Source organism: Alosa alosa, chromosome 21, assembly GCF_017589495.1.
Source record: "Alosa alosa isolate M-15738 ecotype Scorff River chromosome 21, AALO_Geno_1.1, whole genome shotgun sequence".
NCBI lineage: Eukaryota > Metazoa > Chordata > Actinopteri > Clupeiformes > Clupeidae > Alosa > Alosa alosa.
The window spans coordinates 27,265,439-27,508,910 of record NC_063209.1 but is presented as its reverse complement, the minus strand read 5'-3'; the positions used below and the strand labels follow the sequence as shown (position 1 = coordinate 27,508,910).

At 40.1% G+C, this 243,472-nt stretch overlaps 4 protein-coding genes across 23 annotated transcripts in view; 3 read left to right on the top strand and 1 right to left on the bottom strand.

The window, feature by feature from the left end:
* Positions 1 to 9,219: 9,219 nt before the first annotated feature.
* LOC125286794 lies at positions 9,220 to 150,044 on the bottom strand. Of its 9 annotated transcripts, none has more exons than XM_048232071.1 (50): positions 150,024 to 150,044; positions 115,290 to 115,430; positions 113,547 to 113,660; positions 111,837 to 111,950; positions 110,120 to 110,233; positions 108,412 to 108,525; positions 106,694 to 106,807; positions 104,979 to 105,092; positions 103,992 to 104,165; positions 103,471 to 103,653; positions 102,576 to 102,749; positions 97,257 to 97,430; positions 96,974 to 97,147; positions 96,592 to 96,765; positions 95,593 to 95,766; positions 93,730 to 93,903; positions 91,803 to 91,976; positions 86,257 to 86,430; positions 85,762 to 85,944; positions 85,117 to 85,281; positions 80,590 to 80,763; positions 77,994 to 78,167; positions 77,639 to 77,812; positions 72,414 to 72,596; positions 71,075 to 71,248; positions 69,034 to 69,207; positions 67,929 to 68,102; positions 67,473 to 67,646; positions 67,103 to 67,273; positions 66,644 to 66,817; positions 65,248 to 65,421; positions 64,980 to 65,153; positions 64,516 to 64,665; positions 53,015 to 53,111; positions 52,629 to 52,824; positions 47,990 to 49,784; positions 45,382 to 45,555; positions 44,322 to 44,495; positions 43,903 to 44,073; positions 42,897 to 43,130; positions 37,128 to 37,301; positions 36,522 to 36,695; positions 31,790 to 31,882; positions 31,030 to 31,203; positions 30,498 to 30,680; positions 29,170 to 29,340; positions 15,560 to 15,733; positions 15,109 to 15,282; positions 12,884 to 13,054; positions 9,220 to 10,102 (listed from the first exon to the last, which is right to left on the bottom strand). In XM_048232071.1, the coding sequence occupies exons 2-50, from the start codon at positions 115,358 to 115,360 to the stop codon at positions 10,063 to 10,065; spliced, it is 9,465 nt and encodes a 3,154-aa protein (XP_048088028.1). In that variant the 5' UTR covers positions 115,361 to 115,430; positions 150,024 to 150,044; the 3' UTR covers positions 9,220 to 10,062. The 9 variants fall into 9 exon arrangements, 8 of the variants coding, with proteins under 8 accessions (XP_048088028.1, XP_048088027.1, XP_048088029.1 ...); XM_048232070.1 differs by lacking the exon at positions 150,024 to 150,044 and adding an exon at positions 149,070 to 149,306; XM_048232072.1 differs by lacking the exons at positions 31,790 to 31,882; positions 150,024 to 150,044 and adding an exon at positions 149,070 to 149,305.
* A 48,114-nt stretch (positions 150,045 to 198,158) lies between these two features.
* LOC125286346 (lysozyme g-like) lies at positions 198,159 to 202,529 on the top strand. The gene is made up of 4 exons (XM_048231371.1): positions 198,159 to 198,341; positions 201,669 to 201,853; positions 201,939 to 202,071; positions 202,198 to 202,529. The coding sequence occupies exons 1-4, from the start codon at positions 198,332 to 198,334 to the stop codon at positions 202,326 to 202,328; spliced, it is 459 nt and encodes a 152-aa protein (XP_048087328.1). The 5' UTR covers positions 198,159 to 198,331; the 3' UTR covers positions 202,329 to 202,529.
* An 8,461-nt stretch (positions 202,530 to 210,990) lies between these two features.
* The window catches only part of mindy2 (MINDY lysine 48 deubiquitinase 2), a 38,168-nt gene continuing 5,686 nt past the window's right edge, over positions 210,991 to 243,472 (top strand). For all 3 annotated transcript variants that reach the window (XM_048231001.1, XM_048231000.1, XM_048230999.1), the window contains exons 1-7: positions 210,991 to 212,013; positions 213,611 to 213,668; positions 223,881 to 223,945; positions 228,074 to 228,232; positions 228,633 to 228,735; positions 240,047 to 240,189; positions 242,667 to 242,840. In XM_048231001.1, coding sequence (XP_048086958.1) covers positions 211,084 to 212,013; positions 213,611 to 213,668; positions 223,881 to 223,945; positions 228,074 to 228,232; positions 228,633 to 228,735; positions 240,047 to 240,189; positions 242,667 to 242,840 — 1,632 coding nt within the window. In that variant the 5' untranslated portion in view covers positions 210,991 to 211,083. The remainder of the gene's footprint in view (positions 212,014 to 213,610; positions 213,669 to 223,880; positions 223,946 to 228,073; positions 228,233 to 228,632; positions 228,736 to 240,046; positions 240,190 to 242,666; positions 242,841 to 243,472) is intronic.
* LOC125286194 lies at positions 230,073 to 238,716 on the top strand. 10 transcript variants are annotated; one of them, XM_048230990.1, is made up of 12 exons: positions 230,074 to 231,388; positions 232,010 to 232,040; positions 232,612 to 232,693; positions 233,218 to 233,268; positions 233,551 to 235,540; positions 235,628 to 235,726; positions 236,262 to 236,333; positions 236,417 to 236,488; positions 236,572 to 236,643; positions 236,727 to 236,798; positions 237,477 to 237,563; positions 237,855 to 238,716. In XM_048230990.1, the coding sequence occupies exons 2-12, from the start codon at positions 232,033 to 232,035 to the stop codon at positions 238,073 to 238,075; spliced, it is 2,826 nt and encodes a 941-aa protein (XP_048086947.1). In that variant the 5' UTR covers positions 230,074 to 231,388; positions 232,010 to 232,032; the 3' UTR covers positions 238,076 to 238,716. The 10 variants fall into 10 exon arrangements, with proteins under 10 accessions (XP_048086954.1, XP_048086947.1, XP_048086952.1 ...); XM_048230997.1 differs by lacking the exon at positions 233,218 to 233,268 and having other exon boundaries at positions 230,073 to 231,388; positions 235,463 to 235,540; XM_048230995.1 differs by lacking the exons at positions 230,074 to 231,388; positions 233,218 to 233,268 and adding an exon at positions 232,179 to 232,260 and having other exon boundaries at positions 231,410 to 232,040; positions 235,463 to 235,540.

Sequence of the window (243,472 nt, the reverse complement as noted above, 5' to 3'; positions counted from 1 at the left end):
CACACTAACAATATTAGGCTACAATGTTAATTTACACAGACAACAGCTGTTTTACAGATTAATGTAACATTACATCATGCACGTTAGCTAAATTATAAGTTGTGCAAGCCTACTCTGAATTCACACTATTGCCCATGCATAGGCTACTATTTCATGTTAAATCAACTTTTAAAATGTTTTTGCTCAATTGCTAGCAAAATGATCATGCTAGCGGCAGTAGCAAGGCTCACCTCATTTCCCATTTGGATTCTTCTTTTTTCTCAGTCCCTGCTCGGATCTTGTTTCTGGATTCTGGGGTTCAGCCTTCTAAAACTTCTTCTAACCCACAACTCAAAGCAGGCTTAAGAGTATGAAACTGCACGTCAAAAGCATCAAATAACATTCTAGCCATTTTGGGTGGGGCTTTTTGACAGATGGCGTGGTTCTGGCTGAAAGCGAAATACAACGTGATAGTAACACGATAATTTCGTCCTGCTCAACACGTTTTTTTTAACAAGGAAACGTGTTACACAACACGTCCCAATAGATTAATTAACGTGACAGTGACACGTTCAGAAGTGAGACTGGGTTGCACCACTAATACTCACTCCAACATGAACATTCCATTAATTCAAAATTAGAAAGCAGTGATTTTGTAGCATCATATGTGACAGTAATTGAGTAAGAAAACTGAGCAAATGCAGTACTTTGAATGTTCAGTTTAGCATGTGACAAGTAAGTACCGGTAGGCTATACAAATTATTGTGTGCATCAAAGAGCAAAACAGTTACTTTTCAAAGAATCAGCACTGGAGGGTTACAACATATTAAAGTTTATAATCACAATGTATACGTAACCTGGTGTTGTAAGTTCCTTAAAACCTCTTTCGTGCATGAATTATTAATTCACTGAGGTAGACCCCCATCCCTCTACTCTTGCATCTCATGCCATGTTTATGTGTGTGTGTGTGTTCATATATATATATATGTGACGGGTCCTCCATTCTACATCTCCAGTCTGGGTAAATACTATAGCCTACAAATACCTGAAGATATATTTGTGCTAGTTGCAAATGTAAATGATATATCTATGAAACAAGACTAAGAACATGTCCAAGTTGATTTTCTAGAAATATCTATTATTTTTGATGGAAATACATACAACATTTCAACATTACGGTAAAACTACTTGATCCATTTTACATTATATTGAAATAACAAAATAAGGAACATGTTTAAATTGCAATTCAATATGTAAATCTCCAAACTCTTTTTGCAATATAGCTAAGAACAGGTGCTTATCCATAAAAGGTTATATGAACAATGAGAATAACATGTATGAAACCATTTACACAACATAAGAATAGTTACCTGGAACAAATGACAGTTATTGTGGGTTCAGCAAATAGATTGAGACAACAATCTAAATAACATGTACTGCATAGCTAATTCACATGAAAATATGCTTTGTTGCAAGTCCTTAAACATGACTTTACAAGACACATCTCCATCTCTGAACTCAAAATAGTTCTGAAATCATTATGCATTCATGACAAAATACGAGACATATGTTTATTACAAGAAAACATTGTTTATCCCAGACCTCCCAAATTGTGTGACTTACCCAGTATCTATATATCCATCTATATATGCAACGTGAATCCCACTGTCACATAAATACCTGCCTCTAGATATATGCATCAATTTTAATATAATTTAACTATATATACATATATATATATATGTGTGTGTGTTTCTGTGCCAGTTTGTTTTTGTATGAATGGGAAAGGGGTAGTAGGTGTGTGAAGCTGTGTGGGAGGAAGTATGGGTGGTGTGTGTGGGAAGGGGGGTATTGTGTGTGTGTGTGGGCGTGGGGGTTGTTATGACCTAGGGGTAAGGCCACAACAAAAGAGGGAGTCGAGAGGTTGGACCTTTATCTAAAATATAGATTTATTAACCAAACTAACCAAATAACAAACAAAGTGTGAGGTGGGTCAAAGTCAGTCATCAGTAATGCATGGATGTTGTGTGTTTGCAATGTGTCTGAGTGCAGTGTTGCATGTCCAAAACCCAAAGTAAGAATGGCCCTGCTAAGGGGAGAGGAAGCAGTCCTCTTATCAGGACTCCAGTGTACAGGTGCAGCTCATCAGCTCGTTAAGTCCTAAGCACACCTGAAAACAAGTAGTCAATATGCAGAAGGCCTAACAGGCCGTCACACCCTCCCCCATAAAACAGAAACCATAGGTTTCTGAATTTCAAATCAATCAGGCCCAAAACATCCAATATGGACAAAACATTAAATTACAATATGCAATTGTTAAAACTGTACACAAATCTGCACCGCGCTTCCAGCTGAACTCACCACTCCAGGTACCCATCCTGAGAAACACAAAAACAAAAAAGGAGATGGCAAGAAACAGGCAGACGATCACTAAGGGAAATACTAACCCCAGCAAAATGAATTGTGCCCTTGCTCAACAAATTAAAACATGTGGATCAAAAAACAAATCAAATGGCCAGTATGAAAGTTCAAATGTAGAACAAATCTAAGAAAACCAACAAGTCATAAATCAAAATAACGCAGTGTTCACCACTTTAACTAGCATGGAGTTTTCCCCACTAACTATATAGCCCCAAAGCTAGCTAAACTTACCTATGGTCTTCATGAGGATTTGTGGCGGGTTGTTGTGCACCTTAAACCAGCGGGTTTGCAAAGCGACCTGCAATAGGCAACCCCACAAATTCCCACGGACGTGCTCCAGAGACAAATCATCCAAAGATGATTGACACGAACCGCATTGCCACAACACTACAACCCCCCTTGACGCAACCCAAAGGGGAAACGCCACTAAAGCCTAACAGGGAAAACTGAGAGCACTGGACATTAAAGTGGCAAACAATGTTTTTAAGCAATGGCACAAGACAAAACTACAAAGGCTAAGACCAACATAAGCAAAAAGGCCATTTACCTCCTACAAATTCAGCCAATAACTGAAGAAAACAGAATGATCTAAAGTAAACTATCCAACCAACCTCTCGTCCCCCTTCAAAGAAGTGCAACGCACTCACCAAACACAGGAGATGAATCCTATTTCAGAGACAAATGTCGGCAAAACTTGGTTAATACGGCTCCAATGACCATAGACCAGCCTGTGGCAAGTCACAGAAAAACATATGTCGCACATTCCCTAACACACACAAACATTAGCAAAGCCGACAAAATAAACATTCTAGCACAATGGCACTCAAGCCAATAATGCAAACCAAAGTACAAACCTCGCATTTCCAAAATGGTATTCAAACCTTACTATGCGAAAACCTAAGACCCAAAACTCGCACTAGACTACGGCACTACACCGAACGACTATGCGAGCAGCAGTTAAACCAAATCACACCTGCTGGCCTGCACCTAAGCAGACACCAATCAAGTGCTACGACTGCTAACCAAATTATTGCACCTACCGGCGCCAAAGGACAACCTGGGATTTCCGGCGCTAGCCTACTTGATGCTCTGCACCTGAGCAGACGCATCCAGGTGATCCCAACATACTATACTCCCACACAAAAAGGAACACATGCCAATTGTCCAACGAATGTGCTACATGCACCAAATGCCAGACTCTCTGGACTTCAAATTCACTCTACCCTCCTGCACCTGAGCAAGGCAAGGCAAGTGAGAACCAAAGACAATTGCACGTGAACCTAAAGGGAGCAAACACAGAACAATCAAATACAAAAAGGAATGTGCGACTTAAATGTAAACTAACAGAAAAAAGGTTTGTTTAGACGAGCCCCCATGTTATGACCTAGGGGTAAGGCCACAACAAGAGGGAGTCGAGAGGTTGGATCTTTAACTAAAATATAGATTTATTAACCAAATAACAAACAAACAGTGTGAGGTGGGTCAAAGTCAGTCATCAGTAATGCATGGATGTTGTGTGTTTGCAATGTGTCTGAGTGCAGTGTTGCATGTCCAAAACCCAAAGTAAGAATGGCCCTGCTAAGGGGAGAGGAAGCAGTCCTCTTATCAGGACTCCAGTGTACAGGTGCAGCTCATCAGCTCGTTAAGTCCTAAGCACACCTGAAAACAAGTAGTCAATATGCAGAAGGCCTAACAGGCCGTCACACCCTCCCCCATAAAACAGAAACCATAGGTTTCTGAATTTCAAATCAATCAGGCCCAAAACATCAATATGGACAAAACATTAAATTACAATATGCAATTGTTAAAACTGTACACAAATCTGCAACGCTTCCAGCTGAACTCACCACTCAGGTACCCATCCTGAGAAACACAAAAACAAAAAGGAGATGGCAAAGAAACAGGCAGGACGATCACTAAGGGAAATACTAACCCCAGCAAAATGAATTGTGCCCTTGCTCAACAAATTAAAACATGTGGATCAAAAAACAAATCAAATGGCCAGTATGAAAGTTCAAATGTAGAACTCCAGTGTACAGGTGCAGCTCATCAGCTCGTTAAGTCCTAAGCACACCTGAAAACAAGTAGTCAATATGCAGAAGGCCTAACAGGCCGTCACAGGGTGTAAAGGTGTTTGTATGTGTGGGGTAATGGTGTGTGATTGGGGGGGGGTGGTATGTGAGGTATAGTGAAATGGTGTGTGTGGGGAAGGGCAGGGGGGTGTATGTGTGTGTGTGGGGGGCTGTAATTGGTGTGCGTTTTGGGGGATGTACCTGTGTGCACGTGTGTGTGTTCATATGTGTGTTTGTGTGCCGGTTTATGAATGTGTATGTGTGAATGGGAGAGTGTGTGTGTAAGGGGGTGGTGTGTGTAGGTGTGTGTGTAAGGGCGGGGGGGGTGTAAAGGTGTGTGCATTTGTGTGTAGGGTAATGGTGTGTGTGATGTGTGTGGGTGGGGGTACCTGTGTGTGTATGTAGGTTGTGTGTGAGGGGTAGTGGTGTATGTTTGTGTGTGTGTGTGGGGGGGTCTAATGGAGTGTGTGTGGGTGGGATGTACCAGTGTGTGTGTGTGTGTGTGAGTGAGTGAGAGAGTGACAGTGTCTATTATCTCAGCAGAAAATACATTTCAACATCCCCTACCAGCACTCTTAACTCAACACCACCACAGTAGAGTGTGGATCGGGCCGCAAATTTACATTTGCAACCCGGCGACCTTATAGCCTACTGGTAGCTGTCTTTACCACAGGCCTATGCAACGCAAATAATCTTAAAATCTCCTGATAGGCTAACAACTTTTTTTTAATGTCACCCAAGACTGTGCTTATGAGCATATGTGTGAAATGTGCATAAACATTTGTTTATGTAGTCGTGACAAGTGTGCATTTCAGGCGGCATGCCTGAAATGTGTTGTCACGATAAACAAATCTTGCACACAGGAAGAAAGCTATTAGGTCTTTTTTACATTTTACTTTATTATCAAAAAACAAACGTTTGCATCATGTAAAGCAGACCTGTTGGTTACACAACATAATAAGGAATTTTAAATGTAAAGCTTTAAATGTAAATGCATATCACCCCTATGTGTCCGAAGCCGAACCCGACTATAATTTCTAAATATTTGTCCGAACCCGACCCGACCCATCGGGCTGAATTAATAGGTTTTCATGCAGGTGGCACCCCCGGCTGATTCCTCATTGGTTGAACAGGCAATTTGTTGCTGCAGTAGGCTATACAGAGCCCTGAAAGGGCCATGGTGGGAATTATTTGATTTATTGGTAACACTTTATAATAACTACACACAATTCATCATTTATTAAGCATTCGTTACTTATTAGTTAATGGTTTGATCATCATTAGTAATTTCTAATTCATCATCAGTAAAGCATTTGTTCACACAGTTATAAATAGTTTGTTCATAGTAAATAAGCCTAAATCTAAAATATGTTTCTACATTATTGTTAATACTTAATACATGATGCAATAATATGTTTTTGATTAAGTAATATTTTCATTATTTAACGGTTGTTACATACACATGCACTAATGATTAGTAAGGTTGAGGATACATATTTTATAAACCACTTCCTAATACTATAATTCATTATTAACTCAGAAGTTACAAGTGGTTAGTTAATGATATTTTGCGAGCTCATCTAAAGTGAGGACATTTTATGCCTTGCAACACATTTACAAATGAGTTATAAAGTTTACACTTGCATTTATTCATTTAGCCGACACTTTCACCCAAAGCGACTTACACGTCAATGAAATTAAAGGGCAAGGCCACATTGGTGGACGTCAGGGTTTGAACCCCCAACTTTATGGGTTACTGCATGTTAATCCAGCTCCATATCCACTACACTACCTCTGCCCGGTGGTATTATAACAGTAAATTCAAAAATATAATATAGATATGTGTGTTTACTATGAACAAACCATTTTTAACTGTGTGTAAACATGATTTACAGATGAGAATTAATGTAGGAATAATGCTTTAAAAACGAAGAATACAGCATTTAATAATAGTTTACAGATGTTTAATAACAGTGTGTAGTAGAAGAAACAGAAACTCTTGCATAATTGTGGGCATTTCTATCTGGGCCAAGGTAGTGTAGTGGATAAGGAGCTGGACCAGCATGCAGTAGCCTGAAAAGTTGGGGGTTTGATTCCCGGCTTTCACTGTTATGTCAATGTATACATCGCTTGTCTGCTAAATGAATGAATGTGAATGTAATCTTTACAACTCATTTGAAAATGTGTTGCAAGGCATAGAAAGTCCTCACTTTAGATAAGCTCACAAAATATCATTAACTAACCACTTGTAACCCCTGAGTTAATCATGAATTATAGTATTAGGAAGTGGTTTATAAAATATGTATCCTCACCCTAACTAATCATTAGTGCATGTGTATATTGCATAATTGATTAAGTATTAACAATAATTCATAAACATATTTTAGATATAGGCTTATTTACTATGAACAAACCATTTATAACTGTGTCTACAAATACTTTATTTATGAGAATTTACATAGGAACAATGCTTTACAAATGATGAACAAAGCATTTTGTAATAGTTTGCAACTGGTTTATAATAAGAAAATGCAAGTGGTTGTTTCATTACTTATTAAGTATAAATCATGTACTTACAAACATATTTTTTGGATAGGCTTATTTACTATGAACAAACCATGTATAATTGTGTGAACAAATGCTTTACTGATGATGAATTAAGTATGAACAAGAAATTACTAATGATGAACAAACCATCAACTAATAAGTAACAAAGGCTTAATAAATGATGAATTGTGTGTAGTTATTATAAAGTGTTACCGAGAAGTGAGTAAACTGCAAATGTTTATGCCAACTTTGCAAACTGACAATAAGCAGCATCAACAGTCAGGAAACAAGGTGGGTCTACCTTAGCTGTTTTCTGCATTTTTCCAACTGCATTCTTTGATGTTTGCAGGTGTTGCTACTACTGTTCATCTATCATAATAAGTTTTGGTTTCGTTTTCCCCTCTCGTCGCTGATTGGCCTGACATTTTTCTGTTATGAGCTATGGTGTTCCAGACTAGATCTCCCTGAAAGAAGATCTAGGTGGGCGGGGCCAGGCTACATGCCAGTGCCATCAGAATGAAAAGTTATTGTGCACCTATTATGAATAAGATGGTCAAATGCTTAGCCATGTCGTCAATATAACAGTTAACTACTGCTGAGTGCATTATGAGAGGTGCACAAGGCTGCCGTTTTTGACATATATCAATTTCAACAGTAAAAAGTTACACATTGCATGAGGGAGATTGTAGATCAGACAAAATTCCTACTTTCTGTAAACTTTTACAGTACTGTTTATGCTGCAGTCTGTTGCCAAACCATGTAATTCACGGTCATGTCCTGTCACTGTCAGGAGCTTAAATATATTTGGGAGAAGGCCTGTTCAAAAAAAGTGAAAAACAGACAATTGTACACAAGTAATTGCATGGATGTGCAGAGATTTGTATTTATGATGTGCACAAGTGACAAGATGATACGGAGGTTGAACTAGTTTTGATTTGAGAATTGTACCAAGCAACTGACTGTTAGTAACTATTTATTGTTTTTTAGTTATGACATGTAAATGGGTTAAACCAGACACTTTCTAATGAGGAGACACAGCACTCCAAAAATCCTCCATAGAATTGCATGGGGCTAGTTTGTAACTCCAATATGGCCGTTGTCTACACATATCACACCCCTTCATCGGCAAAACGTCGACATGTGAATACATTGAGCCAATCATGTGTTGTGAACTCGCCGCTGGAGCAAGATCGGTGTCATGAAGCCTTGCACACGCGCATTTTAGCCGAATAGGATGCCCGATAAGTGCCCAAAAGGCGTTGCAATATGGCCGCCGAGTGGAGGGACTTGCCTAAAAGGACTTAAAACTAGTTATTATGAGTCAATGTCTCACCAGTTTCAGTGTTACGTCTACGTGTTATTCAAGTCCTCATTGTTTACATGGTTGATAAATTACATTTCTGCCAAATGAATAAATGGAAATAGGAAAATGTCAAACATCATAGGCCACTAAAACATAGTTTGTCATATTTTCACCATTAGGATTATCAGATTCCTCACTTTCCTTAAATCTTCCACATGGATCTAATTTATGAGAGTTTAGAGGGGAAGGCCAAATTACATACTGTATGTGATTATTTGGGTCCATGTAAATCTTCTCCACAAAAACAGTTTTCGGGAATGTTGATTTCTGTTCTACCTATTTTACTTGCCACCTTGCCAAATGACCAAGTCTTTTAAGGCATCCTATGCACATTTTTATCTCAATATAACAGCTTCAAAGTCATTTTGATGGTGAGTTAATCCGTTCTTAGCCATGGAGGCCAATCGGGCCGGCGCTCAAGTCCGTTTTTTGTGATGCTTAGCGAACAAGAGCTGTAAACTCCCCCTGGAAGGGGCATCAGTCCATCGCAGGGAACCCCCAGCAGAAGCTGGTACTCATTGTGCAGCTGGGTGGACTGAGACAATGCAGATGGGACTCGAACATCGATCTTATGATTGCCAGAGGGGTATGTTTATATATCATTTATAGCCTGATTTATAGATAATTTTATCCCTAAAAATAAGGCACATTTTTGTTGTTCTGAATTAAAACATTTTCTGATTCATGGAACAATAATGGGGTATTCAAAATATAGTGATATAGCTAATTGTCTGTTGATCAGGATTAGTCTATGACAGCTACAGGTCTGAAGACCGAGGTACGGGTCAGCTGTCTGGCTGGACAGCTGTTAAGCAACAGATTGCAGCACTACAAATTACCAAAATAACATCAGTTTAATCACATTTCAGCACCAGAGACAGTGGTATTTACAGTCCACATATTTATAGTAAGTAATATTACAAATAAAATATCTCACCAGGAATGTTTACATTGTTATACACTCCTGAAAAACACATTGGAATCTCCCTAATTCTCTAAAGTTACACCTACACTCATACTAAACAACACAGAATAAAATGGACACAATTGTAGCACATCTTACCATAACATCATTTTCCCATAATTGATTACTCTATGGATGTTTGTCTGCTTCAGCTAAGCTATTTCATTATGGAAAGTGCACTTAAGAATATCTGTACAAAACAGTCAACATTTATGTCGACAAATAAAACAGAACTAACAGACATAGAAAAGACAAATAAATCAATTAAAAGAATGCAGATGATCACACACACACAAGAGTGAGTTCTTGTTCACAATGTGTATAAATCAAAATCTTTGTAATCTGTGTTGCTTGCTATGTCAACCTCATGTATGTGTGCATGCTTTTTTTGTTTTGTAAATATAAACTACTTCAAGCTTAGAGTAAAGTAGGGTCTACAACATCCTATGGTCCTTATTAACGACAAAACATAAACAAATACCAACGTTCAGACAAAAACAGTAGCAGATGATGAGCTCATACTACATGATACTTAATTTTCTCTTTCTGTGAGGCAGCATATAGCCTATTCTTCAAATTGTATTACATTGGCCGATCTTGAAAATATTATGTCTATACTGCACTGCCTTATCTCCTTATGGCCATCTCCTAGCTCTTCCTGCCGTGGATGGGCTCCCTCACTACCACTATCTGGCACACTCAGAGTTGAGGAAGCATCACCAACCAAGCCATTTCATCCAACCACCTTCGTCCAATCTGGAAGAGACCAAAACACACACAACATTTCCACATTTGTTGCTTTAAAGTGATCTGCACAGAATAACACCAAACACTGAACAGCATTTGAGGTTTGTGTGTGTGGTGTATGTGCATGATTTTAATTGATAAACAGCATGATTTGTTTTTCCACTGTCTCAATGGCTGCTTCCAGCGGTCATTATCTCTGTCAAAATACATCCCTTAATGTTAGTTATCTGTCCTTTAACCCTATTTTTTTTATTTCAATAGAGCTCGGGATTGCTGCTTGGGTTCTGCTTCACATCAAGCCTGATATACTTGAAATTACTGCATATCAATGTAAATATACAGGTCACACAAGCACAAGTTTAAACTTCATGTAACTGTTAAGACTATATAAATATACACAACTACCTCTATTTTTTTTTTTTTTATATATATGTCCTATATTTCTATTTTTGATACATACATGTTCTATATTTCAGTCTCGCACTTTAATTTAATGTTTATTGTCTATGGCTATGTCTATGTCTAAAGTATGTCTATGTCTGTATTTAAAGTATGAAAATCTATGTCTGCATGGGAAAGTAAGAAACGAAATTTCAATTCTTTGTATGACCAGTGCATGTAAAGAAATTGCCAATAAAAGCCGACTCGACTCGATTGTGTCGTAAAACCGCTAAAAATTGTGTGGGAATAGTGGTATCGGTGGCTACTGTACATATAGAAATCCAATGGATTTCAAATCTTTAAATCGACCTCTTTTTTCCGCTACTGACAGGTTCAACATGTAATCACAAATGCTGGCCAACATGGGAAGGATTTCTATGGATATATAACTATGTCTGTTTTACCCAGTGAATGTAAAACAACTTAACACTTTGAATGCCATGCAGTTTTTGGAAGCTTTGGCCCAGAGTGCCAGCAATCTAGATCATTGTTGAAGATTTTTGTAGAGCCACAACGTATTCTTTGTTATGGACACATACTATGGCTTGTTTCCCTCGAAAGGCAAGACTTTAAGCTCTCAGTGGGTACAAACCATTTATTTCTACATGCCTCTGTTCCTGAGAAATCCCAAGCTAAACAGTGGCTAGTTTTCATCAAAATCCCTGTTTTTTTTTCTAGAAATGGAGATTTAGCGTCTTTCATGAAATATGAAGTGTTGCCTGTAAGGTTTCCGGGAAGTGGCCTAGTGAGACCTGGAGAAACTGCCACCTAGTGATAAACTCACGAAAATGGCCTGGTTTTGACCTAACGTGCATGTATTCGACCCAAAGCGGCAACCATCAAAAGCCGAGTTATGATAAAATGTCCAGATCGTGCTTTTTCATGAGTTTTCGATCGTCATCTATTTTGATCGCACATAAGGTGTGTTAGAGTGTCTATTTTTGTAATAAAAAAAAGCTAAAAACGCAATATTGCGTTTTTGGCACTCAAAGTGTTAATAGGGGTGTTTGCACGGGCAGTAGTACTGTATGTTACAGCTTTGTAACATCAGTAGGCAAACTCATTTTAACTCAATGTTACACAGCCCACAGAACAGAAGCCAATCTACAGCATTTAATGGTCTTTATTTTATTTAAGTAACAGTCTGTTGTCTTCTTGTACATCTTGTCGTTGTGAAGAAGCTCACATTTGCTTATATCACAGTCCATTTCTTTTCTTATCTCCTCTTGTTGCTAACAACTTTCTCATTAGTAATGGCTGTATCTTCCTATAGCGTACCGCTAAAATGCCCGTTGCTACCCAAACGTGACGTAGTCGGCTCTATAGACAACCACACGAATATAAAATATAGGCTTACAGGGAGATGTCAGTGCACTTATAATGATGGTACGAATGCTTACAGTAAATATATTATGAAGTCTCTCATTCTCTTAAATATACTGAGCCATATTTATTCAAATGTGTGTCCGTGTTTACTACATTCTAGGTCCTGTATGGCTTGGCCTGTTTATCGTGGTTCTTAGTCCATCCATGCCCTCCTTTGTGTATTTTGGATAATGTTCCAGATTAAAATGCACATTCATCTAGCACCTCTTTGTATCTGAGACATTTGTCACTGAGCACTAAGTGGACTGTATGTCCACTTAGCCTAATGTCTATAAGTAAAGCTGTTGGTTAACTATATGCCAGAAGTCTCTAGAAAGCTGTCTCTAGTCACTAGACTGTATTTCTGCATCATAGCAATAGATTTTGGTAGTAAACATTCTGTTACCAGGGCTGGACTGGCCATCTTGCATACCGGGCATTTTCCCTGTGGGCTGGCGTGCCTTTTGGGCCGATCAAATTAAATTATTATTTGTTATCGTTATTTTATAACATGGGAAACAATCGGCCCAAAGCAAGGACAGTCAGCGACCCATTGGTTCATTTTCTATACTGACACTAGACTGGCCCAATAACAACTCGTATCATGCCCCACCCCTCCCACAGTGGTTCAGAGCCATTCTGAACCAGTGTCAGAATCATTGTGATTATAAACTTTAATATGCTGTAACCCTCCACTGCTCTGTTTCTTTGGCCAGACAATGGGTTAGTATGACTACAGATAAGTAATTGTTTTGCTCTTTAATGCACATATAGTTTCTACTTTTTAAGGCACATATAGTTTCTACCCTGTCAATGTGAGTCTGGGTTAATGGGTAGTACACTTGAAAGTAATGCAGAAAAAGTAAGTGTACTACCATCAATATTTCTGTTTCATTACTCAATATTTCATATTCCGTTATATCACTTGAATCAATATTTCTGCACATTATTCCACATTATATTATGTCAAATAGTTTTACTCACACCAGGGTCTGTAGTTTATAGTTAGGATCCCTCTGTAGACCAGCGATCTTCTTAATGGAGTCTCCAAGTTTATTCCCTTTCAGATGCAGCTCTCTTAGGCGTGAGATGTTTAATGTCAGAGCTGAAGCAAGAGCAGCACAGCCTTCTTCTGTTATGAGGTTGTGATCAAGCCTGTAGAGAGAACAGGAAAAAAAAGTCAGTAATGTTTTAAATATAAAATTCCTGCACGCATACACACACACACACACACACACACACACAGTCACAAATCGTCCAGGACCTTCCAGATCCTGAGCCAGGTTTTCCTGTATCTACCTGCCTGGCTGCACTTGTGCCATGTTTTGCTGCTGACCTACCGCATCTCCCGTCTACCTGCTCTGCTGGTCAGCACACCTGTGTCTGATTGCTTAATCAGGGACAGTATTTAGGCTGGGTTCTTAGACTCTTTCAGTGCGGAATTATTTTGCCACGTCTCTCGTTGCTACTGCTGCTCTGCTACTCTTTCCCTGTGGATTTACTTTTTGGACTGAACTTTGTTATGGAACTTTGGACTGCTTTCTGACCACGATTTTGTATTAGTGTTTTTGGATTGTTTGCCCTGGACCTTGAGTATTGTCTTCACTCATTATTGACTTTCATCTCTTGCTCTGCCATTCCCTGCTGCTTTGCCTGAAGGGGTTTTTGTTTCCTCTGAACATTAAACTACAGTTTAAACCCGTTAGCGTTTTTGCTTGTGTCCTACCCGAACCTCTAGCCTACTGGATGTAACACACACACACACACACACACACACACACACAGTGTTTATGTGTTTCTTCTGTTGTTTGTGTTTATGTTTATGGAATTTAGCAGACACTTTTTTTAAGCGACTTACAATATATAACAATACAATTGTTAAAATTAACAGTAAACAGTTTTAAAAAGTTGGTAAGTCTACATTATTAAGAAAAGTAGTAATAATAACAATAATGTCAATGCAATATCAATTGACCGATCCCAAGCCCCTCCTCCCATTGTCAGTCCCATAGTTACTGTTGCTAAGTCGGACAAGTTTGCAGGAAAGTGTGCGAGAACGCGTGTTCAACATGGGGATGCAGCACCCCCATTTAGCCGAGTGCAACAGTGTATGCTGGATAATTTCTGGGCGTCAAGTAATATTGATATATTCAAAAAACAGAGGTCAGAAAGGCCTTCAGTATGCAGATGGACACATTCACAATGTCCGCTGTTATCAAGGAGGTGGAACACCACAAATTGAGGACAAACCTATCCGGTGTCGTGGATCTTAATGGGATGCATGTTAACTGGGGATAAACAATTAGTACATTATCAAGGGATTTATCAGAAATCAAGTTTCAGTGTTCATGTCTGGTGATGTCTGTGTGATGCCACTGCCAGTCTAAAGGTAGACCATTACTATTCACAAACCATTTGCAAACTTTTACATCTTCATATGTCCTTGTTTGCTCATGTCATGTTTGCTTGTAGTTCCTGTAGTGCTTGCCAAAATCATAGAAATTTGAAAACCATCTTTTTGGTCTTTTCACTGGCTCTGCCATGATTAACATCTAAAAAATTAAACCATCTTATAGCTAGCGGCATGGCTAATCGGTGCTTGAGGGGGGCGTGTGTTTGTCCAGAGAATTTTAAGCATTTTGTGCTCGTTCTCGCTTCTCACAGGACATCCAGATTCAGACACTGCCGGGACACTAGTGCAGATCTTGCAAGGAGGTTCTGCTAGGAGACGGTAGAGGGAGCAGGGAAAGCCGCCATTCTCGCCATAACAGGTCATTTTAACCATCACAATGATTTCTAAACTTGTTTATAAAGTTGAAAATGTTGCATAGGGGGCCTTAAAAAGGCACTCTAAGCGATGCTGGGTAGCGTCACTTCTGTTGACGTTCAAACAAAACAGAGAGCTAGCTCGCTACTCCCTCCCCCTCCCTCCCGTGCAATTGAAACTCTCCTAAAGGTGCAAGTCGTCTGTGATTTGCTGGAACAATTTATGTTTTTATGGCCCAGGTTGTTTTTGTTGCCGTTTTTAGAGCCTGGGCTGTCCACAGAGACCACATTTTTTAGTGTATTCAGGGCACAGGCAGCTAGTGGATGGTGAGGTGATGTTTACTGTAAGTGACAAAAAATGTTTTAGCCTAAAAAACGTGTGACATTGCTTAGCCTTAGAGCACCTTTACGTTTCACTGCATCATACACGGCAGTTTACTTACTGCAGTTTCTCCAGTTTACAGCGTGAATCCTTTAGTAGAGCAGAGATGTGCTTTGCTGATGTGTCTCCTAGTTTATTCTCACTCAGACTCAGCTCTGTCAGGTGGGAGGGGTTTAATAAGAGAGCTTCCTTCAGAGCAGCACAGCCGTCTTTTGCTATACTGTTTTTATTAAGCCTGTAAATAAACAGATAGCAATAGCAGTATTACATATATGCTGCAGATTTGTCAGGTGATGCTAATGATCTGAATGCTATTTCACTCCACAACTCACTCCAGTCTCTCCAGTTTACAGAGTGAATGCTCTAGTAGATCAGATACTTACAAGAGTCTGAACTTTACAGTTATTCAATAGAGCAGAGATGCCCTTCATTCCAGCAGAAACTGCTTTATACAATATGTACCACTATACCTGAAATGGTGTATTTTACTACATCATTGTCAATTTACTCACTCCAGTTTCTGTAGTTTACATTCTGGATTCCCCAGCAGAGCAGAGATTTGCTTCACTCCAGAGTCTCCCAGTGAATTCCCACTCAGATTCAGCTCTATCAGGTGTGAGGGGTTTGATGTGAGAGCTGAAGTCAGATGAGCACAGCCCTCATTTGTCATGTTGGTGTCATTAAGGCTGTAGGGAGAGAGGGTGGGGTGGGGGAGGGTGAGTGGCCTCCATTACTGACTCCATAATGTAGAATTATGATGACAGAAAATATATTGCTTCAGAAAATTCTGACTGTTCAGCTCTCCATGATGAGGCAAACTTTCCTCTGATTAATATCATGGAAATTCATTATTGGTAAATATTGGCGATTGTGGAAAATATTCAATGTTTTATTATTTTTCATGTCATCCGTATTCATTATGTTATTGTTGTAATGTTTCAGAAATATACTCCCCATTAATGCATTAATACAATACTTTTTTTCTTTTTTCCTTTTCTGTGAATTCTAACATTTAAAAAAAAGTAAATGCGTAAATATCCACGCGCGCAGTATATGCTACCTAGTTCAGAGCATGGTCCTGTTAGTGATCCAGTTAGAGAGAGAAGGATGAAACAGGCCGGCAGAGACACAGAGGAGAGAGAGAAATGTTCTTTATGCACTAAACTCAGACCTAAAAAATGCAAATGCTATTAAAGGGTTCTGGAAGACACAGCTGATACTATCAATGTGTATATTCCTTAAAGTGGAGATAAAGCAATGAATAATGTCAGCATTTTTCGGATGCTTTTTATTGTGGATGAGATAGTATAGTATAAGTATATAAGTTTATATACTCTTTCGATCCTGTGAGGGAAATTTGGTCTTTGCATTTATCCCAATCCGTGAATTAGTGAAACACACTCAGCCAGGGTAGGAATTTCACGGCGGCCACGACGGCCATGGCCGTCGTAGCCCCTTGCGTTGGCCGTGAAGCCCCTTTGAAAATCATAGGTTTACAGGCCACGGTGGCCTTGGTGCCCCCTTCTTTCAATATTCTGCATTGTGTCCTACTAATAGCGATTTTTATTTAGCCTGTGGCCTGTCAAAATAATCTTAGCATTCACAGCATAAAATTAATTTAGTCTTTTATGCAGTAGAGAAAGTGACGAAGCAAAGAAAGTCGTCCAAATTCACCCATTCTTCTCAGTTGAACTACTGTGAACTAGCCTATTCATCACACAGACATCACAAGTATCACATGAAAGAGCTTTTTCTCAGCTTTTAAAGCGATGTTAGCCGATAATTGCTGTGTTGAGCGGTTGCGAGAAAAGTAAATAATATAATTTAATTTAATAATACTGATAATACTAATAATAATGATCTCCTACCCATTCATCTTGGTAGAATACTTCACGAACCCTTCTTTTAACACGACAAACCACATATCAGAATAAACAGCAGACCTTACGAACACAAAAAAGTGTAAAGCAGTCCCCTGTACAGTTAGGCGTTCCAGAGTAATCCAGTTTTGAATTTGCAGTAAATTTAGACATGCATGGATGTCTCCAAATTTGGGCTTTAAGTTTTACAATGTGTTTAAATTGTTCCACATGATTTCATAACGGGCCAAATACAAAATAAATGTTACAAATATAAGCCTAGATATTGGTAAATCAGAGGACAACTGACTAAGAGTTTGTGAAAGTAGCCTTAATGATCACAAAATGCTAAGCATGCATCTAGGCTATTTGAGTTTCTTAAAGCTGAGCTGTGCTTAAATTTAAATTGTTCAATACATGATTTCATAGCAGGCCAAATATAAAATAAATGTTATATATAGCCTAGATATCTGTTTTTATTAGATGATCAGATGATTTACAGCAGGGGTCTCAAACACCCGCCCATGTGGGCAAATCCGCCCAATCCTCCAAGCCATAGCACGTATGTCAAAATAATAATGTAATCCGGCCCTTGAGGCTATTTTTAATTGCGACAAACAACGATACTGATTAAAGTAGAAGATAGATCCAAGTATGGTGACATCTCAATTGTAGCCTACTCTGCTCCACTATGTGCTAGACATCCAGAGCTTGATTAAAACCCAAAATAAAGCTGCGCCAAAGTTTCCAGAAATACTTGTATTACACGCGAGAAACACAAAGACGTGCATTTGTAATGACGCGGAAGCGATGGAGGCCAGTTTTGCACAAATTGAAGCATAAATAGGCCTACACCTAATGTTGAAAAACGTTCACGTGTGATGAAGTCTTAGGTAGGCTATGTTATTCACCTATTCTGATTCTGAAGGAGAATATCCTTTTGTAGATTATGATCGATCGTCTATTGACAGTGATAGTCACAGTCGTCTGTGAATGGAGGTGCGCGTCTTTTGCGTGTATCTGACGGTGTCCACTAAGCATATCATGCTTATTTCAACCCTCTGCCCAACATAGCTTGGAGGTTGCAGTGGTAATCGTGTCCGTAATGGACGTGGTACAGACAGCAGGGCTAGTAAAAACAGGGCTCTAAAGAACTACAAAGTCACCCGCAATATGATGCGAACTTCTGCTCAGATTACCCGCGATAGGAACTGATTTGACCAGAATACTTTATTGTAGGCCTTGTGGTTTAGTAATACATCACTAAACCATATACATCTTAGGTGTTTTCCTGTTCATTTGTTATGTGGGTAATATGAAAAAAAGGAAAGTAAACCTGCTCAAATATGTTCATCCAGTATTTACTGAAAGGTGCATAATTTGAGGTGCTTGCCATCCAGTGATGGGTACATTTACCCCTTCATAAACTTTTGTTTATACTCAAAGATTTTTATATTTACAGTGGGACTTTATCTCTGACCACTTTCAAGCCATGGCCTTTTGAAATTTTGATATAAAAATCCAATGGTGTTGCTTTCTTAACCCTGACGCCTAGTTTGCCAGGTTTAAAAAAGTTATGAGAGGAAAATATTTTTATTTGGTGTGAAACACACATACCCGTTTTTATGCTTTTTGTTTGTTTTATAATTTGTATTAATATTTATTTTATCATTATTTTATTTATAAGCTAAGGTTGCTAGCACAGGTGTCTAAAACTAGATAAAAACACTTGCACTTTCTGTTTGCAGTTTTGTGTGGTATTTGAAAAAAAGAACATTGCATTTTCAGAAATAGCCGGCCCTCCAATCAGATGACGTTGGCAGAAGTGGCCCCCAGCTCATTTGAGTTTGAGACCCCTGATTTACAGTTATATGTAATATGTCATGTTTCATGTTTTTGTAATGTTTCATACAATGATGCAGGTCTACTGCAGTGAATAGGCTAAATAAAACTTTGATAATTTTTATAGCCTACTACTGTATAGTTAACTTTGGCCTTGGTGCCCTGACATGTGGCCTTTGTGCCCCCCACCAAATATGCCCAACTGAAGGCCAAGTGGCCTTGCCCCCAGAATGGTGAAATTCCAAGCCTGCACTCAGCACACAGTGAACACACAGTGAGGTGAAGCACACACTAATCCCGACGCAGTGAGCTGCCTGCTACAGCGGCGCTCGGGGAGCAGTGAGGGGTTAGGTGTCTTGCTCAAGGGCACTTCAGCCGTTCCTACAGGTCGGGGTTCCTCCGGTTACAAGTCTGAAGCGCTAACCAGTAGGCCACGGCTGCCCCCAAATGCTATGAGAAATGCTTTTAAAATCACATCGGAAATTCAAGTGGTTTTGCTGGAAAAAGAGGTACTATTTCAGATTTCTGCCACTAAAGCACAGCCATCTTTGATCTTGAGACATATGGTGATGTCACCATAATGGTTCAGCTTCTATGGAATTACCTACATGCCAGGCTCTACCGGGAAAGCCTCTGAGCCAGCAATATATTTCTGGTGGAACGTCAGGTGTGATATAGTGGCTATTATTTTAGTATACCTATTTGCACGGACCAGGTTAAGTGTACCTAGTGAATGACCACGTTAAGATGTTGAAGGTGTGTTAAAAATGTAATAAAGTTAAATAAAGAGGTGCCCTGTTGGGCATAACAAAGGCGAAGACAAAAGTATGTAGAGCAAAATGTCTACATTTCAGATTTTTTTGTCCCCACGAGAGTTTAACAGGTGTGATAATTCAAAATCCCCATGTTACATTCCCATAGGAAAAAAATGCAAGATACCGGAAATCCTCATCTGGGAAAAACCTTTTTGTAGGTGAAATTCAGAGGTCTATAGTGCATTACACAGTTAACACTGTTGCAAGTGTAAATATGATGCTAATATTGATGTGCATGCCATAAGTACATTTCAAACCAATGCAACTCATTAAGACCTTAAGGCGCGTATTACAAAAGGCTCTCTAAATCCTAAGCATTTTCTGAAAACAACCTCTTAAAACCTGAGGGTTTTCTGAAAAAAAAAAAAACACAAACCTTTATTTCTCAGCCTCTGAAGTAGATAGAAACATTAAATAAAAAAGCATGTGAGCCTATACCATTGGCTTTCATTTGAAATTATTGTTTTTGCTATTATCAATCATCATAGAATGTTATTATTATTATTATTATTATTATTATTATTATTAGTAGTAGTAGTAGTAGTAGTAGTAGTAGTAGTAGTAATCGTCTAGTAATAGTATCTATGATCAGCATCAAACATTAGTTATTAGTTAGTAGTTATTATCCCTTGACATGGCTTCGGGGAAATTACAGTGGGCAGTGCTTCGACTTGGCCAGCTTCACTCGCGGTCCGCGCGTGGGATCACGCGGTATCACGCGACTTTAATTTGTGTTTTTCCAGTGAGACGCTGCAACAACCCAAACAACCGGTAGATGGCTCAAGTGAGCAGGGTGTCTCGTAAAAAGAAATGGAGCCTGGAAAACCCTACACAGACTTCACTACAGACTTTAGCAGACTGGTTTAGAAATAATGTAATAGCCAGAAATATGCCTGCCCTGCCCTAATAAAGAAATATTTGGTTAACTGCGAAAGTGAATCCCGTTTGCAGCCGTAGAGAGGCATGGGACAAATTAAACATTCTGGTTTTCTCCAGTGCAGCGATGATAGACAGACATCATTTGGACAAAATATAGAGTATTAACCTCCGTTGCTCAGCCAAATGCCTTCCTGTTACGTCCTGTTATCACGGAGTTACAGGCGATAAGCGATTTTTGATGGTCACAAGTTTACTTCATTAGGGACTGTTCGTTATTTATTTAAGGGGCTACGGAGGAATTTTGGGAGCATTAGTCCAAAAAAAGGCGTGACCCTCCCTCGCCAGCAATACATTTTTCTATGACCCTCCAAAGTGATTATGAAAAAATCACTGTCAACTTTTTCGGGTTTATCGCCTACTGTATTTTAACGTTTTCACATATTTGGCCATAAGCCGTTTATCATAGGCTATCACGAAACCAAACTACAAAGGGCGAACACTTTAACAGGGGAATTAATTGGGCATGAATCATGCTGAACGCTATTTCGCTACCTTAGAATAATAAGGTTCTATCTGCGTTTTGAGTAGGTACAACCGGGACGATTGAAAGCGGGGGACAAATTCGGTTCTCCGAAAAGCAAACGATGATAGACAGTTATCATTTGGACAAAACATGGAGCATATTAACCTCCGTTGGTCAGCCAAATGCCTTCCTGTTACGTCCTGGTATCCACGAGAGTTCTGGCGATAAGCGATTTTTGATGGTCACAAGTTTACTTCATTAGCGGTTTATTTTTTGGATTATTAAAGAGTGTTTTTTCATTTAAAGGTTTGACCGTGCTTATTCAGTAGAGCATTTAGTGCTCTCCCCAATCCCAGGCGTTCACATTGCATGTTTGTTTGTAATGGATGCAACCCAGCGAGATAGGCTATCGTTTGACAATGAGTTGTTAACAGAACCAAGACATATAGCCCAGCAGCAATCTAGGGACTGATCGTTATTTATTGAAGGGGCCACCGGAGGAATTTTGAGTGCTTCGGTTGGAAGTTGCATGACCCTCTCTTGCCTGCTAGAAATTGTTCAATGACTCTCCGACAGAATTGTTAAAAAAAGACATGACCCTCCCCTGCCCATTGTCTTCCGCCCAGCGCCACAGCCACACACTTTGTGATAACGTTCTTAAATAAATCTTTCCCGTGAGCTTGCATGCTACCAGTCCTTCCTTTTCAAATGTGTTGCGCCTGTTTGCACAATTTCACAAATAATCATATGTAATATATCATATTAATAGTATGATAAATAATCCCTGTGCGGGGACGAAACAATGCATGCCAACTGTTTCCGTGTTTATCACATTATTTTAACTTTCCCAGCTGTCTTGCCGTTTTAATGTTTTCCGTAGAATATCCCATATTTTAATACTCTCATAACAGCCCTGCCATCGGGCCTGTCTCTGTGTTGCCCTGTTGCTACCCCTTGCCCTTCCTTCCGAAACAGATGTCTTCAAATCATCGTTTTCCTTGCTTGAAGGCGAACTTAGAGTGATGTTAACCTATTTAAGTTTAACGGGTGATTGATTGTCGTGAAACACGATTCATTGGCGCTTGCATGTTCGCCTTATGTCCACGATGCGCACCTGAGGCTACTCAGCTGCAAGATAAATAATTTCCCCTGTTTGTATGTTCACTGCAAGTTGGCCTACCATAACTTACCAACTCTGCACTGACTGGCTATTTATATTTTATATATTTTTTATATTTTTCTGCTTGTGTCCTACCCGAACCTCTAGCCTACTGGATGTAACACACACACACACACACACACACACACACACACACACACAGTGTTTATGTGTTTCTTCTGTTGTTTGTGTTTATGTTTATGGAATTTAGCAGACACTTTTTTTAAGCGACTTACAATATATAACAATACAATTGTTAAAATTAACAGTAAACAGTTTTAAAAAGTTGGTAAGTCTACATTATTAAGAAAAGTAGTAATAATAACAATAATGTCAATGCAATATCAATTGACCGATCCCAAGCCCCTCCTCCCATTGTCAGTCCCATAGTTACTGTTGCTAAGTCGGACAAGTTTGCAGGAAAGTGTGCGGCAGAACGCTGTGTTCAACATGGGGATGCAGCACCCCCATTTAGCCGAGTGCAACAGTGTATGCTGGATAATTTCTACGCTCAAGTAATATTGATATATTCAAAAACAGAGGTCAGAAAGGCCTTCAGTATGCAGATGGACACATTCACAATGTCCGCTGTTATCAAGGAGGTGGAACACCACAAATTGAGGACAAACCTATCCGTGTTTCTTTCCTCTGATTAATATCATGGAAATTCATTATTGGTAAATATTGGCATTGTGGAAAATATTCAATGTTTTATTATTTTTCATGTCATCCGTATTCATTATGTTATTGTTGTAATGTTTCAGAAATATACTCCCCATTAATGCATTAATACAATACTTTTTTTCTTTTTTCCTTTTCTGTGAATTCTAACATTTAAAAAAAAGTAAATGCGTAAATATCCACGCGCGCAGTATATGCTACCTAGTTCAGAGCATGGTCCTGTTAGTGATCCAGTTAGAGAGAGAAGGATGAAACAGGCCGGCAGAGACACAGAGGAGAGAGAGAAATGTTCTTTATGCACTAAACTCAGACCTAAAAAATGCAAATGCTATTAAAGGGTTCTGGAAGACACAGCTGATACTATCAATGTGTATATTCCTTAAAGTGGAGATAAAGCAATGAATAATGTCAGCATTTTTCGGATGCTTTTTATTGTGGATGAGATAGTATAGTATAAGTATATAAGTTTATATACTCTTTCGATCCTGTGAGGGAAATTTGGTCTTTGCATTTATCCCAATCCGCGGAATTAGTGAAACACACTCAGCCAGGGTAGGAATTTCCGCAGTGACCCACGACGGCCATGGTCAGTCGTAGCCCCTTTGCGCTGGTCGTGAAGCCCTTTGAAAATCATAGGTTTACAGGCCACGGTGGCCTTGGTGCCCCTTCTTTCAATATTCTGCATTGTGTCCTACTAATAGCGATTTTTATTTAGCCTGTGGCCTGTCAAAAATAATCTTAGCATTCACAGCAAATTAATTTAGTCTTTTATGCAGTAGAGAAAGTGACAAGAAGAAAAAGGTCCAAATTCACCCATTCTTCTCAGTTGAACTACTCAAGCTTGAACTAGCCTATTCATCACACAGACATCACAAGTATCACATGAAAGAGCTTTTTCTCAGCTTTTAAACGATGTTAGCCGATAATTGCTGTGTTGAACGGTTCGCGAGAAAAGTAAATAATATAATTTAATTTAATAATACTGATAATACTAATAATAATGATCTCCCTACCCATTCATCTTGGTAGAATACTTCACGAACCCTTCTTTTAACACGACAAACCACATATCAGAATAAACAGCAGACCTTACCGAACACAAAAGTGTAAAGCAGTCCCCTGTACAGTTAGACGTTCCAGAGTAATCCAGTTTTGAATTTGCAGTAAATTTCGACATGCATGGATGTCTCCAAATTTGGGCTTTAAGTTTTACAATGTGTTTAAATTGTTCCACATGATTTCATAACGGGCCAAATACAAAATAAATGTTACAAATATCGCCTAGATATTGGTAAATCAGAGGACAACTGACTAAGAGTTTGTGAAAGTAGCCTTAATGATCACAAAATGCTAAGCATGCATCTAGGCTATTTGAGTTTCTTAAAGCTGAGCTGTGCTTAAATTTAAATTGTTCAATACATGATTTCATAGTGTTATATATAGCCTAGATATCTGTTTTTATTAGATGATCAGATGATTTACAGCAGGGGTCTCAAACACCCGGCCCGCGGGCCAAATCCGGCCCGCGTCCTGCCCAATTCCGGCCCGCGACGTATGTCAAAATAATAATGTAATCCGGCCCTTGAGGCTATTTTTAATTGCGACAAACAACGATACTGATTAAAGTAGAAGATAGATCCAAGTATGGTGACATCTCAATTGTAGCCTACTCTGCTCCACTATGTGCTAGACATCCAGAGCTTGATTAAAACCCAAAATCGCCAAGGCGCTAAAGTTTCCAGAAATACTTGTATTACACGCTTGAGAAACACAAAGACGCAGCATTTGTAATGACGCTGAAGCTTATGGAGGCCAGTTTTGCAAAAATTGAAGCAGAAATAGGCCTACACCTAATGTTGAAAACGCTCACGGTGATGAAGTCTTAGGTAGGCTATGTTATTCACCTATTCTGATTCTGAAGGAGAATATCCTTTTGTAGATTATGATCGATCGCCTATTGACAGTGATAGTCACAGTGCGCCTGTGAATGGAGGTGCTGCCTTTGCGTGTATAATGACGGTGTCCACTAAGCATATCATGCTTATTTCAACCCTCTGCCCAACATAGCTTGGAGGTTGCAGTGGTAATCGTGGTCCGTAATGGACGGGTACAGACAGCAGGGCTAGTAAAAACAGGGCTCTAAAGAACTACAAAGTCACTTTGCGAATATGATGCGAACTTCTGCTCAGATTACCCTTTGATAGGAACTGATTTGACCAGAATACTTTATTGTAGGCCTTGTGGTTTAGTAATACATCACTAAACCATATACATCTTAGGTGTTTTCCTGTTCATTTGTTATGTGGGTAATATGAAAAAAAGGAAAGTAAACCTGCTCAAATATGTTCATCCAGTATTTACTGAAAGGTGCATAATTTGAGGTGCTTGCCATCCAGTGATGGGTACATTTACCCCCTTCATAAACTTTTGTTTATACTCAAAGATTTTTATATTTACAGTAGGACTTTATCTCTGACCACTTTCAAGCCATGGCCTTTTGAAATTTTGATATAAAAATCCAATGGTGTTGCTTTCTTAACCCTGACGCCTAGTTTGCCAGGTTTAAAAAAGTTATGAGAGGAAAATATTTTTATTTGGTGTGAAACACACATACCCGTTGTTATGCTTTTTGTTTGTTTTATAATTTGTATTAATATTTATTTTATCATTATTTTATTTATAAGCTAAGGTTGCTAGCACAGGTGTCTAAAACTAGATAAAAACACTTGCACTTTCTGTTTGCAGTTTTGTGTGGTATTTGAAAAAAAGAACATTGCATTTTCAGAAATAGCCGGCCCTCCAATCAGATGACGTTGGCAGAAGTGGCCCCCAGCTCATTTGAGTTTGAGACCCCTGATTTACAGTTATATGTAATATGTCATGTTTCATGAGTTTCAGAGAACTCAACAACATAATGCCTTGTTCATTATAATGCCAGCATATAAGTCAATCTGATTAAAGGCGCTTTAAGCATTGTTACGTGGTTTCTAAGATAAAATATTTTTTGTCACATACAGCAAAGATCACCTCATCATCTGCTAGCTGCCTGTGTACATTGTAAATAAAATGTGGCCTTTGTGGCAACAAAACGGCAACAAAAACAACCTGGTCCAGCCTGGACCATAAAAACATAACACCAGAGACGGTTGATAAAGCAAGACGATTCATAAAAGGGTAAATTCTGGCACGTTGTGACGTGGGGTTCGAAGCTGTCAGGCCCATTTAGGAGTCTAGCGGGAAGTCCAGTGTCTATGTATTCCTATGGGAGAAATGAACATTTTCACGGAATATGACCAATCCCTTAGCCCTACATTCAGCTATGTAAGTTTTGAACCCATTTTCTAGAAGCCACATGTCTCCCTATCATTCCGACATTGAAATTGTATTTTCCAACAAAACAAATAAAGACAAAAATAGCTTTGTTCGTGATCTGTCACTGTCTCCTCAAAGCTCTGGTGCACAGCCACCTGTTCTCAGAGGCTCTAGACTCAGAGATGTCTAACCTAACATATTTTTTGCTAGAACTAGTAGACTACCACAAAGTTGCTGAACATATGTTATTTTAAGTTTGTTTGCAACAATATATAAGTTTAACCAAAGTTCTTAGCTGCTAGCTAGCTAGCGAACATTCCCATTCACTTTCCGTTTACTGTGCTAACGTTAGCTAGCTAGCTAGCTAGCTGGGTTAACGGGGCAAAATTAAATTATTCATTCCGTGTCCGAAAGAGTGTTTCATTGGCATAACACACAAACAATGACTGTAAAATAGTATACAAAATTATATGTATGTTATTATTGCTTATTCAGAGAAAAGTTTATGTTTTGACACGCCTATTTAGGAGTCCGGAACTAGTGCCATTTCGTTCCATTGGTGAATCGTCTTATGATTCATCTTAGTTAACTATAGAATCTTTGATAACACACTGTTCCAGCCATTCACCAATGAGATGCACGAGGGAGGGGAGGAAGTAGCGAGCTAGCTCTCTGTTTTGTTTAAACAGAAGTGACGTAACCCAACATTGCTTAGAGCACCTTTAAGCAAGTCAAAGTTTGATTATTGCTCTTGTGTTTTTGACTCTTCCCTATTTTTTTACATGCCTTGTTTGACCCTGTGTTTGGATATCAGACCAGTTCCTGCTTGATTAAAGTGCACAAACATGAATCTGAACCTGAAACTGACCGGTCTGTTTCACCATACAGAGCCATAGTGAAGAGAGAGAGAGAGAAAGAAAGAGAGAGAGAGAGAGAGAGAGAGAGAGAGAGAGAGAGAGAGAGAGAGAGAGAGCAGTCACCCCACTCGGCCTCAAGCCCATGTCTGCTGGGTACTAAACCAGAACTTGACTACAACCATAGGCGTTATTAGTGGGTGGGACAGGTGAATATGCCTATATATCTAATCTTCACAACAGTGTGGTTTGTCCCACCTAGTATTTTCCAAGATATTGATTTTAAAATATGAATTTGATTCTCAACTACTCAAGGGAAAACTTTTAGCTGACAAATTCAGCTGCATAGCCTACACATGATTATTTCTGTTATTATTGAAACATTTAGCAATTTCCCATATCAAGCGTTGCTGAGAAGGATTGTAAGCATATAGCGTGCATTCTGAGCAAGCATAAGAGAGCGCACACACCTGTTTGTCATCTAACGGCAGAGTTATCTATGGATAAGGAAAAGTAATGTTATCTAACCAACCACTGCCTTTTCTACATCAGTTTAAGGTTGGTGAAGCATAGGGCTCTTTACACTTAGTGTGATATTACTTAGAGAAAATGGGCTAAGAAACATAATAAAGTGGGATGATCTTACTTTAGTTTCCAAGCCATTTATTTTTCCAGATGCAAATGAAGCATAGGCTATGATATACATCCCATTTGGTGATTGCCATGCATATTCCACTCAGAGTAGGGGTGGAACGGTACACAGAAGTCACAGTTTGGTTCATACCTCGGTTCAGACATCACGGTTCGGTACGAGTTCAGTACAATGGAGGGAAAAGCAAATCAAAAATGCAGAAGGCAATTTTTTTTATTGTGAATGTCTCAGGCTGTAGGGCCTACTACCTAGTGATAAAATCTCTCCCCTGAGCTAGCTGCAACAGCCTGAAGTTTGCAGATGTAAACAGTAAACAAGTACCCCACATCACCTACATACTAAATCTGTAACTTATAAACAAAATAAGACAATCAGCTATAAAACTTGAAAATAGGCCTACAGCATCTCTTATTTATGAAAGTGCAAATTACATAGAATAATGGTTTTAAAAAATCCAATGAGGCGAGACTTTCAACATCCGTGTTTGGTTGTATATGGAAGGGTCTACAGTTTGCCTCAATATTTTTCAGTGTGCATACAGTAATAATAATTTGCTCGCAAGTTTTATTTATTTTTACCGTGTATTCTCAGTGTAAATTCATGCACCAAACCGTGACGCCCGTACCGCTTCGGTTCAATACCAATACATGTACCGTTACACCCCTAACTCAGAGGGGTAGCTATGTGGCTACCAGGCTACAAAGTGTCAATCTAGGAACAGGTCATTCCATCACCAGCAGGAAGATAGACGGCTTACAATCACCAGTTTTTCCTCTAAAAATAGTAATTGGGGCAGGCCAATCCACAACCTCCAATCAATACAACAATATGTGGAGTGAAACTGGATGGGCCATAATAACCTCTGACTAGCTCTACTTATTGTCAAATTGCAATGTGAGCAGCAGTCAGGGGGCAGAGCATGTTCGCAGGATCATTTAAAAGGCAAGTGCTACTACATTGTGCGTCTGCCCTAATTCTGATACCATGGGGGCAATCATTTTACCGTGGGGGGCTGCCATGGCAAAATCAATGTAGAGGAAACACTGCATATCCTATTATTATAATTAAACACAACTGTGTCCACAACATCATTCATTAATATGTAAGATGTATAGATGCTCTAGTAAATGTGTAGGACACTTATAGTCTGACGTCATTCAAACTGGACAGTGTTTTGAACGATGGAACTTACTATTTTCGACCAAACAACAACACTTTCTAGACCCAAGGTTGTTTGAGCGAAAGATGCGTTGCACCACCATGGTTCAGCAAAGCCGAAGCTAACTTTTTTACAAATGCACCCCAGTTCTCCTCCTCCTAATCACTTTATTTAAATGAGATTTTTCTTGCAACTTTCAACTTGGACTTACTCTCTTGGGGCTTTGGCACGGCATTCTATAACATGGCACTGAGACTACTTTTAAATGTACTGCTAAAATTAAACTTTTTGGTTTTCTTTGAAAACTGCCACCCACATGAAAGCGTTGATTGATACTGAAAATGATCATTTTCCATGTAGACACATAGAAAACCTGGACACACTCACTTAAGTGACTTCAGTTTGCAGTGTAAATCCCCCAGTAGAGCACAGAACTGCTTCACTTCTGAGTCTCCTGGTTTCTTCTCACTCAAATCCAGCTCTGTCTGGAGTAAGGGGTTTGTACCTAGAATTTCAGTCAGATACTCAAAGGCTTCCCCTGCTGCATCACTCAACAACCTGCAGAGAAAGGGAACATGAGAATACAATGTATTATGCATTTTACCCTGCATAACTTCATACATTTATAAAAAAAACAAAGTCACAATATATATGTAATCTCAGCTATTTGTCATTATTACAGTAAAATAGAGGTGTATGTGTGTGTCATATCTCAACCCATTTGTCCAGCCAACTTCACACTTGGCAGGTGTCTTGCTAAGAGCACGATTGAGTGTAGTATCAAGTTTGATGTTGTTTGGATTAAAAATGCAAGAGATATCATTAAAAGAAACATCTGTCTCCTCCTGCTCTCCCTTTCCCCTACATAGTACAGCTCTCACTGAGCACCTACAGACAGTAGCCCATGACTGTACTGTCTTGAGTATGAAGTACAAAAGATAACATTAAAAGTTGGGTTATCTTTTAATAACCTTCATTCAAAAAAGACATGTCTGACCTCAACAATTTAGCGAACGCCTCTGGATGTGGTTAGTCAAGAGGCAGGAAAACATGCGGATCTTGACACAACATTCATCGACTGACCCCGGGAAATATGATTACAAACTGTGACTCAGTTCAAAATGCCTGGCCACACTGAGGAACTTTGAACAAATTAATGACAATTCCAACAGCACCCCAAATCTAACAATTGTTTCCATGTGTCCAATGACGGGAATGTTGGGTTTTCTACAGGAGCGGGCATGGTTAGTATGGGCACTGCACTAGAAATGTTTAAAGCAACACCAAAGAGTTTTTTGTACCTTAATATAATGTTTCCAAAATCATTTCAGTGGTTTATCAACTCGTAACAGGGTGAACGGCACTTCTGCATTCGCTTCGTGGCCCTCTATCGGCTATAACCGCACTATGTAAGTTTGCCAGATCGGGTAGCGGATCTGTAGTTCGATGGAATGAGACATAAGAAACTACAAATTTGACTTGCTTCTGATGTCGCAATACATCATACTTTCATTAAATCATGCAATGTACTCTAGCGTGTCTGTGGACATTGTTATTTGCAACGCCGGTGCTAGATAAACAAATAGTGTGCGTGCGATAGAGGAAAAGTTTTTTAGTGTTGCTTTAAACCTGTTGTTCAGGTTCTTTCACCATAATGTCACAAGCTGTAAATGTTTTAATTTTGTTTAGAAACTATATTAATCTTCTAATCTCACCTCAGCGTCTGAAGTTTAGATGTTTGATCATTAAGTAATTTGTAGAAGTCAGTGAGAAGTTCCACTCCAAAGACTCCAGAATCGTTTCCTCTCAGATCCAACTCTTCCAGTTGTGAGTGGTTTGATTTCAGAGCTGAGAGCAGATCAGCATATCCTTCTCCTGTTACATTACAATCTGAGAGTCTAGGGAAAGAAATTAATTATAGCATTACATGAAATATAACAACTGATCACTGTTATTAACAAAGCTTTTTGATAAAACATTTGTAAGGTTTTAAAGATTGTTGTTTCTCAGAAACAAAACCCTAGAGTTTTGAGCAATCCTTCATAAATATCGTTCATGTTGATGAATGTATTGCCAGACCACTGTTAATGTACAGCATTTCCAGACTACTGTGATGATTAAAAGTTATAATTATTAAAAGTAACTCACATCAACATCTATAATTCACAGTGTTTGGTATGTATGAGATTATAGACCTGCCTCCCCATCCATACACATCTTTTATTTGTTCAGCATCATATTACTTACAGCAGGTTCTTCAGTTTACAGTGTGAATTCTGTAATATAGCAGAGATATGCTTCACTCCAGAGTCTCCTAGCTTATTCCCACTCAGATTCAGCTCTATCAGGTGTGAGGGATTTGATGTCAGTGCTGAAGTGAGAGCAGCACAACCCTCATCTGTTATACTGCTGTCATTAAGCCTGTAAGGAGAGAGAGAGAGAGAGAAATGAGACAGAGAGAGAGAGAGTAACTTAGTAAATAAACATTTATTGTTAAAGCACATTTTCTAGCACAAAAAGCCTCTTAAAACCATGTAGAACCTGATAATGTAATAATTTCCTAATAATCTAATAACCTTCCATTAATGTAATTATTTTATACAATCAGTAATAATCAGGTTTTATTACATTTGCAGGGACTTCTTTCAGGTTTTTATTACATGTTCTTTGGAGTTATGAGGGTTTTTTATTACATTACTGGGCGTTATACAACAATTGGGTTCTACGGAACTATGTATTTGTTTGTTTGGGTATTATCAGGTTCGAAAAGCTACATTTTACAAAGTTGTAGACAAAGACAACAATCTAGTCAAGTTCATGGACGATGGTGACTCTCTTGGTGTTAGTAACACTGAGTTGCTAGACAAACATGGTGTTTTTGAACAGTCTAACAATAGGGCCATCTGTAGAGCTCTGGAAGCACAGATCTGAAGTTATGATAAGAGGCCTGCCTTTTTGTTAAGTTATGAGTGATCTCTCTAACCAGGCACTGGCAACTTTCACATACTGTAAGTAGTTCTTTGCTAACATTAGCGATGGATGTCCCAGATCTGTCAAAGATCTACTAAGACTCAGCCCAATGGATGTTGACTGGCAAAACCTTTAGGCCAACAAGTAAACAAGCACTGAAAATAACATTTGTATAAAGTAATAAAGTAATACAAATTGAAAAACAGGACAAAACATGACATTAAGTTATTCATTCAATCTTTGGTTACGCTTTACTTGACAGTATCGACATAAGAGTGACATGACACTGTCATGAACATGTCATAAACAAGTCATAGACGTCATTAAGTGTCATTCGGTTTTTGTCATAACAAATTAGGGTTAGGTAAAGGAAAGAATGAGGTTTAAAAGTGGTCTGATGTTCTTTCTGTGCACTGGCCTATTGGTACCATACCCTTTAGCTTCTCCTATATGTAAAAGCATGTTAAAATGTATTATAAAATTCCATGGTCTTAGCCTAAATGAACTATATTTAAGGAAATGATCTAAAATGGAAATGGAAATAAATAAATATGTCGATACTGTCAAGTAAACTGTTACCCAATCTTTATTTATTCTCGGAGGTTCATTGAGGGGTAGTCCACATTTTCAGTGAAGCCGAGATTACACAGTAACAATGGAATAACAAGAGATATAGTATAATAATAATTGTGGGAAATAAAACAAAATAAAACAAATAATAAGATAACCTACATACCATTATAAAGGAGGAAGGGAAATAAAAATACAGAAAATATGAATAATGAATAATAACAATAATAAAATAACATTTACATAAAACCGGTACAATTTGACATAGGAACATTTGTGATTACAGATCTGAATTGATTATAGGAAAGTAGAGTTCATTTTTATGTTACACTGGAGATTATTCCAGGAAGTAGGGGCACCATAACAAAAGGCCAACTTTCCCAACTCAGTGTGGATACGAGGAACCTTCAGCATCAAACAGTCATTTGATCTGGTCTGATAGGGACCAGAATTCCAAACAAGCATGTCAGAAATATAACCTGGTAATTTCCCAACAATACCTTTGTAAATAAAGAGATACCAATGATTATGTCTCCTTTCAGTCAAAGATGACCAACCCACTTTACCATAGAGGACACAATGATGAGTGCTATAGCCATCACCATTAATGAACCTCAGGGCAGAGTGGTAGACTGAGTCCAGGGCTTTGCAAGTGAGCAAGCAGTAGCATTTCTATAAATCACATCACCATAGTCTAAAACTGACATGAAAACTGCTTCAACAACTTGTTTCCTACTTTCCATAGGGAGGCTGGCTTTGTTTCTGTAGAAGAAACCTATTTTTTCTCAGTGTTTTTGCTAGGATGGCTATATGGTAGTTAAATGTGAGTTTTTCATCCAGCCAGATACCAAGATATTTGTATTCAGAGACTCTATCAATCCTTGAACCAGTTACAGTGGTTATTTGTATGCCATTAACCTCAGTGTTCCTTGCTCTACTAAATAACATACATTTAGTTTTCTTCTCATTTAGAACTAATTTAAGATTAATGAGAGCTTCTTGAAGAACATTAAATGAAAGCTGGAGATTATCAATTGCAAGTTGAACAAAGTCAGCGATGCAATACAAAATAGTGTCATCAGCATAAAGGTGGACTTGACAACCATTTAGAGAAGAGACAATGCCATTGATGTAGATGGTGAAGAGAACTGGGCCCAAAATAGACCCTTGTGGAACACCCTTTGTGATTGGCGAAAACTCTTGACTTAACATTTCCTGACTTAACACACTGAAACCTCTGGGACAAATAATTACAAAACCATTTTCATGCCTTATCATCCAAACCAATATCATGTAATCTTTGTAACAGTAAGGGATGATCAACTGTATCAAATGCTTTTGACAAATCAACAAAAAGGGCAGCACAATGCTTTTTAATGTCTAAAGCAGATATAATGTTATTAGTAACTAATGTGGTAGCTGTGATAGTGCTGTGGTTAGTTCTAAAACCAGATTGTTGTGGATTTAATATTTGATGACTTGAAAACAATTACTTGAGTTGGTTATTAACCAAAGATTCAAACATCTTTGACAAACAGGGTAATTTGGAGATTGGATGGAATTATTTAAATCATCTCTATCACCCCCTTTGTGCAAAGGTGTCACATGGGCTAGTTTCCATGCACTAGGAAATATGCCCATCACAATGGAAAGATTAAATACATGCACTACAGTATATGCTTTGTGATAATAGGAGCAGACAATTTAAGGAAAAAAGGATCTAAAGGATCTTCTCCAGTAGCACTCCTAGTGTCAATAGCTTGTAATGCCTCAAACACTTCATTTTGCAAGAAGCATGGTTTGTATAATGCACACAATTGTCAACTATCTGAGGAGTCCCTTTAAACTCTTTATCAAATAAATGCCCAGCTTCAACAAAATGTCTATTGAAAGCAATAAAGCAATTCTGTTCTGATATGAAACAGTCATCATATTTGACATGGGTGGGCAGATAATTTGTGGTGGTGTTTTTGTTTGAGTTTACTGCTTTCCAAAATTGTACAGGGTTTGAGCTGGAGTTTGCTATCAAGTCTAAATAATAATTAGATTTAGCTTTCCGCACAGTTGATGTGCATTTATTTCTAAATTGTTTAAAAGTTAACCAATGTGATGGGTGTCCAGTCTTTCTAGCTAGTGACCAAACTCTGTTTCTTTCTTTAAATAAAGCTGATAATTCAGGTGAAAACCAGGGAGTTACTCTATCTTTTACTCTAAATTGTTTGAAAGGTGCATGCTTATCAATGACTGAAAGGAAGGTTTTTGTAAATTTGTAACAAAAACATCTGTGATTTCAGAAGTATAATGTAAGTTGCTATGAAAGAGATCAGATAAAAAGTCTTGTTCACTAAAATGTTTTGGGTTTCTCTTTGTAACTGTGTGAGACTTGTTGTTGTTTATCTTTGTATTTCGTAGGCATGCAACAGGGCAATGGTCACTAATACCTAGCTCAAAGACACCACAGGCTGTAATTTTGTCAGACCTATTGGAAAAGATGAGATCAATTAGGGTAGACCGAGAATGATCTTTTAAATTTGGCCTTGTGGGTTCTGTTATTAGCCGAGATAGATTTAGACCTCTACTAACTTCCTTGAGATAATTGGATGAATTATTCAGCCAGTTTACATTCAAATCACCCAAAACAATCAACTCAGCATTGGAGTAATTAGAAAGTAATTCTGCTAGAGTGTCTATGGAACTTAAATCAGCAGAAGGGGGTCTATAGATCCCAACCACAACAACAGAGATAAGTCCCAAATAAATCTTAAGTGCAAAAGATTAAAAATTATTTTGGATGGTGAAGGCATTTAAAATCGTTACAGATAAATTAGACTTCACATAAATTACTACCCTTCCTCCTCTTCCAATTCTATCCACTCTATACAAGTTGCAAAGCTATATCATGGTCATTGACACTGCTTTTAAGCCAAGTTTCACTCAGAACAAGTATATCAGGAGCTGTCTGTAACACTAACGGCTCGTGTCCATTATTGCGGCGCGTAGACGCTTGCAGACGCCTAGCCCTCTCTCCCGTCGCCGCTTGAGGGCGTGTATAGGCTAAAGTGTATGGTGTAACGTTTTATTTTTTTTTGTAATTACACAATGCCAGCTAACGTAGACTACTAAAGTGGAGGTAGCCTCCTACTGTTTTAGTAGCCTACTACTGTTTTATTATTCAATAACATATTTTATTGAAACACTCACAAATATCACTGACATTTTCCTCCAAAACACATTATGTCTTGGTTCAAGTCGCCAACAAGGTCGCTGTAGATTCTCCACTGACACTGTAGGGAGCGGGTTGTTTGCAGGAGCGGACTGCTCTGGAAAACCGCGTTGATTTGGCAAGAGATCTCGTGGCGATGATGGAGGGATGCTTTCCTCTGTCGCACGGATGATAGAGTGACGTGTGCCTCTGTGCAAGTAGCGTTTCCGCCGGAGGATCCCCGCTGCCCAGCAAAGGTGGAGCAGCTCGATGTTGATGGTGTCGGTGGAGGCGAACTGTCGAAGTTCAAGGGGTGTGTACTGAAAGCCCACCATAGCCGAAACACAAACTCCAACACAGATTGATGCATCAGCCAGTCCAAAGTGTAGTTGAAATGTTATTGGTGCATTTAGTCACCTATAGCTAGCACGAAGCCTCAATCTCCGGCTGGTCAGTCAACCGACTAAACCCAGCAGCTGGACAGTCAACCGACTATATGAACCCAGCGTATACAGGATGCACAGCTTCCACCACACAAGCAGACAACAAGTCCAATAGCAGTGATGGCCTTGCTGATGGCAATCGGCAGAAAAAAACTGCTGATCACCAGGCGAAAAAACAGCGCAGGTAGAACGCGGACCAGAGGCAGACTTCATAAAACACAATAAAAGTGTGGAAAAACAAAATAAACAATTTAAATAAAAAAGGTTATCTATAACTGTACAGCTAAATTAACGAATGTACAAGAATTGAAGAAAAATAATCGGGAATTAAATAGTAAAATATAAAAAAATCTGAATAAAAACAGGTCAGACGGAGCGGCTTGCAGCCAGTGTCCCCGTTGCTAAGCAACAGATGGTTATGATTAAGATTATAAAAATAATAATAAAAATAGCCTACATTTAAAGTAGATAGAATAAAAGTAAATGAAGTCAAAAATAGTTCTATATAAAAACATATTTCATTTTGTTAAGTAAAGGATTGAAAATAAACATACTTAAGTACTGCCAGCGTGCACTGTGAATCCTCCAGTAGAGCAGAGAGCTGCTTCACTTCTGAGTCTCCTGGTGTATGCTTAGTCAGATCTAGCTCTTTCAGCAGTAAGGGGTTTGTACCTAGAACTGACCTCAGATACTCACAGGCTTCCTCTGCAGCATCACTTTTTAACAGTCTGAAGATAATATATAAAAAATAGTATTTGCATGTTAATCGACAATTGATAACTGCTTACATTTTCTTCCTGTTTGCTGTTCTCATTATAATACTGTAATTTCCCGCCTTTTACCAGAGGTTTATGCACTGATTTTGCAAAATGTCTTCAGCTATGAGGTTAGTACACAGAGGTGGGCTATACAAGGGAATGCATTTCTTTTTCATCCTTCTTTCTGTTTAAAGCATCATGTGGCTATTAAGCAGGAAGTTATTGTATCCTCAATTGTCCATGACAGTATAATGTACAGTTTAAAGTGTTCTTTCCCTTTACCTTTGTTAGTGCCTCATTGTAGAATGGTCATTTGTATTCTACGTATTGCATATGTATGAGGACTTATGTATGTGTATTGCACATTAAAAATGTCACAAATATGTTCTTCCTTGTTCTCACCTCAGTGTCACCAGTTTACAGGCAGGATCCTGCACTAAATCTGTGAGCAGTTTCACTCCTGAGTCTCCAGGGTTGTTCCCTCTCAGGTCAAGCTCTATCAGTTGGGAATGGTTTGATTTCAGAGCTGAGGCCAGAGCAGCATATCCTTCTCCTGTTATACTACAGTCTGACAGACTGGAAAAAGAAGAACACTTATTTTCCTGATTTGAAAATGGAATGGTATAAACACTGTGAATGCAGCATTAAAGACACCTGAGCAAGTAATAACTATACTAACAAAGTGTGAGATTATATCAGTTAAATTGTACAGTGTTCACTATGTATGCAATATGTAAGGGATAATGTATTGTCCGCCAGTAATTATCGGAAAATAAGTCCCAAATGGGAGAACAGAACCCTGACGCGCAATACATTATCCCACTTATTATACAGCTACATTACTTGCCAAAACGAGAAAAGAAACCTAACACAATGGGTCTTTAAAAATGAATTTGCTACCGTTTCGTGGCTTCCGCTGACAAAATAAATAGTTCACCACAGATAGAACTTGACAGTTTCAGGTGTTACGTGGCAACATCTTACTAGCTGACTTTCACTTTCAATGAAATTCCATTGCAATAAGCGAACGTACTTATTGCGGAATGATATGAAAGACTTTAATCAAAAGCACAAAATCCGTTGCCATTGACAGCGGTCATTATATACTTGCAGCGGTAATTGTATCAACTGCTTGGTTGAATTTTCCATTGTCCTGCGTTCTTTAGAACAGCGTTTCTTAAACTATGGGCTGCGGACCGGCACCGGTGGTCCGAGGAGCCGTGGAGTGAAATTAGGCCCGGTGCTTTGTTTGATAATTTGCTGCGCAATTGATCAAGGAACCGCGGACCGACAGAAAAAGAAAACAAACGTTTCTGCAATCAGGAGGAAATACTTGCTAATTCGAATGTCATTAAACATAGAGCCGTACAATTAAGTGGTGGTATGAGCATTCATGCAATGTATGCGTGTGCGCGACAAAAACTGAAACTACCCGATAATGTTGGTAGCAATCGCTCCGCGTCAATCTGTCAGATTTACAAGGATACAAGGATACAAGGATACAAGGAAGTTTATTGTCACATGCATATAGTTACTGGAAGTAAGAAATGCAGTGAAATTATGTCTGGTGTCAGCCTATTTGTGCATTAATGGGGGTAAAAAGTGCAGTAGAAGAGGGGTTTAGTAGATTAAGTGGCAAGGGCTGCATAAAAAGGTGGGGAGGATTTGGATTGGGTGGGGGGCACCAACAAGGAGCACCCAAGAGCAACAGGGGCAAGGAAAATCTCCCTTACCAAGGAAGAAACCTTGGGCAGATCCACGGCTCAAGGGGCTAACCCAACTGCCAGGGTCTTGGTGTGTGTGTTGGGGGATGACAGGGGAGATGGGATAGTGTGCTGTGTATGTGGGGAGAGGGCAGTGTGCAATATGTGTGTTGGAGAAGCTTCCCCATGAGACAATGTGCTGTGTATTGGGAAAGGCTAGGCAATCAAGGACATGGGTAGATGGAGGAGAAATCCAAAATAATAAATAAAAAGTGTGCAAAAGTTGGAGAAAGTCAGATATGTGTGTGTGTGTGTGTGTGTGTGTGTGTGTTTTGACGTGTGATGAAATAAGAAAATAAATAAAAGGTCTGTAGCATAGGGAGAGGGATGTAAAAGTGCTAAAAGTCTTGTAGGTGTGTGTGGGTGTGTGTGTGTGGGGTCATGAGTGCTGAGGAGTGAATGAGTGCAAAGTCAGTATAGTGTGAGTTCAAAGTTGGGAAATGTTTGAGAGTGCTGAGGAGTGAATGTGTGCAAAGTCAGTATAGTGTGAGTTCAGAGTTCGGATGGCCTGGGGATAAAAACTTCTCCTGAGTCTCTCAGTTCTGGCTTTGTGACTTAACGCCATTTAATAGAACTACGTGGATTCTTGCAACTTCCATAGAAACAGAGCAGAGACTGTATAATACACTGTCTAGCATTGAATAGCCTGAGTATAGTCAAAAGCCAAAAGCTATTGTAGTCTTATTAGTCTTCCTAATTAATCTCCAGATCAGAGATTTTCGCTTATCTGCTCCGCCGTTTACCATACACAAAAGCTGGTATTATCTTTCCTGAATCCTGTCATTCAGGCATTCAAATTAAATTTCTTTAAAAAGCATTTAAAAAGCAAAGCTACCAGTGTATGATGCTTACATGAGGGAAACATTCCAAAACAATAGCACCCATATAGTTGCTGTTGTTTTGAGAAGTATTTCTCATGCAAGCATTATGCAACCATGCAAAAGCAATTAACTATTGTAATTATTATATAATATTTAATAATAATGTTTTCATAAACTTTTTGTGAGCAATGTTAGCACTTTAAACATTGACTACTTTGAAGTGAAAGTGCATTGATAACAATATAGCATAATAATAATTGTGATAATGATAATAATCATGATAATTTGATGGGGGGGGTGGTAACGGTAGGTGACCCCAAAGTCTGCCATGACCGGGCCTCAGGTCAAAGAAGTTTGAGAAAGGCTGCTTTTGAACATGTATTAACCGTATGTTATTTGCATACCTATGAAGTAGATCCATTTTTTTGGCCGTATCACAATTGTATATTAAAGCACCACTTACTACTTACTATAAAGGTATAAATCATAAATATTAGGTACACTAATAATTTCTAATTGTGATTTTTAAGTATTGTCATTGTCAAAGACAATGTTTTTTGTAGTGTCGAGTTGAGTTTCAGTTGTCCTTCCCTTAAGCGTAGCCCTTGAGTTATCCTAACCATAGCCCTTAGCCCTAATAAGGTGAATAATAACCTTGGCACTTCCTGACAAATGACACACACAAACATGTGTGGTGAAAAATGATCAATCACTACTGACTAACCCTGAACTGATACTGAACATTGACTGTGGAATCAAGTAGGTTACAGAGTTTCTTCTCTTCCCCCCCCTAAAACCTCCTGTCACTAGCTAGATGCTTTCAAATTTAACTTGGTTTAAACTCATATGTTGCAGTATAAGTTTTCTGTCACTGCAATAAAACTAGCCTATTTGGAATATTTTGTAGGCCTGCTGTTCCATTTATGAGAACAATTTAACTGACTGATCAAGTTGTCATAGGCTATTGAATGCTTTAAATGTGAATGCTATAAACTTTGTTCACCATTAACTAGATTAGCGTGGTTCTTCACGCAGTTGTCATCTACATGCAGTGTTTTGTAGGCTAGATGTAGGTAGATTCTTTTTACTACCTTTTACTACCGTGCGGACACCGTGATTAATAGACCGCAACAGTCCCGCCCCCTGCTGATTCAGGAAGTAAGAATTCAATAACATTTCTCCATTGACAACTGGAGTATAAGCCATAAAATCGTAGCCGTCCATAGTAGACTTAAAACCAGCAATGACATGACTAAGCGATTGTACATGCTCATATTAAGGGCAAAAGTTAATGGGGCATCAACCTTGTTTTGAGAAAAAAAATATTTGTGATTTAACGAAAAAGTACTACGCTACCCTAGCCTAGAAATCTAGACGCACCCTAGCGGCGGCAAATTAATTTGCTCAGCCTGTACGTTTAGTATCGAACCATAGGGATTTCTATTGGCTTAGCACCGTGGATGTTCTCCAATCACAGCGCTCTATTTTGTTAGAGTCTTAAGGCGGGCTTAACAGGATAACGACAGTCCTGCGACTGTGAACAACAAGGAAGGTGGCTATGGCTTAACAAAGAGCCGTTGTTTGAATCGGCGTTGGCGCCAACTTTGGAGGAGTTGGACTTTGCTTTTCTTTGAAAGTTGAGCAACACAATGCATTTAAGTCATTACTTTCGAAGAAGGATGTTTTTGCCGCTTTTGCCGACCCGGATAATGGATATGGTCGTAAGCGCTGGCCTATTGCATGCCTAGGCAGTTTGAAAGACAATTCTCTGCCCGCCCCTTGGATTAAGCGAGGTGAATGGTTCGATGCCAGACTATACATCTCAATGATATAGGATGGCCCCGCCAGGCTAACACTACCCAACATCCTAACATCATAAAAAGCAGAGCCTTTGAATGGTAGAGATCGCCGTTGCCATGCAAATGTTTATGCCACTGTTCCTGCACCTGTCGCCTCATTGGAAACCAAGGTCTCATTTCATGCGAAATTTTGCATGCGAAAAAGAGCTGTTGACCAATCGAATAATGATTTTGCAGGGTTCCATTGATGTCACAATAGAACGACGAGCAGAAAAAAAGCTGATAGATTGGGTGATCCTACTGTTCACGATGACTAGTCTCCTTAATATGCCTATATGCCAAAGTTTCAAAGAGTTTACGTTACAGTAGACTCTCTCAGGTGTTCAAGAGTAGGCTACTCTGATCTAACTTCTTACGTTAGAGTGCTTTTAACTCCTTACAGACAGCTTTCCCCACTACTTACCACCGTCCCATTTCACACTCAACCAAAAAGAATGAAATCTCACTACAGCAGTGAAAGGAGGGCTTCTCACTGCACATATTTGCAATGAAAAAATACAACATGCATTCATGGAAATGGAAGTTTTAAGAATAGGTCATGATAGGCTATGCTGCTGACAACAGCATTATGTCCAGGGTTAGGCTACCACTACCGTAATTTTGCCTCACATTTCCTGGTGCGTTAACTTTGCTTTATGCTTCATAACTGAAGTAGCCCAATGTGGAACTCTGAAAAACTTTCTGTGGATCTTACAAAGGTAAGCTAATAACTGGTAGGCTATCATTATTAGCTTTTGCTGTGTGTTGGATCATCGTCATACAAGCTGATCAATTTTTACCACTTGTTGCGGCAGTGCGATTTTATCCCATGCTCATTTCTACAGGCTGTCTCTGTGCCTCCGCTCCTTAGCAGATACATTTTGACGTAGCCTGCGTGTGAAATGGTTTCGTGAGATGTACATGATATAGGCTATGGCCGTTTTATAGCGTGTTGGCGTATAGCATTTTGGCATGTAACATTTTAAATGAGGCCTTGCCTACCCTACAACTTGTTAGGCTACACCAGTCCGCCCAAATGGCATACCTCGAGTCCAATATGCGGGCACCCCTGGCTGCAGCTTGCAGATCGGGGCTGGGCTCAATGTGGGGCAGAGCGCAACGTTGAGCTCAGCCCAAAATCAGCTCGTCATTCCCTGCTGACCTCTCTGTGTCCGTCTATTTACCCAGACTCGGAGTTCAAATTTTAAGAGGAAGAATGCTTAACTCTATAAAAGCGTATCCTCCTTAAACTACTGCCAACGTTAATCATGTCCCTTCCCGCCTAGCGTTAGAATCTGGTTGCGTGTGTGTTGTATAGTGGGGTGGGTGTATGGGTGCACTAATGAGCCCAACCAACTTATGTGTTCCGTCAGTGGTTCGACTGCACATTTATCACAATAGTACAAGTAGAATAGACAAGGGATGGGAAGGATGGCCGTATAAGCTTTAATTTCCCCAGCACCTCTCAAGCCAATGCACGCTTCCATGAATGATCAAGGCTATAATCTGTTTCAAATCTTGATGATTTTATGAGTTCTCCCTGCTTACTGAAAGTCGCTGTGTGAACCTGCGTGACGTGAGTGCGAAATAGAATGCGAAATATTAAAATAATCGCATCGGACATGGTGTATACACTTTGAGTGCGAAAATTTCGCATTTTTGCACTGTTATTTCGCATCGTATCTGGTGTGTACGGGCCTTAAGGATGGTATTAATCTGATGATCTTATTGTCTTACACCACAACTTACTCTAGTCTCTGCAGTTTGCAGAGTGGAGTCTCCAGTAAAGCAGAAATGTGCTTCACTCCTGAGTCTCCTAGTTCATTCCCACTCAGGTTCAGTTCTATCAGACATGAGGGCTTTGATCTGGCAGTTAAAGTCAGAGCAGCAGAGCCTTCCTCTCGTGCACTCTTGCTATCAAGCCCGCAGAGAGCTGAGGTCAGAGCAGCACAGCCTTCTTCTGTTATTAGACTGTTATTAAGCCTGTAGTGATCAGAGCAGTGGGTAGGTTATAATTTACATGCACACAAAAATGGTGAATACATTGATGTCTGGGATCATTTAATGCAGTTATGCACATTAATGGCATGACATTTAATGAACATTAATAGCATACATTTAATTTATACTTTAACACACAATTGACATGCACCAGTGTTTCCCTAAGCCACCAGGATGATGGACCAATCAGTGACCAGATTTGTGATATTGAAAGTGACAGCTTGAAGAATGTCCAAATCAATACAGCAAAGTGAGATACATTGTTTCCTTACTGTCAATATGGTTTATTATCAGTTTGCAAAGGTTAGAGACGAAGTAGGGAGTTATGTTAGGAATCCCCGATCAATATGATTGGTTAGGCTGGAACAGTGATTCCAAAGTTCAAACATGCCCATTACAATGCTTATTTGGAAACATTTCCCAATTGTAAGTGCCAAGACAACCTATTTGCACAGTGAAATTAAGTGAATAGTCTGTTGATATCAGGTTGCACATGAATGACACAAATTGTATGCATTTTTATGTGTTTTTTGCCAGTTTATCTTCTAGTTTGCATGTCTGTTATCTTCTACAAGATATGGCAGGATATTCACACACATCTATATGCATGGGATTCATAACACCTGAGATAGTTTGTCTGGATAATTTTACAGAAGGTACCCACATCAAACTATTCCCATCTCATTTGGGATGAAAGCCAAAAATGACCCAGTTTTACTTAGGTACATAAAAATGATCTAATAGGAACACTAACTTAAGTTTCTGCAATTTGCAGTGTGAATCCTCCAGTAGAGCAGAGAATTCCTTCACTCCTGAGTCTCCTGGTATATTTCCACTCAGATCCAGCTCTGTCAGGAGTAAGGGGTTTTTATCTAGAACTTTAGTCAGATAATCACAGGCTTTCTTTGCATCATCATGTAAAAACCTGTAAAAGACGAACATTTTAGTAACCATTTGATCCAGACATTCAAATGAATACCACAGAAATAAATGTCTAAAAGCAAAGCATGTTAGCAAAGCATATTATGATTAACTATTGAAATCTAGATAAAATGAATAATAAAAAATCATTAACGTGTTGAGGGCAGTAATTACATAAACTTGACTAAATGTGTGAGAAGTTGTCTAATTTGCAACAATATCAAAGTTCAAGATAATCATTAGGTGTCTTACCTGAGTTTGACCAGTTTACAGGCTTGATCATTCAGTAAATCAGTGAGCAGTTTCACTCCTGAGTCTCCAGGGTCGTTTCCTGTCAGGTCCAGCTCTTTCAGGTGTGAAGGGTTTGATTTCAGAGCTACAGCCAAATCAATATATCCTTTACCAGTAATACCACAATCTGAGAGTCTATAGAAAGAAAACACAATTGTCAGTTTAGATTTGTAATTAATTGTATGAAATATGTTATTCAAACAAAAAATAAATAAATAAAATGATTGTATAACAAAAATGTAAAACACAAGTTGACTGTTATAATTGTGTGTGCAGTTCTCTGTGTTCTCTGTGTTGAGGCCTATGCAGACACATTTGACACATTGCGGTATCGTCACCGCCTGACAATCAGTTGGACCAGATTAAATTTCCAAATCAGCCATTGCGAGTCTATACTGCTTTGGATAAAGGCATTTACGGAATACCATTCACCTTTTACCTTTTGGAAATCATGGTTTGAATGGGCTCCAAAACAGAGGGTCAAACACAACAGAGGTGCTTTCAAATTCCTTGAACAAAGGCAAATGTTTGTGGCAAAAATGTTTCTATGAATAGATCAATTTGAACAATTTTGTGTAAACATTCCATCTCAATGGTAACTCTCCATCCAAGTCCCAACATGTTTGTGGAGAACTACCTCCTCAAGCCGTTGAGTGTTTGCGAAAATTTGCTGGAAAACTCAAGGCAAACAGAACATTGTTTACAAACCTTTGCGAACGCTCATCTATGTTTGCCAATTTGAACACACCTCTGGTCATGTCCCACTGTAAAAGTATGTGTACCCATATTTCCTCTCACTGACTAGTCAAAGTAAATGTTTTGTCATTGCTATCCTTATGTGACTCAACAAGTTATAGGGGGGACACCATACTGTCAGTTCACCACTTACAGAAATACATACTACAGAAATAAAGATTGCAAACTGGATTTGGATGACACTACACTACAAACAATACTGAATGTAGACCGAAATTACTTTGTGAATTGCCATGATTGTGTAAACAATAACTGATAGATTTACCTCAGGCTCTCCAATTTACATTGTGGATTTCCCAGTTTTTCAGCAAGCACCTGCACTCCAGAATCTTTTATTTCATTGTTGCTCAGGTTTAGCTCTTTCAGACTGGTGGAGCTTGAGCTGAGGACTGTGGCAAGAGCTGAACAGCTTTCCAGTGTTAGATTACAGTTGTCCAAACTGAAATTAGAAAAATGTTGACACAGTTATGATTATTTCACATACTGAACACAAAAAACAAATCTTTACTGTCATCACAGCATGGTCAGATATTTTATTAGACCTGTGCAAACAAATGGATGATTTTTTTCTATTGGTTATATGATTGCCTGAAATAAAAGTTTGACATCAAATCTGTATTCTACCATTTCACTGTGTGAAAAGGGGTGTATCCAGGAGCATCTAAAGAAAAGGAAACGACTGCGGTTTGGTGAAGGTACTGTATGCAAATGCCAGAAGAACTTTATGTGTGGACCTGCATACATTTGCATAATTATATTATATAGTACACATATTCTAAAAAGGAAATTTCATGGCTGACTGTCATTCGCTGTCATTAGCTGATGGTTAGGCTCTTTTGCATTTCTTCCCAAAACAACGTACATTATATTTTAACCAAGGACAAAGTTTAGTATACCCAAACTCGTTTTTGTTTGTTTGCTTCAAGTTTTTGGAGCCTAGGCTGCCTACAGAGACCGGGAGACCTGGGAATTCATACTAAAACAATTCTTACGTGCAAACCTGGAAAGTAGCGTACGCACAAAAACAATCTGATGTAGGTAACTGTGCGTATGCAGGATTCCACACAGCTTTTCTTTGTACATCCCAATTAATGTGAAATTAAGTGCATATAGCCAAGCACTACACTACACCCTCTCTCTTCCCCAAATCACACTTAGTTTAATATGCTAACTAGAAGGCCACTTGAGAGCGCAGACCTCCGCAAAGACAAAATGGCCTATCCCGCAATAATAGTAAGAACGAAAAATGATTTGATCCATCCATATTCGAACCATATTCGGCTAATAGGGTCAGAGATGGTGGCAGATTCAATGGTCAGTCTGCAAGTAGGTGACAGAGTTTGCATAACAGGGTTTGATGGGCATTTGGACCATCAAAAATAACTGCATTAATAAAAAAGCCATCAATTCAATTGTGTCCAAGTAAGAAACCATGCATCGGGCACCAGAAGTAGAACAAACAAAGTTGACCCAGGCCACCTTGCCACAACATTGCTTGATTTCTGGGAATTTCTGGATCATATAATTTGCACACAAAAGTGTGGCAACAATAATGCGATATGCAAGGAAAGGCAAAGCAGTCAATCGGGGGTATGAAATGAATTGATTTTGAATTTCAGTTCATACCACCTGATCCTATTCAATCAGATTCGATCCTATTCGTATAGACCTCTGAAGTTTGCCTACAAAAAAAGCTGTCATATTTGCTCATATAAAGAGATCCGGGTACTTCCGGGATTTTTCCTACAGCAAAATAACATGGAGATTTTGAATAATGGCATTTGTTAAACTCTTGTGGAGACAAGAAGTCTAAAATGCAGACATTTTGTCCTAAAAACTTTTGTCTGATTTCAAATGGGTTTTGTGATCTTTGGTATGTTAAGACTTGGAACTTTGATTTTTGCTACATGGTAGCTAACTTGCAATAATTGGTTAGCTTCGGCTAGCTCCAGGATTATAGGTGAAGATGGCAGCTTTGGGTCCTTTTTGTAGGCAAACTTCAAGGTAGAGTCTATTATCCAACTTAAAGCACAAAAAAATAACCTATGTTTTCACAAACTGTCAAGGGACTTTTATTTTGAAGAACCATCTCCGGCCGTCTCTGGCCTAGACACCAAAGTTTCCAGAAAGTTTTATTTTGATGCACCACCAAAACCGCAGTCCATACAAACATCAGGATGCAAAAGTGCCTGTTGTATTTCATTGACATGAATGTATTACACAACGCAAAAGAGAGAGTACACAACCGCTACACCTGGACCCTTAATAACCTCAATTATTGTATGTGTGTCCGTGTGTGTGCTTTAAACAGTTGAGTCAGAGCAGACAGTTCTTTCCATGAAGGCAAACTCATTTATCCTCTCTGTCATGAACAAAAACAGCACTGATTTTTTCCCCTTATGGGCAAGTTTTTATGAGCTGTAATGGTATGAGTAAGCTAGCTTGATGATGAGGTTAACAGTAACTAGAGGCAGAGATTTAAGTAAAAATCTGAAGATGACATGACAATGGCCCGTCTTGGGCCAAACTGTCCAATGACAATTGAGTTCTGGTGCCAACAGACTAATCTTGGTGTCACAATTTAGAAATTTAATTGCAGTCAAAAGGGTTTTATGTTGGGTTGATACAGTAGTGTAGTAGCCTTTTACTTTAGCCACTTATTTACTGGGATAAAAAAACTTGTCCAGGAGCCATATGCAAAGCCACCTCTTACTCGATCCCTGGATACAACCCTTTTCAGGCAGTGTATGTTGCTTTGCAATTGACTTTGTGTTTGACATTTTAAAAATGTTAACATATAAACCCCAATGTTAATTTTGAGTTAAGACAACACAATGAACTATTCAGAGTTGTGGACAACAGATTGTACTTACAATGCTTTGGTGGCTGTTTTGACCACTGGCAGGAGTCTCCTGAGACATTCATCTGACCTGATGTACTTTTGAAGGTCAAACTCTTCCATCTGCTCCTCTGATGTCATCAACACAAAGACCAGAGTGGACCACTGAGCAGGTGAAAGCTCGGCACTAGAGAGACTTCCAGACCTCAGGTGGTTCTGAATCTCCTCCACTAGAGATTTGTCATTCAGTTCATTGAGACAATAGAACAGATTGATGGACCTCTCTGGCGAAGGATTCTCTTTGAACTTCTCCTTGATGTATTTGACTATTTCCTCTTTTTCCTGGGAGCTGTTTCCTGCCTGTATCAGTAAACCTTCTAAGAGCTTTTGATTGGACTCCAGTGAGAGACCCAGAAGGAAGCGGAGAAAAAGGTCAAAGTGTCCACTGTCACTTTTCAAAGCTTTGTCCACTGCACTCTTGAGCAGTCCCGTCACTGTTCTACTTTCCTTCTCCTCTGATGTGTCCTGGTCAACAAAAACATTATTTCGGTGTTTGTTGAAAGACATGTGTGAATATAAAGCAGCGAAAAACTCTTGAATGCTCAGATGTACAAAGCAGAAGGCTGTGCCAATAAACACCCCTGAGTCCTGTTTAAAGATCTGTGTGCACACTCCTGAGTACACAGAAGCATCATCCACAGTAATGCCACACTGCATCAGGTCGTTTTCACAGAAGATCAGATTGTTTTTCAGCAAGTTCTGAAAAGCCAGCTGTCCCAGAGCCAGAATGCTCTTTTCATCCCACTCTGTGTCGTAAGCACACTTCTCTCCGTACTTCTCAGTCGATCGTCTGGTCTGAAAGATCAGGAAGTGAGAATACATTTGAGTCAGTGTCTTCAGGGTTTGCTCTTTGTCAGAACTCTCTGTTTCCTCTGAAGCTTCTATTTCTTCCAATATTCTTTCAAGAACAGTAGCTGAGATCCAACAGAAGACAGGGATGTGACACATGATATAGAGGCTTCTTGATTCTTTCATGTGTTGGATGACTTTGTCAGCCAGTATCCCATCAGTGATTCTCTTCCTGAAGTACTCTTCTTTCTGTTCCTCATTAAACCCACGTATCTCAGCCACCTGGTCAATATAGTCAGGAGGGATGCAACCGGCAGCAGCTGGTCTGGAAGTGATCCATATGAGAGCAGAAGGAAACAGATTTCCCTTGATGAGGTTTGTCAGAAGAACATCCACTGAGGTTGATGTGGTTAAGTCAGACCAGATCTCATTTTTCTTGAATGCAAGAGGATGCCGACATTCATCCAAGCCATCAAAGACAAACAGCACTTTGTACATATTATTTTTGGTAAACATCAATCCTTTTGTCTCTGGAAAAAATTGATGAAGAATGTCCATAAAACTGCACCTTTGGACCTTTAAGTTCAGCTCCCGGAAAGGAAGTGGAAAAATCAAATCGATGTCTTGATTTGCATTTCCTTTTAACCAGTCCAGAATGAACTTCTGCACAGAGATGGATTTTCCAATGCCAGCAACTCCCTTTGTAAGTACAGTTCTGATGGGTTTGTCTTCTCCAGGTAATGATTGAAAGATATTGTTGCACTCAATCAGTTTCTCTTCTGAACTCCCAGATGCTTTCTCAATATGTCTCACTTCATGTTCTTTGTTGACTGCACCACTTCCACCCTTTGTGATGAAGAGGTCTGTGTAGATCCTCTCTAGGAGTTCAGATTTTCCTTGCGTTGCTATTCCTTCAAATACACATTCATATTTCTTCTTCAGATTTGACTTAAGCTCACGCTGACACATCTCTATTGGACCTAATGAATATGTAAAAAAACAATATGTTAAGTGGAACATTACGGCAAAATCAGTCACTATGACAGAATCAATCAATTGTGAGTAGATACTCTATATCTGGCAGGCTACTGTGAGATAGAAATAAAGCATCATAGGTAGCCAATGTTTGATAGTGCAATCAATAAAACAGTCTAACAAACTGAACAATAGAATATGTTCTGTTATCAAATAATTAGAGTTAAATAATAATGATAATAGAGTACTAAAGTGTGACATCAAGTTTCTGTAGCAACCAATTTTCTGTTCTACACAAACCAAATTAACAATGTGAAATACTATGCCAGAGACTATGCCAAAGTTTTATAGAAAACTGAACTGTTCAGTTCGCTTGTCTCGGTTCGGAGCATGTGTGCATCGCACGGTTTTGATGGTTCATGGCATGCGTAATGTAGCCTCATGCCCATATGTGACCCCAGACAGTTTTTCCCCCTATTCGCGTGAAAGGTGTGGAGTGCTGCGCGTCACGTGCAGAAATGGCAAGTGGGAGAGATAACGTAGGCAGCCCGGAGTTGGAGGATACACCAGCATCGCATAACTGCGAACATTTTGGATTCAGAAAATGGTAGATAGAACTGTGACTGTGCAAACATTGTGCAACACGTAATTATGCTAGTACAGGCCCAGAGTGGCTAATAGGGAGCTTCGGGAGGATGGGCCGGTCTGAATATCGTGAGCTGAAATATATATTGTTTCTGAAGTTCATTTCCTGCGCACTCCCAGCACTTTAGCAGCTTAGGCTGTGCGGTCGCAGGCCCTTACTTGCAGCTTTCCAAATATTAGCAAAGTAGCCCTCACAAAAACCAAGTTTATATGTGCAATAATTAAGGGGAGTAGGAGACTATACTGTATGAGCGGCCCCTCCTCCAGTGGCACGGCTCTGATGAACTCATATGTGCAGGGGAGATGTGTAGTAGGCTAACAATAACTAATTTTACTGAAAGGTAATAACCCTAGATCTCAAAACCCTTCGAAAATAAAATATTACAATGTGTGTTGGGTCCTCCTCACGTGGAAGATCTAACGTTCAGCTTCAGTGAGCAAATAGCCCTGTTGAGACTGCTTTAGAATTAGGGGAGACACACAATATTGCCCGGACGCATAGTAGGCTAAATGCCCTCCGCTGGCTGCAGAAAATTGCAGTTTAACAATAAATGCATTAAACAGCCATGCTAATCTGAGGTACCAGTCTAGTTTTATTCCATAAATATATTGTTTCTATAGACATTAGCGGCAAGCACTATCAAGAGCTTCCATGTACTACGCATGTTTGTCGACATTGCAAAAACTACAATTTTCGCACAACTTGGTGGAAAGGTGTAGCACAGGCTAAGGAAAACCCATTAATTGCTGGAGCTGATCGTATTGAAAGTTTTTCCCATATCGTAGCCTATTAGCTCGCTCGCAACAACAGCAAAAATGAAACATGGAGAGTGGATGTCTCCGCAGAGACACCGCTGTTACATTAGATGCGCACTCAATCACGATTCAACACCGCTGTTACATTAGATGCGCACTCAATCACGATTCGACGCAGGAAAAAAACAACGACTGGTAGTAACAAAGGTGTATTGGATTATAGCAAAACTTGGCCAAAAAAAGGTGGCACCACATGTTAGCACAAAACTTAATTTCTGTCATATACAAAGTAAGCTAAGCTTTTTCTCCATTGTCAACATGAACTACAGGTATGTTCAAGCAGTGACATGTGGTTTTCATGCATAGGTTAACGTGACGTGAGTCAGACTTTCTTTTAGTCTGAATCCTGTCTCTCTCAAGTCACGTTAAATGGTGTGATTAGCAACTAGATTTAAAAAAAAAAATCCCGGGAGTGACCCGACCCCCAGTTTTTTCATACTGTAGCCTTGTAACCTTTTTTTTTTTTTTTCTTGAGGGGGGGGGGGGTGCCCTGCCGCCACTGTTAAAAAAAATCTAGAGGAAGCACTGATTTTAGTCAATCTTAGTATGCTACAAAGGCACAGAAGTTCCTGTAGATGGCAATAACACATTCTCGTTTGCCAAATAAATTTGAAATCAATGTCTTTACTCTTGCTGTATTAAAATCTAACCTTTCCTCAGAGATGGTGTTAATGATGTGCTTAAAGTCAAGTCAATTCTTTCAGTTTGTGCATAATTACATGATATAACTATACTAATACTTTAGCCTAAATGGTGGATAATTAAGCTATACATCATATGCTGAAGTATGGTATTTCTGAAGTGTTAAAGATTAAAAGGAAAAATAACAACAAGAATCGTACAGAACCCAAAACCGTGACCTTAAAACCCCTATTTTTTGCTAATTGATAATCAGTTTGCTTTTCCGCTGATTAAAGTATTATTCGGAATAGATAGTCTTTATTTTTTATTTAAAAAACTGAAACTAACGTTGTGTAAACCCCTGTCGACATGGTGCAGTGATTCCTGAATGCAATCATCAGTCAGGGTCTCATAGCCTACTTGACGATTTTTTTTCAGGTTTGTAAATAAATTCCAAAAAGAAATTAAAAAGTGTCAACCCGGTTGACAGTAGTAACATTATGTAATCAGAACAGATTAGGTCAATGCACCGTTATGTTATAAACTTTATCTTTCTTGCTAGCGCAAACTTTTCCTTTTAGTACCCCGGAGGAATCTATAAAAGCCTCAACATGTTTCGATCTAGTGATTTTCACCTCTTGAAATTGATTAATTCTCGTTTTCAAAGAAAGAACACAGAGAAGCAATAGAAAACGCCATTCTTTAGTACTCTATAATGATCACATTTAAAGTACCATTTCTCACTACATATTGGATACAATTCTTACAGTTTTCCAGAGTATCTGCGAGGTCGTTCCGGTTTATCTTCTTTAGGAAGTGCAATGTGATGTTGAGAGCCGCCTCTCTGGCGCTCTGGTTTTCATCAGCTCCCCTGTCATTGTATTTAATCTTTTCTTTTTTCAGAAGTCTCTTGAACCTCTCCCACTCGTCGTTCATAAATTTCATTACAATTCTCTTAAGATCCTTTGACAAAACACAGGGTGAATTAAAAGTTATATGTTTTGTTTGTTTTAATTTATATGGTTATGGATAATCAGTTTGGCCACCATATTGTAGTTGAAAGAGAGTAAACAGCTATTAGGGAATGTTTACATTCAGCCACAGCATATGTTCTAAAATGCATTATATTGATGTAAAACAGTTTTAGTCTTACAGTGAATGTGTCGAATACATCTTCATGAACCATCTTCTTGAGAGCCAGATTTTTCATTCCTTCAGACTTACACCCGCAGTGTTCCTTTGGAAGGTGTCTGTAAAGTGGAGAAAATTAAATTTTACTTTACATTGTGTGGTGTATTGCAAAAATATTGAGGGAACAAACCCACTAGAGTCAGGCACCATTATTCAACAAGTATTCTCATTATAGTGGATGGAATCCACTATCTTGAAATCTCCTGGCTTCTTCTTATTATATAACCTTTTGTTTTTACCTTTTCAAGAATGAATGCGACTCTAACCGCTTAACGTACAGACATGTTGAAATAACCGTTGTGTAGGTCTGGAATGGGGCAAGAGTGTTATTATTTCAGATTTTTTTAAAAAGTTTATACTTTTTGAGAAATAGGGGATTAAAAATGTTAAAAAGCTCATTTTCCCCCATAGACTTGAATGGCTGTGATGTCATAATGGCCTAAAGCCAGCTGCGCTCGTTAAGCTCCCAGAGTAGTTCCCGGGCTAATCAGAACACTGGCACAGGTGTCATCTGTGAATCCAACTGTCTCAGCTTCTAATGCATACAATCTGTGCTGCAAAAAAACAACACATCCCGTAATTAACTTGTGCGCATGCGCAGTAGCGTTCTCCTTGCAGGCCACTTCACGCCATCATCGACTTTCAACCACACTGCTTTCAAGCATCCTCTTGAAGAAAGTTTACATTCTTGTCGTCTGGTTCGTCCAACAAACAACGACGAAATGGACATTTTCCTACCACACCCAATGTAAATTACAATTCATTTGTGTTTTTTATTCAAATGGAGTGTGTGAAGTCTGTTTAAAATGACGTGGCTAATCAAGTAAGCAAGCAAGCTGGTGTTAGCTTCAAACTTGTAGCTTAGCAACATACTCGTAGATGCTAAGTCTAGAGAGGATGTTAAGTTTAACTCTAGCTAGTTTGATAATATTGGTATTACACCGAGTAAGTCCATAACTTGATTAAGCGATAACCGAGGATTCAGTGGGTAAGTTATATTATGTTAGCTAGACCTTGGGAATGTTTCTAGGTTCGCGGTTGTGTGCAGTGGAGGCGGTAGCTAAGCACTTCACACTCAAATTGCCAGCCAGCCGCCTTTCCTAGCGATAGCTGTCCTGACGTGGGAAATGGCCTTCTATGGCAAACAACCACTGGCTGAAACTTTGCCTTCGTTTTGAACTACGTTTGTATGAGTGGTAGGTTGTGGCGTAAAATGACTTGATTGTAGGCTTAGCTGTTTGTTGTTCAGTTGAACATATTTACAGTGGGCAGTGCTTCGACTTGGCTAGCTTCACTCGCGGTCCGCGCATGGGATCACGCGGTATCACGCGACTTTAATTTGTATTTTCCCAGTGTGACGCTTCCCAAACAACCGGTAGATGGCTCAAGTGAGCAGGGTGTCTCGTAAAAAGAAATGGAGCCTGGAAAACCCTACACAGACTTCACTACAAACTTTAGCAGACTGGTTTAGAAATAATTTAATAGCCAGAAATATGCCTGCCCTGCCCTAATAAAGAAATATTTGGTTAACTGCGAGTGAATCCCATTTGCAGCCGTAGAAGAAACGGAGGACAAATTAAACATTCTGGTTTTCTCCGAGTGCAACGATGATAGACAGACATCATTTGGACAAAATATAGAGCATATTAACCTCCGTTGCTCAGCCAAATGCCTTCCTGTTACGTCCTGTTATCACGGAGTTACAGGCGATAAACGCCTGTAGTTTACTTCATTAGCGGTTTATTTTTTTGATTATTAAAGAGTGTTTTTCATTTAAAGGTTTGACTTTGTGCTTATTCAGTAGAGCATTTAGTGCTCTTCCCAATCCCAGACGTTCACATTGCATGTTTGTTTGTAATGGATGCAACCCGCGAGATCGCTTTGTCATAGGCGCCCGATACCGTGGATGCTCCGTCTCGGGCACCCACTGAAAACATCGAGCACCCGTGTGACAGCTTACAGTCCGGCTAAATTTACATTAATTTAAAATCAAACATCGCAGTTTATGTTAAATTCAGCATCTCTCATAATGTGATTGGATATGTTGCTGTCAATTCCTACTTCATATACTAACCACCAATGAGGCGTCTCTCGTGATGAAAATTCCTGACACTTCCCACCTGAAGAATTGCATAAGGCTTTGTCGGTCTTCAGCCTCGAATGTTTAAAATGTATATAGCCCTGAATATCATTTTAAAAGTAGTCTGACAAAGCTTATCGAGGGGGGAGAGCCCGAGCCTTAGGCTTGTCTACTGTGCTTTATGATTGTTGCCTTCTGATGGTATCTTGCTAATTCACTGAACTGCATTAGGTGACACAAATGGTATTGCCTTTATCTTATAACTCCTTGTCTGAGCGACTACCAGGCCAATGGTTTTAAAAGTCAGATGTTCCCTGACAAAGACATTCGAAAATTAAGAATGTTTATTGACTTGAAAAATACACTAATTTTTGCAAACTCCTTCATTCAACCCTTGAAGACATGGCGGTCTGGTGCGCTATGTAGATCGTTTCTGCATTACCATTTAATTTCTCAGAATTTAGGTCTACTAGGCCTACAATAATGTCATCACCAAATACATCTTTTATTTTTAGTTGATCAACTACAAAGAGTAGCATTGGCCTACTGTGCACAGTGCACTGACGACTGTAGCAGCCCAACGTAACCAGTTGTTGTAGATGAGAGGCAACCCCTTGTTTCAGATAGCCTGGACAACATGTTACCTGGGTGTTGCCTACATTATTAATTAATGGTAGCCTACAATAGTTAATTGATTCGCGTAACATATTAGTTGGCTCAAAGAGTAGGGAATCAGGATGGAGAGAGTCACGCGTGTGTTGCTTTTGCGGGATAGAATCCAGTTTAATGCTAGTTTTCAAAACATATATTTTTAACATGTCTTTTGTCCGAGTGGCTGTAATGTAGCCGGCTCATGGCGTATGAAAAAAGCCTTCAAACCGCCTAAAAACAACTTGTTTGTGAATTTCTGACAACTGCTGCAGCACATGCACGCAAAGGAAACCAGTAGGTGGAGAAACCAGAAGGCACACAACACCGAACGATTTTAAGGCTATTTCGCATAGGCTACTCAATGGTGCTAATTCACACGCATTATAGCGACCCCCACTCACGGGGTTAGTGGAAGGTGTTAATAGGCGATTGGCGTAGCCTACAGTGGACTAGGGCTGTCAAAATTGCTCAAAAATTACGTTCGAATATCCCCTCTAAAATAAACACATGTATTCAAATATATTGGAATATCTAGGCTATATTATTTGCGCATTATGTCAGTGATGCGCATCATGTCATCTGTTTTTAACTTTTTGTATGGTTATTGCTTGACAGGGGGGATCCCAAGCAGCTTTCAGCCATAAGGCATTTCCTAATTCACCTGACACTGATATTCAAAATGTTGAAACTATTTCGGCATAGCCTATAAGCAGTTTAATTAAATGTAATGTTAGTTGTAAACAAACGGGCTACTTGGTGAGGCTTGGCCTCACGATAGGCCTATTAACTGACCGCCCGATTCACGTTGGCTGGGGGGCAGGGGGGGCCATCAGACATTTGTTCCCAAGGGTCTATGAATTGTTAACCTGGCCCTGCCCCCAACGAACGCAACTTTCCACCTCTGAGATAGCTGAAAAGAAGTCTAGAGGACTCCTAACTCACTAGACCTACTTACTGTAGGCTGCACAAACCACAAGCCTGCATTCGAGGCAGGCCTTCTGTTGAAGAATTTTATATAAATCCTGCGCTAACAGTAATCCTCCTACCCCCGCTACCACAGCTGTGGATAGTGTGGCATGCTCACGCTTTATGTCTCCTTCTTGCAAACTAGGCCTATAGCAAAAACCATTTACGTCTTCAAAAAATAACAACTTGCCAGATATGCCTTCATAAATTTGGGCTTCATTCAGCATTTTGTTCTTCCACTGGAAATGACTCTTCTACATTTGCTGCCTGCTGCATCCTTTCTGTTTGTATTGTTTAGAAAATGTTTGACGTCTTGAGTTAATGCATTAAACATTGTTTGCTGGTAACCAGCCACAAATAGCCTACAGATTCTTGCGTGCGTTCTCTCCAAAATGTGCCCGTTCTATAGGCTATCTAAGTGCATAATTCTGCGGCATAAAGCAGATGTATTTGTGTATTGTACAGAAAAATAAAAATAACCTGTCAAGCAGTCAACTGACTACATTGCAGTCAATAAGTAGTGCAAATTATGAAACCAAAACGTGGGTCATAGTTGTCTAAGCCTCTGCTGTGAGGCCAAACCCATGAACAAAGACGCATTGATATCTGCAATAGTTTTTTTGGCTAAAACAAGCTCACAGCCGAACAAGTCATACTGAAGGGAGAGGCAACTGGCATGTGATCTCCCCACGGGCCAATGGATGTACAAGTTTTCTCCTGTGCCTACGATATTTAATCCAGTGTTTTGTCAAGTTGCAAAATGCTATTCGTTTTAACAAATTTTTAGATAGTACTCTATACAAAAAGTACTTCATACTATCTTAATTGCTTTATACTCAATACTTGACCAATGGCTATTGCATCTGTCTATTGAAAGTGAGAATGTGGCATGTGATATACTGTGTAGGCTTCATAAAATAAAATAAACAGATTGCTAATGGCCTACAAGCTGATCTGGGGGCGTTTCCATAACCACGGAGGTTAGCTTTTTTTACTAACAGGATGCATCGTTCAACTAACCAACATGTAAGTTTCGACTGTTTCCCAAAACTGTCGTAACTTACATAGTACTGTAAGTTTGGACCATGATAGTTTCCAAACTTCAGTAGTCTGGACTAAGGTGGTTAATGACGTTTAGTAGCACGTGAACGGGCACCTGCACATACTTCTGTGGCACATTGCTTTAAGGCCGGCAGAAGACAGCCACCGTTGCACAGCAGTTACCAGTCCCCTGTCCAAGAGTTCGAATCTGGGTTAAGACGTTGACAACAATATTGACATCGTTGTTTACCTAAGTTTATCTTTTGTGCAGATCATATTATCAAAATCAGAATCAGCCTTCTTGGCTTGGTTTGCGTAAAGTAACAAGGACCCCCTCCATGAAAATCAAAGGCTACATATTCTCAGCTGACTCGTCAAAAAGTGCGCACCACCTTATTATTATCTGCAAGTGTGTGACTTTTACTTACGTGCACATGGCTGCAAATTGACTTTTAATTTATGTATTTTCTGCCTTGGGCATTTTAAAATATGGATGTATGGTGGTTAGAAGTGTAAATATCAATTAGAAACCTAAATATATTTATAATTATTAATTTGCAAACAAATAACTGGCGTCAGTGACGTCTTTGACATGAAGATCCCTGGAACTATGCTTCTAGCATTCTACCACAACTTTTCAATAGTGGTTGCGAACGTTCGTTGCTACTATGGTTTTGGGAAACACTAACGTAGTGGAACGATGCATTGGACTAAGTTCCAAATATGAATGTAATTCTGCGGCATAAAGCAGATGTATTTGTTTATTGTACAGAAAAATAAAAATGACATGTCAAGCAGTCAATTGACTACATTGCAGTCAAGAAGTAGGGCAAATTAATTTACGAAACCAAAACGTGGGTCATAGTTGTCTAAGCCTCTATTGCGTAGCCTGTTAAAAACGTCGCCAGATAGTATTAAATCGGCAACAACATTGTTTTCTGCAGAAGCCTACCCAAGGCTACAGATTAATTCTGAACAGTTATTTCTCTACTGGCTCAATTATCACACCACTGTTTTGATTTGCGTAGTTGCGTTAACCCCAACACTGACAATAATGTAGACAGCAAATTTCGATTTCGATTTTCGTTACCACCGTAGTCAAGCCTTAAGCCATACCCAAGTAGCCTAAATCGAGGTAATGTTTAATTATGCATGATTTATTTTGTTATTGAATTCGTAGGCTGGGATTACTCTCGGCAACAATTATATCCTGATCCTGCTTTTTCAGAAGGGACCGCAGGCAGAGCGATGTACAGTGGTAGAGCGACGCACAGTGGCTGAAAGTGGTACTAAAGCTTCACGCCGCGTAATGCGCGAATGAAGTGGTCATTTGAAAGCGATGCCCACTGTATCTAACAGCTGCCCCCTTCTATTTCTGTTAGGTGCTGCTTCACTCTGCTACTGGAGGATCAGGCTGACTACAACTGCTATGGATGGCAGGAAAACACAGTACACATGAATGAAGACTGGATAAATGCACTTGCTTAACTGATAACAAGTTGTCAATGGTTATTTATGTAAGCCTAAACAAGCCTAGGCCTAGCCAAATTTATCCTGGCTGTAGATAAAGCAGGATATGAATTTCTCAATATTTTGCCAGATTAGGCTAATAGTGGTTTACTGAGGTTTAATATCAATTGAAATACCATTGAAATCACGTTGATCTTTAGTTTGGTTGTAATTTCAACATTGTTTCAATATTCATTTTAGTGGAAACACCACAAGGGTTGGTACAAGGGTTTGTATGAACTCAAAGATTAAGTGATTTAATGTTTTTCAGGAATCTCCTCACCAACATTAACCCAGCAGCTTTCCATCCACTATTGTAATTCCTCCATAGTTAGCATTTTTAGCAAAACTGCTAGTAAACGTTAACTAAGTTAGCTAAGTAGTATGGTTTACTTGTTAGCATAGTTAAAATTTTTAGCAAAACTGCTAGAAAACATTAACTAAGTTAACTAAGTAGCATGGTTAACATTGTTAGCATAGTTAAAATTGTTAGCATAACTGCAAGCAAACATTAGAGCCATTCCAACTTTTAGTTATCGTCAAATATCTACCTATACACAGCCATTAAACTATTTGAATATCAACATTCATTAAACTTGTGACATCATAATACGGCCATTAAGCAATTAGAATCCTATGCCAGGTGTTCAGGCCACCTGCAGTCTCAGGCTTTAAGCATACAATCTGGGTCTCTTAAGACTACACATCTCTTCAACTGTTTCCTCTGCCCAAAACTGTTTCAAAATAAAAGTCCCCACTACAATAATTCACTGTTAAACAATTTAACCCTTTAAACTACTGAACTTTTTCCATTCAACTTTTAAACGGTCTACTTTTAAACAATCATTAAACTATCTATCTATTAAACTAGCTGTCTATCCACAACTTTTAACTTGTCATCAACTATGTCAACACTTGTCGCTAGTTAGCCTGTTAAGATAGTTAAGATTGCAAAGATGTTTAGCTTAAACTGCTGAAAACGTTAGCTGTTAGCTAAGTAAAGATGGTTAACATTGCTAAGATAGTTAGCATGTTTAAAAAACTGCTAGAAAACGTTAGCTAAGTTACCTATAAAGCATGGTTAGTAAGATGTTAACATTCTAAGCACTGCTATAAAACATTAGCTAAGTAACATGGTTAAGATAGTTAAAAATCTTAGCATAACTGCTAGCAAACATTAGAGCCATTCCAACTTTCAGTTATCGTCAAATATCTACCTATACACAGCCATTAAACTATTTGAATATCAACATTCATTAAACTGCTAGAAAACGTTAGCTAAGTAAGTATGGTTAGTAGGTTAGCATTGCTAGCACTGCTATAAAACATTAGCTAAGTAAAGATGGTTAAGATAGTTAAAAATCTTAGCATAACTGCTAGCAAAACATTAGAGCCATTCCAACTTTCAGATATCGTCAAATATCTACCTATAAACAGCCATTAAACTATTTGAATATCAACATTCATTTAACTTCCAGTCTGTCAACAACTTTTAAACTATTTACCTTCAACTTTTAAACGGGTCTACTTTTTAAACTATCATTAAACTATCTATTAAACTAGCTGTCTATCAACAACTTTTAAACTATCTACTGTCTATCAACAACTTTTAAACTATCTACATTCAGCTTTTAAACAGTCTACTTTTAAACTATCAACTTTTATTAAGCTATGTAACCACCATGTCTATCCTAGCATCACCGTAGTAACCATCTCTGTATTATCTGTTTTAACTATACATGATATTTTACATCACAACTTTAGCATTTCCATGCACTGGTAATTCCTTTGAATTGTATTTCTAGTTACAGTGCATGAAAATGCACTGTACTGTTCTTCCGATTGTGACATCATAATACGGCCATTGTACGACCGTCCACTGTTAAACAATGTAACCCATTAAACTACTGAACTTTTTACATTCAACTTTTAAACGGTCTACTTTTAAACTATCATTAAACTATCTATCTATTAAACTAGCTGTCTCAACAACTTTTAAACTATCTACATTCAACTTTTAAACTTTTTAAACTATATACATTCACTAGCTGTCTATCAACAACTTTTAACTTGTCATCAACTGTCAAGACTTTTCATCAACTATGACTCCTACCCACTGTAAGAAAAGTTAAGATGTTAAGATTGCTAACATTGTTAGCATTTTAAAAAACTGCTAAAAATTATTAGCTAGGTTAGCTAAGTAACATGGTTAAAATAGTTAACATGCTAGATGTCAAGATGCTAGTTAGCATAGTTAAGATAACTGCTAAAAATGATTAGCTAAGGCCCCAAGTAACATGGTTAAGATAGTTAGATTTTTAACAAAACTGCTAAAAATGATTAGCTAAGTAACATGGTTAGCATAGTTAGCATGTTAACATCTTAGTTAGCTTAGCATTTTTAGAAAAACTGTTAAAAAATGATTAGCTAGGGTTAGCTAAGTAACATGGTTAGAATAGTTATTAGCATAGTTAAGATAACTCTGGAAAAAATGATTAGCTAAGTTAGCTAAGTAACATGGTTAAGATAGTTAAGATTTAGTTAGGTTAAGATAATTACAAATCTTAGCATAAGTGCTAGCAAACATTAGAGCCATTCCAACTTTCAGTTATCGTCAAATATCTACCTATACACAGCCATTAAACTATTTGAATATCAACATTCATTCAACTTCCAGTCTGTCAACAACTTTTAAACTATTTACCTTCAACTTTTAAACGGTCTACTTTTAAACTATCATTAAACTATCTATTAAACTAGCTGTCTATCAACAACTTTTAAACTATCTACTGTCTATCAACAACTTTTAAACTATCTACATTCAGCTTTTAAACAGTCTACTTTTATTAAGCTATGCAACCACCATGTCTATCCTAGCATCACCGTAGTAACCATCTCTGTATTATCTGTTTTAACTATACGTGATATTTTACATCACAACTTTAGCATTTTCATGCACTGGTAATTCCTTGGAATTGCATTTCTAGTTATTATTATTATTCCGCTTACCACTTTTTCCGTACGCAATTTCTCTTGAACAGTTTAACTTAGAAACTTCATTCAAACTTTGTAACATAGGTCTTCAAACAGATCAGGTTGCTATGACTTTTCAACTTTGTAACTTTTATACTTTTTAAACTATTAATTAAAAACATTTTAAAAATCCCCATAGACTTAACATGGCGATTGTGACATCACAATAAGGCTATTAAGCAATTAGAATCCTATGCCAGGTGTTCAGGCCACCTGCAGTCTCAGGCTTTAAGCATACAATCTGGGTCTCTTAAGACTACACATCTCTTCAACTGTTTCCTCTGCCCAAAACTTTTTCAAAAAAAAAAGTCCTCACTACAATAATTCACTGTTAAACTATTTAACCCATTAAACTGCTGAACTTTTTACATTCAACTTTTAAACGGTCTATCTATTAAACTAGCTGTCTATCAACAACTTTTAAACTATCTACATTCAACTTTTAAACAGTCTACTTTTAAACTATCATTAAACTATCTATCTATTAAACTAGCTGTATATCAACAACTTTTAAACTATCTTCATTCAACTTTTAAACAGTCTACTTGTAAATTATCTATCTATTAAACTAGCTGTCTATCAACAACTTTTAAACTTTACGTTTAACTTTTAAACAGTCTACTTTTAAACTATCAACTTTTATTAAGCTATGCAACCACCATATCTATCCTAGCATCACCGTAGTAACCATCTCTGTATTATCTATTTTAACTATACATGATATTTTACATCACAACTTTTGCATTTTCATGCACTGGTAATTCTTTGGAATTGTATTTCGAGTTATTTTTCTTCTTCTAACACACTTAATGCAGCTTCAACCGTTTAACATAGAAACTTCATTCAAACAATGTTACGTAGGTCTTACTTAGGACATGTGGGCTCTGTGTTTTTCATCTTTGTAACTTTTATACTTTTTAAACTATTAATTAAAAACTACTCAAAATTTCCCCATAGACTTAACATTGGGCTGATGACATCACAATCGGGCTGTTAAGCAATTAGAATCCTAGGCCAGGTGTTCCAGCCACCTGCATCAACTGTCAGTTTCTCAGGCTTTAAGCATACAGTCTCATTCTCTTAAGACTACACATTCTGTTCAACTGTTTCCTCTGTCCACAACTGTTTCAAAATAAAAGTCCTCACTACAATAATTCCCTATTAAATAATTTAACCATTCCAACTATATTAATCCTCATCTACCTAGTTCAGTCATTCCAACTATATTAAACCTCATCTACCTCGCAAATAATTTAACCATTTAAACTATCCACCTATTTACTGTTCAGTCATTCCAACTATATTAAACCTCATCTACCTACCAACCAATATAGCAACCACCACAAGTACCCTAGCAACAGCCTAGCAACCACTTCCACAACCTAGCAACCAATATAACAACCAATGAGTTTAACCTAGCAACCAGCATAGCAGCCACCACAACTTACCTAGTAACAGCCTAGCAATCACTTAAAGAACCCTAGCAACAGCCTAGCCACCATGTCAAATACCCAGGCAACAGCCTAGCAACCACTTCCACAGTTACAACCTAGCAACCAATATAACAACCAATGAGTTTAACCTAGCAACCAGCATACCAACCCACCACAACTAACCTAGCAACAGCCTAGCAACCACCTCAAGTACCCTAGAAACAGCATAGCAACCATGTCAAATACCCTAGCAACAGCCTAGCAACCACTTCCACAGTTACAACCTAGCAACCAATATAACAACCAATGAGTTTAACCTAGCAACCAGCATACCAACCCACCACAACTAACCTAGCAACAGCCTAGCAACCACTTCAAGTACCCTAGCAACAGCATAGCAACCACCATTACTATCCTAGCAACAGCCTAGGAACCACCTCAAGTACCCTAGCAAAAGCCTAGCAACCATGTCAAATACCCTAGCAACAGCCTAGCAACCACAACAACTTCAACCTAGCAACCAACAGGATTACCTAAGCAACCAGCATAGCAACCACTTAATTTGGCATACCAACCAACATATGTACCCTAGCAACACTATTGCAACTATATCTGCATTATTGTTTTTACTCTGTATGATATTTTACATCATATTTTTTGCATTTTCATGCACTGTATTTCCTTCAGGAAATGCTTTTCTAGTTTCTTTTTACTATTTGGTATTCTATTATCACAAATGTTTTTACTCACAGTTTACAGGTGGGATATTCCAACAGAAAAGATCCCTGCTTCTCTCCAGAGTGTCCTAGTTTATTCCCTTTGAGATGGAGCAAGGGATCTGATGTCACAGCTTCAGTCAGAGCATCACCACCCTTATTTGCTATTATGCTGTCATTAAGTCTGTATGGAGAGACCAGGAGCAAAGACATACATTTTTGTTTTTGTCCTAAAAGAGAGATCTAACCTAGGTATACAGAAACACATTCACACACAAGCGTGTGCGCACACACACACACAAACAAACACACTCAATACGCTGTAAGAAGAAGAGACAAAGAGAGACAAAGGAGAAAGAAATAAAACATGGTCTACGTACTGAACTCAGACCTTAAAAAACAGACCTAGTCAAAAGGTTTTAGAAAACAGCTGATACACTAATAGTATTGCATATATTCCTTTGGTGTAACAGAAACTCCTTAATAGAACACACTCACAGCAGTTTCTGTAGTTTACAGTCTGGTTTCTCTAGGAGAGCAGAAATGTGCTTCACTCCTGAGTCTCCCAGTTTATTTCCACTCAGATCCAGCTCTATTAGGTGTGAGGGGTTTGATATGAGAGCTGAAGTCAGAGCAGCACAGCCTTCTGCTGTTATGCTGTTGTTATGAAGCCTGTGGAGAGTTAACAATGTTAAATATTAAATCTGCACTGCTGTTTTCTTTATTAACACTAATTGTGTGCTTGCTATTTTACTCCTCAACTCACTGCAGTTTCTCCAGTTTACAGTCTGGTTTCTCCAACAGAACAGAGATGTGCTTCACTCCTGAGTCTCCTAATTTATTTCCACTCAGATTCAGCTCTTTTAGGTGTGAGGGGTTTGATGTGAGAGCTTTAATCAGATGAACACAGCCCTTGTCTGTTAAGTTGCTGTCATAAAGCCTGTTGGGAGAGCAGGTGGGGTTGGGGAGGGTGGATTACATTCATTACTGACTCCATATAATTATGACCAGTGGTGCAAAAAGGGGGTTTGCAACAAGGGCACTACGCCAGGCAGCGCTAAAGTGATGGTGGAAATTTTACATTAAATTTTACATGTGCTGTCATTGGCTGTTCTTTTGTGTTTAAACCATACTCAATTAACATTATTTACACATTTTAGACACTATAGTTATCTGATAACACCTGGGGCAGCGTGGAGTGTCCTGTGAGTGAGTCATCTGTCGGACAAGGTTACTGAGAATGCTGCACTAGCCTACATCAACAGTACAGCTAGGACACTTGACAGAGAAACAGTCTGGCAAGTAAAGTTTATCTAGCTCTAATGCCAAGCATCAGCCCCAGATCTCACACTTATAGAATAAGAATAACACAAACAACGCAGAATCTACTTATAGTTTTTATAGAGAAGAAAGGAAATGATGAAGGTAATGGGTAAAGACGAAGGGAGGCTAGAGGAGGTGGCGAATTTATCAGGTTCCCACTGTCTGACCATTTATTATCTCAGGCTGGTGAGAGTGGCTGCACTCAGTGTGATTTGTAACATGGCCAAGAATATAAAAATTAGCTAGACTACTACTTTGACTCTGAAAAATCAAATTGGCCAGTCTTCAATAATTAGCTTTCATTATAGCCACATTAAATTAAAACACATTCCACTCAGATAGCTAAGGCTCATAATTCACTTCTATGCAACATGTTCAACATAAAAAAACACTTTAGTGTGTCATGTTCCATGCTCCCCCCTACCGTCTCCTAACAGAAAACCACCCTTACAAGATCTGCACTAGCGTCCCTAAAAAATGGGTAGTTGTCAATTTTAGAGCAAAACAGTGGGGAAAGATGCAGAGCAATGTATGGATTAAAACAATGCAAGAATTGCGAAGCAAGGCCACACTGTTGTTGAGATGTGAGACAAAATGTAAAACTGATTATTACAGCACCACCTATTGGTGCAGTACCCCGGGTTTAGGGGTCTGAGTAGAGAGGGGTCTCTGGGACCATATTCTGATTTTTTAAGTTCTTGGGCCTTACAGTTTTTGCTCTACAATCACTTTTAGGGGGAGAAAAATAAGAACCGTAATAATAATCTGAACAAATACAAAAGGGTTCCAACAACTTCTCTTCTTAGACCCCTAAATATCAAACAAAAGAAGCCACTGACCTAAGCCTCTGCAATTTGCAGAGTGAATCTTCCAGCAGAGCAGAGATCTGTTTCACTCCTGAGTCTCCTGGTTTCTTCTCACTCAGATCCAGCTCTGTCAGGAATAAGGGGTTTGTACCTAGAACTGAAGTCAGATGAGCACAAGCTTTCTCTGCAGCATCACTGTTCAACAACCTGTTGATAAAACAAAAAATAATTGTTGCTAGAATTATATCATTGCTGCTCCTACCCCATTTAGAGCCTGCTGTTCCCAGTTTACAATGAAAGTGAATGTACACTTAAATAACATAGGTCAAATGATCAATGTTAACCTTGGCAGTTTGATGTGGTAATCAAAGGTATTGGTCCATTGTGGCAACAATGAATTAGATATACACATTATACAGTGCCTACAAAAGTGCCTACATTTGGAAATGTAAAAGGTGAACAGAATGCTGGAAGATTTAGAAATGATCTTACTTCAGATCACATTTTTGAGCATTTTTGATCACGATATTTAGTAAATCAGCCACTCCTCTGGGTCCAGGGTCATTCCCTCTCAGATTCAGCTCTATCAGGTTTGAGTGCTCTGATTTAAGAGCTGATGCAAGACTGGCATACCCTTCACCTGTTACACCACAATGTGAAATTCTGGAAAAAATAGAAGAGTTATTTTATCGATACTGCAAAAACATACAATCAAAATAAAGATACATTGAAAATATGAATGTGCCTTAGAAGCAAGTTTAACTGTGCTCTAAATGTAGTCATCTTAGAATTTAGACTACTTACAGCAGTTTCTGCAGTTCACACTTTTTATGCTTCATCATACACTTGTCAGTTTACTTACAGCAGTTTCTCCAGTTTACAGCATGGATCCTTTAGTAAAGCAGTGATGTGCTTCACTCCTGAATCTCCTAGTTCATTCCCACTCAGATTCAGCTCTATCAGGTGTGAGGGGTTTATTCTAAGAGCTGCAGCAAGAGCAGCACACCCTTCTTCTGTTACACTGCAGTCTGATAATCTAGAGGAAATAGAGTATTTTTTATTCGATGCAATTACAACATATACACCAAAAACTAATCAATTGGCTTGGCTATGTTAATTTATTACTGCCCTTACTCTGCTTTAGGAGGCAGTAAAAGAGTAATATCTGTATCTAACATATATGTCTTTCTAACATGAGATACTACTGTAAAACACAATTATGAAATGCATCAAAGATTTCATCAATGTAACCTCTACATCAATGCAAAGAAATAATTGTATTTATGTACTTATTGTTGTTCAGCAACATATTACTTACAGCAGTTTATGTAGTTTACACTTTGGCTTTTTCAGTAGAGCAAAGATCTGCTTCACCCCTGTGTCTCCTAGTTTATTCCCACTCAGATTCAGCTCTATCAGGTGTGAGGGGTTTGATTTCAAAGCTGAAGCCAGTGTAATACTGCCTTTTTCTGTTATTCTGCTGTTGTTAAGCCTAGAGACAGACAGACAATGATACTGCTGATAACAAGTTAATTAAAATAAATGGTCTACTTTGATTCTATTTCAGTCAAAGCACTTTGTCAAATCCTTGGCATGTGAATCTCGCCATGAGTTTGCATGAGTTTCTGCTAGTCATTCTATGTACGTCAAAATGAAAACAATGAAGTAAAATGACTTATCATGAATGTATGCATAATTAATTCATGCATAAATTCATGATAATTAATGTACCCTTACTGTAAAGTGTTACCCATTTTACTTCATTGTTTTCATTGTGAGATTACAATAAATAACCAAAGGATGTTTTACTAGGGGTGCCAATAATTCTGGAGGGCACTGTAGGCTACTAACTTTGCAGAGCATCAGTTTTGAACAAATTTGAGTACACTGCGCCAGCTGTCTTCTATGCATGAACATCAAATAACATGTTATAGACACACACAAGTAATATTACCTACTACCCCCCAACCACCAAACAATACTTTTTCAAGACTTTGCGGTTTCAGTTATTCAGTAACTGCAATGTAGTTAATGAAATGTGTACTGTAATTGCCTTGCCTTACTTTGCTATGCAAGTAATTAATTTACAGTAACTCGTTACCACAGAATTGTTGGTGGCTTTAGAAACAAGGCTACTATACATTAATGTTCTTTCCCAGATGAGAGCTCCTCCCTCACACCTTCTCAAACTTAAGTCCCCACGCAAAGCTCACAGTGTAGTGCACGCTCCATCTTTCCCTCATCGGTGAGTTTTCTGGATCTCCCAAACCTCAAGAAGACTTCTTCCTACCTCGGAATGGGAAGTCTCTGTTGATCTCTATACAATATGTAACTCTATTCCTGAAATTTCTTATTCATCCGTCCATTGCAATAATAAAGGTCTATTATGTGAATTTCACTACACAATACTCAGTCATACTTACAGCAGTTTCTGTAGTTTACAGTGTGGACTCTTGAGTAGAGCAGAGATGTGATTCACTCCTGAGTCTCTGAGTTCATTCCCACTCAGATTCAGCTCAACCAGGTGCGAGGGATTTGATTTCAGAGCTTCAATCAGTGCAGCACAGCCTTCTTCTGTTAGGCCGCTGTCATTAAGCCTGTAGGAAAGGTAGCAGGGTTCCTGTAGCATTTATTCAGCAAAAACAATACTCAAAAACATCATGTGCTCTCTTTCATAGGACAAGGTGACGTATGTAACTGTGATGATACTTATTGGTCTTTTTACTAAGATCACAGAATTAAGACTCAATACGGACAGCTTATTCAGCACTGGCCAGCACTGGGGCAGTGACAGTGACATGGAAGAAGCAAGCATATACAAATCTCTAGTGATCTTCATCCATGTAACTGTACTAATTTAGACATTCATTAAAATGTAATGCTCTTTTTTACACTCCGAAAGTATCCCTCGCCACACACTACACAATATTTCAGTAGAGCCAGTCTGTGTTCTACAAACTTCATTTTTGTCACAAGAACACAGGCCAGAAATATCATGGGGAATGACAAGCTGTGTTCTGGTGTCAAGCTGAAGTTTGGTGGTGGCTCACAGTGGTGGAACACCACTTGCATTTGTCCACTAAAATAGTTGTGTTAACGAGCTTAAACAGTATGTATGACAGTGAAATACATTACCGCTCAAAAAAGTTTTGAAAAACCTATTTTTTTAGGTGTTATGTAGGAAGCAAAAAAGTTCAATAGTTAAAAACAGCATTAGGTAAACATATCATAAAACATTAGGTTTTTCAAAACTTTTGAGATATGGTATACTGTAAGGCTACTGTAGTACACAAAAAAGAGCAAACAAAGCTGTTTGTTTACATGTTTTATATTTTAAGCAGCCAACTATTGCTATGATGACAGCATTTCACACTCTTGGCATTCCCTCAACCACCTCAACGTTAGACACTGGGAATGGGTTTCGAACAGTCCTGAAGAAGTGCCCATACATGTTGTACAGGAACTTTTTTTTACTACATAACACATAAAAGAGTAGGTGTTCAGCTCAGTTCAGTTTATTCTTTGTCCCACAAGGGCAATTTGTGTGCTTCACACAAATTTTCTCAAATCGAACACCATCTCCGTGCACTTAACAGATACGATTGCAACATTTAAATATAACTTTATTGGTGTCCTCTATTAGACATTGTCTTGGCCGTACTTTGTCAAAACAGTTATATGTTATGACTTTCTTGTGTGTTTTCCACTGCTGCCGCTCCAGATTTCTCAACCACAATTATCATATGTTTGAATTACTCTCTCTTCTTTCGCTATGTAGCCAAGATGGCATCTGTTGAGTGCAAAAAGTGTCCATCGTTGCACACTTTTTTTTATGTTATGAGTGCACCATCCAGGTACTAAGCAGTGCACTTTGGGCTGTCGGAATTTTCAGTGTGAACGCACTCATGCACTGAAATTAGGTATTGTGAGAACAGAAGAATGCCATTTGAGACAGTGCTTCTTTAGACTATAGTAGTTTGTCATATGTTCTCTTGTTTACTTACTGTATTCCTAGACATATGGAGCATTAATGACCCGTTGGATAATCTGAAAACCCGTCCTCCGACTTAGGTTAAATTACTTGAACACAAAGTCGAGTCAGACTTTATACTAGGAGACTCATATGGATATTTTGTACCCTGACTTGACATCAAAATATGCTCTCCAATCACAGAGGCCTTCATTGCAACAACGCAACAAGAGGTGAACTTCACTCTCATTACAAATTGGCAAGGTAGGCTAGTTTATCAAAACTACAACTACAAATAGAAACTTTCGTCCGATGTTCTCCTTGCTCAACCATAATAAGCAGTTCTAATAACGTATTGCAATCAATGGGATCCTTTCCAAACGGACCAGTAGAGCAAATTCAAATTTGCTAACAGGTTCGTCTGGGTTCACAAAGGCTAATCTGAAATATTTGGTCAAATTCAAAATAAAAATCAGGCACATTAAACCACTAACTTAAGTTTCTTCAGTTTGCAGTGTGAATCCTCCAATAGAGCACAAAACTGCTGAACTCCCAAGTCTCCTGGCTTCTTCTTACTGAGATCCAGGTCTGTGAGGAGTAAGGGGTTTATTCTTAGAACTGAAGTCAAATAAGCAGAAGCTTCCTCTGCAGCATCACTTTTCAACAACCTGTAGAGAGAAACATGAATCAATGTCAAAAGTATACCCCATTGCTGCTTCCATTTCCTTTTAGCGTCTGGAAGTGTTCCTAGTTTCATTTACTGTGAACATGACTTAAGTGTGCACTGGAATAATTCTACACACTCTAAACCAGGGGTGTCAAACATAAGGCCCAGGGTCCAGATCAGGCCCTCCAGCAGGTTTCATACGGCCCCCCAGATGTTTTAGGTAGGAAGGGAAAATTAGAAAAAAAATCCAGTTGTCTTCAACAATGTGTAATAAGCAAATTGATAACCTAGCACTAGGAAGGAAGAAGCAGAAACACTTGGAAGAATGGCATTTCAAGAGAGAAAGCAGAAAAACATGGAAGTATGGCATTTCAAGAGAGAAAGCAGAAAAACAGAGAAAGAGCAGAGAGCAGTACATTATTTGTACTTGTCTGCTCATAAGTGATCATCATCAAATAACAAATAACAATGATGGCCCACCACGAGGTCTCATTCCAACAAATCCGGCCCACTACCTAATATGAGTTTGACACCCCTCTAAACCCATCAGTCTGGTGTGGCCATCAGTGTTCTATAAAGGATTTCTATGCAACGTCATGAAAACATGCGTGCGCAACTAAAAGGCCGAAAGCACCATAGAACAGCATAGAGCAGTGCTCTTCATGAAAAGAATACAATGAGTTTTTGTGCTGAAAGCTGCACCAATTCGAAATCACGATGGTTAAAGAATGTTCAATATGTTCAATATCCCTAACGGAATGCATGTCTTCGCCAAAAACGCCAAAATACGATGGTATATTAATAATGCAAATGAACGACAAACTCTGAAATAAAGTCTGAAATTAGATGTTTTTATGATTGAGACAACAGGGCTATACAAAATCCGATTGTAGCTTACAGCGGCCGACTACTAGGTTAAGTTTATAATGTTGGGGCCAGCCACCAAGCGTCTTCTGCCCCACGGCTGCGCGCGCATCTAGTTTTGTTGGAAACCCGTGTATACCTCTGTATATAATATATACATTTTACATCAGATGTAATTGATTTGATCTCTCTTATCAATGTATCACATAAAATTATTTTAACAAATCAAATTTAGACATATAAAACATGAACAGATTGGTGGCAACAAAGAGATTGTATGCTCTTCTGTGACGTTTTCTTACCTCAGGATCTTTAGTTTATGTTTTCTATCATAAACTAAATTATGTAAATCAGTGAGTAGTTTCACTGCTGAGTCTCCAGGGTCGTTCCCTCTCAGATCCAGCTCTATCAGGTGTGAGGGGTTTGATTTCAGGGCTGAGGCCAGAGCTGCATATCCTTCACCAGTTATACCACAGTCTGCAAGTCTAAGGAAAGTAGGGGAGTTTGAAATTGATATGGCAAAAAACATATAATCAAAAAACACCTTGGAATATTAATTTATGATACTTCAGTCGACAGCCCCTAAACCTCACTCCCGTCCGAGTCACGGCACAAATATAATCCATGTTGTGTTGAGCACGCGGCTCATCCCTGCTCTTGCCCGGTCTCAAACCCACAACTTGCAGCACCTTGGACTGAGAGTTGAGCATGCTAGCTAGTGAGCTAAAACCCCAGGGTGCTAGCAGCTCTTAAGAGGGTATACAGCTGCTGCACAGACACATACAGTACCAGCTGACTACCATTACACCAAGCAACGCAACACTTTCAAGAAGCGAATATGCAACTTTCTAAATGGTTAAAGAAGCCCGGTCCGATGCACATCTGATGGATGTAACTCAGCGGAAGTATCAATCGGTCCAGCACATCCCTCGGAAGTAAAATGTACTCAGATTGTAGTTTCTAAGAAGACTGCAAAATTGACGCCGACTTAGCTTTGCTGCTGTTGAAATTTTAAGTAGCCTATACTTGGGTGAACTTTGTTTTTGTAATGTGGTTTCATAGTCTCTTGAACAATGTGTTTGCTCGACCGTTTTATTGTGAGCCCTGTATGTGTTTAGCTTGGTTTCTTGATGGCTAGCTCGCTAGCTAGTGGGGGTTTAGCGTAGCAGTCACTTGCTACCGAAGCTGCAGGGGGAGCTATGTCATGAAAAATGCAAGTCCAAATCCGGCGAAAACCCAGAAACAGCGAAAGAATAACCTGCATAGGGCTTCTTTAAAACATTCAACCTACTCTCTATTTACGTAATTTTCTCACTCAGATGTGACTAATGAAATTGCTGCTCTCTTGCTTTGAATGGATGGAATGTTCATGTCAAACAATTCAATACAAAATGTACTGTAGAGTGATAACCAATGCCTCTCGTCTAATCAGAAGTCAATAGTTTGACCAGACCTAAATATTGTATGAAGAACAGTAATGCTTTTCTGATTGTCATGACGTGGTTGAGGTAAAACAAAGGTCTTTTGCTTTCATTGGTAACAAATATTGGAAGTATTTCATAACAAGTATAAATACATTCATAAAGGATTAGGCCCAAGATACAATTATTTTAGAAGACATTTAATTTTTTGAATGTAGGGACTCCGTACTGTCAGCAGATGACTTTGCAACATTTTTACTGAAAAAGTTGCTAAAATAAGTGCCCAGTTTGATGACCTTTTAAGGAGGGGTTTGACTTGTTTAGACATGGTGGCATCGTTGGACTCTTTCTCTCCTCTTGATGAAGAAGAGATTTCTCTACTGCTTCAGCGAAGTCATTTAACAACATGCCCTTTGAATCCTCTTCTGCAGTCTATCGCACCTGCTGTTCTGCCAGCGGTCCCGTATGTGTTTAATTCTTCATTCAGTTCTGGAATAGTTCCTTCTTCTTTTAAAGTGTATATGTCAGGTTAAAAAACATTTTTGACAAATGAAGGGACATGAAGCAAGATAGTATTGAGTAGTGATTGTTCTTGAAAAATCAACTTTAAATACAATAGAACAATATGTAAGGGATAATGTATAGAACGCCGGTCATTACTGGGAAAATAAGTCCTGACAGGGCGAACCGGACCCCTGACGCGCAGCGGAGCATTCTAGCTGTGCAAAGTCTGAGTTGAAATGTCCAGGGATATTCCAACTCATGGAACGTCTCTCGGCCAATCAGAAACAAATAAATAGCTCTATAGAACCCAATTGTATAATTAAAACACATGGGATAAGGGATCATACAGTAGGTTTGTTTACACTGATGAGGCCTAAAACAGGACTTCATTCCAGTATGTCATGCTAAAGTCTACTACCTGCCTGACATAAAAATATTCTGATACATTTTTTGCTTGAAAATGCCAGTTGTGTCACTTGCCATCACATATAGGCCATTATATAGCCTAACTAAGTATAATCAGTAAGCAATTCATTAGTCTGTGTTCAGGCAACCATGGGCATATATGCTTCCTGCTTTAGAGACCTGACTATAAAACCATCAGTGTATATGGGCTACCACACATTTGCTCTTTATATATCCATCTCAAAGTCAAAGTCAAAGTCAAAGTCAGCTTTATTGTCAATTCCTTCACATGTTCCAGACATACAAAGAGATCGAAATTACGTTTCTCACTATCCCACGGTGAAGACAAGACATATTTGACCAATTTTAAGTCCACAGACAACATAACATTCAAGTAAACAAAAAAGTAAGTAAATAAGTGAATAAGAGGGCACATATAATAATGAAAAAAAATAAGAGCAGCAAAATTTTTTTTGAAATTGTGCATAGACAGTCAATAAAATACTAGTGCAAATACTGTAAAATACTATAAAATACTGTTTGACCTAAGTAATAAAGAAAGTGGCATAGTGGTGCAAGTTATTGTAAGAGCAGCAGAAGTGTTGTGTTTTCAGGACAACAACACCAAGTTGTAAAGTGTACAAGTTGTGCAAGTGTTCAAGTGTGCAGGTGGAGTAGTGCAGGCGGCCATTGTGGGTCCAATGTCCAGGGTGTTATGTAGCTGAGGGTGGAGGGGGGAGAGGAGGGAGAGAGTTCAGCATCCTTACAGCTTGGTGTATGAAGCTGTTGGTGAGTCTGGTAGTCGGGGAGCGCAGGCTTCTGTACCTCTTCCCAGAGGGCAGTAGATCAAACAGATTGTGAGCGGGGTGACTTGCATCACTCACAATTTTGGTCGCCTTGCGGGTGAGGTGGGTGGTGTAAATGTCCTGTAAATGTCCATCTGCTTATCAACTAATGTTAGCTATAGACAGACTATTAATTTGCTTACTGATTCTACTTAACTTGGTGTATAAAGCCTATGTGATGGAAAATGACACAACTGCCATTTTGAAGCCATGATACATACTAATAGTGATCCAATCCTACTCACACCCCTAATCAATTTCTCACTGATGGCCATGATTTACCTACATGTTGTAGCCTATTCGTCTTTACTTTGTCCCTGCCAATCAGGCTCATGCTGGTATGTCATAGAGGACATTTTTGGCCTTATCAGTGTAAAAGAAAATGCAGTTAAAACCCATTCTCCCCTATGCTCAACTTTGCTGGACTCCCTCTTATGAGGTCATCACTGTGTCTGGAATGTTCATAAATTCAGTTATAAAATAAGTAAGGGATAATGGGCGACCACGGTGGTCTGTTCACAGAAGTTAATGCACGGTCGAGGTTGTAAAAGCGGCCCGGCCTTGGCGGAGGGCCGTTTAAACCCGTGCAGTGCATTAATTTCTGTGAACAGACCACCGATGGAGTCCATTATCCCGCTTTATTCCACTGTTGCCACTTGCGTTGTGTTCATTTCCTGTTACAATTTAAACGTTTTAATCGCTAAAACTGTCTTGTTTGTAGAACTAATTTCTTCCGACACATATCAACTAATTTCTCAACTTGCAGGACAAACTGCCGTTACTAGTTCTAAATGGATGGTTGCTTCTGGCCAAAGGCCAGTCGTTAGTTCTATCTCTCCCGTTGTCAAGCAGGCATATCCCAAGATTCTGATGAACTTTAGCTTTGAAACATCGCTATTTTACTTAGCCTGCTGTCATCCATCTAGCTAAAAGCCACCTCCGTCATATGCTACAATGTTGCCATGTTCTGAACGTCTGCATTTTACAGCTCGGATGCAACGTGACAGTTCATTTAAACTTCACAACGAGTTTGGTGAATTAATATACAAGTGTGATAATGGCCAAAAAAATGGATCTACTTCATAGGTGTGCAAATAACATACGGTTAATGGTCGTTCTAAATTACGTAGGACAATGGGAAATTCAACCAAGCAGTGGAATAACTGTAAATATTGTTCTATTGTATTTAAATTTGATTTTTCAAGAAAAATCACTACTCACTACTTTCTTGCTTCATGTCCCTTCATTTGTCAAAAATGTTTTTTAACTTGACATATACACTTTAAACAGGCAAGGGTTACACCTTTGCTCAAGACAATTACACTTAATCCAATTGATGCAAAAGAAACAACAAAAACTATGGACCTGTCACCTGAGGACTTTACGGTTTCTCATCAGATTTCTGCATGCCTTAACATTTTGGGAAATTACCTTATTCACCGTTAGCCTAGCTTAGCATAGCTCATTGAGGTGAGCAGAACCAACTGGCCTATAGCTCCCAAAAGTGACAAAAGTATTCTTACATTTTACCATTTACATGAGGTGACTTGCATAGTTACAAAATATAGGCTACAAATACCAATGTAAAATGAGACACAAGATAATTGCTGTGTCTCATGTTAAATTGGAATTTGTACACATTGTAATAATACTAGTCACAACATGTAAATAGGACCAATGTTAGGAGATTTAGGGAGATACAGTAAGCTAGTTGATTATGTCCACCTCAAACCTCCCCCCCAAATAGCACAGCAAACTTTGGCACTAATGTATCAGAAACACTGAATGTGATAACTACTTGAATGTATTTATCATCTTGCACTACTTCCTTCTTTTGTGTGTGTGTGTGTGTGTGTGTGTGTGTGTGTGTGTGTGTGTGTGGAAGGTATGTGTGTGTGTAGACAGATAGATAGGTAGATAGATAGATACTTTATTGATCCCCAAGGGGAAATGGGGAAGTGTGTGGGTTGGGTTGGATATATTATTGCTTTTACATTTATTTGTATTTATTGAACGCAAGGTTAGAACTGCTCACCAATTTCATAGTACCCTGTGCAATTCTTATTCTGATTGCCTTAACCAAGAGGTCAAATATGCTTTATAATGCTTTGTGACACTTCAAGTTGTAAAGGCTTATATAGTAACACAATACTTTGTGAACGCAATCATGAGTATGTATAAGTTATATACACTAATGTCAATAATTGTGAGGCTTTATGAATGGTTTATAACCCTTTGTCAATGTATTTATAATCCTTTATGAATACTGGATTCATGGAAAGTATCACCGACTTTTTTCATTTTCAGATAAAATAATAAAATAGATCTTATGAAACAAATTAAACCACTAACTTAAGCGTCTGCAATTTGCAGTGTGAATCCTCCAGTACAGCAGAAAGCTGCTTCGCTACTGAGTCTCCTAGTTTCTTCCCACTCAGATCCAGCTCTGTCACGAGTAAGGGGTTTATTCCATGAACTTTAATCAGAGAAGAGCAGACTTTTTTTGCAGCATCACTCTTCAACAACCTGCAAAGACAGAAACATGAAGCATCGTCATTGTTGCAGCCATCTGCATTTGGAGTCTGTTGGTGTTCCCAGTTTAGTTTACAATGAACATGACTACATATATTGGGAACAGAAGTTAAATGATGATTAGCTATAACTTTCTTTTTCTTCATTTGCCTTTTGATTTGCTTAATTCTCTCACCTCAGTTTATTTAGTTTACATGTTGGATTCTTCTTTAAATTGGTGAGCAGCTCCACTCCTGATTCTCCAGGGTCATTTCCTGTCAGGTCCAGCTCTACCAAGTGTGAAGGGTTTGATTTCAGAGCTGAGGCAAGAGCAGCATATCCTTCTCCTGTTATATTACACTCTGAAAGTCTAGAGAAAATGGAGAAGTTTTTTTTTCAATGCTGCCCCAAAAACATATCAATACATATTTATACATATAGTACTGGGGCAGCCGTAGCCTACTGGTTTGGGGCAGCCGTGGCCTACTGGTTAGTGCTTCGGACTTGTAGCCGGAGGGTTGCCGGTTCGAACCCAGTAGGCCACCGCTGAAGTGCCCTTGAGCAAGGCACCTAACCCCTCACTGCTCCCCGAGCGCCGCTGTTGTTGCAGGCAGCTCACTGCGCCGGGATTAGTGTGTGCTTCACCTCACTGTGTGTTCACTGTGTGCTGAGTGTGTTTCACTAATTCACGGATTGGGATAAATGCAGAGACCAAATTTCCCTCACGGGATCAAAAGAGTAAGACTAGCTTATTTTGTAGTTTGTTCTTTAGGTCTCTTGAAGCACTGCTAAACCAGGAACTACAAGCATAGTCAAAGTGTCACTGCTAAACCAGGAACTACAAGCATAGTCAAAGTGACACTGCTAAACCAGGAACTACAAGCATAGTCAAAGTGTCACTGCTAAACCAGGAACTAGTCAAAGTGGCACTGCTATAAAGCACCTGATAGTGTTTCCATGGCTCTTTGATCAACAATCTTTGAAATATACATTCACAATATTTTATTGGGAGAGCACACAAAACTAGTTGTACCTATTGTCATGTCACCAATTGAGGAAGATCCCTCACACTGTAGTGTATTTTCTTTACCCATATTTGTATACAGATAGTGAATATTGTTATCATTAATGGGGTATTGTTACAATATCAAGAACCTTATACATACACATTTACAGTTCAGGCTGGTCATTAAGTTAAAGTTGACTGGTCGGTGAATATCATCGGAGAGTGCCATTCAGTCCATACAATGTCCACACATTTGGGTCTCAATGTTATATTGTTTTTATGTATTATTAGAAATAGTAGACACTCAAGTTGTAGAATATCAAATATACACAGGAGAGATGTTAAGTTCCTGGTGCTATAGGTTGGAGATTTCACACAGCGGCCAATAAACGTCTATAAAACGTCTATGAAAGTCTATTCACCATCAAAACCAAAATCACAAATCACTAGCAAAAACATCACCAACCTCCAAGAGCATTTCACTGGGGTTATCAAGCAGGCACCTTCCTTCATAGGCGTTTCATTGAATTAAGCCCACGATACCTCCAGAAGGCTCACTAGTGGTATCTGGTGTCCCAGACCCACCCCCATGATGGGTTGTCTGCCAACAACTACCACCAAATGATTTGGTCATCTTCATTGCTGTGGCCGTTAATGATCAAATCGCAATCCCTTAAGTGTAACTCGCCAAAATGATACCTAAGGTCTTTTTGTGAATGAACCCAAGTAAAACTTTCGTTTAAAAGCATAATGTCGGAAGTGCCACTTTTAAGCTTGACTGTATTGTCGTTTTCGGGTCAAATTTCCTTTTGAAAGCAAGCAAGATATACAAACAAAACCCAAACCAATAGACAATATTCAATGGATAAAGCATAATTATGTCCACCCTGTCATGAACATATATTGTAAATTACTGTAAATATACTGTAAGTTGTCATCGAATAGTAAGATGGATTTTTTTTTTTTTTTTTTAAAGATACAAAGTCCCTTTTTAAAAGAGGGTTATAATTTTGTAAATACATTTTTTTGCAAAACACTCCAAGGGGATGAAATGCTGTAGATTTTATATGGATATTTCATAGTAAGATTGCAATAATGAATAAATATATATATATATATATATATATATATATATATGGACGATTTTGGACATTTTCAACAATGACAATGTGGAAATTTTGAACGCTTTTTACTCACTCAATTGTCACTATCTAGACTTGTTGTAGAAAAGAATTTGTTCAAATCATTTCCGGTATATTTTGTCCCAACAAGCTGGACATGTTAAGCTTAGGCAGAGCAAGTAAGCATACTTATAAAAAGAGAATTTGTCAGTAAGGTCAACTACAGAACAGCAGGTGAATTTCCCACCACTGAAGAGAAAATGTTGTCCTGATGTTATTAAGATGCTTGAATTTCCCCTGGGGATCAATAAAGTCTCTATCTATCTATCTATCTATCTATTAGAGAGGATGGCCTTTTCTTAAAGGGGCAAATTTCCCAATACAATAATTTCAGGGACACACAGAAACTCTTCTTCTTGTTTAGCAGACACTTTCATTCAAAGCAACACAGACTCACAGAGGTTTGGAAATTGAATCTGGGTCGACCAATTGTTAGGCGGTGACATTATCCACTGCTCCACTATGTTCAAAATTTTGTTTCTGTTTCCTTATTGCATGTTACTGCAAATTTGTGCTTCATAGAACATATAATTATACTTGAAATTTGTCCGCCAACTCCGATTGTGTACTTCACTACATCATACTGTCATTGTCAATTTACTTACAGCAGTTTCTGTAGTTTACAGTCTGGATTCTGTAATAAAGCAGAGATGTGCTTCACTCCTGAGTCTCCTAGTTTATTCCCACTCAGATTGAGCTCCATCAGGTGTGAGGGGTTTGATGCCAGAGCTGCAGTCAGAGCAGCACAATCCTCATCTGTTACACTGCAGTCATTAAGCCTGTATGGAGATATATTTGGGGTGAGGCAAGGTGGATGGCAACCATTACTGGCTCCATGAATAAAATTATGAAATGGCTGAAAATGCATGGCCTCAGAATATTACGAATGTTCGGCTCTCCAGCCACTGACAACATTGCAATTATTGACAAATAGTGTCAATTACAGTAGCCTACTCAGAGTTGAACAACAGGTAACAATTATTTTCCTTCATAACAACAGCTCTTTTGCTCCTGCTGTGCTGTGGGGGTGAAATAATTAAAAAGAGCCAGGCATCGCTCATTGGAGAAGCGCAATGGTTGGGAGGTAACATACAGTGGGTCCCAGTTAAAAATTGACACTTCATTCACGATCATGGTGAATGGTGAAATGTAAAAGTACAACTGCAGCCGGTTTTGGGGCAGCATAGTCCGCTGTGGAGTTCCACGGTCGAACCAGACGGCGCATTCGACAGCAAGGGCTGTGATTGGCCGAGTTTTCAGTGCGTTTCTCTGTGTTTTTAGCAGCCCCTAGTCCACTGTAGCCTAAGCCTGGTACATAATGTTAAACATAGTTTTGGATTCAGTGGCAAGATTTCTTGATTGTACAGTGTCTGTCTCTCAGTAATGTTTTAAAATGAGAGCTTCGTCAGCTGGCAGTAGGCTACTTTGTCGGTAGTCATGAGAAGTTCGCTTGCTAACAGAACATAAATATGCTGCCCAGAAACCTTGTGAATATTTCTGATTTTTTTTACTACACTAACGAGGTTGAAATATAGACTTTGCCTACAGCATCTCCTTAACAGTAATGTTAACAAAATGACAGCATTCATATGACAAAGAAAAACGAATTCGGTCACTCAAGACTGTGCCACAGCAACCAGTGTAGGCTACAGTCTTACCCAATAGGCCTACTCGAAGCAGATAGCATTGTCTGACGGTCGAGTCGCGTTAATCTGCGTATTTCCAGAACAGGTCTGCAACTTTCAGGTAGTTCTGAGTTGAATCTAGGCAGGAGCAGAGCCAAATAAAGGCCTAGGCCTATTGTTATCATTTTTGCAAGGTGTTGCTCCTGGCAAACTTGTTTATAAGGCGGTGATTAATTGATAGCTGTTTTGGGACACGTTAAACGTTCTTTATAATGGCGATACGGGGAGTAAAAGCGACTGTTACGGCGCTGTTACAACTGTAGGCTACAATGATTGCAATACAAAAATATGCGTGTTAGTTTAGTTAGTTTTGTGATGTTTTGCACTTTTGCCTCATGTGTTTTCAGGTTTGAGGCTTTTTGGCAAGATTGACCTTGGTTAGACTCTGCATAGTTATTTCTCCATTATGGAAAATAAAGTCAATTTTCGACACACGCCTGTTAATAGTTTAATAACAAGTGTTGCTTGTTAAAACATGTGACTAGTGAAACTCAAATGATTTTAGAAATATTTAGCCAAAGCCAAAAAGTGTTAGAGAGAAGGAGAGCCGGTGCAGCTCAGATGTCTTCTTAATTTTTCTTTATTCTTTAGTAAAGGTGCAGAACATTATTAAACTTTGACTAACGTTTCGATGTTCGTTAGTCAAAAACATCGACACATCTAAAATGTCAGTCAAAGTTTAATAATGTTCTGCACCTTTTACTGAAGAATAAAGAAAATTAAGAAGACATCTGAGCTGCACCGGGCCTCTCCTCTCTAAAATATCTGTCCTGGCCTGGTTGCAACGGATTGTGGCCAAACGACAGAAGCTGAGAACCCTCCTTTGTCTACCAAAAGTGTTACTTTGTGCCCAAGGCCCCCACTGCTTGTGAAAGAAGGGGATGGGGGAGGGGGCTTAATGTCACAAAATGGCAACGAAGTCGTTTTAGGCTACAGGCCTTCATAATGGTAGGCTACAGGAAGTGGGGGGAGGGTATGGGATGACCAGAGCCGTCATCTATCGTCTTTCCAGGCACACAGCTCGTTATATAGCCTATAGACTGCCTTAACAGATAGGCTTTGCTCTTGGGTTTGGCCTTACAGTTTTAAACTCAATGCTCTTGTTGCTTGCAGTTTGTTAAATAAAGCGATGCAGATTACATTATTTATTTCTGATTAATTGCGTCTTTTGATGTATTTTGCAACATTTGCTTGTTAGGCTGGGCTACTGTCAATGTCCTGTACAGGTCAATGTTCAACAATTGCTGGTGTAGGCCTAGGCTATTAATCAATTAGGGACTGTTCGTTATTTATTTAATTAATGGGCTACCGGAGGAGTTTTGGGAGCGTTGAGACGTGACCCTCCCTCGTCAGCAAGAATTTTTTCTATGACCCTCCAAAGTGATTGAGAAAAAACGCATGACCCTCCCCAGTCCCAACAATTTATTGATGCCTTAGGCTCCTTGCTACTCCTTCCTTGAAATGCCTTGAAAAGGCTGTCGTTTGCACAATTTCACAAATAATCACCGGGACCGAAACAAACCTGTCAACTTTTCCCGGGTTTATCGCGTATTTTAACTTTTTTTCCTCGATGTCTTAGGGAGGAGCTGCAGGGCCGTCGCAGGGGAATGCGAGGCCCCAGCGAACTTGACAGATGCAAGGCCCTTTTCACTTACGTGCATGAAATCATGCGATAGCTTACTTTACACATAGCCAAGGCTACCGTCGGTGTATTTTAATAGTAGCCTAGTCTAATAAGCTACACCAGCTTGCCTTTAAGAGGGGAAATTCAATTGTATAGCCTATAACATTAGCTGAGTCACATATTTGGCCATATGGTGTTTATCATAGGCTACATCCACTTAAACCAAATAGTGTAACAAAGGCGAACACTTTAACAGGGGGAATTAATTGGGCATGAATCATTGTGCTGAACGGTATTTGTCAATGAGCAGAAACACACACGACATTCAAACTATTGATAAGATGTACTGGTCTGTATCTATAGGCTAACATTGGACAAATAAATGACACTGACTCGCCATATCCTGACTCAGGAAAAAAAACATTTTCTTGCTTTGCCATAAACTCAGCAATGAAATCATAGGTCAGTTTGCAGGTAGCCTAACGTCTTTTTTTCATAGAAGGGAGAGCCCAGTCTCTCCTGTGACATGGAGGTGCGCCAAATAGTTTTTAATAGCCTGTTCAACTCCTAAAAAGCTTCGTTCACCCGATGCCAGTCACTGATCTTAATTTCAAATTTCGGAAAGCTTCATCTTTTAAGTTTTAAGTGCAGTGGCCCCTATCTTCCCCCTTTGGAATTATATCTCGAGCCTATTATAAGGTCCAGTGCGTTATGTCCTGGGATTGGATGTGCTCAAAAAGAAAAAGAAAAACTTTTTTTATAGATGGTTATGAGGAGCAATGTGAGAGAAATTTGATGATCATTGATCGTTGTTTTGGGACGTTAAGCCTTTTCCATAGGCGTCAGTGAAGGAGATTGAAGAATGACCATTTTTTTTATACGAAAATATTTCTTAACTACAAAAACTCAGTGTCTAAAAACTCAGTGTCATTCAGACTCAACCCTCTTGTTGTTTTATTATCTTTTTCGTTGTCGTTTGAACGTTGGCAAGCAGGCATGTTGCGGTTGCAATTTAATTGAAATTTCTACAGTAGGCCTACAACATGCTGTTAGGCTGGGCTACTGTCAATGTACTTGTACAGGTAAATGTTCAACAATTGCTGGTGTACAGGTTATATAATCAATTAGCTAAATCATTTGTCCAGCTGTTTAAACATTTTTTTAGGGCTACATTCAAATGCAAAAGGTGCTTTGATATATTTTTCGTTTGAACGTCGGCAAGCAGGCATGCTTTGGTTGCAATGAATGAGGATAATTGCTTTTTTTTTGCATTATTTTGAATATGACTCGCTCCAGTCTCAACAGCACATACTTTTTCCACACGCTAAGTTCTAACACACATAGGCCTATCCCCTCTCGCTGCATCCCTGCACACGGTGCTTTCTTAAAGGAGCTGCACCATTTTACAACAATTGCATCTACATTTTCATATTAGAATGTTTTGTCAAGTGTAAGCTTAAACTACCGTGATGAATTTAAGTTCCCGTGCCCCTGCTGCGTCATGGAAGCAGTAAGTCAGTCGCATCAAAAATAGTAGTGGCACCCAAGTGACACCTTGTGGTTGTTTGTGTCAACTGCAGTTTGTGCCATTTCTGCTGAGAAAATGGGGTGCGTGATTCATGAAGGAACCCGTCCAAACTTAACGGGGACCCACTGTAGCAACATAATGGAGAGCAACTAATTCAAAATGACCCAGGGAAACTAGCTCCAAAGAAACATGAACCTAAAGAGTTTCTACCAAAAACTGGTGAAGAAAACAAACAACCAATAATCTTTGTCAAATAGTGTGGTGCAGCAGCGGTCACAATACTGAATCAACTCACTTAAGTTTCTGCAGTCTGCAGTGTGAATCCCCCAGTAGAGCACAGAACTGCTTCACTCCTGGTTTCTTTCCACTCAGGTCCAGATCTGTCAGGAGCAAGGAGTTTGTACCTAGAACTGAAGTCAGATAAGCACAGGCTTCCTCTGCAGCATCGCTTCTCAACAACCTGTAAAGAAAGAAACATGGAATAAAAGTTAAGAGTTTGGGGGTGTTCCCAGTTTATAATGAACATGACCACCCGCAGACAATAATTCAGAGTGTGATTTAACACAAGACCTCTCCGCTATGTTATTTTCTCTGAAGCAAACAAGACCCCTCTGTTACACTGTCCCCTTGTAGCAAAACGCCTCCGACCACTGCTATTGTTGTTTCCCTTTAGCAAGAACCCTCCACCTTGTTTTCCTTTAGCAAGCAAGACTCCTCTACTACACTATGCACCTGCCACAAGCAATACCTGTCCGCTATGTTGGTTCCCTGTAGCAAGCAAGAGTTCTCTGCTATGTTGTTTCTCTGTCGCAATCAAGAACCCTTTGCTTCCCTATTCATCCTGTTGGGACTTATTTTCCTATATTGATCAGCAGACAAGGCAATGTCCCCTAATTACAGTACAAACATATAAAGCTCTTCATTTCAGAAGTCTTCTCACCTCAGGGTCTCGAGTTTACATTTTTTATCATTGAGTAAATTATGTAAATCTCTGACAAGCTCCAATTCTGTGTGTCCAGGGTAATTTCCTCTCAGGTCCAGCTCTATCAGGTGGGAGTGCTCTGATTTAAGAGCTGAAGCAAGAGCAGCATATCCATCACCTGTTATACTACAGTCTGAGAGTCTAGAGAAAATCAATAGAGTTTGTCATTGGTATAGAGAAAGAAAGACATATTTGTGAAGAAATTATCATTTGGAAATTACACAATGTACTAATACTGGCCATACTTTGTCTTAGGGGGAGTCAAATGCTTGTGTGATATATACATTAATATCATTAACTGTTGCTGCAATAATATAAGTTCCCTTTGGGAATTAATAAAGTCGTTCATCTATATATATGTCTGAAGAAAAAGATTTGTATCTGGCCATGTGAGAAACTACTATGTAAAAATTGTGATGCAACACTACCATTCTTCGGCATCATATTACTTACAGAAGTTTCTGTAGTTTACACTTTGGATTCTCCAATAGTGCAGAGATCTTCAGCACCCCTAAGTCTCCTAGTTTATTCCCACTCAGATTCAGCTCTACCAGGTGGGAGGGATTTGATGTCAGAGCTGAAGTCAGAGCAGCACAGCCTTCATCTGCTATACTGATGTTACTAAACCTACAGATGGACAGACAGTCAGAGACAGCTATTGTCAAAAATATAAGTGGTTATATAATGCACTTTCAACAGCCTAAAGATAGTAATGCACCAACAATGTGCGTGGACACACTTAATTTTTGACAAACACACCCATAGGTGCACGTATGTGTGCAAGTACCAGTATATTTGCCTTTCAAAGATCGTGAATGCTGGACAGGAAAATAATGACCATGTTGGTCTCATGCTAGCAAAGACACTTGGGTCCCACCTGGCAAAAACCATAATAGGCCTCTATGCATCTTTCTGACAAAATATTAGTAAAACATGAGATTGGTATTCATTTCTCCATCACCCAGTAACTACATTTATGGGAAACATCAAATAAAGTCTTGTTGACTTTAAAGCATAAACAGACTCTAAAAATTAATTTCCTGTTACTTCAGTTTGCATTCTCCTCTACTGTCTGGGGGTCTTCAAGTTTAAAGGAACCATATGTAAGATTTTGGCCAAAACTGGTACTGCAATCACTTTCAAATTACTGTAGAGCGGTGTATCCCCTCCCCTTCCCCCCTGACTCGAGGTTGCCAACCCAGATGCCGAAACACTACTGACTTTGTGATTAGTAGATAGGTGGAGGGTGGCGCCTCAGGCCAAAACACAACATGACATGACAAAACACAACATCAACATCAGTTGAGGGCTGCAACTTCACTTTTTAAATGACAATATCCTGGCCGGACTACTGTTTTTAGTGAAGTATTTGAAATGAACATGATTTCTTAATGTCTAGTGACATATCAGGGCCATTTTATGATTAATTGAAATACATTTCTTACATACGGTTCCTTTAACCCGTTTACTGCCAACGGTGCATATATGCGCCCACAATGAGTGTGTTCTAGAATGCCAAGGGTGCATATGTGCGCCCAAGGAGCATCATCATTGCCGCGCTAACATGTAGCCAATTAAAACATCGTTACTGTGCTGTTGCTATGTTGATATGATAGTAAACATGTTCTAGACAGATCACGATTGGTTAATATTTCACAAATATGCTAATTACGCCATTCACAAACTTCAAAACAAATTAGCATCAGCTAAATATCAAGCTATCTAGCTAGCACACAGAGAGAGTTTGCGATTGCGGTACCGCGGAATTTACGCACCATGGAGGAGAGTTTTAATTTCAACTGGGACAGTGACAGCGATGAGGAGTTTTTTCGGATTTGGAGAGGAGGACTTGGAGGGGTCCTGTGTGGTCCAGGGAGGACGAGGAGGGAGTCGGAAGAAGGAGGAGCGCGGCAACTTCACCGAGGCCGGCTGACTTCACTGGCTGTGGTGAGGGAGACGCCCCGGGGAGTGGCTAGATGTGACAGGCAAGACGGTGGCCACTGAGGGGAGAGGAAGCGATCTGATGGGAGGATCCCTTTGTACACACCAACCCACCCACCTGGTCCGCAGAGAGTTTGGGATTGTAGTGATCCATACCTTTTTTTTAAAGCCTTTTTTAGCGATTGTGTCATTGATCTCATGGTGGCTGAGACAAACCGCTATGCTGAGGCGTTAGCTTCCACCGAGCTAGCGAGTCACTCTCGTTTACGTGACTATAAACCCACTGATCGCTTCTGAGATGGAGGCGTTTTGGCCATTCAGATCAGCATGGGTCTGACTAGAAAGCCTCAAATCGCTGATTACTGGAGCACCCAAAGTTCACTGGGCTTGACACCAAATTTCGCCCGTGTAATGACACGCAACCGCTTTCAGCTCTTGTCCTCCTGCATCCACTTCAATGACAACTCTCTGAGGTTGGAGAGAGGTCAGCCGGGTTATGATCCACTTTTTAAAATCCGCCCACTTATGGATCTAGTCCTGAAGAGTTTTCAGAGCGAGTACTACCCCCACGAACACCTCTCCATTGATGAATCCATGGTTTCATTTCGTGGAAGGGTGTTTTTCGCCAGTACGCGCCAAATAAAAGACACCGGGTTTGGTCTGAAGAATTTTGTCCCTATCAGACGCCGACAAGTAATTACACGCACCTGTGGCACGTATACACTGGAGGGGCCTTCAACTACGATCGCTGTCTGGGTATTGGCCATAGTTCAGTTGTTGGCTTGCTAAGGGAAGCCAAGCTTTTGGGGAAGGGACACAGTCTCTATACTGACAGCTACTACACCTCACCCGCTCTTTTCCAAGAGCTCCACCGGCAAAACACCGGCGCGTGTGGAACTGTTCGTGTGAACAGGAAAGGCATGCCCCCTCAACTCCATGGTCTGAAACTGCGGCCTTCAGATCCCCCTGTGTTTTTTGAAAAACGTCCACTTTTAACTGGCGTCTTTTTCGTGATGCTGGCACAGTCACCGCCCCTTCCACAGTGCACTCCACAATCTCAAGTATCACCAAACGAAAGTCGTAGTAAAGGGGCCTGATGGCTACAGAACTTTGGCGCTAAGCCAAAGAGCCGCCCCGCTTCATGGGAGGGGTAGATCGCTGGAGACCAGCTATGCTCCTATTACAGCTACCAACACCGTGCAATGAAGTGGTACCATCGGTTGTTCCATCATATCCGAGAGGTCGCACTTGTGAATGCCTACATCTTGCACAAAGAAAGTGGCAATACAATGCAGTCGGCTGGATTCCGCGAGCTTGTGGTGAAGGGGCTACTGAGACGGAGGCAAATTGAGCTCACTCCTCCTCCCAGGCCAATCAGCACACCGTTAGTGCCCGCGTCTCACTCACTGGTCGACACTTTCTCGAACAACACGCAGAAATCGCGTCCGACTGCAAAGTCTGTTCCACGCTGAAGCAGAGTCCAGATGACGCACATAGAGGGAGGAAGCAGACACCTTTCTTCTGCAAGACCTGTCCTGACCACCCTGCACTGTGTGCCCCACTGACTGCTTTGAGATGTACCATACAAAGCTTGTGTACAAACACTGGTGAGATGTTGTTTGCTTATTATAGTAGGCTATCTAGTATGCGTATCTGCTAGTATCTGGTAAATTACATTAATTTTAATATGCACATGTTGATATGCATTTTCCTTTTTTTCATACAATGTAATAATTACTACTATTGATTATATAAAAGTTATTTATGCACGTTAAATTACACTGCTAATAACTATAAATGTAGACATTTGCCAAAATGTTCCATTTTGTTTGAATTTTCTTCTCTAAATATAGTTTTTTTTTCCTTTTTTTTTCAGAATCTTCCATCTCAGGCATCCACCACTACCAGCCTAGGTTGTCTAGGAGCACTTTCAATCAGTTAAATCAGCCTTCTTTCAATCAGCTCAAAGGATCAGTTCTTTCAATCAGTTCAAATTATCAGTTCTTTCAATCAGTTCAAATGATCAGTTCTTTCAATCAGTTCAAATTATTAGTTCTTCCAATCAGTTACTGTTCATTTTTAGAAATCTATACAAAACTTGAACTGATATTTACTGTTAGTTTGTTCAAATCTCTACCAGTGTGGAGGTTTTACTGTTCATTTTTAGAAATCTATACAAAACTTGAACTGATATTTACTGTTCGTTTGTTCAAATCTCTACCAGTGTGGAGGTTTTACTGTTCATTTTAGAAATCTATACAAAACTTGAACTGATATTTATTGTTTGTTTGTTCAAATCTCTACCAGTGTAGAGGTCTTGCTGTTCGTTTTTAGAAATCTATACAAAACTTGAACTGATATTGTTTGTTCAAATCTCTACCAGTGCAGAGGTTTTACTGTTCATTTTTAGAAATCTATACAAAACTTGAACTGATATTGTTTATTTGTTCAAATCTCTACCAGTGTAGAGGTTTTACTGTTCATTTTCAGAAATGCATACAAAACTTGAACTGATATTTATTGTTTGTTCAAATCTCTACCAGTGTAGAGGTTTTACTGTTCATTTTTAGAAATCTATACAAAACTTGAACTGGCTATAGTAGCTGGCTAGCAAGTAGCTGGCTAGTAGTACACTTCCAAAAGATGTTCAGAGTTCTTTTTTGTTCACTTCAACAGTTATTACATGTAGCTGTATACTCAAATGAAACATGGATCTAATCCAATGTGTTTTCAAAGGCAAAATAGGAAATGAATCACAGAGAACATGAGTATTGTGGCCACATATAGGTTGCTCCCCCCGGCACAACACTGGTCTCTGCTGTTAGTGTGCTCACAAGAACTTAACCTATGTCAGTCCTTTACTGTTTGCAGATGTTAAAAACACCCCAGCAGGTGGACATTTTTTTCTTTTATGATCTGCAAATTGTCATGTGCAAAGTATCTTGGTTTGTCACCAATACAATAGTATATATACTCTTTGATCCCGTGGAGGGAAATTTGGTCTCTGCATTTATCCCAATCCGCGGAATTAGTGAAACACACTCAGCACACAGTGAACATACAGTGAGGTGAAGCACACACCTTGCTCAAGGGCACTTCAGCCGCTCCTACTGGTCGGGATTCGAATGGGCAACCCTCCGTTAGTTCAAAGCTTAACCAGTAGGCCACGGCTGCCCCTCAATTACCAAAAGAACTTATTATTTATATATATTGTTCAATTTTACTACAGGGGTGTTTATGTTTAGTCATTCTAAACCTTTCTGGACCTGAATTTAATTGCAAAGGAACAGCATAAATAATGACATGCATGGTACTACATGATTAACATGTCACTGTTTGTTAGACTACCTGATTTATCTGAATTGAAACCGCCTACCGTTTGTCACGTTGTATGTTATAAGTTTGCTACTCAATCATTTTGTAATGATGATGTGTGAATATTTAGAGTATGTAATAATATATTATTAATTGATTAAATTACATATCTTCCTATGAATATTATCTATTGTGTGTGTTTTTGAGGTGATAATTCATTAGTACATATTACAAATTGTATTGTGCAACTGCTGTTTGTAATGACCACAATGACATACACAATGTTTTTTGGAGCCCTAAATAGAGGCAGTGGTGTAACATCCTTTGTTATTTGACTGTAGCTATCAAAAAGTAGTGTAAAACCAGAAAACAGATACTTTATACACAGTTTGACAATATCCAGCAGATTTTTGGGGGATTTAGAATGTTGTTCTGGCAGTGAGGGGGTGCAGTATTCTAGAATTCCGTGGCAGTTAGTTAATGTAGACTACAGTACATATAAGATGTATCAGTCAATAAGTAAATCAGAAATGAGTACTGAAATAAATAGATAGATAGATAGATAGATAGATAGATAGATAGATAGATAGATAGATAGATTATTGATCCCCAGGGGAAATTCAAGTACAAATACATTCACAGACTTGATTTTCTCCAGTTTCGACTGTGCTTTATAGAATATCTAGCCTATATCTAACTATAAGCCTTTAGTATATTTCATCATGAAGTCAGAGTTTACTCACAGCAATTTCTGTAATTTGCAGTCTGGATTCTTTAGTAGATCAGAGATGTGATTCACTCCTGAGTCTCCAAGTTCATTTCCAGTCAGATTCAGCTCTATCAGATGTGAGTGGTCTGATTTCAAAGCTGACACAAGAGTTGCACAGCCCTTGTCTGTTATACTGCTGTCAATAAGTCTGCATGGGGAAAGAGCAGGCAACATTAATATTGCTTTTGTTTTATTTTCTTTTAAATTATATACGTAGATGGATTGCAGGAACAAGTATTTCTGACTTCAGCCCCCTACTTCAATCCCAAACAGAGACAGACAGACAGACAGACACACACACACACACACACACACACACACACACACAAGCATGGATAAAATAATGTATAGTAATGTATCTCCATTAACCGAGCTAGCTAACTAATGCTACCACAGGTAAAGGTTGGGAGTAGCTATGCAAACATGGCTAATATTGATGAACCGTCTCTGGTAACAAAAGAGTATAGTCATTTAAAAAAAAAAACTCATTCAGCCCAGACACATTGGGTCATAAACATTCAGCATAGTCTTTGCATTGTGTTGGGACATAGAGTAAGAGTGAGCTACGTTACCTTTTTTCAGACCAGGATTATCCACACTAACAAAATTAACACACCTCATTTTTGACAAAAACCATCCATGGGCGCAGAGGTGAGCGTATGTTGGTTTGCCAATTAAACAATGTGTGCACCAGATTGTAAATGATCAATTTAATCAGCCTCAAACTGACAAACATACTTGCGTCTCATTTCTGATATTGGACCCTGAGACCCCAATCTGGCTGGTACGGGTTCAGTTGTAGTTAAATAGAATAAGCATACAAAAAAATCTATTCACAGGAAATTTTTCACGTCAAGAAAGTACTGTTGTTAGACATCAAAAGTTATGTTGGTTTTGTGCGAATCCACTCAGTGGACTACATCTCTCGTCTCAAACGATGTACGTCACCAACGTAATGAAACGATAAGAGCTGTTATGCTAGTTAACGGTTGCATCTTGCTGCCTGCTATGTCACTTAACAGTATGTAATGTACAGTCTATGGACGAATACAATTTACCTGATGTGTTTAATCCTCTGACTCATGGTATTTTCTTTGGCAAGGAAAGCCCAATTAAGACCTGTTGCTGGTATGCTTGTACAATCTAGTGTGGCTGTGAATGAGCTAACGTCACTAGCGCGACTGATGGGTTTGTAAGTATAAGTATATATACTTTTTTGATCCCTTGAGGGAAATTTGGTCTCTGCATTTAACCCAATCGGTGAATTAGTGAAACACAAACAGCACCCAGTGAGGTGAAGCACACACTAATCCCGGAGCAGTGAGCTGCCTGCTACAACGGCGGCACTCGGGGAGCAGTGAGGGGTTAAGTGCCTTGCTCAAGGGCACTTCAGCCGCGGCCCGCTGGTCGGGGCTCGAACCGGCAACCATCCGGTTACAAGTCCAGAGTGCTAACCAGTGGGCCACGGGATGTAGTCGTTGGAATTACGATCTTTCACAATGTTGTAATTCAATAGTTACGAAACAAACTGCAAATGTCTTTACATGAAAAATTGTCTTTAGAATTGACAAACATCATATGGGTAATTCAAGGCACAAGTCAACCGGGACCAGAAAATAATTTCTTTTTCGCCATAGACTGGCGTTCAAATTTTTTTGAAAGATAGGTCCCATGGAGGCAAACGGAAGGGGCTGGACTTCGCCACTCTATTAGAAAAGCAGCCAACAGTTATGGCAAAGACAGCGGTTATAAGAGCAACATCATTCCCTTTTGTTTAATGTATGTTAGCAACTGTAAAACTGCTTCATGAAATATATAACACTGAATCTTGTCTGCCCAACGAGGATCAGTTAAGTGTATTTCACTACAACATACTTTACACTCATTATCACTTGACTTACAGCAGTTTCTGTAGTTTACAGTCTGGATTCTCCAGTAGAGCAGAGATGTGCTTCACTCCTGAGTCTCCTAGTTTATTCCCACTCAGATTCAGCTCTATCAGGTCTGAGGGGTTTGACCTCAGAGCTGAAGCAAGAGCATCACAGGATTCCTCTGTTATACTGCTGTCATTAAGTCTGTAGTGAGAGAGAGCAGGATACTCTTTGTTTAATTGTTTTAGGGTGTTACTGAACTCGTAAAAGACACACACACACACACACACACACACACACACACACACAAAACACACACACACCTGCCACAATATCTGCCACTTCCAAACTGTAACGGTACAAGCGACTAACGTTTTGTTGCACAGCATCTTCCTCAGACGTCTGGAAAACGCAGCTGTTATACTGAGCATATAGTTATATCCGTTATTCTTAGGGTGACCAGATAAGAAAATGGGGTAAATTCGGGACAGTATCTGAGGGGGGGGCAGGACTACGGTTGGCGTGACTATGGTTGGCATTAGGCTACATGACAAAATTATCTTTATTCAGAAATTCTACTGTTTGTCAATAGGTACGCCAGGAAATACTCACAAATACTCACAAACAAGAGAATCATTAAAATCACGAACTCAAATGTCAAAAACAAACACAATGACTTAAGAAAATGCAATGATTGTGTTATAACCCAGACATCAGCAACATAAGTAATTTTATGCATGCAACCTTCTCGTGACTGCCTGCACTTTCCCTGTCGCAAGCTGTAACTTGCACACTCTATTTTCCCTGTCCTCACGACTACAACTTGCGCTCTCTCATATTTTCCTACCCACTCCTCCCGGTACCTGCTACGTTTGTGCTTTTAGCAGCGTGTTCGGTTCCAGCCTGCAGCATCCATGTCAACAGTGCATGAAAATTAGCTTATTATCAATGCACGTTGTCAGTTTGCGCCAGTAGGCTACACAATTATTATTATTCTTTTTTAAAGATACTGTACATATAGGGATTTCTGCAGCCAATGAGCAGCCGACGGGAGCTGGTTGCAGGATAACTCAACCACCACGAACAGAAAAAACTACTCGAGACCCTGCTCAAGTATAATTTTCTGGACAATTAGGGCAGGATTCGGGATTCGGGACAAGTGCTAGGATTTTGGGACTGTCCCGAATTTTTTGGGATGTCTGGTCACCCTAGTTATTAGCCTGATGTCGTCATCCTCAATTTTAGTCAGAATTAGAGTCTGATACGGCCCCATTGGCTGTGATTATGGTGCGTGTTTCAACCGATACAAGGGTTCTTCTTCTACACAAATGCCTTCTTTTAACAAATGCGTTGACATTGTTTTCTGGTTATTGCGCTGTCAATATCTTCTACAACAGACGTGATAGCGAAATCTAAATGTCTACCTTTTAGCAGCAGCGTTGTCGTTAGGAAGAACCGGGAAGAATGAAACACTTTTTTATTTAAATGTCACTTACAAAGACATCGTACCATGCAGGAAGCTAATATTTTGTCACTAACAACCTACATCTGTCCTCTGTCAAAAACAGTTGCATTTTCAGCTCTGAACAAAACCATTCAGGAGTTCTGGTCCGAACTGTGACACTGAGCAGCTCTGGTTTGGGCATAGCTGTTCTACAACGGAACAAGTCCAGACCGAACTTCCCGATCTCAAATGTTGTGTGCGGGGTTAAGTTCGGCTGGCATCCTGGCTACCTAGTTATTGTATGTTGCTGTAAAACTGTGCTTTACATAATGTGTAACTCTATACTTGTGAATTTCTTTGAACTTTGAACATTTGTTTCATCTCATAATACAGTACAGTCATTGTGAGTTTACTTAGCATATTTCATCATGAAGTCAGAGTGTACTTACAATAGTTTCTGTAGTTGACATTCTGGATTCCCCAGCAGAGCAGAGATGTGCTTCACTCCTGAGTCTCCTAGTTTATTACCACTCAGATTCAGCTCTATCAGGTGTGCAGGGTTTGATGTGAGAGCTGCAACAAGAGCAGCACAGCCATCTGCTGTTATGCTGCTGTTATTAAGCCTGTAGAGAGAGACAGCAGGGAACTAAATCAGGTTTTTGTTTATTGTTTTAGCATATAGAAAGAAGGTACAAAGAACTATTAATGATACATGTATTCATCCCGAAATGCCATAGGCATACAGATAATACACGTTATATGTACCAGTGCTGCAAGTATTGATAAACTTGAAGCTCATTCTCAGACTGATAGATGGAGCAAACTGTTTAAAGGAGAGGGGTTGTAATTAAAGCACTGAGGTGTCTGGTGTGCATGGCATTGGAAAAGGGTTTACACGGCCAGGTCAGCTAGAAAGGCCACTCACAGAATTTCTCTTTGGGCATGGTGAGGACTGGCTCTGATATCTAGGGCCCTAATTCAAATGCTGGCAAAGTCAGTCTATAAGCAATTTTCTCATGCATGAACTAACAGCATCATTTGACGTGAGACAACTTTTAGCTGACCACCAAACACCAATGTTTGTGCTCGGAATCTGCCTCATGGTATTACATTTGTAAATAGATTTTGCAAAGTTATTAAGCAAGCTTTAGACTTTGCCGAACATTTAAATTGCCCTAGTGTGCATTTTCTTTTTCTTACCGAAGCTGCCAGCATTATGGACCCCTTGCACCACCACTTCTGTACCATTTACACATGAAGGATGCAGAATAAAATGGCAATTGTTCAAGAAAAGTGTGTTTAAATGGGGATACTGGCATTGTTCCTGTATTGGATGCTACTGTAAAACTGTTCTTTATAGAATATGTAGCTCAATGACTTGGTCTTGGTCTTGAGGTGTCTCTTTAGTGTAATTCACTGCATCAGACAAATATTTTGATTTTACTTACCGCAGTCTCTGCAGTTTACAGAAAGTATTCTCTATTAGAGCAGAGATGTGCTTCACTCCTGAGTCTCCTAGTTTATTCACACTCAAGTCCAGCTCTATCAGATGTGTTGGCTTTGATCTGAGAGCTAAAGCAAGATCACCACAGCCTTTTTCTGTTAAACCACTGTCGTTAATCCTGTAGATAGATAGATAGATAGATAGATAGATAGATAGATAGATACATTTTCAGCATTTCTTTACAGCACTTTCTGTAGCTTAGGTGTAGGATTTCTCGGCAGAGCAAAAAGATCTGCACACTAAATCTCCTAGTTTGTTCTTACTAGTTTGTGGTAATCTGTTTGGTGTATTTCACTTCATCATGCAATAACTGTCAGTTTACTTACAGCAATTTCTGTAGTTCACAATCTGGACTCTCTAGTAGAGCAGAAATGTGCTTCACTCCTGAGTCTCCTAGTTCATTTCCACTTAGATTCAGCTCTATCAGGTGTGAGGGGTTTGATGTCAGTGATGAAGTCAGAGCAGAACAACCCTCATCTGTTATGCTGATGTTATGAAGCCTGTAGAAAGATAAATAACAATTGCAATGATGAGCATTTAAAATATGTTCCAGATTGTTTAAGTATTGCTAATGGTCAGAATACTATTTCACTCTATTATACAACTCACTCCAGTTTCTCCAGTTTACAGAGTGGATCTTTTAGCAGAGCAGAGATGTACTTCACTCCTGAGTCTCCTAGTTTATTCCCACTAAGATTCAGCTCCACCAGGTGTGAGGGGTTTGATGTCAAAGCTGACATGAGAGCACTACATCCCTCACCTGTTATGTTGCCGTCATTAAGTCTGTAGGGACAAAGAGAGCAGGGAACGAAATACGTTTTTTTTTTAATTGTTTTAAAAACAATATTAAAAAAAATAGATAAACAAGCAAATAAGAACAAAGAACTGTAACATGTACAGGTACATGTATTCATCCCAAACTGCCATGGTATGGACCTCAAAGTTCCATACATACATCATGCAGGCATAAAGAGAATACATATTATATGCACAAGTGCCACAAGTATCAATAAACTTCATGTTCATTCTCATTCTTAGACTGATAGATGGTAGTGAAATGGGGTGGGTGGAATCCACTGACTCCATACATAAACTTAGGAAACAACATTAAAATGCATGGTTTGAGAATATTCTGAATGTTCAGCTCTCCATGTTATGGTTATGGTTATGGAATTTAGCAGACACTTTTGTCCAAAGCGACTTACATAATAAAACAATACAACAATACAAAATGTTGGGGTAGCTAATGGTTTAGTTTCACCTGATAAATAAGTTGGAAGTAATATAAGTTAATACAATATAATTAAATTTGAAATGGTTGATTCTGTTGTCCGATTCCGAGTTCAGATTTGGTTGGCCCTGTCAATACTGATTTTTGTCAATACTGATTTTTGCCAATTAAGAATTTCTTTCTAAAAGAATTTCTAAACATTGCTCTAAAATACAAAAAACGGCTCACAAAAAAAGGCATTTTACCCTGAGTTGTTCCGGGTAGTGTTAATTTTGTCACCTATTTTTAATTTAGTCTTAGTCTTGTGACGAAATGTCCTTTTTAGTCTTTGTCATATTTAGTCATTCAAATATCATTTTTGTTAGTCAAGTTTTAGTCAACTAAAAGTCTCGTCATTTTAGTCTAGTTTTAGTCAAAAGAAAACTAAAGCTATCTTAGTCTTAGTCAAAACATTTAGTCTTTTTTTATAACAAATTATTTCTGATTACCATTTCAGTCAAATAGTGTTTCACACATCTCAATTTTCTAACAATATTGTATGTCCACAGGGCTACTCGACTGTTATAATTACTCATTCTGATTTTTTTGTCAGTCAGTACATGCAGTTATAGCTCGGCTGGGATTTGGCCATAGACAGTAAAAGATTTGACTGGACCACTGTCATGATCTTCATAGACAGTGTTTCACAAAGTGTGGTCTGGGGACCACTGGTGGTCCGCAAGCTGTCCCAAGTGGTCCACGAGCAGACGTGGTAAAATATACTATAGATGAGTTGTTGCAATATTGAACCAACTTGTATGTAAATTCAAACAGTTCTACAACACTGTCTATGTCAGATATGCCAGTTTAAATCACATGTCCTCTGACACAATTAAACAAAGTGCAGAGACAATAAGCAAGGTGGTGAGTATTGTGTAGGCTAATATCAGAGAGGGTTCAAGCGGAGCGAGAGGCGCAAACGTTCGACAATTTCCGTGTTCGATTATTGCAAAGGAGAGGGGGGAAAATCCCCCTTTATGCAGACCACAGTAAACCCTCGCTGCACTAATGTCAATGGAGATTTGTGGAATTTTACCAATAAATTGGTCATTATGTCTTTCTGGATTTGTTGAGGGGTTTTTGGAAAATGTTGTCATAATCTGTAAGTGTTTGGGATCAGTTCAAGCCTAAAAGTGTAATTTTTTAGCGTATTTGTAATAAAATAACTTAATATCAGACCATGCTGCTGCCAGTTACTGTCTGGTTGTTAGCTTGCTAGCTAGCCTCTTAGCTAAGGTAACATTTTAAACGGAGAAGTGTAATTTCTTTGAAATGACAACTAGCTGAATAACATTACTGACATTAGTTAAAGTGGATAGTTTATACTCAAGTGAATTTGCAACAGCATATTAAGTTTAAGCGAAGTCCTTCAACTACTAGTCACTTGTTAGCGCAGAGCTGTACTATTACCATAGCTACTCCACTTGTATAGCATTTTAAGCCAGCGTTAGCTATCTAGCTAGCTCGGTTCACATGACTAATTAAATTATTCATATCATGTCCTAAAGAATGATTCAATGGTATCATACACGATTATATACAATAATACTGTGAACACAATTATGTTATTTGTTCTTATTGCTTATTAAGAGAGAAAGTTTATTTAGTGACGTAGGGTGACACTCCCACTTATGCAGACCGGAACCGTTTTGCTCCCATAGTAACGAATTACGTTGCTCTATCTTCAAGGATCTTTGCTAATATACTGCTAGGTCTATTTATTTTTCCGTGCGTTTCTTTTTTAGTGTATAACAAACAGAAATAGTCTAGTCCAATTCAATTTTTTTATCATTAATCTACATACAATACTCCAACATTCCACAAAAAAAGCCGGCATGGTCTCGCAGGTCTACGGACAATTCTCTCAACCCTTGTGGCTTGGTTTTCACTCTGACATACATCACCAACTGTGAGACCTTATATAAAGTACTGAAAAAGTTTGAGAAACACTGTCCTGGACCCAAGTATGAATGTTTTACTCCGCCATGCTAGATGGCTTATATGCTTCAAACGCAAAACACAAACTCTCAATCTTAGCTAACTTGCTAGCTTAACTTTCCATATTAGCTTACTTGCTAGCAAACTCTGCATCATCAGTGTAACTAGTTAAATAGTTGACATTACTTGCTGAAAATTTCCGTATGGACATTCTGGGGGATGTTAATTTGTATCTGTATGAGAGAAGCTTCAACTTCTGGGTATGTAGCATTGTGGTATAAAGCCTAACTCTGGCAGAAATCTCCGGTGTTCTTGTTCCATGTAGTTTCCTGCTGCAGCCACAGGATTGCAGCAACAGCACGTAGACTAGCCTACAGGAAAGCTGCTGCGCATGAACCATGAACTCATTCGGAATATTTTGAAAAGGTAACAGCTATTCTGTCTTCTCATTTTGTAGACGAAAATGGAAGAGAAATTTTATCTTATTTTTTATTTCATGCAAAACATTTTAGTCACGTCTTTTTTCGTCAACAATAATGCATCTTAAGATAGTCTTAGTCAGTGTTTCAGGACATTAGTGCAGTCTCGTCATCGTCTCGTCTTAGTCTTGTTGACGAACATTTTTCCTCTCATCTCGTCTGACGAAATTAACACTAGTTCCGGGAAGACTGACTCCTGTAATAATTGATGTATGTAAGTCGCTTTGAATAAAAACGTCAGACAAATTAATAAATAGAATAAATACAATTTCCTTTAAATTTCATGACTTGTTGTCTGAAATCCTGGTCGGGTGAATGCCGCTTTTAAGTGCTGTGGACACTGGCACTGACATGAGTGCGTCACACTCAGCTTTCGACATTCAGTTACATTAGATTCCATTGTTCTCAATACAAGTCTACACAACAGCATCACATTTTGCCACTGCTGCCGTGTATATTACGATTCAGTTCTATTTTGTCGGTGTCGGCTAAGTCGACATGGAATTTAAATATCACTGAAGCACTTCAAGTCTAAGCTATAATCTACAAGCAAAATATTGTTTACACTCCTACACAGTTACACGTGAACTGAACATAGATAATGAAGATACAGTGCAACCTTTCAAGTTTTCCCATTTTGTTATTTTTCAGACTGATCTTAAAATTGATTGTTTTCTCATCAATCTACACATAATACTCCAACACTACAAAAAAAACGTTGTTTGGAGTGTTTCGTAAATTATAAAAAACAAAAACCTGATTGCGATTTGGGGCTATAGCGTATACCAGAGCAAGCTCTGTAGTGGTTGATAAACGGAAAATACTGTCTCCACGGCCTATTTGATGTGTTTTAATGCAGCACCCTTGGGTCAATTTTCGCTGGAATTACACTTTAAGACGTATTTGATTATTTCAAATCAAATTTCAAAAGATGTGCAGTGGGCAACACAATGTATTCTTCAGGCAACACAATGTATTCTTCAGAAATATAGCTGATAAACTGAAATACATGCTATTTTGTGCATGCACTTCTGCTGTAGCATTTATTTCAGTTAGCTATATTTCTGAAGAATACATTGTGTTGCCTCAGGCCCACTGCACATATTTTGAAATTTGATTTGAAATAATCAAATACGTCTTAAAGTGTAATTCCAGCGAAAATTGACCCAAGGGTGTTTTTCTGCATTAAAACACATTAAATAGGCCGTGGAGACAGTATTTTCCGTTGATCAACCACTACAGAGCTTGCTCTGGTATATGCTATAGCCCCAAATCGCAAACAGTGGATTAGCTAAGGGCCATGAGCAAAACTCTTTCCAAATAGCATTTTTTTAACTGGTAATATTGTTCAAAACAGCATCAAACCTCGTCAGTAGCTTGCTGAAGGTCTGTACACATAAAACGAAGCACCAACAACGTAGTTAACTAACCCGGAGTTTTAGTAATTCCTTAATATGCCTTATACTTTCCTTCGAGAGGAGCTGGTAGGGGGACAGTTGGTAAGTGTTCTTTTAGTCTTCTGTAATAAACTCCGAAAAATAATATAAATATATAAATAATATAATTTTAATCATTGTGATAAAAGACTGTTAAGAACACTTGTCCCCCTAATAGCTCCTCCAACCCCAGCACGAATAATAGATTAACCAAACGTGACCGTACAACAAATCCTTGCGATACTGGGTTGGAGGAGCTGGTAGGGGGACAATTGGTAAGTGTTCTTAACAGTCTTTTGTAATAAACTCCGGGTTCGCTAACTACGTTTTTGGTGCTTCATTTTATGTGTAGGGACCCTGAGCAAGCTATTGACGAGCTTTGGTTCTGAACAATTTTAATGGTTAAAAAAATGCTATTTGGGAAGTGTTTGGCTCAACGCCCTTAGCTAATCCACTGTTTGCGATTTGGGGCTATAGCGTATACTGGGGCAAGCTTTGTAGTGGTTGATCAAAGAAAGATTCTGTCTCCACGGCTTATTTGATGTGTTTTAATGCAGAAAAAGACCCTGAGGTCAATTTTCGCCGGAGTTACACTTTAACTAAAAATTAATTGCAATTAAAAAATAATAATCGTTTGACAGCCCTAACTATAGTACATCTCATCAGTATTGATAGCTATTCTAAAATTAGGTGTTTTTTGTTTAGTTTGGTTTGTAAATTGGGATAAAAACAAAGTCTTCTGCTTTCTTTATATTTGTATAATATTTTACATTTTACAAATGCTGAAACAAATTAAACCACCAACGTAAGTTTCTTCAGTTTGCAGTGTGAATCCTTCAGTAGAGCACAGAGTTGCTTCACTCCTGAGTCTCCTGGTTTCTTCTTACTGAGATTCAGCTCTGCGAGACATAAGGGGTTTGTACCTAGAACTGACGTCAGATACACAGAGGCTTTCTCTGCAGCATCACTCTTCAGCAACCTGTAGAGAGAGACATCAATTGCTGTTTAAATATATTTATGCCACTGCTGCTCCTTTAGGGTCAGGGGGTGTTCCCAGGTTAGTTCATGAACATGACTAACTGTTCAAGGTCCCCTATGTAACATTTTCAACTTAATAAAACAGTTTAGAAATGATTGTGATGGCTGGCAATAGTAGCGGTTTCCCCTGCTCCCCCTACAGCGGAAAACCAGCCCTTGTAAGATCTGCACTATAGAGTGCCGCAGTGTATGAATCAGGAAGTCCCGTGAGAAGCGAGAACGAGTGAGAAACACAAAATGCTTAAACGTTTCTGGACATACACAAGCCCCCCTCAAGCACTGGTTAGCTATGCCGGCTAGCTATAAGATGGCTTCATTTTTTAGATGTTCATCATGGCAGAGCCAGCAAAGACAAAAGAGACGGTTGTGAAATATACACCCCAAAGCTGTAGGGGGAGCTCTATAGAGAAAAATGCGACAACAAAATGGAGAAATCAGCAAAGAAATGACTGAAGTCATAGAACAGCCTATTTACTGAAAAAACAGAACTTAAAATTATTAGCTCTAATTTCTTCAGTCAGATCTGGAAATCTGTGCTAGTACTACAAAGTTCGATAGAACGTATTTCTGGTCTTGATTGATGCATCATATAGAGTTGTTTAAGCAAATACAATTCAGCCATTGCTGAATACATCTTATGCTCCTCTGTGAAGTTGTCTCACCTCAGGGTCTGAAGTTTACATTTTTTATCATTGACTAAATTATGTAAATCAGAGATCAGCTTCACTCCTGAGTCTCCAGGGTCGTTCCCTCTCAAATCCAGCTCTACCAGGTGTGAGTGCTCTGGTGTTAGAGCTGAAACAAGAGATGCGTATCCTTCCGCTGTTACACCACAGTCAGATAGTCTGGAGTAAACAGAGGAGATTTTGAATTAATGCTGCAAAAGCATATGATGAAAACAATGAAAAGTTGGACATGTTAATATGCTTTAGGAGGTAGTTACAAATTAACATTTGCATCTGACCATGTATTTTGTTTTGGACTAATTACTATAAAAACGACATCTAAAAAAATATTCTTGGAATTTGAAAAAGTGGTTAGGATCAGTATTAATTTACAGCAGTTTCTGTACTTTAGGCATAAGATTTCTCAGAAGTGAAGAGATATGCACGCTCAGTCTCCTAGTTTGTTCACTAGTTTAGTGAATTTCACTACATCATACATTCATTGTCAGTTTTCTTACAGCAGTTTCTGTAGTTTACAGTCTGGATTATGCAGCATAGCAGAGATGTGCTTCACCCCTGGGTCTCCTAGTTTGATCCCACTCAAATTCAGCTCTATCAGGTGTGAGGGATTTGATGTCAGAGCTGAAGCAAGAGCACCACAGCCTTCTGCTGTTATGCTGGCGTCATTAAGCCTGTAGAGACAAAGAGGAGGACACTGTATTTTTTTACCTAAGACCTATAGAAAAGCAAAACATGTGCTTCTTAGGAAGTAGTAGAGGGTCATAATAATCTGCTGCATAATCCGCTGTGGCGTAAAAATCTGCTGCAGCACAAACTTGTTGCTGGAAGGCCTATTTTCAGGTGCTGCATGATATCATTGTGCTGCTGTGCCCCATGGTATGTTCACAACTTTCCATGATTATTACACCGGAATGAGAGTATAGTTCCATGTCAAATCAGCCTAGAAAATCACCACGTTTCATTTTCCGTTAGTCTTATTACACTATCTAACTTGAGAAGAGACAAGTTTTAAATGGGAAAATTACCAAAAGTCTTAGTCACTTTTAAACTTGATGATAGCAGGCGAGATGCTAATGGTCTAATCCGATTCAATGATCTATGCTAGGCTGGAGTTAAAAGTGGTACCAGACTCAGAGAACAGCTGGATGAACTGGAAGGGGGAGTAGGAAAATTAGTGTAATTCCCCAAATGGTGAAATATCCCTTTAAACTGGCTTCATCAATTTCAACTATCTGAGTATGTAGATCATATGTTTGAACTTGAGGTAAATTGTCAGACAGTTTTGATATTGCCCAGTAGGTTGCAAATGTACATATTTGTACATGATCCACTCTGAAGAAAACTGAAGACATTTGTTGTATGGTTCATTCCAAGTGTTTGTGTTGCTGTGGTGTTTAAACTGTGGTCTGAAAATGACCAGCATTATGAATGATATATACAGTATATTCATCTGGAGGTGAAATTAAAGGAGTGTCTCTGTATACCTTTGCTCAGAGAGTGGCTCTCCCTCTCTGAAGCCGGGCATGTTGCCTTTTGACCTATCACTCTTCATGGACACAGAACTCTCTGTAGGTGACTCTGATCTCTTCTCCTTGACACTATGAAACAGAAAGAAGCATTTAAGAGCCATCGCATATTACAGTAAATCAACACATACACATACATAATAGTTAACAAAACCACTCTGGCATAAGACAGGCAAACAAAGTAACTTTTTTTTTTTCTTCAAAGTTAGGCATATCTCTATGATAATACATGGTCTCACAGGATAGTTGAAGTAGGTTTGTTTTGTTGAGTCTTGAGTAAAGGACCACTAGCCGGTCTGATTGCTTGAATATTCTGGTGACTCAGGTTTATGGTCTCAAATGCTACACTGTAACCATGATCCATCTGGCTGATTTCATATTCTCTCTCCCACAGGTTAAAGAGGGTATGTGTAATGTCCATGTTCTCTTAAACAAAACAGTGAGCTTGCAACGTCACCATCCAATGACTTTCATTGTAAGCATCACATGTGGTGTTACGTCCCTAGCTGTTTTGTGTTCCTGCTGTCTCTCTGTATTTTTCAGACACTCCAGCAGGGGGCTTAATTGCTGGACCAGCCCTATAAAGGGGTTGGTTGACGCCCTCCGGGGGCGGTTGTTTTTGGTTCCTCGCAGAACGCCACCGCTGCACGCCACGCGCTACACTTTGTTCTCCGCTTTCGCTCCTCCAGCCCACATTAACGTCCAGGTCTCCAGTCCCTCCTCAGAGTGAGAATCTGGGGAGAGGCCTGGAAATTGGGCGGCTTCGCTTTTGGCCTTCTGGCCTTCACTTGCTATTTGTTTAGAACATTGCTTTTTGCATTCATTTATGTTCTAGTTTAATTATAATAAATTGTTGATTATTTTCAAATTTATCCTCAGTTGTTCGTCAGATTTTGCCCTTGCTTTATTTAGCTTTGTTATAGTTCCCTGACCCTAGCAGGGGGCATCACATGTGGTAAAAGTGAAAAAGCTGGCCAATGATAGCTGGTTTCCAGGCTAACTTTTGTGGATAACTGGGCAACACAGAGTACAGGTGTTTGGATATGTTGTCTTTTCAAACTCTGTTGCTATTTCCAGATCACTCTTCAATGTTTAATATTTTAAATAAACACATTGCATGTAGCACCTTTAAGCAATGCTGCTCCTAAAAGAAATGTTATACGACAGATAATCTACTTGATTTTATGTTCAAGCTAACACTCTGTCTGCACTCTGAGAAAACTATGGCATGAAATACTGTAACATATCATTGCTTGAATCAGCAGCTCCACGGCAGCTAGAGTGTTGAATATCCTTCAATATCTGCCAAAAGAGTAAAGCACACCACTCAAATCACATCGCTCAAAGATTTCCATTTTTTTCTGAATCAGAAAATCTAAAGCTACTTCTCTCTTTAAACTGACTTCATCAATCTCAACTATCTGAGAATGTAGATCATATGTTTGAACTTGAGGTAAATTGTCAGACAGTTTTGATATTGCCCAGTAGGTTGCAAATGTACATATTTGTACATGATCCTTCTGCAGAAAACTGAAGACATTTGTTGTATGGTTCATTCCAAGTGTTTGTGTTGCTGTGGTGTTTTAAACTGTGGTCTGAAAATGACCAGCATTATGAATGATATATACAGTATATTCATCTGGAGGTGAAATTAAAGGAGTGTCTCTGTATACCTTTGCTCAGAGAGTGGCTCTCCCTCTCTGAAGCCGGGCATGTTGCCTTTTGACCTATCACTCCTCATGGACACAGAACTCTCTGTAGGTGACTCTGATCTCTTCTCCTTGACACTATGAAACAGAAAGAAGCATTTAAGAGCCATCGCATATTACAGTAAATCAACACATACACATACATAATAGTTAACAAAACCACTCTGGCATAAGACAGGCAAACAAAGTAACTTTTTTTCTTCAAAGCTAGGCATATCTCTATGATAATACATGGTCTCACAGGATAGTTGAAGTAGGTTTGTTTTGTTGAGTCTTGAGTAAAGGACCACTAGCCGGTCTGATTGCTTGAATATTCTGGTGACTCAGGTTTATGGTCTCAAATGCTACACTGTAACCATGATCCATCTGGCTGATTTCATATTCTCTCTCCCACAGGTTAAAGAGGGTATGTGTAATGTCCATGTTCTCTTAAACAAAACAGTGAGCTTGCAACGTCACCATCCAATGACTTTCATTGTAAGCATCACATGTGGTGTTACGGTCCCTAGCTGTTTTGTGTTCCTGCTGTCTCTCTGTATTTTTCAGACACTCCAGCAGGGGGCTTAATTGCTGGACCAGCCCTATAAAAGGGGTTGGTTGACGTCACTCCGGGGGGCCGGTTGGTTTTTTGGTTCCTCGCAGAACGCCACCGCTGCCACGCCACGCTACACTTTGTTCTCCGGCTTTCCGCTCTCGCCCACACTACGTCCAGGTCTCCAGTCCCTCTCAGAGTGAGAATCTGGGAGAGAGGCCTGGAAATTGGGCGGCTTCGTTTTTTGGCCTTCTGGCCTTCACTTGCTATTTGTTTAGAACATTGCTTTTTGCATTCATTTATGTTCTAGTTTAATTATAATAAATTGTTGATTATTTTCAAATTTATCCTCAGTTGTCTGCCGTATTTTGCCCTTGCTTTATTTAGCTTTGTTATAGTTCCCTGACCCTAGCAGGGGGGCATCACATGTGGTAAAAGTGAAAAAAAGCTGGCCAATGATAGCTGGTTTCAGGCTAACTTTTGTGGATAACTGGGCAACACAGAGTACAGGTGTTTGGATATGTTGTCTTTTCAAACTCTGTTGCTATTTCCAGATCACTCTTCAATGTTTAATATTTTAAATAAACACATTGCATGTAGCACCTTTAAGCAATGCTGCTCCTAAAAGAAATGTTATACGACAGATAATCTACTTGATTTTATGTTCAAGCTAACACTCTGTCTGCACTCTGAGAAAACTATGGCATGAAATACTGTAACATATCATTGCTTGAATCAGCAGCTCCACGGCAGCTAGAGTGTTGAATATCCTTCAATATCTGCCAAAAGAGTAAAGCACACCACTCAAATCACATCGCTCAAAGATTTCCATTTTTTTCTGAATCAGAAAATCTAAAGCTACTTCTCTCTTTAAACTGACTTCATCAATCTCAACTATCTGAGAATGTAGATCATATGTTTGAACTTGAGGTAAATTGTCAGACAGTTTTGATATTGCCCAGTAGGTTGCAAATGTACATATTTGTACATGATCCGCTCTGCAGAAAACTGAAGACATTTGTTGTATGGTTCATTCCAAGTGTTTGTGTTGCTGTGGTGTTTAAACTGTGGTCTGAAAATGACCAGCGTTATGAATGATATATACAGTATATTCATCTGGAGGTGAAATTAAAGGAGTGTCTCTGTATACCTTTGCTCAGAGAGTGGCTCTCCCTCTCTGAAGCCGGGCATGTTGCCTTTTGACCTATCACTCCTCATGGACACAGAACTCTCTGTAGGTGACTCTGATCTCTTCTCCTTGACACTATGAAACAGAAAGAAGCATTTAAGAGCCATCGCATATTACAGTAAATCAACACATACACATACGCAATAGTTAACAAAACCACTCTGGCATAAGACAGGCAAACAAAGTAACTTTTTTTCTTCAAAGCTAGGCATATCTCTATGATAATACATGGTCTCACAGGATAGTTGAAGTAGGTTTGTTTTGTTGAGTCTTGAGTAAAGGACCACTAGCCGGTCTGATTGCTTGAATATTCTGGTGACTCAGGTTTATGGTCTCAAATGCTACACTGTAACCATGATCCATCTGGCTGATTTCATATTCTCTCTCCCACAGGTTAAAGAGGGTATGTGTAATGTCCATGTTCTCTTAAACAAAAACAGTGAGCTTGCAACGCCACCATCCAATGACTTTCATTGTAAGCATCACATGTGGTGTTACGCCCCTAGCTGTTTTGTGTTCCTGCTGTCTCTCTGTATTTTTCAGACACTCCAGCAGGGGCTTAATTGCTGGACCAGCCCTATAAAAGGGGTTGGTTGACGCCACCCGGGGCCGGTTGGTTTTTGGTTCCTCGCAGAACGCCACCGCTGCCATGCCTACACTTTGTTCTCCGGCTTTCGCTCTAAGCCCACACAACGTCCAGGTCTCCAGTCCCTCTCAGAGTGAGAATCTGGGAGAGAGGCCTGGAAATTGGGCGGCTTCGTTTTTTGGCCTTCTGGCCTTCACTTGCTATTTGTTTAGAACATTGCTTTTTGCATTCATTTATGTTCTAGTTTAATTATAATAAATTGTTGATTATTTTCAAATTTATCCTCAGTTGTCTGTCGTGATTTTGCCCTTGCTTTATTTAGCTTTGTTATAGTTCCCTGACCCTAGCAGGGGGCATCACATGTGGTAAAAGTGAAAAAAGCTGGCCAATGATAGCTGGTTTCAGGCTAACTTTTGTGGATAACTGGGCAACACAGAGTACAGGTGTTTGGATATGTTGTCTTTTCAAACTCTGTTGCTATTTCCAGATCACTCTTCAATGTTTAATATTTTAAATAAACACATTGCATGTAGCACCTTTAAGCAATGCTGCTCCTAAAAGAAATGTTATCGACAGATAATCTACTTGATTTTTATGTTCAAGCTAACACTCTGTCTGCACTCTGAGAAAACTATGGCATGAAATACTGTAACATATCATTGCTTGAATCAGCAGCTCCACGGCAGCTAGAGTGTTGAATATCCTTCAATATCTGCCAAAAGAGTAAAGCACACCACTCAAATCACATCGCTCAAAGATTTCCATTTTTTTCTGAATCAGAAAATCTAAAGCTACTTCTCTCTTTAAACTGACTTCATCAATCTCAACTATCTGAGAATGTAGATCATATGTTTGAACTTGAGGTAAATTGTCAGACAGTTTTGATATTGCCCAGTAGGTTGCAAATGTACATATTTGTACATGATCCACTCTGAAGAAAACTGAAGACATTTGTTGTATGGTTCATTCCAAGTGTTTGTGTTGCTGTGGTGTTTAAACTGTGGTCTGAAAATGACCAGCATTATGAATGATATATACAGTATATTCATCTGGAGGTGAAATTAAAGGAGTGTCTCTGTATACCTTTGCTCAGAGAGTGGCTCTCCCTCTCTGAAGCCGGGCATGTTGCCTTTTGACATATCACTCCTCATGGACACAGAACTCTCTGTAGGTGACTCTGATCTCTTCTCCTTGACACTATGAAACAGAAAGAAGCATTTAAGAGCCATCGTGATATTACAGTAAATCAACACATACACACATACTAATAGTTAACAAAACCACTCTGGCATAAGACAGGCAAACAAAGTAACTTTTTTCTTCAAAGCTAGGCATATCTCTATGATAATACATGGTCTCACAGGATAGTTGAAGTAGGTTTGTTTTGTTGAGTCTTGAGTAAAGGACCACTAGCCGGTCTGATTGCTTGAATATTCTGGTGACTCAGGTTTATGGTCTCAAATGCTACACTGTAACCATGATCCATCTGGCTGATTTCATATTCTCTCCCACAGGTTAAAGAGGGTATGTGTAATGTCCATGTTCTCTTAAACAAAACAGTGAGCTTGCAACGTCACCATCCAATGACTTTCATTGTAAGCATCACATGTGGTGTTACGTCCCTAGCTGTTTTGTGTTCCTGCTGTCTCTCTGTATTTTTCAGACACTCCAGCAGGGGGCTTAATTGCTGGACCAGCCCTATAAAAGGGGTTGGTTGACGTCACTCCGGGGGGCCGGTTGGTTTTTTTGGTTCCTCGCAGAACGCCACCGCTGCCATGCCACGCTACACTTTGTTCTCCGCTTTCCGCTCTCGCCCACACTACGTCCAGGTCTCCAGTCCCTCTCAGAGTGAGAATCTGGGAGAGAGGCCTGGAAATTGGGCGGCTTCGTTTTTTGGCCTTCTGGCCTTCACTTGCTATTTGTTTAGAACATTGCTTTTTGCATTCATTTATGTTCTAGTTTAATTATAATAAATTGTTGATTATTTTCAAATTTATCCTCAGTTGTCTGCCGTATTTTGCCCTTGCTTTATTTAGCTTTGTTATAGTTCCCTGACCCTAGCAGGGGGCATCACATGTGGTAAAAAGTGAAAAAAGCTGGCCAATGATAGCTGGTTTCCAGGCTAACTTTTGTGGATAACTGGGCAACACAGAGTACAGGTGTTTGGATATGTTGTCTTTTCAAACTCTGTTGCTATTTCCAGATCACTCTTCAATGTTTAATATTTTAAATAAACACATTGCATGTAGCACCTTTAAGCAATGCTGCTCCTAAAAGAAATGTTATACGACAGATAATCTACTTGATTTTATGTTCAAGCTAACACTCTGTCTGCACTCTGAGAAAACTATGGCATGAAATACTGTAACATATCATTGCTTGAATCAGCAGCTCCACGGCAGCTAGAGTGTTGAATATCCTTCAATATCTGCCAAAAGAGTAAAGCACACCACTCAAATCACATCGCTCAAAGATTTCCATTTTTTTCTGAATCAGAAAATCTAAAGCTACTTCTCTCTTTTAAACTGACTTCATCAATCTCAACTATCTGAGAATGTAGATCATATGTTTGAACTTGAGGTAAATTGTCAGACAGTTTTGATATTGCCCAGTAGGTTGCAAATGTACATATTTGTACATGATCCGCTCTGCAGAAAACTGAAGACATTTGTTGTATGGTTCATTCCAAGTGTTTGTGTTGCTGTGGTGTTTAAACTGTGGTCTGAAAATGACCAGCATTATGAATGATATATACAGTATATTCATCTGGAGGTGAAATTAAAGGAGTGTCTCTGTATACCTTTGCTCAGAGAGTGGCTCTCCCTCTCTGAAGCCGGGCATGTTGCCTTTTGACATATCACTCCTCATGGACACAGAACTCTCTGTAGGTGACTCTGATCTCTTCTCCTTGACACTATGAAACAGAAAGAAGCATTTAAGAGCCATCGCATATTACAGTAAATCAACACATACACATACGCAATAGTTAACAAAACCACTCTGGCATAAGACAGGCAAACAAAGTAACTTTTTTTCTTCAAAGCTAGGCATATCTCTATGATAATACATGGTCTCACAGGATAGTTGAAGTAGGTTTGTTTTGTTGAGTCTTGAGTAAAGGACCACTAGCCGGTCTGATTGCTTGAATATTCTGGTGACTCAGGTTTATGGTCTCAAATGCTACACTGTAACCATGATCCATCTGGCTGATTTCATATTCTCTCTCCCACAGGTTAAAGAGGGTATGTGTAATGTCCATGTTCTCTTAAACAAAACAGTGAGCTTGCAACGTCACCATCCAATGACTTTCATTGTAAGCATCACATGTGGTGTTACGTCCCTAGCTGTTTTGTGTTCCTGCTGTCTCTCTGTATTTTTCAGACACTCCAGCAGGGGGCTTAATTGCTGGACCAGCCCTATAAAAGGGGTTGGTTGACGTCACTCCGGGGGGCCGGTTGGTTTTTTTGGTTCCTCGCAGAACGCCACCGCTGCCACGCCACGCTACACTTTGTTCTCCGCTTTCCGCTCTCGCCCACACTACGTCCAGGTCTCCAGTCCCTCTCAGAGTGAGAATCTGGGAGAGAGGCCTGGAAATTGGGCGGCTTCGTTTTTTGGCCTTCTGGCCTTCACTTGCTATTTGTTTAGAACATTGCTTTTTGCATTCATTTATGTTCTAGTTTAATTATAATAAATTGTTGATTATTTTCAAATTTACCCTCAGTTGTCTGCCGTATTTTGCCCTTGCTTTATTTAGCTTTGTTATAGTTCCCTGACCCTAGCAGGGGGCATCACATGTGGTAAAAAGTGAAAAAAGCTGGCCAATGATAGCTGGTTTCCAGGCTAACTTTTGTGGATAACTGGGCAACACAGAGTACAGGTGTTTGGATATGTTGTCTTTTCAAACTCTGTTGCTATTTCCAGATCACTCTTCAATGTTTAATATTTTAAATAAACACATTGCATGTAGCACCTTTAAGCAATGCTGCTCCTAAAAGAAATGTTATACGACAGATAATCTACTTGATTTTATGTTCAAGCTAACACTCTGTCTGCACTCTGAGAAAACTATGGCATGAAATACTGTAACATATCATTGCTTGAATCAGCAGCTCCACGGCAGCTAGAGTGTTGAATATCCTTCAATATCTGCCAAAAGAGTAAAGCACACCACTCAAATCACATCGCTCAAAGATTTCCATTTTTTTCTGAATCAGAAAATCTAAAGCTACTTCTCTCTTTAAACTGACTTCATCAATCTCAACTATCTGAGAATGTAGATCATATGTTTGAACTTGAGGTAAATTGTCAGACAGTTTTGATATTGCCCAGTAGGTTGCAAATGTACATATTTGTACATGATCCACTCTGAAGAAAAAGACATTTGTTGTATGGTTCATTCCAAGTGTTTGTGTTGCTGTGGTGTTTAAACTGTGGTCTGAAAATGACCAGCTATGAATGATATATACAGTATATTCATCTGAGGTGAAATTAAAGGAGTGTCTCTGTATACCTTTGCTCAGAGAGTGGCTCTCCCTCTCTGAAGTCGGGCATGTTGCCTTTTGACATATCACTCCTCATGGACACAGAACTCTCTGTAGGTGACTCTGATCTCTTCTCCTTGACACTATGAAACAGAAAGAAGCATTTAAGAGCCATCGCATATTACAGTAAATCAACACATACACATACGCAATAGTTAACAAAACCACTCTGGCATAAGACAGGCAAACAAAGTAAAAAAAATTCTTCAAAGCTAGGCATATCGGTAACACTTTATAATAACTACACACAATTCATCATTTATTAAAGCGATGGTTCGGAGTAATTTCAACCTAGGGTCCTTTGCACCATGACCCTGAGCCAAACACCCTCCCAGAACGTCTTTTCCCTTGGTCAAACCCTGGTCGAGTAGCGCTGTCAGAAACTAATGACTTTCTGCAGGCGTAATGGAACCAACTTTTATCTCGTAAATTACCTCACTAATAATGCCCTGAATTGTACGAAACTTCTACAGTAGTACAACTATGCTCTTTACTCATAAAACGAGGCATTGAAAAGTTTGTAAGTACACCAGGAGTTTATCTACATAACACTTGCCTAATGGATGCTACTATACCGCTGCATCGACGTTACTTCCGTGATTTGGGAAAAGCCCGTAAAAGTCCTGGCAGGAAGCATGCATAAGGATGTAGATCCAGGAATGTACTAATATTTTGTTCGTAGTACCAGTTTTCAACAATTATTAGCTAACACTAAGTTGTAAACACTTCGGAAAAAAAATATTAAAAACCTGGATATACCAAAAAACGTTGATGTAATCGCTTCCTGCCAGGACTTTTACGGACTTTTCCCAAATCATGGAAGTAACGTTGATGCAGCGGTATAGTAGCAGATAGTAGCATCCATCAGGCAAATGTTATTAAAAGGTGGCATTACAAAAGAGCTGGCCTGGTTTCCAGGCTAAATTTAGTGGATAACTGGGCAACAAAGAGTACAGGTGTTTTTGACATTATAATAAATGTATACATAAAATATTTCTCTCACTAAAACCCTGGGTAAACACTGATGAAAAATCAGACTCCTTCGTCCTACTACTTCGCCTAAAATTTACAAACGGACAATAAACAGCATCAATAGTCAGGAAATGTGGTTCTACCTTTGTGTGTACATTTCTGCATTTTTCCACTATCTAAATGTTTTGACATTTGTAGGTGTTGCTGCGTCTGTTCATCGGAATAAGTTTCGGTTTCGTCTTCCCCTCTCATTGCTGATTAGCCTGATATGATGTTCCAGATCTAGATCTCCCTGAAAGAAGATCTAGGTGGGCGTGGCCAAGCTAACACTGTTTGCACTCTAATGTTTTTTTTATTGTTTTGCCAGAAGTCACAAACGCCATGGACCTTGCTGTACAAAATGAATGGAGACCGAGTGATAGTTTCCTCTTCAGTGTGGGCATGGCTTAGCACATCTCTGTATGAGGTAAATTTTGAGACATTCATTTGCACAGGTTCAATCCACAAAAAATAGCTCTGGAGCCATGCACAACGCTGGTTCGTGTACTGGGCGATCCACAAATGCAGAATCAACACTTCACACAGAAATGCAGATTCACAAAGGGTATTCTATACACACACAAAGCATTTTATATACTTACTGTATATCGTGTGTATATACACTTATATATATATATATAGTAAACAGGTTACACAGACGTTGATAAAACCACTGTATGAAGCTGCAAAGGAGCTCTTACCTTTCAAAGTCAGAGTGCTCCTTGGAGCGACTCATTTCTGATACAGTGCTTCTCTCACCGTCCCCTGACATTGTCTCAGAGGCAGGAGTGGCTGTAGTCACACACAGGTGTCTTAAGGTTAGCGCTGACAAACATCTTTATCTGGTGGTCACAGAGAGAAACAGTTAATGTATTTAGTTTGCCCAATTTTCTATAAGACACAAGAAAGCCTGGCTGGGATCAGCAAGATGAAGTTCATTAACACTATCAGTTGATTTACATAATCAGTTGATTTACTTAATGTAGTCATATTTTTTCTTTATATATCTGTTCTTTAATGTACATGAATGAACTCTCATGAAATCAGTGATTCACTCTGAACTTGAGATTCCAGTTTGTCATAATTACCCATTATCCATCTTTAAACTACCCAGCCTTAAATTCATGCCCCCAGAGGGTAGCAATGTCACTGCCTGGCTGTTTTCAAACCATTTTTTCCCAACACTAACAGTACTTGGTGACCTCGTGAAACAGAGATCTACAGTATGTAAAAAAATCTTCTTGAACTTCATCTGCTGTAGCCTATTAGCCTAGAAATCTAGACGCGCCCCTAGCGGCAGCAAATTACATTTGCTGCCAGGGCTAGTCTAGCAACCCTCCGTTGGCTTGTGAGCTCCAGAAATCGAAACTTAATCAGGCCATTGAAATCGTGTATAGTCGTTAGGTGGGCTTAACATAATGATTGATGGCAGAGTTGCAACGGTTTGGCTTGAATTCCCTGCTACTTGAAAACAAATAAGATGGATGTTGCTGTTGGCTTAACAGTGTGACACGAAGTTAAGCTTTTATTATGTTGGCAAACGTTTGAACTAGCCAACTAGCTCGGCTGGTGGGAAACGATGGGACTCATAGCGCTGCCGCTGTCCCATTGCGTGCAGAGGGAATTTGAAAGACAACTGATTATCCGCCCCTCGGACTGAGCACTGCGAACGGTGAGTGCCCAGACCCTACATTTTAATGTGGGTCTGGCTCGCCAGGCTAGTAGCCTATGCCATTTCTAGGCTTTTCCCCTGTCATTGCACTGTACCTACTGCAGAGGGCACTGTTCCCACCTATTTTGGCCTACGATCAAATGCTTGACCTCTTTAGAAAGAGACCCTGTAGTATCTTAGGAAATAATAATTGTGTGAAGTACTGGCACAGAGTTACAGAGGCTAGAATATTGATTTTTCTTTCTACCGGGTTACAAACATCTTTGAACTGACCACATTTCAGCCCTCTAAGGCACTTGAGTCACTTGAGAAACAACTGACGAGGTCTTGTGAAGCTGTGTGTAAAACTAGATCAATATAGAAAAGACGAAGTTCACGCAATTATTTGTAAAGGTAAGTCCATGCATTTTGCAAAATGCCCTATGGAGACTCCCCATATACCTTTGGTTACCCCAAATGCATACTGATAATAAAAGGCTTACTGTATTTGCACCTCTTGGTGTAGAAGAATAATCATGGTCTCAAATGAAAGTTATCACCCGGAGAGAAGAAATACTCTTTTCTGATTGGCTGGTGGGGTGGCTATTAATTCTGAATAACAGGACACCATTCCATATCAATGCTTATGAATGGTAACTATAACAACCATAGTAGGACTACGGTTGCAGGCTTCGCAACAATGGAATCAACTGTAAACAAGCTAACTGTCCATGCTATCGGAAGTTGTACAACAAGCTGAACTTGAGCTTCTTTTTAAACAAAACCTCCGCTGCGCGTCAGGGAGTTTTTTGCCACTCGCCCTCGTCCATTAATTCCGTATAACAGGACACCTCGGCGGCCGTTATCCCTTACGTAACACTCTGGAGATTCTTGTTGGTGTTTGGATTGTATGTCAGGGGTTCTAAAATAGAATGACTACACAGAATATGGAATAATTACACAAAAGTCTCTATTTTTGCAATTTTCTTTGTTGGTTCAACGATGTACATGTATACTGCACACTGCAGCTCTGGAACACCTGGAAAACCGTGCAAGTTATGTGAGGATGCTGTTTATCGACTACAGTTCAGCCTTCAATACAATCATCCCTCACCTACTACATAAAAAACTGCACAATCTTGGCCTCCCCCAATCTACTTGCTCTTGGATACTGGACTTTCTCACCAATCGCAAACAGGCTGTTAAAGTCGGTCCCCACCTTTCCTCTACCATCACACTTAGCACAAGGCTATGTGCTGAGCCCGCTGCTCTACTCCCTTTACACATATGACTGCACTGCATCCCACCCCTCCACTACCATCTTGAAGTTTGCATGCCACTGTGGTGGGGCTCATAACGGGTGATGAGTCCGCTTACAGAGGAGAAGTTCTGCGACTAACAGAGTGGTGCGCAATGAACAATCTTGCTCGAATACCACCAAGACAAAAGAGCTTATACTGGACTTCAGGAGGAAGAAGGGAAATGATCCACCACCCATCTACATCAACGGCGACCCTGCGTGGAGAGAGTGGACTCCTTCATACCTTGGCATCCTCATCTCCGACGACCTCACCTGGACAGCCAACACTAACACAACCATCAAAAAGGCAACCCAGAGGCTTCATTTCCTAAGAATCTTCAGGAAGAACAACCTGAACAGCGACCTGTTGCTAGCCTTTTACCGAGCTGCCATAGAAAGTATACTCTCGTATGGCATCTCACTATGGTACGCGGGGTGTTCAGCCACAGAGAAGAAGGCCCTATGGAAGATCATCAAGGCAGCACAAAAGATCATTGGCCACCCCCTGCCTGCCCTGGATACTACTGCAAACACACGCAGTGTTTCCCATACATTGACTTATTTGTGGCAGCCCACCACAATATCAACATTGACCACCACACAATGATTTTCCAGGTTGTACTAAATTGTGCTTAAATCTGATTAGCATCATAACCACACTGTGCTAATTTGTTAAAAACTGTTGCATTCAAGTTAATTCTGCAAACCTATCACCACAAATAGAATCCAAGACAGTTTTATTCCTGTAACCATTCGGACTCTAAACACTCACTTGTAACTTCATCCTTGATGAAATATATGACTCCCAGAATCACTTTACCCCCTACACAGCTGCCAGCTGTCCTCACTTCATCCTTTTATCCTTTTTTAGTCATATGTATTATGTATTTATTATACATAATACGATGTACTACAATTCGTATACGATGTACTATACATCTGCACAACTATTCTATTTCTATGGATTCTTGTGGATATTTCAAGACCTAATATGCTGCAGCTACACATTGCTAAGGAAATACACTATGGCTAGAAGATAGGGAAGCACCAAAGGCGGAGGAGGGAGAGGGGGGCCTTTTTGATTACATTTAATTGAGACATAGTAAGATTAATTTGACAATGTAAAGCACTATACAGATTGTACATGAAAGGCTGTCATGTATGGATTCCCAGGAGTCCAAGCTTTCAAATGGTGTATGCTACATAGCAATATGCTACATGCTACATAGCAATATGATGCATACAATTGAAGAGTTTGGTTCCAAAACGCTATATCCTCCATCCATTTTTTTTGTTTTTTCCAGGTAATTTCAGTGTACCGTTGATGGTACACTGTCTCATATCAGTTAACCTGTGCAAATGTAGGCATTACGCTTGTTCTCCTTGTTCAACAAGGACAAGGTCTTTTGAGGTTGTCTGATCTAGGACGGTGGCATGTTAATTATTTATCTCATAGATCACAATGAGGTGGAGGATAATGTTAGGACAAAGTTCATAAGCTAAACATGAGACCATAAGTAACTTTCTTCCTTGTTCTCACTGCTAATGCCTCAGCTCACTCATCCATTTTGGAGATCAGTGAGGATAATAGTTATTAGGATAATAGTACATTTTTACATTTAAATCCAGGAATGCACCTGCACTTTGAGGTTATGTCATAACAAATGATGCACATCTGTTGAAATTAATAGAACTGAAACAGAAATACAGCAGATGGGATGCATGACACCGGCAGTAAAATGGACTCCAAAAGAGCCCTATTTAAGGGTATGGAAACAACAACACAGCAAACAGGACACCATGCCTTCACTGACTGGTGCTGTGCTAACACAAGAACATCTAGAAACAGTGATGGTGAGGGTTCATCTCAGACACCGATGTGCATTGCCACAATCAAGACACAGAGCAACACTATGTTTAAAACATTCAATTGACCTGTTGCTAAGCGCCACCCTTAGAACGCTGATGAGCCAATGACAGTCCAGCCCAAAGATTCTAGAGCGGAGCCACTGAGTAAGAGTCAATTCCAGATCTAGCCTTAGCACACTTAAATTCCTCTGTCAGACTAGATATTGGCAACTCTACAATACCCTTCCCATACAAGGCTACACTGCTTAAGCAGCGTGGGACTCCGAGCCATTTTCTGACAAAGGAGTTGATCATTTTTTCCAACCTCTCCATTTTTTCCAACCTTTGACAGAGGAACTTCATAAACTGTCAATGGCCACATTAGCCAAGGCAACAAACCAAACTGCAAACACGAATCGGGGGGAGGCGTGGCCCTCCCTGCAACTTCTCCCCACCCACTACCCATTTTGAGGCCCTAATGATGACCTCCATTGCCATTGTAAAAGCAAGTGGGGAGATGGTACATCCTGCCATGATTCCTATCTCAAGTTGTTGCCACCCTGTGGTGTAATCAGCTGTAGTAAAACATAATTGAATATCCAGAAAGTATGCTTTTACTAGGCTTTTAATGCTACCTGGGATTCTGAAATAATCAAAGGCCTCCCACAACAGACTATGGCACAGACCCAAAAGCATTAGCCAAATCCAAGAACACAACGTGCAGGTCTCTCTTCTCACGGCTTTGCTAATTGAATTTGGTGCCAAATCATGCTGGTATGCTCTAAGCACCGGAGAAGCCAGGAATTCCAGCTTTTTTGCACCGTGGTATCAATTAGTTTATTCCTCTCAAGGTAATTTGTCAGTCTCCGTGCCACCACACTGAAGAAAACCTTCCCTTCAACATTCAGTAGACTAATTGGCCTAAATTGATTAATCTCCACTGCGTCCTTTTCTTTGGGAATAAATATTCCCCCAGCCCTCCGCCAAGCCTTGGGAATACTCTGCTTTTTCCAAACTATCTTCATTAATTGCCATAAAAATCTTAAAACATCTGGTGCATTCTTATACAACCGGTAGGGCACTCCATTAGGTCCCGGGGCTGAAGAGGCCCTTGCACGTTTTATTACTTCTTGCACCTCTTTCCACCTTGGTGGACTATCGTCGCATTGGCTACTTAATTCACCAATAGGTGGGATATCAGCAGGAAGTACCATCTCTCTGAACCTCTCCCCATCTTTGTGCACTCCCTCTAAATACTCCTCAAGCTTCTGCTTAGGTTCCAAAGACTACCACTCTTCTGCATTCTGAATAAAGACTTAACAAACTTAAATGGGTCTTTATAGAATGCTAGTCGAAGCTTCGTGATTTCTTCTTCCTATTTTTCCTAATATTTTCAGCTCTTCTTAGCACTACCAACCGCTCCCTCACATCTGCCTGTAGACAGTCAATACCTTCCTTCTCATCATCTGTAGCTTTTCTCCACTGCTTCTTAAGCTGCCTCCTCTCCTTGATAAGTTTATCTATCTCCTGCTGAAACCTAGATTTAACTACCTCATGTTGCCGTTTTGTCCTTCTCTCAATAGTCCCAAATCTTTCCTTACCATAGCTATAAATAATGTCTCCCATTTTCTCTAATTTGCTTTCAGCCGTCCCCTTGAGCTGACCCAGGATACTGACCAAATCACTATTAACATCTTCCCACATTCTACATTCTGCTGCGCCTGGCCATCTAACCCCAGGCCTATGACCATTAATCTTCTCCCTCCTTGGCTGACTGGCCTCTCTTTCTGCCTCAGTGCTAGAACTTTCCTCAACAACAGGGGTACTGATGTCCTGCGAACTGTGGGTTTCTTCCTGTCGCTGAACTTCAACCGACTGACTTGATGCACTTCTTAAGAAATAGCTATCAATGCGGGGACCCTGTGTTCCCTCTACCAAGCACTTCTTTTTTCCTTGATGAATTTTCAGGCCCTTTAGACTTGTAACCTTCTGCCAACCACACACACACATCTGCAGCTTTTTCTCAGTTTTCTCTGAACTAGTGGCTTCCACAAACATGTTTTCCTTACTCGTAATCAAATTCGTTCCAGGGTCAGTAACCATGTCTATCACAAGTGAGTCTGACTACACGGTGGTAACGGAAATTGAAATTTGCTGTCTACATTATTGTCAGTGTTGGGTTAACGCAACTACGCAAATCAAAACAGTGGTGTGATAATTGAGCCAGTAGAGAAATAACTGTTCAGAATTAATCTGTAGCCTTGGGTAGGCTTCTGCAACGTTTTTAACAGGCTGCAGCTATAGAGGCTTAGACAACTATGACCCACGTTTTGGTTTCGTAAATTAATTTGCCCTACTTCTTGACTGCAATGTAGTCAATTGACTGTCATTTTTATTTTATTTTTTCTTGACTGCAATGTAGTCAATTGACATGTCATTTTTATTTTTCTGTACAATAAACAAATACATCTGCTTTATGCCGCAGAATTACATTCATATTTGAAACTTACATAGTCCAATGCATCGTTACACTAGTGTTTCCCAAAACCATAGTAGCAACGAACGTTCGCAACCACTATCGTAAAGTTGTGTAGTTACAACTACACCTCTCGACCTGTGGTAGAATACTAGTAGAAGCATAGTTCAGGGATCTTCATGTCAAAGACGCCACTGGCGTCAGTTATTTGTTTGCAAATTAATAATTATAAATATATTTAGGTTTCTAATTGATATTTACACTTCTAACCACCATACAGCCATATTTTAAAATACCCAAGGCAGAAAATACATAAATTAAAAGTCAATTTGCAGCCATGTGCACGTAAGTAAAAGTCACACACCTGCAGATAATAATAAGGTGGTGCGACTTTTGACGCAGTCAGCTGAGAATATGTAGCCTTTGATTTTCATGGATGGGGGTCCTTGTTAGTTTCATAAACCAAACCAAGAAGGCTGATTCTGATTTTGATAATATGATCTGCACAAAAGATAAACTTAGGTAAACAACGATGTCAATATTGTTGTCAAAATCTTAACCCAGATTCGAACTCTTGGACGGGGGACTGGTAACTGCTGTGCAACGGCGGCTGTCATCTGTCGCCTTTACGCAATCGCCACAGAAGTATGTGCAGGTGCCCGCTCACGTGCACGTAAAGTCATTAACCACCTTAGTCCAGACTACTGAAGTTTGGAAACTATCATGGTCAAACTTATAGTACTATGTAAATCACGACAGTTTTGGGAAACAGTCAGTAACTTACATGTTGGTTAGTTGAACGATGCATCCTGTTAGTAAAAAGCTAACCTCCGAAGTTAAACGGAAACGCACCCCAGATCAGCTTGTAGGCCATTAGCAATCTGTTTATTTTATTTTATGAAGCCTACACAGTAGATCACATGCCACATTCTCACTTTCAATAGACAGATGCAATAGCCATTGGTCAAGTATTGAGTATAAAGCAATTAAGATAGTACCCTATACAAAAAGTACTTCATACAAATTAAAGTCGCGTGATGTCACAGTGGATCAGCCGGACCCTTTGAGGAAGCTGGCCAAGTCGAAGTACTGCCCACTGTATCTCACAATAATGAGATACTATGTAAGAATAACGAGATAGTATCTCACAATAACGAGATACTATGTCACAATGACTCACAATAATGAGATACTATCTCACAATAATGAGATACTATCTCACAATAACGAGATACTATATCAGAATAACAAGATAGTATCTCGTTGTGAGATACTATGTCAGAATAATGACATAGTATCTCACAATAATGAGATATAATAGATCAGAATTTTTTTATGTGGCGCAAACGGGCTTCCATACTTTCTCTCTGTTTTCTGAGGGTTTTTTTTTATAATTTGTTATGTTTATGTTTAAGTTCGTTATTTGGTTAAGCTTACTTCGTTCAACTGGCATGTAACTTGTTATAGTATATATGCCTATCTGATTTCAACTTGCATTCAATTGAATGATAATGCTTTACAATTGAGTTTATGGTTTACTGGTTAATGAATTATAATTTTATCATCATTTATATATCTCTCCTCATATGCCATGCCACTACTCTGCTATTACTTGGTAATTATTGGAGGTCGGTTTCTTAATTTTATGGAGTCAGATTAATCATACTTTCTCGTAATATTTACCACTGCTTCACTATTCTGTCCTGTTCAAGACACGCTAAACGTAACATTTTACTGTAATCCAGCACCTTCTTATAAACAATTCAAGGACTTTTCAAGGGCTTTCCTGGTCTCCGCTCGAATGCAGGGGCCCAACATTCCATATTATAGAGAGATCAAAATGCAATCACAATACAGATCATTTTTATCAGAGGCATTGTGCAAGCCAAAATTGATGGTGGGTATATAAAATCAGCTTTAGCAGGTCAGTAATCTTTGACTTTGCATTGGGGTAAACTGTACATTCATTTATAAATTTTCAAGTGTAGCATTTTCTGTGTCTACCTGACATAAGGAGGTACAGTAGGCTACCTGCATCAATTCCTGACTGAGAACAGGGCTGGAGTTTTTCTCTTTTTTTCATGCGGAGATTGATATCAATCATCTACATTCTGACCAAGAATTACATAACATTAATGCTTTCCTAATGATAATCTTAATAAAAAGTACAGTATTTTCTCACTGCCAGAGAATTCACACAGCTTCAGTTTTACCAGTTAAAATGGGATATGGTTATGCAATTATGACTAGCTACAGCCAGAAGTGATGGTTGGCTGACTAGTATGCCATCCATTTGGCTGACGCCTTTTAACCCAAAGCGACTCTCAACAGCGAAACAATCAAGGTAGAGTGTGATAAGGACAATGCATACAGTCAAGTGGCAGCATGTCAAGTGGCAGCTTGGTACTAGCCTATTCTTGCAGAGCAATCAATGGATGTATTTCTAAAAAGCAAAGCATGTAATTCTTTCTCATTTTCACAAGTTTGAGAAAGGAATTTAAGTTCTACTAACCACTTCAGCAACATACTATTGATTCCTCTTGCATAGTGAGCAAGATAATTTATGTACCATTATTTATTAACCAGCTTTTGGAGGAAACCATTATTGTAGGGAAGGGGAAGTGTGACTTTGATATAGTCTAATTACAATTGACTTTGATATAGTCTAATTACAATTGACTTTGATATAGTCTAATTACAGGCAATCTTAACACGATTATCAACAAAAGACTGTTCTGTAAACTCTTGACTCTTTTTTTAAATAAATAATTACTACTTGTTCATTATGATTCATGTTGCTCTTTCAACTAACAAGCATCCTTGTGAACTCCTTTCTCGCCTAATTCTTATGTTCACTTTTGTTTTAGCCTTTTTTCTCTTTTAATTCTAACCTGTTTCACTTGTTTTGCTTAACACAATAATAATCAATGTAGGTCTACACCTGGGAGAAATGTGAATAAATGAGTAACTCACCATTTAGTACAGATACCACTATGCCGCCATTTTGTAGCAATCTTCCCCCTGACGACAAACCCTTACTAAATAAATCAATCACTGTGTGCTCTCACACACACACCTGAACATGTCTCTATCACACATAAGCCTTCTTAAAGTTTTCAAATTAAGTTTAGTTAAAGTACTTCTACTGTAATCCTGTTAAAATGGAGTCTGTAAAGTGAATGTCTCTTTCGGCCCTTCCTTCTCTCATATCAGTCCTGTAAGGAGGAGTTTCTAAGGTATAATAACTGTAATGGGGGCCAATGTTCAGCAAAGTCCAAAGTCATGTCTATATTTCTACATGTTGACATTTTCCTTTACAGGATTGATCAACAGTCCAGTTAGTTAAGATGCTTAGTTTCTCAAAAGTATTAAAGTTCTACAAGGCACAAGAAGGCATAGTTGCAATCAGTGGGATCATCAACAATAGCACAGTTTGTATAATCAACACAGTGTAGCCTGTTCTTATTTGGTGTTCTGTTACACATACCAATAGAACAACATGTAAGCTACAGTGCAGAGGAGACTATAGCCACTGCATCTGTCAATTCTAGTACTAGAAGATAGGAGTGCCTACATGTTAAGTACTAGTCAAGTATGGTGCCTTAGGTGTGTGATGTTGTGCAAACCCAGCAATCACTTTATATGCAAGCATTAGTGACTTTGAATTTGATGTGGGTGGCTAAGGGAAGCCAGTGGAGCTCAATGAACAGCGGAGTAACATGTGTCCTTTTTGGTTGATTGAAGACCAGACTGGCTGCATCGTTCTGGACCATCTGTAACGGTTTTACTGCTCAAGCTGGACGGCCCGTAAGCAGGGTAAAACAGTGAGATAACCATGTTTGTACTAGGAGCTGAATGGCGTGTTGGGTTAGGTACGGTCTGATTGTACTAGGAGCTGAATGGCGTGTTGGGTTAGGTACGGTCTGATTGTACTAGGAGCTGAATGGCGTGTTGGGTTAGGTACGGTCTGATTGTACTAGGAGCTGAATGGCGTGTTGGGTTAGGTACGGTCTGATTGTACTAGGAGCTGAATGGCGTGTTGGGTTAGGTACGGTCTGATTGTCATTATATTGAATAGTGAGAGAAGGTCAGAGAAGGTTAGCTGGTCATGACTTCTAAGTTTCTTGTCACTTTGGTAGGTGCAAGTGGGCACCTCACCTCTCGGCCAGTCTCAATGCCTTCCCCACTGCCTACACACAGTGGGGTACTGCAGTTACACAGTCCCTTTACCTCAATAGCCCTACAATTAAAAGTCAAAAGTATGTCAATACATAGTTGTAAATAGATAAATAAGTAAAAACTGAATTATCCAAGCATTAAAAATAAAGTAAGGGGTAGTGGTGGATCATCAACTACTATTCTTTTTGTTCAGGAGTGTTACCGGTTGGGAGAAAGGAGAGCTTGAAGGACAATTCCTGCGCAAAATGAGCCTAGGGGTTAATAACACATGTATACCAAGTTCCACCGTTCGCTGGGATTTGTTTTCATGCTAGTCGAATGTGACCAGTTTTATTGCAAACCGCTAATTAGCGTTTAACGCTAGCTCTTGGGGGCAGACGTACAGTAAAACGTAATCGCTCATATTCAGTGTGTAAGATATGGGGTAGTTCATCTAGAATTTTGTGTGCTTGGTTCACAGTGACCCTTTCAATAATAGATTCATGGTATTCTTCAATGGGTGGGTATTTTTTCCTGCTCATCACCATCATAGTAGCCTGGCCAATGGCCATCCCCTTGGTCTACGCTTCGCTTCTACAAGGGTCTGGGATCTCGGCTACTGACGAGCGATTGCAAGCTGGAGGCGAGGACTCTGTAGAAGTTTGAAATGATTGGATCTGATATCACGCAATCGCTAACGTTTGGCCGTGAAGTATGTTATGTGCCAGCTCGATCGTGAAGTAAGCTACGCTACGACACTCACTGGAAATTGTGTGCGCTGTATAGGCTACAACAACCATTCCCCACCACCAACACAGAGCGAACAAGATGGATGTAAATGACAGATGCCGGCTTTGCGATACAAATTTAAGAGTTAGTGGAAGAATAGCAGATTGCTATTCGACAGTAAGGTTGAAGATAACATATTGTAACGCCAATGAGGAGTTAGGAGATGGGGAGGTTGAGATATCGTTCCAAAACTCCGATAATTTATTTTCTAAAGGATGTACAGGCTAAGGTACGGGCAGCAGGAGGTGTCCACTACAAAGCAACAAACTGATCACTGATAAATCACGGTCTCAATCACTTGTCATTCAGAGTCATCGGCCAACAACACAACACAACACAACCCACTCGCACGTAATCCACTTCTACTCTGACTAAACTTACTAGACGTTTTAGAACCCCCTATTCTATTCCATTCCCTCCCCTTATATTCCGAGGCCAATGGCCGGAATCCCAGACGGAGTCGTGGAGGGAGATGAAAATCGAGCGGAAGTACGTAGTATGTAGGACTACCATCATAGCAGTTTTCACAAGTTTCTGTTTTTGAATTGTACCGAAAGTCAATCCAGGCTGCCATTCGATACCTGATTAGGCTTTTCAGAACAGCATTATAAAAAAAGTATGATCCTAGTGCTTAAAACAACCAAGACAAGAGGTGTAGTCTCTGACTAAGTTTGGTGCCTCAAGTTTATACGTTTCTGGACCAGTAGAAGGGGGCACACCGTATCAAAAGCAGAGCTAAAGTCCACAAAACAACACTTCACACATGTTAAAGCTACTGGTTTAAAATCTTTGTTTTTAGTAGGGCACTGAACTTTTGGAATTGGGGTGATAATAGTTTTTTTTCCCATAGCAGAGGGCTGGAACAGTGCCACTGTCTAAAGACCAGTGGAAGATACAAGGAAGTTTATTGTCACAATCATATAGTTACTGGATGTAAGAAATGCAGTGAAATTATGTCTGGTGTCAGCCTATTTGTGCATTTAGGGGGCTACGGCTCAAGGGCTAACCCAACTGCCAGGGGGTCTTGTGTGTGTGTGTTGGGGGATGACAAGGGGAGATGGGATAGTGTGCTGTGTATGTGGGGGAGGGCAGTGTGCAATATGTGTGTTGAAGCTTCCTCATGAGACAATGTAAGTATGTTGGGGATGTGTGTTGGAGAAGCTTCCTGTGTATGTGCTGTGTATTTAGGGGATAGGGGAGAGGGGCAGGTACTGCAACTATGGTGAAGGGACTTACTATTGCAAGCAGAGTACTGTATATATGATGTATGTGAGTGATGACAGTGAAGATGTGTGTGTGGGCGGGAGGGGAGTGGAGCAGTGACTGTGTGTGGGGGGGGGGGGGGTAGGTGGGGGCAGTGTGCTGTAAGTATGCAGAGGATGTGTGTTGAAGAAGATCCTGAAGACAATGTGCTGTGTATGTAGGGAGGGGGGGGGGGCAGTGTGCAGCAAGTATGTAGAGGAGGCTTACTGTAGCAAGCAGTGTCTGTATGTATGTGAGGTAATGACAGCGATGATGTAAGTGTGTGTATTTTGTGTGTGTGTGTTGGGGATGGGGGTGGGGGGGCAGAAAGGCTAGGCAATCAAGGACATGGGTAGATAGATGGAGGAGAAATCAAAAATAATAAATAAAAAGTTCTATGGAGCTGTGCAAAAGATGGGCCTCTCTGGCCTTCCTGAGCATACTGTTGAATTCTGTCATCACTATCTTTAGCTTTAAAAGGCAACTTCTTTTTGTTTATGCAAGCCTCAACGTTTTTGGTAATGCACGGTTTGCTGTTCGGGAAGTGTTATGTGGAATGTGTATGTGGAATAATATTGTCCACACAGAAATTAATATAGTCGGTATTGCATCAGTTGCTTCATAAAGATCATAATTTGAGAAGATGTCCCAGTCCGTACATAAAAAGCAACTCTCAATGTCTCAATGCTATCCTCAGTCCACTAGCACAGTTTTTTGTTGTGGCTTCAACGATTAGAGTACGGTTTTGTAAGTGGGTATGAGATGGACAGTGGCGTGGTCTGAGTTTGAGAGAGGGGGAAGAGTTTTGGCTTTGTATGCATCTTTTATGTTCCCAAAACATTTGGGGTGTGCCACGACGAAATGAGTCCAAAGTTGCGGAAATCCATTTCGAGAGGGTCGAAAAATGACTAATATATGTATTTTCTAATTTCACCACGAACATATTCCTTAACGTCTTATCTATCACTCATTTACATACTGTATCTTACTGTAAAACAACCTAGAACTATGATTTTGAAGGCCAAATATGTAGGCTGCACATTTGGATAAAAAGTTGACATTTTTCTTCCACGTTCAGACACTTCCTGTACATGAAAACAGGAAAGTTTCCATTTTCTTTGGTCTGATAACTTTGTGTTTTGGCTTTTGGCCTCTTCAAAAAGTCATCACCAATGTGACCCTGCAAGGCGAAACCAGTCGCTTTGCGCACGATGCTATTTTGAGAAAATCCACAATAAACAAACGTACGGGTTAAAATGTCAAATTTTTGCATAATTCGACAGTATACAGTGTCATGACTACCTGGCTCACAGTAGCAATAACATAGGGGAGACCACACCGTTTGTTAGGTTAAATCCAAAATAATTTATTAAATCATTAACTTATACCATGAAAACATAATTTACATAAATAAGTGTATCAGGTCAGTAAATGAGGAGCAAGGGAAAGCTAATCAAAAGTATAGTGCAGATCAGTAAAGTGTAGACTATGTGTGATGCAAAAAGGCAAAAAGGATGATGCTGCCGCCAGCATGGAGGCCAGAGCAAAGCCCCGTCAAGCAGAGCAAACGCACTGCGCAGAGCAGAGCCAAGCAGAGCTGTGCATGGCAGAGTGCATGACAGAGAGTGAACAACTGGCAGGAGATGGTTTTTAAACAGTCCTGCCAATCAGCTGCTGTCTAGACCAGATAGACTGAACACAGACAGCTTCCCCTTCAGACTGGGGGGAGGAGAGACCTCCCAAACATATTCTGTCAAAGGTGGAGTGAGCACACCCAGCACGGCAAAGCCAGGCGTGACAACAGTCTACACTTTCATATTGTGAACAAATTTCACGGAAAAATATACGTTTTGACTTTATTTAGGTAAAGATTCAACACATTAGCGTGGCAATTTACTTAAAAAGGTGATTTTCTTCTCTTCCGGTGTATCATGACGGAAGAACCATGCCAACTTTGGTTACGGTTATCTTAGCGATACTTTTTGCAATACCCTCGATGTACAGTACATATCGTAGGAAAGCTTAGTTTATGGCCGTTCATGTGAGCACAATAACTTAATTTTGCAAATTTTATCAAAGCGACTGGTTTCGCCTTGCAGGGTCACAAACAGTCTATCCACTCATAATTATTCTGAAGAAATGTTCTATTTTAGCCAAGAAATTTAGGAGAAAAAAACAAGGCTTTTCATGAGTGGGCTGATTGCAGTTGTATGTGTGGACTGAGTTTCTCCCTTCCCTTGAGTGCATGGGTACAGTGGATAGGCTACTGGGACGCACAGGCTACCGAGAGCCAGTGTCAGAAAAGTTACCACAGGGATAACTGGCTTGTATGCTGCCGCTCATATAGCGGCGCTTTTTTTGATCCTTCGATGACGGCTCTTCCTATCATTGTGAAGCAGAATTCACCAAGCGTTGGATTGTTCACCCACTAATAGGGAACGTGAGCTGGGTTTAGACCGTCGTGAGACAGGTTAGTTTTACCCTACTGATGATGTGTTGTTGCCTTCGCCCCGCCCCCTCAAGAATGGACTGTGCTGCGCTATGGACACTGCACTGGTTGGTGGGACTGGGGACTGTGTTATTGACTGTGCGGTGTTCTGTGTATTTTGGTCGGCGTGGGGGAGGGCCGCCGACCAAATTTGATTGAACTCAACCTCGATCTGGCCAGACAGCACACCTGCTTGGAGGGGTGGGCAAGGACCTCGCAAGCACCTCTTATTAATGTGTGACGTTTGGGGCTGTAGCATTTAAGAGGGCATGCATGTGCAGGTCAGAAAAAGTGTGATTTCAAAACTGTGTGGCATTGTGTTGTATTTAGTATGTGATTGCTGATTTTCTCATTTTCACTTGAGTGAATACCCTTGTAGTGACTGCCTGTCTGAATACCTTTGCAGTGACTCCCTGTGTGGCTGGGTTTTTAGGGTTTGATAGCCCTGAGTGGTGTAACAGCATTTATTTTTGTTTTCTTTTTTGTTGTAGTTTTCCATTTGGGAATACATCATTGGGACATTTCTGACTGCATTTTGTGGGAGGCTCCTAGATGCCTAGAGGGTGGCTGGTAGCAATAATCTCTCCGTTCTGATGTAAGTCTGTGGTGGGGTGAGGGCGGGACCCATTGTGCTGCACTGATGAGGTATTGTTCATTATTGCTGGACGTGTGTGTGACTGCTGGCCCTTACAAAAAATTTTAAATTTGTACACTGACTCGGTCTGAAGTTGTGTGACTCAGAGGGGATTGAACTTGTGTTGGTAGATAGACTGGCACGACAAAAACACAGTGGAGAGTTAGGTTTCTAGCTTGCTTTCGTTAGATAGCTGGCTCACAACATTTCAGACGTGTTTTGGGATTACAATAACAGCTTTTTTAGAATGTACAGGCTCTTTCTCGCTACTTATCACAAAACCCAAGCATAAAAAAGTCAAACAAGTGACGTTTATCCACAAATACGGCCGCTTCGGACCATTCACTGAACTCCAGGTGCCATTTAACTTCGAACTGAACACCGTCGCTCCCTACGGAACGGAATATCACTTAAAATGGCTGACCACCCTGTACAGTTCACTTCGCAGTCCACGCAAGGCGATCGGAATGCACACTATGTTACACCCGGTGCAATGTGGTACTAAGTGTAACACAAGTCTCGTTCCTATCCTACACCCAGTTCAATTGAACATTGTAACCACTGGCATGCCAATTAAAAAACATAGGTGTGGTCAGGCGCATAAACCAAAAATCGCTATCTTACACCCACTAAAAATCGTTTTGCCACTGACCAAGAAAAACCTGGTCTAAAGTGATAGGCCCATGTAGAGCACGGCTATTTTAAAGATGCACTGTCATGAGATGCAAGCAGCCCTTAGCAACAAGTCTCAGGCAACAACTCCTCTGTAGCAGTAATATATTTAGGATTTTTATGTCATTGGAACATTATTGGGGTAAGTGTTACTTTTTCTGGCTATGATCTTGATTGTAACCCCTTGTCGGTCAATAGTGAAAGTAAATAACTAAGTGTAGAACTGTTATGTTATGTCCTATGAGACCACGGTGAAGTTAGTTTCAGTTTACCTATGATCAAATAACAGTCAAGTGCAGATACATGTAGAATATACTCTGCTAGTCCCACATGTTTTAGTAAAACAGGGTGCTAGCAGATTTCTTCAGATGCACTGATCCTCAAAATACCAATATGCTGTGTGATGTTGCGCTGCTTGCTCTTAAAGGGAATGACAGATGTCACTCTCTTTGGTTTAAAGAATGTTACGGCCAAAACACACCCATGACTGATTAAGAAACATAAGAACAACCCTTTTGAACAATGCACCTGGCGTCTGGCTAATTATTACGGCGCCAAGATAGCAATTTTGGACAGGCAACACCCTAAACATATTTAAACCATCTACTTCAGACCGTCCATTTCAGATCATTAAAATATAGCTGTGATGGTCGCCATAGCGGCCACACACCGAACGCACTAACGCTCCCTTTTTCATTAAATCTTATGTTGATATTTCATAATTATATGCTCACACATTTTGATGTTTACATGTCTACATTCACGCACCCTCTACGTTTAGCAACACTACGTGGCAACCAAGTAAAAACGCAACACACTCACTAAGACAGTGGTCCCCAAACTACGGCCCGCCAACTCATTTTGGGTGCCCCCCCAAAACATGTCCGTGGTATATAGCATCTGGCCCGCATGGGAGTACGACATCGTCAAAGTATAACCTCCGTAATTTCCCCCATTCGTTCTCTATGGCGAGTCTTAACAGTGCAGATGTAATACTCTTTTTGTCCACTGGTGGTTGTTTTGGCGCTGTTTCGCGTTTGCCATAGAAAACGGAATGAAATGTAGGCCTACTGTACCTGCAAACAATGTAAGAGGCCTATGATGACTGCATCAGTGCTCAAAGTATTCTAAAAGTGTATCAATTAATTGTTAATAACTAACTAACTTTTATTCAAGTCATATTTCTGGGACTTTCTGGGATAATTATTTCTATTTTTTATTCACTCGTTCAAATGTTCATACAAATTCACAAAGTTCTCATCAGGTGAGTGAAATTGGTCATTTCAGATGTTTTTGCCAACACTTCATAAAACTCTCATAGTTGGAGAACTTCAAATTAAATGTCGGATATTGCTTGTTCACAACTTGAGCTGTGTATGCAAAGACACAGAGTTCAGAGTTCACACATTTTGAATAAAATATACTTTTCAAGTCAAGTCAAGTCAAGTCAAGTTTATTTATATAGCACATTTCATACACAGAGGTCATTCAATGTGCTTTACATAAACAAAACCAAACGATAATAACAAATAAAAGCATAGAAGGGCAATATAGTCAAAGAATAGTTAAAAGGTAAAGATCATAATAAAAAGAAAACATAAAACACAAGGTAAAATCATTTAAAAATAATTTTTTAAGCAATTTTGGGAATGCTATTTTTTTTATTAGTATTATTTCATTTGAGCTACATTTTACACTGATATGGCATGATTGCAATATAAACACAGCTAACAATGGTATTAAATTGCAGTAGCCTATGATTAAATGTAATGGAATATTCAACTAAGGTAGACTGCTGTTGTTCACAGCACTAAGCTATTTATGGTTACTAATATACTCTGGCCCTCTCTTAGAGCCAGGCATAGTGAGCTGGCCCTTGGAAGAAAAAGTTTGGGGACCACTGCACTAAGACCTATTCATAAACAGCTTTTTTGTGGCATTTTACTTTGCGATGTTTTGAAATGCGTAGCCTATGCGAGCTTCCAATCGCGAGGGAACAATTTCGCATTCATAAAAGGGATGCAATAATGGCACCAACAACAACCAAAACTACTCATTGTTAACACGTAAATGAAATGTAACGTTTCATTGTGAATCAAATTAAAATGTTCTCCTCTTTGCAAACGTAGCCTAGGCATATGGTGACAGATTAATTTAATAATGTTGCAAAGGTAGGCTACTGCATCAATCCATAGGCCTATGTTTCATTAGGCTACTAGGCTATTTGTTTTGCCTTACTCTTTATTCATTTAGGCTAGGCCTTTTTATTCAGTTATTAATCATCTTCCGCCCTTCGCAAGACTACTTGTGTAAGCGACGATTCTCCGACCTGTCACCTGTCACTCATCATCGGAAGAGAGGTGTTTGGAATTCCAGCGTTACAATCGTTAGCCAATCAAGGTGGTCACTTCAGTCAAGCTCGTGCATGAGTAATGACGTCATCCATAGCCATAATACGACTCTCACCCTAGTTTAGGAGTTGTCTGAAAGGCTTTGTGAATAACTTTTAAGAGAAAACTCCAAGCTAAAATCTTTAAGTGCGATTTAGGAGTAGCCTACTCCTAGTAGTAAGATAAAAGCCTCTGTGAATAGCCCACGGCCCCAGTTATTCATCATCTTCCGTCCTTGTGTAGCGCACGCATTCTGAGACCTGTCACCTGTCACTCATCATCGTAAGGGAGGTGTTTGGAATCATGCCCGCGTTACAATCATCAGCCAATCAGCTAATCAAGGTGGTCACGCTTGCCCATTTACCCAAATTAATGGTGAATATTACTGATGATCATTGTTATTTAAGAACATGCAGTGTCGTAGAGGGTACCAAAAACATTTTGCTCAAGTAAAAAAAGCATCATAACGCACATTCTGGCGGGTCTGTTATTTACTGTAGGCTCGCAAAACCACAGGCCTTTATTTTGGGCATTCATTCATTCATTCAACCTTTATTTATTCTCGGAGGGTCATTGAGGGAAGCCCTCATTTTCAATGAAGCCGAGATTACAGAAGCGAAGCGCTCCACAAACAAGACAACATTGGAGGCCTTCTGTTGAAGAATTTTATATAAAGCCTGCGCTAACAGTAATCCTCCTGCCCCTGATAGGCCTACCACAGCTGTGGATAGTGTGGAATGTTCAAGTAATAACACAATCCAATGTGTGTCTCAATTGTCCCCGCTGACCACCTCACACATTTCTCTAGATTTTGCAACGAACTTACATGACACAATGCCATAAAATATGCCAGTTTTAGGACACAGAATAATGTTTGTAATGATACCAGGTAGGCCTACGTTTAACAGTACCTAACAAGTGTAATGAGCTATTCATTGTCGAAGGTGCATGGTGAAGTGAAATTCTTACTTTGGAAAACAAACATTTGCCGATATCATCGCCGATCATCAGAATATTGCAACAGATTCTGTGTTCTGGACTGCAGGTAACTTGTTAAGCCAGTGGTTCTCAAACTTTTATTTCATTCCCCACTTTGATTAAGGGGCATGACTGATGATAGTGGAGATAACGTGTTATCCGATTCCCGAGGCTTTTGCAAGTCAGCATCTTCGACTATTAAAATTATAAGTTTTCGATGTCCCAAATGGAGAGCCATACTTTATTGTTTTTAACAATCTCTATGCTACTCACAAAAATGTAGGCATGGGGACATGATGAAGTAGGCTATCCAACTGTCTTGTGTTAAATTATTGTGATTCTGAGCCAGTGGTTTTCAAACATTATCATTGACTCGGACATCTAACTAAATGCAACAGGCTCATATCGTCCTCGCATTCGCAAAATGAGGACCAGTGTTTTGTCAAATTGCAAATAGCTATTTGTTTTAACGATTTTTTTATGATAGTATGAAGTGCTTTTTGTATAGGCTACTATCTTAATCTTGGAATATGGGGAGGGAAGTGGCACGTCTGCAGTCAGCCAAATATGAATGTAATTCTGCGGCATAAAGCAGATGTATTTGTTTATTGTACTGAAAAATAAAAATGACATGTCAAGCAGTCAATTGACTACATTGCAGTCAAGAAGTAGGGCAAATTAAGACACTGTTTTGATTTGCGTAGTTGCGTTACCCCCAAAACTGACAATAACATAGACCGCAAATTAAGATATTTTTTCTTTTTGTGAAGCGGCACCGGTAGGCTATCAAAAGCAGATTTCGATTTTCGCTACCACCGTGTAGTCAAGCCTTAAGCCATACCCAAGTAGCCTTAATCGAGGTAATGTTTAATTACGATTTATTTTGTTATTGAATTGTAGGGCTGGGATTCCTCCTCGTAACAATTACGTTTAAAGGTAGCCTAGCCTCCTGCTTTTCAGAAGGGACGCAGTCAGGCTACTGACAGAGCGATGTACAGTGGCAGAGCGACGCACAGTGGCTGAAAGTGGTACTAAAGCTTCACGCAGCTTCACGCTCGTAATGCGCGACTGAAGTGGCCATTTGAAAGCGATGCCCACTGTATTTCATTTCTGGCCTAAGCGAGCAATTTGAGGAACTCTGAGTAGACGTGTGGATTTTTCTTTCTTTCCCCTTTTTTATCCTCAGCGTGGTGGAAACCGCAGATCAATGTTTTTTTCTGTGTCTATGTCTCTGTCCTGAGCAGATGAGGTGGAAGTGAACTGTGGGTAAGCTATTCCCTCTCTACTGACTAAATTGCCTATTTGCCTATTAAATTACCTATACTGTCTTCACACGGGATGCCCTGATATGGTTTCCACTCATATTGTCACTCCTTTCATTTTCTTTTGTAAAGCAGGTGGGAAAAGTAATCATCACGTAGGCCTAGGCTGTTTGAAAGAGGAATTTTAATGATGGAAAAGTAACATTAACTTACAATGCAAATTACATCAATGACATCATGGCTAGATTTGGTCTGACAACAATCTACACCGTAAAAAAGGAAAAGTCAAGGGTGTCCAATTTATCAAATAATATTTATCAAATAATATTGTGTTCAAATAGTCATTCTAACTGAGTAATCGAAGTATCTAATTGAATCATGTAAGGTAAGAGTACAAAAAAGAAAAATAGCTGGTTTGTCACATTTACTAAACCACAAAACAAACAAACTCATATTTTTCTTTTAAACACAATGTTATTGGGCCCTATTGTGCTCCTGACGCAAAGCGTGATGCAAATCTCATTCATATCGCACACACAATCAGTGATGAATTTTTCGCCATGCACCCCACTTCCATCAAACATTGCGCCCACAAATGTGTCAATGAATGAACATAGGCATGGTCTGGCAGTTCGTCGTTAATCGTTATCGTTATCTTGCATCCACTAAAAATCATTACGCCACTGACCAAGAAAAGCCTGTAAGCAGCCCTAACAACAAGTCCCAGGCAGGATTTCTAGGATTTCTATACAGTCTTTTGAACATTATTTGTGTAGCTTTTTTTTCCAGGCTATGTTTTCGGTTGTAACCCCTTGTCAGTCAATAGTAAAAGTAAATACTGTACCATATTTTCTGGACCCCCCAGATTTCAGTGCCCATCAGTCCCAACATTGAATCCCAAACCAAACCGAACTTCTTCTGCTTTTGACAGCCTATCGGTATGACGCTCCAAACGAAACGCATGTCTCACAATAAAAGAGAAGGAAATAAAATGCACGTAAGAAATGCCTCGAATAACCTACAAGCCTGACCAAAATAAAGGTCTGTGCTTTGCGCAGCCTAAGTAAATAAAAGACCCGGCCATAATTTTTGACGATTTACGAGTCTGTCTCCTAAACATTCCTAACCCATTATCCAGATATGCATGAAAACATTTGAATACAAAACTCAGCCATAGGTTATTTTGAGAATGATGACTTTCTCTTCAGCATTGTCCTAACCGTTAAAATGAGGCAGATATGACGAGGCATTGCTACAATGTTTACAGAGATACAATGTAAGGTTGGCTGCAAAGATTACGATTGACTGTTACGATTGACTGACACTCGTGCACACACTCACACACACACATTATCGAAATCATATGCCGGACGCTTTAGGCTATATAGTCTTTCTACATGGGTTTAGTTAATGATTGGGCTATAATAACATATATTGGGCTATAATAATTTAATAGTGGTTGGTGTAAACTGGGACATTTTAGTGTTCCGAAGGCTGTTGTCGGGACTCGAGACTCAAAATGTGTTTTTAAACGTGCATCTTTTTTTTTTCCTCTCTCGCTCTCTTGGAGGTAGTCAGCCGAGCATTTGCTCTGCTGCTGGCTTGTCCCTCCATGTCGCCCAAAATGCTTGATTGCATTGCATTCTCCACATTTGTAGCTACATTTTTATGTACCACATCAGCATTTTTATTCAGTGAATCTTTTGTAAATTGCTTTACAATTCCCGTCAGGCCCTTGGCCGCCTTCCTTATTGACCAGTTCGCCTCGACTTGACGCCATTCACTCCTTCGTCTTTATTAAGATTCCTGGTAGAATTCTCAATCTTTTTGGCCTCTATGTGTCCAGTTACATGATCTGTTCTTGGTCTTTTTTGTGAAATAAATTTCTAAATAAATGTGACTTATAGTCCGGTGTGACTTATATATTTTTTTTCCCTCTTCATGAGGCATTTTTTGACTGAGCGACTTATAGTCTGGAAAATACGGTAACTTATTTGTTTTGTCATTGCCTATGAGTCATAGTCGACGTAATCAACTACAGAAATTCGTCAACATGAATAATTTGTGTTGACTCATCGCTATGTAGATATATTATCTACTCCTATCATCACAAAGCATATAACACATATATTTAATATTTCCATTGTGATGAGCATATTTCCCAGTGCATGGAAACTAGCACATGTGACACCTTTGCACAAAGGGGGTGATAGAGATGATTTAAATAATTATCATCCAATCTCCAAACTACCCTGTTTGTCAAAGATTTTTGAATCATTGGTTAATAACCAACTCAAATCATTTCTTTCATGCCATGACATATTAAATCCACAACAATCTGGTTTTAGAACTAACCACAGCACTATCACAGCTACCACATTAGTTACTATAACATTATATCTGCTTTAGACATTAAAAAGCATTGTGCTGCCCTTTTTGTTGATCTGTCAAAAGCATTTGATACAGTTGATCATCCCTTACTGTTATAAAGATTACATGATATTGGTTTGGATGATAAGGCATGAAAATGGTTTTGTAATTATTTGTCCCAGAGGTTTCAGTGTGTTAAGTCAGTAAATGTAAGTCAAGAGTTTTTGCCAATCACAAAGGGTGTTCCACAAGGGCCTATTTTGGGCCCAATTCTCTTCACCATCTACATCAATGGCATTGTCTCTTCTCTAAATGGTTGTCAAGTCCACCTTTATGCTGTATGTAACCCTCTGTTCAACTTGCAATTGATAATCTCCAGCTTTCATTTAATGTTCTTCAAGAAGCTCTCATTAATCTTAAATTAGTTCTAAATGAGAAGAAAACTAAATGTATGTTATTTAGTAGAGCAAGGAACACTGAGGTTAATGGCATGCAAATAACCACTGTAACTGGTTCAAGGATTGATAGAGTCTCTGAATACAAATATCTTGGTATCTGGCTGGATGAACAACTCACATTTAACTACCATATAGCCATCCTAGCAAAAACACTGAGAAAAAAATAGGTTTCTTCTACAGAAACAAAGCCAGCCTCCCTATGGAAAGTAGGAAACAAGTTGTTGAAGCAGTTTTCATGTCAGTTTTAGACTATGGTGATGTGATGTATAAAAATGCTACTGCTTGTTCACTTAAAGCCCTGGACTCAGTCTGGCTATAGCACTCATCATTGTGTACTTTATGGTAAGGTAGGTTGGTCATCTTTGACTGAGAGGAGACAATATCATTGGTATCTCTTTATTTACAAAGGTATTGTTGGGAAATTACCAGGTTATATTTCTGACATGCTTGTGTGGAATTCTGGTCGCTATCAGACCAGATCAAATGACTGTTTGATGCTGAAGGTTCCTCGTATCCACACTGAGTTGGGAAAGTCGGCCTTTTGTTATGGTGCCCCTACTTCCTGGAATAATCTTCAGTGTAACATAAAAATGAACTCTCTACTTTCCTATAATCAATTCAGATCTGTAATCACAAACCTTCCTATGTCAATTTGTACCTGCTTTAAGTAAATGTCTTTATTATTATTATTATTATTTTATTATTAAGATATTATGTATTTTTTACCTTCCTCCTCTATAATGTAATGTATGTTATCTTATTATTTATTTATTTTACTTTGTTTTATTTTATTTATAGGCCTAGACCTAGACTCTTTTTACATCTTGTTACTTCATTGTTTCTGTAATCTCAGCTTCATTGAAAATGAGGGCTTCCCTCATTGACCCTCCGAGAATAAATAAAGGTTGAATGAATGAATGAATATTAGCCTAGCGCACCCATGATGACTATGATGTACATGATGATACACCCCAATTTAAACCAACGATTCCAGAGTGCCCTTTGAGAGATGTATCCAGGGCTGTACACATATTTGTCGCACGTGCTAAAAAAAATCAGTCGATGGATGATTGTGGCCTAGTTTTGGTCTACGCGATTAAAAAGCATGTCCACTTGTGTGTAGTATCCAAACAACCCAACTCAAAAGCCTACAACACCTTACAAAAAAAAACCTTCTTGACACTTTCATTTTCATTTCATTTCATATTATTTAACCACAGTCCTTCAGCTATCTTCAGTAGACTGCCTAGGCTACTGTATGTGTAATAGTGTATGGAACGCAGAGACGATTGCTCTAAGACCTAAAGATCATCAAATAACACTATTACATTCGTTTCCAGCCTACTATTCCAACTAGAACATGCTGAAAACATGTTCATCTTCATGGCTAGTTTGTTCAGCAATACGGTTTTCCCAGTCATTTATCGTGATTTCGCACCCATAATACATTGCTGTGACGACACAATCCATCAAAAAACCATGCAACAACCCATAGACGCTTGGCTTCACTGGAATTTCAATGGCACTACAGAGTGGGCTGATCTCAGTGCAGAAAAGCTAGACGTGTATTAGACAAGAGCCATAAAATCGTCATTTCCAGGGAAGCCCGGCGTCTCTGGGAGTGAATGAGACAGTGGGATGGCCCGGACGCTGAGCTTCTGTATGATGATTGGAGGAACCATCATAGAGGCTGGACTCTTTTGATTGATAGCATATGTCGCGATCTGACAGGAAGTGGTTCAAGTTCAAGAGATGCGATAACGTTAGTGTTGGTAGGTGAAGTCGAGACGCAAGGCATACAGTCGGTTTCTATTTGTTTTTGTAAATAGCATACTGTAAATAAAACCGCAATGTGGAGTTACAGAGTTTGTGACTTACTTTTGTTATAGTGCGCTATAATGGTGTAGGTTACATTATACTAATGTTTACTTGAATTTTAAAAGCTCACCTGAGGAGATTAAAAATAAAACAGCAAGGCAGATGAAAATGCATAGAGAAATAACTCTAGAAGCCTAAACTCCCTCCAACCTGCCATGTCTGCCATGCCATAGAGAAATAACTCTAGAAGCCTAAACTCCCTCCAACCTGCCATGTCTGCCATGCCATAGAGAAATAACTCTAGAAGCCTAAACTCCCTCCAACCTGCCACGTCTGCCATGCCATAGAGAAATAACTCTAGAAGGCTAAACTCCCTCCAACCTGCCACGCCTGCCATGCCAACTCTAGCCTACTGTTCTATTCTCTATTCTGTTCTGGTCTATTCTGGGTTTTGAGATAATGTTTGCCCTCATAGAACAATATAGCACCTTAGTACAACATAGCAATATTATTAATTTAATAATTGACCATTTTTAACAGAGCTTCCCCTATTCCAAAGAGCAGCAACCGCCACTGATGGAACGGTAGTGACGCATTTCATGGATGCACTTTTTTGACATGTCAGTTAGCCTACTCATTTGCACAACTGGTTAGTTGTAAAACTGCATTTGATTGCAGGCTACTGGTATTGAATATATTGCAATGACAATAAAGTTGAATACACTTTAATCTAAAGAATTGAACTATCAACTAAACATGATAACATGATAGTGAAAATAAACACTTTAGCACATCTTCAAGCCTACTTATTCAAAAACTAGATGTACCGCAGAGCGGTACAAAATATGACCGCCGCCCAGTCCAGCACATTTTTTCCACAAAAATAAGTCACGCTTGTCAAATTGTGTTAATTTCCTACTTTGTTCCTGCTTAGCTTCAGTAATTCAGCAAAGTCAGGGTATCTGCTGGTCTGGCTGCTGGCTAAAAACACAAGGTGAAAGGCATATATGCAAGGGGTGTAGTGGGCGTTGGACGCGGGGGAGCGCCGTCCCCCCACTTCTCGGAGCATTGTTTTGAGCATTTTAATAATCATTTATTAATATAACAAGTGTTGTTACCAGTAATAACAACACATCACGCAAACGTCTCCAATTAGGCCTCTTTGTCATAAAATTCGTTACAAGAATGACCGTCATGCTGTAGCACTCCACCATGCGTAAAGACATTAAAAAACTATGCAGCTCGTCGTTCCGCGTTACCCGAAAGTAGCTAGAAAGTGGCTAGATTAGCCTACACAACTGCCGGTATCCAAATTTAGCAAGCATCTTCATGGCCCACTGTTGCAATTCCTTCGTTTGTGTTTTTCAGAAAGCAGGTAGGCTAATCCAGTGGTCAAAATTACACGATAAGCATCTGTGAGTAATATGAGTGATTTTTATCGAGGGAGCTCCAATATAAGTGAACGGGTATACTGTAACCATAAGTAATGACCCAACGGTGAACCTGAACAACTTTAGGAAAAACTTAGTACGATTGGTGCAGCTACTTTCATCCAAACAAAAACTTTTCAAATGACTGGCACTTGCCTGCCAATGTTCTTTCTGTTATTGTTTTTTGTTTTGTTTTATTGACTGTGCACCTCTGCATTTTAATCATTCGCAATGACATTCATATGACGCCCCCTCAAATTGAGCTACAGTAGGCTACTGCCCACACAGCGTGTTGAATGCATGTGAATTCTGCTTGTGCTATTGTTATTGCCATGGTTTACGTGTGGTAATGAATGAAGCTTTGCGCCGGCATGTTATGCGTCAAGATTTGTCAACAAAATGAAAAGCTACAGACCACTTTGGTGGAACAGTGTAGTTTTGGTGGAGACATTAGGCTACATTTTGAAGCTAATCCATGTCATTTAATCATTCCATGTCATTTAATGTCGTTTTTTTTTTAAATTCGGTTTCATGTTCATGAAAGCTGGTAAAAATTTGGCCTTGGCCTTATGCACCGATGTATGTGGAGGTGCGAGTGTGACAGTTTTTGCAATGATGTCATAAAAATAGCGTTCCCACACTTTAAAAATCCCCTCTACACCACTGCATATATGATTTTAACTGTCTCACTGAATTGCATTATGCACACTCAATTCTCACTGGTATCTGCTAGACAACAAGTACCAAAACATGATTAGTTCATAGATTTCACATGTAAAATACATTTTATACAACCCCACCCCCATCTTGCCTGTTCATAATTCTAAAAAAATTGTTGAATTGCATGTGTGCGTGTACGTGTTTATGTGTGTGTGCGTATGTGCATGTGCTTGTGGGTGTGCCTGTGTGTGTGTATGTGCATTCTTGAATTTCCCCTAGGGATCAATAAAGTATCTATCTATCTATCCATCTATATGTCTACTGTGTGTGTATGTGTATTATTGTATGGCCCCCCATGAACAAAAGTCCACGAAACTTGGCATGCATTTAGAGGGTGTCATAATAATCCTACACTTTCAATTTCGTGCAGTTTTGACCATGTCAGCCAGAGATATTGTGATTACAACACCTACATTTTGCTTTTTAATTTTTAACTAGGTGGCGCTATACATGAATTGAGTAGTAATGGGATGGGTTGACATGTCCGCTTAAGACCAACATACAAAAAAGGTGGTCCTCCTAGGCCCTACGGTTCTCGAGATATTCACAGAAAACTGTGTCCGGCCACCTACAGGCCAGTTGGTGTACAGTAACATAAATTAATTTATTGTATGGCCCCCCATGAATGGAACTCCACAAAACTTGGCGTGTATTCAGAGGGTGTCATAATGATCCTACACTTCCAATTTCGTGCAGTTCTGACCATGTTAGGTCACAGATACCTGCCACAGAAAACTGTGTCCGCCCTGCCCTACCCTCCTTTCGGGGTGTCCAGTCCAACGGGGGGGCTACAGATCAAAACAAAAAATGATGGTTCCATGCTATCCTTGTGGGGCTAAATGCCCACCAAGTTTCGTGCACCCAGGTCTTTCAGTGTCCCGGGAATCCTTGACGGAAAATTAGCCATGCGAAAAAGAAAAAAAAGGGAAAAAAAAGAAAAATCTGACTAAACCCAGGGCTTAATTTGAGCCGGAACACGCTGGAACATGTTCCGACGTTCGATCTGGAACCTTTTTATTGGATCCGTCAACTCTTACGTCAATATAAAAAATAAATCGCCTAAACGAAAAATAAATAATTTACTGTTTGTGTAGTGTTCAATGTTGATATCTTTCTTATTAGTCTTTAGAAATAGGGGAAAGACCAAACAGGATACAACAAGCTAATCGAGGATTTGAAAGTGCTTTGTCCACAATATTTGCCACAGAAGGGTGATGCGCTGTTCGGGGAGAGAGAAGTTGAGACGCTCTGCCCGCAGTTTTGCATCGATAGCCATCAGGAATGTCATCAGGGCTTTCATGGAATACCACCTCTACCATCTCCTCCCCATTTGCCTTGTTGGGTGGTGCCGGTTGGGTGAGGTCATGGATTTCTAAAGGACATAGGTGTAGAGAAAGAAGCAGGGTAATGGAGGCCGGGGTCTGGATGCTGTATGGGCCATTTTGGACAAGTAGGCCCTAGGCTCACGATAGGAAAATCTGCGCTTCCATGCTGTATCTAGTTGATCATGGGTTGGGTGGTCATCATTGCAATATATAGCATACTTTAGCGCCGGCTATTAGCCCCTTGTTGGACAGTTTTGTTGGTTCCCCTGTATCTCCTGTTTTCCCGGTCTGTGTGCGCGCTTGTGTGTGTTTGTGTGTGTGCGCGTGAGTGTTTGTGTCTCCCGCTCCCTCTCTGTGTCATATTGACCGCCGCGCGCTTCGCCGCGCTTCATAATAAATTAACTAACTTACAATGCATATGTAGAAGAACAACAATTCACATAAATCACAGGGATTGTTTTTTGTTTGCTCTTCACAAATATATAGTGTTGCCTACAGGTGAGTTGTTTGTAATTGAAACCCTAAAATAACTAGCCCTTATCCCCTCACACATGAAACATAAAAGGGCTACTCATGCAAATAAATTAATGAAATGTTAATGAGAAACTTTTTGATATTAGGAAATGGGAAAATAATCACTAATTGATTAATCATTAGATTAATCGAAAAATTAATAATTACATTAGTCGACTAATCGAAAAAATAATCTCTAGATTAATCGTTTATAAAATGTCAATAGTTTGGGACAGCCCTATTACCTTTGAGTTCAAATAACAGGCGAGTGCAGAATGCATGTAGGCTATATACTCTGACACACAGTTGCGTCCCTGACCAGATCGCCAAGATAGGGCCCATTATGTTGATCTGATATATTTGGCCGATATCCAACAGAATCATGCAAGATCAATGTGAAGCACTTAAGTACTGAACCAGAAAGGCAAATGAACACATGGGATGCCCTAGTGTCACCATTTCATTATGAACCTTTGCAAGAACACTGAGATAATCACACAGCTATAAGTTTTCACATGGGTTTTCTTAAAGAGTTTTATGCCTAGAGACCAGAATTTGGAGCTTGGTTGTATCTTATGTTATGCTTTAAGATAAACTATGCTTTGTTCCCCCTATGGGTGCTTTAGGTATTGAGCATACAAGTATCAGTGGTTCCATGTATGTTTCCTACCTCAATGAATGCTTCTGAATACTGAAACAACGTGTCAATACGTCATCTTGAAGTCTTTAAACTCAAAATTATCTTCCATTAACATTGATGTTACAATACTAAGTACATTTGAATGCCTACTCTCAGTACATGCCTCCACCTGTATAACACAGTGACATTGAAATTATGTGATTATTTCCTGTAAACCAACCTAGGGTCTATTTTCAGAAGCTAACACGTTCAAAATGTTGCTTGAGAACATAATTAAGTTAATTGGTGGAGTTTTGAGCAAGAACGTTGTTTGCATTAACACCAAATTGTCTTACAGTGAAAGCGAAGCGGGCATACACTCACGTCAAAAACAAAATATTTCATACCACTGAAAATGTTCAAAATGGAATGACACTTCTGTGGTAGTGTGGTAAGGCTGTCTACAGACAAATCAAAGTATTGTAAACCTTGTAATACCTTATGTGCTAAAACCATACCATACCTTCTGTGTTACAGTAACATCACAGAACACGATAAAATGCTCTGCTTATCACTTATATCATCCCTTTAATGTAAACAGTGCCACTAAGATTACTCAAATTGGGTAATCATGGCATGAATCAATTTTGTAAATTGAAAGAGAAATATTACGTATTAATTGTAGGCCTATATTATACGTTTGTCAATCTAGCAAGTAGCAAATAAAACTTGTAAAATCTGTATTATTCCGTAGCTAATCAATAAGGAACATTAGGCAAGTCCATCACCTAAATGGAGGGGAGGTTACGTGGCGCAGTCTACTTCACTTCTGCACTAACCCCTGTCATACGATGACAAATATGGCTTATCGGCTCGCAGGTAGACTATATCTCATATCGTAGTTAGTAGAAGTAGGCCTAGTAGTTTCTGGCTTTGTTTGATAGCGTTAACCTTTACTGTTTTTTCTTCTGACCTAGTCGAAGAACAGGGAGCTTGTTACCACTCCAGGGCCGAAGTTATCCGTAACTTCGGGGCTAACTCCCTGGTTAGCAAATGAACGAGGATTTTGGTTTTATCTGCGGATTTATTTTTGCATTATTTTGAATATGACTAGCTCCAGTCTTAACAGCACGTCTACTTTTCCCACACGCATCTCAGTAACACACATATCCCCTCTCACTTTCTCTCTCTCCATCCCTGCGCACGGGGTTCTCTTAAAGGAGCTGCACCGTTTTACAGCAATTGCATCTACATTTTTATATTAGAATGTTTTGTCAAGTGTAAGCTTAAACTACCGTGATCAATTTAAGTTCTCGTGCCCCCCCTGGAAAGGTGTAATGCCCGTCCGTGAATTTGTGTCTGCCGCCGGGTCTGAATCTACTGTCAATGAACACAAAAGAAGGAGAGTTAGGTTACTTGGACGTGCTTTCTTCTCATACCACAGTGGTAGGATAGCGGTGCCTGCAATAACTGCACATCTCATCACTAGTTAGACTTCTCGAAAATTAGACCAGGTTTTTTGCGTAAGATAGTGCCCATTGTTTAATATTATAATATTATACACTGTAGAGGTGAATTGGTCACGTTAGGTGTCCCAGCAAGTTCATCTTGGCCGGACTAGGTCTTTACAAGATGTCTATGGGTCTAAGTCTGATGATGTTGTGCCCTTTCTTATGCCAAACGCATCACAGCACGTCGGCACCAGAGATGTGATGTGTCTTTGCTAGATTGTGAACAGTGCATATTTTTTTGGTCTGGCGCGTAGGATATGCTGTCTAAATATAGTGTTACACAGTATAGAAAAGTGTGGAATTGGATATTAGTATTTTCTACGTATCTAGTATTCTATTTCTAAGTACTAAGTTCTAGTGTTTGCTAATTACTCATGCCTTTTAAAGGTCATTTCATATAATATACCATTAATAATATTTATTTGAATTGATGAAGGAAGATGTTGTAAATGTTGCAACTGACCCCAGACCTTGGGACGGTTGCAACACTGTACAGAAACATTTGAAACATGTTTAAAATATATTACATTATACTACATGGCTGTTTTGGTGTCAATATGCATAGTTTTTGAAAATGTAGATTTTTCAACTATAATATTTTATATTTTCAATATGATTCTAGCATCTTCTAGTCAAGTTTATGACTATCGGTGCACCGCTAAGGCCCACTAAACACATCGGTACTCACAGTGTTTCTTAACTGGTGGGTCGGGACCCACAAGAACCGTTCTGGGTGGGTCACGGAGCTTGTGGTTAAAAAAAAAAATGCATATTTAAAATGCTACCTTATCAGATCTAATATCAGACTTTTCAGATCGGACAAAATGGGACAGAAACCCCAGAGTGTGGCATGCAGTGAATTGTTGGCAAATGAGAACATGAAACCAAAACTAAAATGCCACATAAAAGCACCCTTGTCAAAAACAAACCTGCCAAGTGTTTTAAGAGGTGACATCAGGAGTTGAAGGCTTCACAGATGTAATGCCAAACATCACCACGTTCCAGGCCTAGAGGTAAGCATTTTGCGTGTCTTACCATGTACCTCACCGTATCTTGGCTTGAAAGCTAAAAAAATATATATGGGTCGCGACTTCATGAACATGGGAAACAGTGGGTCCCAAACCCAGACCAGTTAAGAACCACTGCATTAAACCATACATTTAAACAAGATATTAAAGAAATACTAAAAATGTTGTAATTTTAAACTACAAGGATAAAAAAACTCATGTGTGCTGTTTTGATTTGTTTGGCTTGGGGACAGTTGGGGACACTTTGTTGCAACCAGGCCGTGCCCAACTCTGTGAACCATGACAGAACATAATGTGCTGGCTAAACACACACTAGCATAGCAAGCAAAAAAGGGTTCGGCCTGTATCCTATTACAAAAATACCCGTCATGAAAAAAAATACTTTGATAATTCAATTTCATATGAAATTTATTTTCTCAATATAGCTTCTAGCCTACAGCAATGTTGAATGTGATTTCTTTGTTGCTGGTGGAGTAGGCCTACACATATCATAAATTACTCTAGCATGGCTACTGGCTACAAGCCAAACTGAAGTTTGTCCTGGTCCTGGTCTGTCATTTTTCTTCTCCAGACAAATAAAACAAATCAAAATCATACAACTGATTTCATCAGCATTCAACCATTCAACTTTAATCTTGACATTTCGTGTTTATTCTCGACTCTTTCTATTGATAAACCAGATTCTGAAGTAGGCCTGCGGGAACCTATGACGGTGACCACAGGTAGACTTAGCCTAACACTATATTTAACCTAGCAAGAATTGTACCCATAGGCCTAATTATTTCAAGGAAGTTTACTTACCACATGTGTAGGGCTATATTGCCGGTTATGTTTCTATCCTAATTTCCTTAGGTTCTTTTCTTTTTTTCGTGCGTAACCGTTCTAGAGATATAATTAATTAAGTTTTACTTCCCCTTTCATGCGATTAGTCCTTGAGCCAGAGGGGTTGGTTTTCGTTTGAAAGCTGTTGCTCCAGACAAATAAAACAAATCAAAATCATACAACTGACTACATATATGGATCGGACCTACCTCTCTTCTCTCTACCTGGCAACATTGTTTGTGGTCACGCACTTCCAACTATGCCTATCCATTTAGGATAAAAAAAAACGGGAGTTTTATTTTTTTTTATTGTTGTAGCCTATCAATTTTCTTGCGCAATCAAGAAAAACTACATTTATAATTTTCAACTAAACAACAAAAAATGCATGTTTAGTTAAGGAGATTACATCCATCACAGGGCTATAATGATCTTATCTGCATGTCACATTCGTCTAGCTAGGCCTACCGTGATTTCTTGAGCAAACATTGGATCTAGGCCTACGTTCACACCGCGGACATGGACGTGAAGAATGTTAAGGGTCGTTTTCAGGCAACTTAAAAAAACACACATAGGCCTATGGCAAGATGTCTTTATTAGAGTAGGTCTATTAGGGCCTCACATATGAAGAAAGCAAAATATATTTTTGCCATAGGCGTAACGAGATTAAACTCGACGTTTAAATTAGATTAAACTCGAAACTCGAGTCGAAATTTCGAGAATAACCTAAAGTTGAAATATCATGTCGACTTTAATCTTGACATTTCGTCTTTATTCTATTGCTAAACCATTCTGAAGTAGGCCTTCATAGACTAACGTTATTCTTAGTGTACGCGGGAACCTATGACTGTGACCACAGGTAGACAGCCTATAACACTATATTTAACCCAGCAATAATCGTGGCCTAATTCTTTTCATGAAGTTTAGCCTTATCACCACATGTGTAGGGCTATATTGTTTGGTTATGTTTCTATCCCCATTTCTTAGGTTCTTTTCTTTTTTTTTTTCGTGCGTAGGCTAGTGTTCTAGAGGAGGCTTAGGGCGGTGCACTATAATTCAGTTTTTACTTTCCCTTTGACTCACGCGAGACCTTGAGCCAGATCGAGGGCGTGGGTAATCGGGAGAATTCCCGTGGGCGTGGGCAGTTATGTCCTAAGCAAAATCCCTAGCGGGCCCTACCGACCAGTGTTCATCACCATTATGTTAGGTTATAAATAATTATTCCAAATGTTCCAAAACATGTCATGTTCCAAACATGAAAACCTAAAGAATAATACAAAAAAATAGAATACAATACCGTAAATTACTTTAAAACCCATTAGGCTATAAACTTTGTACAAAAATATAAAGTATAGAAGTGAAATAGTTTTATTGGGGTCCCATAGGCCTACCCAAAAATTAGTAATTCATTTATCTTGATGAATTCTGTTTTATCTCCCCTTTCAATATTGTGAATAGTAAATGTGGGCAGTACATATAACACTAGCTACCATAACTGTGGCATTGATGGACAGTTTAACACGGAACCTGACTTAATCTAATTACTTCTTTGGATAAAGTCTATCTTACTTTTATTCTTAAATAGGCTGCTTGGTTGACCCATCTCCTGACAATGTTACAATGTTTATTGTTTGCCTACAATAAATATTAGCATGCAGAGTGAGAAGCGAACTACAGGAGTTGGAGCTGGGAGAAAAATAGCTGGGCCTAAAGAGGAATGGAAAGAAAATTTTGCGTTCATCTTACCCGGTTTCACAAATGCAAAGCCTGTGTATCTGATATGTAACAATGCTGTTGCTGTTTGAAAAGAATATCATACGAAACGCAGTGGCACCTACAAGATTAGGGCCTTGTTATCTGCTCCAAACAGAAGCACAAAGGCGCAATATTGAAGTGCTGGCCGAGGACTATATGCACAGCTAGCAGGATCCAGTGTGTTCTGGTGTTGTTTTTCATATTTGTTTAAGCACCCACTGGTAGTTTGATTAGTGAATAGCCTAGGCTATATGCCAAATCATTTCAGTGGCGGGCCAGCTTTGGCCGCCTGTTGCCGACCCACGTCATAGATTATAGCTTAAACTTGAGGTGTTTCAGTGATATTTTAATTCCATGTCGACTGAGCCGACAGGGAGGCTTTTTTTTTAAGTAGCCTTAATTGCCCATTCAGCCGACTGAGTTCAGAACTGCATTGGTGTTTATTATCTTCATGACTACAGGAGGAAGTAAGACAGAAGCCTAGCCTACTAGGAAGTGTCTGCCTGTGTTAGTTTGAGGACAAGAAACTGTGCATCAAAGGGTCAAAATTAGAAGCCAAAGAGAATCGTTGATAACAGAACAAGTGACGGTGTAAAATTAAAAATCTTTGGCGGCACGCGATTGAAAAAATGTAACGCGTTATGCTACCGCCATCTCGCTATCCGGAGAAATAATATTTGGTCACCGCTATTTACCGATTTGCGGCTCCCATTGACTTCCATTCAACACATGTAAACAAAACGTCAATTATGTGCTCAAACTAATGCCGCAGACTTATGCCAGCAACCATTTCACTTTGATAATAAACTACATTTTGATACAACATATATAGAGCAGGAATAACAGAATTTGACTTCAGCAGTGAGGAGAAATTTTATGCAGTGTCAGCCCCTAAGACTGTGCCCATTGCCTAAATTTGTGGTCGTTTAATGTTGAATGTCAAAGTAATTAGATTCCAAAAAAACTTACCTTAATGATACTCCACAATTTTAAAGGAACAACGTTTAAAAAAAGAAAAACACAATATATGAGATGGATTACACGAATAATTGACAAGGAGGTAGGCCTACAAGATTATTCGACGGTCGCTTCTTTTCTAATAAATATAATGAGCTACATTGCACATTTCAGGCCACTAGAAACTGAATTGTACCCATAGGCCCATTATTTCAAGGAAGTTTACTTTACCACATGTGGGGGCTATATTGCCGGTTATGTTTCTATCCTAATTTCCTTAGGTTCTTTTCTTTTTAGATGTGTAACCGTTCTAGAGATATAATTAATTAAGTTTTACTTCCCCTTTCATGCGATTAGTCCTTGAGCCAGAGGGGTTGGTTTTTCGCTTGAAAGCTGTTGCTCAGACAAATAAAAACAAATCAAAATCATACAACTGACTACATATATGGATCGGACCTACCTCTCTTCTCTCTACCTGGCAACATTGTTTTGTGGTCACGCACTTCCAACTATGCCCTATCCATTTAGGATAAAAAAAAAAAAAAAAGCGGGAGTTTTATTTTTTTTATTGTTATTAGTAATATCAATTTTCTTAGCGCCAATCAAGAAAAAAACTACATTTATAATTTTCAACTAAACAACAAAAAATGCATGTTTAGTTAAGGAGATTACATCCATCACAGGGCTATAATGATCTTATCTGCATGTCACATTAGATCTGGCTAGGCCTACCGTGATTTCTTGAGCAAACATTGGATCTAGGCCCACGTTCACACCATGGGACATGGACGTGAAGAATGTTAAGGGTCGATTTTCAGGCAACTTAAAAAAACACATGGGCCTATGGCAAGATGTCTTTATTAGAGTATTGGGTCTATTAGGGCCTCACATATGAAGAAAGAAAAAATATATTTTTGCCATAGGCCTACGAGATTAAACTTCGGCGTTTAAATTAGATTAAACTTCGAAACTTCAGTGAAAAAATTCGGTGAATAACCTAAAGTTGAAATATCATGGAAAACTTTAATCTTGACATTTAAATCTTATTCTATTGCTAAACCATTCTGAAGTAGGCCTTCATAGACTAACGTTATTCTTAGTGTGTGAGGGAACCTATGACTGTGACCACAGGTAGACAGCCTATAACACTATATTTAACCTTAGCAATGTCATTGGCCTAATTCTTTCAAAGGAAGTTTAGCCTACTTACCACATGTGTAGGGCTATATTGCGGTTATGTTTCTATCCTAATTTCCTTAGGTTCTTTTCTTTTTTAGATGCGTAGGCTAGTGTTCTAGAGGAGGCTTAGATTGCACCTATAATTCAGTTTTACTTTTCCCTTTGACTCACGAGACCTTGAGCCAGATCAGATGCGGGTGTCGGAGAATTCCGGTGGCGTGAGCAGTTGCTATGTCTAAGCAAAAAATCCTAGCAGACCCCTACCGACCAGTGTTCATCACCATTATGTTGGGTTATAAATAATTATTCCAAATGTTCCAAAACATGTCATGTTCCAAACATGAAAACCCAAAGAATAATACAAAAAATAGATACAATACCGTAAATTACTTTAAAAAACCCATTAGGCTATAAACTTTGTACAAAATATAAAGTATAGAAATTGAAATAGTTTTATTGGGGTCCTATAAATCTAAAAAAATTAGTAGTAATTCATTTATCTTGATGAATTCTGTTTTATCTCCCTTCAAATATTGTGAATAGTAAATGTGGGCAGTACATATAACACTAGCTACCATAACTGTGGCATTGATGGACAGTTTAACACGGAACCTGACTTAATCTAATTACTTCTTTGGATAAAGTCTATCTTACTTTTATTCTTAAATAGGCTGCTTGGTTGACCCATCTCCTGACAATGTTACAATGTTTATTGTTTGCCTACAATAAATATTAGCATGCAAGGAAGCGAACTACAGGAGTTGGAGCTGGGAGAAAAATAGCTGGGCCCTAAAGAGGAATGGAAAGAAAATTTTGCGTTCATCTTACCCGGTTTCACAAATGCAAAGCCTGTGTATCTGATATGTAACAATGCTGTTGCTGTTTGAAAAGAATATCATACAGAAACGCAGTGGCACCTTCAAAGGTGGCCTATCTGCTCCCAAACAGAAGCACAAAGGCGCAATATTGAAGTGCTGGCCGAGGACTATATGCACAGCTAGCAGGATCCAGTGTGTTCTGGTGTTGTTTTTCATATTTGTTTAAGCACCCACTGGTAGTTTGATTAGTGAATAGCCTAGGCTATATGCCAAATCATTTCAGTGGCGGGCCAGCTTTAACCGCCTGTTGCCGACCCACGTCATAGATTATAGCTTAAACTTGAGGTGTTTCAGTGATATTTTAATTCCATGTCGACTGAGCCGACAGGGAGGCTTTTTAAAAGTAGCCTTAATTGCCCATTCAGCCGACTGAGTTCAGAACTGCATTGGTGTTTTATTATCTTCATGACTACAGGAGGAAGTAAGACAGAAGCCTAGCCTACTAGGAAGTGTCTGCCTGTGTTAGTTTGAGACAAGAAACTGTGCATCAAAGGGTCAAAATTAGAAGCCAAAAGAGAATCGTTGATAACAGAACAAGTGACGGTGTAAAATTAAAATCTTTGGCGGCACGCGATTGAAAAATGTAACGCGTTATGCTACCGCCATCTCGCTTTCATCCGAGAAATAATCTTTGGTCACCGCTATTTTACCGATTTGCAGCTCCCATTGACTTCCATTCAACACATGTAAACAAAACGTCAATTATGTGCTCAAACTAATGCCGCAGACTTATGCCAGCAACCATTTCACTTTGATAATAAACTACATTTTGATACAACATATATATAGAGCAGGAATAACAGAATTTGACTTCAGCGGTGAGGAGAAATTACATGCAGTGTCAGCCCCTAAGACTGTGCCCATTGCCTAAATTTGTGGTCGTTTAATGTTGAATGTCAAAGTAATTAGATTCCAAAACTTACCTTTAATGATACTCCACAATTTTAAAGGAACAACGTTTAAAGAAAAACACAATATATGAGATGGATTATGAATAATTGACAAGGAGGTAGGCCTACAAGATTATTCGACGGTCACTTCTTTTAATAAATATAATGGTTACATTGCACATTTCAGACCACGAAACTGAATTGTACCCATAGGCCTAATTATTTCAAGGAAGTTTACTTACCACATGTGTGGGCTATATTGCCGGTTATGTTTCTATCTAATTTCCTTAGGTTCTTTTTTTTTTTTTCGTGCGTAACCGTTCTGAGATATAATTAATTAAGTTTTACTTCCCCATTTCATGCGATTAGTCCTTGAGCCAGAGGGGTTGGTTTTCGTTTGAAAGCTGTTGCTCCAGACAAATAAAACAAATCAAAATCATACAACTGACTACATATATGGATCGGACCTACCTCTCTTCTCTCTACCTGGCAACATTGTTTGTGGTCGCACTTCCAACTATGCCTATCCATTTGGGATAAAAAAAAAAAAAGCGGGAGTTTTATTTTTTTTTTAATAACCCTATCAATTTTCTTGCTGCAATCAGAAAAACTACATTTTATAATTTTTCAACTAAACAACAAAAAAAATGCATGTTTAGCGGTTAGAGATTCATCCATCACAGGGCTATAATGATCTTATCTGCATGTCACATTCGTCTAGCTAGGCCTACCGTGATTTCTTGAGCAAACATTGGATCTAGGCCTACGTTCACACATGGACATGGTGAAGAAGGAGATGTTAGGGGTGGATTTTTCAGGCAAAAAAAACACACATAGGCCTATGGCAAGATGTCTTTATTAGAGTAGGTCTATTAGGGGCCTCACATATGAAGAAAAGAAAAATATATTTTTGCCATGGGCGAGATTAAACTCGACGTTTAAGACCGTTAAACTCAAACTCAGTCATTCGAGAATAACCTAAAGTTGAAATATCATGTCGACTTTAATCTTGACAATTAGATTAAACTTCATAGACTAACGTTATTCTTAGTTACGGGAACCTATGACTGTTTGGGAGAATAACCTAAAGTTGAAATATCTATATTTATGGTTATGTTTCTTTAATTTCCTTGACATTGCGTCTAGTGTTTAATGGGGCGGGTGCATATAATTCAGTTTACTTTCCTTTGACTCCGCGAGACCTTGGAGCCAGATGCGGGTAATGTCAGGAGAATTCCCACGGTGGGCGTGGGCAGTTATGTCTAAGCAAAAAAATCCTGGGGACCCTGGAGACCAGTGTTCATCACCATTATGTTGGGTTATAAATAATTATTCCAAATGTTTCCAAAACATGTCATGTTCCAAACATGAAAAACCTATAAGAATAATACAAAAAAATGAATACAATACGTAAAATTACTTTAAAACCCATTTGGCTATAAACTTTGTACAAAATATAAAAGTATAGAAGTGAAATAGTTTTATTGGGGTCCCTATGGGCCTACCCAAAAATTAGTAATTCATTTTATCTTGATGAATTCTGTTTTATCTCCCCTTTCAATATTGTGAATAGTAAATGTGGGCGGTACATATAACACTAGCTACCATAACTGTGGCATTGATGGACAGTTTAGCTTACGGAACCTGACTTAATCTAATTGCTTCTTTGGATAAGTCTATCTTACTTTTATTCTTAAATAGGCTGCTTGGTTGACCCATCTCTGACAATGTTACAATGTTTATTGTTTGCCTACAATAAATATTAGCATGCCAAGTGAAAGCGAACTACAGGAGTTGGAGCTGGGAGAAAAATAGCTGGGCCTAAAGAGGAATGGAAGAAAAATTTTGCGTTCATCTTACCCGGTTTCACAAATGCAAAGCCTGTGTATCTGATATGTAACAATGCTGTTGCTGTTTGAAAAGAATATCATACGAAACGCAGTGGCACCTACAAGATTAGGGCCTTGTTATCTGCTCCAAACAGAAGCACAAAGGCGCAATATTGAAGTGCTGGCCGAGGACTATATGCACAGCTAGCAGGATCAGTGTGTTCTGGTGTTGTTTTTCATATTTGTTTAAGCACCCACTGGTAGTTTGATTAGTGAATAGCCTAGGCTATATGCCAAAATCATTTCAGTGGCAGGCCAGCTTTGGCCGCCTGTTGCCGACCCACGTCATAGATTATAGCTTAAACTTGAGGTGTTTCAGTGATATTTTAATTCCATGTCGACTGAGCCGACAGGGAGGCTTTTTTTTAAGTAGCCTTAATTGCCCATTCAACCGACTGAGTTCAGAACTGCATTGGTGTTTATTATCTTGTGACTGGGAGGAAATAAGACAAGCCTAGCCTACTAGGAAGTGTCTGCCTGTGTTAGTTTGAGGACAAGAAACTGTGCATCAAGGTCAAAATTAAACCCAAAGAGAATCGTTGATAACAGAACAAGTGACGGTGTAAATTAAAATCTTTGGCGGCACGCGATTGAAAAAAAATGTAACGCGTTATGCTACCGCCATCTCGCTATCCGAGATAATATTTGGTCACGCTATTTACCGATTTGCGGCTCCCATTGACTTCATTCAACACATGTAAACAAAACGTCAATTATGTGCTCAAACTAATGCCGCAGACTTATGCCAGCTTAACCATTTCACTTTGATAATAAACTACATTTTGATACAACATATATAAAACAGGAATAACAGAATTTGACTTCAGCAGTGAGGAGAAATTTGGCACAGTGTCAGCCCTAAGACTGTGCCCATTGCCTAAATTTGTGGTGGATTTAATGTTGAATGTCAAATGTGATAGGGTAAAACTTACCTTAATGATACTCCACAATTTTTTAAAGGAACAACGTTTAAAAGAAAAACACAATATATAGAGATGGATTACGAATAATTGACAAGGAGGTAGCCTACAAGATTATTAAACGGTGCAACCTTTTCTAATAAATATAATGAGCTACATTGCACATTTCGGAGAGGCCACTAGAAACTGAATTGTACCCATAGGCCTAATTATTTCAAGGAAGTTTACTTACCACATGTGTAGGGCTATATTGCGGTTATGTTTCTATCCTAATTTCCTTAGGTTCTTTCTTTTTTTAGATATGTGAACGTTCTAGAGATATAATTAATTAAGTTTTACTTCCCCTTTCATGCGATTAGTCCTTGAGCCAGAGGGGTTGGTTTTCGCTTGAAAGCTGTTGCTCCAGACAAATAAAACAAATCAAAATCATACAACTGACTACATATATGGATCAGGACCTACTCTCTTCCTCTCTACCTGGCAACATTGTTTGTGGTCACGCACTTCCAACTATGCCTATCCATTTAGGATAAAAAAAAAAAACGGGAGTTTTATTTTTTTTTTATTGTTGTAGTTTCATCAATTTTCTTGCGCAATCAAGAAAAACTACATTTATAATTTTCAACTAAACAACAAAAATGCATGTTTAGTTAAGGAGATTACATCCATCACAGGGCTATAATGATCTTATCTGCATGTCACATCTGCCTAGCTAGGCCTACCGCGGATTTCTTGAGCAAACATTGATCCTAGGCCCACGTTCACACATGGGACATGGACGTGAAGAATGTTAAGGGTAAGTTTTCAGGCAACAAAAAAAAAAAACACATAGGCCTATGGCAAGATGTCTTTATTAAGTAGTAGGTCTATTAGGGCCTCACATATGAAAGAAAGAAAAAATATATTTTGCCATAGGCCTAACGAGATTAAACTCGACGCTTAAATTAGATTAAACTCGAAACTCGAGTCGAAATTCCGAGAATAACCTAAAGTTGAAATATCATGTCGACTTTAATCTTGACATTTCGCCTTTATTCTATTGCTAAACCATTCTGAAGTAGGCCTTCATAGACTAACGTTATTCTTAGTGTATGCGGGAACCTATGACTGTGACCACAGGTAGACAGCCTATAACACTATATTTAACCTAGCAATAATCGTGGGCTCAATTCTTTCAAGGAAGTTTAGCCTACTTACTCACATTGTAGGGCTATATTGCCGGGTTATGTTTCTATCCTAATTTCCTTAGGTTCTTTTCTTTTTTTTTGCGTAGGCTAGTGTTCTAGAGGAGGCTTAGGGGGGTGCACTATAATTCAGTTTTACTTTCCCTTTGACTCACGCGCGAGACCTTGAGCCAGATCGGAGGGTGTCGGAGAATTCCCGTGGGCGTGGAGCAGTTATGTCCTAAGCAAAAACCTAGCGGGCCCTACCGACCAGTGTTCATCATTATGTTAGGTTATAAATAATTATTCCAAATGTTCCAAAACTTATGTCATGTTCCAAACAGAAAAACCTAAAAGAATAATACAAAAAATAGAATACAATACCGTAGAATTACTTTTAAAACCCATTAGGCTATAAACTTTTGTACAAAATATAGTATAGAATTGAAATAGTTTTATTGGGGTCCTATAGGCCTTACCAAAAAATTAGTAATTCATTTATCTTGATGAATTCTGTTTTATCTCCCCTTTCAATATTGTGAATAGTAAATGTGGGCAGTACATATAACACTAGCTACCATAACTGTGGCATTGATGGACAGTTTAACACGGAACCTGACTTAATCTAATTACTTCTTTGGATAAAGTCTATCTTACTTTTATTCTTAAATAGGCTGCTTGGTTGACCCATCTCCTGACAATGTTACAATGTTTATTGTTTGCCTACAATAAATATTAGCATGCAGAGTGAGAAGCTTAACTACAGGAGTTGGAGCTGGGAGAAAAATAGCTGGGCCTAAAGAGGAATGGAAAGAAAATTTTGCGTTCATCTTACCCGGTTTCACAAATGCAAAGCCTGTGTATCTGATATGTAACAATGCTGTTGCTGTTTGAAAGAATATCATACGAAACGCAGTGGCACCTTCAAGGTGGCCTATCTGCTCCAAACAGAAGCACAAAGGCGCAATATTGAAGTGCTGGCCGAGGACTATATGCACAGCTAAGCAGGATCCAGTGTGTTCTGGTGTTGTTTTTCATATTTGTTTAACACCACTGGTAGTTTGATTAGTGAATAGCCTAGGCTATATGCCAAATCATTTCAGTGGCGGGCCAGCTTTGGCCGCCTGTTGCCGACCCACGTCATAGATTATAGCTTAAACTTGAGGTGTTTCAGTGATATTTTAATTCCATGTCGACTGAGCCGTGGGGAGGTTTTTTTTAAGTAGCCTTAATTGCCCATTCAGCCGACTGAGTTCAGAACTGCATTGGTGTTTTATTATCTTCATGACTACAGGAGGAAGTAAGACAGAAGCCTAGCCTACTAGGGAAGTGTCTGCCTGTGTTAGTTTGAGGACAAGAAACTGTGCATCAAAGGGTCAAAATTAGAAGCCAAAGAGAATCGTTGATAACAGAACAAGTGACGGTGTAAAATTAAAATCTTTGGCGGCACGCGATTGAAAAATGTAACGCGTTATGCTACCGCCATCTCGCTATCCGGAAAATAATCTTTGGTCACCGCTATTTACCGATTTGCGGGCTCCCATTGACTTCCATTCAACACATGTAAACAAAACGTCAATTATGTGCTCAAACTAATGCCGCAGACTTATGCCAGCAACCATTTCACTTTGATAATAAACTACATTTTGATACAACATATATAGAGCAGGAATAACAGAATTTGACTTCAGCAGTGAGGAGAAATTTTATGCAGTGTCAGCCCCTAAGACTGTGCCCATTGCCTAAATTTGTGGTCGTTTAATGTTGAATGTCAAAGTAATTAGATTCCAAAACTTACCTTAATGATACTCCACAATTTTTAAAGGAACAACGTTTAAAAAGAAAAACACAATATATGAGATGGATTACACGAATAATTGACAAGGAGGTAGGCCTACAAGATTATTCGACGGTCGCTTCTTTTCTAATAAATATAATGAGCTACATTGCACATTTCAGGCCACTAGAAACTGAATTGTACCCATAGGCCTAATTATTTCAAGGAAGTTTACTTACCACATGTGTAGGGCTATATTGCCGGTTATGTTTCTATCCTAATTTCCTTAGGTTCTTTTCTTTTTTTCGTGCGTAACCGTTCTAGAGATATAATTAATTAAGTTTTTTACTTCCTTTCATGCGATTAGTCCTTGAGCCAGAGGGGTTGGTTTTCGTTTGAAAGCTGTTGCTCCAGACAAATAAAACAAATCAAAATCATACAACTGACTACATATATGGATCGGACCTACCTCTCTTCTCTCTACCTGGCAACATTGTTTGTGGTCACGCACTTCCAACTATGCCTATCCATTTAGGATAAAAAAAAAAAACGGGAGTTTTATTTTTTTTATTGTTGTAGCCTATCAATTTTCTTGCGCAATCAAGAAAAACTACATTTATAATTTTCAACTAAACAACAAAAAATGCATGTTTAGTTAAGGAGATTACATCCATCACAGGGCTATAATGATCTTATCTGCATGTCACATTCGTCTAGCTAGGCCTACCGTGATTTCTTGAGCAAACATTGGATCTAGGCCTACGTTCACACCGCGGACATGGACGTGAAGAATGTTAAGGGTCGTTTTCAGGCAACTTAAAAAAACACACATAGGCCTATGGCAAGATGTCTTTATTAGAGTAGGTCTATTAGGGCCTCACATATGAAGAAAGAAAAATATATTTTTGCCATAGGCCTAACGAGATTAAACTCGACGTTTAAATTAGATTAAACTCGAAACTCGAGTCGAAATTTCGAGAATAACCTAAAGTTGAAATATCATGTCGACTTTAATCTTGACATTTCGTCTTTATTCTATTGCTAAACCATTCTGAAGTAGGCCTTCATAGACTAACGTTATTCTTAGTGTACGCGGGAACCTATGACTGTGACCACAGGTAGACAGCCTATAACACTATATTTAACCTAGCAATAATCGTGGCCTAATTCTTTCAAGGAAGTTTAGCCTACTTACCACATGTGTAGGGCTATATTGCCGGTTATGTTTCTATCCTAATTTCCTTAGGTTCTTTTCTTTTTTTCGTGCGTAGGCTAGTGTTCTAGAGGAGGCTTAGGGCGGTGCACTATAATTCAGTTTTACTTTCCCTTTGACTCACGCGAGACCTTGAGCCAGATCGAGGGCGGGTAATCGGGAGAATTCCCGGTGGGCGTGGGCAGTTATGTCCTAAGCAAAAAATCCTAGCGGGCCCTACCGACCAGTGTTCATCACCATTATGTTAGGTTATAAATAATTATTCCAAATGTTCCAAAACATGTCATGTTCCAAACATGAAAAACCTAAAGAATAATACAAAAAAATAGAATACAATACCGTAAATTACTTTAAAAACCCATTAGGCTATAAACTTTGTACAAAATATAAAGTATAGAAGTGAAATAGTTTTATTGGGGTCCTATAGGCCTACCCAAAAATTAGTAATTCATTTATCTTGATGAATTCTGTTTTATCTCCCCTTTCAATATTGTGAATAGTAAATGTGGGCAGTACATATAACACTAGCTACCATAACTGTGGCATTGATGGACAGTTTAACACGGAACCTGACTTAATCTAATTACTTCTTTGGATAAAGTCTATCTTACTTTTATTCTTAAATAGGCTGCTTGGTTGACCCATCTCCTGACAATGTTACAATGTTTATTGTTTGCCTACAATAAATATTAGCATGCAGAGTGAGAAGCGAACTACAGGAGTTGGAGCTGGGAGAAAATAGCTGGGCCTAAAAGAGGAATGGAAAGACAATTTTGCGTTCATCTTACCCGGTTTCACAAATGCAAAGCCTGTGTATCTGATATGTAACAATGCTGTTGCTGTTTGAAAAGAATATCATACGAAACGCAGTGGCACCTTCAAGGTGGCCTATCTGCTCCAAACAGAAGCACAAAGGCGCAATATTGAAGTGCTGGCCGAGGACTATATGCACAGCTAGCAGGATCCAGTGTGTTCTGGTGTTGTTTTTCATATTTGTTTAAGCACCCACTGGTAGTTTGATTAGTGAATAGCCTAGGCTATATGCCAAATCATTTCAGTGGCGGGCCAGCTTTGGCCGCCTGTTGCCGACCCATGTCATAGATTATAGCTTAAACTTGAGGTGTTTCAGTGATATTTTAATTCCATGTCGACTGAGCCGACAGGGAGGCTTTTTTTTTAAGTAGCCTTAATTGCCCATTCAGCCGACTGAGTTCAGAACTGCATTGGTGTTTATTATCTTCATGACTACAGGAGGAAGTAAGACAGAAGCCTAGCCTACTAGGAAGTGTCTGCCTGTGTTAGTTTGAGGACAAGAAACTGTGCATCAAAGGGTCAAAATTAGAAGCCAAAGAGAATCGTTGATAACAGAACAAGTGACGGTGTAAAATTAAAAATCTTTGGCGGCACGCGATTGAAAAAATGTAACGCGTTATGCTACCGCCATCTCGCTATCCGGAGAAATAATCTTTGGTCACCGCTATTTACCGATTTGCGGCTCCCATTGACTTCCATTCAACACATGTAAACAAAACGTCAATTATGTGCTCAAACTAATGCCGCAGACTTATGCCAGCAACCATTTCACTTTGATAATAAACTACATTTTGATACAACATATATAGAGCAGGAATAACAGAATTTGACTTCAGCAGTGAGGAGAAATTTTATGCAGTGTCAGCCCCTAAGACTGTGCCCATTGCCTAAATTTGTGGTCGTTTAATGTTGAATGTCAAAGTAATTAGATTCCAAAACTTACCTTAATGATACTCCACAATTTTTAAAGGAACAACGTTTAAAAAGAAAAACACAATATATGAGATGGATTACACGAATAATTGACAAGGAGGTAGGCCTACAAGATTATTCGACGGTCGCTTCTTTTCTAATAAATATAATGAGCTACATTGCACATTTCAGGCCACTAGATGGTGGCATTTCACTGCACTGCAATTTCACCCCATACACACCCATAACATAGGAGTAAATAAAGGAGTAAATAACATAAAATAAATAAATTAAACAAAAACAAATGATAAAAAAGAAAGAAAGAATAATAAAAATAAATAATAACAATACATAAATAATAAATTGGGCAGCTGTGGCCTACTGGTTAGCGCTTCGGAATTGTAACCGAAGGGTTGCCTGTTCAAACCCCGACCAGTAGAAAGCGGCTGAAGTGCCCTTGAGCAAGGCACCTAACCCCTCACTGCTCCCCGAGCGCCGCTGTTGTTGCAGGCAGCTCACTGCGTCAGGATTAGTGTGTGCTTCATCTCACTGTGTTCACTGTGTGCTGAGTGTGTTTCACTAATTCACGGATTGGGATAAATGCAGAGACCAAATTTCCCTCACAGGATCAAAAAAGTATATATACTTATATACTTATATACTTAAAAATATGAGAATATTCATATGAGAAGCCACAGTGTTAAATGAGCGAGCTGAACCATCCAGTCCAGAGACTACTCCTCAACTACACTGTCCGGAGCAGTTACGCTGTCAAGAAAGGGGCCCCAGATCTTGTAGAACTTATTTACTGAGACTCCGAGACTATATCTAATCTTTTAGTGAGAGGAAGGACAGTGTGTCCTTGACCCAGTCGGCGTGATTGGGTGGGTAAGCCTCCTTCCATTTCAGCAAGATGGAACGGCGTGCTAGCAATGAGGCAAAGGCCAGGATCTTATGTTCTGCTACAGGTAGCAGAAGTTCCTCTGGGGCAACCCCAAACAGTGCCACGGGAGGATCTGGGTCGATCTTGTGGTTTAGGATTTCAGAGAGGGTCTCAAAAACTGAACGGCAAAAAGCTTCTAGAGAGGGACAGGACCAGTACATATGAATTAGGGAGGCATCCACACTCTTACACTTATCACATATTGGAGAATCATTCGGAAGTATTTTAGAAAGTTTTACTTTAGACAGATGGACACGTTGCACAACCTTAAACTGTATAAGGGAGTGACGGGCGCACATAGAAGACCCATGCACCTGCTTAAGAATGGAATCCCAGACATTATCTGGAAAGCACAGACCCAAGTCCTGCTCCCATGCAGCCCGGACAACAGTCAAAGATGGGGAGGTCACACCTGATATTAATTTATATAACGCTGAAATAGCTCCCTTTTTAGATATGTCAAGACTGAGAAAGTCATCTAAAGGATTGACAGGCATAGATGGGAAGTTTGGTACCTGACAACGCACAAAATTCCTCACCTGGAGAAATCTGAAAAAAGTTGTATTTGGCAAGACATACTTTCCTGACAACTGCTCAAAAGAGGCAAATGTTTTCTCTATAAACAGGTCTTGAAAACAGCGGAGCCCTAAGTCATGCCATGCCATGCCATGAATGTCTTATCCTGCATTGATGGAGCAAAGAGATGATTTAACGCTATGGGGCTTAGAAGAGAGAATTTCTGAAGACCAAATGTCTTCCTGAACTGAGCCCACAACCTAAGAGAGCGGTCCACAACTGGGTTATTTGTAGGTGTACGTCCAATCCCAGGAAGAGCAGCACTCAAATATGCTGACAGAGAGGTCTGCTTGCAAGCACTGCTTTCCATGAGAACCCAGGATGGACAATCAAGGCTGAGATGGTAACGCCACCAATATAACATGCATTGTACGTTGGCCGCCCAGTAGTAGTATTTAAAATTAGGAAGAGCCATGCCACCCTGGTCTTTGAAGAAAGTCTTAACGAAGGCTTTCCAAATGAATGATGAAATTATAGAATCCAAAGATTTTTAAAAAGAAAGACAGGTTTTCCAGGCTCCATTTCTTTTTACGAGACACCCTGCTCATTTGAGCCATCTACCGGTTGTTTGGGTTGTTGCAGCGTCACACTGGGAAAATACAAATTAAAGTCGCGTGATACCGCGTGATCCCACACGCGGACCGCAAGTGAAGCTGGCCAAGTCGAAGCACTGCCCACTGTATGCATTGGAACAGATACAAGTACTTGGGAAGAATGGTCATTTTGATTGAGTTGATACGTCCAATGAGAGTCATGTTCAGAGGGGACCATTTTGACAGGTCCTGTTTAGTTTGTTCTAATAATTTGGCAAAATTAGCATTGAAGAGGTGGTTATAAGAGCGCGTAACGTTGACCCCTAGGTATGTAAAATTACTCTTAGCAATCCTAAAAGGTACTGTTAAGTGTAGTTGTAATGCTTCATGACTAATAGGGAAAAGTGACACATTTGGATTAGAAATATAAAGCAAGAGATCATCTGCAAATAAAGAGACCCTGTGCTCAGCTCCCCCCCCCACACCACACCTGTAATTTGGTTGGATTTGCGGAGTGCAATTGCTAATGGTTCAATAGGGCAAAGAGTAGAGGACTGAGAGGACAACCCTGACGGGTGCCACGATGTAGAGTAAACGGAGTGGAGTATTGGCTATTGGTTAGGACTGATGCTGTACAACAGCCTTATCCAGGAAATAAAGACGGGGCCAAAACCGAATTTCTCTAAAACAGTAAACAGGTAATCCCATTCTACCCTGTCAAAAGCTTGTTCTGCATCCATAGAGACAATACATTCTGAAACAGATTTTGAAGGAGAATATAAAACATTGAATAGACGACGTATTAAAAAATGATTGTCGGCTTCTAATAAACCCTGTTTGGTCAGGAGATATCACAGTGGGGAGGACTCCCTCAAGTCTTTTGGCCAACACCTTAGCTAAAATCTTGACATCATTATTTAACAGTGAGATGGGTCTGTATGAAGCACATTCCATTGGGTCCTTACCACTTTTGGCCAACAGGGAGATGCAGGCCTGAGCTATTGTTGGTGGTAGAGTCCATTTTTTTTCAAGGGACTCAACAAGAACCAGTGTGAGATGACCAGAGAGCTGAGCAGAGAATCTCTTATAAAACTCAACTGGAAACCCATCTGGACCAGGAGACTTCCCTGATTGCATAGAGAATATAGCCGATGCAATCTCCTGTTGTGTAATGGGTTGTTCAAGATGTGTCATTAGGTCTGAAGATATGGTAGGAATTTCTCTAAATTTAGAATTGATCACATTTGGGTCAGAGGTTATTCCTCCATCCTTGAGTCGCAAAGCACTGATACTTTGGCTCTTGCCCCTCTTAATTGGCTGGCAAGAAGTTTGCCTGTCTTCTCCCCATGTTCATAATAATCACTGCGACTCCTCTGTAAAAGATGTACGGTTTCTTGAGTAGAAAGTAAGTCAAATTTAGTTTTCAGTTTTAAGCGTTCCCTGTACAGCTCTGTCGTTGGGGCGGTTGTGTACTGGCTGTCTATATCTTTAATTTGCTTTATAAGGTGTGTTTGAAATGATCTGTCCCCTGAAAAAGGCCTTAAGGGCTTGCCAGACAGTTGCATTAGAGACCTCGGGGGTTTTATTGATGGTCATAAAATAACTTATCTGTTCAGATATGAAGTCAACAAAATCATCAGACGCTAGGGTTGAGTTTAACCGCCAGTTTCTCCTTGGTTTGGCTACACAAGTGAATGATAGATCCAGTGTCACCGGTGCATGATAAGAAATAACAATACTCTGGTATGCACAAGAGCGAACCTTTGACATCATGCTACTTTCTATTAAGAAATAGTCGATCCTTGAATATGAGTGATGGCAGTGTTGTGTAAAGTACTAGAAAGCAATACTTGAGTAAAAGTACAAGTATCGCACTAGAAAAAGACTTTGGTAGAAGTGAAAGTTACCTTTTAGAATATTACTTAAGTAAAAGTCTTAAAGTATCTGATATTTACTGTACTTAAGTATCAAAAGTAATTTTCTGATATTTAATGTACTTAAGTATTTAAAGGGGTGATAGAATGATGATATAGGGTATTTTGTGCTGGTCCTTAAGGTCTCTGAATAGGGTGTGTAACATTGGTTGGGCTGAAAATGTCATATTTGCTGTTCTATGCGCCCTAATGCAAGCCTGGTTAAAAGCCCTAGAATGAAATGAGAGGTTTTCTTCCTTTTATGGTATGCTCATGAATATTTAGATGAACTGCGTGCTGATTGGTTGGTTTACAACGAGCGAAGCTCCGGAGCAAAGACGCATACATGACCGACAGCACTCACTGAAACAGCCAAGGTGGAAATACTATGGCGACATAGGTGTTGAACAGCATATTTGAGCCTGAATCAAAGGAAGAATCTGAAATAGAGGAGCAACCAGTCGCCCATAGATTGGAAATGACTACTTCAGAGTGGTAAGTTTTGTCATTTACTTGAGTTTGCCACACGTAGCCCAGTTAGCTAGCTGTAATACTAGTGCAGTACTTTCATGCGTTAGTGTAAAGTAGACTAAGCTAAACATTGTATTAGGGTTCGTTTTTAGCATTGTAAGCAACAGAAGTTATTATTTTGCACACAAACAAATGTTTTACAACTTGTACAATTTTTGTCAAGATGTCCAGTTAGAAGCTAGCTGAAAAGTTCGTAGCCAGTCGTGGGCAGTTCAGGCTATGCTGTAGTGAAAGGAGTGCTGCTTGCAAGGAAAGTACTCGTTTTTGTCAGTAAGTATATTCTCCTGCTGAATAGGTCATCTGATTAGGAGTTACATACATTATTGTAGTGGTAATATGTGATCTTACCACAGGACGTCCAGTTAGCTGGGCAGGAGCTCTGTGCAGTTCGTAGACTATATGGCTGAAGTGAAACGAGTAGCCATATAGCCTACTGCTCGCGTCAATGAAAATATTACGTTTGTGTCAGTAGGTCTAATGTACTCGTGTAACTACTATCCTGCTGATTAAGTCATCTGATTATCGAGATTTTTACTTTCTTTCCATGTAGTAATGTATGATCTTACAACGGGACGTCCAGTTAGCTGGGCAGGAGCTATGTGCATTTTGTAGCCTATGGCTGAAGTGAAACGAGGTCAACGAAAATATTACTAGGCCTACTCTTGTTTGTGTCAATTCAAAAACACTTTTATTTATCCCCAAGGGGCAATTTACATAGTACCATGGAGTAGAGTACAATAATCAAAAATCCTATAAATATCACTGTTTAAAATACAGTAGGTACAGTCAGTAGGTCTAATGTAATCTTGTAACTATCCTGCTGACATCTGGTTGAGATTATTACCTTCTTTCCATGTGATCTTACAACTCTGGTAACTAAAACTGGAGACATTTACTTAAGCTACTTTGTGCTTCCTGCTCATTCAAAATTACGAAATAACAGCAGGGACATTGTTTGTTTTTACAAGTTATGAAAAGAAGGTTCCTGAGGAGCTGACCTGAATGACCATCATGGCCTCGATCCGTTGTGCCTCTATATTTATTCTTTGCAAAATGCAATGAATATTTACAGAGCTGACCATGGCCGTTTGAGAATCAGAGGGATGGAAAGGTGAGGACAATCTGATACAAGTGTTAGCAGTTACAGTATATAAATAAAATATTTGTAACCAATACACATTCATTATTGGTTCAGCATATTGCAAAAACACAATTTGATCAACACCACAAAATGACAAACTTTTTTTTTTTTTTTTTTTTTCAACAATCGTCCAGTGATACTCTAATGTAAAAGATTAAAAAATAAATAGTAAAAAATGTGCTTTTCCACCCTGTTCTCATTGCAGGCAATGAAGTGACTTGGCCTACAGGTCTTTTGTGAGCAGATGCTTGGGTTTCCTTAGAAGAAGCGTCCGTGTCATGATCCCCTCAGGTGTGGTGCTACGCGATATGGAGGGGCGTCCGGATACTTCAGGGCAGTACGTTGGATTCAGACCCCTTGTCGACTGAACCGTGACTCATGTTCAGCAACAGCATCCTCCATGGAAGGTCTGTCAAGCTGAGCCCACAAGTCCTGGGGCACAGGAATCCGCTGGACGGCATCCCAATCAGGAAGAGGGTCTTTGATGATCTCGAAGAGAACAAGAAAGAGGACTTTTGGATATTGGATACTGTAATACAGTGCATTGTAAGCTGTATACTGTACAATAAACAAATTGTATGGCCCTGAACATTGTGCTTTGTTTACAGTACTGATGATTTTGACACCAGTAGCATCAGGTCTAAGACATCGATTCACACACAACAGGCTAAGTTCTTTTTAGTGCCTATACTGTTACACATTTTGATTTGTTGTTTGTAATAAAATATACTTTTTTATTAAACTTACAAATTGTTTGGCAAGTCTGTACATAGTTTCTCCTTGGCTGTTGTGGTGATTTTATCTAGATATAATAACTTGTGTGTGTGCGCATGCTGGTTTATTAGAAACATTCCATCTTATATAAGGATATTGTTTATGCAACTGTAATGCAACATTTACTGGAAGTCATGAGACTGAGCGGTCAGAGACTAAGAGTGAAACTGAGGAGGAATGGCAGTGAAAGTAAAACCAAACAGGGCTTAGAAGAAGTGGAGGGGTTTACAAGAAAAGGAGGCAGAACCAAAAGTGAAAGTACACATAGAACCAAAACAAACGCATACTCTGCCTGGCAACAGATTACACATAGGACCTGGCCACATGTATCCTGCCTAGTAACACACATTTTTAATGTTTAAATGAGAAGGGTTTTCCACCAATATCTCAAGTCCCAAAACGTTCTGATTGGCTAAAAGGGGCCTGGTGACGTTCCTGGGGATAGGAACGCCTCCCAGGCCCCTGAGAGCATAAAAGAAGGAGCTCAGGCACATTCAGATCAGATCTCATCGGGGTAGCAGCTGCCACTCATCACTCTATTGCCTGACGGTCCAGTCCTGACGCTGTTTGGATTGTATTATCACTGCAATACGGTGAATAAAGGATCAACAGTCTTCAGCTTCTCTCGTCTTGGTGTTCTCCTTCGGGTCCTTGACATCAAAGTGCTAGTTGGATTGGAGGTTCAGGGAAAGTGGATAGTTTTTCCACGACACTGTCTTCTGTTGCGGGGACTCGGCATTCTCATTGAAGTGCATGGCTGCAAGATAAAACCTAAACCAAACAACAAATGTTGTAACAAGTGAAAGTCACTTTTGCATGCACACACCAAGCTGTTCACTCACAGCAAAAGCGTTTGCTAATATTCTAAGCCCTGCAAGATGCCACACTTGGAGCATCTGTTTGACATGCTGCGTTTGTCATGTTGTCGTTCTTGTAATGTTCTAAAATAAGAACGTGCAAATAAACCCATTGTATTTAGACAACACGGTTTTCAACATATCGACTAGATATCATTTGAATTGATAACGTGAAGTTTCCACTTCTGACATCAAAAACTTATGTGGGTTATATTACAGCTTAGCAACCAAACTATCATGTTACTCGGCTTCAGTTAGCTATCTTGCTGAGAACATGAGAGCAGCTAACCTGTCAGATCTCGACAAACATGCATAGTAAAATGTAGGTTAACATGACAACACAGGTTTTATCCGAATGACACACAGGAAAATTAAATAGCCTTGCCAATGAACTAAATCACACATTCTACTTGCTAGATACACGTTAGCATGGCTAATAACTGCTTAGCGACAAAATAATACTTACAGCATGCGGTTGTGATGGCCTTACGGTCGGAACAGCCCCTCGTTTCAGTAACAGCAGCGTAGCAAATCCTGCTTTAAACTGTCCAAGGTTTTGAAAACTGCCTTCGGTGAAATGTTTTGCAAATTAATAACGGAGTGTCGAACTTTGCAGGGATCTTCTGGTAGAAAAACATTATCCATGCCCGTCGAACTTTTGAATCCTTGGGAAGACTATGGAAACTCTCCGCTTTCTTTGTAGCCTAAGTTTCAGCCTGGAACACTGCATTTACGACCGTGGCTCATTTGATATCCTAGAAGAACTGTCTGCTTTATAATTCCCGTGGAAGTAAACGAGCAGGCAGCTAAACTAATGTTTGTCTCATCTTCGCTCTCCATTCACGTTCCTGGGCTAAGAGCACCAGTGGGCTGGTCTGTATGTACATTTTGAGGCGTGACAAATGTACAGGCCAGAGCCAAATAAGGTACCACCTGCGAGTTTGCGTAAACTCGGAGCTTAGTTGGGATTCGCCCGTTTTATGGCGGGAGTTTCGAATTGTGAGATTTGCATAGAAAGGAGGTGTCGATGGGGTTTTGAAGTTCTCTGTATATCCATTTCACCCACTGAACTATCGCTATTCATCTATGACAAGGTAAACTCGGTTTTGCATTCTATGACCCCTTTAAGTGGTGTTAATCGGTACTACGACGCTGATTATGAAGTTGATTTGTTGAGCTGGGGTTAACCTAATTGGAGTTTGTGCGCGTTCACATAAAAGGGGCGGGTTGCAGCGCAAGTCACCACTTTCAATGATGACGCGATCACCTTATTTTACGGATGAATTATTATGACAAGTGAGGACAATGAGGAATTAAAACCCACTCTACGACAAAAATCAAATACGTCAGCAGTGAACAAAGCAAGGCTGTTGGCAACGTATTGCAGATCGGGTAGCCTAAATGCCTAAAAGCAAAGTTTTATTCCCACATGTTCTTCAAATATGTGTTACGGAGGATTAGTAGCTTGCGGAATGTCTGAAATGAGTTGAAATAATTAAATAGCCTACTTTGAGTTCATAGAAAGGCCTACAAATGCAACCCAATTCAGAAGTGGGCATATAGATTACAGTAATAAGGATAATTGAATGTTTAAGTAGCCCCCATTGACTGATTTAGTGTACGCCTAATCCTGTGAACATTTCAAATGCAACACCATTGGCAAACGCACATGGCAGCAGGTGAAAATGAAACACAAAAACATTATTCAGAATAGTAGGTTTAGGCTATATAGTTATAGCTTGCATTAATATTTCTTAATTATGAAAACATGTAGGCCTAGCTTATAGCCTTCACTTGGCCTCTGTTTTACAGCTAAAAAGAAAAAGGTGTCTTTGAACACTACTGTAGGAGGAAAGGCACCAGCGTGTTTTACAGTAGCAGAAGAGTTGGCCATCGCAAATAATAGAGGAAGGCCGATTATGGAGGGGGTTGAGGGAGGCATTCGGTCGGATTCTGGTGCTGTGGAAATGTGTAACCTTTATGTGCAGGGTACAGTAATATGACATTCAATTCAACAAGTTTGTTAAAATTGTGATTTTAATTTATTAGGCCTACTGTAGGCTATGTCCGATTTATTTTAGGCTATTCTTGCTCAGATTTTCAGCATACTGTAGGCCTATGTCCGATTTATTTTCGGACATAAAGTATTCTTGCATCACCGATGGAATACATGAATGTCCACGTACCGGCATTGCTATGAGACATCTTCCTAGATCATCTGACAAAGATAACGAATTCCCTTGGCTGACAATATATATCTTCATAGAGAATATCGTCCGGGTAAGCTATATATATTTTCTGGCGGTCTCTAAAACCCCCCTCGCCCCCTGAAGAGAGTCCCTCACGATTTGCACTCCAATGTCATTATGGATCATCCAGGTGCGCCGACATGTCTCGGGAGAAATTGTTAGTGGAGGGGTGGTACTTATAAAGGGTGTGGTTAACGGAAACCTCGGGTTAACCAAGAACATAACCTGGTCGGAACAGGTTTGAGATGCAGCCATGGCAGGTTAAAATTGCCATGGCAGCATACCTCGGTTAAAACCTATCCACCTTTAGAGACATTGAGACCCTTTGTACGGGTTAGTTTGTTGGCACCTGTACATGCTGTGTTAGGGGAAGTTCCTTGGCATAATTGTTTTCAGGATTATCCACATGCAACTTTAGATCCCCTGATATAAGACAGCTGAAACCCCTTTTATGTGATCAGGTTACCTTTAAACCTCTCTGGTTCTGTGTTTCTTGTGTGACGCTCGCCCTCATGTGGTTAGTAGTGGAACTACATCGATTCAGGCACTGGAAACGCAATGTTGCTAGAATAATCATAGGCTCAGTAGGCTGTTTTTTGTGGAGAGAAATGTGTCCGTAGACAAATGATGTAGTCTACATATAGATGTACTAAATAACGGTGGTAATAATAAAAAAAATACACTATCACTGGATGCTTTAATTAAAGGAACAAAGGGATAAACCTAAATAGTTAGGCTATGGCTTATATGTTGTTGTCATATGAAACATAATACGCGTTTAAATTGAGTTCAATGAAATTCAATTAAATTGTGTTGTGAGAGCCTATATTACCCCCTTCCCCCGTTACGATATTGATTTTCTCATTATAAGATGGTAATCAGTGGCATTTATAATTGTACCAATTTTGTCAGGGTCTGGAGAATAATTCTATGTCTGCCTATTACTATTTTTAGAGCTTCTTCGTATTAATGCAAACAGTTGTATTTGAATATATTTTTCCATGGCCTGTGGAATAGGCGTTTCTTGCCCAGTGACGTCACATGAGCAGCAGGGGCGGTTCTAGGGGCGTGGCCACAGGGGCCCGGGCCCCATCTGAAATCTCATTGGCCCCTGTACCGTCAATCATCAATAAGTGTCAAACTTGTTGAGAACAACGATCAGAGATGCAATTCCATTCCCAAACAACTGGTGGCAGTAATGCACCTATGAACCTTGAAAGCTAAAGCAAACAGTGAACTGTAAAAGAAACAATACATTTGGCTCATAGACTGTATATATAGAACTGGACAGTGTGGTTGCATTCATAGACAGTAAAAGAAATGGACGAACAGACTCCGTCGTTTTCAATGGGAGGGCACTGAGTCAAATAGAACGATTTTTCAGTTGGTCCCCCCAGTACTGCGCAGACTCACACTTAACTTTGGCGTTAGCCATCGAACTGAATCTTGTAACTCATATGATAGATACACAGAAATTCTTCTCACACTTCCTTCGCCTTCAAAGTCATCAAAGTTAAACATTTATTTATTTATGTATTATTATTAATATCATCCTCACCAAGTCGTGTTAATGTTGAAGCTACCATACATGATCATCTTCAAAAACAGTCATGCTAAAACAAAACAAAAAGGTTATAGCCTTGAAGCTAATCTTCTTTCCACTTTCCCGACCTACGGTCAATCCATCGAAAACCTCTGAAATGATTAGTGCCGTTTTTAAAAAAAATAGGTTTACTTTTTTTTTAATTATTATTAGGTTGCCTCTGTGTAATGCTTTACCTTAACGTACGGTCGTGTATGCTAGGTTTTGCTTATGAGTTACCGTTATAGACAGTAAGGTGGACTGAGCTTCTTATCCAAACAATACGGTTATCTCCCTACGGGCTTGAAAAGAGATTACGTCAAAGCTAGCTTCCCTCCAACCGAACAAGCTAACCATTCTTCTTACGGGTAACCAACGTTACGGACGAGGTAGTGGAGTCTGTTTTGCCTTTGTTGTGTTTATGTGGATTACACAGAAGCTACAATATCGACACAGGATATATGTTATATGAAGTTATGGTATTTCAAAAAAATCCTAGAATGAATGGCCTTCTATGGGAGTTAGCAGAGAGGTGGTCCCTCCAGCCTACGTCGATTCTTCTACTTCCGGGAATTCGCCTGTCCCCTTGGTTGCATTCAGCAGTGTTCTATGCATAGACAGTAAAAGAAATGGACGAACAGACTCCGTCGTTTTCAATGGGAGGGCACTGAGTCAAATAGAACGATTTTTCAGTTGGTCCCCCCAGTACTGCGCAGACTCGCACTTAACTTCGTGACGTTAGCCATCGAACTAAATCATATGATAGATAGGCTATACAGAAATTCTTCTCACACTTCCTTTGCCTTCAAAGTCATCAAAGTTAAACATTTATTTAAGTATTATTATTAATATCATCCTCACAAGTGATATCAAGTCGTGTTAATGTTGAAACTACCACACATGATCATCTTCAAAAACAGTCAGGGTAAAACAAACAAAAAAGTTATAGCCTAGCACTGCTACCTAGCACTAGAAGCTAATCTTCTTAACACTTTTCTGACCTACGGTCAATCCATCGAAAACCTCTGAAATGATTATCGTTAGTGCCGTTTTTCATTAGGTTTACTTGCCTCTATCCAATGCTTTACCTTAACATACAATGGTATTGTAGGCTACATAGCTTTGTTCAGGAGTTTCCGTGCTGGCTGGACTGAGCTTCTTATCCAAACAATACGGTTATCTCCCTACGGTGCGTTAGCTTCCCTACAACCGGACTCGCTAACTTTACTTCTTACGGGAACCTCAACGTTACATACGAGGTAGCTGAGCCTGTTTTGCCTTCTATTGTTTATGTAGATAATACAGAAGCTACAATGTCGGTACAGGATATATGCTATATGTAGTTATGGCATTTCAAAAAAATCCTAAAATGAATGTGCTTCTATGGGGTTAGCAGAGAAGTGGTCCCTCCAGCCTACATTGATTCTTCTACTTCCGGGAATTCGCCTGCCCCCTTGGTTCTATGGAATTGAAGCCGCCGAAGCGACGCCATCTTGGAAAATTTGCAACCAATTTGAAGTGCGGCTGCGCAGCAGAAGTTGAAGCATGCGCAGTGAAGAGGAGTCGCGGTCAGGCACGCCCACTCAGTGAGTTAAACACGCCCCTTGTCGAGTGAAACCCGCCCCCTTCTCCTTTCCACAACACAGGTCAATAATGAGGTCGACTCGGCGCCGAAGGCTAGCTGGCTGAATGAATTTAGCGGCTGTGAGTTAGCTAAACAGCACAAACAACAGTCTTCGGTTTGTTCTTGTCTGGTAAGTTTTGTGTATCAACTGAAAAGTTTTTTTGTCTATTGTTCTTAAATACGTCTAAGAGAGCTTATTATGTTGATTACAGACTGTGAGAAATTAGTATGGTGAATACTAATCAGCTAACAACAGAAATACGGACAGCTTAATTACATGCTAACGTTAGCAGCTACATTAACGTTACTGTAAACGGTAGGCTAAATTGGTCATTGAGGTGAAGATCAGCAAACAGCTCCTGTAAGAGTCGATGCATGTTTAGTCGGTTTTATTAGTTTTTGCTGTTTTCAAATATCTCAATCTGAATGTATGCCATCTCAACATGGAGTAACCATTGACTGTACATGGAGATTACACAGTCAGTACAGTTTATGATGTGATAAAGCAACATAAGTTAACGTTATATGAAGCATGGACCTCATCAACTTGTCATATTAATGTAACTAGCCTACTAGCCAGTTTACCAACGTTGCATTTTTTCTAACGTTAACGACAAAGACACCTCCGTTAGAGCTACACCTGTGACGGTAGGTCGGTAGTTGTAAACTGCATAAGTGAATGATCGATAAATGAAACGCCTGCATTAAACACTACGCCAAGAACCAGTCACAAATTCCCAGGGATATCGGTGAAAGTAACACCTCAATTTGTCATCTAACGTCCATGATCAGTCATACTGATAACGTTATTTTTCAAGCTGACGCAAGTTGATAATTCACATATTTAAATATAGAATTTAATATTAAAATCGCATGTTTAAACGTGTAGTTAACATTAGGTAGGCAGTGACATTTATTGCACACATATATTGAATTAATTGGTATTACTAGTGTTGTTGAGTGCCTCATTATATGCTTTGTAATATTTTAAAATTGTCTGACTAACTTTATTGTAACTTTCCTTTTTGCAGATAAGGTATGGGTGATTGCTGAATGTACTGGAGGTGGCGGCAAGGAGGTCTCCATTAGTCTGCAAGGGAATGCCTATGTGAAGTGGTTTGGCTGGGGTGGTCTGAGGTGACATGTCCTCCCCCTTTCTCCAAGTTCCCAGACATTCATCTCCCTGACACCACCCACTGTCACTGGATCAACCTGAAGCCCCTTATACATGGGACATGGCACAGCACCACTACGAAACACATGACTTTCAATAACTTGCGTGGCACCAAGATAGGTCTGCCGCTGCTCTGAACCTTCTGTTAACTTGACATCATTCATACTTGAGGCTGTACACATCACTTTGTTTCTATTTTCTTTATTGATGCCACCCAACTTTCTGTATGCCCCTGAACTCACACAAATTGTAAATTGCAATGCGCCATTTAACCAGTGGTGTAGTCTAGTTAGCTGTAGTGGTGGGTATACTGTGAGCAATCCTTGCCTATTTTAAATGGGTATACTGAGATGGTGATGCTTTTTTCATTTTCATTGTTTATATTTAATTAGGCTATTGATTGATCCCTGTTAAATGTAAGTATTATATTGTTTTGTATTTGTATATGGCTTTGGACAAAAGTGTAACCTAGCCATCATAATGTGGTATTTTCTTATGCACTTGAAGCAAAAAATAAAAATATGTTTCTTTAAATGTAGTACCACTTTAAACACATGACTCACTGAACAGCAAAGTAGCTTCCTGATTATGTGTAAAATGTCTACAAAGTATCCTGATGTAGTAGGTCCATGTTCTCATATTTTTACAGCTGACATGAAGGCTGCAATATTACATTTTTGATTTATAATGGAGCATCCTCTTTGGTGAAAGACTAGTACTAGCAACCTGTGGTAGAGTCATACGATTACAGACATATTGAGAGAGCCTATGATGAGTTGTCACAGTTTTCAATTTAGACGTATTGAAATGGGGTATGTCTACGGGAGGATTTACACATCACTGGCAAGACCTGATCAAATCATACCAATGCAAAATGCTTCTCCAGCAGTGCAATCGCAGGTAACAACAATACCTTAACTCAGCATTTTCAGATACCGCTGTTATGAGCATACTAAGCAAATTGTCCATTTGTAACTTTGAATCCCTCCTCACGTCCAATATGTGTTCACTAAAAAACAAGTAACGTTATTTGTCTGGCTTATTAATAAATGGTCATACCGAGGTTGTCGACCTAGCAGGCTAGGTGACGTTTATGGCCATTCGTGCAAAACTAAGCAAGAGTTAACGTTTTTGAAACTTAACATCGCCTTCTCCCAGTGACTTAAGTGTATTCAAATTTAGTTGCAACGGTGGTGGCGGCAATCACTGGTCACATTAAACCATTTGAAACAAGTAGGACTGTAAATGATCGTGACTATGGCTAACGTTACTTCGGATCAATATAGCAGAGCCCTTTTACCAAAGATTCTATAGTTAACTTTAGCTTTATCAACCGTCTCTGCTTTTACTTTACCTCTCAACTGGCTAATGCTAGCATGATTTAGCATGCTATAAGCTAATATACTTAGCATCTACGAAAGAACAGCACATATATTTTTTCACTAAGAATCTGTCACAACTAACAACGATGTCTCTTACAAACAATCATACAATGTATGACTATCAATATGTATTTAATCAGACTGTGATAAGATATAGCCTAATGATAATAACAGCAACACTTATTTAGGTTAGATTAGGTGTAGATATCAGGTGTCGTTAAAATAAGGTAGCGACAAAGCGTCGAGTCTGCTGCCAGCCAGCTGTCAATCATAGATGTAAAAACGCCCTTTTTAGATTTGTTAAAATAACATTAAAAAAAATAATTTCAGCGAGAAAAGAAAAATAGTGTTTATTGAAGCATCTTGAAAACTATTTTTTCGAATAAAAAGTTGTAGATGCAAAAATAGTTTTAGGTGAGAAAAGTGACACGGAAAGTTGGCTACCTGCCCATTGAAATACATGGAGATGGGCGGAGTTACGCATTGTACTGCAACCAGCCACCAGGTGGCTCTGGACTAGCGCTCGCATCACTCTTAACAGACGGCACACTGTCCAGTTCTATATATACAGTCTATGATTTGGCTAACCAGAAATGTCTCTGCTAATGTGAAGAAACGATACATTTGGCTCACGGAAGTATCAGCTAACGTGAAGAACCGATACATTTGGCTAACGAAAGTATCAGCTAGAATTCTAACGTAAAGAACCGATGGCAGCGTTTCATCCTCCACAGAAGTTTCTTGGTGAGTCACAAATCTCCATGTTGGTTATCATCATTATGTGAAAGGGACGTTTATTTGTTGCTGTCACAATATGTTAAGTTTGTCAATTAAATTACGAAGCAGCAGCAAGCTTGCAGTGAACTGTTAACTGACTTTGTCAGTGAGCTGTTAACATTAAATTAACGTTAGGTTACTTGAGTTGAGGTTTGATTGTTTGTTAGCATGCTGATAGATTTCATGTATGGAAAGGTAATGTATGAAGTGTTTGAAATGGTGTTATATGAAATGCAGAGAAATGGACATCCTGTTTGTTTGGGGTCCGAAATGAATAATATTACATGCGCTAGTGCGCCTTACCAAATGTAAATAACGATCGATTTTTTTTTCCTTGAGGAAAAAGTTTGGCAGCTGCTAACATGAACATTAGAATACATGCCTAATAGCTAACGCTACGTTTTTGTAGTTAATTTGAGCTATCATTGCAAAGTTATTAACCACTATTCTGAGTTTATTTGATTCATGGGCTTAGCATGAATTCTGTCTCAAAGTGTTAGGCAAGGAGAGTTTCATTGAGAGAAATTGGTTAAATGTTCTACTCACTCAAGCTTTATATGATTTAAAATAATAATAACTGGTTTTACAGTTGCCAGACGACATGCTGAATACAAGCATGGATTTTGTGAAACACGCATTTGTGTTTCACCCACAGACTAGGATGGCGCAGGAGCTGGTGACTTCAACCCACAGTCTTCAGAACCACCAGTCACCAAGCATAGCTGCTCCTAATGGTATGATGCTATTTCCTATTGCCACTACAGTGAGCATATTTTGTCATTCATTTTAGAAACGCCAGGTTGACAGTGGGTTATGCAAGTTAATAACGATTAAGTTACTCAAACTTGTTTCATTTTCTTCTCTCCAGACATTTCCCATTCTAGAGCAGATGGTTCTGTGCAACCTCTCCTAAACTGGTATTCCGCAAGATGCAACACGGAAATAGGAAGAGGCCACTCAATGACTTCTGATACAAAGACTTCAAATGGTAGGAATATTCCATCTTTAGTGTTTTGCTACCCCTTCCGTAATTTTCGCTTTCAAATGACCTATCGTCAGTCTTCAAATCAGAATCAGGCTTTTCTAACTGGAAGCAAGACGGTGGCTTCAAAGACCATTCCAAATAAGACCATTGTAAAAATAGTTGTTGAAAAAATTGTGTAAATATGATGTAGTTGTTGCTCACATGCTGTGTGTGTGTGTGTGTGTGTGTGTGTGTGTGTGTTTGTTTTAATGTACGCAAACTGGCAGTGAAAGTGGTTTCTCTTATCAACAAAAGGGGAAACAGTTAAACTAAAACTTGTTTAATTGAACGAAAAATGTGTGTATGATGATGTATGATTTGTGTTTAAAATAGCAATGTATTTCCACTGAAGTGTCTTATATTTTAGTTTTATATTGTGTTTTCAATGCACATTATAAATAAATGGGAAAATTGTTAAGAATTGTATTGGCTTTTTTGTTTTTTAGCATTTAGCATTCAAGTATTTGAACAAGGTAAGACTGGTGAAATGTATGCACCTTACTGCTGTGGTGTAGTCTAGTTAGCTGTAGTGGGTATACTGTGATGAACCCCAAATATTAATACCTATCCTTGTCTGTTTTAAGTGGGTATACTGAGATGGTGATGCTTTTTAAGTGGGTATACCAGAGACTTTCTAATGAGGAGACACAGCATTCAAAAAATCCTCCATAGAAATGCATGGGGCTAGTTTGTAACGCCAATGGCGTTGTCTACACATATCCCCCCCTTCCTCTATTTCTGCCGAATAGGATGCCCGATGAGTGACCAAAAAGCGTTGCAATATGGCCGTCGAGTGGAGGGACTTGCCTAAAAGGACTTTGGGTATACCGCGTATAGTCCTGCATATCACGTAGACAACGTGCCTCTGCCTTACTGAACAAGAGATTTTCTGTGTATGGATGTTGACCGGTTCTTGGCCCCTCAGTGTATGATGTGGCCCCTTTATGGCCCCTGTCTCAGAAAAATCCTAGAACCGCCACTGATGAGCGTGGACCGGACCGAAGCTGCAATCTTGCTAAAAGCAGTCGTCGATGTGTAACTCAAAATGGAGAAAAATGCAGGGGGGAGCCACTGATAGGACTCAAGCTAAACAAGTTGAAGGCCTGACATCAAACTATGCATCAATCTGTAAAGGGGTCCCCCAGGGCTCCGTTCTGGGCCCGCTTTTATTCACTATTTATATAAACTGTCTGGGGGAGAATGTACAACATGCATTTTTCCATTTTTATGCAGACGACACTGTTATTTAGTGTTGTGCTGCTACCATAAGGAAGGCATTTGAGTATTTGCAAACTGCTTTTCACAGAGTGCAAGCACAGCTTTATCAATTAAAGCTTGTGCTTAATGCTGAGAAGACCAAAGTAATGGTCTTTTCAAACTCAAGGAAGAATGAGTTAGACCTGAATATTGTTACCAATCAGGGTAAAACAATTGAGATAGTTTCATCTTACAAATACTTAGGATTTTGAATTAATGACCTCCTTTCTTTTAAGCTTCATATACAGAACTTAGTGAAAAAGTTGAAATTGAAGCTAGGTTTTTTCTTTAGGAACAAATCTGTTGTACATGAATGCCCCATCAAAGTGTCTTCAGATGTTGGATGCTGTGTATCATGGAGCTTTAAGGTTCATTTCAAATTGCAGACCCCTCACTCATCACTGTACACTTTACTCCACAGTGAATTTGCCCTCTCTGTCAAATCGCCGACTTACTCACCTCTATATCTTCATATATAAAGGCATTATAGGCAGGCTTCCATGTTACATATCTGAATTTCTTTCTTTTACACAGAGTACTTATGGCTTAAGGTCTCAGAACACTATTTTATTGAATGTACCTCAAGGCCGGACAGAGTTGTTCAAGAAGGCTTTCATGTTTGCTGCACCTTCTGCTTGGAATGAACTACAGAAAACACTCAAACTACAGTGTCTAATTTCCTTAAATGATTTTAAAGGTGTTGTTAAAGCCATAGAACATAAGTCCATCCAGTGCAAATGTTTTAATTAATGGCACTTTTATTTAATCTGGAATGCACTTGAGTTGTCTTTGCCTCTTTTGTGTTTGTTTTGTGATTGTGATGTGTAACTATTTAATAATAATCTGTCAACTCTAGTACTAGAGCAGTGGTCCCCAAACTACGGCCCGCGGGCCGGATACGGCCCGCCACCTCATTTTGGGTGGCCCCCCAAAACATGTCCATGGTATATAGCATCCGGCATAGTGAGCTGGCCCTCGGAAGAAAAAGTTTGGGGACCAGTGTACTAGAGGATAGGAGTGCCTACATACTAAGTACTAGTCAATAGTCAAGTATGGTAGGAGAAGAAGTATGGAAAGAGGAGGTAGAGGAGGAAAGAGAGAGAAGTGGAGAAGAAGGAGGTAGAGGAGAGAAGAGAGGGAAGAGCCTATCAGGTGTGTGATGTTGTGCAGACCCAGCAATCACTTTGTAGGCAAGCATCAGTGACTTGAATTTGATGTGGGTGGCTAAGCCAGTGGAGTTCAATGAACAGCGCTATCTATTTCATCCCTATTTTGCACCCTTAGACACAAACTACAAACTATCTTGCTCAACCATGAATAATCTTTGGTTTTAGGCTAGTGAAAAATAGTTTTGCATATTTCATAACAAGAATATGTGGATGCAATTTGTTATGTTTTCTGTGTCATTAGATAAAATATAAAAAAATAACAAGTCAAAGAAAATCTTTCTGGGATCATACAAGAAATAAGTGTCTTGCAATGTTCATTTATGATTTTAGTGAGCAATACACAATTGACAGGCATGACCTGAGCTAACGGGACAGTCAGCAAGGAGCTCTCTCCAGATGTAAAAGTTTGCCACGGTTGCATAACATACAGGGTATTGCGATATTTTTGTAGTATGGGCGCACTGTGCAACACTATGCTAGTCACAAACAGGTTTTAGTAAAGCAAGGTTTAGTGGTATGCCGGTTACATATACGGTCTCCAGAGGCGATTCTAGAGTCTGTGGGGGCCCCAAGCAAAAATTCCAACGGGGCCCTACCGACAAGTGTTATCACCATTATGTTATATCACCATTAGGTTATTATGTTAAATAATAAAAATACAAAAAGCGTGTTATAAACATTCTTATATTTTGACATGTATCTCCCCACTGCAAGCTGGCAGTTTTGCCTTATGTGTGTGCATAGATATATATACTGACTAGATGTCGCCTTCGGCTTCTCAGCATGCGTCAACACCGCCGCCATCTTGTAGCGGGGATCTGAAGCTCTAAACTAGTTCTCCCATATTGTCAGTGTTACCTATTTAGCGACGTTTGGCCATCCCCAGCGACAGAAAACCTTTTTAGCGATTAGCCACAAATTTGGGAACTTCTCACAATGATGGCAAACTCGGTTTCATCGTTGTTTAAACGTAAGAAAATCACTTTTCTCATGGCTTTGTCATTTGTGAATTAAGCTAGGCCTACATCTCGTTTGTAGCATTGGCCCATGATTAAAAAAGTAACGACTGGCGTATGAAGTAGCAGACCACGTTAAAGCACGGAAGTAAATGTTCTACAGATCTACAGCAACTTCTGGTAAGATTACAACTTACACAAGTAAACGATACGAGAGGTATGTGGCCTCAACCAGAGCCTGTCTACGGAGAGTCTGTTTACTTTCGTTGTATCAAACCTGGTTGCAGTTCACTCATTGTTCCTCTAGGGGCCGCCGCTAGCTAGTGCAGAATGAATGGGAGTCTATGGGGCTAGACGGTTAAAATGTATCTTTATTATCGTCAAAAGCTTAGTTTTCTCTAGACTCGACCATAAATACATACCTGTCAGTTGGAACCACCCAAACAACTAGATAATTGCTTGAGATTTTGACGATTTATGGTGATTTTATTTTCGCTAGATCTTTGCTCAGATTGACGTTAATGCATTATAGAGGAGTGGGCCACCGCGGCAAGATGGCGTCTCGATTGACGCATTCGTTCCAATGAACAGCAGTCGTCAAGGCGACATCTAGTCAGTATATATATCTATGATGTGTGTGTAGAGCAGACTTTCCTGAATCTGGCAATACCATTGCCATGGTGGAGGGATTCTCTGGGGCTGAGCAATTTACAGACAGTGGTGTGCGACTTACAGAAATAAATGGCATTTTTTTTATTTAGTAATGAAAAATTACCTTTCTGTGCTCCATATCTGTGACAAGAACTGATCTGACCTGACTTGACCCAAGTTTGTGTGTTAGCCTGTGTGTGCCTATGGTGTAGGCTATGCACTCATAATGATTCTCTACAACTTTTTACTGCATTGCCATGAACAAAGTAGAGGCAAAAAAGGGGTTTCTTTGTTGAACAAATTGGGATGCAATGTGAGCCTTGAATTGGATGCCATGCAGGAATTTGCTAGGATCTCAAAACCGGATTATGAACATGCTTTGCCATAGAGAAACACACGATAGCGTTGGATTATAAACATGCTTTGCAACAGACAAAAACGTGGGTTAAGTCCAGGGGGGTATTCCATCAACCTCGCTAAAGGCCAAACCTGGCTTATTTCGATAAGTATCGCTAATTTTAGTGTGAACTCCGTTCCATTAATGAGGTTAACGTGAATCCCAGTTTGGTAACTATGGGAATTTATGGACTTCCGGTTATGGCGCTGTGCTAGATGGACGCATGACCGAGCTCCTCAGTGGCGTCGTTAGACCTGGGCATTCGGGGCTATAGCCCCGGATCCTCTGGGGATCTATGGGCCGTCAACAACAACAAAAACTCTAATCGTGAATGAAATAAATAGCCCCGTAGAAGAGACTTTTGTGTTTGTGTCCATTGTGTGCATTAACAGCAGCGCAAGAAAATTTGACGTGATCTGGGCAGGTTTAGAATCATTTGTTGCAAAATGTTGCAATTTCAATTCTCCTCTACGCTATTACGCATTGCTGTTTCGTGCTTAGACTAACTAGCCTTAGCGAAATTAGTGTACAGAAGGACAAATGGATATTAGAAGTTTCTTTAGAGAAAAAAAAGGTCAGAGCAGGGACAAGAAGTGGAAACTCACAGTACGTCATCATCTCCCGCAACCCAGGAGGACATTTCGATCAGCTCAGTTTCAATATATCGTGATTTACTATTGAATCACATGCGCAGTAAATATGGTAAACCTGACCTCGTTTGAGGGGGCTTCCAAGCAATGCATGTTGGGCTTGATTTTGACAGAATGGAACTTTTTCTTTGGGCAAAAGTTTGTGATACACAACCCAAATGCATTGCTTTCAAGGCACCAATAGCCCATTAATTGAAGGGGATGACGTCCAAATGTTTATCCCGAGACGAACGCTCACACCTGTGCACTTGACAGAGGTGCATGACAATGTTTATTCTACAGGCTATTTTAATGTCATATTTTGGGTGTTGTATGTGGTGCACTTTGGCAGAAGAGACGTTCTCCTTACACGGTCTTTAAACATCAAAATATTCAGAATGCCATAACGTGAGTCATTACAATTGGCCTTCCTTTTCATTCTCAAAGTAGGTTAAAATTGCATGTTCATCAGCCCGATTTTCAAAATCTTTCAGGGGAGAAACCCCCGAACCCCCCGATTAAAAAGGTCTCTAAGTTCTGGGCTCTAGCCCCGAATGTTTTAAATAGCTAGCGACGCCCCTGGAGCTCCTCCATGTAAAGTTTGGAAAATATCAGCCAGGTAGTCTTTTGAAACTATATGTAGCCTCAGTTAACAGTTAACTCCGGTGTCTACAACGAAATACAAGCTAAAATGCCAGGAAAGCAAGTCAAACCTCCTAAAGACTATTTAAAAGAGCCCCATCAAGCCCTCAAAAGACAGCTAGCAAACCCAGATGCTAGTAACTTGAACTAGCTAGCCAAAATGAGATTCTCGACGCCATTCAGACAATGAAGGAAGATTTTTTATCGAGATTTGATCATCTGCTTGGCGCTATTCAAGGGTTACAAGGCGAATTGAAGGCAGTGTCAGCACGGGTGACAGAAGCTGAAGAGAGAATTGGCACTAATCAAGATGACATTAAAGGGACACCAGGCAAGCCTGATGCTTTTTCTCTACGAAACTCCCCCTCGCTCGGTCTGAAGCTCTTTTCCTTTTCTTTGCATCTTCCGTCAAGGGTTTTCGCTGCTTCTTCGACGTCTCTGCCATTATACACACGTTTGCAACAATCGCTAGCGTTTCGTTAGCCTCCCTCTGTGCTGTGGATGCAGGATGGAAACTGAAACTGCTTCGATTCGCCGGGTGCGATACACTGAACTTGCAAGCGGGATATTCTTCCTACAGGCAGTAGGGGCGGGCGAGAGAGTCTTCATTCGCCCTGTAATGAGTCATTTAACCACATACCGACTTACGAAGATGAGTAATTAACACGAAAACGTTGCCTGGTGTCTCTTTAACTCCCTCAGAGCGCAGTCCACTAGTATGAAAACTGCCCTGGAGGAGCTGGTGCTCAAAGTTGACGATTTAGAGAACCGTGCTCGTCGTTCCAATCTCAGATTGGTTGGTCTTCCTGAGCAGAAAGAGGGGGCTAATATGGGTGCCTTTCTTGAACAATGGATTCCTGAGGTGCTGAGTGAACACATTCGACCTGGGCCCATATCCATTGAGAGGGCGATCGAATAGGCAGAAGCGAGCGAGACCGACCGATCCTCTGTGCGTCCCAGGGTGGTGGTAATGAAATTTCTGAACTTCGCTGACAAAGAGCGGGTTATGAAAGCTGCCAGGAGTGCAGGCAACATATTCTGCGACAACCAGAGGATTATGTTCTTCCCTGATCTCTCATCTGATTTGGTTAAGCGACGGAAAATGTTTGACTCTGAAAAAACAACTGGCCGCCCTTTCTTGCCCAAATGTGTGCTATGGAATAGTTCACCCAGCTAAACTACTAATCACCGTCAAGGGAAGGCGACACACATTCGACTCGGCGGCCGAAAAGCGGAGGAGTTCGTGCGAGGGCTGAAGGCTGGCGGCGTTAAGCGTTACTCTGGAGGCGGGACAACGGAGGCGACAGACTGATCTGAACTTTGACTGAATGGGCTACCTTTTTTTTTTTTTTTTTTTTCGCGGACTGCAATCAAGTCAGGTAACAAATGATTCGTGGACTGTTTGAATATCGCAAAATCAATAATTGAGACTATTTGACTGCATATCATTTTAAGTATTCTTTTCTGATACTTTTGGGGCTCTGTGTAGTTCAGTTGGTATGCTGTTCCTCACCGTGATATGGGCATGGGTGGACCAGCGAAGCTCCATAATGTTCCCTGTGAAGTTTGAATTGTGGGTGGGTTTGTGTATCTCGTTTGGGGAAATACACGTTGTGTTTGTACATGTTTATAGGCACGTATTTTGCTTTTTTGTTTATTACATTTTACTTTGGCTCAACAACTAATTTAACATTAATGCCTCCAGACTAATATATCAATATATATCAATATTGCAGCATGTTACATGATCTTCAGTTTACATCCTGGAATGTTAGGGGTCTAAATAAGCTTGTCAAGTTAAAACATGTCATGAGCAGAATCAAGCAACTTAAGGCTAGGATAGTCTTTCTCCAAGAGACCCACTTGACTCCAGAGGACATAGTTAGAGTAAGGAAGAGATGGCCAGGCCGTGTTTTTTCAGCCTCATTCAGTTCACGCTCACGTGGGGTACTAACTCTGATACATAATTCAGTGCCTTTTCATCTTATAGATGTCACTGAAGATAAGCTTGGCAGGTATCTTATTATTCAGTGTGAAATTTTCTCTGTAAAACTCAATCTAGTTAACCTGTATGGGCCAAATGATGACAATCCATCGTTTTTCAGACACCTGTTCTTAACTTTAGCTGAATTACCGGGTAGTTACATTATAGGCGGGGATTTCAATTGTACCCTAAAACCCGAATTGGATAGATCCACAGGGACGGATGCCTCTCGCAACCAGACCAGAAGGGAGTTGCTGCAAATTATTACTGATTTCAATTTGATTGATTTGTGGAGACGGAACAATCCTGGTCAGTTAACATTTTCTTGTTACTCAAGCACTTGTCAGACGTTCTCTAGAATTGATTACTTCTTAGTCTCAGCCACTTTATTGTCCACAATTTCACATGGCTGGGTATGATAGTATAGTGATCTCTGATCATGCCTCAGTTTCATTCGTACTGAGTTTTCCCAAATCTTTTGTCAGTTCCCCTAGATGGCATGTTCAGTCCTTTTGGCTGAAAGACCCAGAATTTATTCAATATATTGGACTACAAATTGATTACTACTTTGTGAATAATACCAACGAGACATCTGCTGCTATACGATGGGATGCCTTTTTAAAGCTTTTTTGAGAGGTCAGATGATTAGCTTTATTAGCTTTAAACATAAATCTTGGAGACTGGAGGTGGAACAATTTAGAAAAAAAAAAAAAGATTATTGAAACAGACTACTTTAAATCCCCCTCCCAAGAATTATTTAAAGAGCTAAATATAATGGTTTATCAACAAACAAAGCAACCAAAAGTTTGATGAGGCTGAGGCAATCTTACTACGAACAAGGTGAAAAAGCCGGTAGGCTCTTAGCCTGGCGTCTTAAGCAAGCAGAAGCCGACAGAGCAATAAATGCAATTGAAAATGAGGAAGGTCTGCAGACCAGTGACCCGCAGGACATCAATAAGACCTTTTTACATTTTTACCAAAAATTGTACTCCACAGATTATTCAGCTACAGCTATACAAAAACAGAAAGCGTTTTTGGACTCTCTACACTTTGCCACCCTGGGGGGAGACCCAGTGGAGGCTTTAGAATCTGACCTGGATGCTGAGGAATTGTGTGAAGCTATAGCCAGCATGAATGGGGGGAAAGCCCCTGGACCGGATGGGATCCCCATCGAAATGTATAAAGTATAAAGATAAATTAATACCTCCTCTACTTGAGATGTATCATGAATCATTGGACAGTGGTTCCCTCCCCCCTTCTCTTAATATGGCAATGATATCACTTTTGTTAAAACCAGGGAAACCACCTACTCGATGTGGGTCCTACAGACCGATTTCTCTCCTTAACAGTGATCTTAAGATTCTGTGTAAGGCGTTAGCGAGACGATTAGAAATACTTCTACCTAGGATGGTACACTCTGACCAGAACGGCTTTGTCCAGGGAAGACGGGGCTTTCACAATGTTCGAAGAGTGCAATGTCATCTTTGAGAAATCTGGTTGTAAGGATAATGCCATTCTGTCATTAGATGCGGAAAAGGCTTTTGACAGAGTGGAGTGGCAATATTTATTTGATGTTCTGCAAAGATTTGGTTTAAAGACGGAATTTCTGGGCTGGGTTAGACTTCTCTGCTGATCCACAGGCTGTAGTTGTAACTAATGGAATGACTTCTCAGCCTTTTCAGTTGCAGCGAGGAACGAGACAAGGTTGTCCCTTGTCTCCATTATTGTTTGTCCTGGTTATTGAGCCATTGGCTATGGCAATTCGAAAGAGTACCAATTTAGAGGGAATAAGGATTGGTGACTTCGATCATCGTATAGCTCTATATGCTGATGATATCATTTTGTTCTGTTCTAATCTGAAACATATTCTGCCCACATTACTTGATCTGTTTAAGTCTTGTCGTGGAAAAACTATCCACTTTCCCGAACCTCCAATCCAACTAGCACTCTGATGTCAAAGACCCGAAGGAGAACACCAAGACGAGAGAAGCTGAAGACTGTTGATCCTTTATTCACCGTATTGCAGTGATAATACAATCCAAACAGCGTCAGGACTGGACCGTCAGGCAATAGAGTGATGAGTGGCAGCTGCTACCCCGATGAGATCTGATCTGAATGTGCCTGAGCTCCTTCTTTTATGCTCTCAGGGGCCTGGGAGGCGTTCCTATCTCCAGGAACGTCACCAGGCCCCTTTTAGCCAATCAGAACGTTTTGGGACTTGAGATATTGGTGGAAAACCCTTCTCATCTAAACATTAAAAAATGTGTGTTACTAGGCAGAATACATGTGGCCAGGTCCTATGTGTAATCTGTTGCCAGGCAGAGTATGCGTTTGTTTTGGTTCTATGTGTACTTTCACTTTTGGTTCTGCCTCCTTTTCTTGTAAACCCCTCCACTTCTTCTAAGCCCTGTTTGGTTTTACTTTCACTGCCATTCCTCCTCAGTTTCACTCTTAGTCTCTGACCGCTCAGTCTCATGACTTCCAGTAAATGTTGCATAAACAATATCCTTATATAAGATGGAATGTTTCTAATAAACCAGCATGCTTCTAATAAACCAGCATGCACATACACAAGTTATTATGCCTAGATAAAATCACCACAGTCTTTTGGCGTTTTTACGGGTTACAGGATTAATGACTCCAAATCAGTGATAATGTTTATGAATCAAAGCAAGACAAAAAATCCTCCCAGTCTGTACTCCCTTTCAGGTCTCAACACAGGGTTTTACATACCTAGGTATTGCGATTTCTCCTACAATTTATAAAATTGTCCCTAATAATTATAACCCCATGCTGGATAAGGTTACTCAGCTTGTGAACAGGTGGACAAAACTTCCCATATCTATGATTGGTCGTGTGAATGTTCTTAAGATGTCTATATTACCTAAGTTTTTGTATCTTTTCCAGTCCATTCCCCTTTCTCCTCCACCTTCTTTTTTTCCTTTTGTCAAACAGGCGTCCTAGGCTCAGGCTGTCTCTGTTATACCTACCATACGATAGAGGTGGATTACAGTTACCAAACCTAGAGTGGTATTACTGGGCAGCTCAAAGCAGAACAGCAATGTTTTACTTTGAAATGGTTCATCCGCCATCCTGGGTTCCAATAGAATCTCACCGAACTGGTATGCCCCCTAATTTATACATATACTCTGCAAATAAAAAAGAGCTAATTAAACAGACAAAAAATCCCTTTTTAAAAAACACTAATAACCTGGTTCACAGTTAGTTCATATTTGGGAGAGGATTTCAGGTTGTCTCAGTTTTCCCCTATATTTGGTAACAAGGACTTCCAACCTGGTAGAGCAGACCCAGGATTTAAAATATGGGCATTACAGGGTATAGCTAACATTTCTGACCTGTATAATGATAGCTATGTCCTAATGTAATTTGCAGAACTTAAATCCAAACACGCAATTCCTGCAAAACACTTTTATAGTATTTGCAAATAAGAAGCTTTATACTGAGCAGGCAATGTAATAGTTTGACAATGCCTCCTCTCTCTACTTTAGAAAGATTTACACAGAACTTTTTGTACGCCAGGGGACAGGTTTCTTTATTGTATAACCTCTTTGTAAGTAACTCCACAGAATCCTCACAGAACATCTTACAAGCTTGGAGGGCCGACTTACAGGAGAACATAACTGAAGTAGAGTGGTCAGAAGCATGTAGTTTAGCTCAAATACAAACCATAAACACTAAACTGCTACAATACAAATGGTTGACTAGATTTTACATCACTCCAGCCAAGTTGCACCGCTTCAATTGTAACATTTCCGACACCTGCTTTAAATGTAAGCACCAAAAAGACTCCTTGTTTCACTGCATGTGGGAATGCCCGCAAATATTAGCCTTTTGGAAGAAGGTGTTAGAGACTATCAGCGAAATAATTGGTGAGGAAGTACCCCTTAACCCAAAAATATGTTTATTGCAAATCTATCCAGAAGAATTGGCCTCCTCTAGCAGTGTAAGATCTTTATTGAATATCTGTCTTTTGGAGGCTAAACGCTGTATAGCCTGTGTGTGGAAGACGGAGACAGCTTGTGCCATAGCACAATGGCTGAAGGGAATGTGTTTTTACTCTGGAGAAGATAAGTTACACTATAAAAAACAAACTAGACAAATTTTAGAAGGTCTGGAATATCTTTTGCTATTTTCTTGAAAACAATAATATTGAAATGGATGGCTGGAAAGATTAAGAAATGTATATTGAGCCCCCCCTCCCATTGTTTTTTTTTTTTGTTTGTTTTGTATTATTATTTTATATATTTAATATATATTTTTTTATTTTATTCTTTATTTTTTTATTTCATGTGCTTCTTAGTGATGTGCTGTAGTGCTAGGGCAATGTGATATAACGCAGTATTAGTGTACTGTGATCTGTTTTGTTTGTGCCTTGGGGTTGTATTGTTGGATGTTTGTAACGTGAACAAAAAGCTTTAATAAATAAATGTTTAAAAAAAAAAAAAAAACTATGGGAATTTATGCCACAGAACTAACCTTGGGGGTATTCCATCAACCTCGCTAATGAAGGCGGCGCTTAACAGAAATAGCCTATCTTGAACTAGCGTAGACTTTCACTTGGGGCTGAAGCCGTTCCATTAACTCAAGTTAGCGGCATCTTGGCCTCGTTTATTCAAGCGAGGTTTAGTTCAGCTTCATCTCTGCTCGTGCACGAGGTAGAAAAGTAGACCAAAACAGTAGATTGACGAAAAGACGATATATGTCGTAAAATTAAGACAATACTAGATGATTTCTGTTCGATAGGCAAGCGCCATCTACAGGATTTTCATCGAAAGTCATCAAATTTAACATTGAGAGAAAAAAATAGAAATTGGAGAATAATGAAAGCATACATTTAAAACAACAATGCTAATGGTTTGAAATCAATTGCGAGTTTGATTGGCTTCACTCTTGAACACATAGACTATAGCCTACAGTCTATGCTTGAACAAAAGCAGTGAATGAATAAATAGTATAAACTCAAAAACAACTTTGCCATATACTCAAAACTATCTATAGCCTACGTTCTTATATTAAAAGAGTTCACTCCAAATTATTGTCTAGGTGTAAGTGGTCATAAAATAAATTAGTATCAACATAATAGCCTATTGTCTCCCATAAGTCCCAAAGTGTTTGAAATAAAATTATCTGAAATGCAATGGCTTTCAATTCAATTTATGCCTAGTTTTTTTGATCTGTGTGGCACACAGTTGATTTGACATTCATGAACAATCGTCGACACATGAAGCAGTTTTAATTATTAAGCTGTCTAGGCTACAGAATAATTATCCTTTGGCTTGCATCAGATATAATATGTCACTGAACAGCCTACCAAATGTGCATGACCCTTTATCAGCAGTAGACATATGCCTTTCATCAAAGATTATAACTAAAAATGCCATCATCAAGGTGATAAACAATGTAGCCTTAATACTTTAGGTATGGGAAGCGAACCTGCGAACACATAAGAATGTAATTCCTTTCCTATACCGTCTCCTGCGTTACACCACCACCCGAGCGTAAGTGGCCTTGAAGAGTAATACGATTCCTAGAACCACACGCATATGAAGTTGAAGAAAACATGTTTAATCGTATAATCTTCATACATTCTTTGGAGGTAGTGAATGTGTAAATCCATGCTTGGTGCACTGTCGGAAAAAAAACATTTCTATAGGCCTACTTCTATTTTTGAAGTTGTAGGCTACAGGTGGCGAGCACAGATTGCCGGAACCATCTTTTTGGACTCGTTTTCCAACTGATTGGTTTTGCAACACAGCTTAATTTAGCTTGAAAGTTAACCTGCTACGGAGCAGGTTAGTTCTGTGGCATAAATTCCCATGGTTACCAAGCTGGGATTCACGTTAACCTCATTAATGGAACGGACTTCTCACTAAAATTAGCGAGACTTATCGAAATAAGCCAGGTTTGGCCTTTAGCGAGGTTGATGGAATACCCCCCTGCTCCGTAGCAGGTTAACTTTCAAGCTAAATTAAGCTGTGTTGCAAAAAAAAACAATCAGTCGGAAAAGCGGGTCCAAAAAGATGGTTCCGTCAACCTGTGGTTTCATCACCTGTAGCCTACAACTTCAAAAATAGAAGTAGGCCTAGAAATATTTTTCCCGACAGTGTCACCAAGCATGGATTTACACATTCACTAGCTCCAAAGAATTTATGAAGATTATGCTACTTAAAATGTTTTAACTTCACATGCGCGTGGTTCTAGGAATCGTGCTACTCTATGTCACTTACGTTCGGTGGTGGTGTAACTTGCAACGAGATGGCATAGCAAAGGAATTACTTTCTTGCGTGTTCGCAGGTTCGCTTCCCATACGAAGTATTAAGGCTACATTGTTTATCACCTTGATAATGGCATTTTTAGTTATAATCTTTGATGAAAGACATATGTCTACTGCTGATAAAGGGTCATGCACATTTGGTAGGCTGTCCAGTGACAGCTTTGCCAGTGGGCTATATTATATCTGATGCAAGCCAAAGGATAATTATTCTGTAGCCTAGGCAGCTAATAATTAAAACTGTTTCATGTGTCGATGATTGTTCATGAATGTCAAATCAACTGTGTGCTACACAGATTAAATACTAGGCATAAATTGAATTGAAAGCCATTGCATTTCAGATAATTTTATTTCAAACACTTTGGGAGTTATGGGAGACAATAGGCTATTATGTTGATAAAAAATGATTTTATGACCACTTACACCTAGACAATAATTTGGAGTGAATAATTTTAGTGAACTCTTTTAATATAAGAACGTAGGCTATAGATAGTTTTGAATATATGCCAAAGTAGTTTTTGAGTTTATACTATTTATTCATTCACTTTAAATGTATGCTTTCATTATTCTCCAATTTCTGTAGGCAATCTATTTTTTCTCTCTATGTTAAATTGGAAAATCCTGTAGATGGCGCTTGCCTATCGAACAGAAATCGTCTAGTATTGTCTTAATTTTACGACATATATCGTCTTTTCGTCAGTCTACTGTTTTGGTCTACTTTTCTACCTCGTGCACGATGAAGCTGAACTAAACCTCGCTTGAATAAACGAGGCCAAGATGCCGCTAACTTCAGTTAATGGAACGGCTTCAGCCCCAAGTGAAAGTCTACGCTAGTTCAAGCCAGGCTATTTCTGTTAAGCGCCGCCTTCATTAGCGAGGTTGATGGAATACCCCCCTGGCTTCTTCTTCTTCTTCTTCTTCTTCTTCTTCTTCTTCTTCTTCTTCTTCTTCTAACCTTTTCAAGAATGAATGCGACTCTAACCGCTTAACGTACAGACATGTTGAAATAACCGTTTTAGGTCTGGAGCTGGACAAGAGAGTTACTTTTTCAGATTTTCTTAAAAGTTTATAGTTTTTGAGAAATATGGGATTAAAAATGTCAAAAAGCTCAATTTTCCCCCATAGACTTGAATGGCTGTGATGTCATAATGGCCTAAAGCCAGCTGCGCTTGTTAAGCTCCCAGAGAAGTAGAGTCCCGAAGTCTGACGTAGCGTTTCCATGACGGCAGAATCACTGGATCTAAACAAACTTTCGAAGTGGCTTAAATTGCATTGAATGTAGACATGTGGCATCATTTCTAGCTAATAAATTGTTTTAAATCTAGGCTATAGCTATTTAAACATGCTTTGCCTGCTAGGCAGCAGCTTACCCACATAATACAGGATTCCCTGGCAGGTGTAATATAAAGAAACAAAATTCCAGTGGATATTTCACGTCTTCTCAAAGACTGGCGGCTGTTAAGAGTGACGTTTTTTGCTTAAAAAATAAAGCCAAAATACGTGCGTGAATTTAAGGATTTTAACCGCATACTGTGAAGTTACATGCAGGTCTCTTTTACGGAGGAAACCCATGCTATAATAAAACTCTGTAGTCACAAATTTGATCGTGTTGGTATGAATATATGTTGTAGTATGTGATTCCTACAGTGTAAAAAAATATACTAACATCTTAGAAACGTTAAATTATTGAAATAGATTAAGAAAGCCACCGCTAATGGTGATTTCAATGATTAGATTGATTTGTTTAGATCCAGTGAAATTGCTGCCTTGGCAACGCTACGTCATGGCTTCGGGACTCTGTTCCCGGGCTAATTAGAACACTGGCACAGGTGTCACCTGTGATTTCAACTGTCTCAGCTTCTAATGCATACAATCTGGCGCTCTCTAAAACTACAGATCCTGTTTAAGTGTTTCCTGTCTGTCAAAATACAAGTCACAGCCATATCTCATTCTTAGCGCATTATATCTCCAGAGCGGCTTGACGCATATGCTTCAAATTTGGTACAAGTGTTTGTATGGAGTCAAAGATGAAGTGAAATGATGTTGGAGGTCAAATGTCAATGTGAAAAACACCTTGAGTGTTATATCTCAAGAACGCTTTGGCACACAAGGTTTTTTGGTACGTGGGTTTGTATGAACTCAAAGATTAAGTGATTCAGTGTTTTTTTTTTTTCAGGAATCTCCCTACCAACATTAAGCCAGCAGCTTTCCATCCACTATTGTAATTCCTCTGGCATTACATTTTCTAGTTTTTATATTAATATTGAGTGAGTGTGTCCATATTTGTCCACCTTTAGTTTGTATGCTACTCGGGACAGTTAACTAAATAAGGATCAACACTAAAACTGTAGGCACACTTCACACTTACCCATCACAAACACCCCCTAATATGCTTTAATAAACCAAATGACGACAATTATCTTAGTAACCGGACTTTTGTAGGCTACTCTCACTCCATTATTTTCACTGACAGAGCTGCTTGATATTCATTTTATTTTACTGTATTTTTTGTGAAAGGAGGAGGGTCCCGCACTCTGCCTGCGCATGACGTCAGGCCGTTGGAGACAGGTTATGGCATGCAAACAGGGTCAAAACGTCTAATAACGAAACGCCTGCAGGTGTAAAAACATTACGTCTCCACATGCAAACATTTTATGTGTACAGATGTAATATTTTTATGTGTGCTAATGTAACGGATGCCAGCTAGCTTAGCTGTGCTTGTGGAACGTTGGTAAACCTCACTCCCTGACGCCTCAAGAGTGCTGCTGGCATGCGAGCCAGTAGCCTGGGCTATTGGCTCAATTGTTAGCGCGCTCGCCTCCCGAACCGAGGTGCTGCTGTTTCGCGGGTTCGAGTCCGAGTGTGTGCAGGGCTGAATTGCGCAGGTTCAACACAACACAGGTTACACTAACCAGACGTAAATATTTGCCGTGTAACCAGAGGTATATTTTTGACGTGTACAGATGTAAAATTTTTACGTGTACTAACCAGGCGTAAATATTTACCGTGTAACCAGAGATATAGGCTATTATAATATATTATATAATATATTGTGTAACGTGATTCTTAGCCAGTCTGGAAAAGAAATAAACATATGACAAAAACGTAGGTGTCAGTCAGTTCCATTTTAGATTCTTAATTCAACGAAAAATGTATTTCTTAAAGTAAAGTAAATATTGTATAGTTTCAGTTAGCATACATTTTACTTATAGCACTATAACATATTCAATCAAGCTTCCCAGTTGTAGTACATCCTAGAGTAGGCCTACATCGTAATCTGTAGAAAAAATGTGGATGACAGACCGAGCAAGCTGTATTAAGCTATAGTGTAGAATGGTTCATCCTTAAGACTCAGTTTCTGATTATCAACAGCAACAACACACCCTTTGCCTACAAAGTGTTCTAAGCTGTTTACTTTAAACTGTTTGGCTATCAACTATCCTTAAACTGAAATGAATAAAACACAAAATGTTGCTTTGTTTGCAACAAAATACTAAAGGCTAGTGTATTTAACTACCATTACAGATTTATGGTGAAACAACCTCACTTAAATATCTTTAATAGTCTTTTGAGGCAGTGTTTTTCTGTTAGCGTTGGGCCGGCCAATAAGCTCATTATCATAGTCACCATGTCTGACACCATGCCTACTTTCATTGTGACTGAACAAGGGTTGGGTTCATTCTCTGCTGGACCACTATATCTGGGAAACCATGTGCTGCACTTCAGCCTGATCACTGATTTGATTGGCTGAGCACAGCCAGTAGAGATAAGAGTTCATTATATGAAGAGAGGATGAGTTTGATGAACATTTTTCGAAGAACAACATAGAACAAAGACCAACATGGCTGTGGGTAAGTACACTTTTGTTGAAAATGTATTTTTGTCAATGTGAGAAAGTGAACCTCTCACTTTTACGTGTCCCCTCATTGACTTTGAATTGCGTTACCCGCGAGAGCGGGAGAATCTTTGGACATTCGCACACGCACGCTCCCTTATAAACATTGACTTAAATAATGGTGTTATGTTGTGAAGGTGTATGGACGGCTTATGAACACAGGGTGTGTTTAAAGGGAAGACCGGCGCGGGGCTATGCGCCATTAACGCATTCGCTTTCATTTTGTTTGTTTGTAACGCGGTTAGTCCGCGATTTCATTCACAACACTCAAAACTCATGTGTAACTGCTTATAACTTTATACTTTACCACCTCCATGACATGTAGTGCGGTACCCACTATTTCATGTCCCATTTACTCCCTGTTTCTGTCTAAAATCCTGGTTAACTCATACATACTGTTACTCACACATTTCCTGGTTCGCGGTAGGGGCAGTAGCCTATTTCTCCCCGTCCCAGGGCAGAGGGGGCAAAGCATTGTACACAGGGGTGTTTGGTTTGTAGCAGGCTTGGAATTTCACCATTCTGGGGGCAAGGCCACTTGGCCTTCAGTTGGGCATATTTGGTGGGGGGGTATAAAGGCCACATGTCAGGGCACCAAGGCCAAAGTTAACTATACAGTAGAAATGATCAAAGTTGTATTTAGCCTATTCACTGCAGTAGACCTGCATCACTGTATGAAACATTACCAACATGAAACATGACTATATTACATAGAATTGTAAATCATCTGATCATCTAATATGTACAGATATCTAGGCTATATTTAATATTTATTTTATATTTGGCCTGTTATGAAATCATCTCCGCTCAGCTTGCATGCTAGCATTTTGTGATCATTCAGGCCAGGGCCGTAGTCACCATAGACATTGAGATCCCCCCCAATATTCAAATATGACCAAAATGTCCCCCAATATTCGGACATAGAAAAATAAAGAAAGAATAAATTATTATTTAATATAAATATTCTCGCAGTGATAGCGAAAGTGAAACGTTTTATTTTAAATGATGAATTTGTGCAAGCCTGTGTCATTTCTTTCACGTCTTTCAACATCAATAATGCCTTCATATGCTAGTAGTAATGCCAGAAATTACCGTGTATAGGCCTCTTAGAAATGATTGTTGCATCTTGCATATTATTTAAATGCGCACTCAACCGCGCATCCAGGCAAAACGTGATCAAATGTGGCGACGTTTACAATACGTGATAGCCTAGTTAATGTGAATCGCGGACAATAACCAAAGAAATTTGCACCTCCATTCACCAATTAAAGGCTGTAGTAGGCCTAGTGTTTCTACATGTTGGCACAAAACGTCATTTCTGTCAGAAGCCAGTCTATAATGCATACAGGGGTAACATGAGGTGAGTCAGACAGAAGAGGGGCCTGTCTTAGTAGCCTATTCCTGAATCCTGTCCCTTTCAAACTACGTTAAAATTGTGTGATTAGCTGCCAGCATAATAAAATCTAAATTAAAAGACAAAATCTTATTAGGCTCCAAACCTATGAGTCTAAGCCTTAGTTTAAAAAAAAAAAATCTTCAGGTGTAAGTAATAAGTCAAAGAACCACATTCTGTGTAATATAGAGGTTATCAAAAGATACTCTAGTTTGTAATTTCTTTTAAAGTATACATTTTGAACACAAATGGAGTCACGGGTCCATGGATGGACCAGTGAAGTTGTTTCTTCTCCACCCTTCTCTTTTCACAAAACTCACCGGGGGGGCTTCTGTTTGGGGGTCCCTCAGACCCCACCACAGATTTGGTCCCCCCCCAATGTTGACATCATGACTATGGCCTTGATTCAGGCTATACTTTCACAAACTCTTAGTCACCCATCCTCTGATTTACCAATAGCTAGGCAATATTTGTAACATTTATTTTGTATTTGCCCCGTTATGAAATCATGTGGAACAATTTAAACACATTGTAAAACTTAAAGCCCAAATGGTTTGTCATGTATTAAAAGAAGGGTTTGTGAAGTATTCCACCGAGATGAATGGGTAGGGAGATCATGGACGCAAAACCAGAATGTATGATTAAATTGAATTATATTATTTACTTTTCTCGCGAACCGTTCAACACAGCAATTATCGGCTAACATTGTTTAAAAGCTGAGAAAAAGCTCTTTCATGTGATACTTGTGATGTCTGTGTGATGAGTAGGCTACTTCGCCAGTAGTTCAACTGAGAAGAATAGGTGAATTTGCTCCACTGCGTAAAATACTAAATTAATTTGCGCTGTGAATGCTAAGATTATTTTGACATGCCACAGGCTAAAAAAAAATCGCTATTAGTAGGACGCAAAGCAGAATATTGAAAGAAGGGGGCACCAAGGCCACCGTGGCCTGTAAACCTCTGATTTTCAAAGGGGCATCACGGCCTACGCAAGGGGCGACGACGGCCATGGCCGCCGTGAAATTCCTACCCTGGTTTGTAGTAATGTTTTGTATGTATATATGTGTTGTAAATAGGTGGTGTAAATGTTGTATAACACGATTGATATAATAAGAATAGTTTGTTTTCATGTAATGTTTATTTTGTATTTAGTTAATAGCTTATTTATGGCCTTATGCTAAAAATAATACCCTGATTGTTGGTATGGTCCAATTAGTCCTGAAGGGGACAATTTAGCCTAATACTTTGGCCTATTTAAGAGGGCCTCAATCTGCATTAGAGGAGAGAGGGTGAGTACTAGCTTGCTGTGAGGCTATGTACAAAGTATTTTGTTTGCTGTGCTATCGTTTGGAGCTAAACGCATTGTGCTATTTTGATTTATTTTTGATTATTTTTCTTTCTTGAAATTCTGAGTATTAATAAAAAGTATAAATAAACTTTGATATTGTTTTGGATACAACCTTGAGATCGGGTTTCCATGTTTTCCACCTCCACCATCTAAAGCCAGTGAGCCTACACATCCCAATACTTGGGGTGACGCTCCGGTCCCTCACAGTCAACCACAGAGCTGAAGTTAGCTTCTGATTCATAACTTCTTAATGGAAATTTACAGTCCACCTTAAAAGTGCCGTAACACTTGAAGATGCCGTTCTCAGGCATAAACAGCATGTCATTGTGAGCATGCTGACATTAGTATTTAGCTCAAATAACTCACTATATAAACTCTTGACAATTATACTCCCTGTAAAGCAGTATTGATACTTACTGGATTATCCTGGTAAATTAAAGAAAAAATGTTTGAAATGAGACACTTTCTGATACTGAATAGCACAGACATGAACTTTTTACATGATGAAGTTTAAATTAATAGGAACTTTCATTTCCTCTCCAGAGGCTGCGGATGATCTTACGTACATTAACAAATACAAAAACAAAATTATCAGTGCTTCTAACAAACTTGGAGTGAAGCCTTCTATCGTGGCTGGCATCATCTCCAGAGAGACCCGAGGAGGCAGAGGGGCAGGTCTCACTTCTGATGGCTGGGGAGACAACAGAAACGCCTTTGGACTGATGCAGGTCTGTGTTCCACACACAAGTCTCTGTCCAATACACTCTCTGCATCCACATTTGATAGTAACATCTATTTATTTATGGTTTCTAGGTTGACAAGCGCTGGCACACGCCAAGGGGTCAGTGGGACAGCCAGGAACATATTGAGCAAGGAATTGGGATTCTAAAGGACTGCTACAATGAAGTCGCAAAAAAATTTCCCAATATGCCCGACAATATGAAAGGTACAGATCATCCATCTGAAAAGTTTCTATGTCTCCTTGGGGGTGTAATACCATGTAAAACAATGTTAATAACCTCATCTCACCACATTGTTCTGCACTCTTCAAATTATTTTCCTCCTGCTTTAGGAGCACTGGCTGCCTACAACATGGGCGCACAAAATATGAACCCCAACAACGTGGACGCTCACACTACTCATGGCAACTATTCCAGTGATGTCTATGCCAGGGCCGAGTACTATGAGAGGAACGGGTATTAACTCGGAAAACTCACCCATTTCTGACTTTCTGATTGATTGATATCTGTGTCCCTTTATATGCTTTATGATTTTATGAATGGACATTTCTTCAAGTGAATAAATGCATATCTGCAGCAGAGTAATAACAATGTATGATGTGTTAAGTGTCATTTGCAGCATCTATCAATGGATCAATAAAGGATATCAGTCCAGCATATATAATCCTGAATCATGTCCTTTCACTAAATGACACGTGTACATTTACACACATGTAGACACACAACGTCCTCCAGTATCATTGTGAGTTGTAAGAGTTCCTGCATACTGTTCAAATGTCTGTGCGCTGTGAGAACAAACAGTAAAAAATTGTGTTTTCTTCATGTGTGTCTGTTTGCATCAGTGCAAACTAAATAGAAAAGTAAATTTCCACAACAATACCCCTACTGTAAATGCAACAAAGACAGATTAACAGCTCAAGTGAAACTGTATTAATGGCGCCACCTTATGCCATTAACAAGCTTCTGTTAACTTGATCTGCAGCACAGCACCAATATAAAAGACTGATCTGCTGCTTATTTCAATATTTTACTGTAAACATCTTGTATCTCTTGGAAATTTCCTATCATTCAAACATTTTAACTTTTATTTCTTTCCTGTCTAAAGCCCAAATAAATCAACTTCCTGAGTGACTTCCTTTCATTTTGCCAAACAGCGGAACAAGGGGTGGGTTCACTGCTATACCATTATCTCTGATAAAACATGTGCTCCACTGATTGGCTGTACTGCAGCCAGTGGAGATAAGAGTTCATATGAGGAGACGAGGAGTCTGATGCCTCACGGAAACTTCTAGAAGAGAAACAGAGGGCCACTATGTGGTCCTGGGTAAGTACACTTTTGTTTTTATGAAAATGTCTCTTTGTTCACCACAGGCTGTACGACAGTATTTGTGGAGGAAGTAGTTCATGTGATTATAGCATTATTTAAATTATTTGGACAGGACAACTTTTTCTGTAGATACCCCATTGACTAATGTTGCCCATTGTTGCATTACATACAACTAAACAAGAGAGAAGCATTTTTTCTGGATAAAAAGCACTATAATGTTTACATTTCTCAACCAACGTCAAAGAGCTGAATTTTTTTTCAGAGTTTTTGATTTATGTGCAGTATAAAAAAAGTTTAGATGTGTTTTCTCTCCACCTTCAACTTGTTTTTTTCCTGCTTTATGAGCGCTGGCTGCCTACAGCATGGGTACAGAAAACATGGCCTCCTCCTACAAGAACGTGGATGCTCACACTACCGAGAAGGACTACTCTAATGATGTCACAGGGCCCAGTACTATGAGAAGCATTATAAAGAATTGTTTAACCTCTGAGAGCTCCTCCACATCTGAGTTGAAGTTACATTTAACCAGCTAAACTCAAAATCCAGAATCTTAAAAATATGTTACAATATCTTGTGATCGTCTTCTCAACTGTATGGCAGATTACACATTTGTGTGTTTGTTACCGGCTTGCACAGGTTTGAATCAAATCAAAGGCAGCCGTGGCCTACTGGTTAGCACTTCGGACCTGTAATTGGAGGGTTGCCGGTTCGAACCCCAACCAGTAGCCGCGGCTGAAGTGCCCTTGAGCAAGGCACCTAACCCCTCACTGCTCCCCGAGCGCCGCTGTTGATGCAGGCAGCTCACTGCGCCGGGATTAGTGTGTGCTTCACCTCACTGTGTATACACTGTGTGCTGTGTCTGTTTCACTAATTCATGGATTGGGATAAATGCAGAGACCAAATTTCCCTCACAGGATCAAAAGAGTATATATGCTTATACTTAATGCCTTCCATATTCATTAAGAATTAGTTGATTCATACTTCTTTAGAGACAACTGATCATCACAGATTTCCAAGAAAAACATATTAAAGTAGCTATAAGTGATTGATTGTCACCCATTTGTTGTTTTTTTCTCAGTGTCATACAAAGTCATATCAAACATATAAGATGTTTAAATAATTTTAATTATTAAAAATGTGTAAATGTCACTTAATTCAAGCTAAATCAATTTTAATGACTTTTCTCCTGCATATAACTGTCCAAGTTTTCAGCATGTCTGAAATCTGATTGATTGATATCTGTGTCATTTTATATGCTTTAGAATTTTATGAGTGGACATTTCTTCAAGTGAATAAATGCATTTCTGCAGCAGAGTAACTACAATATATGTGTTAATTGTCATTTGCAGCATCTATCAGATCAATAAAGCTATCAGTCCAGTATAAGTAATCCTGAATCATGTCTTTTCACTAAATGACGTGTGTACATTTACACACATGTAGACACGTAAGGATTCCTGCATACTGTTCTTTTTAAGTCTGTGCCACATGTGAGTTGTCCTGACAAAATGTATTAACACATTTTTTTTGTGCAGAGTTTCTGTTAAAAAATGAAAAAGTCTCAAACTCAGGCTGAGATAACCCAGATGACATCACTGCGGTTATTTTCTCAGAGTTTTAAAATATATTTTACACATTTTTATGAGCTAGCACTTCTCTTAACTAGAAAACTCTACTTCATCTGTAGGTCTGTGGAGTGGCCTTTTAAAATAATTCAGACAGTATTGAATATTCGCAGTTTCCTCAAGTTTCATTCATTATTTTAGTTTTCTGTTGAAATATTCTGTATACAATAAATATACATTACTTATTGATTTTTATTATTGTGCCATGCATTTACAAATCCCCAACTTACATGGGCTCACGAGACACCTTGAAACAAAAAAGACACGATCCTCCATCGCACATGATTTATATATTTTTTCCAGGTGTCAGAAACTAAATTTTCCAACTTAAAGACTAAAAAATTTGACAGCTATTCCATCTTTTCTTCATCAGGGCTCCACAATATTCCGGAATTTTGGTCATACATTTCACTTCATATGGGTGTTCTTATTCTTATAATTCATTATTCCTAAAATTCTCATCATTCTTTAACATGTTGTGTTGCTTTAGTATTTTGATACATTGGATCCTTTTTTCACACCTCAGCTTGTAATTTCCAGTTTTGTCCACAACAGGGTGCACTATTCATTCAATGTTAGCTTTTAACCCATAGACATATGACTTCAGGTCTTACCACACAAAGAGGAAAAACTTTGCATGAGAAAATGACAACTCCCTCCACAACAAGCCGTTTCAGATCTGACATATCAAACTTCAGTCACTGTGTTTTAAATAATTCTTGTATAACATTGAAAAAATACTGGTCCTAGATGCATTTAATCATTTTGTGAGGGTCACACTCAGAAATACATCTTTCACTTGATTTTATTGTTCATCTGTCACAGATGCCATTCGGCCATCATCAGGACATTCTGTGACAGTTGTTGAATCAAGTGAACGATACTGAGTGCAACCATCTTTTCACACAAGCAAACATTTTGGGAAAGGTATCCAGATGATGTGCTTTTGGGTATCTCAGTTGTCTGAAATAGAGGGAGAACAGCTTCACAGAAGAGAACTTCTGACGGCAAATTTGAGGAAAAGTTGGTAAACCATCCTTCTTACCTAATTTGAGGGTGCTGATTCTGAATATTTTGTTTACCAAGCTCAATTCTAAGCCGCATAATCAGCATTTTAACATAAAATAGCGATTATTTTTGCTTATTTTCCCTAAATTGGGTTGATTTCAAAAGTAATCACTAAAACCAAATAAAAGTGTTCTCTAAATACATGTTTGAGCATTAAAGAAGCCATACTATAGTTTATTAACGTAACATGATTACAGTTAACATGTAATAAACTCGGAAATTCTAATCAAAACATAACCATATTTTTAGTGACATTAGACATAGGTGAGTCACTTGTGGTGTTTAATGCATTTAATCACAATAACAAATTGCACAGATAATCTTCAACTCAGAATATATCCTACAGTACATATGAACTTAGATAGCGGGAATAAGCCTAATGCAGAACTGCATCTACCGTCAGCAACAACCAACAAGTAAAAAACATTTTACTTCTAGTAACACTGGATTTGGTATGTGTGCTTGCCTCCATACTAGAGCTTGATAATGTGCTCTTCTAATATGCCATTGAGCACCATCACTTGTTGGTGGTATAGAGCCTCCAATCCTCGACATCTAGAAAACAGAGTGGCTCTGTCATAGTGTTGTCACAATACCAAAATTATTACTTCGATACAATACCTGCCATAAATATCTTGATACGCAATACTAAAACGATATCCAAATCCTAAAATATCTGGAAAAAGAAAGGACGCAGGCCTCCTCCAAGTGTATTGAGTCATTTGTGTTGAATTTGGTGCACTTTTGGTCAATTCTGGGTTTTAAACTTCTAAACTTCCTACATAATTATTATTTTTTGTAGTCAGTAAAATAGTAGTTTGTGTGTGATTAAGTCCTTTATTGTTTGTTATAGCTCATTTATATTGTGTGATGTTTTGGCAATAAATTACCTTTAAATAGCCAAAGTAGGCTAGATCAAGGTCAGTGTTCAAATTACTGCATGCCAATCACTTAATGCTATGCAGAAGAGCCTAATCTTTAGGCCATCTGATGTAGGCTACCCTAGGCCTTCCTGTGTTTATGGGATTTCTTTGACAGTTGCAAAGGGAAAAAAGTGAAGATAGTCTTCTTTGCTCCCAGTGTTATTTAATAAGTACGTTTCAACCACTCTTTGGGTCTTAATCAGATATGCCTACACCATTATTACATTACATTACATTACATTAAATTTGGCTGACGCATTTTTAACCAAAGCGAATAACAACAGGGTAACAGTTTTAAAGCAATTCTCTCAACAATTTTAGGACAATTTAAAAACGGTAGAGTACAGTAAGAATAAGTGCATCAGTGAGTGCTGTTTTTAAACAGTTGAGTGTCAGTTCAAGACGGGTGGTAAGTGCTAGGATCAGCAAGACTTGTTGTAAGTGGTGCTATGAAAGGAGATGTTCTCTAAAGAGCTGGGTCTTCAGGATTTTTTTGAAAATGGAGAGGGATGACCCTGCCCTTGTAGGAACTGGCAGTGTGTTCCACCAATGAGGAACAACAGATGAGAAAAGTTTGGATTGGCCTGAGCGTATCTGTTGCAATATCTGTGTGCATTCCTACATTAGGTCTATTTCTTTGATAGTCAACATCATTTGCTACCACATAACAAATACCAAATAACAATACAAAAGTTTCTTACAAACTTTCCTGCATACTTCTTAAATGTGCTGCAGTCAGATGGGTGTCCTAAAGACATAACTAGATCTTGAGCATCTATTACCAGTGTTGAATGAGCAGTTTTTGCAGTGATCACTACTGGACATTCCACATTGCTAGACAGCACTTGAGTGAGGATAGACTTATTTCCACTTCACAAATAACCATCGCTATCTGCAATAGCTACAGTACAGGGACATTAATCAGTTCATAGCTGAGGATTTGTCCTAGGTCCACTTCCCTTTCAGCATCATATGCAGTAATGATGCACTGGAGAATGTTTCTTTTTGTTGCACTATAAAGGATATCTTGTCTAATTTTTTTGCAAATAATGCAATCTCCATAGCACTCTTCAGCAACCCTCAAATATGCACACTCTTCCATTTTTTTGCATGGCTGGAATTTGAATGATAGGAAAGAGCACCAGTGAGATGTTTTAACTAGGCAAGCACAGTCACCTTTACAGTAAAAAAAATACAGTGTAAATCCTCTGTAAAGACTGACAACTGTTCATAATAGTTAGTGACAAAGTACTTTCTACAGAAAAATGAGCAGTCACCTACTATTCTATCAATTTATTATCAAGGAATCTATTTTGTTTCTAAACGTCATACTGAATTTTAGCTATTATTTCAATTTATATTTTAATTTTAGCTTATTTTCATTTGCTACTTGAGGGTCATTGGGGTAATTCCTGTCCTGTCCTACAACATATTTGATACATAAAGAGTATATTAATGCCTTATTTTTTTGCAATTCCTATGATATCTGATGGCAAAACCAAAAGTATGTGAATTATGCTAATTATGCTAATTATCAAGCTAAAAACTCAAAATTGAGCTTGGTAAACAAAATATTTGAATTCAGCACCCTCAAATTGTGTGAAACAGCCCCTTTACTGACTTTTCCTCAAATTTGCCAACAGGACTTTTTCTGAACGTTTGTTAGCTATCTGCTCTCCCTCTATAAGGCTTCTAACAACAACACTGAAGGTAAAATCTGTTAAACACCGCATGGCTGATGTGCTCAAACACGTCAACAGACCTCATACAGTCCTGTGCTCAAACAGGTCATGCAGACCTCATACAGTCCTGTCCTCACTTTCTGCTACAGCCTCTGCACTTTTCCCTATCAGTGAAATGTACCACAATTACCTGCATGACATGACTTAACATGACTGCTCTGCTTTTACTTCTAGTTGGGAAATTACACAACAGCAGATTGTGCAGTTTTTAACTGTGTCAAGTTAACACTTTTTTCTGGTGTAGTTTAGAGAGTATACAGTATCTACGCTGGTGGTGGTGTGTGTGTGTGTGCTATGCTGAAATAATAGACTATGATCATCTTACATTAAGGCCATTATTAGGTGTGTGGGACGGTTTCCCTGATGTGAAGCGAGCAGTAGGAAGCTGCATTATAATATAGTGGTGCAACAACAGATTGTGCCCTGTGGCTGCAAAAATGAACGACTGAATGCAAAAAAACAGACAGACAGCTCTGGAGAGATATTTTACCACCTGTCAAGGTGAAATTAGTTTTCAATGCATGCATGTAAAACCAAAAAATAAAAGCAGATATTCACTGAATTTGCAAAAAACTACAGATGTTTTTCTTTGAATTTAGGTAACAGCTCTGTGTTTCTTGTGTGACGCTCACCCTCATGTGGTTAGTAGCGGAACTACATCGATTCAGGCATTGAAAACGCAGTGTTGCTGGAATAATCTATGGAAGCATATGAGTAGCTTTATTCAAATGAGAATGCAATCTGCAATATGCAATTCAAAAAGACATTACATTAAGCAATTGACAATTCATTATGCAATTTAATATTGCAATTTGCAATAATATCCAACAAATTGTATTTTAATCTGCAAAGTGACAATGAAATCCTAAAATCAATTCCAATAATTTTTGTTAAAAAATAGAATAAACATGGATTGAATTGCATTCCATTCTGAATACTTCAGTCTCAAAATTCAAATGGCAATTCATTTTGCATTTTAATTTTCAATATTCAGTTTCATCATTTAACTGTCAATTCGTTTTGCAATTTAATATTTAAAGTGCAATGTAGGATTGCATTTTAAAAACATATTTGGCAAAACTGTCAATGCCAGCCTGAAAAGATTTTGGATTATTTTGGGCAAAACGTTTTGCAATCGTTTTGAGGCATTTTATTCAAATGGAAAAGAAATAGCCCCCGTGCGGATTGCATTGCACTTTAGTCACGCTCTTTGTGTTGCAAAATTCAAATGGCCATTCAATCTGCCAAACGCATTGCAATCTGTCAAGTCACCGTCAAAGGCGGAACTAGGCTACGTCACTTCCGTGTTAACGCTCTTCTTACCCAGTTAGCGTTTGCAATGGAGGAGTCAGTCTCTGGCCGACAGACCGGCTGTAGAGTACAGTGACAGAGGGACATGTGCGATTTTCAAGGGGGCACATTTTTTTTATTGGGGTGTGTTGGCGCAAAACATATCATGTCACAGTTGATGAATAATGTTAACCGTGCCGTGACCGCGAGTAGGCCTAGTGTCCGCAAGACCCAGCTGTGTTCTTACATTATTAAGGCTCTTATGTTGCTGCTGATAACTTTGCCAACCAGCGGCATCTTTAGTAGCACCCCCTCCCCCAGCAATCAGTAGCCTACAAAAAAGCATCGTATACAACAATTCAGCGAGATCGATTTGGCCAAACGTGGGCCCGGAGCGACCGCACCCCCGGTCTGCTTATGAGGCTAGCCAGACCACGGAGGGGAGTCTCCGTTGTGTGTGTGTGAGAGAGAGCAGGGCAAGGAAAGGCTGTGTGAGTTTTAGCCTAACTAACGACAATGGACGACAGAGTGGGCGATCTAGCCCTACTGGTCCTGTGAGGTCAATTGCATAATGTAATGTCTTTTTGAATTGCATATTGCAGATTGCATTCTCATTTGAATAAAGCTACCCATATGCTTCCATAATAATCACTAGGCTGTTTTTTGTGGAGAGAAATCCGTCCGTAGACAAATGACGTAGCCTACATATAGATGTACTAAATTACGGTGGTAATAATAAAAATAAACGATCACAGGACGCTTTAATTAAAGGGACAAACCCCTAAATAGCTATGGCTTAGATATGTTGTTGTCATATGAAACATAATAGCGTATGCTACAGTAAATGTTCAACCATTATTAATTGTTTAAATTGTGTTCAATGAAATTCAACTAAATTGTGTTGTGAGATATACCCCCCCCCCCCCCACACACACACACACACACACACACCTCATCCCCCCATTACGATATTGATTTTCTCATTATAATATGGTAATGAGTGGCATTTATAATTGTACCAACTTTGTCAGGCTCTGGAGAATAATTCTATGTCTGCCTAATACTATTTTTAGAACTTATTCGTATTAATGCAAACAGTTGTATTTTAATATATTTTTCCATGGCCTGTGGAATAGGCGTTTCTTGCCCGGTGACGTCACATGAGCAGGGATGTCATGGCGTCGTTGGAGCACAGACCGAAGCTGCAATCTTGCTAAAAGCAGTCGTCGATGTGTAACTCAAAATGGAGAAAAATGCAAACCTTCATCGGGATGTAGGGGGGAGCTCTTTGTTCACGACTCTGCCCGGTGAGACGGGGGACATAACGGCCGTTGGAGGGGTGAAAGGAAACATAGATGCCTGCAAAAAGAAAGACCCGTCGCTCAGTACTTTGGATAGTAGTAACGTTAGTTCTAACGCCAGTAGTACTACAATTGTTAGCCATGCTAACGCCATCTCGACCACAGAGAAATCAGATATCGTGTCAGAAATGACCGACTCGCGTTCGCTTCAGGACGGGAACGCACACCCGAGTGGTTTGTCGGAAACCTTAACATCCGAGCCGAAGGACCAGCTGATTAACGGGATGGAGCACAACCCGCCCTCGGCTACGGGAAATGACCAGGCTGCCACCTCAAAGTTAGTAAACAAGCCAGCGAAGGGTGAGCCTCCAGCGATGGAAGCGCCAGCGGCTAGGATTATGCCCACTCAGCCCGCCGTGTCGGAAGGTGTGTCGGTGGAACAGGCCAAGCTGTCAAAGCCCACTCAGCTGGCTCCGGAAAACACTAAAGAGGGGAATGCTAGAGCGGGGGTCTCGGTTTCCTCCGAGCGAGCGGCCGTTTCCGAGGGTGCACCGAGTGGGAGTGACCACAGCATCGCAGGTGAATCCCGGAGCTTCGACTCGCTGGAATCGTTCTCAAATCTAAACTCCTGTCCAAGTTCTGAGCCCACCAGCGAAGGTTTGGAAGACAAAAGTCTTGCCCTCGCCCTGCAGAACGAGTACGGCCCGGACGGAGCCAAGCTGCCCGTCACCAAGGACCGAAGCGCCGGCCAGTCTATTTATCACATCAAGTGGATAAAATGGAAAGAGGAAAACACTCCGATCATAACCCAGAACGAGAACGGCCCTTGTCCGCTCTTGGCCATCATGAACGTTCTCCTGTTGGCATGGAAGGTAAATAGTAAGATGATGTTGTAGCCCATCTGACAACCTCACACTTTAGCTAATATTCCACAGTGGACATGTTTGTTCTGAGTCAGTTGTGTACCACAGAAAGAGTAGCCCATCCTTGTTCGTTTAGTCACTCATCCCTTTTCCTGAACGTTTAATCTTAGGTCAGTCAGTCACAGTTAGCATAGACCCGCTAACCCCGCTCTATTGTGTCGCTGTCCAGTTTCCATAGATCAGATGTGCCTCCCATGGATGCACTAGCCTGCCTGTGGCATGGTGTAGTAGCCCACTTAACCAGCGAGCCGTGCTGGCATACATGAGTTTCAGAGCTACCCTGTCTAATCCTGACTGTGTAGGACAACTGTGCACTCAGTGATCTCACTTCAGCGCAGGTCTTGCTATGAGAGCGGATGTGACCTGCCACATTTGCTCTCATAGCAAAACCTGCGCTGCGAAGTGTGTAGGTGTCCTGTGGTCAGTCCTCACTCCTGGTCAGGTCGTGGTGACCAATGGCATCACTAGGAGCTGTGCGCTGCATGCAAGAGGCCACCCTAAGCTCTAGGGCCCTCTGAGGCGTTGGCAGCGGTCGTGAGACAGGGCGACAGAGAGACGAGATTGCGAGGGGGACGCCCACTGACCTGTCACTGTGACCTGTGGCAGTGAGGACTCCACTGGATCGTCCGTCACGAGGAGTGTGGGTTCTGACAGCGCAGCTGTGTTGTGTTTCCTTCCCTGCTACTCCTGGTGGCACTTGGTGAACTCATCGTGTGTTGTTTGTTTAAGCAAAGAGGCCCCAGAATGTAATTTGTGGGTAGGCAGTGTACCCAGGCCTGTCAGCTGATGTTGAACAGGTATGAAGCCCTCAGAGGAGTTTGCTGAGTATCTCAACCAAGTCACATGAGGTTCAGCTGTGAGCCCTATTTGCATAATAAAGCGTGTATTTGATTGGTGTGTGTATGAAAGAAATAATGTGTGTGTGTGTGTGCATGTGCTTTCAGTGTATCTCCTCTCTTCAACCTGAAGTGAGGTTGTGTGTGTGTGTGTGTGTGTGTGTCTGTTTAGTCCTTTGATAGTCTCTCTGAAAGCGAACACCATCTGGGTGTCAGCCATATTGAACACAAATTATGAACAGCCTGTGTGTGTGTGTGTGTGTGTGCGTACTGCGTACACGTGTGTATGCACGTGTGTGTGTTTTTGGAGTTTGGAGAAAATAATCTATCTGCGTGTGTATCTTATGTTATTGTGTTTAGTTGTTGTGTTTGTGGGCGAACTGACTTCAGCTCCAGTGTGTGTACGACATAACGGCACACACACACACACACGCGATGCATGCATGCATGCACACTTTTCTAAGTCACCAGTCTGTGCTTGCACCTGTCTGTGGGTGTGTGTGTGTGTGCTCCTATAGCTGAAGTTCTAAGGTCACACGTTGTGGAAGACTTGTAACATCAGCAAGCTCATTGGTTGGCTACCTACAGTAGGAACCAAACCCTGTGATGAAACAGAAAGTGCTGCAGTTCAGCACTGTAGTGCATGAGTAGTGTGTGTCTCTCATGGTTTCTCTCTTTTTGATTTTTTTGGTCATTCTCCCTCTGTGCAGGTGAAGATGCCTCCAATGATGGAGATCATCACGGCCGAGCAGCTGATGGAGTATCTTGGTGAGTGTGTGTGTGTGTATGCGTGTGCGTGCATGCGTGCGTGCTGAAGCAGGTCTCCCCCATCTGGCTGCTGTGTTGAAGGTCGTGTCCTGATAAAGTCCAGCACCACTTGCACCTCACACCACAGTCAGCATACAGGGTGGACTGGGGTGTGTGTGTGTGTGTGTGTCTGTGTCTGTGTCTGTGTATGTGTTCCCTTGCAGCTCTGTGCCGATGTGTTAGGGGTGAGGTGGGTGGAGAGTATGTGTACGGTGGGGAGCATGTGTGTTGGAGGTGAGGTGAGATGAGGTGTGTGTGTGTGTGTGTGATTTAGGTGGGGATAGTGTGTGTTGGAGGTGAGCTTGTGTGTGTGTGTGTGTGTGTGTGCTTGAGATCTGGCTGGGCTGAAATGTTTGGACAGCATGCTGTAAGGGGAACATGGGCCTCCGGCAGCAGATGTTTCTCTCTCTCTCTCTCATGTCTCTCAAACAACCTGAAGCCTGGCTGTCCACTTCACCTCACTCAAATTGAACACACACTCACGTTTACACTCTCTCTCACACACACATACACATACACACACAGAGGCACACACTCTCTCTTTCTTACAACACACACACACACATACTAGGGATGTGCATTTCTGGCAAAAATTCCATTCGATATTCGCTGATAAGTATTCGAAAATTATTCGAAAATCGGTCAGTCAAGAACTCCCCCGCGCACGCACGCACACACAAACCTCGGATACACGCACACACAATGACACAGGGAGAGGTTTTTATGATTTGTATGAAATCAATCTGTTTAATACAACAGCTGTGCAATGAACATCAAATTATTTCAACATAGGCTTAGGCAGGCCCAGTACATGCTCGAAAACAGATCGCTATTTTTTTTTTTTTTTTACTGAACGCATGCATGACTGAACTAGACACGTATATGGAAACGATGGCCTATCGGAAACTGTTCATAACATTTTTAATATTTAAAAACTGCGAAATCATCTTCAGATCTTTAAAACTGATAACTTCATAATGTTGCCTCAAGCATTAATGATTTTAGGCTGCAGGAAAGACGTTTTTTTTTTTTTTTTACAGGAATGACGGTCAGACTAGGCTACAACATGAACTTGACATCAAACTCTTAAAAAAAAAAAACAATCTCTATTTATAGATGTATATTTACACCCATAGTTTCGTTATCAAAATTAAATGTTTCTTTCAAAAATGTGCTATATATGCCATAATGATTTTAGGCTTATAGGTTAGCGGAGCACAGTCGGCATCGTTTTATTAACGAACGTATTGTCATAGTCTAGCACTATCTATCTATGCCATATTTTTATTTAAAAAAATGAGCACATCCACATGTTCGGGATGAAGACGGGTGCGCAATCTGTTGACAATTAGTCCAGCTGCGGAGAACACACGCTCTGATGGCACTGATGTAGCAGGCACACCCAAGTATGTGTTTGCCAATTTTGCCAGGCGGGGATATTTGCAGTCGTTGGCTTTCCACCAGGTCATGGGATCAATGTGGAGAGGTGGGCATATATCCTGGCAGTAATGATTTAGCTCTGTTGTGTGTGTTGTGTGTGTTTCCCCACTGTAATCTTCATCAAACAGCGCTCAAACATATCATGAACAGAGTTCCACCTTGTCCGACAGAACTGCACTAACTTGTGTTCGGGCAAGTTTTGTTGTTGCTGCTTTTGTTTCAACGCCTTGGTTGCAACTGTGCTATGGTGGAAATGTCAAACCAGACGATTGGCAGATGAAATTACGTGATTTATTTGCTGTAGTTTGAAGCCGTCGTTTATGGCCAGTTGTAATGTGTGGGCGAAACAAGGCTGAGGGTCCCAGTCAAGGCCAGTGTTGGCTAGAACCATATTGCTGGCATTGTCATGCACGCAGGCGGACACTTTCCCTCCAAGACCCCACTGATCTGTCGCGTTTGTGAGCACAATTGACAGGTTTTCAGCCGTATGCCGTTTTGACATGGCTTTGGTCTGAAGAACAGCACTGTGCACCTCCCAGTTATGTATGAAGTGAGCAGTGATAGGACTCGGTTGTCAGCAGGGATGGATTACTGCACGGGTGGCAGTTTTGGTGCTTTAGCGACACCCTCTGGTTGAATGCAATGTGTTACAGGAACACGTTTGCCTTTCTAGTGCTGGTTTTTTAAATTTTTTCTTGAGTTTCTTTACTAGTGGACATAACGATAGTCACATTCATTATTCGATATTTGATGTGATTCTGACTATTCGACTATTCGACGATCGTTGCCCATCCCTAACACACACACACACACACACACACACACACACAGTTTTCCTCAGATCTAGTAGGTTATGAAGTGCACCAGGTTTAGTCATCACATGTCGTGTCCCACACTGTGCAGAGTGTTTGTTGTCAGAAAATAAACAGCGGAATGATGTCGAGAAGAAGGGCATCCTTCCCCCTCATCCTCTGGAACAAACAAACATATATCAAGTGCAAGAAACGGAGAGTTCTCAGAATGTAGGCTAGATTCATAGAATGCATAGGAATGTGAGGAAAGCAGGCCGTTGTCTTTTCCTGCTGAGAATTGCTGCAGTAATGTAGGCGTTGAGGAGCTTTGATTTTGTTTAATCTGAAACTAGCCGCTGCACCTTTAAGTGGAGTTCACCAGCCAGATGTTGAACCACGTCTGAATGTGGGTGTAGGCCCCTCAGACCTGGGCCTGTGTTTGGGCCTCTGTGTAATTGCCTGGTAGTCCATGTCAGAAATTGCTAGTTTGGGCCCAGGCTGGTAAATTTAACTCTGTGTGCTGAAGAAAATAGCAGAAGACAAGCTGAGGAGAAACTACATAGCCCTAATGTGTGTGTGTGTTTGTGTGTGTGTGTGTGTGTGTGTGTGTGTGTGTGTGGAGAGGGTTTACCTAACCCTAATGAGACGCTAGGAATGTCTGTGAACCTCTCTGCTAGCAAAAATATCTCTGCATGAGCAATCATACACACACACTCACACTCACACTCACACTCCACCCTAACATATGCTTTTGATGGATGGTTGATGGTCGCTGAAAGCTGGAGCTGCAGCTGATGTTTCTGGTGTTTGTCAGCCTCTTGCGTTGAAACAGACTTGGTGAGGGTTTTAAATCACGAGACCACGAAGCCCGGCTCTGAGCTCCGAGTAGTCCTGACCGGGGGCTCTGAGCTCCAAGTAGTCCTGACCGGGCACTCTGAGCACCGAGTAGTCCTGACCGGGCGCTCTGAGCTCTGAGTAGTCCTGACCGGGCGCTCTGAGCTCCGAGTAAACCTGACCAGGGGCTCTAAAGCCCCGAGTAGTCGTGATCAGGGGCTCTGAGCTCCGAGTAAACCTGACCAGGGGCTCTGAGCTCCGAGTAGTCCTGACCGGGGGCTCTGAATTGGCAGCGACTGAGTTACAGCAGAGACTTTCTAATGAGGAGACACAACACTCAAAGAATCCTCCATAGAAATGCATGGGGTTAGTTTGCATGCCAATATGGAAGTTGTCAGTCCAGCGTTTGAGCCAAACGCCAGTGTCAGAAACCACGTGTGGCCAAAGGTCCATTTAGTCAAACATGGAGCTGCCTGTCACATCTGTGGAGAGATTTGAGAGATTCAGAGTCCATCAATGTGTTCTTAGAGACAACATCTACTCACTCAAACCTGTCTGGACATCAGAGAGTTACATTGTGTATATTTTAGACATTTCTGAATCGCTGAAAAACATCAAGCTTGGTCTTGGGCTGTGTGAGATATTCACAGTTCATCAGTGATCGATAGGTCTGTGAAGAGTAGCAGTCTAATTGAAACTTTCACAGAAATTCTGAATTACTTTGATACATTCTATGACTAAGAACTGTAGAATAATATGAAAAGTGTGTGTGTGTGTGTGTGTGTGTGCGTGTGTGTGTGTGCATAGCTGCTATATAGTCATGGGACTGTAGGCAGCGATGCTGACTAGTCCACAGGTCAGCTTGATTGAGGTCTCTCACACAGCATCCCAAGTATGTGAGGACGCACCCCATACTGCCTGATGTGCCCATGCTTACAGCACGTATGTGAGGACGCACCCCATACCGCCTGATGTTCCCGTGCTTACAGCACGTATGTGAGGACGCACCCCATACCGCCTGATGTTCCCCGCTACAGCTTACAGCTTCTGATGTTCCGTGCTTTATGTGAGGACGCACCCCATACCGCCTGATGTTCCCGTGCTTACAGCACGTATGTGAGGACGCACCCCATACCGCCTGATGTTCCCGTGCTTACAGCACGTATGTGAGGACGCACCCCATACCGCCTGATGTTCCCGTGCTTACAGCACGTATGTGAGGACGCACCCCATACTGCCTGATGTTCCCGTGCTTACAGCACTAGCCAGTGCTCCTCTCTAGTGCTACTGTAGCTATATAGCATTGGCTCCAGCTGTTGGCCCACAACAGGCTCAGGAAGGCTGAGGCTTGTTTTCCTGTGTAGTGGTCTGCGTCGGGCTGGGCTGGTGGTACTCTAGAGTTGCGCTGTGTAGTGGAGTCTACTGTATCTGTGTAGCCACATTAAAAAAGAATACCACTGCAGTCTGAAGCATGTTTGGGAGAAAACGGGGACGTAAACAACATGGCTGGTGTGTGTGTGTGTGTGTGTGTGTTGAGTAGGGCCAAGTGGTCAGGTGTGTGCCGAGAGTCGGCTCTGCTTGGGGGGAATCCCCACGGGCCGCCCTCTGCTAACGTCAGGGAAACCAGAGAGGACTCAGGGCCTTCACTGGCATGTGCCCCATCCCACCTCACACACACACACACCCACACACAAACACACATGCACGCACACACCACAAACTCACACACACACACACACACACACACACACACACACACACACACACACACACACACACACACTTATACAAACTGTCTCTCTCTCTTTCTCTCATTCACACTCACACACACAGACACAGATACACACACTTGTTTGACAGTTGATATCTGAATGCAGGCAGGGCTTCACTGTGACCCCACCCTTTAGTCACGATAAGTCGAGCAACGAGTAAGAATGAACAGGTATGATAAGGATCAGATTCTAAAAAATAATTCAGTGGAAATGCATGGATTCCAGTTTCTTCCAGTAGCAGCAACTGGAATCCATGCATTTCCACTGAATTATTTTGGAATCTGATCCCTTATCATACCTGTTCATTCTTACTCGTTGCCTCTAATTTATCGCGGACTAAATTCAAGATGGCTGCAAACGCTTAATCTTTGTGAAGATACTGTCTGTATAAATCGTCTTGTAAGTAAACTACCAGTGCTTTTTCAAAGTTCTCAATGTCTCGTTTTTAAATGTCAGGGCCCTCGAAGTCTACCAATGAAGTGTGGAGATACATTGAGCCCCTCGTGAAATGGGTGTAAAACAGTGATTTATTTGCATGGTTAGCCGATGCAAGCACCACCATTGAAAAGCTGTTGGTAGCATCGGCTAACTAGCCAGATTTTGGAGTGCAGGGGACAAGCCGAGATGGGCTATGAGACATACGTTCACACTTTGTATCATGTGTCAATACACTTTAGGTCAATATCACACCGGAATTCTCCTTTAAGTATACAACTTGCAATAAGACTTCAGTAGATACTTGCTATGGTTATGGTTATGGATGGTTATGGATGGTTATGGATGGTTATGGCTATGGCTATGGTTATGGCTATGGCTATGGCTATGGCTATGGTTATGGGATTTGGCAGACACTTTTGTCCAAAGCGAATAGATAGTATACGTCCTACTAATAAGACTTAAATATATATTTATGACAGTATGTGTACTAATAAGACTAATAAGTATATATTTATGACGGTATGTGTGCTGATAAAACTAATAAATATATATGTATGACAGTATGTGTGCTGATAAGACTAATTAATATATATTTATGACCGTATGTGTGTGGGTCACAGACCACAGGGAAGCTGTATACGTCTGAAAATGTCACAAACATCCTTCTGACTATCACCACAGATTGGGTTTGTGTGTGTATGGTTAGTATCATGGCACTATGTGCTTGCGTGTGTAACGTCACGCACACACACACACACACACACACACACACACACAGACACAGCTCTTTGGTAGTCTATTGGGATCTTTCTCTGAGTTTATGAATAAGACATTCATGTGCTTCAGAACAAATCAATCCCATCATGATTCAATTATTATTATGAATCATAGATTAGCTCTGGAGATGCAGTGTGTGTGTGTGTGTGTGTGTGTGTGTGTGTGTGTGTGTGATAGAGAGAGAGCCCAAGGGGGCTTCACTCAGAAATGTTACCAGCAATGAGCTGCTGGACTGCAAATCATTTGGACACTCCTGTGTGTCTGTGTGTGTTTGTGTGAGTGAGTGACCCTCCTTTGTTGAGCTACAGATCTCTCCTTAGTCATTCAGAGAGGAGCCTGGTCTGACCAGAGGCTAAGATGGCTGCCGAGGGGCAAGACCGGCGTAGTAGGACTGTGGCTCTGGGGGTGCAAGCCAACCAGCTACTAGCCCACATAACGCTATGCTATTCAATTCATTATGCTAAGTGTGTGTGTGTGTGTGTGTTATTGCACGCACACACGCAGGCACAAACACACACACACATACAGATTGGTCTCAGCAGCAGAGCAGATCTTTTGAGTAATCACAGAACTTGCTGTAGAATATACTTCCAAAACATCTGTCAAGGACTGTGTACACTTACCTACTCTGACACACACACACACACACACACACACACATATATGTAACACAGCAAGTTTGAAGCAGAGTAGGTGTGAAGTGTGTATGTGTGTGTGGAGGCTGAATAAATCAGAGCTGATGGGAAGTAATGAGACAGGTGACCTTTACTTGTGCGTGTGTGTATGTGCGCCCGCACGCACGTGTTACTAACGTTGTCTTCTATGTCTGTGTGTGTTTGAAGTGTCCGGTCTCGAAACATGCTCACATGTAGGTGTGTGTGTGGGTGTCTGTGAGATGGTATTGTATGGTCAGATGAACACACAGCACATATCACATGCTCATGCAGACATACTTCCTCTCACGTGTGTGTGTGTGTGTGTGTGTGCTTGTGTGTGTGTGTGTGGCTTGTGTGTTTGTGGGCGTGTGTAGGAATGGTTGCTGTTGAACAACAGTAGAGTGAGTGAGTGAGCTGACTTATCCCATGCACTTATGCTGTAGACAGTGTGTGTGTGTGTGTGTGTGTGTGTGTGTGTTTTGAGGGAGAGAGCTGATGCTGTACTTCCAGGGAGTGAGCCCTCACACACACACACACACACACACACACACACACACACACATATACATATAGGGAGCCCTCCATTTATGTTAAAAGTGCTTCTGGTAGTACAGGCATTGTGGCCACAACACACACACACACACACACACACACACACACACACACACACACACACACACACACACACATATAGAGGGACAGAGGGCCAGTGGTGGTGTGGAGGGGAACTGGAGGAGGCTTTTCCCTCTTCTCTCTCTTTTACTTCCTGCCTGGGTAGAGAGAGAGAGAGGGAAGGAGGGAGAGAGAGAGAGAGAGAAGAGAAGGAGGAGGGAGAGAGAGAGAGGGAAGGAGGGGAGGAGAGAGAGAGAGGGAGGGAAGGAGGGAGGAAAAGAGGGAAGGAGGGAGGGAGAGAGAGGGAAGGGGGAGAGAGCGAGAGAGAAGGAGGGAGGGAGAGAGGAAGAGAGGGCAGGAGGGAGGGAAGTGGCCATAGTGAGCTAGTGAATGCAGGCCAGACCACAACCCAGTAGAGAGGCCTGGCACTGGGAATACAGAAGACCGGGCCAAGGAGCGTACACACACACACACACACACACACACACACACACACACACACACACACACCACACACACACACACACACACACACACACACACACACACACACACACACACACACACACTGGCATATACTGTGTACATTCACACTGGCACACATACACACAGTTGAAGTCCAGGTACATTCACTTTGTTATGATGACCAGCTTCTGTGTAGGGAAGCGTGTTGGAGATGGCCATCTATGCATACTCTAAACGGGATCTGTGTGTGTGTGTGTGTGTCCCGTGTGGAGCATAGGGTAGGTCTTCTCTCTTGGGCGGTGTGTAAGACAGAGGAATGTGAAATGTGGAAATGAGGGTAGCAGGTGCAATGTGATCACACACACACACACACACACACACACACACACACACACACACACACACACACTGTTTGATTAGTCCTACACACACACGCACACAGTGTCCAGGTTCATCCTGCATATATTACTCATGACCTGTGCTGTTCCTGTCCTCTCCTGCCAACTTCACTGTCATCCCACCTGCTGTTCAGTGGCCTCCAATACCTCCGACGTCTTAACACACACACACACACACACACACACACCCTGTTATCTTGCCTACACATAAGCTTACACACGCACAAACACATACACATTCACACACACAGAATAAGCTCTATCAGTAGTCCAGTCTAGTCTATTTTAAAACAAAAACAACCATATCCAATGACAAGAGAAAATAGTGTTCACTGTGTTCATGTTTGAGGAAGAGCAAGCAATGGTCTTCACATGACGATATTCACAACTTGTATAAATTTTTTACGAACAACAATTTGACTGTTTTGATCAGCAGACTCTTGTGGACTAAAGGAGTAATCGAGGAATGGACACATACGGCTTTAAGGTCACTGCTTTCTTATGCCAATCTTTATTGGGGCAGCCGTGGCCTACTGGTTAGCGATTCAGACTTGTAACCGGAGGGTTGCTGGTTCGAACCCCGACCATTAGGCATGGCTGAAGTGCCCTTGAGCAAGAAACCTAACCCCTCACTGCTCCCCGAGCACCGCTGTTGTTGCAGGCAGCTTACTGTGCCGGGATTAGTGTGTACTTCACCTCACTGTGTGTACACTGTGTGCTGAGTGTGTTTCACTAATTCACAGATTGGGTTAAATGCAGAGACCAAATTTCCCTCACGGGATCAAAAGAGTATATATACTCTACTTATACACTTATTATGCTGGTAAATCTGAATGAATTTGTCTACTTTGGTTCGCATGGTTTCTAACCAATTTAACCAATCAAACGATAGGTCCATATTTTCACAAATTTAAACATCAACATCAAGGAATTCTGGCTAACACTGCGACTGCCTTTCATCAGTAGAGAATGCGTGTTTTAAGCAGTGCTGCCCACTCTACTGTTGTGTGCTTGATGTAAGCAGCATAGAACTAGCTGAAGCAGGTGAGTCAGAGAGGCTGAGTTCTGTTGAGTTTTCACTCCCACTTTTCTACATCTTCTAGAAGATCCCTGAAGGGTGGAGAACTGGGAACGGCTTTGTCTTCTCCCAGCAAACAGCTGTCTGCTCGTACACACACACACACACACAGACACAGACAGACACACACAGACACAGACACACACAGACAAACTCACACAGACACACAGCGCTTCTTGGGACAGGGCCAGACTGCAACTGAAAAATTAGGGCTGCAGAGAGGATCATTGAGCTAAAATCTCTACCCTCACATCCTGGCCACAAACTGTTCAACCAAACCAGCCGACACAAAGACAGCTTCTTCCCCCAAGCAGTCACTCTGTTGAACACTCAGAAACAACCCCCACCCTTACACTGAACAAAGTCATCAACACTGTTCTGCTCATCTACCTCATGTGTACTTCAACCTTACAATTACAATATTGTTATTAATATATTACCATTGCACTGAACTGCCTTGCACTCTATTTATAATTAAATCTTAAATCTCATACTGATATTGCCCTATTCCTTCCTTCTCTTCAACTGTTATTGTGTATATTTTTATATTGTATTATCTGTGCCTGTTGAGGTGTCCACGACCATGGCAACCTTGCCCCAATAACTTGCTTATTCAGGGTGTGCTTGTCTCACTCACAGACCACTTTAGATGTCTACACATGTGTGTGTGTGTGTGTGTGTGTGTGTGTGTGTGTGTTGGTAAATTTAATGACTTCCATCCCCTTCTAATGTTTCTCTCATCTCCGGTTCTCTCTCTCACTCTCTAATGGTCTCTGTCTCCTCAGTCTCTCTCATCTCAGCCATGGGTTAAAATGATGTCTGTGTCTGTTGAAAGAAGTGTTAAATCTCTCTCTCTCTCTCTCTTTATCTTTCTCTTTCTCTTTCTCTCTCTCCTTCTCTCCCTCTTTGTAGGTGACTACATTCTGGAGGCGAAACCTAAGGAGATCTCTGAAGCTCAGCGGCTCAACTATGAGCAGGTACACTGTGTGTGTGTGTGTGTGTGTGTGTGTGTGTGTGTGTGTGTGTGTGCGCGTGCGCGAGAGAGAGACTGTGGTTGTGTCTCTTCTTATAGATGTCAACCAGCCCCCTCTCAGTTCCATGAACATCCCCTGACTCACACTCTCTCTCTCACTCTCACTCTCTCTCTCCCTCTATTACTCTCTCTCTCTCTTCTTTTTGCTATTCCTCTCTTGCCCAGCTATTCACTTTATTCTCTAGAGGGGCCTCTTCTCTCTCCATTCCTCTGTACACACACACACACACACTACAGTCCAGGCTTGTGTTATTCAGTATTGCTATGTTTGGAAGCCTATTTTTGAGCTTCTTTGCAGTTTGCTGTTTCTCTCACTCTGTTACTTAACAACACACACACACACACACACACACCCACACACACACACACACACACAGATGACCTACTGGGCTCTCTGCATGAGTGTGTGCTGTTTAGAGGAGCAAAGTAGAAGTAGCACACAGTAGTACAGTATAGGAGAGGGGGAGAGAGAAATGAGAGGGAGAGAAGAAGAGAGGGAGGGAGAAAGAGAGAGAGGGGGAGAGGGAGAGAGAGAGAGAGAAGAGCTTGGTAGATTTAAAGCCTGGTGCTGTGGACTGCAGACTCCAAAGAGTATTTGGACCAAAGACACAGCTACCTCCTGTATAGCATTCAGATGCTTGACCTCAGCAACACCCATCATCACGGATAGTGGTCACTGGAGTGGTCATACAACACACACACACACATACATACTCACTCTTGCACCTCTCTCACGTTTTCATGTCTGATATGTAACTCACTCTCGTGCCTCTCCTGTGATAGTTTCATGTCCGATATGTAACTCACTTTCGTGCCTCACTTACTCGGGCATCAGGTGGACAGACGTGCGGTGTGCGGCGCTTGTCCGTCTGCTGCTCAGGGACGGCCTCAGGCCCTCTCCTCTCTGGGCCTGGCTGATCTAGCCCTCTCCTCTCAGGCCTGGCTGATCTAGCCCTCTCCTCTCTGGGCCTTCTCTCAGTTCAGACACTGGTGCTGCACTGCAGTTGCTCTCTGGTCATGTAGCATGACTGTGGAGGCTGGGCGAGAGGGAATTCAGAAGCTAGATGTCCATATTACATTTTTTTGTTTTGTTTTATTTTTTGCGGCAATGATATAAATGACTATATGAAAATAGTTCCATTTAGCATTTCTTTCACATTTAGTCACGTTAAAGGAGAATTCCGGTGTGATATTGACCTAAAGTGTATTGAAACATGATACGAGAGTGTGAGCGACGTCCTTATAGCCCATCTCAGATTCCAAAAATAATTCAGTGGAAATGCATGGATTCCAGTTTCTTCCAGTAGCAGCAACTGGAATCCATGCATTTCCACTGAATTATTTTGGAATCTGATCCCTTATCATACCTGTTCATTCCTACTCGTTGCTCAACTCGTCTGTGACTAAATTCAAGATGGCTGCAAACACTAAACTTCGTGAAGATACTGTCTGTATAAATCGTCTTGTAAGTAAACTACCAGTGCTTTTTCAAAGTTCTCAATGTCTCGTTTTAAATGTCAGGGCCCTTGGAAGTCTATGAATGAAGTGTGGAGATACATTGAGCCCTAAAATGGGTGTAAAACAGTGATTTATTTGCATGGCTAGCCCGATGCTGAAGCACCACTATTGAAAAAGCTGTTGGTAGCATCGGCTAACTAGCGCCAGATTTTGGAGTGCAGGGGACAAGCCGAGATGGACTATGAGACGTACGTTCACACTCGGTATCATGTTTAAATACACTTTAGGTCAATACCACACCGGAATTCTCCTTTAACTCACAGAATGCTCCACCACAGTGAGAGCTAGGCCACTGGCTGAAGCAGTGCTAGAGAGAGAGAGTGAAGAGAGTGTGTGTGTGTGTGTGTGTGTGTGTGTTCCGGATGCCTGCTGTAGCAGAGAGCTCTCTTAGTGCTTGTTAGCGCTAGGGTTCTGTAGTGGGGAGCGGGAGGTCTTGGCCTCCCAGGGACAGGCCCTCTGAAGAGTATCACCATGGCGATAACGGGGCTAAACGCTCGCTGTGGAAGCAAGCGTGTCATTTCGTGATAACATTCAGGCGAGTTTGTTGTTTCTCTACTTACTCATCCATGTGTGCTTGTCCTCCGGCGCTGTGTGTGTGTGTGTGTGTGTGTGTGTGTGTGTGCGTGTGTATGTATGTGTGTGTGTGAAAACAGACAGGTCTGTGTCCTCTGGAGGAAAGTCCTTTGCTCACGTTAGTATGATGATGGTTTATAAAAAATAGAGAAGAAATGGAATGAGAGGCAGTTGAGAAGACTGGAGTGTATTTATAGCTAATGAATGCTGTGTGTGTGTGTGTGTGTGTGTGTGTGACTGAAATAGCGCTGAAGCTGAGGGGCCAGTGTGTGTGTCTTTGTTGAGGAAGAACAGATAACGTGATGGGAATGTTTGTTTGCACCTTTCTCCCTCCTTCTCTTTCTCCTCTTTCTCTCTCCATCTGGTTATTTCTTTGTCTCAACCTTTCCATCTCCCCCTTTCTTTCTCCCTCCCTCCCTCTCTCCTCCCCCTCTTCATCTACTTATAGTCTCTCAGTCACTTACTCCCTTTTTTGCTCATTCTCTCTCTCTTACTCCATTTCTCCATGTGTCTCTTTTACACTCTCTCCCTCTTTATCTCTCTCTCCCTCTCTCCTCCTCTCTCCTTCTCACTCTCTCTTCCACTCTCTTCTTTCTCCTTTCTTCCTGTCCACACACTGCTCTTCCTGTCCACATACTGCTCTTCCTGTCCACATACTGCTCTTCCTGTCCACACACTGCTCTTCCTGTCCACATACTGCAGTGGGGGAGAGCATTTATGAAAGGGTGGGAGAGAAGGAGGGAGGGAGAGAGGGATGCTAAAGGATGATACTAATACTAAAGAAGCAATGCTGCTCCTGTGTATCACTATTCACACACTACTCCAGGAGAGATGAGCGTGTGTGTAGTGAGGTCAGGAGGGTCTGCTCTATACACACTAGCGCAGGTTAACAGCAGCACAACAGGGTTTTGTCACTTTCTGTCTTAATTGTATTCAGCTGTGTTAAGCTGCTGACAGACCTCCTGTGATGATCATGTAACTCCTCAGCTGATAGTGGAGCGGAAAGGGGGGGGCATGTGACCCATACATTATGAACACACACACACACACACAGTCCTGGAAGTGTGTGTTGGCCACAAATCTTCATCTGCATTTATCGGTCTGTCTCTTTCTCCCTCAAACACACACACACACTCATACATACATACACTCTCTCTCTCTTCTGGTGTGTGTGTCGTCCCCATGAACTGCAGGCAGTCTAGGCTGGGGTGTTTCTCCTTCCCTGGTGACACATTCTCCACAGAGAACTAATGACCGCGTCAGTGTGTGTTCCCATGTTTGCTTGCCAACACACACACAGTACACAGAATAACACACACACACACGTACACAAAATCACACACACACGTACACAGAATCACACATATGCACACCCCAGTATTCACACAAAGACATACAGACACCCACAGATACAGACCCTTGTACACACGTACACACACACACACACACACACACACACACACACACACACACACAGACTTCCGTTGGCAGTCAGAAGCAGCGTGGCGGGAGGCAGCTGACAGACAGGCAGTCTTTGTTTGTGTGAACCAGTGGTCCTGATAGTGTGTGTGTGTGTGTTCAAGAGGCTGTGTGTAGCAGAAGGGAGAGATAAAATGAGGTTTCATGTGCAAGAGTGAGACACAGCGAGCGTGCATTAGACGTGTGTGTGTGTGTGTGTTTGGGAAGAGGAGGGTTTGTACACCAAAGCTGTCTTGGAATGTGTGTATCACATTTGGCATATGTCATAAACCACATGTGTGTGTGTTTGGGTATATACAGTTACGGCCTCTGTTGATATAGAGCCACTATGTACAGACCATTGGTATGTTTGTATGTACTATGTACTATTTAGACCAGTATACTTATATTCCACTATACTATTGCTACTGCATATGATGTATAATTTAGACTGCAACACTGCATTTATGATTTCTTCTCCCTTGTGGAGATAATTATGATGATGATGACCTTTGACCTGCAGAACATGAGTGATGCCATGGCGGTGCTCCACAAGCTGCAGACGGGACTGGACGTGAACGTGAAGTTCACCGGGGTGCGCGTGTTCGAGTACACGCCCGAGTGTATCGTCTTCGACCTGCTGGACATTCCGCTCTACCACGGCTGGCTGGTGGACCCACAGGTCAGTGCCGGTTCACACACAGGTCAACAGGTTCAGCCACAAATGTGTGTGTATGTTTTATGAGAGTATGACCGAGATCAGAGGTCACTCTCCAGAGTGACTTTCAGTGTGTGTGACTGTGTGTGTGTGTGTGATTCCTATGTAAGTAAGTAATGAGTGTGGTGTGACTAATCCAAGTCCAGGGTAGAATCTTAAAAACTATCCCCCATCTTCTTACCTCATACCTCTATACTTACTGTCCTTCATTCCTCTCTCTCTCTCTCTCTCTCTCTCTCTCTCTCTCTCTCTCTTTCTGGCTCCTCTCTCTCCTCCTCTCTCTCTCCCTCCTCTCTCTCTCCCCTCTCCCCCCTCTCCCCTCTCTCTCCCCCCTCCCTCCCCCCTCTCCCCTCTCTCTCTGCAGATGGAGGAGATGGAGAAAGCGGTGGGGAACTGCAGCTATAACCAGCTGGTGGAGAAGATCATCTCCTGCAAGCAGGCAGACAGCAGCGAGCTGGCCGGAGAAGGTGAGAACAAACCTCTCCTCCTGTCCTGAACTCCCTTCATCCCTTCATCTCGCTCTCTCTCTCTCTTTCTCTCTCTTTTCTACACCCATCCATACATCTCTTTTGTTCACTTATTTTTATATCATTTTATCTCTCTCTCCTCCCCCATTCTTTTCTTTATTTCATTTCTCCCCTTTGTCTCTCCATCTCTCCATCTCTCCATCTCTCCTTCTCTCCATCTCTCCTTCTCTCCATCTCTCCTTCTCTCCTTCTCTCCATCTCTCCTTCTCTCTTTCTGTAAGTGTTTCCCATTCAGATTCATAAGAGTTCATCATGGCCTCTGCCAGAGTACACACACACACACACACATCTACACACACACACACACACACACACACACACATCTACACACACACATCTACACACACACACACACACACACACACACACACACACACATCACACACACACACACACTACACACACACATCTACACACACACACACACACACACATCTACACACATTATTCTACACACACACACACACACAGATACACACACACACACACACACACACACACAGATACACACACACACACACACACACACACACACACACACACACACTCAGTGTAAACTGATAGCTGAAGTGGAACCATCAGGAGGATGGGAACCTCTAAAAATGGAGCCACCTCATACCAACACAAACACAAACACATAAATGACAAATAAACAGCCAGGCTGGGTTTAATTTCTCCTCCTCTCCTCCTTCATCCCTCTCCCTGTCTTCCTGTTCTTCTTTCCCTCCATCACTCTCACTCTTTCTTCTCTCTTTGTCTCATCTCTCTCTCCTCATTTCCATCCTCCATTGCCAGATCTCTCTCCCTCTCTCTCTCTCTCTCTCTCTCTCTTTCTCTCTCTTTCTATCTCTCTCTCTCTCTCTCTCTTTCTATCTCTCCACTGTTGCTCTCTCTTTGACATATAGTTATGGCACGAGTGAATTTTCCATGCCTAAATATTTGATGTCATCTGTAGTCGGAAGACATGAATAAACAAATGACACACACACACACACACACACACTTCTTCTCCACATCATGTGAGTTGTTGATGAGGAGCAAATAGTTCTTGTTCAGATTCCAACCACTCCCAACTCTCTCTCCATTTTCCCTCTCTTTTCTATTCTGTCTCTCTCTCTTTTCTATTCTCTCTCTCTCTTTTCTATTCTGTCTCTCTCTCTTTTCTATTCTGTCTCTCTCTCCTCCCTGTTTCTTCCCTCCACTCTCTGTCTTTCTCTCTTGTGTCTCATCAGCTCCCAGCCTGTCTTTTCATGTTGTTCTGGCCTTTACCCATGTGTGTCTGTGTGTGTACATGTGTGTGTGTGTGTGTGTGTGTGTGTGTGTGTGTGTGTACTTATCCTACCGACCAATAGGGGACTATGGGTTGATTGCACACCAACCAATAGGGGACAATTGACTGAGTGGGGACCTAAAACCATAGTCCCCACCAGGATAACAGCTATACATGATAGCAGCTGTCATGCTAACATACCTAGCATCAATATCTCTGAAAGTTTTCATCGTCCCCAAAAGTTCTGATTTTGTCCGAATGTGTGTGTGTGCTGAAGATCGAAGCTTAGGAGTGAGACACCTTTGGTCAGTGGCTGTATTGCAGGTGTGTAAACTATGCTGCAGGCTCCACCCCAATGACATTGTCTGAAGTCAGGTTCCGCCCACAGAAGTGGGCATTGTCACATGATGTATCAGGTGACCATAAGCCACCAAGAAACCAGGAAAAGACAGTTACTGGAGAACAGCAAAGGAAGTTTACCCATAGGCTAAGGTTACTAGCCTATTAGACATGGTGAAACCAAGCTTATTACCTCTATATTGCCATATTCAACAGAATCTCCATAAAAAGCCTGTTTCAAAGTTGTGTTTTATCTATGGCCTATGATAAACCTGGTTTAACGGGTCAACTAACTTTAAAGTTTGCCTAGATTTGTGTGTTAACGCCACTCCTTCCAGCAACTTGGCCATCTTAGTTTAATTTTCATGTCATTGATTACTTGTTTGCACAAATTAATGAGTGATTATTCAACATAGGCTTCAAGTAGGCTACTTTACAGGCCTAGCCTACTATTACTAGAGTATTACTAGATTACTACACGTTTGAAATCGTCTGTGTTATGTTCGCTAATTGCATAGTATTTAAGCACTTCTCGACTAATGTCCCCATACAGACTATAGGACACCCCTCCCCCCAACATTTTGGCGGTTTGGCTGCACTCCCTTTTCCACTCTCGCACTCCCGGTCTCATCAGACTCAAGTCCCCAAATAGACTATACGAACGGATCCCCCACCCCACCCCAGATGCTTTTGGCGGGCTCAGTTTTACAACTAGGCTATATCAGCACTTTTTGTATTCCATAGGTTTAGTCTAAAACATTTCTAATTGATGATACCGGAATATAAACAATTAAATTAATGAAAATAAAAATGTATTAATTTCGGTTATTTTATTTCAAACAACGCAAGAGATTCACGTCCAATCAGCAGCGATCTATCCCACAACGTCTTTCTTCTACAACAAGAAGTACTTTGACAAGCGCCATTTTGATGAAACCAGGAGTAGGTGAAACGTGGAGGAGAGGACACATGTGTGCTGTAAATGTAAGTTTAATGTTCTGTCTTGTATTGCTTTATACTTGAGAAACATATTTTTGATAGAACAGCAGGGTAGTTCTTGTTGCTACGTTATAGTCTAATCGCATTAACGTTAGGTTAGTTACTGGATACGAGTCTAACACCACTCCGCTGGTACTACGGTAGTAAGTGTTGAATTAATGCGATGTATAACGTTATACTTTTACTTTTGACGGCTTTGATCCTCGAAGCCTGCATGCTTAAACCATGTAACGTTTCAGCAAGCCAACTACCAAATGTTATTAAGATGGCAAGCAAACGAAGTTCGCACGTTAGCAAATTACCTACAAATAGACGTTAGCATAGATGGTCTAACAGGGGACATGTCTGCACGCTGGCAAGTTCACCTAACGTTGCCTGACAAAACCAGACAGCATGCTAATGAAGTAAACACGTTAGCAAGCTAACAAAGTTATCAAAAATAGTAGAGACCTTGCTACTGTTAATAAGTCAATACTTTAGCGAGCTATCATAATGACAAAGTAGCTTAACAGCCTAGTTATACAGACATTAGGCTAACGTTAGAGATATTAAGTTGTTTTCCCCCCATGATGTCAGTCTTATATTCTTCTATTATTATCTCCTTAGATATTACTTGTTGAGCATGTGAAATGACAAGGTAAGCATTTCAAATTTGTATTCCTATGGTCATGCTTATTCCAGATTAAATTTGGGCTAACATATTGATGTATAATATGTATTAGACTATTATTAGTGTAATGGTGTAAAATGCATGCTTTTCTTTTCTATTGCACAGTACCAACTCAGAGAGGTTCTTAAAACGAATTTTAGTTTTGCGCCAGCATCACTCAAAGTGTGAATCCCTCTATGATAAAATGGTATAGTTGACAGCTACACTCTCATTAGTTTGCACATCACAGTAATGTTCCTGTTTGACAATTCTCTAAATAAATTGTGTATGGGATGAGGCAAAATTGTAATATAAAAGGATGATGTTGCTCTTATTAAATCAATAATAGACCATTTAATGCAATGAACTGCTATAGACCCAGGACTTGGAGATGGAGGCATACTGTAGATGACTGTTACTGTTTGCCTGTGTGCCATGTGAAGAAAGAGCAATCATTATTGTTCATATGCAATAAAAACATTCTTGAGAAAATGTCTTATGGGCATGAATAGTGGAATTAGATGATCATTTCATAGCTTACACTGTATGTTTGTTACAGGCAACCATGGGGAAGCAGGAGAGCGATGCAGAATCGGGATACAAAACGGAAGGCCCAAAAAAGAACAACAAAAGTACGAAATGTAAGTAATTTACATTCTAAACATGTTAAATCACCCAGTGTTTACTCCAGGAGACGTGTTGTGTGCTACAGGTGTGAACACAAAACTCGGAAATATGTTTGGACCTGATTCTCCTTATATTGTCCGGTCTTATGTGACGGCTATATATTTGATTCTCTGTATATTGTCTGGTAATATGTGATTGCTATATACACTATATTTCCAAAAGTATTGGGTCACCTGCCTTGACCCCGATATGAACTTCAGTCACATCCTATTCTTAATCCATAGGGTTTAATATGACGTTGGTCCACTCTTTTAAGATATAACAGCTTCAACTCTTCTGGGAAGGCTTTCCACAAGGTGTAGGAGTGTTCCCAGAAGAGTTGAAGCTGTTATAGCAGAAAATGGTGTCATATTAAGCCCTATGGATTAATAACAGGATGTGACTGAAGTTCATATGGGGGTCAAGGCAGATGACCCAATACTTTTGGCAATATAGTGTATATATTTGATGTCCTCCTATGTGTTCTTGTCCTCCACAGAACAGTGCTTCAGAATTAGTTCCAGAGCTACAGCGAACGGAAAGTGTGTTTGTAAGTGATAATATAAGACTACTTGAACCAGTGAAATATGGGAGAACAAATTGTGTTTGTGTATTTGTTGTACAATGTTGTCTTGATGTTAATGAATGAGTTATGTTTTATCATAGATGTGGTGATAGTTGTCATAGTGTTAGTAGATTACATTTCATAGATACTCCTATTACTGTCATTCATGGTATTTGACTTCATCACAGCTTTTCTTAATATCAGTAAGCAGACTGCAAAACTTTCTAAACATTGCTTTAAAATTAATCTTTGTTTTTCTATCTGAAGCTCACAAAAGAGATGCTGGGCATTCCAAGGGATTCTTTGCCCAGCAGTGAAGATAGTGGCAGCGAGGATGATTATGTTCCGGACTCAAATAGCAGCAGCTCAGAGGAGCCCAGTGATGAGGAACCTGCAAAGAAGGTCAGGCCCAAAGTTTCTTCTGCCAAGTCCAGTGATGAGGAACCTGCAAAGAAGGTCAGGCCCAAAGTTTCTTCTGCCAAGTCCAGTGATGGCACAACAGCAACAACATCCTTTTCTGCCACTGACAATGAGAAGTCTTCAAGTGAGTCAGTAGTTGTAATGAATGTGAAAAAGAAATCAGATGGGTCAAGGGCCTACAGCAAAAGGCATTTTTGTCTTTTTTGTTCAAAGCCTTATGCAAAAATGGCAAGACACTTGGAACATGTACACAAAAATGAAGCAGAAGTAGCTGCAGCTGTTAGATTCCCCAAAAATTCAAAATCAAGAAGAATTCACCTGGACCTTCTGCGCAAAAAAGGAAACCGGGCACACAACATTGACGTGATTCGTGAAGGCTCTGGCGTGATAGTTCCTTGTAAACAAACAAGTGACAGTAATATCAATCCTAAAGATTTCCTGCATTGTTTAAGCTGCCAAGGGCTTTTCAAGAGAAGGTTTCTTTGGAAGCATATGAAAAGGTGCACTCTGGCTAGACAGTGTGGGGTACTCAAACCTGGCAAAAACAGAATACAATCACTCTGTGCAAACGCTCAACCTGTACCAGTGGGAGTAAGTGCTAAGTTATGGAAGCTCTTAAGTGAAATGAGTCAGGATGATGTTACCCATGCCGCTAAAAATGACGTGTGCATTGTAAAGATGGGAGAGCAAATGTTTAACAAAATTGGCCATGATCCTTCAAAACACGAATACATTAGGCAAAAGATGAGGGAGGTTGGAAGACTGCTGTTAGCAGGTACACAGGAATCCCCAATGAAGACAATGGAGGATTTCATTCTTCCGTCGAACTTTCCACATGTTGTGAATGCTGTGAAGGATGTAGCAGGCTTTGACAGTAACTCCAATTCTTTCAAAATACCTTCACTGGCTTTAAAATTAGGCCACAGCTTGCAGAAGATTGCGAGCATTATTGAATGTAATGCAATGATATCGGGGAAAAAGAAAATTGTTGAAAATGCACAACACTTCAAACAAATTTACCGAACATGCTGGAATGAAAATGTTTCCTCATCTGCACTGAAAACACTTTCAGAAGCGAAGTGGAACACCCCACAACTGCTGCCATTCACTGAAGATGTTAAAAAAATGCACATGTACATGGATCAAAAACAAAAAGAAGCATACCAACAGCTAACAAACGAGGAATCATCAAGGAACTGGGTTGATCTAGCTGAGGTAACCCTCGCTCAGCTCATACTGTTCAACCGTAGAAGAGAGGGGGAGGTGTCAAAAATGCGCCTAACTGCCTTCACTGAAACTGATGTGCCATTGCATGCAGATGTAGCTGAGGCTCTAACTGCTCTAGAGAAGAAGCTGTGTGAACACTTCAAAAGGATTGAAATTCGTGGGAAGAGAGACAGGAAGGTCCCTCTACTGCTAACCCCAGCAATGCAGGCGTCCATGGAATTGTTAGTGAAGACTCGTGCATCCTGTGAGGTTCTCGAAAATAACATCTATTTTTTTGCCAGACCTAGACAAGAAACGTTTATTCGAGGCTACAAGTGCATTCACCAGTTTGCAAAGGAGTGCCAAGCCAAATACCCAGAGCGCTTATCCTCTACGAAATTAAGGAAACATGTATCCACACTTTCCAAGGTTTTGAACCTCAAAGATACAGAAATGGATCAATTGGCTGATTTTTTGGGCCACAACATCGCAGTCCACCGCAAGTTCTATCGTCTGCCAGAAGGAACACTACAACTGGCTAAAGTTAGTAAAGTCCTGATGGCCATGGAAAGAGGGTGCTTAATGGACTACAAAGGAAAGAATTTAGATGAAATTGAAATTGATCCCAATGGTAATTATAATGTTCAAGGTTAATGTTAATCTCACTATGATTTATACATTTAGTAGATTTCACAAGTTTCTGATTGGTGTGCTTTAGAAACAATTCCAGAGGAGAGTGACCATTCAGAAAGCGAACTGACGGACGAAGAACTAAGCCCACCTTCTACATCCTACCTACCTTCAGCTGCTAAGAAACGTAAGTATTAAGGGTAACCGTGTTTCCTCTACATTTATTTCAGCATGGCCCCCCATTGTTTAATTAATACCGCCACGGTATCAGAATCAGGGCAGACGCACATTTGCTTTTTAAATAATCCTGCGACGTATCCTCCCCTGCTGGCTGCCGCTCACATTGCAATTTAACAATAAGTAGCCTAAACTAGTCAGAGGTTATTATGGCCCGTCCAGTTTCAGTTTACATATTATATATTGTATTGATGTAGCCTATTTAAAGCATTAACTTTCTTCTCAGTGTTTCCTCTTCATTTAGCAGTGCCACTGCTTCAGAATTAGGGGAGACGCAAAATATTGTCCGGAAGCATAGTACTAGTAGGCTAAATGCCCTCCGCTGGCTGCTGAAAATTGCAGTTTAAGAATAAACAGCAATGCTAATCCGAGGTACCTGCCGCCACTGTTAAAAAAAATCTAGCGGAAAAACTGGGTAATATGAATGCTTGCAGGTTGTCTTGAAGGTGTTGAACATGATGCTGATTTTAATGTCTGAAACGCAGGAACTTCAAAGAAGAAACAGTGCATGCAATCAGAGGACGAGTCCGAGGATCCAGGTTCAGCTGCTAAGAAACGTAAGTATTAAGAGTAATATGAATGCTTGTAGGTTGTCTTGAAGGTGTTGAACATGATTCTGATTTTAATGTCTGAAACGCAGGCACTTCAAAGAAGAAACAGTGCATGCAGTCAGAGGACGAGTCCGAGGATCCAGGTTCAGCTGCTAAGAAACGTAAGTATTAAGGGTAATATGAATGCTTGCAGGTTGTCTTGAAGGTGTTGAACATGATGCTGATTTTAATGTCTGAAACGCAGGCACTTCAAAGAAGAAACACTGCATGCAGTCAGAGGACGAGTCCGAGGATCCAGGTTCAGCTGCTAAGAAACGTAAGTATTAAGGGTAATATGAATGCTTGCAGGTTGTCTTGAAGGTGTTGAACATGATGCTGATTTTAATGTCTGAAACGCAGGCACTTCAAAGAAGAAACATTGCATGCAATCACAGGACGAGTCCGAGGATCCAGGTTCAGCTACTAAGAAACGTGAGTAAGGTTTTGTTCATGCCTAACTGATAAATAAATGTCATCGGAGACAGCAGGGGCCATATTCACAAAGAATCTTAAGGCTAAAAGTAACTACTAACTTTCAGAGAATGCTGTAGCAACATAATTGACATCCCCAGAAAGTCCTCTGCACGTAACTTTAGGTATGGACAAGAAATGTAGCCACCACATCCAAACGATTCGCAAATGTACGTAGCCACCATGTTATTCAACTACGCCGTGACGACCTATGCGGTACATGCTCACAACGTTGCCACAATATAACTGTCAGCTGGGGATTAACTCAAAGTATTTTAGCCCTAAAAGTAGCACCTAAGTCTGGGATAGCTTAGAAATAGTCAAGAAGACTCCTAACTCACTAAAACCTTTTCACAAACATTTGGGTAACACTTAACTTGACGGGTGAGTTCATAACACATAACTCATAGCAGCTGTCATAAACTGCACATAAAGCATTCATGACTGTTTCATGATACATGACTCAATATTCATACCAAACCTTTCATGAATGTGAAGCAAAAAATAAATAAATCAGAAGCAAAAAATTGCTTCTCCTCTTTGCAAACGTGTCTTCATACAGATTCATTTTAAAAAATGTTGTTTGCCCTTCACAAAATGTGTGTTGCAGACAGGATGGTGATTTGTGGTGTGAAATTGTTTTTGTTTTAGGCACATCAAAGATGAAGAGCCAAAGTAAATGTGATGAAATGAACTCCGATGTTCCAGATGCAGCATCCAAGACATGTAAGTATGATGGATGTTTGTGTTCTGATATGAACTTATGTAGTCCGATCAAAACTAGTGTAGCAAATGATAGGGTTTGTGTTCAAGTAAATATGTTAAACCTGTCAGGAAACTGAGCTAAAATAAATGTATAGGCCTCTGTCTTTATCAAATTAAAACTTGTCAAACAACTTCATCATACAACAATTCATTCATTGTCAGACTTGAAAGACACATAAGTGTGAATATTTTTGGTTAAGCATATTTCATTAGTGTCTTTTTGATATTCTTTGTTGTGATTCTATTTCACAGCCTGCCGCAAGAGAAGACCATGGAGTCAAGAAGAAATCCGCGCTGTTGAGAAGACCCTGATGAAATTTATCACTACAGGCAGAACTCCTGGGAAGGCAGACTGCGTTTCTTGTATCAACTCAGCACCTGAAGCACTTAAGTTCCGTGACTGGATGTCAGTTAAGTTTTATGTCAAAAATCGTTGTGTGTCCTACCAAAGAACCACACAGACCCTTTTATAGCAATTTGATAAGAATGAGTTTGGGGGTGGGAGATGGGAATGTGTTCAGTTTTCTTAACAGGGCTTGAGCATTTCAGAGGACCACACAATACATGCCCTGTACTTACACAGTATTCTTGTTTATATTTTATGTTGGCAGAGGGTCAGCAATGTTTTTGTCATTGGTATTACAGTACATGCACTTTATTTTAACAGTACTTAAATGATTTTAGGTTGGGAGAGGGTCAATTGTGTACTTTCGTTGTTAATACTACATGCTCATACAAACAGGCTTTAGAGGAAAATTAATGATGCTCATGATTGTAATAATGTTGAAGTGTAAAGAGTTGTGTGTGAGAAGAAGGTACGTTGTATCCTTGTTGACGAGGTTCGTTAAAAATATTCTGACAACACAATTTTTTTTATTCATTTTAATATTTCTTTTATTTTCATTATTCACTTGGTATCTGCAATGCCTGAGTAGATATTTTATATTGAGAAGGTATCTGCTTTTTCACATGGTGTTGACTGTAGCATTACTAGCACTTTCAGAAATAATGTACGCTAATAACTATCACAACAATCTACCTCATAACGTTCTAATGAAGTGTGGTTGTGCATTCTGGCACTGTGTTAAGCAGCCAATAAATGTGTTGATTGCTACTAATGTTTTTATTTCTTTCCTTGTGTATACGTATTAGCTTCAACTTGGTGTCATGAGGCAGGTCTCACGAGTATTTCCAAAACAACAGTAAATCCTCAAATACCTCATGGTATTATAGTATAAGATGCATTGCAACTTGAACAAATGTGGTTTACATTACATGTGCTCCTTCAGAATGGTTTTCAGTATATCCAAGAAAATACAGAAGTTGGTCCCCAGATTGCACTGTGCTTGTTGATTACATCACTTGGGTGGGCGTAACTATGGGCGGGGCCAGAGTCCTCACTTTGACCACCTGACACCTGTCCCCTGTGGCTGGTCAGGAGTCAGGTGTCAGACTAACTTCAGGTATGAAGTGTGTATTCTATATTCCAACTGATTTGCTTATTACTGAACCCATATACAATGCTCCTGTGCAATGCCTTGTCTGTACCATGCTTAGAAAGTGGTGTCCCCAAAAGTGACCGTTCTGTCAGGTGTCCCCAGGCGGTGATAAAGATGGGTATGTGTGTGTGTGTGTGTGTGTGTGTGTGTGTGTGTGTGTGTGTGTGTGTGTGTGTGTGTTGTGTGTGTGTGTGTGTGTGTGTGTGAATATGTGTATGTGTGTGTGTGTGTGTGTGTGTGTATGTGTGTGTGTGTGTGTGTGTGTGTGTGTGTATGTGTGTGTATATGTGTGTGTGTGTGTGTGTGTGTGTGTGTGTGTGTGTGTGTGTGTGTGTGTGTGTGTGTATGTGTGTGTGTGTGTGTGTGTGTGTGTGTGTGTGTGTGTGTGTGTGTGTGTGTGTGTGTGTGTGTGTGTGTTTTCCTATTTGTGCAGTGTGTGTGTCTTTGTTGTTTTCCCCTGCCCCTGCAATGCCATTTTGTCTCAGTGTTCTGGCTTGTGTGTGTGTGTGTGTGTGTGTGTGTGTGTGTGAGAGAGAGAGAGACCCCACACATGCAGGCAGAGTTTGATTGTATTTGGTATTAGAGGGAAAAGCAGTATTAATATTTTAACGCCAGCTCCCTGTCTTAAAAAGCTCTCACTGTTGAGATGTACGACCCCTTTGCAGTCACACTGTGTGTGTGTGTGTGTGCGTGTGTGTGTGCGTGCGGACAGGGACTCTGTGCAGTCACACTCCAAACGTCTCCAAAACTTGCCATGCCTTCTGAGGGATAGTCGGTCATAGTGCCAAGCAGCTACTCATGCTAAATGCATCAAATTTACAAACTACATACACACACACTCTCACACACTCTCACAAGTGTCACCTGTCAAATGTCAGCTGTCAGATTCTGGTCTTGATTCACATAACTGTGTGTGTGTGTGTCTGTGTCTGTGTGTGTGTGTAGGTTTGGTGGCGGAGCAGTTCCTGAACAGCACAGCGACCCAGCTCACCTACCACGGCCTGTGTGAGCTCACCTCCAGCGTGCAAGAGGGGGAGCTGTGTGTGTTCTTCAGGAACAACCATTTCAGCACCATGACCAAATTCAAGGTGTGTGTCTATATGAATGGGTTTACATGTCTTAATGTGTCAAAAAGGGAGATCCAAGGTCTAACAGGAGCCAAGGAGCAGGACCGGAGCACTCAATGCTTTAACATGTTTTTATTTGTGCAAACTGACTAACGTTTCGACGCCCATGCGTCTTCTTCAGAGTCAAAACTTGAGTCAAAAACAATGTCTTAATGTGTGTTTTCTCTTCCAAAATAACCACTTGTGCACAATTCGATGTGGGATTTTATGTGTGTGTGTGTGTGTGTGTGTGTGTGTGTGTGTGTGTGTATTTGTGTGTGTTAGTGGAATGTTAGTGCAGATATTGTGCATCCATACACACATTAGCAGTCAAGGCAGCTGTATTGTCCTTATTGTGCCATTCATGTGGTTTTGTGTGAGAGTGCTCCCTCTAGTGGTTAGGAGTGAACTCTACTGGGGCACAGAGGAAATCGTCTAGGAGTTCATCTACACCTTGCATTTCTTGAGCGGTGTTCAAATTGGAAAGCCTTTGCTGCTGCTGACACACACACACACTCCAAATTAGTGTGTGATTAGAGAGCTGTGTGTGTTTGTGGTCCTGTTTTGTCGTACGCTCTGCATTACGACAAGCGCTTCCTCCTGGACTGCACACACATGCACACACACACACACACATTAATGCTCTCCCAGCTGTTCCCAGCACTTCTTATCTCCAGAGAGAAGTGAGTGTGGATATGGGGAAGGACAAACTGCACACACACACACACACACACACACACACACATCCTGACTCACAAACACACACCCTGACTCACACATTCTCACTCACATTCACGCTCTCAGGCACAGACAAGCCCTGTCCTGTTATCATAAGGGGGTTCTACGCACATGCCAAGCTATGCCCTCTCATGCCAGTTGTGATAAGTGTGTGTATGTGTGGGGGTGTGAGTGTTTTGAGTGTGTGTAGGGGCAGCTGTATTGGCTGGTGATTAACCACGGCTTTCTGACTGAAGAAAACGTTGTCTGGTAGAGCAGCGGTCCCCAACCACCGGGCCGCGGGACATTCCTAACCGGGCCGTAGCCTACGACATGAGTTTAAAACAAAATGCATGCAAACTAAATTAAATTTAATTCGCAATAATGTCACGTTTTTACATGGCATAGGCCTATATGCAGTTGTTTGATTGCACGCATGTTTGCATTTTGCAAGGTCTATTTTCTTACGTCTGTCTGTCCCGCCTTCAACACTTTACATATTGCATTCAGCACTGCGCAGCCTCAGGTCAGCTCACTTCACCTTCTTAGCGAACGGTATGTCACACGAAGTTAGCTAAACTGCTAGAATGAGCAACAAAAAACAAGCATCTTTAGCAGGTCACTGGCCAGAGTGTTTGAGTTGCGAGAGCCACTGCAGAGATTTCTTACAGAAAAAAGTCACCGTTAGCTGCACATTTTAGTGATGAGGACTGGGTGTCAAAACTTCGCTTACCTGTGTGACATATTCGGGTTGCTTAATGACCTCAACCTGTCACTCCAGGGGAGAATGGACGACTGTCTTTAAACTGGCAGATAAAAGTAAGCTGCATTTAAAGCCAAGCTTGATTTGTAGGGGGACGACGCAGTGGACCGGGTGTATTTGATATGTTCCAAACAGTAGTGGGGTTTTGGGAGAGACTGAGACAGGGCCCTTTCTCTACGCCCAGCTGGTCTTGCGATCACCTTGTTGGCCTTTCAAATGAGTTTGGCGTTACTTCCCATCCCCAAAGATCCACGCCAAACCAATGAGTGGGTCCATAACCCATTTGTCAATATCGAATAGTTCCTAATTTGTCGCATGAAGGAGGAAGAGCAGTTGATCGAAATTGCAAATGGCGGTGGTCTTAAGAGTGTGTATAAGGAAACCCTCTGGCGGGTTTTGGATCAAAACCAAAGCAGAATATCTCGAGATAGCCGTAAAAGCTGAAAGCGTTGCTACCATTTCCCCATTATCTATGCGAGGCCAGGTTTTCTGCAATGACTGCAACTAAGACCAAATTGCGCCATCGACTGGACATTTCAAACACACTGGGGTGTCACTGTCTTCCATCACCCCAGATGGAACCTTGTTGCAGGGGAAACAAGCACAGGGCTCCCACTGATTATATTAAGTAATGCATGTTTAGTTCCCATGTTTTGTTCCCATATTTTGTTAAGCATGTTCACACTCATAGATGTAGCTTCAAGTTGTTCAATATTCATAGTTCATATTGTTCAATTTTCACTTCTTCAAGTTCACGTTTTTCACATGTTTAAGAGATCTTTACCTTCACTGTTCATACATAACTGGAGCTAGTTCTTTTCAAGTAATGCGCATGCACAACACATATGGAACATGGAACCCCCGAACCACCCCCACCCCCCGGTCCGTGAAAAAAATTAGGAAACAAACCGGTCCATGGTACATAAAAGGTTGGGGACCCCTGTGGTAGAGTATTCCTAACGTGTGTGTGTGTGTGTAGGGGCAGCTGTATTTGCTGGTGACTGACCAGGGCTTCCTAACGGAAGAGAAGGTTGTGTGGGAAAGTCTTCATAATGTGGATGGAGACGGAAATTTCTGTGACTCGGAGTTCCGCCTGCGGCCACCCTCGGACCCCGAGACAGTCTACCATGGCCAGCAGGACCAGATTGACCAGGTGACACACACACACACACACACTAACAAACAAACATGCACACACCTGTAGTGTTTCCACATTATAGCCTCTTCTAAACCATGTGTCAGATTTGAAGACATATTGTGTAGAAATTATTACAACACACATTGGATACAAGATCAACAGATTATAAGGATGACTGACAGACCATTTCTAGTCATCCTGGCCTGTCTTAAAGGGAGTTGTATGTGGTTTGCAGAGGTCCCAAATGACCCTATATAGAAGAATATTATAACCCCCAACCAGCGTCCCCTCAGAAAGATGTAGCGCCTGGAACAGCCTAGTTTATAGCATGTTTAACATGTACCAACAATGATCCAAGAAACATGCTCAGCCTGGTCTGGAAATGACAGGGGCCATGCATGACCGGACTATTAAAGCTTCAGAGTTGTGGAAGGTTTTGTCAAGGTTCTACTGTATTACAAAAGAGACAGTCCAGCACTGGGTGGCTTGCATGCTAACTTCAGTGGATATTTGGGCAACACAGAGCATTTTTAACATGTGAAACATTGTGTCTCATCACATTCTGTTTTTATTTCTATGTAACTTTTGAATGTTTTAAACAACAAAACCCTGTTTTAAACTACAAAGCCCCTTTCACATGTTTTTAT

Bases quoted from the DNA above. Each gene is read 5' to 3' on its own strand.
- LOC125286346 (XM_048231371.1), top strand. The intron at 201,854-201,938 runs GTCTGTGTTCCA...TATGGTTTCTAG, and splicing joins ACGCCTTTGGACTGATGCAG to GTTGACAAGCGCTGGCACAC. The intron at 202,072-202,197 runs GTACAGATCATC...CTCCTGCTTTAG, and splicing joins TATGCCCGACAATATGAAAG to GAGCACTGGCTGCCTACAAC.
- LOC125286194 (XM_048230990.1), top strand. The intron at 233,269-233,550 runs GTAAGTGATAAT...TTCTATCTGAAG, and splicing joins AGCGAACGGAAAGTGTGTTT to CTCACAAAAGAGATGCTGGG. The intron at 236,644-236,726 runs GTAAGTATTAAG...TCTGAAACGCAG, and splicing joins AGGTTCAGCTGCTAAGAAAC to GCACTTCAAAGAAGAAACAT.
- LOC125286794 (XM_048232071.1), bottom strand. From the start codon at position 115,360: ATGTCAGGGGACGGTGAGAGAAGCACTGTATCAGAAATGAGTCGCTCC. The intron at 97,148-97,256 runs GTGAGTTGTATA...ATCTTTCTACAG, and splicing joins TGTAAACTGGAGAAACTGGA to GCTTCATAACATCAGCATAA. The intron at 29,341-30,497 runs GTGAGATTAGAA...CTTTCTCTGCAG, and splicing joins TCTAAACTTCAGACGCTGAG to GTTGTTGAGTGATGCAGCAG.